The 286,436-nt window shown below is 37.7% G+C and overlaps 17 protein-coding genes, 5 long non-coding RNA genes and 1 pseudogene across 29 annotated transcripts; 15 read left to right on the top strand and 8 right to left on the bottom strand.

The window, feature by feature from the left end:
- Positions 1 to 10,323: 10,323 nt before the first annotated feature.
- LOC141594605 (uncharacterized) lies at positions 10,324 to 10,758 on the top strand. The gene has a single exon (XM_074414611.1). The coding sequence runs from the start codon at positions 10,324 to 10,326 to the stop codon at positions 10,756 to 10,758; it is 435 nt and encodes a 144-aa protein (XP_074270712.1).
- Positions 10,759 to 20,883: 10,125 nt separating this feature from the next.
- Positions 20,884 to 35,846, top strand: LOC141596274 (DNA damage-binding protein 1). Its single transcript, XM_074416377.1, has 19 exons — positions 20,884 to 21,161; positions 22,706 to 22,754; positions 23,823 to 23,882; positions 23,982 to 24,073; positions 25,082 to 25,133; positions 25,356 to 25,418; positions 25,518 to 25,567; positions 26,938 to 27,013; positions 27,219 to 27,428; positions 27,611 to 27,717; positions 28,544 to 28,652; positions 29,788 to 29,988; positions 30,081 to 30,296; positions 30,882 to 30,992; positions 31,214 to 31,489; positions 31,907 to 32,181; positions 33,042 to 33,393; positions 34,130 to 34,414; positions 34,919 to 35,846. Exons 1-19 carry the CDS (start codon positions 21,058 to 21,060, stop codon positions 35,498 to 35,500), a joined length of 3,270 nt encoding a protein of 1,089 aa, XP_074272478.1. The 5' UTR covers positions 20,884 to 21,057; the 3' UTR covers positions 35,501 to 35,846.
- A 3,300-nt stretch (positions 35,847 to 39,146) lies between these two features.
- Positions 39,147 to 44,286, top strand: LOC141596275 (BTB/POZ domain-containing protein At1g30440). The gene is made up of 4 exons (XM_074416378.1): positions 39,147 to 40,076; positions 40,958 to 41,027; positions 41,589 to 42,812; positions 43,399 to 44,286. Exons 1-4 carry the CDS (start codon positions 40,018 to 40,020, stop codon positions 43,942 to 43,944), a joined length of 1,899 nt encoding a protein of 632 aa, XP_074272479.1. The 5' UTR covers positions 39,147 to 40,017; the 3' UTR covers positions 43,945 to 44,286.
- A 2,558-nt stretch (positions 44,287 to 46,844) lies between these two features.
- On the top strand, positions 46,845 to 53,559 carry LOC141596276 (cationic amino acid transporter 1). Its single transcript, XM_074416379.1, has 3 exons — positions 46,845 to 47,552; positions 51,045 to 51,664; positions 52,626 to 53,559. The coding sequence occupies exons 1-3, from the start codon at positions 47,135 to 47,137 to the stop codon at positions 53,421 to 53,423; spliced, it is 1,836 nt and encodes a 611-aa protein (XP_074272480.1). The 5' UTR covers positions 46,845 to 47,134; the 3' UTR covers positions 53,424 to 53,559.
- Positions 53,560 to 56,498: 2,939 nt separating this feature from the next.
- Positions 56,499 to 61,324, top strand: LOC141596277 (uncharacterized). Its single transcript, XM_074416380.1, has 7 exons — positions 56,499 to 56,691; positions 56,805 to 56,846; positions 57,986 to 58,177; positions 58,308 to 58,424; positions 59,515 to 59,549; positions 59,833 to 59,933; positions 60,969 to 61,324. Exons 3-7 carry the CDS (start codon positions 57,993 to 57,995, stop codon positions 61,053 to 61,055), a joined length of 525 nt encoding a protein of 174 aa, XP_074272481.1. The 5' UTR covers positions 56,499 to 56,691; positions 56,805 to 56,846; positions 57,986 to 57,992; the 3' UTR covers positions 61,056 to 61,324.
- Positions 61,325 to 62,328: 1,004 nt separating this feature from the next.
- On the top strand, positions 62,329 to 72,255 carry LOC141596278 (30-kDa cleavage and polyadenylation specificity factor 30). Its single transcript, XM_074416381.1, has 7 exons — positions 62,329 to 62,840; positions 64,689 to 65,069; positions 67,670 to 67,832; positions 67,931 to 68,041; positions 68,746 to 68,814; positions 70,284 to 70,370; positions 71,205 to 72,255. Exons 1-7 carry the CDS (start codon positions 62,467 to 62,469, stop codon positions 72,057 to 72,059), a joined length of 2,040 nt encoding a protein of 679 aa, XP_074272482.1. The 5' UTR covers positions 62,329 to 62,466; the 3' UTR covers positions 72,060 to 72,255.
- A 3,425-nt stretch (positions 72,256 to 75,680) lies between these two features.
- LOC141596279 (protein BUD31 homolog 2) lies at positions 75,681 to 79,332 on the top strand. The gene is made up of 4 exons (XM_074416382.1): positions 75,681 to 75,779; positions 77,520 to 77,620; positions 77,744 to 77,931; positions 79,008 to 79,332. The coding sequence occupies exons 2-4, from the start codon at positions 77,527 to 77,529 to the stop codon at positions 79,161 to 79,163; spliced, it is 438 nt and encodes a 145-aa protein (XP_074272483.1). The 5' UTR covers positions 75,681 to 75,779; positions 77,520 to 77,526; the 3' UTR covers positions 79,164 to 79,332.
- Positions 79,333 to 79,909: 577 nt separating this feature from the next.
- Positions 79,910 to 95,086, bottom strand: LOC141596280 (uncharacterized). The gene is made up of 20 exons (XM_074416383.1): positions 94,893 to 95,086; positions 94,680 to 94,740; positions 91,268 to 91,371; positions 90,804 to 90,890; positions 90,609 to 90,684; positions 90,417 to 90,491; positions 90,269 to 90,322; positions 90,129 to 90,188; positions 89,387 to 89,503; positions 88,317 to 88,411; positions 87,514 to 87,716; positions 86,719 to 86,816; positions 85,683 to 85,786; positions 85,441 to 85,606; positions 85,163 to 85,285; positions 83,349 to 83,431; positions 82,381 to 82,519; positions 81,686 to 81,715; positions 81,366 to 81,436; positions 79,910 to 81,071 (listed from the first exon to the last, which is right to left on the bottom strand). Exons 2-20 carry the CDS (start codon positions 94,716 to 94,718, stop codon positions 80,171 to 80,173), a joined length of 2,625 nt encoding a protein of 874 aa, XP_074272484.1. The 5' UTR covers positions 94,719 to 94,740; positions 94,893 to 95,086; the 3' UTR covers positions 79,910 to 80,170.
- A 2,133-nt stretch (positions 95,087 to 97,219) lies between these two features.
- LOC141596281 (DNA-3-methyladenine glycosylase-like) lies at positions 97,220 to 100,597 on the top strand. Of its 2 annotated transcripts, XM_074416385.1 has the most exons (3): positions 97,274 to 98,315; positions 98,358 to 98,410; positions 100,263 to 100,597. In XM_074416385.1, exons 1-3 carry the CDS (start codon positions 97,308 to 97,310, stop codon positions 100,285 to 100,287), a joined length of 1,086 nt encoding a protein of 361 aa, XP_074272486.1. In that variant the 5' UTR covers positions 97,274 to 97,307; the 3' UTR covers positions 100,288 to 100,597. The 2 variants fall into 2 exon arrangements, with proteins under 2 accessions (XP_074272487.1, XP_074272486.1); XM_074416386.1 differs by having other exon boundaries at positions 97,220 to 98,410.
- Positions 100,598 to 106,695: 6,098 nt separating this feature from the next.
- Positions 106,696 to 113,183, top strand: LOC141596282 (uncharacterized). 6 transcript variants are annotated; one of them, XM_074416388.1, is made up of 11 exons: positions 106,696 to 106,863; positions 108,392 to 108,486; positions 109,068 to 109,175; positions 110,904 to 111,056; positions 111,329 to 111,379; positions 111,623 to 111,666; positions 111,979 to 112,066; positions 112,148 to 112,187; positions 112,525 to 112,568; positions 112,663 to 112,819; positions 112,919 to 113,183. In XM_074416388.1, exons 3-10 carry the CDS (start codon positions 109,110 to 109,112, stop codon positions 112,717 to 112,719), a joined length of 543 nt encoding a protein of 180 aa, XP_074272489.1. In that variant the 5' UTR covers positions 106,696 to 106,863; positions 108,392 to 108,486; positions 109,068 to 109,109; the 3' UTR covers positions 112,720 to 112,819; positions 112,919 to 113,183. The 6 variants fall into 6 exon arrangements, with proteins under 6 accessions (XP_074272489.1, XP_074272490.1, XP_074272492.1 ...); XM_074416389.1 differs by having other exon boundaries at positions 108,392 to 108,464; XM_074416391.1 differs by having other exon boundaries at positions 106,696 to 106,829; positions 108,392 to 108,464.
- Positions 113,184 to 116,099: 2,916 nt separating this feature from the next.
- Positions 116,100 to 123,312, top strand: LOC141596283 (UDP-arabinose 4-epimerase 1-like). Of its 2 annotated transcripts, none has more exons than XM_074416393.1 (11): positions 116,100 to 116,343; positions 117,339 to 117,451; positions 118,051 to 118,175; positions 119,034 to 119,147; positions 119,234 to 119,341; positions 119,594 to 119,685; positions 119,883 to 120,024; positions 120,157 to 120,254; positions 120,751 to 120,880; positions 122,462 to 122,606; positions 122,765 to 123,312. In XM_074416393.1, exons 2-11 carry the CDS (start codon positions 117,391 to 117,393, stop codon positions 122,989 to 122,991), a joined length of 1,242 nt encoding a protein of 413 aa, XP_074272494.1. In that variant the 5' UTR covers positions 116,100 to 116,343; positions 117,339 to 117,390; the 3' UTR covers positions 122,992 to 123,312. The 2 variants fall into 2 exon arrangements, with proteins under 2 accessions (XP_074272494.1, XP_074272496.1); XM_074416395.1 differs by lacking the exon at positions 116,100 to 116,343 and adding an exon at positions 116,373 to 116,557.
- Positions 123,313 to 124,937: 1,625 nt separating this feature from the next.
- LOC141594606 (flavonol sulfotransferase-like) lies at positions 124,938 to 126,370 on the bottom strand. The gene is made up of 2 exons (XM_074414613.1): positions 126,315 to 126,370; positions 124,938 to 126,066 (listed from the first exon to the last, which is right to left on the bottom strand). Exons 1-2 carry the CDS (start codon positions 126,368 to 126,370, stop codon positions 125,118 to 125,120), a joined length of 1,005 nt encoding a protein of 334 aa, XP_074270714.1. The 3' UTR covers positions 124,938 to 125,117.
- A 2,075-nt stretch (positions 126,371 to 128,445) lies between these two features.
- On the bottom strand, positions 128,446 to 129,511 carry LOC141594074 (flavonol sulfotransferase-like). The gene has a single exon (XM_074414273.1). The coding sequence runs from the start codon at positions 129,509 to 129,511 to the stop codon at positions 128,504 to 128,506; it is 1,008 nt and encodes a 335-aa protein (XP_074270374.1). The 3' UTR covers positions 128,446 to 128,503.
- A 6,227-nt stretch (positions 129,512 to 135,738) lies between these two features.
- Positions 135,739 to 137,274, bottom strand: LOC141594075 (cytosolic sulfotransferase 5-like). The gene has a single exon (XM_074414274.1). It carries the CDS (start codon positions 136,902 to 136,904, stop codon positions 135,894 to 135,896), a length of 1,011 nt encoding a protein of 336 aa, XP_074270375.1. The 5' UTR covers positions 136,905 to 137,274; the 3' UTR covers positions 135,739 to 135,893.
- A 7,141-nt stretch (positions 137,275 to 144,415) lies between these two features.
- On the top strand, positions 144,416 to 145,240 carry LOC141594607 (uncharacterized). The gene has a single exon (XM_074414614.1). It carries the CDS (start codon positions 144,416 to 144,418, stop codon positions 145,238 to 145,240), a length of 825 nt encoding a protein of 274 aa, XP_074270715.1.
- Positions 145,241 to 145,379: 139 nt separating this feature from the next.
- Positions 145,380 to 146,183, top strand: LOC141594608 (uncharacterized). Its single transcript, XM_074414615.1, has one exon. It carries the CDS (start codon positions 145,380 to 145,382, stop codon positions 146,181 to 146,183), a length of 804 nt encoding a protein of 267 aa, XP_074270716.1.
- Positions 146,184 to 146,353: 170 nt separating this feature from the next.
- On the bottom strand, positions 146,354 to 147,299 carry LOC141594609 (cytosolic sulfotransferase 13-like; annotated as a pseudogene).
- Positions 147,300 to 151,287: 3,988 nt separating this feature from the next.
- Positions 151,288 to 152,717, top strand: LOC141594076 (uncharacterized). The gene is made up of 2 exons (XR_012521996.1): positions 151,288 to 151,488; positions 152,462 to 152,717. It is a non-coding gene; the product is annotated as an uncharacterized LOC141594076 (long non-coding RNA).
- Positions 152,718 to 153,442: 725 nt separating this feature from the next.
- On the top strand, positions 153,443 to 156,754 carry LOC141594077 (uncharacterized). Its single transcript, XR_012521997.1, has 3 exons — positions 153,443 to 153,653; positions 155,788 to 155,885; positions 156,486 to 156,754. It is a non-coding gene; the product is annotated as an uncharacterized LOC141594077 (long non-coding RNA).
- Positions 156,755 to 197,635: 40,881 nt separating this feature from the next.
- LOC141594078 (cytosolic sulfotransferase 5-like) lies at positions 197,636 to 198,828 on the bottom strand. Its single transcript, XM_074414275.1, has one exon. It carries the CDS (start codon positions 198,797 to 198,799, stop codon positions 197,789 to 197,791), a length of 1,011 nt encoding a protein of 336 aa, XP_074270376.1. The 5' UTR covers positions 198,800 to 198,828; the 3' UTR covers positions 197,636 to 197,788.
- Positions 198,829 to 204,757: 5,929 nt separating this feature from the next.
- LOC141594080 (uncharacterized) lies at positions 204,758 to 205,483 on the top strand. The gene is made up of 2 exons (XR_012521998.1): positions 204,758 to 204,891; positions 205,221 to 205,483. It is a non-coding gene; the product is annotated as an uncharacterized LOC141594080 (long non-coding RNA).
- Positions 205,484 to 206,334: 851 nt separating this feature from the next.
- Positions 206,335 to 216,929, bottom strand: LOC141596285 (uncharacterized). Its single transcript, XR_012522443.1, has 5 exons — positions 216,732 to 216,929; positions 216,345 to 216,442; positions 215,672 to 215,700; positions 207,456 to 207,515; positions 206,335 to 206,626 (listed from the first exon to the last, which is right to left on the bottom strand). It is a non-coding gene; the product is annotated as an uncharacterized LOC141596285 (long non-coding RNA).
- A 27,074-nt stretch (positions 216,930 to 244,003) lies between these two features.
- Positions 244,004 to 246,732, bottom strand: LOC141594081 (uncharacterized). Its single transcript, XR_012521999.1, has 3 exons — positions 246,192 to 246,732; positions 245,984 to 246,091; positions 244,004 to 244,198 (listed from the first exon to the last, which is right to left on the bottom strand). It is a non-coding gene; the product is annotated as an uncharacterized LOC141594081 (long non-coding RNA).
- Positions 246,733 to 286,436: the final 39,704 nt, after the last annotated feature.

Raw genomic sequence — 286,436 nt, forward strand, 5'->3', positions numbered from 1 at the left:
ATAGCGTATTTTGTCCTCACTCATGCGCATCCTGGGAACCTTCCCAGGAGGTCACCTATCTTAAGACTACTCACAGCCAAGCACGCTTAACTTTGGAGTTCTTTCGCATGGATGATCATAAAAGAAAGTGCACTTTGTTGATATGAGTAGTACTTCCAATCCCTTTAAACACTAATCATTTAAGCCTATCACTGGACCAAAGGTTACGTTCAGTTCAGAAAAGTTCAGATCCTATAAGTTCAATTCATAAACTTTAAGTTAACTTATACTCCCTCCCATACAGACCAAAGGTTACGTTTGACTTTTTGGCACTATTCATAATTGTAGAGAATCTTTGGTATTATTAATAATGTATAAGAGAAAACATAGTCATGCGAGATCTTATTTAATTCATCGTCATGAATGTTATAAGATGATTTATTAATTAACATGATTTATAAAATAAGATGAACTCATGAAACTATCCGCTTTTATATGTGAAATAAACTACTCATTTAATGTTAATATATGAGTTCTCTTTTTATATATTTTGTGTTAAGACTAAATGTCTTACTCTTTTTATTGTTAAATAAATTAGTTACATACCTTACATATTAAGTTATATATTATACATTAATTTATGCCTTCAAGCTAGATTGTTAAACATTTTATAGTTATGAAAATGAAGGCCCCTATTAACTATCCTAGAATTTTGTAAATGGAGATGAAGAAAAAAGAGATGAGGAAAATGATAAGATGAAAGTAGATGATTAAAAAAAAGTAATACCTCAACAAAATAATGTATATAAAGAGAGAATTTTATTATCTTATTTTCTCCTTATATTTTTTCTTGTCAATAATATTTTTTAAAAGTAAAGATAATAATAATTAATTTAAGTTATACGGAGGATATATTAATTTAGGTTAAATTCGATTCTATAAGTTAAGTTCAAAAAAGTTCTGCTTTGATAAGTTAGGTTCAGATCATATAAGGTTAGTTCAGAAAAGTTTAGAATCTATAAATTCAGTCCAGAAAAGTCAGATCCTATAATTTCAGTTCAGAAAAGTTCAAATCCTATAAATTCAGAAAAGTCCAGATCCTAAGTTAAAAAAAAGTTCAAATCTTATAAATTCTTCACTTCACAAATGTTTAGTAAAATTATGTCCAAAAGAATAGGATCTTAAAGTTGTACCTAGCGCAGATATTGATTTTTCATCCTCAATAAACGAAAAGGATAAAGTAAATGCATGATACACCATCGCATAAAATTAATACTCCGTACCAAGTTTCAAAAAAGGGAAAAGATAAAACGAAGAAAGATGTGAAACAAAAACATACTCAAAATAATAATAAAAGACACTAAAAAAAAGCAAAACGAAATTTAAGAAAAAAAAATAGAACAAACAAGTAAAAAAGGAAAGGAAACTTACACGGTAATTCTCTGATTTGATGATTCAAAAAATGAAAGTTGTAAATATCATCTTCATCCTCATCTTCGTTATCTTCACCAATGGCAAGAGATGATATTGCCATACTTGGTATTGAACACAAACGAGTGAGTTATATATATCAAGTACTGGAGACAAAATGACTTTAAGTATGCGAGTGTTGTAAGATTACACTACTATTTTTCCGATGTGGTAGTGAAGTTAAGATATAAATACTTTCAATTAATATGTGATGTTTGTAGAACGAAGTTTTATCTATCGATATGGGACAACATAAAATCACTCCAAATCAGCTAATGCTTAAACAAAAGAAGAGTCATTCCTTATACTCCGGAAAACTAACGAATTATGCTTTTCTATTTTTGAGAAGATTGGGAGAAAGGATCATACCTCCCGATATACTGTATAATCATATCAATTGAATTCAGGTTATGTATTTATTTTTCCTGAGCGTTTTAGAGTTCAAAAGTTATATGCTAATTTGGGTATGGATGAATTTCACAATACCTGTACTTTTTCAGCCTTGTCCAATACCTACTCATACTCGCTTTGCCTCTACTAATTTAGTTAGATAATATACTCCTACTAAATATAGAGTATCTAAAGAACAAAGTCTAAATATATTCTTCATTAATAAGGAGTTGTTCCGCACTCCAAGCTTACATAAAACCATTTTATATCTAAGCAGATAAACAATTACATTCAATACATTCTAGTGTTTGGATGGAGGTTTTGGAATGATTGGAATGGATTCAATCCATTCTAGTATTTGGTTAGAGGTTTTTTGAATGGAGATAAATACCCAATGGATTCTAACTCTTTTCCAACCCCTTGGAATCCCATACTCATCTATACATCCAAGTTTCTAACTCCATTCCACCCTACTACTACTACTATATCTTTTCCGGAGTCTAACCAAACACCTATGAGCAAGTATGGGATTTTAACTACATACCTTTATAGAATCACAATACATTCTAATCCATTCTAATACTTTGAACCAAACGACCCTCAGTAAATAATATTGTATATATTTAATTGTGTTGATAGTTTAGATAGCGTGTTCATATTGGTGATATTCGATTGTACTCTCGTATATATATAGTAAAATGATATGTGAATAGTATAAGGGAATTATATTCTATCATGGTATACCATGCCTTCGCCTTATCATCCGCCACAACAATGGCCAAGGATGACACAAATTCCAACGCCGGTGATGGAGATCCTGCTGTAAGTCCACCCTTCATCCAGTCTATTCCGTCACTAATATTTTGAACAAAGTTCGTATGTTTGACAAAGTTAAGGTAAATTAATCTGCGTGGGTGAAATGATTGACCCTCAATACCAAAGTTTACAAGATGCTACACCACATCGACGACACCAAGCCACATGTCTAGACTGATCCCACTTATGCCTTATGGAGCGAAATTGACGCTCATGCTCTTCAAAGGATCGACGGATCCATGTCCGATGATCTTCTTCTCTGTATTCTTGAGACTAGATCTACGGCCTACGAGGCATGGTTGTGACTCTAAGAACCACTTTCAAAATAATAAAGGATTTCGCGCGGTGGCTCTTGAAAGGAGTTCACCCATATGTCCCTTGAGTAAGCCTCATCTCTTGACGACTATTCTCAGCAGCTAAAGGACATCATGACATGACTCACTATTGTTGGTAGCACGGTTGATGACCAGTTGGTCCTTCAGTTAGTTGGTCTGTGGCCTACCCACGAAATATGACACCGTCGGAGCATATATTAACCAAACTCTTCCATCCTTTGAAATCGCCAGAAGCATGCTTCAATTGGAGGACAACATAAATCCGAGCGCTTGGAATCGTCACCCACTGCCCTTGCCGCACCTACTGCACCTTCTATGGAAAACTTCGAGCCCGCTAATAATTCCTCTCAATCCTCTCGTGGTGACAATAATTGGAACAATAATAAAAGGTTTAATAATAAGTAAAAAGGCGATCGCAATGGTGGTTAGCGAAACTCGAATAAAGAAGGTGGGAATTCCGGGGGTGGCAAAACCTCCTCCGTCACCACTTTATATCCTTCCCGGTCTAGCCAGATGCATTGTGTCTACTCCCTGGGCTGTCCCACCATGCCCATACCCGGCACAATGGGGGTGGGTCTCTCTGTGGCAATAAGAGCCACCTCGTCTATGGACAGGCTTATGTCACTGCTCTGACCGCTAGTAATGAGCCATCGACACTTGGTCAAGCTTTCCAAACCATGTCGTTCTATGCTCCGGACAACACTCAATGGTTTATGTACACATGTGTATCCTCACATTTGACACCCGAGTCAGGCACACTAAATCCCCCTTTTAATTTGAGTCGTATTCGGTCTATTTATGTTGGTAAAGATAAGTCCATTCTCATTCACGGATTGGGTCATGCTACCCTCAAACTTCCCAATTGTACTCTTGCCCTCTATAATGTCCTTTACACTCCCCAAATTATTAAAAACTAATTTTCGTTTGTCAATTCACAAAGGATGATAATGTAACTGTCGAATTTGATTCGAATGGTTTTCTTGTAAAGGATATACGGATTGGGAAGACGATAATGAGGAGCAATAGTACTGGTACTATCTACCCCATATCGGCCATGTCATCTATACAACCGCCTATCACCATCCTAGATGAGTCAGCACACGACATATGTCACCCTCGCCTTAGTCACCCCGGTTTTAATTTTTTCAATTTTCTTTATCCGAACAAATTTATTCAATGTAATAAGGAGCGTCGCTCCAAACTTTGCCATTCTTGCCAAGTCGGAAAACATAAACAACTACCTTTTAATAATTATAATTCCATGTATGTTTATTTCTCTTTTCGATATTATAAATTGCAATTTATGGATTTCCCCTACACTCCTATTAAAAGTGGATTTAAATACTATATGGTTCGCATCGACAATTACACTCATTATATACGGGTTTATCCACTTAAATTCAAGTCAGAGGCATTTTCTAAATTTCTATAATTTCGTACCTTAATCTCCACTCAATTCTCCAGGAGAACAAAAAGCTTTCAATTTGATATGGGTCGGGAAGTCGATAACACATTCTTTCATGGTCTTGCCCAACATCACGGTCTCACACTTCGTTTCTCTTGCCAACATACTTCACCTCGAAAGGGTAAAGCGAAACGCATGATACATCGCCTAAACAAAATCATTCACACACTCTTGTTTCACGCGTCTTTTTTTTGGTAAATGCACTACACACATCCGTCTCTATTCACAACATTCTTCCCTCTAAACTTCTTTCATATTTATACCCAACTTACGCCCTTTTTCTTCATCACCCCACTTATCAGTTATCATCAGCTTCGTGTTTTTGGGTGCCTATGCTACCCAAACACTTCCACCACACATCGTCACAAACTTCAACCCAAGTCTACTCGTTGTGTCTTCTGAGGCTATCCCACAAAATATCGAGGGTATCAGTGTCTTCGGCTTGCCACTGGTAAAATCTTGTTGTGGCTACACGTCATATTCAACGAACATAAACTTTCCTTCGCCACAATCAATCCACCCAACCCCGCTACCAACCACTTCCTGGACACCCCCCCCCCCCCCACACACACCCCTTTTCCTACTCCCCTTCTTTGCTTCCCCACCACCTGTCCATAATGAACTCATCACCCCTGACCATAATACGCCTACTAACCCTACCCATACAGAACTTGTAGCCTCTGCCACCCCATGTCACAACACATAACACTGTTCCCTCCTTCCTCAGCTCACATCCTTTCACCGCCACCCCCACCACCGCCTCATCATTCCATTGCGACTAGAACTATTCACGGAATTCTTAAACCAATCGATTGCCTCAACCTTCTTGCCCATATCTCATATGCCTAAACCACCCGTTGATACTCTCTGTGACCTGAATTGGACTGCTGCTATGAACACGAGTATTGTGCTCTTATTGATAATAATACATGGGATTTAGTGCCCGTCCCTCGAATGTTTGTGTCATTAGGTGTATGTGGCTATTTTGCCATAAGTATCGTTTAGATGAGAGTCTTGAGCACTACAAGTCGCGGTTAGTTGTTAATGGTAAAACACAACATGTGGGTATTGACTGTGATGAGACGTTTAGCCTTGTGGTCAAACCGATAACCATTTGTACCGCTTTGAGTCTTGTTGTTTCCCGTTCTTGGCTCATCTATCAATTTGATGTCAAGAATGCCTTATTACACGGTGACTTACTTGAGACAGTTTTTATGCATCAACTCCCCGGTTTCGTTGATTGTTCTCAACCTGGTTATGTCTGTAAACTCCGTAAATCTTTATATGGCCTCAAACAAGCCCTGTGAGCGTGGTACCAACGCTTTGCTACCTTTATTACTTCCCAGGGGTTTCGTAACATTATTCTGATGCTTCATTATTTATCTATCGACGGGGTTCTGGCGCTGCATACTTACTCCTTTATGTCGATGATATTGTTATTACTGCTTCCACCACATGTTTTTTTTCCAACATCTTATTGGCTCATTGTCTCGTGAATTTGCACTTCATCATTTTCTTGGTATTATTGTAACCCGTGCCAAACATGGCTTATTTTTATCTCAAGGTCAGAGGCTGAATATCAAGTACTTGCTAATGAAGTGGCCAAAACTACGTGGCTTCGCAATCTTCTTCTTGAGCTTCACATGCCTATTCACAGTGTCACTCTTGTCTACTGTGATAATATTTATGCCTGTACTTGTCCAACAATCCTGCTCATCACCAGCGTACAAAACACATTGAGCTTGATATACATTTTGTTTGTGAGCAAGTGTAGGTTGGAAAGGTTCGTGTACTTCACGTCCCTTCGTCGTTTCACTATGCTGACATTTTTACGAAGGGGGTCCCGCACCATCTTTTCACTCAATTCCGTTCTAGCCTCAGCGTTCAGCCTCCTCCCACTTCGATTGCGGAGGTGTATTAGTAAATAATATTGTATGTATTTATTGTGTAGAAATTTTAGATATCGCATTCGCATTGGTGATATTCGGTTGTACTCTAGTATATATTGTAAAACGATATGCTTTCATATACAAATAATTTTCTATTTATGTTGATTAAAGAAAAAATGGACATCTATAATCCGAAGTTCAAGTTGTTTTACTACTCCGTATATCAATTCCAGTTTTCAAAAAGCGGTAATATATACTCTGTATTGATGAAGAAGTCGATATTGATGAAATTGTGCTATTATTAACATTATTATATATTCGGTTTTGACTTACGATGAAGTAAAACATTATGGTAATGTTGCTGTTAAAAAAAACAAATATTTAAATTATTACTTAGATGTCAATTAGTTTAGTTGGTAAAGTCATGAGAGATGATGCTCATAGACTGGGTTCAAATTCCATCAGCATCAAAATCGCTCTCATAACTCTCCTAACACCAACAAAAACAAAAGACGCGTAAAGAAATATAAACGAACATATCTTTACACCATGTAACATTTGTTAAATCGAAGTTACAAAGTGAAAAGATACATGCATGTTTTATAAGTGAAGAGATACAATTTAATATTTCATATGAGTTCTGACTAGTATATTTAACACGCCTCTGTAAGATGGACGACTTCATTAGCAAAGTCGAAGCAGAACAATGGCGATGCATGGAACCACGTCAACCACCGGTATGACGACTATATATGTATGGACCCTCTTTGGTATGTAGTTGGTTATGAGTTAATGACTCACAATGCGTATCATAGATCTAAACGAGGAACTACACTGTGAGCAACATGGGACACGGTTCGGAAACCTGCCAAAGGGGATAGTGTTGTCCGTGATAGATGAACCATCTCAACCAAAACCTTAAGGTGATGGTTGAGGCTCAACTATTATATTTATTGCTATTACGCTCCCTCACTCAAGTGCCCATTGGGCTCGAAGAGTGGTTAGTGCACAAGCTCCCTCATCATATCATGTGCTGAATTTTCACTTCGTGAGTTATTGGAGGCTGTCAGGATTTGAACTTGTGATCTATTGGTCACACTGACTCTGATACCATAATAGATGAATCATCTCAACCAAAATCTTAAGGTGATGATTGAAACTCAACTATTATATTTATTGATATTAGTCCGCCACTTGGCCATGTGATAAAAGAACGTTTGATGTTATTATTGCTTCAATTTTAAATAATAGAGGGAAGATTTGGTATGGTTTGGAGTCGGCCTTGTTGGTATGGGCTACCCAAAGACAATAAAACGAGAGTAAAGAACATATATACATAAATGATACTCATAATAACAACGATATTGTATTAATGTAATAACACTTGATACTCTTTTGACATTTTTGCCATTTGGTGAATGTTGAGATTTTCTGTAGCACTTTTATGGTTGTGTTACTTTAATCTTGTTAAAGGATCACATTCCAAATAATAGAGATAGTGATAATTTATATAAAAATGATTGTCATATAAGTAGAAGCAGTTGAACAAGAAACGAGACATAAAATGGGACAAAGAATTTGCATTGATTTGGTGGCCGATCGAGTGATATTATTTTTTTTGCCTTTGAAATGATTAACTTTGAGATGATTTGGTTGAAATTTAAATTAATTGAGATGAAACGTGTGATAGATTTCATAGAGTAAGCACCAGGTTCAACCATTATTTACTTCGTCCCTACGAGCTTATGGAGGGTTGTACACTTGTTGTACTCACTACATACATCGATCGTTCATAAAGAGTAACTAACATCAAGTTGCAAATGACATACCAAAGTTAAAACGAAGACATATGAGAGACACGATCAAAATAATAATTAAAAAAACATAAAAGCAAAGCAAAAATAAAAAAAATATACATCAAACGCAAATACACAAAAGCAAAAAGAAAAGAGAAAGAGAACTCGCACGGTAATTCTCTAATCACAAAATCTCATTGAAGACGGCACGTATCCGTCACTTTGGAGTGACGGATACCATTTCCTCTCACAAAATGAGGGTGCCTCCACCTTGTCCCCCCTATTCGTTTTGTTAGTGGCATTACCCGTCACTTGCTCCGACCCGTCTTCAGCAAGACTAACTGTTCTCTAATTTAAATATACGAACTGTTAAGGATATAAACATCTCATCATCATCCTCGTCTTCGCTATCTTTGTCATTTAAGGTGAAAAAAAATGACATTACCATACTTGGTATTGAATAAAGATGAGCGGTTTATAAACCATAACAAGAGACATAGCAACAACCATAACAAGAGACATAGCAACCTCATGTACAAGAGATTACCCACTAGTTTTTTCGATATGGTACTCAAGTTAGGATATAAATGTTTTCAATTAATACGCGTTGTTGATAGAACAAAGTTGTATCTTCGATGTGGGACAAACTGAAAGCATGAAAACAACTAATGCTTAAACAAAAGAAGCATTACCCATCGGTAAAAATTAATGCCTTTACGAATGTATATTACATAATCCTAATAAACCGGTCTCTTACCAATTATACATTTTTAGTGATTTTGGGGAGCTTGTGACGATATAAAAATATGTGTAGGTATGGTAGTTTTGGTGGGCTCGTTCGTGAAGAGTGAGGAGTGGTGGTGTAGTGGTTTTGGCTCGCTGATAGTGATTAGTGAGCAGTGTTTGGCTGTGTTGGTGGTTGTGGCTCATGTGGTGGCTCTCGTGGGATAATCTCATAAATAAAATCATGTTTTGTTTTGTTGTAATTTTGGCACCCCAATTAAATTAACTTAAATTAAGTTAATTTTGGATTATGCAAGTTCATAAAAGTTCAAATTCTATAATTTTAGTTCAAAAAAAGTTTAGATTCCTTAAATTTAGTTTATATCGTATAAGTCAAGTTCAACAAAATTCATATCTTAGAAGTTCAATTCTAGTTAAGTCAAAAGAACATGGCAAAACTTTTAATTGTGCCTCGGATAATTCATTAATAAGTCAAAACCTCAAAATTGTCCAATTTCATTAAAAAAAAGCTATTAGGTCCAGCAAAATACTCGGTTAGGTTAAGTATCTATCTTCATTCTAAAATGAGGCAACCAAACATTGAAATGGATATATGTAAACCGAGCCACTTCCACAATATTTTTTTCTTTTTAGATTCATCAAAAGAATCATTGTAAAGTGACCAACCCTGAATAGCCCGACCCACAATTGTCCCAATCTAAAATCCTACTTTTGAGTCAAACTCCGCTGATACACTCAATATTAACTACATTAAAACAAAGAAACCGATTGTTTCTGATAATTCGGCTGAGGGGAGACTGGGTAGGGAGAGGGGAGACGACGGTAGAGATGAAGGGGAGGATGAGAGGACTGAGGGGAAGAATGCTAACCAGGATGTGGGAGATGCTAGGATGGGCGAGGAGATGTCTCTGCAAGTCAAGGGAAGTATAGAGGGGTCGAAGGTGGGCACTTGGAGGAGGCTGGAACGAGATTCAAGGGAGGGAAGTATCAATACCGATGATGGGGAGCTAAGTGGGGGGAAGAGGGGACGAGAGATGGATATAGAAGGGGATGAGGAATGGTGTCATGTGTCGAAGAAGTTTCATTTTATGATGGGTGTACCTTCACCTGAGGCGGTGGTTGAGCCTACTCAACCCCGCCGGGCATCATGAGTCTGTTGAGCCTTAACTGTCGGGGCTTGGGCAACCCCGATGCAGTAGGCGGCCTTAGAAACCTCGTTAGGAGGGAAGCCCCTGCTATTGCTTTTCTTTACGAGACGAAGCTTAGCAGTATGGAGTTTAGGAGAGTTAGGGCGTGCTTAAATAACTACGATGGTGTGAAGTGGATAGTTTGGGAAGATCGGGGGGTCTTGCTTTTATGTGGAGGAGTGACTTGGCCTGTACTTTACGATCGTCGTCAGTGCATCATATCGACTGCGATGTTCAGCTACAGGATAACAAATGGCGTGTGACCGTTTTTATGGATGGCCTATGGTGAGTGACAGACATTTATCTTGGCAGCTGTTGCGACTGTTACATGAAGAATGCGATGGCCCGTGGGTTTGTATGGGGGACTTTAGTGAAATTTTGTACACTACGGAGATGAGAGGGGGTGTGAGAGCGCAATGGAAAATGAACAATTTTCGGGATGCGGTCAATGATTATGGGTTGCGTGATATTAGTTTCGAGGGTCTTGAGTTTACGTATGATAATGGACAAGCTGATGATGTTAATAGACAATGCCGCCTGGATCGAGCTATGGCTAATGAGGCATGGTTTGAGTTATTCCCATATGCGAAATTGGAACACTTATTACGAGAATGGTCGGATCATGTGCCGATAAAGCTACATTTGGAGCGTGATACGAGGGCAAGGGGTGGTAGGAAATTATTCTGATTTGAGCAGGCTTGGGTAGGGGAGGAGGGATGCGAAGATACCATCCGTCTAGCATGGGGTGGGGGCGAGGAGAATATTCTGGATAAATTAAGTCGATGTGGGGAGGAGTTGATGGCTTGTAAAGGCACGAGTATTGGTAAGGTTCTGCGGGATATCCAAAGAAAATGTAAGCAGCTCAGTAGAATTAATGAGGAGGAACGATCTGTAGTCCGAGTGCAGGAACGAAATAGGTTGGTGAAGAAGATTGCTAAGCTGCTCAAACAAGAAGAAATGTTTTGGCGACAGAGACCACGTGCTATTTGGCTGCGGGAAGGGGACAAAAATACCAAGTACTTCCATAGAAAGGCGTGCCAACGACGAGAGAAAAATACTATTTCGTCCTTGCTTGATGATAATGGGGTTCGTCGTAGGGGGTGCTGCTCAGATCGAGGAGGTGGCTTGCGGCTATTTTGCAAACTTATTCAAGTCCGGACGGCCATATAGTTTTGAGGAAGCTCTCGACGGGGTGGAGGGGAGGGTCACAGAAGCTATGAATATGGTGTTACGTGCTGAATATAACGAGGAGGAGATCCTTGTGGCTCTTGAATAGATGCACCCACTTAAAGCACCAGGTCCTGATGGGATGAACGGGCTCTTTTATCAGACGTATTGGCATATAGTTGGGAAGGTTGTAGTTCAAACGGTGCTCCGAGTGTTGAGGGGAGAGTCGCTTCCACCTGGTTGTAACAAGACTTTCATTGTTTTAATTCCTAAGGTCAAGAGCCCAAATAAGATGAGTGAGTTCCGCCCAATTAGTCTATGTAATGTCGTGTATAAGCTTGCGTCGAAGGTGTTGGCTAATAGGCTTAAACAATTTCTGGGTGAGGTGATATCGGAGAACCAAAGCGCTTTTACACCGGGGAGGCTAATAATCGATAATATTTTAGTGGCCTTTGAGGTGTTTCACCATATGAAAAATACGAGAGGCGGCGAAGGTCACATGGCGGTTAAACTCGATATGGCGAAGGCCTATGATAGGGTGGAGTGGTTTTTCTTGGAGCGTGTTTTGGTGCCGATGGGCTTTGATGAGCGGTGGGTTAATAGAGTGATGATGTGTGTCACGACGGTATCTTTTGCTGTCTTAATCAATGGGAAACCGTCGCGGGAATTTACACCGGAGAGAGGTCTTCGTCAGGGGACCCATTGTCACCGTATCTCTTCATCTTTTGTGCGGAAGTGCTCTCGAGTCTTATGCGTAAAGTTGCCGAATCCAATGTGCTTCACGGGGTCAGAATAGTGAAGGAGGCTCCTTCGATTTCGTATTTATTATTTGCGGACGACAGCTTGTTTTTTATGAGGGCGAATATAAATGAAATTCGAGTGGTGAAGGATATTTTACACACCTATAAAATAGCTTCGGGACAGCAAGTCAATTTGGACAAAACTACCGTGTCCTTTAGTCGCTGTATTGATGGAAATCGAAGAGGAGTGCTGGCAGGAGAATTGGGAGTGCGTGTGGTGGATGATCCGGTTAAGTACTTAGGGCTTCCTATAGTTGTGGGCCATTCGAATCAAGCTATCACGAACTTGTTAAGGGATAAGCTAAGTAAAAAATTACAAGGGTGGCGAGGGATGTTATTGTCGAAGGCCGATAGAGAAGTTTTGATAAAGGCGATTGCCCAATCAATCTCTACCTATACTATGAGTGTCTTCAAACTCCCAAGGAACTTTTGTGAGGAGCTTTGCTCTTTGGTTTCGAGGTTTTGGTGGGGCTCGACTGCTCGAGTAATGGGAAGCGCAAAATTCCGTGGGTGGCTTGGCACAAGTTGTGTAAACCAAAAAACTTAGGAGGCCTTGGTTTCCGGGATTTCTATAAGTTTAATATGGCGTTACTTGGTAAACAAGCATGGCGTTTACTCACGGTTCCTGATAGTCTTCTCGCGAGATTGTTGAGAGCTAAGTACTACAAGGGACGGTCGTTCATGAAGGCTGAGCTGGGTCATAATCCAAGTTTTACTTGGAAAGGTGATAGGCTTATCGCGTACTTATGCAAAGATAATTACCCTAAACAACAAGTTAATGTAGCAATAGGGGTCGAACACAAGGAAACGGGAATTACATCGTGAATTGCGATGGGTAGATTTTTATCAAGGTCGATTACGATTTGGTTTGGTTTGGTTGTTTAATGATTAATAACAAAAATGATGTAAATTATATAATAAAAGAGAGTCTAAGGGGTTCGGGTCACACATGCAAAAGTAAACATATGATTATGATAAATTCGGTACTAATAGCATTGTCAATTGCTTAGGTTTAAAGATACCCACCTTGCGGCATTAGCATCAACCATAGACCGGGTCCTAGAGAAACTCTCGTCCATGACTAGGTCGTCCTACTATATATGCTTTGTCTAATTCAATTCCGTGCCTCTCGACTTATAGAACGAATGAACAAACTTAATCATTTGAATAAGGCCTTAAACAACGATTAAACGTGACGATGCAAACATGTGATAGAAGCAATATGAACAATATTATTATTAACTTATTTTATCATGTTTATATATTAAATTTATGCATGGCTCCCCTAGCCCTTAGACTAGGAAATTTAGCTACTCATACTAAAATGTAAATTGCAAACTAAATTAAGAGAAATGGTGAACATAATTGTAGGATTTATATAAACTAATTGATTTAACATGTGGAAGAATTAAACTAAAGTAATCTAAACAAATTATTTAATTATAAACTATGTAATAACTGAAATAGAAATGTAGAGATATAAACTATAAGTAGAAATACCTTAAAAGTAGAGAACTTGTATGGAAGAACAATGTATAACCAAAAGCTTGAAATAACTTAGAACCAAATGTTTGAAGAACTACAAGATTAACTAATTTGTAAACTAATATGAAAACTATTGAGAGAATTATAATGCTTAAGGCTATTGTAAACTAAAACTTGGACGTAAAATTGGATGCCCAAGACCTTGGAACACCTCTCCTACTTATAGGAGAGGAGAAGGAAACGTAAGTTTCCTAAATGCATGCGGCCCCGATCGGGGTTAGGTGGCCCCGATCGGGGTCGTGTGTTTCCGGGTATTTTCTCTTAATTCCTCACTTAATTGCTTGAGGAATCCTAAGTGCGTGATTAATGACCCTTAATGCACCCGGGTAAATGCTCCATCTAACATCTTTAGAGCTCCCAAAAAGCATCCTAAGCATGTTGGAATCTTATGCTTTCCACCTTGACTTGGATTTGAACATTGGGCTTTGACTTTGATTGTTGGCAATATTTGCATTACTCATATTAATCCATCAATTTCTCCATGCAAAACCTAATCCAATGTTTCATGCTTAGTCCAACACTTGGTCTTAATTAGCTTAGTGAACTTAGTGTATAAAATGATAGGAAAAAGCCTCTAAATGCTTAGATTCCTACAAAAACATGTTAAGACAAGCAAATACACTAGAGCAACAAATATTAGCTTATGACACTATGATAAGTGCTAAATAACAAATAAAATGAAGCTAATATAGGGGATGAAAGTATATAAAATATGCACTTATCAAAAGGCATCTGGGAAGCTAGAAGTGTGATTAATAAAGGAGTGGTGAGGAGGATTGGGAATGGACAGGGAACAAAAGTGTGGGGTGATCCGTGGCTGAAGGGGACTAGTTTGAGGCGTGTTATCTCACCTATGGTAATGGGGCAGGAGGACTTGACTGTGGCTGATTTGATCGTGCGGATGGAAATGGTTGGGATACAACGAAGGTACGATCTCTATTCTTACCGTTTGAACACGAGCAGGTTCTTAATATGCGGCTGATTGGGAGAGACGCGGAGGATGTGTGGTTCTGGTCCCTTGAAAAGGACGGCATGTACACGGTTAGCTCGGCCTATCGAGCTTTGATGGAAGGGGACACTGAGGTTATTGGACCATCAGAGTTGTCTAAGGAAAAATGGCTTTGGTCGAGGATTTGGAGCTCTAATGCCCTTCCCCGAGTAAAGATATTTTTTTGGCAGCTTTGTAATGGAGCTATCCCTACAAATGAGAATATTGCGCGTAGGGTTCGAGGTTTGAATGTGGCGTGCCCGATTTGCTTGTGTGAGATGAAGTCTTGCTTGCATTTGGTTAAGGGTTGTGGGTGGGTGGGAGGGGTATGGGATGGGTTGGGGGTGGAGATAAAGAAGGAAGAAGGGCATGAGTGGGTGAGGGAGTGGGTGGAGGATGTGTGGAGGGAGATGGATATGGAGGAACGAGGGAGAGTTGTGATGTTGGGCGATTTAGGAGGCGAGAAATAAGTGGGTCTTTGAGGGGCAAAGGGTGGATGCTAGGGCGGTTGTCAAAAGGGTGGAGGATAGCATTAAGGAGCTTTAAGAGGTGGGGGAAACAGAGGTGCGGCAGGGAGTTTCCAGAGCTGGGCGAGTGCGGGGAGAAGAAAGGGGTGCGAGCAGAGGGGTTGAAGATGGATGGGTGATGATTAATTGTGATGCGGGTGTTAAGGAAGGAGCGGGGACGGGGTTGGGAGCGGTTTGTTGGAGTCATGAAGGGGAAGTGCGGTGGGCTTTGGCTGTGCGTAGGAGGGAGGATATGGAGGCTAGTGAGGCGGAGGCCGAGGCTGTGCTAGAGGGGTTGATGGAAGCCACAAGACGAGGTCACCGAAGCATTGTCATAGCGAGTGATTGCAAGTATATTATTGATATCTTGAAGGAAGGAAAACAGGGGAGAACCGATTTGTTCTTGATCATCGACGAGATTCGTAGACTTTGTCGGAACTTAGATGCGGTTGTGTGGCGTTTTGTTAAACGTAATTGCTCTTGTATTGCTAATTACTAAGCTCATTATCCTAGTCTTTTTAATAGTAGGAAGCTTTGGGAAGGTTGTCTTCCGGATGATGTAGGGAACATTGATTCGGCTTTTCATAATATTATGGGTTAGTCCCGAGTATGGGATTTCAAAAAAAAAAAAAAAAAAGAAAAAGAAACAATTGTCAAACATCACTTACTTACACGGTGTTCTACAAAAAATACTCTTTTTTTGTCAAATTATTACCTTCATTCATCTTTTATCTTCCCACTTCAATAAAATACTCCTCACATATATTAGAGAAGTAAGCAGATAAACGATAAATGGAGAGAGTACTAATTAACTAGTTTCAACCATCAACCTGAAAATGACAGCCCCAAATAACCTGATCCAAAGTAACTTATAACTGATATAACGATAAAAACACGTTCGAAATACACATAAATCCAAATATCCCAACTCTTCTTAACCCCCTCCAAAATGTAAAAAAAAAAAAAAAAAAAAAAAAAAAAAAAAAAACTAAAATACCTATATCCAACCCGACTCAAATGACCCTTTTTCGTATTCCACCATCACTCCATTAGGTCATGTTCTTTTGGACTTAAAGTCACTGCCTATAAGTTCAGTTCAGATCCTATAAGTTCAGTTCAGAAAATTTCAATAAAATTAAATTCAGATACTATAAATTCATAAATGAAAAGTTCAACAAAATTCATAAAAGTTCAGAAACTTTAACTTAACTTATATTAAATTATTTATGTTAGACTTGTTAACAACTGATTATTTTAAATTAACCTAATTTATAAAATAAGACGATCCCGTAAGATGATCCACTTTTATATATGAAATAAATTAATCATTTAATGCTAATATACAAGTTGTCTTAGGACTGTCTCACATTGTGAGACCGTCTCACGTTTTTTATTGTTAAATTAATTAGTTACATACCATACATAATTAAGTTATATACCACATTAATTTATGCCCTCAAGTTAGATTGATAATTATGAAAATGAACCCATCTTAATCATCGTAGAATTTTGTAAATAACGCAATCTTTGAGTTAGATGTGCAACTATATTTATTAGGACAAATATTTGGCAAGCAAGATGGAGATGAAAAAAGAAAGAGACGAGGAAATGGATAAAATGAAAATAAATGATTAAAAAAAAAAGAAATACTTGAACAAAATAATGTACAAATATTATCCTACAACTGGTTGTATAAGAGCTATGTACAACCGCGTTAAAGTTATCGAGTTCTCACACAAAGTTGTTGAGTTATTTTACAAGTTATTGAGCTATTTTACGAAGTTATTGAGCTTAATAATTATTCTGTTAAGCTCAACAATTTTGTATCATAACTCGATAATTTTGTTAATAGAGTTCGACAACTTTGTAACAAAGCTCCACAACACTGAATAAGTTGTATATACAACCGGTTGTATAATACATTAACTGAAAATAATGTATATAAAGAGAAAATTTTACTATCTTATTTTTTATTTTACACCATATATTTTTTTTGTCAATAATATCTCTAAAAAGTAATAATAATAATAATAATAATAATAATAATAATAATAATAATAATAATAATAATAATTATTATTATTATTATTATTATTTTTGTTATTATAATTGTTATTTTTGTATTATAATTATAATAATTATTATTATTTTATTTTTTATTTAAAAAAAACCGCAAACTTTTTTTAATCAAACAATGTGAATAATAATAATAATAATAATAATAATAATAATCTATATATATATATATATATATATATATATATATATATATATATATATATAAGAGTTTTTTCGAGCGATCTGAGAGCGTCCACATCATCAAAAATCAATTTAGGAAAATATAATTTTTGATGTAAAAAATAAAGTGGAAAATCTTTTAATTATTATAATATGTATATTTCCTAAATTATATTCAAATGATATTTCCAATTTTTATATTAAACTTTTGCATTTCATTTGGCAAAAAAATATCGTTAAAAAAATTATGAAAATAATATAATTAGCTTTGTGGAAAAAATGCTATCATTAGAGTATAGATTTCATATTATTTGCACATATTAAAGATGATGTACTTCTTAATATGTAAAATTGTGTACTTTTGACTATGTTTTGTCTCACATTGGAAAATAAGTAGGAGTGGTGAATATACTACATATAAATAGTAGAATTGTTCCACATCGAAAGATTAGTATAAGGTGATGTGATCCTATGATTATAAATAGGAGGCATATTTGGAACTTATGTATCCACCCAAAAAAATTTGAGTCTCATAAATATTGTTTTAAAGAGCTCTTAAGATTTTCTATCATTATCTACGATATGATATAAAAAATAAAGTGGAAATCGTTGCAGGGAACTACTCGAGAAAGAGTTAAGAACATGAACAAAAAAATCAAAAAATACAAAATTAAAGGTTTTACTTATGGTTGTCTTATGAATGCAGTAATAGAGCGTTAATGAGTCGTTATATGTACGATGTAGAGATCCCTATCTAATGATCGAGACTAAGTGGTTTTACCTTCAAAGAAAAATAATATGTATACAATAGTAGCTTTTTTAAGAAGAGACATGTATTTCTTGGTATGTTATATTTTTCACATTGAAAAATAATGTAGACATGATGAACATACTACGTCTAAATAATTAAATTATGTATCTCACATTCAAATAATAGTATACAGTAGGGTGATTCTATAAATATAAATAGGAGACATCCTTGAAACTTAGGTATTAACCCAAAAATTTTTGATATAAAAGATATGTACTTTTTAGTATGTTATATGTCCCACATTGAAAAATAATGTAGGTGTGATGAATATATTATGTATAAATAATAGAACTGTCCCATATATATACATTTTTTATATTATATTAAAGTGATATTTATAATTTCGATATAAAAACTTTATATTTCATTTGACAAAAAAGTATCGTATGAAAATTATATAATTAGATTGTGACAAAAGAATGCTATCATTAGAGTGTAGATTGTACTTTATTGTATTTTCTCATTATTAAATCGGGTTGATGTCAAAGTAGGTGAAAAAAAAATGGTGTACTTAGTATGTTATTTGCCCTACATTGAAAAGTAATGTAAGTCTGGTGAATATACTATGTATAAATATTAGAATTGTCCCACATAGGAAGATTACCATAAGGCAGAGTGATCTTATGATTATAAATAGAAGTCATAACCCAAAATCTTTTGATTCTCTTAAGTATTGTCAGAGAGAGTTCTTAAAAGAGTTTGTATTATTATCTCTACAATAATGATTTCTAATCTAAGTTAATCTTTGGAAAATCCTTTAGTTATTATAATATATACTCTGTATTTCTTATTTTATATTCAAGTGATGTTTTTAATTTTTATATAAAAACTTTTACATTTCATTTGGTAAAATAATGTCGGTAAAAAAATTATGAAAATAATATTATTAGATTCATGGTAAGAAATGCTATCATTAGAGTATATATAGATTTCATATAATTTGCACATATTAAAGATGGTGTATTTCATAGTATGTTATATGTCCCACATTGAAAAATAATATAGGTGTGATAAATATACTACATATAAAAAATAGAATTTTTTCACATCGAAATATAGCATAAGGTGGGTGATTTTATGATTACAAATAAGAGGTATCTTTGGAACTTAGGCATCAACCCAAAATCTTTTGAGTCTCTAAGTATTGTCTTGGAGAACTCTTAAAAGTTCATATCATTATATTTTCTACCTATAGATGTTATATGTCCCATATTGAAAAATAATGTAGGTGTGGTAAATATACTACGTTTAAATAATATAATTAGAATTGTGTTAAAAAACATTCTATCATTAGAGTATAGGTTCCTATCATTTGCACATATTTTAATTATGATAAAAAAAAATAGAAAACAAACGTCCATGGTAGCATGTGTAATCTATCAAAGAGGTTACCATGAGAAATTTCCAGTATTATAATGATATACTTAATTAAATTTTCATTTAAAAGAGAGAGATATCTGTACCAATAAAACAATAAAGGGGGTATTATTTTTTAATTGTTATTTTATTGCCACGCCATTAAACTTAACGTTCATTTAACAACCTTTACATTAGGGGGTACACCATGGGCAAAAAAATGGAAATTCAAGGGTACCATAAGCAGATTCTTAAAAGTAGGGGTAACATAGAAAATCTGACAAAATTAAGGGTCACCACGGGAAATTTCCGTATTTAAATTATGTTAAATTTTTTTTTTGAAGAAAAACAACGTACAAATATTAATGGAGAGTACTTGATCATATTATTAAATTTAAATATAATTATTAGATATAATGAATAGCAATTGTCTGTATTCGGTATTCGAGATCTGGTTGGATGTCGAACTAAGTGCAAAATCTGAGTATGTTATTTGTCCCACATTGAAAAACAATGCAGGTTTGATGAATATATATTATGTATAAATAGTAGAGTTGTCCCACATCAGAAAAAAAATCCAAGTTTGGTGAATATATTACTTATAAATAGTAGAATTGCCCACGTCAGAAAAAAATCCAAGTTTGATGAATATATTACTTACTTATAAATAGTAGAATTGTCCCACATCGAAAGATTAGTATAAGGTGGGGTGATTATATAATTATAAATAAGAGTTAACCCACGTATATATTAATCTTTTATTTTTTTTGAAAGAGATATTTTAATAATATGTAAACAAATCATTAGACATAGAATGTAAACATTAAACCCTTATAACGTTTTTTTTTTTGCATTATATATAAGTTAATTACCCCGTTGCAACGCCGGGCATTCAAACTAGTAATAATAATAAAGTTAAGTTAAATTAATTTAAGTTATGTTCAGATCTCACCTGTTAAGTTCATAAAAGTATAATTCCTATAAGTTATGTTCAGAAAAATTCAAATTTTATAAATTCAGTTTAAATCATATCCTATAAGTTCAGAAAAGTTCAGATCCTACAAATTCAGTTCAGAAAAATTCAAATCAAATAATTTTTTGTTTTTGTTTATTTTTGTTTTTTGGTGACGAGGGAACACGCAGCCGCTACTTTTAATGCGCACTGGATAAACCCTCAGATATATGTGATAGCCTGCAAGTCACGTATACCAGGTAAGCTACCTGAAGGGGACATACTCAAACTATATAAGGCATGGATTCAGACCAAGAATACTTCACAATATTTTGCTCTTAGAGAGGTTTAAACCTGGATACTTTGAGAATTTCACCTAAATTTTAACCACCAGAATCCACACTTACGGGCCTTAGTCTCCCAACTAATTGTGCAAGTGTGGCCTCTCTGCACACCAAACAAGTCCAACCCTCCACCACAATTCACCATTTCACTAGTCACATATTTTCATTTACTAGAACAAAGAAGGGCAAATTGACACACTCAAACCCAATTAAAAGCGCCCTCATTAGAGAGAAGAACAAATATAGAACTTGAAGAAGAAGAAGAAGAAGAAGAAGAAGATGAGCAATTGGAATTATGTTGTGACGGCTCATAAGCCTACAAATGTCACTCATTCTTGCGTCGGAAATTTCACTAGTCCTCATGAACTTAATCTCATCATCGCGTATTGTTTTCCTCTTAATTAATACTATTTTTTATTGTATTTCTTGTTATTTTTTTCCTTAATTTGGTTCTTGTTTGTTTGTGTAATTTTTTTTATTTGCTTCCTGGGTTTTGTTGTTTGCTGTGTTTTAGGAGGTGGGTAGTTGTTAGAATTGATTGTTAGGGTGTTGATTTTGATTAATTGAGGGTTTAAGTAACTGTGATGTTGCATAATTGTTTGGGTGGTTTTGAAGGAGGTTGAAAAAGGGTTGATTTGTGTTGTTGAATTGGTTTATTAATTGTTCGATGGCCGATTTGTTTCGATTTCTAGAGGTTGTGGTTTTGTTAGTTTAAGTGAAATTTAGCTGATGGGGTTTTGGGAGTTATGGTGACCTGAAATTTGCAAAGAGTTAGGTGTCAGAATGGTACTCGCACTCGTGATAAGCAACATGGGATTAGGGCGTCAGCGTGCCACGATAGTAGGCACTAAATGCTTTGCATTGCAATTGAATGTGAGAGCTTTGTTGCCTTCACTTGGAAGAGTATGGTTGCCAAGGTGGTAAGACCTCGGTTTCATCCAACTTTAGTCTTCGTCCATCACTCACATAATAGCAGGACTGTGAAGGGAATTTAGTGCTTTTACTACATCCGTCTTGAAATAGTTGGACTTTTCGAATATGTTCTTTCCAAAATGTAAAGTATTCACATGGTACCTCAAGTACAACATGACCGTGATCCTCATTCTGGCTGTCGGATACCAGCTTTTCTGGTGCTAAATTTGATGATAGTTTCTGTAAAGTAGCTACTACCAAGTTTAGCATTCCTTCCAAAATGCATTATTCTTGCTGGTATATGCCATATGGCTAAATCACCTAGTAATTAAGTAGTTCAGAAATAAAATGGGGCTTCACTTGGAGGAACTTTGTAATTCGATGATGAAATATTGTTAAAAAAGATGATGATTTTATCCTTCTAAAAATGATCGTGATTTTATCCATTCTTCATTTGGTTTCATTTCTCAAATACTAGTGGTCTATTGGTAAGGGTGTGTACTATAGATCCTCTTGATGATTTTTGGAAAATGATATTTGCATGGGTAGTTTCTGGTAATGGATTTTGGTAAGATACGACAACTGTTCATGTTGCCTTCTCTTAGGTATCTCAAAGGTGCTCATAGCTAGTTTACTTTTAACTTATTAAGAGTGTAAGGGAAAGCTAACCCCTGATACTTTCTCCCAAACTATGCCTACCAAAAAAGTAAACACCAAAAGAACACAAATCATAAAAAACTAGCTGTATTTCCTTTTGTTCTCGTTTAATGTGCTATCCTGTATGCCATGAATCTAGTTGTCTTTCAAGTTTTCCAATTGTAGAAGTTCATTCTATCCTTGACTCTTAAAACTGAATTTTACTGTTTATTTTTCCTTTTATTGGACACTATGGAGTAATAATTTGGTGGTTTGGTTGTGAGAATATTATGTTTTCTTCTTCTTTCTTTCTTTCTTTCTTTCTTTTTTTTTTTTTTTAAATCTTGGACATTGTTCTTATTATGTTAATTTCTTTCAGGAAATGCACCCGAATTGAGATCCACTTGTTGACTCCGCAGGGTCTTCAGGTATGGACTGTTTTCTCTAGCCCCCTCCCTTCAACTAGGAAGCTATGAACTGTTTGATTCCCTGTAGAGTGCATCATAGGAAGTTCTAAGGGAATTGTGATAGTTCCGGAGATGGTAAGATGAGGGTATGAAAGAAATTAGGTTAATTTCTCATATTTAATTATGAGTTGAAAATTTTGTTAGGGTGAGTTGAAACTTCTCATATATGCCAATTCTTTTGGTGTATCTTGCTCTATTATCTTATAAAGAAAAGTATCTCATTCTTTAAGGGTTTAACTAATGCTTTGTACACTAGTCAATTCAATAGCTCAATGCTTTTAGATCTTAGAATGACCATCATAACATCAGTTAGGTCTCTTCTCATGGAAAACCGTAGAACATCTTCCATTTTATCTTGAAAAGTAGCCTATTATTTGTGAAAATCGTAATACTTGTCCTAGAAATTGAGATTTTAGACTTCGTATTTAATGGAGCCATCAAAGTTGTTTTCAAGTTTTTTGGGTGGGCTCTTATTTATATTTTTGTGCATGGTGTAACTTCCTTGACGCGTTTATTATTGATACCTTATACTCCCTCCTATTCTAGATAAACCTCCCTGTTCATGGGGGGCACTAGAATTAAGGAGAGGGATTAAAATAAGGTAAAGTATTGTAGTGGGGTTTGGTAATTGGAGAGAGGGAAGGTATTGTGGGGTATTATTGTAGGTGAGGTGATTAAAATAAGTATTGTTGCGGGGTAAGTTGATTAAAATAAGTATTGTTGTGGGGTAAGGTGATTAAAATAAGTATAAAACTTTACTAAATAAGGAAATAAGGAAGGTATTGTGAACAGATGAAAAAGGAAAGAGGGAAGTTTATGTAGAATAGGAGGGAGTATTATTTTTCACGTCTTTTCTAAGTAAATTTGATGGTCAAATTACTGGCTTCATAAAGGGCCGAGGAAGAAAATTGGATGCTCCATAGATTACAGCGTGCATTTTGCTAATTTCAGTATCTAGGTGTAGTGTTACAGAATTGTTTTGTATCTTGGCTTATCTGGTTAATTGCTTTATTGATGGATTCCCTGTAGCCTTTGCTGGATGTTCCAATTTACGGAAGAATCGCAACGTTGGAGCTTTTTCGACCTCATGTTAGTAATCCTTTACGTGATGATTAAGATAATTAGTCTCTTATTTATAAATTCTTGATTCTTGATGTGATCAGTTGTTCTGTTGCATCTACCTTTCAGGGTGAAACACAAGATTTCTTATTTGTTGCAACTGAGAGATACAAGTTCTGTGTTCTTCAATGGGATCCTGAGGCATCAGAGCTTCTCACCAGGTCTTGTTCCGTTCTAATCTTGTGATTTCCTTAGGGTAATAAAAAATAGCTATTTATAATTGTTGATTTAGGTTTAGTGTATTTCGTCTATTGCTAATATCTGTAAAGGCTTGTGGTTAAGACACTCTAATGTCAGGCCTAAAAATGAAAGAGTTTTTAGCTTATACTTCTAGCACTTTAATGAACAAAATTTGAGTTGTGGACTAAAATTGGCATTTCTCTTATCTTACCATCCCATATTCCCCAAAAAGGAGAATCTTTTTGCTCATACCTAATGGTCTAGTATGAGACAAGCTTATTGAGTACACTTTTGTGTAATCGCACCAAAGCGTGATTTTGAGCCATGGGTTTACTCTAATATTCTACCACATTTTGGTCATATATAAAGGTAGGGTGGGGGTAGAGGGGAGGGATTAGTTGCAGTGGTAAAATATTACACCGCCACCAAGTATATTTTATTTTAACCATATTACGTAAGCACAATCAATTCAACCACCACTACCACGGTACCACAAGACTTATCACTGCTGCCACCCACCATAACCGCACTCTTTCTTTCTTTGGTGCTATTCCCTACACCCTCCATACAGACTTCCACCCCTTGTGCTGACCTTTTCTCTTTCCTCTCCAACCCTAAAATCATCTTTACCCTTCTCAGCTTGTGCATTGTACATCTAGATCTGGTCAACTGATCAGGTGTGGCAGTGAAAGATGGGGTCTTGAGGATGTCACAATAATTAGTTAAATCGAGAAGGGCCCAAGGATCATACTGGCATGTGTTGGGGTGACATTTGAGGCTGGAATAGGGGATATTGGTTACGTGGCCGTATTGCCAAGAAGAATCGAGAGATAAAGTGGAGGGGCAGCTGCCAGAGAGGAGGAGAAACCCAATTATTTAGATTGTTGTTTTAGGCGCTTTCACTTCCTCTATTTTAAATTGCTGGATTTTTGTAGGTAGGTTACATTGACACCTATCTGAAACTACCTACTATAATCTTTGTTCTACAGAGCAATGGGAGATGTCTCAGATCGTATTGGCCGTCCGACTGATAATGGCCAGGTATGCTGTCAAATTGTTAAATTTCCTTTTCATATTTATAAAAAATAAAATCACCACTCATGCTATCATCAGGCATCAGTGGTTACCAGATAATTTTTGCCTTGCTTGTTCTTTATATTGGTCATGAGATACTGAATTCTTTGTTCCAATTAACTTTCTTATCTTTTTTTTCTCCTTTTCTTTCTTTTTGGGATGGGGGCTATGTCATGGGATTCTTTATAGATCGGCATCATTGATCCTGATTGCAGACTGATTGGGCTCCACTTATATGATGGATTATTCAAGGTGCGTGACTTAGTCAAAATTTGGCTAATATGTCTGCAGTAAGCTTCTTGTTGTTACTACTGCTGAAGTTTACTGATTATCTCTTGGAACTGTTGATAGGTCATTCCTTTTGATATTAAAGGACAACTAAAAGAAGCTTTTAATATCAGGTATCTTATCCTATAATGTTGAAGAGATATATGTCATTTCATTTTCCAAAAGATATCATAGCTGAAATATTTTATGATGAAAATTCAACTATGAAGACTCGAGAAACATGTCTGCGTTATCATTGTAGTATATCCTAGTATTAGGGAGATACGCGGATATAACCTTCGGAGAATATTTGGTATCACATAATTACCCTCAATGCATATAGAGGCTCCTGCTCAAAGCTAGGTAGAGGAGGAGAGGGTCAAACGTACGCTACCTTTTCCCTAATCAGTGTGTTTCCAAGAGATCCGTATTCTGAAGCGGGACGGACACCTAGTTAATGGAAAAAGGAATTGCAAAGGGTTATGTGAGCCATTTTAATGTAGGTCACTATATCCTAGAGTCAAAAGAATAATATTTATGGCACCCCATTAGAAATAAGTAGAAAATTGTAGAATATTTGGTATTTGAAGATATTAATATCGGCCCTTACTTGACGTATCAGCCATTAAGTAAGGATCTCTTTAACTTTTCGCGCCGATATTTCCCGATACATAGGAGTTGCCATAAATAACCGGTATTTGGCGATACTGCCCATATCTGATATTTGACCGATTCTTTGCTGGTACAAGGCTATTAAAGTCACATATATGACTTAAATGACCACCATAGGCTCAAGCCATGATAAACGTCACATTGGCCATGGCACTGCACTAAAGTGCTATGGTGATCGCGACCCTTACCTCGATCGCGACTAATAGTTTATCTGTGATGCTCGGACTCTTCACCAGACCCTGAGGATCCGGTGGACAGGATCCGGACACGGATCCGGACATGGATCCTTGACGGATCCTTCTATGAGAAATCGGTGTGAGAGTGTTTTGTTTTTAACCTCTGTTTTGTACAGCAGCCCTATATCAAGAGTGATCTTGACATGAATTTAATGCTGTAATAAAGTCTTCATTCATGTTTTTTTTTTTTTGGTTCAACGAAGCGCGCACTTAGTCGCATGTTAAACATGAAAAAACTACTTTTCCTTTCTTTTCTTTGACTTTTTTAACAAATAATCAATTTATTTTCAAAAAAATAACATTAGCCGAGTCCAAATTCAAATTAGGATCCTCGTATCCGAGTCCTTGTTTTTGAGATTTCAAGGATCGGACCCTCGGATCCGTGTCCGTGTCGGATCCTCGTATCCGAGTCCGAGCATCACAGAGTTTAATTATCGCAACTAAGACCATTCAGTAGGTGTGAGGTGGCAACAGAGATTCCTGGATTAGTAGACAATTATTGGATATGAGTGTCTACTATGTTAAGCTTGATCATGATCTCTAAACAGCAAGTACTTTTATTGGTTTCTTAATTTGATTATTCTCTGCTTGCACAGGCTTGAGGAGCTTCAAGTGCTAGATATAAAGTTTCTCTATGGCTGTTCAAGACCTACAATTGTAGTTCTTTACCAGGTGCTTGTACTTAATTTGGCAGAATATGAGTTTAATCACCTTAAAGAAGAAATCATGTGAAAATGTGTCAATAGCAAGCTAAGTTCCAGTTTCATGCTTTGAGGGCTGTAATTTGCGAATCGCTAATCATGTGAAAATGTGTCGGTAACAAGTTAAGTTTCAGTTTCATGTCGTGTGCAGAATGATGATTTGAATTCTTTTGCAGGACAATAAAGATGCTCGCCATGTTAAAACTTATGAGGTATCATTAAAAGACAAAGATTTTGTTGAGGGGCCATGGTCTCAGAATAATCTTGATAATGGAGCTGATCTGCTGATTCCTGTTCCTCCCCCATTTTGTGGAGTTATCATCATTGGGGAGGAAACAATAGTATACTGCAGTGCTACTTCCTTTAAAGCAATACCTATCAGACCTGTGAGTAAAAAAAGCACCTTTTGCCTCTGTTTAATTTGAAATGTTATCCCTTTCCCGCTCTATATAGAATTGACTAAATGGCAAAGATGGTACATTTTTTGGTTTTTTGATGGCTCTAGTTTGAAATATCAAATAATTTCTGAGGGCTTTATAATTATAGTATTGCTTGTCCTTGGTTGCAGTCTATAACGAGAGCGTATGGGAGGGTCGATGCTGATGGGTCTCGATATTTGCTTGGTGATCATGCAGGGCTTCTTCATCTGCTCGTTATCACTCATGAGAAAGAAAAGTGAGCAACATTCTTTTCTAGTTATAATGTTATGGTGAACATTATTTTTCTATTACTTATATCTTATATATCGATTTGAAAGATGCCTGTTGAGTATATAGACGTCGTTCTATTCATACGAATTACCCCATTTTTGAAGACTCTTGTTATGTATTTTGAAAAATGAGGCGATTCCCAAGAATAGAAAGGAGCATGTATTATCGTAATTTGATCTTGTGTCACACACTTATACCTTGCTTACTATAGTTGCAGTTCTGTTATATCTTTGCTTGGTGAATGCATTCCAAATTGTTTTTCAAAGGCTTGCCTTAAAAAATAGCTCAAATGCATTGATTTGTCGGAATGGATGCAATTACTAACTCATGAATCACGACATGGCATTAAAACAAAAAGCTGCAAGTGGAAGGGTTTTGTCTGTCAATATACACTGTTATGTACTGTAAACATGTAGTTCTTGTAATAATAAGACTGTTAGAGTATTCACGTGTTTGTTAAAAAATATCATCTTCATTTTTCATCTATATATATTTCATGTTTTCCAAGGTCAGTAGAGTCGCTTGAGAATAAGCTTCATCGTTGTGATTGGATTTTTCCAGAATGTTGCATTCTAAACTTGGTCGTATATTTGTTTATTTTGATATTTAGCTTGGTTGGATTCTTGTGTTTCTGTATTTACTTTTGCTGGTTGTCACACAAAGTTCAAATGGGTTCCTATATTGGTGATGTCACTGAAAAACTATTATGCGTCAGAATACTTTGCACCCATTTTCTGTTTAACACAAAGCTTTTGACGTGGAATAATTTCTGAATTTGATTTGACTTGCAGAGTTACTGGTCTGAAAATTGAGCTCTTGGGTGAGACATCTATTGCGTCGACTATATCTTATCTCGATAATGCTTTCGTTTATGTGGGTTCGAGTTATGGAGACTCTCAGGTGTGATTAATGTGGTTCTCGTCACAGCATTCCTTTGTTCATTCCTTATTGTTTCTTTTTCAAAGTTAGCAAGTGTTTTTTACTTTTTAGCATGTCTTTGAGTGGGCATATCGTACTATATAAGGGACAAGAGAGGTTACACCTGTGATGCTCGGACTCGGATACGAGGATCCGACACGGACACGGACCCGAGGGTCCGATCCTTGAAATCTCAAAAACAAGGACTCGGATACGAGGATCCTAATTTGAATTTGGACTCGGCTAATGTTATTTTTTTGAAAATAAATTGATTATTTGTTAAAAAAGTCAAAGAAAAGAAAGGAAAAGTAGTTTTTTCATGTTTAACATGCGACTAAGTGCGCGCTTCGTTGAACCAAAAAAAAAAACATGAATGAAGACTTTATTACAGCATTAAATTCATGTCAAGATCACTCTTGATATAGGGCTGCTGTACAAAACAGAGGTTAAAAACAAAACACTCTCACACCGATTTCTCATAGAAGGATCCGTCAAGGATCCATGTCCGGATCCGTGTCCGGATCCTGTCCACCGGATCCTCAGGGTCAGGTGAAGAGTCCGAGCATCACAGGGTTACACTCGTGTATAAAAGAAGTGCAGAAACTGAAGCATCATGCCTTTAAACTCATCTCCTCCCGAGTCTATGAACACCCTTGACAGTCTTTAGTCCTCAAATAATACATGGATTCCCGTCCTTGATGTGATCCCACCAAATCGCCCAAGGAACCATTTCTCCACATCAATGGTACAAGTTTTTTGCACCTTTTTTTTGCAAGCCACAACCGCATCCCTTACCCAGGAAAGCTGGAAATTGGTAGAAAAATGCTCCTGTTGTGTTACGTAACAGACCATTATGTTACAGTATTCCAGGTCACCATTGGTTTTTGTCCTCATTATATAATACCTTATATCAGAATGCTGTTTTTTTTTAATGCTTTGACAACCAATAGTTTCGAACTGTCTCTGGTACATGAGTATATCTGTGAACAAAAAGACACTGGGTGCTGAGTATATCCTTCTAGTTCTTTAGTCTTCATTGATTTGTTTGAGGTTCTTATCTTTATTTAGGTTATACATTTGTATCTGATTTCTGATCTTTAGATTGATCCCATTGCAGCTCATTAAGTTAAATTTACAACCAGATGCAAAAGGATCATATGTGGAAGTCTTGGAAAGGTATGTAAACTTGGGTCCGATTGTAGACTTCTGCGTGGTTGACCTTGAGAGACAAGGTCAAGGCCAGGTTGTAACTTGCTCTGGAGCATACAAGGATGGTTCCCTTCGCATAGTTCGTAATGGGATTGGCATAAATGAACAGGTCTCACTTGTTCTTTTTTACTATTTTAATTCTTTATATTTAGATTTTCTCCTCCTGTGGCAAATGTTTTGATACCTGGAGTTATTTTTCAGGCATCAGTAGAGCTCCAAGGTATCAAGGGCTTATGGTCCTTAAAATCGTTGACTGATGATGTCCATGACACTTTCTTAGTAGTAAGCTTTATCAGTGAGACCAGAATTCTTGCAATGAATCTTGAAGATGAACTAGAAGAAACAGAAATTGAAGGGTTTGATTCAGAAGTGCAAACATTATTCTGCCATGATGCTTTGTTCAACCAACTTGTTCAAGTAGGTTCCATTTCATTTCAATTTTATTTTTCTTGTTAAGGTAGCTGGACAAGGGTTCAAAATGGCCACAGCTTATAACAGAATTTCAGGCTTTCTTTGCATTATTTCACGTTAAATAACACCTTGTTAGAGAACAGTAGACTAGCTATTTTTTTGGCCGCAGCAAATAATATTATAATACTATAATATATTGGCTACATTTTCCTGGTGTATCTGATTTAACCTGTACATGGTGTTAACATCTTGGAAAAAGAAATTGCTAAAAAAGTTGCAAATGGTGCATTAGATTTTTTAAAAGGGTCCTCCTAAGAGAAAGAACATGGCTACTAATAGTAGTAACATGAAAAATCAACTCAAAAATCAGATTTCTGTAAGTGGAGAAATATCACATTTGGTAAATGTTTTTTAATATTACGACAGCGCTGACCGTGACCCATGGTATTACATTTCCGACCTCCCTATATCTGCGATGTCACGACCGCTACCATGGCTGCAGCTACTGATAAAAATGTTTTTGTACACTGTTCACTAGGCACTATTAGTTTATGTAGATGTAACTAATTATACTAATGTGCATTTTGGCAGGTCACCTCAAGCTCAGTTAGACTGGTTAGTTCAATATCAAGAGAACTGAGGAATGAGTGGAAAGCTCCTGTAGGATTCTCTGTCAACGTTGCTACTGCCAATGCCTCCCAGGTCTGTACCATCTACTATCCATATTTTGGTGTCTTTTCATTTAAAGAATATGCTGTTTCATGATCTTCTTTGCTCATTTATTACTTGATGCTATTGCCAGCTTGTCACTTATAAACTTTTCCTTCACACTGTTTGCTAGAGACTAGAATTTGAAGTGCACCTGCTTATATCTATTGCAGTAATGTTTACTGTGATTTGCTGAGATTATTGTATTTTCGCAGGTTCTAGTGGCTACTGGCGGTGGACATCTTGTTTATTTGGAAATTGGAGATGGGATTTTAACAGAAGTGAAACATGCTCAATTGGAATATGAAATCTCTTGTCTTGACATAAATCCTATTGGTGATAACCCTAACTATAGTCAGCTAGCAGCTGTTGGAATGTGGACGGATATAAGTGTCAGGATGTATTCACTTCCAGATCTGAATTTAATTACCAAGGAGAATCTTGGTGGGGAGATCATTCCTCGCTCTGTTCTTCTATGCTCTTTTGAAGGGGTAAGTGCCTAAGTGAACCCAGCGGTTTGTGTAATTGAATCAATATTCATTTTTTTATTTTGCTTGGCGATGTGCTTCTATATTTGGGGCAGTGAAGAGGTTGTAAATGGGTGTGGTAGCTATATTTGTTAGTATGCTGTCCCCTTTTCTTTTCTCCGGAATCCTACTTGGGTAGTAAACGGAGTAGTCTGGTCGAAAATCGAGAGTATATGTCCGGAAAAAATATTGGAAGGTAACAGAAAAACCTCTAATAGGAAATTTGGAAGATAGCAAAGAAATAGTGGGAAGAATTCATGCAACTGGTAATACAAGTATTGACTCTTGCTGATGCGGGGTGACATCTGTGTCTCAGTGTTTTCCTGTTACTTTTTCGTTGTTTCTTTCAGCAGGTTTATGATATCCATCGTCTCTTTTCAGATATCGTACCTACTCTGTGCCCTTGGAGATGGCCATCTGTTGAACTTCATACTGAACATGAGTACAGGTGAACTAGCTGACAGGAAAAAGGTGTCTTTGGGTACACAACCGATTACACTAAGGACATTCTCTTCTAAGAATGCTACACATGTATTTGCTGCCTCTGATCGACCAACTGTTATATACAGTAGCAACAAAAAGCTGCTGTATAGTAATGTAAATTTAAAAGAAGTCAGCCATATGTGTCCTTTCAACTCAGCTGCTTTCCCTGACAGGTTAGTTTCCGTTAACTGTGTGCTTAATGAACAGCTAAACTGTTTACTCTTGGACCTTTAACAAAGAGTGTTTATGTTTTCCTTGTGTTAATGTCACAATCTCTTTGAGATACGTCAGATGGTTCCCCATGTTTATCTTTGTCAGTAATAAAGAATTAGTATTGTTTTTTTATGCCATGTTGACACTATTTGTTTTCATGTTGTTGATCTGAACTTAATCTTATCCAGTTGTCTTTCAGATTTTTTAGTTATGTATGCTATTATTCTACCGCTTCCAGCCTTTGCAAGTTTGCATATATGAACTATGTTACTTAGACTTCGCTACATATGTGTATGTGAGTGTCGGACTCGCAATTTCTCACATTTTGAGCCCCTGCCATGTTTCACGTCTTTAAAACAGAAAATTAATTGTGAATTATTATGGGTAGTAAAAGTGAAATGGAAATATGTTTGAGACATACGGCTTAAAATGTGTCATGTTTGGATTTCGTACTCATATCCGTGAGTGTCATGTTGGACACGGGTAATTGGGTAATGAGTGTATGACCTCAAAATTGAAGAGTCAAAGTAACAGTACTTAAAACAGACAATTCTTTCTGATATATAATTTAACAGGGACATGTATTACCCTGCATTTAATGTCAATCTCACAGTACTTAAAAAAGTCACAGGCGACAACTAATTGCCTACTATTTCATTTCTAAAGGGTGATGCGTATATTCCAAGTAATGTGGAAATAGGTGTTTCGCTTATGATGTGATAGAAAAAACTGAAATATTCATTATGATAGCTTGCTTGGCTGTTTACTTCAGTGATTTTGTGTGATTCGATGCTTAGTAGTTTTTTTTTCTTGTCATCAGTCTTGCAATTGCCAAAGAAGGCGAACTTACCATCGGCACAATTGATGATATTCAGAAGCTCCATATTCGTTCTATTCCTCTAGGCGAGCATGCTCGGCGTATCTGCCATCAAGAACAAACTCGCACTTTTGCCATTTGTAGTATGAAATACAACCAGTCAAGTGCAGAAGAATCTGAAATGCATTTTGTGCGCTTGCTCGATGACCAAACCTTTGACATTATATCAACTTATGCCCTTGATACTTTTGAATGTGGTTGCTCTATCCTTAGTTGCTCTTTCTCTGATGATAATAATCTTTACTACTGCGTTGGCACAGCATATGTTTTGCCCGAGGAAAGTGAGCCAACCAAGGTACTAAAGTGGATTCTTGTGGATCTTTGCTTTTGTCCCCTCTGTTTAAGTAAATTTTTCGTTTATTTTTTTTAGTATGATCAGCGTAGTTAAGTTGTGTGCTATAATGATATGCCACTGTTTTGGGGCTGGGAGTTGGGACACACTCTTGTTTATTATTCAAGTAGATTTTGGTTAGAACCATGTTTGTTTCCTTTCTCATTTTTTAATTATCAGCTGTGAAATATTTTCTGTCAGGTAGAAAAATCTGTGAAAATATTTCTCACTTTTTTTTATTGTTATTCCCCCCATTCGTATGCTGTTTGCATCTCTTAGCCTTTTTTTTGTAAGATAACTTTAGTAGTATCATCATATTTTGGTTTCGAATTCACATGTTCCTTGTTGGCATTATTATTAGTTACGCTCTCTCTCCTTTTGCTTCAATCTCTTCGGTTTGCTGACATTTCGTCTTCTCTCCTTAGCCTCTTCATGTACTATTCTTGTTTTACATTTCACAGTGCATGGACCCCAAATCATTTCGAGAATTACGTATTGTTATCGGTGTTGTAGATGATACCTTATGAATGGTGAAAGAAAATGTGTCGTTTCTTGGGAGTTGAGATGCTCTTTGTTATAGAGCTTCAGTTGAAACTTGAAAGGGAATCTTAAAATGACGATAAATTTGCTGTACTACAGATAATTTTTCTCTATAGTATTGTTGTGTGGATGCCTAATTTATTTCATGTAAACAATTCAGGGAAGAATTCTTGTTTTTGTGGTGGAGGATGGAAAGTTGCAACTCATTGCCGAGAAGGAAACTAAAGGCGCTGTATACTCTCTTAATGCTTTTAACGGCAAGCTTCTTGCTGCCATTAATCAGAAAATTCAGCTTTATAAGTGGATGCTTCGGGATGATGGTACCCGTGAGTTACAGTCTGAATGTGGGCATCATGGGCACATTCTTGCTTTGTATGTGCAGACTCGTGGCGATTTTATTGTTGTTGGGGACTTGATGAAATCCATTTCACTTTTAATCTATAAGGTATGTAGTAGAGGGAATCACTTAAGCATTGAAACTCTTCCCCTTCCTTTCTCTGGCTTCTTTAGGCCTTGCTCCTTTTCTGGTTTGTACGCTGTCCCTCCATCAAATATATTCCCGTTGGGTTGCTTAAATAGTGAACTATAAGACTTAGTTATCCGTGAAACGGTCCAATAAAAGTTTATCGTCAGACCAGGACAATTTTTCGCTTTGAGATCTTATCGTGATACGACTGACCCGTATCATGGGATAGTTATTTTTCGATTTTATTTTTTAGCAGGTTAATGGTCATATATAGGTGATGATTTAAGTTGAGTTAGGTTTGTTTATTACATTTCTACGAGACTACATTATGAGACTGCTAGATCGACGATCTTATACTCTTATACAAGAACTTATGGAAGTAGAATTATTTGCAAGTACTTTAATAGTTTAATGTGTGCAGCATTTATATACAGAGTATAATTTTGCGAGATCTTAAATATACTTATTTGCTTATCATGGCAGCATGAAGAAGGTGCTATAGAGGAACGTGCTAGGGACTACAATGCGAATTGGATGTCAGCTGTGGAGATCCTTAACGATGATATCTATCTTGGTGCAGAAAATAACTTCAATCTATTCACGGTGAGAAAAAACAGTGAAGGAGCCACAGACGAAGAGAGGGCCCGCCTTGATGTTGTCGGAGAGTACCACGTGGGTGAATTCATTAACCGCTTCCGCCACGGTTCTCTTGTCATGCGGTTGCCGGATTCCGAGATTGGTCAGATACCGACAGTCATTTTTGGGACGGTTAACGGTGTGATAGGTGTCATCGCCTCACTTCCTTATGAACAGTTCCATTTCCTAGAAAAACTGCAGGCCACATTGAGGAAGGTAATAAAGGGTGTCGGAGGATTGAGCCACGAACATTGGCGGTCATTTTACAATGAGAAAAAGACGGTTGATTCGAGAAACTTCCTCGATGGGGACCTTATTGAATCTTTTCTCGATCTTAATCGTGTTCGAATGGAGGAGATTTCGAAAACATTGAATGTTACAGTGGAAGAGCTTTGCAAAAAAATCGAGGAGCTCACTCGACTGCATTAGATAAGTTGTGTCCTCTTTCCTTCCTCGACAACCATTTCGACTCCACATCTATTTTACCTTGTTTCCTCTTTGCAAGTTCATTTAGTTTTTGTTTCTTTTTTCGGGTCCGTGCCTACAAAAAGGGGATTTAAGCCGTGTATGCTCGAGTTGATTTGCCCTAGAGCCCCTAGTATTCATACGCCCTGCACGGGGAGTATGTTGCTTCTTGTCCTGTATTTGGTGAGTGTATGTTTAATCAATCCATCGAATGAAAATATTGTCCTCGTCCTCAGGGACGTTTGTTATCCCGAACATGTAATCAAGTTTTTTTCTGCATGAATAATTGGTGATAGTGAAGGTTTGTTCAGTAATATAGTTTGATTTTGATCGTTTGATGGTAGTCGATCCAGATTCTGATCGCCCAAATCAACCTGGGTCTGCTATCTTTGTTCCACGGCCATTATTTGGCAAGGACCTTGATCCTCCCGAAAAAGGTTGAGAAGCTGTGGTCGAACTCTAATCCTGGAAAAAGTCGGGGCCTTTTTTGCTCGGCGTCCTCTTCTGGGGGTAGACCGTGGTCTTCAAAGTATATCGGTCAATCCTTGGTGTGCTAATATTAGTGTATTACCACGCTACATGCTACCTACTTCGGTCGCTATCCTTGCATTCCTAATTGAATGTCATAGGATGGACCATCTTGCTTTGATGGGTGACAATCTCATGTACTTTGTTTCCCTTTCAATTACTAATTGTTATTAAGGGATTGTCGAAAGCTTTCATCGTTTATTACCAAATATATATTTGAGGTTTAATACCTCGCTCCAACCGAAAACAATCTTGAATAACTATTAGGAAAACAATTCGTCTTTAATTGAGCGGTTTATTGATGGGACAACACATTTAACTCGGCTCGTCTAACTTGTAAAAATAGCGGATGATATCATGTACATGATGTATATATTCCAAAAAATTTAAAATGTCTAGTTCACTAATCCGTCCAAAATGTGACCCAGATATCTCAACGGCGGCGAATTAGTAATGTCATAAGATAAACTTGAAGAAAATTCAAAGATTTTACAAAAAAAATTCAAAATATCCTATGTCGAATGGGGCGAGCGCCCTTTGCTATCCTTTTAGATGCACCAATATTCGGCTTTGTCATGCCCGCGTCCTCAAATTACTCGAAGCTTTCGCCTTTACCTTTTGGTAGACCCGATGAATTTTACCCAACCATTATCCGTGCGGTTGTACCTAATTCGTAATCCTAATTAATCTGACCCATTTATTAGCACTTTATTAACTATTATTTCTAAATAACTTGATAACAAAACACTCAAAATCAATCATTAAACCTAAAATAACCTGACTATTTCAATCCGACTCGAATAACTCAAACCCGACTTCATCTTATCTGATTTTACCCGTTTTCGAGGTCCACCCAATGGTAACTCATAATTATGGAATGGACTAGGAGCATGAGTTAGTTTAAAGTGCATAGTAAAAAGAATCTAAAGTAACTAGTTTCAACTTTCAAGGAAAACATTTGAGTACAACCCAAGTTAAAAATAAAAAAGATGTAACCTCCACACTTCGAATCCATTTTTGAAATAATGGTCAAAAATAAAATATTTGTCGTTTTGGGTCGGTTTTGAAAATATTTGTCAAAATGGTGTCCACGTAGGCTCGGGATTTCTGGACCTAAAACACGCCACTACCAATGGCGTGTTTATAATGAGTAGGGAAAAAAACTTCATTAAAAAACGGACTAAAACAAACACGCCATTGGGAATGGCGGGTTTCGGAGGGGAAACACGCCACCCCCTATGGCGTGTCTTAGGATTTTTTTTTTTTTTTTTTTTTTTTTTTTTTTTTTTAAGTTCAGTCAGTTGAGGAAAAAAATTATTGTAAAGACACGCCACTGCTAATGGCGTGTTTCCTTCACAAAACACGCCATTAGTAGTGGCGTGTTTCAGGTCTAGAAATCTCGAGCCTACGTGGACACCATTTTGACAAATATTTTCAAAACCGATCCAAAACGACAAATATTTTATTTTTGACCATTATTTCAAAAATGGACTCCCACACTTCACACTTCACACTTCACACCCCCCACACTCCAACTGCACATGCACTCAACACTCAGAAAAAGGCGTGAGTTTTGGTCTGGAGTGAACTGTAAAAATCATTTACTCCCAAAATAAAATACTCATATGGAAAGGTAAGTTTTTCAGAAACTGTAATTAATGCGCATCTTCAAGTTTCCTATGCAAATCTTTATTGTACAATATTATTCATTCACTCATTCATTACCTTATCAATACTATATATTAAATCCAGAAACTAAGGGACTTTAATGTAATTAAAGAAAGTTATACAAATTAATTATACTATATAGTTTTAAATCACTAGCACCGTGTGATGGACCCGATTAAGGGATCTCAATGCAAATATTATATAGTTTTGGTTAAAATTAAATTATATAGAAGCTTGGTAATTTTCCTAAACATGGTCAATTTCCTTAAAATAAAATAATTAATTAAGATGGTCAATTTCAAGGAGACTAAAAGAAAGAAGATGTCTGACAATTTTCCTAAATATTTATAGAAAACTAGAAGATGGTCAATTTCCTTAAAATAAAATAATTAATTAGTATAAACATGCACACTTATGGTATTAATTATTATCATCATAAAATTATATATTAAATTTAAAATCTATGCAATTTTATTAAACTTTATAGTTTATTAGATGTATAGAGATGTTAATTATTTAACATACAAAAATATAATAAATATGTTATAAATAATTTAAGTTAGATTCCATAATATATAATATTGCATAATTCTTTCGATATGATTTAATGCATATATGTAATATATTTATATAAATATATATTTCTCTTAAAATTGCATGCCTGAGTAGTAAAAGTAATTTCGCCAGTAAAGAAAAGAATAGTAGTAATACTGGATATAATTATATGATAGTAATCACTCATTTGAATAGTAAAAGTAACAATATTATCAACGAGATTAGTGAGAGTGGTAGAAACAACGGCAGTAGTGAAATAATCAATATTAATGCGGCAATAGTGAAAGTAACAATAACTACGGCGGGAGTAGTGAAATTATCAATATTAATGCAGCAGTAGTGACAGTAACAATAACTACGGCAAGAGTAATGAAAGTAACAATGATTACGGGCAAGTAGTGAAATGTTACTACTATTGTTTCATTAATAAGAGTAAAATATTAATAGCGGGAGTAGTGAATTTGTCTCAAATCTATTTCATCGTAATTTTAGGATATGTTATAAAAAATATATTAATGATAAATTTATGGGCTATGCAACTTCAAGTAATTTTATTTAATGAAAAAAAAATTAATGGTAAGTAAAGGTAGCCCGGGCGAAGCCGGGCACCAATACTAGTTCATTATTATTCCTTGTCACGATTTTAAACATAGATAACTATTGACTGAGACGATTACACTATCAATTTACCCTTTTTTTGTAGTACATCTTACTCATTCACTACTTGCCTACCACGGAGTATTGGTTTTTTGTGACACGATTTTAAATATCGTTTTATTATTTTGATTAAAACGGTGAATTTATTCAATAATTTTTTTATAAAATGGTTTTATACAAATATTATTTTAAACCAGGTGATATATTACTTAAATTACTCGCTAAAATATTTTTTACCAACCACCACTTTCCATAAGGGTTTCAAAAATTTTGTTATATGAAATATAATATTACAATGTTTTATCATAAAACGGTTTTAAGTAAGACTTACCGTATTCATTACACTATTAATTTACCCTTTTCTTTTACAACTTACCATATGCAAGGTATTATTGTCTTTCTATTATTGCTCTTCTTTCCATGGTGCCCTTTACACTTCCACATTATTTTAATTAATTAATCAAAACAAAAAATTAAAAATTAAAAAATACCCTTTTGCAAAATAGTTTAAAGGGTGTTAAGTTATGATTGAATGTCCCCATATGAGGTTGAAGTTTGGAATCTTCGGTCCACTTTACTGTTCTTAGTTGTTCTCCTTCTTGTTCTTATTATACTTTAGTTTATATAGTTGAATGCTTAGTTGTTTTATTTTTGTTTTCTTCCTGCTTGAGTAAACAACAATTTTATGTTTTTTTTATGTTTTTTTTGGTAATTTGAAATTCAAGTTGTAGGAGAATATTTGGAGGGGTTGACCTACTTTATGTGTCTTGCAATATACATCTTGCATTACTTAGTTTTTTTGGTGAAGAAATTAGATTTGGTGGTTTTTGTTGATTTGGGTAGTTTTTGATTTGATAGAATTGAATTGGGTTTTTGATTTTAGGGTTTTAAGTGGTGATTTTGATTGAATTTGGGGGTTTTTTCTAAGTGGGTTTCCTACATTTGCCCTAGATTTATGAAGTTTTGAGAGGTTTTTGTGAAATTTTAGTTGTTAGTTTATCCGGGTTTTTCGTTGAATTTTGGTGAATTGAAGTGTGAAGGAGAAAAAGGGAAGTTACTTTGGTGAAAAAATCATGGCTTGTATGAAATTGGGATCTAAGAATGATGCATTTCAGAGGAAGGGACAAGCTTGGTAATATTTTTATTTGCAATCTTTTCAATTTTATCAACAATTTCTGTATTTGTATTTGTTATTTATTTATCTGTTTCGATATTGTTATGATCTCGAATCACATGTTTTAGGACTTCAGTAGTTGTTTACTGTAATAGGGTTTTGTGGGTTTTTATTGATTGAGACTAATTGGCTTAGTCTTGGATGTTTGAACTACATCTGATTTTTTGCCTAAGTAGTGATTTCTTCATCACTAGTATAACAGTGAACCCGGAATACCAGAATAATGTCTACTTCCTCTGTCGCGGTCATTTGTTGTCCTTTTCCATATTGGGGTGTCTAGTGAGTTGTTGTCCTTTCTATTTTAAGAATGAACTTGATGAACAATTTGATCATTCACACTTAATTTGTTCCACTTGTCATTTAGTAATTGGCCCCTTCCTCTTTCCTTGGTCTTTGTGCCAAAACCAAAGGATAACAATTGACCGGGACGGAGGGAGTATTTTGTTTGTGTTGTAGTTATTGACAGAAAATGCCATATTGTGTGTTTTTTTGTCAATGTTCACTTAATTGTGAGGTAGGGGAAGTGAGGTTGGTATTAACTATGCATTCTTAAAGGTTTGCTTGAATACTGTATAGGAGGGCGAGTAAGGAACGGGTTATCTGTCCATTTCTCTCCCCTTCAGTTCCTCTAACCTAATTTGTTAACCAAACCGGTTAAGTGTCCTTGTCCGTTTCCCTCCACTATGCATTTCATGAGTGTCATTACAATTATGTGCTGATATAGTGATATCTTTTTGTCGAATGAGTGTCTCCGGAAATTTGGTAGTTTGATCTACCCTCCATTTGTTTGTTAATTCTCAGCTGATATTTTGTATCGAATGTACTCTTGTTAATAACAGGTTTTGTACTACTGGGCTGCCAAGCGACATAACGGTTGAGGTGGGGGAGATGTCCTTCCATCTTCATAAGGTAATTTTCACTGATATACTTCTTTTTGTAATGGTAGTTTGAGGCTTAATTTTAAAAAGCATGCCTGTGAGGTGAGCCGAGGCGAAAGGCTTAGTAAAGCATTAGCGGAAATGCTTTGGTTGGACCTTATGGTGCGGCTTGTGCATAAGGGGCAGTTAGAGGGTGCACTACTAAGCTATTTCCAATTTTTTTCTTCCATAATTTTATTTTGCCCTCCCTTTGTGTCATTATCCTCGGCTTTTACTTCCTTACAACTTTACATGCTCTCCATCATTAATTCATTATTATCGAAAAAGATTATTGTTACTTTGTTAGATAAATTTTAAACTTGAAAAGACAAACTTCTTTGCAACTATAGTGCGCCTCATGTGAATGAGATCCACGCCTTTTCCATACGACTTGCGCCTGTGCCTCGTTGCCACAGGCCCTCACTGCAGAGCCGTTTTCCTGGGAAATTGAACTGAGATGTTTTGCATAAATACTAGTGAATGTCAGTGTACTTAATACTTCTATTTTAGAAGTCAGGGGTTGTCTTTTAAATTCAGTTTTTTTCTTCTGCAGTTTCCTCTGCTCTCACGGAGTGCAGTATTGGAAAAATTAATTGCTGAAGCAGAAGAGGGAGAAAATGGTACTGTTGTAACGCTTGACGATTTGCCTGGTGGGTCCAAAACATTTGAACTTGTTGCCAAGTTCTGCTATGGTGTGAAACTCGAACTCACGGCCGCAAATGTTGTTTTCCTGCGTTGTGCTGCTGAACACCTTGAGATGACTGAAGATTATGGGGAGGGAAATCTAATTCATCAAACAGAAACATTCCTTAACCAGGTAGCCCTTAAGAGTTGGAAAGACTCGCTAAGAGCTCTTCAATCCTGTGACGACATCGTTTCCTTTGCGGATCAACTCCAGATAACAAAGCGATGTGTCGAATCATTGGCTGTTAAGGCAAATACTGACCCTAACTTGTTTGGGTGGCCTGTCATAGAGCGTGGTGGACCTATGCAAAGTCCTGGTGGCAGTGTTTTATGGAACGGCATTAGCACAGGTGCCATACCAAAAAACTCGAGTTCCGATTGGTGGTATGATGATGCGTCAACTTTGAGCTTTCACCTTTATAAAAGGCTGATATCAGCAATGGATGCTCGTGGGATGAGGGCGGAGATTGTTTCTGGGTCTATTGCGTATTATGCCAAAAGGTACTTGCCTGGGTTGAACCGGCGACAAGGTTCTAATGATGCAGGCTCTCGAGTGGGTCCGTCATGCTTGACTAGTCCACCGTCTGAAGAAGAACAGAAGCTATTGGTTGAAGAGATAGAACAACTACTTCCTGTACAAAAAGGCCTTGTGTCGGCCAAATTCCTTTTCGGCCTCCTCCGAACAGCCATGATACTCCGTGCAGACCCTAATTGCATATCTCATTTGGAGAAGAGAGTAGGAATGCAACTTGATCAAGCGAATTTGGAAGATCTTCTTATACCCAACTTCTCTCATTCAATGGAAACACTGTATAATGTAGACTGCGTGGAGAGGATTCTTGAACACTTCTTGGCCATGGATCAGGCTGCTGGGGATGCATCCCCTTGTTCCATTGACGATGGTCAACTGATGGGGTCACCTTCAATAACACCGATAACAATGGTGGCGAAACTGATTGATGGGTATCTTGCTGAGGTGGCACCTGACATTAACTTGAAACTTCCCAAGTTTCAAGCTCTTGCTGCTGCCGTTCCAGAGTTTGCCAGGCCCTTGGATGATGGTCTTTATCGTGCTATTGACATTTATCTTAAGGTAAGATCTTGAGTCTGGACATCTTAATGATATTATAGCAACTTCGTCAAACTTCTCACCTATGTCACTTTACCTAAGCAATCTTTTTCTTAAGATGTCTTTCTGGTACCCTTTTGAGATGTTGACCAAATTAATTGCTCATTGAATACCAAAATACCCGTCTTGAAAAATAATCGAACATTTCCCAAAGCATATCATGCCTGTCTGTGTAATAGAGTGGTTGAGTGGATGAGTTTTGATTGAGGAACTATTGGATTAAGGTTGCATTATTCTAACTCCTGAATTCCTGATGCCGCCATGGGCCTTCTGTTTTGACGGTACCTCATTATAAGTAACGGGGGTTATATGATAGTTCAAATGTTGTAAGACAGCCACGGAATGCATATGCGTGTTAATCCTGTCAATTTATCTGTTGTCTTGTTCATATTGAGCCACCGCAGTCTCCTGTTTTACAATTGGCCGTCTGTTAGACCGTTATATGGTGGTTTAGTTGCACATCAATTGCTAGACGACTTGCGTTACATGTTTCAGTTCTTATTACGGAGAATTTCACACGGAGTATATAACTAATCTTTTTTATCTGCAGTCACACCCTTGGTTATCGGAGTCAGAAAGAGAACAGCTGTGCCGACTAATGGACTGCCAAAAGCTTTCTTTAGAAGCCTGCACACATGCGGCCCAGAATGAGAGGTTACCTCTAAGAATAATAGTCCAAGTCTTGTTCTTTGAACAGCTCCAACTGAGAAACTCCATAGCCGGCTGCTTCTTGGTCTCGGAGAATCTTGACGGGTCAAGACAGTTGAGAGGCAATATGGGCGGGTCAAACGAAGGTGGTTGGGCTACAGCTGTAAGGGAGAACCAGGTCTTGAAGGTAGGAATGGATAGCATGAGAATGCGAGTCTCTGAGCTCGAGAAAGAGTGTTCAACCATGAGACAGGAGATCGAAAACCTGGGCCGAGTAAAAGGCTCGAGCGCTTGGGGTAACGTGTCCAAAAAGTTCGGATTAGGCTTGAAGTTAAAGTCTCAGATGTGTAGCGCCCAAGAGGAATCAGTCAGTAACCAAAGTAACGGCGTTAGTGGGAAGGCAGAGAAGGTTAAGGCAAAACGCGGAAAGCTTAAGAAGAATGTGTAAGCGTAAGCGTAAGCGTAACCCCCCCGGGAATTTCTTCCAATTCTTCTATTATTTCTTGATTCGTTTCGAAGAATGTAATGTTAATTCGTATTCGTTTTGTTCGAAGTTCAAGTTCTAGAAAACGGGTTTCGAGTTTCGAGTTTCGAGTTTCTAGTTCTTGAACTGGAATAGAATAGCAGTAAATGTGATGTAGTGATTTCAGCCAGTCTTTGTTTGTGAGTTGTGACCAGTAACCACGCTTCTGTAATCATGATGAACATGCATGCAGATTGCAGGCATGCATTTAACTTCTGCATTTGCCTTTGTTAAGCTGCAATGCTACTACATTTGTATTTTGTCTTCTGAGCACCTGCATTTTAGAGAAATGATACTCCCTTTGTCTCGATCATTTGTGGTCTTATTCTATTTTGGGTGTCTTGGTCAATTATTTGTCCTTTTTAATTTTAGGATTGCATTTGATGAGCAATTTGATCCTTAACATCTTATAATTGACCATTTTCTCTTTTCTTGGTCTGTGTCAAAACCAAAGGAGAACAATTAATCAGGACGGAGGGAGTAGGTTATTTGAAACTTTCTTTAATGCTTCCAAAGAGTGAATAAGTTTGTGTTCAGATGAAATAAATTAGTGAATGGGTCAATGTTTGATTACTCCCTTCATGTCATTTACTCTCTCTATCTTGATCATTTAACACAAAGACTTTGTTTTTTTTTAACTTAATTTCAGTTCTATTTAGTTTAGTTTAGTTTCATTAAGTTCAGTTTAGTTCATCTATTTTATTCATAAATTAACTCTTAGTTCAGTTCAGTTCAGCTTTAACAAGTTCAGTTCAGTTCAAACAGTTTCAGTCCAAAAGAAGAGGGTCAAAGACCAAGAGGTGGGGTGGGGTGGAGGAAAATTGTTAGATGATAAGTCGAGTGTGTAGGATCAAATTACTCATCAAATGCATTTTCGAAATGAAAAGATAAATTGACCGTGATACCTCAAAATGGAAAAAGTAAACGAATGACCGAGACAAAGGAAGTATTTATTTATCTTTTTTATTTTTTATGAGTGATCTTTTAATAGAAGGTAAAAAAATGACAAACAGATGGATTATTTATGTAAAGCTGATGTGTTACAAGTTGAAACAAAATATTGAAACTAATCAATTTTGGGTTAATCATTTTGGATTGCCATATGTATCTATCTGGCTCAATTTGTGTTATAGAAGAGAGACTTGGGCTATAATATGATTGTGAAGACCCGGCTTGGTCCGGCACTGGCCCACTACTCAGTGTGCCGGGCTAGTGCTAGACCAACCCGGACCAGCACTAGCTCAGCCCAACCCGATCATATGTTAGTGCTGTGCTCGGGCTGCTTGACCCATAGCCCAGCCCGACCCAGCTCACACCAGCCCGACCCACTAAGCATCTTTATTCGCAATTTCGCATCTACGATGATTCCTATAGATAGAAATTCAGTTAGTCTTGCTGAAGACGGGTCGGAGTAAGTGACGGGTAATGTCACTCACAAAACGGATAGGGGGACAAGGTGGAGGCATCCCCATGTGCTTCCCTCTCTCCTTTATTTGGGTCATTTATGAGAAGAAATGGTATCCGTCACTCCAAAGTGACGAATACGTGCCGAATTCAATATGAGATTTTGTGATAGAAATTAGGAGCCACATTAGAAGAAATGAAGAATCAAGTGAATCCGTCAGCCAGACTTGGAAGTCAACGCTCTTATCAAGTGTATTTCCAGCAAACTAGATTCCAAATGATGCATCTCCTTTCATTGCTCATCCTTTTCTCCACTCAAACCAACATATGCACAAACAAACACTTAACCTTACACTCAATCATTTTCTATATCATTATTCATTTATAGTATTATAATATTCTAAAAAAAAATGTCATTATCTTTACTTTTCCAATTACTTGGGTATTCAGACTTCACTCTCACATAACCAACCCATTTTGGATCTTTTCACACTAGAATAATACTCTCTCCGTCTCGGTCAATTGTTGTTCTTTACTTTTTAGACATTGTTTATAAAGGAAGAAAATCTGTAAAATAATATCCAATGTATAACACAAAATATAGTCATGAGTGATCTGGTTTGATTCGTCTTATTAGTGAGTGCGTTAAGAATATCAAAATTTAATAATTTTCACACTTACTAATGATGAAATTATCATTGTCTTTATTATTCGTAAAATAATTACGTTGATAAGAAACTTTGTTCAAAAGAAAAAAGAAAAAAAAAAGTAAATTCTCTCACCAGCCACATAAATGAAAATGATTATACCTTCGGATATTCAACATCATTGTATAATGATCTCAAGTTTAACTTAAATTGTACTCGTACGTATGTTTTTGAAGTCAATATTCAGATTTAACCGATTTTATTTGTGTTCTTAATGTTGAAGTACATGAAATTTCATATACCTTTCAAAACAAAATTCAAAAAAAAATATTGAACTCGCAAATTACAACGGTTTGTACTATAACTAGTGATGTAGTCTACAAAGTTCTCGCTAACAATTGCTCCAAACATAATTGTCTTGCAAAGTCTACCTTTTGAAATAAAGAGAAATGGGTCTACGTCTACCTTAAAACTATGAAACATATAAAACTAAAAATTTAATAAATTCCACAAGACCATTCATACTTGCCATTGCCAGTTGTTCTTTCCTATTATTTCTCATTTAATATAAATTGCACTCAATGCATGAGCAAAATTTTAGCCACGCTAATGTTACCAAATCTGGGAGAGACGATTTCTCAGAAGACTTGTCCAATGTTAAAACAACTTAATCGAAAATATTTAATCTAGTGATTAAGTGGTTAAAACTGAAATATTATGGACAATAACTAGTCCATGTTCGAATTCCCATTTCTACTACGCGATTCGTTAGACAAAAAAAATATTAAATAACTTAATCGAAAATATATTAGCCTAGCGATTAGTGGTTAAAACCGAAATATTATGGACAATAACTAGTCCAGGTTCAAATTCCCAGTTCTACTATAATACGACTAAATACGCGATTCATTATAAAAAAAAAATATTAAAACAACTTGCCATTTATTGCGTTTACTTTGACCAAAACCTTATATACCTTACACTACTCATATATATACCCAGAACAAACAACACAATCAATATATTTTTTTCATAATAATACACACAAAAATATTTCATAGGCAATGGGTACCCAAATCGAAGGCGAAAGCGCAATCCGACGTCGTTTCCGGGGATGTGCGTGTACAAAAGATGATTTCTTACCGGAACAATCGTTTCAAAGTTGGTCAAATTACGTGACAGCACTTAAGGAGACACCAGGCAGGTTCATGGACCGAGTCACGGCTCGGTCCATGGACCAGACTGAACTCCATGAAGTGAAGGCTAGAAGTCAACATGAAATGAAAAAGACTTTAACGTGGTGGGACCTTATGTGGTTCGGTATCGGCGCTGTTATTGGCGCCGGTATTTTTGTTTTGACCGGTCAGGAAGCTAATAAACATGCTGGACCGGCTGTTGTTTTATCTTACGTTGTTTCCGGTGTGTCCGCTATGCTTTCGGTTTTTTGTTATACCGAATTTGCTGTTGAGATCCCTGTTGCAGGTAATAATCGGATCCGTCTCTTCTGGTTCTTTACATTTTTATTCTTTATTTAGTACTCTGTATTATTTCACTAATTTTACTAAAATGTGAAATAAGATTCCAAATAATTTGGGTAAAATTAGGTAGTTTTACTTGGCAGTAATTTACCTAGAAAATATATAAGAATTTTCATTCATAATCAATAATTTACCGAGATTAGGATAAAATATGAAATCATGATTCGAGAAGTAAATCTTTACACACTTTTATATATTCATTTACCAGACGAGAACTCATATAAGATAGTTATATGTCTACATACGGCCCTATCTTATTAGAGCAAGTTCAATGGTTTAACAATTATCTACTAATTAAACTTAAAGAATGAGTTAAGAATATTTCACTAATTTTACTAAAATGTGAAATAAGATTCCGAATAATTTGGGTTAAATTAGGTAGTTTTACTTGGCAGCAATTTACCTAGAAAATATACAAGAATTTTCATTCATAATCAATAATTTACCGAGATTAGGATAAAATATGAAATCATGATTCGAGTACTAACTACTAAGTAAATCTTTACACACTTTTATATATTAATTTACTAGACGAGAATTCATATAAGACAGTTATACGTCTACATACGGCCCTATAATATTATATTCCCTCCATGTTTATTAGTTTACTTATTTTTATTTATTTATTTTTGTAAATAATATTTTTTTAAAAAATAAATAAATAATTGGAACCGAAGAAGTAAATGATAGCGGTAGTGAGACTGATATGTGGAGTGACGGAACTACCTATGAGGGTGTGGGCTAAATCAACTAGTCAACTAATTAAGTCATAAACGTGCCTCATTGGCTCAAGTGTCGAGTTTTGATTTGTGTATTATCGTTTGTTAATGTAATACATAAATAATTACACCTTCGGTCTCTATTATTTGTTTACATTTTTTTATGAGAAATATTTTATTTCAGGTGAATAAATAATTGAAACGAAAAAATACGGTATGTATTAATTTGCCTTCCATATACGTAACTAACATATCTCATATATTTAGCTCGCATATCCATGTAAATAGCAAGTCAATTATATTTCATATACATATTATAATCCGTGTATATATAGCTATAAAGTCGTGATTTGCGTCCTTGATAGAATGATTGATAGCTACATTACTACATATGTCAATAACGTGTGTTCACCGAGCACATACTGGTTTATTATGATCGAATAAATTGCTTCCTTGATGGAATGATTGATAGCTATATAACTACATATATGGTGAGAACGTATGTTGATTGAACACGTACTAGTTTATTGTGATCGAATAAATTGGAAAATAATTGTTAACTATAAATAGTATCCGAAAATGTGGTAAACATATCAAGATCATTAGCTAGGTATTTAGTGCGGTTGTTACAAAATTCCCATAATTACCTAATTAAGGAGTTAAATATGGTAGTATATATTTATAGAATTATGTAATTTAATGTAAACTTTGTGTGAATCTAAATTATTCCAATGTGAAACGTTAAGTTTAGATTCTATTTTTGAACAATATATGACTTCTATACTCAAAACTCAAAAGCATATATGACAAATTGACAATGTCTAATTCTACTCATTTATAGATTTTCGTCGTTTTAATATAAACGGAGTAACTGGGTCGTGTTTGGGTTAGGGGAATAATAACCCATTTAAATTGACACATATACTATAAACACGACCTAATCTGCTTGGCAGGTCTAATAATACCTGTTATTTTATACTTCATGCTTTTATTACCATTTATTTATATTAATAAATATAGTAACAAATGAGGTGTAAAAGGTATCATAAGATTGTTTAGGTTGTCTTTAAGATGTCTCGTGACACGTTTTTTCTAACGTGTGTCCACATGAGCCTATATAAAGAAAGAATCAAAGGAATAAATGAGTTGATTCTTACATTTTTCATGATATATTCCTTTGATTCTTTCTTTAATTAGATTCTTAATTTGCATTTTAACCTGAATAATAGAGAATCTTGTTGTGAAATTATTTTTTATGAATTTCTTATGAGATTTTGAAAAATGAATCATTATTACGGAGTACTATTTTCATGATATATGAATTCTTAATGTGTCCTTACGAATATTAAAACCGTTCATATTATTAACATCTCACATTAATTAAGTCGATAATTGAGTCATTAAAACATGATGAAACAACTGGGTCCAGCTCATTAAACCAAGCCTCTTGCATCGTACCAATTGAAGATTGGCTAAATAATCAATTTAATTGGATATTTTTTAATAAATAATTAATGAATGGGTAACGCTTGATAATGAATAAATAAATAAATTCTCATGTGAGGACAAGCGTGTGTCACGCTAAAAGTCAAACTTCTTGCTGCCATCTAGTGCCGCAAGCTTGTGACATTTCACGACCGACTAAAATAACGTTAAAAAAGAATGTTAGCTGTGAAATATCATAAGTACCCGCTAGGCCGCCACAAACAAAAATAGCTGAATTACTTATATAAAATTTCGGCTGAAACTCGGAAATTTTTTTAAATTGAATTCACTATATTATTATGTTAAATAGTTCGTCTACGTCTAGAATCCTAATTATGCACCACAAATATGCTATACTAGTATACTGTCTTACATCCGTTGACTAAACGTATACGTACTTACGTAGTAGTGTAGTAATCCGTATGTTGATAATATAGCGTAGGAAGTTTGACTTGTATAGATCTTATCTTATGGTGCAACTTGAAGGAAAAATCTTGAAATTGATTCATACTCCGTATTTTTCAACGCTATACACTTGTTTCACACGACTGTTACAGTAGTCGAGACATTAAGCGATAATGTCCGTCTTAAATTTATAACATGCTAAGTATAAATGATTCACAACTAACAAATGATTTGTCTTACTATATATAAGTATATATAAGTAGTTCACATGTTTTCATTTTAAGACGGATCCTAGCCTCTTAACGTTGAGGCCAAAAACTTAGGCATGTAAACTAAATTCAGTAGTAGGATATGAAAAACCGATTTTTAAATTATTCGAGTCATTATTCAATCAAAGACCCAAAATAGCTAGTTATCAGAGTCAGTGTGACCAAAAGGTCTTAAGAGAGCTAGAGTGTACGTAAATGTCGAAGATAATGTCGAGTCCAAAAATTTAGGACGGATACTCCAATCTTGTCTTAGCTCCTAAGAGAGCTATGAGCTAGAGTAGATTGTCTTAGCTCCTAAGAGAGCTAGAGTGTACGTAAATGTCGAGGCCAAAAATTCAGTAGTAGGATATGAAATTATTCAATCAAAGACGCAAAATAGCTAGTTATTTGAAATTTTGAAATCTAATTAATCTCAAATCGAATCTAGATAAAACCGAAATCAATGTACTTTGGAAAAATTCGAACCCAAATGGACTTGAACCGAATAGACGCGACTCAATATATGGGTCGGATACTCGGATCATGGTATTTGACTCAACATTCCTTTGTTATGATCAGGTGGGTCATTTGCATATCTAAGGGTGGAACTAGGAGACTTCATGGCATTTCTAGCAGCAGGAAACATCCTGTTAGAATACGTAATTGGTGGGGCCGCAGTAGCCCGAGCATGGACATCATACTTCGCCACCCTCTGCAACCACCAGCCTGAGGAATTCAGGATCACGGCTCACCACTTAGCCGCGGATTTCAACCAACTTGACCCAATAGCAGTAGTTGTATGCGCTCTCATTTGCATTCTTGCCGTGTACAGCGTAAAGGGCTCGTCTCGTCTCAATTACGTTGCCTCAATCGTTCACATTGTTGTTATCGTCTTTATTATCATTGCTGGTCTTACTCATGCCAACACCAAGAACTTTTCTCCCTTTGTGATTCCTGAGGTTGGACCGCGAGGCATATTTCAGGCCTCGGCTGTCCTGTTTTTTGCTTATGTTGGGTTCGATGCTGTCTCGACTATGGCCGAGGAGACGAAAAACCCGGCTAGGGATATTCCGATTGGGTTGATTGGTTCCATGATTGTTACTACCTTAGCTTATTGCTTGATGGCTGTTACTCTATGCCTTATGCAACCCTACACTCAAATCGACAAGGATGCTCCTTTTACTATTGCTTTCGAGAAGGTACTCCTTTAGTCCTTTAGTCCCGTTTCATTTGATTGTATACGTTTTTCTGAATTCTCCTTACATTACCGAGTAAATTAATAGGGCGTGCTCAATGATATGAGCCGGCTCGTTCAAAACGAGCTCGAGCCGAGCTTGGCTAAATACGAGTCGAGCCCGAGCTTAGCAAGGCTCGGCTCGGAAGCTCGTTTATAATTTTTATTGTATAATCTTTATGTTGTACTATTATGTTTATTTCAAATTTCAAAGAGTTTTTCGTCAAAAACTACCTAATATTTACCTTATTTTTATAAATACTACCTAAAGTTTTTAATTTTGCGAAAAATTACCTAATATTTTTTTACTTTTGTCAAAACTACCAAATTGAAATTAATGAGCAAATTCGACAATTTGTTTTCCAAAATTAACTAAAATTCCGACAAATAATTCAAAATGCCAATCGAATTAATCATAATTTTGTCCAAATTAGCCACAATCTCGGCCAAACTAGTCAAAATTGAAGTAAAAAAAATTGAAATAAATGTGTTAGTAGCTAATCAAAACAGTTGTCGGTGGTTAAGTATAGTAAATAATATATGTTCAATGCCAAAAATAATGTTTTCGAGTTAGAATTTTGTCTAATTTGATCGGATTTTTCAATTTGGTAGTGTCCGACAAAAGTCAAGAAATTTAGGTAGTTTCTTGACTACCTAAATATATATAAGTATATTATGATATAATATTTTTAATTGTTTTTCAAGAATATTTATATTTAATTAGACTTACAAGGTGAGAAAGTGAAAATATATAATGACAAAACGAGCTTGATTCGAACTCAGCCTCAATTTTTTAGGCTCGACGAGCTAAAAAATTCGAGCCGAGCCCGAGCCCACCCGTGCTCAAGCTCAGTTCGGCTCGTTTACACCCCTAATTTAACTAAAGACTGAGTTCAAATCTGATTTTAACTGTATTTATCCAACAGGTTGGAATGAGCTGGGCGAAATATTTAGTCGCAATTGGCGCCCTCAAAGGGATGACAACCGTCTTACTAGTAGGCGCGGTAGGCCAAGCGCGTTACCTGACCCACATAGCCAGGACACACATGATGCCCCCATGGTTATCCAAGGTAAGCGAAAAGTCCGGGACACCAGTAAACGCAACAATAGTTATGATGACCGCGACTGCAATAATCGCTTTCTTTACAGACCTTAACATCCTATCCAATCTCCTCTCAATCTCAACCCTAATAATCTTCATGTTAGTCGCCTTAGCGCTACTCGTCAGACGTTACTATGCCACCGGAGTAACCACCCCTACTAACCGAAACAAATTCATTATTTGCCTTTCACTTATACTTGCCTCGGCAATTGGAACATCCGCGTACTGGGGAGTGACCCAAACCGGTTGGATAGCTTACACGGTCACAGGACCGATCTGGTTCTTAGCAACATTGTCCTTAAAATTATTTGTCCCACAAGCTAAGGACCCTAAGATATGGGGTGTCCCACTTGTTCCTTGGTTACCATCTATATCAATTATGATCAACATTTTCCTTCTTGGCTCAATCGACAAGGACTCGTTCATAAGGTTCGCTGTATGGACCGGGTTGTTGTTGGTTTACTATTTCCTCTTTGGGTTACACGCGTCTTATGATACCGCTATGGAGATGAAGAAGATTCGAGAAAAAGAGAATGCAATCGATTTGGGTAAGATAGAAGAAGGTAAGTCTACGAAATTAGATGGTGACGAAACTATTGCTGTAATAAAAGGTGGTATTTGAAGGATGTGTATTGAATTTATGGATCACCATTGTTGTTTAAGTACATTGTAGCTATATAAAGCTTGGATAGATACTGCCACTGATGAATTTGTGCAAAGTATGATATCTCATGTTATGTGGTTTTTCAGTTTACAAATTTGTTGTTTTCTTGTAGTGTTTTCAGTTTAGTGTTCGACTATGTGTACAGGTTACAATACTTTTTATTCCGTTAGAGCGTTAAACGACCTCTTTAAGTTTACTTGCTTTGATGCGAGTTTAACCCCCTTAAGGTTTATTTGGGAGTAAACAACCCCTTATCTTTGTTGTAATGTGAAATCAAACCCATTTTACTTTTCCGGTCAAAATCTCACCGGTTCTTGTCAATTTCTCACCAATTACTCATATTGTTATACATATTATGTATGAAAAGTGGCGATGGTTGTAACTTGAGATAAAACATTCGTCAAAGTAGCCTCAATTTTGCCAGCAATGGATTATATATAATGTGGCAATTTGTCCCCTTAACTTTGTTCAATATTTAAATCAGACCCTTGAAGTTTCAATTGTAGCAATCAAACCTTTTAACTTTAGTTAAAATTGAAATTAAACTCCATTTGTTTGATTTCTCATAAAATTCGACAAAATTCATTTTATAATCTAATTAATCAATTACAAAAAAAAAAAAATTTGTAAACATACAACTTTTATACAATATGTGATTATAATAGCGAGTAATTTTTTAATAATTTTAGAATTATTAGACAATTATTATTATGAATGCAAGAATAGTTCATAAGATTTGATCATATTTTTATTTTGTTTATTATAGATTAATGTAAAATTATTATTTAGGTGGATAATTATTTTTATATAAATTAATAAAGTTAAAATTAGTAATTTTTATGTGATATTAGTTGTATAATGAATTTTTGTTGAGATTTAAGTGAAAATTAAAAATTGGGCTTGAATTTCACTTTTTGTTAAAGTTAAGGAGTTTAATTGTTACAATTGAAACTTGAGGGGCTTAATTTCACCATTGAACAAAGTTAAGGGGACAAATTGCCACTTTCGCGGATTTTATTCTCATTGACGTGAAAAACTTCCGTATTATTTTGTTATGAAATACTGGATATATATGATGGGATAAAGTAAGATGTATGCATATTACTTAACCACAAGCGTTTCTTTTGGCTACAAGATTCGCATTGTCTTAGGCCATTAGCAATAGAGGTTTATCAAGAGGTTTGTAGGATGACATGTCTATCTTTTTAGAGGTTTGTTTGCAAACCTTCTATTATTAGTGATGAGTGTTGAGGTTCATGGATGAGAGCGGTTACAAATTAGTATCCAGGTTTGTGGAGAGAGTATGTGAGGGTAGAAAAAGTTTAGTGGGTCATGATATGAACTTGAAGAGAGTTTTTTATTAGTTGTTGGTAGAAAATTTGTAGGTAAATGGGTTTATATATTAGTTTATGTGACATGAGAACAAATCTCTTAAAGGTTCATCTATTATTAGTGCTCTTAGTGATATCGTGCCAATACATTAAAAAGCAACCTCCTTAAGCTCACATTCCGGTTCAAGGCTTTTGGCTACAAGATTCGCATTGCCTTAGTGCCTTAGTGGTGGTATTGCGCCAATTCATTAGTGTCTTTGATTAGCTCCAACCACCTCCTTCGACAAATGACGATAAGGCTCTTTTGCGTGAGAATATACTTTAGGAACTTATGCTCGGTGAAAATTTTACAACACTTGTTGGATTTCGCACAGTTAATCCAACGTTTGCTTATTATTTCGAGTTCAACTTACTTTGAAACATGCCACTAATCAAGATTTATAGGCTTATGAGTAGGGATGGCAGTGGATCGGAGACCCGACCCAGACCCTGAGGGTCGGACCCTAATGGGTCGGGTATGGGTCTCATTTTTCAGACCCAATGGGTATGGGTCGGGTATGGGGCTTAAGAAAATATTTCGGGTTCGGGTCCGGGTCTAAGTTATGAGACTCATACCCGACCCTCGGACCCTTTATTAAAAATATAGTCACAACTTCTCTGAATTCATACTGATAGACTGTAGAAACCAAAGCAACTAAAGTCTCTTTCTCTTCCTTCATCCCATAAAGTAATAAAACACAACCAAACTCTTCTGACAATACCACCACTGACACAAAACCACCACCACAGCACTGATGCGCCACTGACAACTATCTCTCTAATAGGCGGCGACCGACAACCACTATTAACGGCAGCCAGCGACGGTCAGATGGAGACGGCTATCAAGTATGTTATTGATTTTAGGGTTCCGAGTTTGATTCTTTCACATATATTTGGAAGTAAAATTAATTTAAGTCTTATTTGTCTTTCTTAATCTCTTTGGTATGTATATTGGATTTGGTAGTGTACAATAGAGATTAATAAACTCATAATGTTAAAGCAGTATGAATTTTTTTTAATATTATAGACCGCATAGATGTTAATCCTGCTATTAAAGTGGCTGAAACTCGGACCCACGGGTAGGCCCAGACCCGACCCTTACCCATAGGGTCTGGGTATGGATCCTCAAATTTTAGACCCTTACGAGTCTGGGTCGGGTACGGGTCCAAAGGGAAAATCTCGGGTCCGGGTCCGGGTCTAGATGGACCCTACCCATTGTCATCCCTACTTATGAGTTATGACATCAAAATTGGGAATGTCTTACGAGTTACGAGTTAGATCAACTTTTAACACGTCTATATATTAACTTTGATTATACAACTAATTAAAGATAATATCTATGTAAGAATATAAAAACAGACAAGAAGGCAAATTATAAAATTTAGCTTGTCTTAATCGTACAGCAAACCGACTTACATGGTTAATAGGTCAGTCAATGGGTCTAACAAGGCGGGTATTCCAGACCACAGGTTCACCAGACGGTCGCAGAGTTGCTCTGATATCACTTGTAAGTTTGTAACACCCCGGTCCACGCCTAGGGTCGGGAGCGGTCACTCACAGAGTCATAGAGTCACGGTCATCTCATATTCCGACATCTAATATACAAGGGTAGATTTGACCAAAAAAAATATACAAGGGTAGTTTGGTCATTGCAAAGGAAAATCCCGTGGGTATGTCGAATTTTTCCGTTCAATCTTCATTGATTCCCCTCCCTCCCTCCCTCATTTTTCCCCAAATTGATTTGATTTCCCCCACTCCCAATTCCACCATAACCTAAAAATATTCATCAAAAGTCGTCATCACTTTACCCTCTACATTACTTCTTCAATTTCATCGCACAATTAATTTTCCCCTTTGTGAGTATTAATCCGCAACTTTGCATTTTCAATTTCAGTTTTAGGGTTTAATTTGGTTGCTTATTAGAAGTTTTGATTTTGTTTGATTTTAATCTTAATTTTATCAAATGCAGGGTTTTTGAGGATTTAATTAGCAGTTTTGGACTAGATTTAAGGTAACACGATGTCTATCGCCCTAGTAATTTTTAATAATTGGTTGAGGGTGTTTGATTATGTTGCTAATTGGTTGTTAATTGCCTTTAATGTCGCTGTTTAGGTAAATAAAATGCGATTTTACAATAAGTTTATTGTAAAACCGCCTTACAAGAGACCTTTTCATTTGATTATGGTGGTAAATTGGGATGGTTGTTGCTCCGTATTATTCACTCGTACTACTCCCTCTGTCCCAGTGAATAGTTTACATTTGCTTTATTTTGGGAGGGGAAATAAAGCAAATGTAAGCTATTGACTGAGACGGAGGGAGTATATATTAGTAGGGAAGGCATAATGTCACTCCGAAATTAGTAATGCCACTCATGTGTGTGAGACGGTGAATAGTAACATACCTTAGACTTAGCTTGTATTGTTATGGCATTAACAAAAAGTGTAGTGGCATCATCGTTTCCCTATTAGTAGGTTGAATATTTTGCATTGTTGGGATTCGAGCATGTGACCTATTGGCCATTGTACATCCGTCTTAACCACTAGGCTATGACCTCTTCGGTAAAAGGGCTGGAAAATTTGGAGTGTCAGTTTGTTGATGAAATACTCTTTCCGTCCCAATAATTTGTTACCCTTTTTTTTTCTTCTTCTGTGAGAGGTGTTTTAATAAAAGGTTAACAAATGTTGAGACGGAGGGAGTATTATTTTTGGGCTGGTAAAGTAATAGGTGGTGTTCAATCATTACCTGTGAATTGGGAACATCGCTTAGTTGTTCTATATGGGTGTAATAGGACTATAGGAGTGAAGGTGGGTTACCTTGTTACCTGGCCGGAACGGTCCTTTATGAGTATAAATGTATAATCACTGATTTAAGGCATTACGAGACGAGTGTATGATTTTATTACTTTAAGAAATATATTTGATAATTGGATTTTCGATAATTCAATCTGAGTCGTAAGTTCAGATATATTATGTTTAGAGTGTGTTTGTGGCTCAGTACTTCAGTATCGTATTCTAATTATCGCATCCGCTGTCCTTGGCATGATTGAGTAGCTTGTAGTTCTATTCAAGTGTTGAGCAGATCTTTGAAGGGAGAAGGTTTTTTGTGGTCTTATATGAGCACATTATGACTGTTCTACCTACTTATTTTCAGACAAAAAATGGCGCTACGCCAGAAAGCAGGGGGAATGGCATTGCCATCACTCATGAAACTTCTCCGACAAAACAACATCCCAAAGCCGCTTCAAACTCCTGCACCTTTACCTTCCCTCCGGCGCACTTTCTCCCTCTACGACCAAATCAATCTCATCGACAATATTCCCGAAGACCAACTCCGCTTCCAAGAGTATGCGCATTTCTCATCAATCCATCTTTATGATCTTACGTATTCTTCTTCCTTCCTTTTGCTGATTGTGATCACAATTTCAATTAGGACGGACATTTAATCCGTGCTAGTTTTTGTTTTGATGAATTAGGTTTGATGATTCGGGGTTTAAAGTGAATGGGGTCAAATATGAGGGAAGCTTGCTCTGTGTTGGCAATTTGCTTATGTCGTGGAAACCAAAGAACTTTTCTGAAATTACTCCTGAAAGGTAATTTTTGTTTTTATGCTGAAAGTATATCAGGACGATATTTGATTGTTATTTTTCATTCATTTCCTTGCAATCGTTGTTTTGTTGGTTGAAGTGTATAGAAATTAAGCAGAAGGCTTAGGATAAGTGGTATTTTTATTCCATGTACTTGTGTTATCAGTTTAGCTGTATTTTTATACTTGCCATGCTCAAGGTGGGTGGGGTGCTCTCTTGTGGTTGGAATGTTTAGATCATGAAAAAGCGCCACCTTTTATATGAAGAGAAATGATTGCTAATTATCTGTGTGGATTTTGGGAGGGAGCTTTTGCTGTGTTGGGAATTTCTATTGGCTTGGAGAAACGAATTCAAAATTGCTGTCACAATTAAGTTTTTAGGCTTTATATCAGCCTTTGAGTCTTGAGGAATGCATATTCACTTTGCATTAAGAGTTATTCACTATAGGGGTTGTATCTGAATGTTTCATCACTAGTACGGTTTGAGGGTGTTATGAGTGACAAGTTCAGAATTAAGGCGCTCTATTCTTTGTTGTGTATCATGTAATGGGGTTGTCAGAGTTAGTGACCCCTGAGACAGTAAGTTACATGTCTGAAGAGAATGTGGCGCATTTGAATGCTGGTGATCATAGGGTGGTAGATTTTCCGGTGTCCTTTCTTTCTTATGAACCTGGTGTCGTATATGTTCTGGTTACAATGTTTATGCACTTGAGAGCATGTGGGGATGGCTGCGGTATGTCTATTTTTGTAGCGTTACATCCCTACACAAGTATGTGGTGCAGGGTTGCAGCGTTTATGTAGCAGTCGCCCTCTTGTATTTGGACGGTTGGACCCAGTTCAGACTGTTAAGTTGTACTATGCCATTTTAGCAACCCGCATATAATTCCGTATTTATCCAGAGTCTAGTATCTGCAGTATCATACTATCATCATAAAGTGGACTAGGACATGAAGCCATAAGTCATGGAATAATATAATATTGGTCCATATTTTCAGTTTCCATGCTAAAATTTTATCGGCTGTTGCAAGATACATGTTGCTTATAATATCACGGCATGATGTTCAGAAAGTTGACATATACATGATTTGTTGATGCAGCTTGTCCATTTTTCAAATTTTGCGGCCCATACCAGGTGAGTAGTTGTTATATTAATGATTCTCTTTCTTTTGCTGGATTCCTTTTACATAGCAATTTGTTCGGCAAACAATGTTGTTGGTAGCAAGTTATAAAGTAGTTTTGTAAGGAAAATTAAAAGAGTGATCTTATTTTAAGGTCATTACTTTTAATTTTTCCTTATTTTAATTAAAATAGGAATCTATCTGTACATACGCAAATGTTGGCTTATAGGAGAAAATGGGCGAGAGAAGAGAAAGTAGTATCTCACTTAGCTTCTAATGTTATGTAATTTATTACAGAAATATTGATTCTTGGATGTGGAAAGCACATTGAACCAGTGCCTGCAGAGCTCCGGAATTATATTCGGTCAACAGGGATGAAATTGGAAGCAGTTGATTCGGTATCTCTACTTACTCCAATTGCTTTAGTGTTTGTATTCTTTGTTACCTAACTACGAATTACTTTCCTAGTTTCCTTCAGTATCTGACTTTTAGTGAATGATTGTTTGTGGAGTCGTGGTGAGTTTATGTGAATTTCTAAACTGATGGTGTGAGAAGTTTGAGAAAGGAGAACCATATGCGAAGAGAAGCTGTTAAGAAAAATATAACATTTTGATGATGTTTGCTCAAAATTTTTATCTATTCCTATTTAGAGTAGACTCTTGGAACATGTACTAACAGTAGCACTTTTCACTTGCTCAGTCATTGTTGCTTGGTTCCTTTTACTTCCCAACTTTGTGATAGAACTGGATTTAGCATCATTTTGGAATAAATTCAAGACAACTTCCTTGTTCGCTTATGGTTTTTTCTTTCTTTCCTATGTCGACCAAGTTCTCAGTTTTAGTGGCATCTTCAATTGGGCTTATGATAAGGATTAAGTGTATATTGTAAAGCCATCAGTTTTATGAACATATTTACTTTTGCTGTTTCTATGTGCAAACTTAATTCCGCTCTTATATTCACAGACAATTTATTCTGATGGCTCCTAGTAAGAAAAGACTTTGGTCACTATGGCATAAGAAGCCCACCATTCATAACTATTTCTACTCATCGAAATGGGTACTACTTAAATTTATTAGGTTTGAGAAAAAGTTTCATAAGGTTTAGTTGTCGTGCTGCTCCGTTAGAAGTTTCTCTGGTTTTCAAATTGCAGTATTTTTCACGCATTAGATTTGGGGCCTGTTCATATTTGCCATGTAGTTTTCAGGTTACTATAGATGATATTCTTCCTATCAAACTCCTCACAGTTTGCCTGCAAGTGTGCGACTTGGCTCCGGCCGATATGTGCAAACTCTTTGATATGCAATAGTTGGTCTTTCTAGAGAAAATAATGTGGCAGTCTCATATGGAGATAGCTTCTTGTGAAGCTACTTTGGTTCCATTGCCTTGTGATTAATCGTCTAAAAACATGTCTTGCTTTGCTTCTTTTGTTTCAGCGAAATGCTGCCTCAACATACAATATTTTGAACGAGGAAGGTAGAATTGTGGCTGCAGCTCTACTACCATATGGCGTTTCTTCCTAATCACCGGTGTCTGACATGAGCCCCTCGTTCAACGAGACTTTCAAGTTATTTTATCAAGTTATCTTCATAATCACTAATCATTAAGGAAGACCGAGGATAGTCTTACCAAGTTTTTAGTTTTGGTGGTTATATGTTTGTATCTGTTACGCAAGGGCGGAAATTTACTGTACCCTGCAAATCATTGTTGAATAAAGTATGTTATTAGCTACTCCGTATTTTGTACTCCTACATAAAATAGTGTTTCAACTCGTGAAGTTCACGGTTTTGTATATAGTTTGCATCTGTTTTACTTAATCAACATGTTTCAAAGCCGGTGGTGTATCATGTCAACGAAAATCACAGTGGCAGTAGTCGGGAAGAGAAGTTTTCAAAAGCTTCTAATGTAAATGTGAAGGGTGCGATGAGTTTGGGTGGGCTGAGAGCCTGAGTAGACTTGTTAAAGTTGAGCCGAGATCCGAGGTAGTCTTGCTTTATGAAACTTGATCGTAATTTAACACGACCCAAGCTCCACCTAAAGTTTGTCGGAATGTAATTGACTCGACTAAAACCATCAAAATGGAACATGACACGATATGAAATAACTTGAAGAAACGGGAAATGATCCAAAATAAAAATCTCATAAATATTATCTTCATCTAATTTATCAAACTTAGTAGCAATAAATCCCGTCTTAAATGAGAATTTGTGGTGTACTAATCTGAACACTACTACCCTATGTACCCTATATGGACGGTTCATACTGAAAATGACCTATCATATACTCTATAACAATCCAAAGAATTGAAATTGATCCCAAATAGCTAACTACTAAACTCAGTGAAACTTGCTCAACTCGTGCATGAAGAGACTTACCCGAATTTGAGCCGCGAGCTGAAATTAGGCCCTTTTTTTTTTAGTGAAACTGCCTGAATTTAACTTAACTGAACTTAATAGAGCTAAACTGAACTGAATTGAAGTAAAAGTTGATTTGTGAAGAGAAGAGCTAAGCTGAACTAAACTAAACTGAACTGAATGAAGTTGAAATTAAGTTCAAAAGAACAAAGTCTAACTCTTATTTCACTTCAATTCAATTCAATTCAATTCAATTCAATTCAGTTCAGTTCAGTTCAGTTCAGTTCAGTTCAGTTCAACTCGATTCAGTTTAGCTCTTTTCAACTGAAAATACAGAACCTAAAATAACCCGTCCCTAAAAATTCAACTAGTCCAAATTTTTAAAAATACAAAATTACCCGACCAGATTGACCCGTTTGTCCGATACTAATATAATTTCATCAAACTTTCCTAGGAAGTTCCCTCTTGTTCACCTTGTCCCCTTCCCTAAACCTCCTCCTTCTCAAAATCACACTATATTTCCCTTATTATGTCTCTCTAACCCCTAAATTCATTAAATCAAACTAAACCTTCAACAACAATGGAGGACGCAGACGGAGGTCTAAGTTTCGATTTCGAAGGCGGTCTCGACATCGCTCCCACCATTCCTACAGCATCTAACCCCGTCCTCCAACCCGAACAACACACCTCCGCCGCCGCCACCACCGCTGCCAACGCCAATAACCATGCCGCCGCAGCGCCGCAGTATGACGCCGGAAACCGCCGGAGTTTCCGACAAACGGTGTGCCGGCATTGGTTACGAAGTTTGTGTATGAAAGGCGATTCGTGCGGCTTTCTTCATCAGTATGATAAAGCTCGTATGCCTATTTGTCGGTTTTTTCGATTGTATGGCGAATGTCGGGAACAGGATTGTGTTTATAAGCATACTAATGAAGATATCAAGGAGTGTAATATGTATGTTCAATTTTGTTGTTTTTGATTTAATTTTGCTTTTGTTGTTTTTAGGTTTTTGATCAGCTTATTCGGCGTATTTTGGATCGTAATTTGATGTTGTTTCTATGAATTGCTTGAAATTGTGGCGAATTGATTGGTAGTTAAGTGTGTGTATTCAGTATGGTGTAATTAGGGTTTTGAATTTTGATTTGTTTTTGTCAAGTTTGTTGCTTTGATCAGCTTGTTTGCCCTAATTGGATTGGAATTCGATGTTGTTTCTTTGGATAGCTCGAGATTTTGGCGAATTTGATTGATAGTGAAGTGTGCGTAAGTAGGTTTTGATTGGTTTGATCAGCTTGTTAGTTATTTGGATCGTAATTTGATGTTGTTTCATTGAATTGCTCGAAATTGTGGCAAATTGATTGGTAGTAAAGTATGTGTATTTAGTATGGTGTAATTAGGGTTTTGAATTTTGATTTGTTTTTGTCAAGTTTGTTGTTTTGATCAGCTTGTTTGCCGTAATTGGATTGGAATTTGATGTTGTTTCTTTGGATAGCTCGAGATTTTGGCGAATTTGAATGATAGTGAAGTGTGTATAAGTAGGTTTTGATTGGTTTGGTGGTGTTAGGTTTTTGAATTTGCTTAGTTTTTGTCAAGTTTGTTGCTTTGATCAGCCTGTTTTCCCTAGTTGAATTGGAATTCGATGATGTTTCTTTTAATTGCTCGAGATTTTGGCGAATTTGATTGCCAGTATAGTGAGATGTTGATTGTCTCAAAGGTGATTTAGTTTGGATTTCGGAAGGGAATAGTTTCGATTAGCAAAAGATAAATTTGTAGGTAGAGGGAAAAGACCGTCACTTTCCCTCTCAAGTGTGTCCTATTTACAATTTTGCTGTGGTTCCCATGATCCCATCTGCATTTGTGCTATCGGTCCCTCATTATCTTCCTTTTGAGACAATCTTCACCATGGTCATGCCAAATAACCTGGCCGTGAATTAGCGATCAGAATCAATGTTGACCACAAGGCCTTTATCTCCATCTCATAAGAATACTGTTGGACTGAGCCGTAGGGTCTGTACAGCTAAACAGGTGGTGAAGGAAGGGCAGATTGAGTACACACTACACAGTTGAATCTGGAGGGGTCTGGGCGTAAAGAGAGAAGGTATAGGCTTGACACAGAGCAAAGGGAATGTAAGGCTACATTGGGTAAGAGCGCACTAGAGGATGTGGGAGAGAAGAAGGCGGTGGCAAGTGGCAAACTTGGGTTGGGCAGGGCAAGGCCATAGGGGGTAGAAGAAAGCGCCTTGTTACATAAGATGCATGTACAATGGCTAGCTACTGTAATACATCAGCTTAGCTTAGCAGATAGGTCTTGCCTTGGAGTTGCACTCAAGAGTCAAGGTTGCTTCTTTTCTTGAGGGTTTTAGCAAATTGGGTAAGCGTATCGAGTTACTGCATGAATGAGGGAGTGCGTTAAAATCTCACCTGGTAGGATAAGTATCTGAATTATCTGATACTGATGTTACAAGAACATTACTGGGTTATTCCGTTTAAGAAACACCTAATCCCCATCCTAAGATGTCCTTTACTTCATTCCTACGGTCTGTATCCTAACTATACAAACGCTAACAGCTCCACCATCTCTATACTAATATTATTAATGCTAGGTCTACCAAAATATTTTGCCCTTGTATGTTGTTGAGCCTGGACAAGCCATTTATACATAAGCTGATTATGAAGTTATCTTTTGTCGGAAGAAACATATAATTGTGACCCTTTTTTTTCTATTGTTGTAATTTGTAAACATTATATGATCAGACAGGCGTTTCAGATTATGTTACTTCTACTAATCTTGACTGATAATTGTAGGTACAAATTGGGTTTTTGTCCAAATGGGCCAGACTGCCGTTACAGACATGCTAAACTGCCTGGACCTCCACCGCCTGTCGATGAAATCCTTCAGAAGATTCAGCAGCTCACTTCTTATAACTATGGTGGTCAAAATAGATTCTACCAACAGAGGAATACAAATTATTCTCAACAGTCAGAAAGACCGCAGTTCCAACAAGGTGACAACGCCGCAAACCAAGCTGTAGTCCCTAAACCATCTGCAACCGACCTCTCTAACATGCAGCAACAATCACAAGACCAGAAGCAGGTAGCCGGCCAGGCTCCAGCACAAAATCCTGCTGGTGATCCGTCAAATCCAACTAGCAGGACAGCTACTCCATTGCCTCAAGGGATAACTAGGTGTGTCCAGAGTCCTAAAGTTTTTTGTGAGGCATAACGTTTAGATTTTTGTACTATGTTTGATTTAAAGGGAGGTTTTTAATTGTATATGAGCTATATGATTGCCATTTAGAAGTCAATAATTATACTGGACTTTTGTGTGTATAATTTTCACAAATACTTATTATTGAACTGCAGTTAAAAATAAAAAGAACAATTACTCATTTCTGAATTACCTGGGATTTGATTTTATATTTTTGTTAATAATGACTATTGACATCGTTTGTACTAGGTTGCACTATCGCTTTTTCTGTTGGAAGTCAAGAGGACACTGTCAATAAAAATCTCTTAAATCAGTTTGTATGACTTTTTTGCTATAGAATAACTTCTATAAAAATGACACACTCATTTAAGGATGTGCTACTATTTGTAGTTCTCTGATGAATTGGAAACAAAATTAATTCTGTCTCCGTGTCATGTTACATTGGTACACGATGTGAGATTAACGTCATTGGTTTATACAATTGCAACAATTATAGTGTCTTTTTTTTGTCTAGAAAATTGTTTACTTGTTTTAAATGTTGTAGCCAGTGTCCTCAAAACCTATGCTGTTCTTTAGTGGTCACATTAGATAGAACTGAAGAAGAAAGCTATCAGCTGAAATCTTTGGAGTTGTTGCTAGATAGAAAAAACTTATCCAATAACCAAAAAAAAAGGGCCTCCCGTGTGAGGAGCTTAATGAGAGTTTTGGAAATAGGTGTCACTGAAAATTGCTGCTTTATTTTATCCTTTCTTTTCCTTCTGTGAAACCCTTATCAGGCCTTCCATTTTTTATTTGTACCTTTGACCTTTGGGTAATTTTAAATACGATTTCAGAAACCACGATTCAAACTGATATTTAGTAACCTGTGGACCACACTTTATCTGTGTCTCTCTGTGTACCTGCTTATCAACCATTGAAGTTTCCCTTGACTCCATATCTTAAAATCCCACAGACATGAATGAGGAATGTTATGTTTCTTCTAGTTAGTATTGGTGGAGGATCAAGAGTTATTTTATTTTGTATTGACCCCACAGAGTGATTGTGTGGAGATATGGAGCCGATGTTCATGGTTTGCCTTCAGGTTTAAGTGGTTTAGAAAATCTTGGCATATAGTTGTATATCATGAATTACGTGGTGGGGAGCTAGAATCAGTGAGACTGGCAGCAGAATTCTCCACCGTGGTTGCTTTTCCTGTATATCGTTGAAGGAGTTGCATTGAATAGTGTGGTAGTTAATGACTTTTCCAAGTGACCTGACCTCCTAAAAGATACTCTTTGTTTGCTATGATACAGTATTTTGTGTTGATTGGCTTAGAGACTGTGTTGTCTGGCACGGCCTTCTGTTTTTTTAGCTAGGTTGATGTAAGATAGTGTATGTGACACTGTGGCATTTCCCTCACTTTCATTGTTTCCCTGACTCGTGTTCAAATTAATCCATATCTATTGCTTGATCCTAACATTGACTTAGACGTGGAAAGGTTACTTAATCCTGACTTACAAGAGATAGACCTGACCTGAAGCTGTGATATGAATTTAGTTTCGCTGATGATGAAATATTCACTATTAACCTTTTCTAATAAGCTGAGAATGTCCTGGACACCAACTAACCTGACCTTAACGCGTGTTTGACCTGAATACCTGACCTGAGCCTGACACGAGTGGCTCAGTTTATGGTCTATACTGTAATCTCCGCTCACCAACTAACACTTAATTCAAGCAGAAGATACTGAGCAATATTGATTTCTTCAACTTTGATGGAAATAGATATTAGATCTGAGTTGAAGTATAAACAAATAACGAGTGTTTGAGATTTTTTTTTTTTTTTTTTTTTTTTTGTGATTAAATGATCTCAGTTGTGTAAGCCTGTAGGGCAGTGTAAAGTTACTACTTATGATCGTAAATTCTATGAATTTATTTTTCTTGAACGTTTACTTAAATTTGGGAGTCTTACAGAAAGTCTCTCCCTTTGAAGGGAAGTAAAGCTATGAACATCTCAACCCGCCTTTGCTGGAGCCTATTGGAAGCATTGGGATAATGCTACTGTATGTGTGTTTTTTCAATTACAATCTGTAAGCTTTTACAGGGCAAGGACTGAGGGTCTAGAATTTATTCGAATCAATTATGAATATGTTAGACATAAAATTAAAAGGTTGATCCCATGTTATGTTGCCTGGTATGTGGTTGATAATCAGTCACAAGTCACAACCATAGCTTTACTATTTTCACTAGTAGACTGATTCCGAACTTTCGTAACTGTGACTGTACTACTGATATTAAAGTTATCGACTGAAAGATATAGTTGCCATGTAGGCTATTTTTTGAAAGCTCTCTTGTCAGGATAATCATTATTTTATTTTGGACTGTTTTCCTTCAGCAACCACTAGGAGAAAAAGTGGGTTTCTATGATTGAATCAAAATCTCAGTCAGACTGAAGACCTCTTTCATCACGTTCTGCTTTTTTTTTTTCCTTTTCTCTAGCTGCACATTCCTCCTCAACCTACATATGGTGCTGTGAACCTGTGATTTGCAGATGTATATTAATCTAATGTGCTTATTCATTTGGTGCTTTGTAAACGCAGGTATTTTATTGTGAAGAGCTGCAATCGTGAAAATCTGGAGTTATCTGTTCAACAAGGTGTATGGGCTACTCAAAGGAGCAACGAAGCTAAACTTAATGAAGCATTTGATTCTGTTGAGCATGTAATTTTGATATTCTCGGTCAACCGTACTCGAAACTTTCAGGTGGGCCTACAAGTGTACTTTTTGTTCGTTGAGTTGTTGATAAGCGTGTTTAGTCTATTGAGCTCACACCCATGACATTAAATTATTGTCACGATCAGGGCTGTGCAAAGATGTCCTCTAAAATTGGTGAGAGTGCCACTGGTGGTAACTGGAAGCATGCACATGGGACTGCTCATTATGGAAGGAATTTCTCCGTTAAATGGTTGAAGGTATGTTAAGAAAAACCCTTTGAAACAAGTATCATTTGCACCATATTTACACACTGCATGTGTGAAGTGCCATCCATCTGTTTCGTTGGAAAACATCATGTCGGCGAATTAGTTTGTACAGTTTTCATGGACACACGTGACCAATGTGGGTTGAATTTCTCTGTTATGGAGCTAACTTCTGTTATATCGTAAGCGCCAACACATGAAAAATGTGGTTTAAATTCTCTTACTGTGGAGCTAACTTCTGTTACGTGATATTGCTGGATGCATTGTCAGTTGAATATGATTCTTTTTTTTACTAGTTTTTCTTTTTTCTTGGGTTATGCTGTATGATCTGAAATCTGAGCAAGTATGTTTTTTTTTAATTGCTCTGGTTTTATGAATGTAAGAAATGGGGAAGAGATGTTGGGAAGATGCTTGGAAAACCGTTGTCTGCTTCTGTGTATCCTTTCTGTTTATTAGGTTAAGTATACTATTTGATTTTGATCCCAGAATTTTACTAGTTTAGGTTTTCAAATCTTTCAGTTAGCTTTCTAATGGCAGATGTTAATCTACTATTGGAGAAGTAAATGTCTCCATAATGACTACCATGTTGGCCTTTTTTTATACTCTATAGTGTTTACCTTCATTTTTCCTGAATATTATTGCTAGACAGTTCTGTTTCAGGAGCTATTTAAGCTTATACAAGTTCCCCCCTTGTGCAGTTATGCGAGCTGTCGTTCAATAAAACTCGGCATCTGAGGAATCCGTACAATGAAAACTTGCCAGTAAAGGTATAGTATTTGAAGCTATTATATATTTTGAGCTGCTTCACCCCAATCAAAACTTGTCGTTTCTTTTGTTTGTAGTTATTACCCATGATGGTTTGAGAGCTTAATTGTGCATCTCTCGTAGTGTATATAGGCGTCACGTTTAGGGTGTCTTTTTTGTATATGGCCGTCACCCTCATCGTGTCTTTTGTAGATGGGCACTACTACCTCTATGGTATCTTTTGTACATGGGTGTAACCCCTCCGTGTCCCTTAATTAAATTATTATCTTTCTTATTAAAAAAATGGGTAGTACAATCGTCATGCTTCTAAATTGTTTTCGGTGTCTGATTGTTAACTTATGACTATTGTACACACTATTTGATAAATTTGCTTGTGTAATCTTCGGAGGGTTGATCACTAAGAGCATGTACAATAGCAAAAAAAAAGAAAAAAGGGGGAGGAATTTTTTTGCGTTCCATTTACACTCTTTCCTCGATGAGCAAAAACCAATTTACATTTGCAAATCACAGTAGCAAAACTCTCCTAGAAGCTGTTCATCTTTTTTTTAGGTCTCGCCACTTTCATATTTACATCTGAAAATAAATTTTCTCACACTTCCACTTTCAATGGAGAGCATGCTCTCCATTTCTCTTGAGGGAGAAATATGGAGAACTACTTTTCCATTTCTTCCATGGAGAGCATGTGAAAGCAAGCAATTGTGAGCAAAATACACTATTTTTTGCTCTCCAACAATGGGGAGCACCTTAGACAGCATTTGGAGCACCTCACCTTGAAGAGATCCTATTGTACATGCTCCAAAAGCTCACTTGTTTACCTTTGCACCTGACAATCATTTTATGGTTCTACCTCTTACGAAGCCTATACGATTTATGTATCTTATTACTTCCTTTGTTTCACAGTGTTTTCCCAGTTTGACTTTTGAGATCAGTTTTAAAAAAAAAATTATTATTCTCCATATAATACTGAAATACTATGTTACTCCGACACTTCACTTAACTGCCGTGTCGCGTGTCAGACACGTGTCGGTGTCCGACACTTCGACACTTCAATTTAGACCACAAAACAGGAAAATTCACCCCAAATAGCCGTGTCCGACACGCCGACACGTGTCGGTGTGTCTGAGTAACACAGCTGAAATACCTACATTGTAGTAAAAAAAATATTGCACAAAATTTTACTCTCAAAAAACATACAGTAATAGAACCAAAAATTATGGTCAACGACTTAATGTGTCAGACTATAGACTGCTTAAAGACGGGAAGAACATTGTGAAACAAAGGAAGTATTTTTTGTAAGCATCACCATCATTTTTTACGTGTGTGTTACACTTGCATCTATTTGAATTTCGAGAAAAATCTGTTGCATGCATTATCCTGTTCAATTAAGAATAAAGAACTATTAATGTGCTTGACATGGTTGTCTACAGTAGAAGCTAATATGCCTTCTTATTATTTCTATTTGATGTTGCAGATAAGTAGAGATTGCCAGGAGCTTGAACCTTCTGTTGGTGAGCAGTTGGCGTCCTTGCTTTATACCGAACCAGACAACGAACTTATGGTAAGTCTGCAATTTGATTGCCAGTTCTTTTGTAGGAAAAATCATTATCTTCATTTGATAATGGAAAAAATTCATGGGGAACACGGCCCGAATTCCGTGAAATTTGGTAGGTTAAGCTAGGATCAAGAGTAAAATAACAATGTAACTTTGGCCCAGAAAGAGGAAAGAACAGAAATAGGTTGCCCTCCAACCCAAGATAAGGTGGGATAAGCTCAACCCAAAAATAAAACACATTCTTGCAAGTTGCAACAAAATTCAACTGTAAAGAAACCGAAAAACATAAAAAATAAAGCAAAATGATTCTGAACTGGTTCCACTTCTTTTTATTGTGAAGTAGTGGTCGCTCAGTGCAATTATCAACGTAAATTTCATTTTGGGTCAACGTAATTTACATTTTGGGTCAACATAATTTACATCTAACCGATCTAATTCGAAGAAGGAACTGTGTCTGTAAGTCTGTTGAATAGTACTTTTTGTCTCTCATTCTCTCCTTTGATACTTACTTTTTTTTTAGTTTTAGGTATCCTTTATATTTCTCTCTTTTTATCTTTGTCAATTCTCAATTTCTCGTAGAACATTATTCAGTGAACTGAGATTTTTTGGTGGTGGCTAAACTCTAAAGACTAATATGGTTCATCTATCAGAGTAGTAATATATGAGGAAGTATTCCGGTGGAACAATTTCTTGTGTTAGGCGCAAGTTGTTTTTTTGCCTTATGAAGTAGTTCATTGGACTTGTTTGATCATAAAATTTCTATTTTTGTACTATGTAAGGTTATTAGATCTGTACTATGCATGAGCCTTCAATCTTCTTAAAATATGTTCAATTTGTCAGGAAATTCTAGTTGCTGCTGAAGCCAAACGTGAGGAGGAAAAGGCGAAAGGAGTGAACATGGAAAACGGTGCTGAAAATCCGGACATAGTGCCATTTGAAGACAATGAAGAAGAGGAAGAGGAGGAAGAAAGTGACGAGGAAGACGAGAGCTTTGGTCAAGCACCTGGACTTGCATTTCAAGGCAGGGGAAGGGGTAGGGGAATGATGTGGCCCCCAAATTTCCCTATGGGTCGAGGTATGAGGCCCATGCCTAGGATGGGCGGCTTTCCCGCTGGTATGGTAGGCCTTGATGGCTTTGCATATGGGCCCGGGCCAGGGCCTGATGCCTTCCCTATGCCCGATCCATTCGGTATGGCTCCTCGCCCTTTCATGCCATACGGTCCACGATTCCCTGGCGACTTCGCGGGTCCCGGACCCGGTATGATGTTTCATGGGCGACCTCAGCCAGGAGGTGTCGGCCCTGGGGGTGGGTTTGGGATGATGGGACCCGGGCGTGCTCCTTTTATGCAAGGAATGGGTGGTAGAGGCGGGCGACCAATGGGCATGGCTCCGATGTTTCCTCCCCAGCCTGGCCCACCACAAGGTGGTCCCAATAGACCCCCGAAGAGAGATCAACGAGGACCTAATAATGACTGGGGTGAGCCATACGGAACAGGGCCAGAGCCAGGGAAGGCCCAAGATGACCTGCAACATCAAACTATCAAGAGCCAAACCGATGATAAATATAGTTCTAGAAAGCATCCAGGAAACGATGACAGTGAAAGCGAGGATGAGGCTCCAAGGAGGTCAAGGCATGGCGAGGGAAAGAAGAAACGTCGAGATGTGGAAGGAGATGTCAATAGCTCAGACCAGTGATAGTCGTCGAGCTTACATTGATTAAAACTTGTACTTTTATGTACCAAGTAATGATATTCAGTGCTAGGAAATTATAGAATTGGTTAAATGGCTCATGAAATTAGATTGGTTTTGTAAAATGTTTATTAATTGCCATGTTCTAGAGAAATAGTTGAAAATTGATATACAATGTAGAATACAAGAACAGTGTTACGAAGAGTCTACAGTTTTACACCAGGAATTAACTGATATTGGACAACATTTTTTAAAACTAGTTTTAGACCCGTGCATCAAAAAGCACGGGCTGTTTTTAAATATTATGGTGATTTTTTTTCGATTTTAAATATTTTTATTTTTATCAATATAAGTACGTATTTTTTTTTTTATTACCATAGTGATTTTTTCGATGTTAAAATAAATCATCATAATGATTTAATCAGTATAATTATTATGGTAATTTTAATTTCGATTTTTATGTTGGTTCATTTCTTAGTTATTAAATTTACTTAGTTAATGATGCACTAAAAATTAGTGAAGTAAGAAATTAATTGATCAAAATTTATGTAAGAGCAAATGCAATGATAGGTTTTTGCCTCGAGTTTGTCAATAAGAACTTTAGAAATAAAGTTCTTCCCATTGGAGGTAGCATTGGGTTTGTTAAAATAAAAACTTGGTTTTTTTTAAGAACCAAGTTCTTTGATAGTTTCAAGAAAGTAAAATATTAATTTAGAGATGAAAAAATTAATAGTTAGTCATAATTAAGAACTTAGCAAAAGTTCTTCCATTGCAAGATAAAGTTCTTAAACTTAGTAATTGACAAAAAAATAACTTGGCAAAGGAAGAACTTTATTTAAAGTTCTTCCATTGCTCTTGCTCTAAGTGATAATATAACCGTGGTGGGGTCAAAAGTCTTTTTATCTCCTTAATTTAAGCGGTCAGTCAGAAGTCTTACAAAACTTGGCTTTTATATAATTTCATAAAATCTCACTCTAGACGGACACTGTCCGTTTAAAGTTGTAGACGGGTCAAATATGTCGCCATTTTCATAATAAGACAAACAATAAGTGGATGGTGGGGGTTGTCTTATTATGAAAGTGGTGACATATTTGACCCGTCTACATCTTTAAACGGATATACCCGTCTACAATGAGACCAATTAAATTTCATAAAATTTAGACTCTTGTTGAATGCATGTTTCATTACCGGTCTGCAAATATACTCGTATTTTGTTTTCGTGGAAGAACGATTTAAAGTCGACACAGTTTAAAGAACACCCAGATAGAAATTAAACAAGACTTTTATTGTGCTATCGTTGCTTCTATTTTTATTTTAATATACAAGAAATTATGTTTGTATATAAAAATGGTAATTGTTTTTGTTAAGTTAATGATGTGTCATGAGGAATGGAGCAGAAGATGAAATACCAAATGGAACAGAGAATCCGCTCTCATTGAATACATCCCTTCAATTCTCACGAAATGTGTAACATGCGGGCTTAAACATCGACTGAAAACTGTAATTAATTTAAAATCTTTAATTTCATAAACCCTAACTTATGTGCAAAACAACAACAACAACAACAACAGAGCCTTAATCCCAAAATGATTTGGGGTCGGCTGACATGAATCATCCTTTAGAACCGTCCATAGGTATAATGGAAAATAAAAGAAGGAGCGAAAATGTAATGGAGAGTCAAGGTAAACATGGACCGAAAATTATAACTTAGTTCAAAATCTCTAATTTCATTAACTATGACTTGGGCGATACTGCGAAAAACCATTTTTCTTAGGAAGAATTGACAACAATAATCCCACCTTTAAACTTTCTTCTTAGAATAATCCCACCTATCATTAATTTCAATATAATCCCACCTTTACCCCATGTCTTCTCAAAACAATCCATATGAAATTATGACCTCTTATATCAGGTCAATTCCTTATTCAGTTCCATCTTCTTCAAGTATACTCCACTGCACAACTAACTCATCGCCTTCAATTCTTTTAGCAATGATAGGAAATGACCCGCCTCCATCTATGGACTCTATTTTCCTTACATTTCACAATGAATGAACTCTATGAGCACATTTAAAGGAAATACCAGGATATAATAAGATTGAAGCACATACAGTGTATCCCGCCGGTCACATCTCCGTCTATGGTGATATGAGCTGGAAATTAATCCCTCATACTTGGTAATTAGAATTTTATTCTAAAATTACCTCCCTAAATCATCCTTCACTACAACTAACTCATCGTCTTCACACCTCCATAATCACCATTACACCATGCCCATATCTGATTGATTCCGTCATTCGAAAGCATTTAGTTTCAACAAATCACATTTACTCGTTTGACTCAACTCGGATGTTCGTCGAATCGACTCAGTCCACTGAAACTCCATCATTCTCATACCGTTCCTCCTCTACAATTCCTCTTTTTAGTGTCTCTCCTCACCTTCTCAATTAATTCCCAATTTTGTCATTTTTCTTTATTCTCTCAAGATCATCAAAACGAAGTACCAACTTTCCTCCTACAATCCTCAATATATGTTTCAAAGACTCCTCACTGAAATCCTCAATTCTTGTACTAAATACTTCTCAACTTTAGCATATAAATCTCATAGTTCTATTTTAATTAATTCAATTACATTTATTAAACTAATCATCTCATAATCGAGAGTATAAAACGACCTACAAATGTTGTTCACCATACTACCACCCAACAAATTTAAAGATTTTGATTTCCTCCCAAATATTGTGGATATCAGTAAAGGTGACTTAGAGCATCCGCAAAGGTGGAAATCGAGCTCCCCATATACACTCTCTTTCCTCATATGGGGCTCCTCATTGTTGTACCAAGCTCCCCAACATTTGGGGCTCCACTGTTTTTAGGGGAGGTCCCCAAAAAAAGTAAGGCAATTTGTGTTACTTTTGGGGAGGTTCCCAAATTTTTGTGTGTGAATTGGTGAACCCCATTGTTGTATAGATGTAGTTATATATGAAATGGGGAGGCTAAATGGAAAAGTTAGTTGAAAATGAGGTGAACGAATAAGAAAAGAAAAGAGAAAATATGGGGAGCCTCACCTTTACGGATGCTCAATATCCAAAATTCCAAATACGGTGATTTTTCTAGTGTTGAAAAATGACGCCGGCGGCGGCGGTGGTAAATGGACTAAAACGGGGTAAGTGTGGCAGTGTTAAAAGAGAGAGGTGGGTGAAGCAGGGGAAGAGTTAATATCTGGGAAATAACAATGGTGGTGAGTTAACCGTAAATGCTAGAACATTAAGGTAAAAAGACGACTAATAGAAAAAGCAACCGGTTCAATAGGTAACAAGTTATATGGTTTATTTGAAGAAGATAGGGTATATAGGTGGGATTATTATGAGATTAACAAAAGGTGGGATTGTTATAGGAAGAAATGTAAAAGGTGGAATTGTTCTTGTCAATTCTTCCTTTTTCTTATTCGAAACTAAAGTTGTTCAAAAATTTGCCCAACCAAATTAAACCAGACCGAAATATTACCGGTCCGGTCTTCAGGTCATACTATTTTAGTCGACCGATCTTCAAGTTTATCCGATTCTGTCTCGGACCGGTGAAACCCCCTTTTTGAAACTATACCAATAGTTTACCAAATTTAAAAGACAAGATCACACCTTATTTTAACCTGAGAATATTTTGGTTCAACCCAGTTGCCACTCTTCGTCGACGCACCAAGACATCCTTTCAAAATCTCCAACTTCTTGTAAGTTATTCTTTCAATCAAAAATCCCCAATTCTTAACCCTAGAATTTTACATGTGTGAATCTCTGTTATTATTACTTCATTGTTAATGATCTTATCAAGTTTTTCGTTCAACCTAAAATCCTAATTTCATAAACCCTAATTTACATGCTTTAATTTTGTGCAGTTAATTCTGCTATTAACTCTTGTTAGTTGCTTTATTTGTTATTTGTGTTTGATTTAGACAATTATTTGCTAAATTTGCTAAATAAGAGGTAAATTTGAAGGTAAAGAAATTTACTAGGGTATTGGATAGTTTTACTGCTGCAAAACTGTTAATTAAAGCTGTAAATTTTATAATGAAGTATGCGATTCGTAGTTTCTATGGATGGAGTTGGGAGTGAGGTAGTGAAGTGGTAGAGGTTTTCGCGGAGAAAATGATTGAGGAAATAATGAAGTCAAGATCAAGTTTATGTAGCACAAATGGTATTTCATTTTTTTAGAGATATGAAGGAGCGGAGAGCGAGAAATAGGAAGTGATAAAGAAGATTAGATGACGACTATGTTTCTTTATGTTTATTGATGAGTGATCTTTGATATTGTGGTAGTTGATCGGATGAAAGGCGTAAAAACAAGTATGAGGGTAGGAAATGAACCATTTCATTGACACTATCTTGCAAGGTTCAAATTTCTATAGTTACTGCGCACCGATTCCACATATTATGATTCCGCGACTTTTAATAAGTTAAAAATCCACGCAGATCTCTCAATCCCAAGTGTGACTTACTTATAAAGGGTAAGCTGATAACAGTTTTTTTTTTTTGGGTCGGGTTTTCGGGGTGTTTTGGAGCACGCGAGACTCGTAAACTAAAGTCTGTATTAGATTTTTTTTCTAGTTTGTTTTTGGGTGTGTTTGGACAGCATTTGAGGAGAAAGAGGAGAGGGAATGAGCAAGGAAGTTTTACCTTGGAGAGGAGCACAGATAATGTGTGACTATGACTGCTGTTTTTCTGTAAATGTTTTGAGCAATATATAACAAAAAAAAGTGAGTAAAATCTAGATAATCAATAGTGGGAACTCTCGGCACAATTTTACTTTGGAACAACAAAACAACACAACGAAATATGGAGTACCACTCAATGAAATCAAATTCTGAAACAACCCTAGTTTATTTTTGCTGGAACCGTTTATTTGATGCTGATCTTCCTAGAATAGTAGAATGTCAGTGGGTTATTGTCTTTGAGCTACATCCCAATCCCCCATCCAATTGCTAATCTTAAATGGAGATATTTTGTTTTTTGGTTAATTAGCAGATCCATTTTTTTTCGAATGGTAGAATTTTTGCAACTTCGTTGAAAGGGTTCATAATTTGTTTGAACACCACAAGGGCCTTGTCCCAGTTCTTAGTTTTGTATCAGCTGCTGATTTTGTGGTGAACTTGTTTCTTAAGAGCTTCCAGGATATGCTAAGTCACCACTACTGACAGTTCCACCACCACAATTCGATCAATGCTAAATTTGTCAATATTTTATGCTCCTGAATGTTTTAGTAATCTAATTTGCGACTGAAATCCATATCCCCTTAAAAACACTTTTTATAGAAATGTAGGAGTTGGCAAATTCTGTGAAACTGGTGATGTGATGGATAATGTAACTGCCATTCTTCTTTCATTGTTTTGGAGTTAACGTCCTTTCTGTTAGTAACATATTGGAAACTACATTTCTGATCCTTAATAATGCTTACTTTGTCACTGATTTTTCAGTTAGAAGATGCCTAAGGTGAGGACAAATCGGGTTAAATACCCGGAAGGATGGGAATTGATTGATCCTACACTTCAGGAACTAGAGTCTAAGATGAGAGAAGGTTTGCTTAAATACTTACCTTAGTTGATTGAATCTCCTCGTCTTTTTCATTTTTAGTACAAATTGGTTTTTTGTCAAACAATTGGTCCTTACATTATATGTACACATTTTTTTTTTCTGACAGCTCAAATGGACTCTCATGATGGGAAGAGAAAGTGTGAAACTCTATGGCCCATTTTCAAAATAGCTCATCAGAAGAGTCGATATATTTATGACCTCTATTATAGAAGAAATGAAATTTCGAAAGAGCTATATGAATTTTGCTTGGATCAAGGATATGCTGATAGAAACTTGATAGCTAAGTGGAAGAAGGTGCGCTTCTTAAACTCTTTTAGTACTGTTGTCTAATAGAAGGCTTATTGGTGGTTGTTAGACCTATTTGTATGGCACAATTGACACGTTCTCGCCCACCCCCATTTGCTGTTTAGAAGTGGCAATTTTTAGCAATATTTGCTTTAGTCTAGACCAACCGTTACTCTCAAATAGGTAGTTGATTCTCAAGTCTCCCCCAAGTCCTTGGATACTTGAACTTTCCTAAGCATTTGGCGATACTTGAGAATCAACCACGCATACTTGAGAATCAACTATTACTGTGTAATAGAAAAAAGTTAAAACAACAACAACAACAACAACAACAACAACAACAACAACAACAACAACAACAACAACATTACCCCAGTGCCTCAATGACTCCCGCAAATTGCGGGGTAAGGGAGGGTCGGATGTACGCAGCCTTACCCTTGTGTTAGAAACACAAAGAGGTTATTTCCGAATGACCCAAGATGAAAATTGCGTCGAGAACTGCATCGAAGGACTGCTACTTCACAAGAGAAAGAAGCATAGTCACTTTAGTGAGCCATTTTGCTTTACTCCATCATAATCCAGAACCAAAGAGTAATGAGTCTTTGGCTCCATTGGAAATTGGATATAGAAAAAAGTTAAAAGTTATGAAAAAAGTTGAAAGTTATGAATTAATCCTAAATGTATAGATAGTAGATACAATATATCACCTTGTCATGTTTGATTTTTAAAACAACAATTTTCACATCACTTCAAAAAAGAACGAAGTACCCTTTTAAAGTTATCATCGTTTGATCACTAAAGTCAAATGGGATAATATGGAGTAGGTTGTATCATGTATGCATGGTTTTATCTTTTAAAATATCTGTGGTGACATTGAAAAACGATAAGTTACCGAGGCTTTGGAGTTTAAGCATGTTGGTCGCATTTTGAAGTGACTTAGATTGGGCCACGCGTCTAACTGAGTTTTAATACTATAGACTGAGGGAGTATATTTACGTTTAAGAACGTCCCAATGAGTCTGACTCTCATATAAGAATTTGTATATGGATGATCCTGAAATTTGTCTTTCTTTGTATGAGGTGCAGCCAGGATATGAACGTCTTTGCTGCTTGAGGTGCATACAACCACGAGATCATAACTTTGGCACAACTTGTGTGTGCCGAGTGCCAAAGCATCTCAGAGAAGAGAAGGTTGTGGAATGTGTTCACTGTGGATGTCATGGTTGTGCTAGCGGGGATTAATCTACTGAGTCATCTGATATATGGTTAGCATTATGTGACTTATGTCAACATCCGTCTTGTTGTATGATGCAAAACTTCCCTCTCATTTGGAGACAGTTGTAGTCGCTCTTCCGATGTATAACTCGTGGCCTGTATGCAAATTTTAATTAAAAGACCGGTTAATTTCTTACTTTGGCTGATGATTTCTGCCTTAAACTATTTTATTGGCAACTTTTTAGAATGGAAAATTTAATTTTTAATGATTTTCTGAAAAACAACACAATTACTCCGTAAATAAAAAAGCAGGGCTTCTCTCGGTACACGTGTGATCGGCTTTTTTTACGGACGAATATCATGACTTGCGTTGTAAACTTGTAATCAAGAATAAAAGCTAAAACTAGGCTTCTATTGATTGATAACAAGCTCAGAACCGGAAGCATCACATGGCGTGTGGACAGGGTCCTGTGTTTTAGTTTAGTTATTGTTTTACCGAGTTACCTACATGAATGCTCGAGTAAGGCCGTTGTACGACTACACAAAAAATACGCAGTATTAAGTAAAACTGCCTTAAAAGTGACCAATAACAAAAATAACCAAGCTAGATCAAACAATAATCTCACACTCATTACGAAACCAACTGATTCGAGTTGGTTATTGTCGACTGTGTCGTCATATTTTGGCATACACCGAGCTAAGTGGCAAGTTTTTCTCATATTTTGGCATACACCGAGCTAAGTGGCAAGTTTCTATGAGAAAAACAAGGGTACTTCGTAAAAATTAAATCTTTCATCTTCGTCCATTATACAAGGTTACAATGAGTTCGACGGTTTCTGAAGTTCCTCAGAAAAGAATCATTAGTGTTCTCTAATTAAAGGCACAAATCCTCTAAGATGTACACCAAAGTACTTGGGAAATTAGTCAGATTACATCCTGCTTATCCACTTTTATTACTTTTTTTACTTTCGGCTAACTGTTTAAATGTTGTAAATGTACATCAAATTCTCAGTTCGAACAAAATCAGCAAACTCCTAACTCTGTTTCGCTTCTACAGACGAGTTTACTTCATCAACGGCGGTTGTACTTGGAACTGGAAGGGACCCACCAACATGTTCATCCCCGCCACTGTCAACAATCTCGCAACTCTCATTAGCTGGTACTTGGCTGTCTGAGTCCTCAACAGCGGTTTTACTTGGAACTGGAGGGGACCCACCAACATCTTCATCCCCGCCACTGTCGACAATCTCGCAACTCTCATTAGCTGGTACTTGGCTGTCTGAGTCCTCAACAGCGGTTATACTTGGAACTGGAAGGGACCCACCAATATGTTCATTTCCGCCACTGTCGACAATCTCGCAACTCTCATTAGCTGGTACTTGGCTGTCTGAGTCCTCAACAGCGGTTTCACTTAGAACTGGAGGGGACCCGCCAACATGTTCATCCCCGCCACTGTCGACAATCTCGCAACTCTCATTAGCTGGTACTTGGCTGTCTGAGTCCTCAACAGTGGTCTTACTTGGAACTGGAAGGGACCCACCAATATGTTCATTTCCGCCACTGTCGACAATCTGGCAACGCTCATTAGTTGGTACTTGGCTGTCTGATTTCTCAACACCGTTTGAGGGTGCGTCTTGTTTATCTTGTTTATCTGCTCGATCAGGTGCATCACCTGAACTTGATGTTTCCCTCCATTCAACCCATTCGCGCTCCTTGCCTCCGCCTTCTGTTACTTCTGGCGGTTTAGATTCGGTTTCTGGCTCTTGTGACGTGTCAACCTCGTCACCTTCACTGTCATTCACATCATCGTTACTGGTACTAACGGGGCCAGGTTCGTCGGCTGTTAATTGAGAAGTGTGTGGGCCAGTTGAGGTCTCATTGTTGGCAGGGTCATCCTCAAACGCAAACCAGTTTGAATTACTGAAATGGGAATCACTGGCAAAGACAAAACCGTCAGCACGGACCCAGAAAAACAGACAAACTGTATATACAAATGCTATAACCACAGTTCCACACTCAAGTTCTCGGTTAAGCAGACAAGGGTTACTCTTGAAATTCTAAATTTGAGATCCTTAACGGTTTGACAAAGGCAAACATATCGGTGGCCAGAAAAAAAAGTAAGCTCGGGTCTTAAACTCACAAAGTTTCAAATAGCAGTAAACTTGTGGAAGGATATAGATAATAACAAATGACGAACAGCCATAAATTGAAATGAGTAGGATATATAACCTCTCACGGTCATCTCTGAGACGCAAAGAAGATATAACCACTTCAGCGGATTCATCGTCAACGTAAACGTCCTATCAAAACCCACAATTAGATACTCATTGCAAATCATTCAAACCGTAACTGCAAGAACATCAATTATAATCTCTAAGGGGAAGGGGAGTGGAGCAAAAAAAACAAGACACGAGTCCGAACATGACTTAAAAAGACAAACAAAAATGGCAGAATTTTCATTGGACTACAAATGAACAAATTCTACAAACGTTCAAGTGTGCATTTGTGTTCTTCGAAAAAATTATGGAAGAGACAAGCATTTGATATACCTCTTCATCTCGTTCATGTGATCCTTCAACCTGAAAGTATCAAGACAAAGAAGTGGCCGTCCAAAAGCAGAATATTAGCAAGAGGAAATGGAATGACAAAAGAGTGAATTATTTATACAACACTAAGGCAGATAAATGAGGTAGCTCTAAACTATGCGGTATAACTATATTGGAGCATATTCTTCCAAAATCATTAGAACTTAAATTTTTAAGGTATTTTATTTTGAGGTATTGTGGCATTTCCATATCCAATGTAGCAAAGACGCACACTTCCTTGACTATGCAAAGCTAGTATTTTTGGGCGGCATCTACTGTGAAGCAGTGGCGACTCAATCCATTTCTCAGTCCACCTAGAAACAACTTAGGCGATAGAAGAGAACACTTGTGTAACTCCGACCCCCCTCTAACCACAACTGGGCCCTGTTGGAATTGGATAGCTAGGAAGATGCTTTTTTGTTTGATGCCGGAATTTAAACTAATTAATTACCACCTCTTGAAGAGTGGCAGATGAGATGAGAACGCTGCCTAACTAGCTGACTGTCGGCTGAGTTAAAATTGTAACGTACAGAGGTTACATATCTAAAATCTACAAATGTGAACAATGAAAATGAGGCAAGCTAAAGAAGAAGATAAAAAAAGGTCAAAGAGAAACAAGGGTACGAACTAAGAAGACGTAGCATATTTAAGCTCCTGACCTCATCCATATCATTACTGTAGATCTCAAAGGGGAAGGATTGGCTAAAGCTATTGGCCAAAGCTGCCATGTCATAATCTCTATCCTGATAATCATCATCCTCGCTATTCCTACCCCGATCTTGTAGAAGAGTTGGTCTCCTGTTAAACAGAAAAAGAAAACATATCCGACCAAATGCTTGTAGCTAAGAGTATACCTTGACCACACTACCTATTATTTCAAATAGCCATAAATATTATGCTAGATAACAACCAACAGCAAAATGTATGTAAATTTCAAAGTACGGTAAATAGAAACACACAAAATTCTTCAGCAACCCTGAAGAATAAAAAGTAACAGAAACATCATATTTTTGATCTACTGGTGAGCTGATAAGGCACTTACAGGAGTCGTTATCAATTAATGGGGCGCTTATTAAAGATTTTACCAAGTAGAGAACATGGTGTAAAATATACAGTATTGGTAGCAGTTGCGAATGCGATTAGTCATGAAATCTCAGAATATAGGTATCACAAACTAACGTTAGGAGTTGCTGTCAAAGCGGCTGTACTTTTAAAAATGTTCCCAAATGTGTTATCATGCATCTAAATTTTGAGTTGATTTTCCAAGTTTACAGTCTATCTTATTCCTCCTATGACCTTTTTCCAAATAAATCGGTATTTCGTAATTATATTTTTCCTAAAACTTTACTCGAAAATTAAGTACCAGTAATATCGGTTGAGTAAGCGCAAGATTTTGAAATTATCCATTGATGTGGACAAATAATCGGCATTTTTCTCTAGGGAAATAAGGTAAAGTAACATAACGATGGCATAACATTGGTAAGGAGGAATATAAGTTCTCACTTATCAGCCACCACAGGATTAAACTCTCCCCCAAAAACCATAAATCAGAATCCCCAAAAACACAAATCAAAAGAGAACCTGAAATTAAAAAAATTGGACAGCAGTTCAAACAAACAAGACTTACCCGCACACCCATTGGTGAACATTTTCAATTGCATTACGATTACACAAGACATTTCCGCACCATTCACGCCATTCAGTATTTTCCTACATATTTGGGACACAAATAATCACAAACAGAAACTATATCCATGAACTTGCAAATACTTCTATGAATTAATCTTTTGGAAACTACAACTGAAACATCAATTGGGAAGAAAGTTGGCTGGTAGGCGTTGGATAGAGGGAAATGACAGTAAGAAGGCATGACTCTAGCTTATAATACCTAACAGCGAGGTTTTAAACTAAATCATCCCCTAAACGATAACCCTATGGAAACGGTAATGTAGAGCAACAATATTTTGTTGAAACCTCTTGGTCTCCACATGTGATATGATTCATTACAAATTGAAAAATACAGAGTCATTCTAGATATATGGGGTCGTATGGAAAAGCTTATAAATGTGCAAAAATGTATCTAGAAGCTAACCTCATGATTTCTTACTTTTTTTACTTGATAGAAAACACAAAACAAATTCATGTTATGTCATTAGGAATCACAAAGCTTTCAGAGGAAATGGGGTAGGGGCAGGGACGAAGACCGATGACTTGGTAAGAGACTCGGGTTTTATATCAATAAATGTGTCCTGCCTCGTAAAACTAACATCGCTATTGTACCATCGATATTTATTGACAATTATATGAATTATGAAGTATACACACGAGTACTTCTTTTAATTATTGAAGTGAATTAAGTTTTGAATTTAAAATTTCCATATGTAAAATACATATAATATTGAAGCCTATACGTGATTTAAAAAAAATGTGCTGTAAGACATACATAAAACAATAAGTCTCTTGTAAAAGTTAGTTAGAGCAAGTTTGGGTGAGACAACTTTTCAAATGGAAGTACAAGGTTAGTAAAGTCGTAAAATGATCACTAATGATACAAAAGTGTTTACTAAATAAAAATGATTGCTCCCTCATATGGCACCAACGATCCGCACCAAGTGCTGAGTTTGTGGATGTGTGATTGTGTGGCTACAAAAAGAAGGATCAAAATGGAGAAAGTAATAGTAGTGCCGCCCCAGTTTCAAGGTTTGAAAATTAGGGAATGTATAAGAGTGTGAATAGAGGAGCAAGGCCCCAGAAAATTGGATAAAGATGATTGAACAGGATACGAGGTTCCTTGGAATTAGAGAAAATATGGTGGAGAAGAAGACAATGTAGCGGTAAAGGACTAAAGGACGGAAGTTGGTTCTTTCTTATTTTTTTAATTATACTTTATTTTATTATTTTTGTTTTTTTACATTTTTACACTTTATCTTATTAAATATTTTTGGGTTATCTTTACGGACTTTTCAAACTTTTTCATTATTATTTTCTTCTATTTCTCAATATGTGAATTAACTTTTGCTTTTAGGTTGATTTGATTTATCTTTTTCTTTCATATTTTCATTTATTTATTTATTATTATACTGTAATCAATATGATTTTTTTTAGATCGACTATATTTATCATGCTTTCCTTTCTTTCTTTTTCCTTTTCTATTTCATTGCTTTATTTTATTCACGTAACTGGTTTTTGACGGTTGAAAAAGATTACTCATGTTGGCCGAACCCAAACCATTTTGGGGATTAAGGCTTCCATGTTGTTGCTGTTGTTTCCCACAGCAGGATCATAAAACTCCAACTTCTTTAATGAATAAAGACCACAGATATTTCAAACATGAAAAATCTGGTAGATGTACAATGTAAAAGAAAACGTAAAAACAATTAAACAATGAGAACATTACTAAACCCCTGTAGAACCAAAAACAATGGTAGCTGAGAAACAAACCTGTAAAATTCCTTGTATAATGGTATCGTTAGTAGCTAGATGAAGAAGTTTGTTAGATATCCGGGTCAAATGACCAATATTTCCAATTCTAGCAGGATGCGTCTCATGAGTGCATACTGTGGGCTGCAAAATGATCACATGCTGACTGCTTAATAAGGATATGAAAAGAGAAACACGAAGATTTAGGTGAAGGCTGATGAGATTTTGAATCAGACTGAGACAAATGATTCATATAAAAAACGAAGGAGACCAATCCAAATAACATGGATCAAAAATACCTTGCTTGGATCAGTGGACAACAGAGGACTTTTTTCAGCTTCCAGAATTCTTCCAACAAGATTGCAATCCCGAAGAAGATGCTCAACAAGGGCAGATTTTTTGTTTTCCAGGCACGATAATATTATGATTTCAACATGGTGATGCAAAAAATTATTGTAGGGATACCTGTAGCAAATGCATCATTGTGATATTATGATGATATATCAAAATAGCATACAAGGCACTCGAAGTTTCATCTTACTCAAAGAACAAATCCAAGATTCTTTTAACTGCTCCAAGACGAATGACTTCCTTTTCAGCAGCGTCATTAGAGATTGAGAGTAAGACAGAAATGAATTCTACAATCTGCCAATTTGAAAAGAACCATTGTTAACGACAGAAATAGGTGTGTAGCTTGTCTTTCCCCAAAAAAAAAAAGGAAAAAAAGGAAATTTTTTGCCTTAAGTCACAAACACATGGGTTAAGGTTCAAAGACCTCTAACCACTCTATTTAAATTTATCTCCTGGCGAAGGGTCAATATTGCCTTAATATAGGGCTGAAAAAAGTGCTGGTATTTGCTATAGAAAAGAGCTGATTAGCTGAACATATGGCCTACGTCTGCCAACCTAACCCGGTCCGGACCAACTTTTCCCTGGCTTGTGCCCTTGCTAGGCCCAAAGAACCATGTGGCTCCTCAAAAAAGATGTAATTGTTCGCCTGGCTTATGAGTGCACATTAAAAGGAAAATCGAGCTAGAATCATTAAAAAATTAATAAACTTATAAATCTCACTCACTGACTTATTCTGCCAAACTCCATTGAAAGTTGAAAACTGGAATTCACTCACTACTTTCTCCTGCTAAATTACTTTGAAAGATGTTCTAAAGAGATTTCATAGGCAGTTGAGAAAATGATTATGCAGTAAGTTAATGTCCGGCACTACTCGTCCGTTCATAAGTTCATTCTATTTGCCAACTCTAAAGGATGCCAAGTTATGAAGCTGTTGAGAATTTAAAGTGTGGAAGATGTCAAAATTCAAGAAGCTGGCCTATTACCATTCAATAAAGCTAGCTGGAACTTCGACACTCAAGTGGCATATATCATGGTTAAATGAGATGAGTTATAAGTTATAACAACTATAAACTGTAGTCATACCCTTCTTTATGCCGTGTTAATGATGCTTCTTAATCGTCAATAGTGTAATCCTTTTCATATTACATTTTGGAACCAAACTCATGTGAAAAAGTCTACCGTGTGAACTGCCAAATCAGAGAAACACAGTATAATACTAGAAGTACCTTCAAACGTTGTTTTCCTAACGGAGGCTGCAATTTACCATACGTAGTTAACAGTACATTTTCTTCAGAGGAAACATCTAACAACGTGAGTAGATTACCTGTACAAGAAAAAAAAAATATACTAAATATAAAATTAAATGTAATGCCTCGAGTAAAATCTCAAATAAATGAATCATATCTGAATCAGCCATGTAGAGAATAGCTCATGTCATCCAAAAACAACACAAAATGATCTCAGGTCACAATGGTATTTCACTAAGAACGATCAAGAGAACACAACGGCAGGCAGAATTGTCAGAGAACACAGATAAATGCTTAAGAATAGATATTAGAAAAAATAAGTGTGATTTATCATAAATGTGTTGCCTGCATTAAGTATCAAACTTAATTTGCCTCTCCTTTATGACTACAGCCAAAGTGCCATCATCAACTAGCAGTATGCATCAGTCACTTGACAAAATGGACTGTTTAGGTGTAAAGTAATGGAGGAAAGCAAAGCAAGATGGAAAATTCTTCATTTGGGAAGAAATGGACTTGTGTTAACTTGAACAGAATGTACGAAAACCCAGGAACAAAAATGTGTTGTCTAGTAGAATTGTAGAAAGGCTCCCTGTCCTTTATTGTTAGTAATTCAATGAAAGCATGGTTAAGTTTCTATTCAAAACTCACCCCGCACCCACATACAAAAAGAAAAGGCCCACAGTAACACACATAATACTTGCTTTGTTCAAGCTATAAGAATGAAAGACAACAAATAAACAAGAGAGTACTTCAAAAAAAAAAAGATCTCCTTACCAAGAGACCCTAGCATGCCTTCAACAGTCTCTGAATTAGCAGTTAACGAAGGTCCTTGGGCATACTGGCGACTGTATGAATAGTAAGTGCCAACAGTGCTCCTCTTTGGGTCTAAAAGGGAAATGCATACAGAAAGGGAATTGACCAAAACTGAATTTGGCCGAGACTCCTCCAGCGCATTGCTAAATATTCTTCCTATAAGACTGCACGACCAAACATAAGAAATGTTCTTAGAAAAATCTTGAATATAAGAAAGATTTCAGAAATGAAGAATCCTTATTCAGAACAAATGTTTTCTTCCTTAAATAATCCAGTGAAAATTTACTTAGAGAACAGAATCAATGGACCATGCGGTCACGCTTCAGATAATTGATTCAACCATTTTCAGTCACAACAACAGAGCCTTAGTTTCAAATTGATTTGGGCTTGGCTAACAGAAGTCGTCGTGTGGAATCATTAATGAAGGCGGGAAAACAAAGAAGAGTTAAGAGAAGGGAATACACTACTAAGATGGAGTAGGATTGGCAAAAAGAAAAGGTGTAAGAGGAAATGAAAACGCATGAAGAATAAGAAAACCCTTTTCATTGAGAGCTAAGAATAGAATATACGGGAAAAAAGTGTGAAGAAAAATCAAGAAGAGAAACTGATTCAGAAAAAAGTACTCCGTATTATACTCAATTTCATCACCTCTCAGCCAGCCCTTATGACCTTAAGCCCAAAAATTATTGAACAAACATGAGATTAATAATAAGGGAAAAATTGAAGATTTCACGAAGTATCAGTACAGTAAACTCAAAATCTACCTTGGGCTACAAATTTTAGTTGCAATGCCAGGGGGTGCATATCTGGTAATGGCGCACAGGGTCTCGGCTGCATTAGCATGGACTTCAGGAGAATCCTGAAAAAAAAAACAGTGATTATATTACACAATGCAAATCATCCTCGGTTCAACACTTTAAAAGCAAACAACAACAACAACAACAACAACAACAACAACAACAACAACAACAACATCAGAGCCTTAATCCCAAAATGATTTGGGGTCGGCTGACATGAATCATCCTTCAGGACGCCCGACTATTTAGGCCAAAAGGTACAGCAACTTAGATAACAGTTCAAGCACAATCTAAATGAGGTATTTCACATGCCTTAGCCTGAGTCAAATGTACCATAATCCACCAAAAGCAGTTTAGCTATTTTACTTCAACAGTTCAACCTAGAGCTATACCCATGTCTAACGGAACACTCAAGGGTATGGGTATGAATTCGCAGCCGACCCTTGCCTGTCTGACTAAGCAAGAAACTTATTCATCCAGAGACAGAGGGAGGTTCAAATTACAAAGTAGAAGAAGAGAGTACGAGAGTAGTGTCGAGTCTGTGAAGCGTTGAGTGTAATTTCCAATTATTCTGAGCCTTACTCCTCATATATCTCTCTATTTTTTACTGTTGAAAAAATGCTAAATATTTCAAGGCGTAGTTAAATTATTGTTTTGGAGACAATTCCAATAGCCCGTATTTGTGTCTTGAAAAATAGGGTCGTGAGTCATTACAAGTCCAACCCACTTATTCCTGTCCAACACCCGTGCCCAGTCCAAGCAACATTGGTTAAACCAGCAACCAGCAATACAGTTAATACATCCATCAAGAAGACTGTAGGTCAAATCTCTTTACCAAGCCTTACAGTTGCTTTGACTCGTACAGCTACCTTCCCAGACCACATGAGAATTTCTCTTTTTAGACTCTTTCACGAAGCCACGTCTTTTCTCAAGTAATGTCAATTTCTCCTACTGATAAGTTAACATCCGAACTTCGCAGTCCCTAGCAAAAGAAAGAAAACTGCAACATCACAAGTACTATACAACAAATGACTTACAGAAGAGCTAAACTTATCCACAATCATCTCCAAAACATCTGTGTCTTCTAACCACCGCATAGCTTCTGTGTAGTTTTCATATATGTGTTCATCAGCAGCAATAAGGCGAATCAATACCTGGAACCCACAGTGAAAATGATATGTTATCTAGGGTAACCATTAATCATGAGTACAATCAGCACCGGAAAAGCAAAAACTTTCTTTTTAAACTATTTCTTCGCTGAAACAACATAATTGCCTAATTGGTCCTAAAAGCCCAAAGACAAACATCGTGATGAGTTCATGGCGTTAGAGAACCCCTATCGTCAATAGCAAACATGAATATTCCTAACAGACAAAGAAACCAAAGTTATCGTGACAGGACAACAACTGAAATATATAAGATTGAGAAAGCTTGTAATTTTCTTTGTTGATTTTTTATTTTACATGTTAAAAAGATGTCATTGAAAATCAGTAAATCAGGACAGGGGGTCCGCCAAATAAAGATACAGAGGGACAGATTACTTAGTAAAAGCGTAAGATGAATTCCTCCCTTGATTTTTTTATCAGCACAACCACAACAGAACACTGTCATTCCATAATACAAAGAAGTAGAAGAAGCAGAAGGAGGAGAAGGAGAAGATTTTAAAACATAATGTCTATTAACTACGTATTCCCTACTGTTAGCGTTTGATGAAAAATTGCTGATAGACCTACAAAACAATGTATCAAATTCATCTATAGAGCAAATAAGGGCACCAACCTCCATGATAGATGTAATACCAATCAGATCAATTAGCTGCCCAAGGATTTCTTTATGCGTCTGTAATTCAAGTCCATTAAAACATTAAAGCTCTTCATCTTCTAAGGAACTTGCAGCTTGTTTAAGCTTTTAAGACTTACTTGGATGTAATTCATGAGCTCAACTGTCTTGCGCATCAGAAGGCAAACTACAACCTGAGCCGAAAAATCAAGAAGTTATCAAATGAAAATGAAGTGCAAGCCCAAACGGTGATAGATAGTTTCCCGGAATGATGTTAAATGTTAATACCTTGCTAAAGTATCCTGCCAGTAAGGTGCTATGTGAGTGTTCAGGCTCCAAGAACGAAAACAACTTCTTCATCAACTGCCAGATGGGGATGAAGGGAGGCACAAGAAAATTGAGGATCAGAAAATAAACAAAACAAGTAAAATCTTTAAAATTCACTGAAAAACGGTATATATATATATATATATTGGATACCTCATCATCCTCAACCAAAGTATTGAGTATAATATCAACTTCACATGTAATGATCTCACAAGATACAAAGGGAAACCTGGCATGGAAAAAAAAAAAAAAAAAAGGAAAAGAAAAAAAAAAACAATACTCATGTAAAGCAGAAAACAGAAAAAACCGCTCACAGGCAGAAAAGACTAGAATGGTTCAAAAACCTACTTAAAAGTTCTCCGCTTCTCAGCATCTTCAGGAGCTTCTTCCACTACAAGGTCAATAAGTTTCTCAACTTGTGGTCTTTCCCGCAAACTGCAATAGGCATATAATTAAAACTTCTCAATTCTCACCATCTTATAAGCCCGCAAGCATAGGCAAGAGAAAACTCCAATACATAATGAATAACTTGTGGATAAGTTTTGCCAAACTAGCCATGGAAAACACTTGTATAACATTTAACAACAACAAACCGAACACTAAAAAGGTTATAAATTAGAGTGCATTAACACTCATAACATAACGAAGTAACAGAAATACAGCACATCAGAAGTCAAAACCGGTGGGCATGTCCAACTAAATGTTTTAAAGTAGATAAAGGGGATCAAATATATGAATCAAATAATATTCATAAAAAAGCAACACAAATACAAGCAAGCTTAAGAGCTCCAAAGAGAAGTAAGAAAGTTTACAAATTGATAAGACGAGCATTGAGTGCTTTGCATTCTTGAATTAACTCATCCTCATCAAGAAGCTCTTCTAATGAAAATTTGTCCTTGCCTAAGATGGTCTCCACCTGTAATGACACAGAGAAAACGAAACATGGTGCCTTTCAGATGAAAATGCTCAATTCACATGGAAAAAGTTCCTGTGCAAAGCCATCAGCACAAACTAGACAAAACAGAAACTAAGTTTCAACAAAGCCAAGCCAATCTGGATTATAGAAATGGCTAAGAACAGAAAAGGTGCACACATTCCAGTATGGTGCTTGCCACATACACCTATTTCCATAAAAATAATAGAAGATACAGCTGATGCCTATTTTGTCTAACATTGCTCTCAACCACTCACGTCACAGCAACATTCCCCCAACACAGTGTTATTCCTAACTTACAAAGTGTTACATGAAAAGACCAAAAGTCATTCCAGCGCATAATGTACATGCAAAGAAGAGGTTTCCGAATGACCAAGATGAAAATTGTGTTTGAGTCCTGCAAAGGACTGCTACTTCATAAGAGAAAGAAGTGCAACCACTTTAGTGGTCCGCTTTGATTTATTCATCATAATCCAAAACCAAAGAGTAATGACTCTTTGGCTCCACTAGAAATATGGAAATAAAATGCTGCTAAACTTACTTTTAACATTTAACACACAACCACCGCAATCGATGTACTCAGTCTTTCCCGTGTGTTAGAAATGTTAGCGTCACTTTCCGGATGATCGTAAAAACATGGCCATCACTTTATTCTATACTATTGGCCAAAAAAAACAAGTCCGTAGCTCCGCTAGATAATTTTAACATCTAATGCACGTAAGCAAAATGTGAACTGATTCTACAAAGGTCTAATACGATAGCTGGTGACAATTTTGTATTGCTTAATGAAGAAACCCTGCAACGCCCCATAAATCTGAATCTTCCACTCGAAAGCCTGCGTGCAAACTGCAAACACTAGTATGCATAACATAAGCTAAACCTGCCTTCACTAAAAGTATACATGAGGCATTACGATTTATACTGCAATGTTCACCTCGTATACAGAAATAATTAATAAACATGTCCATAAGCAGGGGATGAGCAGTTCACCATTTGATTCTACTATCTGTGTTGATTTTCCTCTTTTTCCACTATTTAAAAAAGTCAGAAGAAAAAAAAAAAAAAAAAAAAAAAAAAAAAAAAAAAAAAGAAGAGAAAAATCCCAACTAAATGTCTATACTTGTATGATATGCTAATTAAATCATAAATTAAGATACTGGTTGAAGTGCCCCTAACACCTTTCTTTCACAATGTATTTTCTTTTTAATACTATGAAACACCTTCCTCACAATTAGCTCAAAAGTATTGATGGCACAGGTACACACTCCCAAAATGAAGTAAACAAGGTACACCATCTACAAAGTGTCCTCCACCAATACAGAGGTGAGTTTAAAAATAGAGCAAGAAACCCATTTCAACAGCCCCACCCATGAATGTAAACCCGTGTCAAATTGGGTTGGACTGCTCCGCAAGACCATCGGATATCAAAGGACACTAACTGCATCTATCACAGAGGCATCTAGATCACTTTACTAAAAAAAACAAGCTCTACGTACTACTGGAGTACTGGGGTTAGTAACAAAGCACAGTGCACAGCAGCCTGGCCAACAGACTCGTCATAGTACTAATATGTACGTCCTGCTGCATGCAAAATGCTTAGATGTGAACTTTCACTGAACTTCGTTTTTTAACATTATTCTCAACTTAGCCAAGAATTAGATTGGCGACATTTTCTAATCACTAACAAGCTACTAACAATGATATAGCGACGAAGTTATAGTTTGTGTACTCCAACACAAGCAAAAATACTCGTCCACTCAAATGACTAAAAATTAATTCTATTCAATAAGATGGTCAGTAACAGTTTCACCAAAAAGGAAAACACGAATTCGACAACTATATAGTCACTAACAACGATTAGCGACACAGTTATAATCCTCTCTTTACTAAAAGATTAGGAAAAACTTGGAGTTTTCCCGCCTAAATTACTTGAGCTATAACTTGAGCCTGGAAGTTATTCTATGAGTACATAATGTATCCGAATATCTTCTCAAATACTAAAACTTTTATAAGTGGGCCTAATATTCCCGCCTAAGTTACTAACAAACTCACCAAAAAACAAAGATTCGACACACTCCTTAGTTGCTAACAATGACTAGGGACAAAGTCAGAAACTCAGAATTAGCTTACTCTAACACAAGAATCAAAAGCTTCTCATCCACTCAAACGACTAAAATTTGATTCGGTAAGATTTAACATTAACAAGTTCACTAAAAAAAAAAAAAAAGAATCTGACAAACTATTTAGTCACGAAGAACAATTGGCGAGACGAAGTCATAATCAACTTACTCTAACACAAGAACCAAAAATACTCGTCCGCTCAAACGGCTAATATTGGAATCGCTAAGACTATCACTCACAAATTAACCAAAGAAAAACAAGAAGTCGACAAACTATTTGGTCACTAACAAGAATTAGCAACGAAGTCATAATCAACTTAATCTAAGACAAGAATCAAGCAATAACTGTCCACTCAAACAGGTAAATTGACTAAAATTTGGTTCAAAAATATATAGCAACTAACAAATTCACAAAAAAAAAGAATTCAACAAACTCTTTAGTCACTAGCACCTATTAGCGAGTAATTCATAATCGGCCTACTCCTAAGTCCTAACACAAGAATCAATAAATCACCGTCCACTCAAACAGTCAAACGACTAAAATCGGTTCGAAAAGATTCGCAACTAATAAATTCACCGAAATAACAAGAATTCAACAAACTCTTTAGTCACTAGCACCTATTAGCGAGTAATTCATAGTCGGCCTACTCCTAAGTCCTAACACAAGAATCAATAAATCACCGTCCACTCAAACAGTTAAACGACTAAAATCGGTTCGAAAGATTCGCAACTAATAAATTCACCGAAATAACAAGAATTCAACAAACTCTCTAGTCACTGACAACGATTAGCTACGAAGTCATAACCAGCTTATTAACACAAGAATCAAATAACTTCATCCGCTCAAACGACTAAAATTTGAATTAGATAACAAATTCAACCAAAAGAAACAAGAATTCAACAAACTCTTGAATCACTAACAACGATTAGCGGCGAAGTCATAATCAGCTTACTCTAACAAAGAATCAACAATCAAACAATATTTATCAATTAAAGTTCAAATTAACGACTAAAATCAGTTTCAACAGTATAATAACTAGAACAACGGAGATTAACTGATTAACTTACGATAACGATTAACGAACATAATTAACAGCAGATTGAAAGTTACGCAAACAAAAAATCAACTAAAAACGATAAAATTAGATCGAAATAGAAGTTGAAACTTACTGGAGATGCAGTGGACAAGCCAGCCATACGCCAAAACATCTTGAATTTGCGAAAATAAGATCTGAAATTACGTAAAACAAAAATCACTGATTAATTAACTAATTAACTAACTGGTTAATTAATTAATTAATTAATTAATTGAAGTTCAAATTAGCGAAAAATGGCGGAAATGCGGAAGAAGAAGAACAATCGAGAATCGCGAGAATCAAGAACCTGAGAAAATCGAAGCAAGAAAGGTGAGGGAGATTTGTTGTGAAGAAGAGAAAATGGAAACCAATCAATTGGAAATTGGAAAGGAAATATGGAATGCTTGGAGTAGTGGTTCACTCAAGGTTGTGATATGATGTAGGCTTGAACCGGATCACACTCATGAGGAATGCAATTTTTGCATTTGAGATTGTCGCACTAATGTTGTGGTCAGATGGCCCATTTTGATAGGGTGGGAGTCGGGTCAGTCGAGACGGGTTCAGATTGGAGTATGGTTGATTAAGTTGTTTCGAGTAGATATTGTTAAACTCGATTAACGCTTATACTTTGTAGTTCTTGTTAATCACGGTCTTTGGGATCGACATATAATTGCAGGATGGATATAGTTGTAACACTTAAATGTCTCGCAAACTAAAGTAGGTACTTAAGAGAGTTCATCGAACTCTATAAGAGCCCACATACAACAAGGGTAGATTACAAGCATCTTCGTGTCTGTATTACTCGCCTTGAGAATCTTTATAAGAGGTCCTTATCATAAGAGTTCAGAGTTTCCTTAACAGTATGCTTATTGCAAAGTATAGTCAGTGAAATACATTTTGTTGATATGAGTTGTACAATCAATATTTTTGTAAACATTCACCTCAACTCCTTAAATATTGGACAATGTAAGTATTGTTGTTGTCTTATAGGCAAGTGTTGTAGTTAAAATAGGGTGTGGACTTGGGAGCCAGGTTAACAATTAAATATTTCATGATCAATTAATGGTTTACAATTTCACAGTAATAAATATGGTCGACAAGTTTAATATGTAGTTCAGTTTTTTTAAAATATGCCATAAAGACACAGGTTAGGAAGACTTTAATAAGAGTTGTGTATGTTTTTCTTCTTCTTTTCACTCGTCAGTCGTCACTATTCCAATATTTATGGAATTATTTTAAAAAGGTGTGTGTATTATAATTTGATTAAGTAATTCTAAGCAATACCATATTTTTTTTTGCATGGAACCATTATAAGTAACTACTCCATATTATACTTAAAAACTAATTTAAAAATAATAAAGTTACTAAAAAACCAACAAAATTGAAAATAAAATAAAAGGATAGTATCATTATTTTAAATGATATCATGAAAAAAAATAAAAAATACCTTCCCTGTTATGCCAAAACAAATGAGACATTTCTAAACAACTAGAGCAAATATATGAAACATGTTTGGTTGAGGGCATCCGGGAAAGATAAATAAAATGATTAATACCATTTGACTGAGTTTGTTTGATCAAAAGAGTTTTTCCATTTACCCATCCCTTAAACCCAACTCCGTTTACACACATACCCCTTACCCCCATGGTGTGGTCCTATGACGTCCCAAAATATTTTCCCCGTTCACCTGACATCACTTTTACCCACTACTATCAACCCAAGCCTGACCACTTGGTTATCGACGACCTCCCCACCTTAGCTTTAACCTCACTACTTTTCCACCACTATTGCACGATGTCCTGTCTTAAACATCGGCCAGGACCAACAACACAACTCCTCTTGTGGACACCTCCTACAATTTCACCAATTACCTACATCACATAACAATAATAAAAATATTACTGTAAATGAGAGTTTAAATGTTCATTGAATACAATTCACGTGATTACAATACAAAACATAGAATATGAGGTCATTAAAGCAAGCACTAAACAAATAATATGATATTGTATTTACTTTCACTAAATCAATATCAACATCACGGTACATGGAGCATCACGTAAGAGCATTAAGTATTATAATAGGTTTTGATTAGTTTTCGGGGCCCTAATGGCGAGACAAGAAGGTGGTCCAGGGACAAAAGGTGCGGTTGTCGACGCCAGTGTCCCTTTGTGGTGGGCGGTGGTAGTGCCACAATAGTAGGGGCGACAGTGATACATGGTGATTGAGAAAGTGGATGATAGATAATTATTAAAGATACTCTATTTTGTTCCCTTACTTATTTCCATTCACTTTCCCTTTTATAAACCAAACACTTCCATACGACCATACATAGCATATACTTCGTACTATTAATCGTTACTACGTTACAAACTTGTGACAGGTTAAGTACTATCAAAATTTCCCTACAAGTCTCCCTTGTAACGGACATATACATTAGTATGTTACAAGCTTGTGACGGGTCAAGTACTATCCAAATTGCTATTTTCTAGACAATCTGCTTCTTATTTATTCCACATAGTTAATACTTAACCCGTCGTAAATCTACACCATGCACTTCTGCAGCAGATATGCCCGTCACAAATAAGAATTTGGGTTCATTTCCACCCTAGTCCAATTCCCAAAACTAGAGTTCATCCAATCCATTATACTCACAAACTGATTAAAAACTCAACTCCCCCTCTTTCCTTTCCTTCAATTTTTTTTCCCATCCCCGACCACCATGTCCAACCCTCCACCCACCCCCAACCCTCCTCCCGACCCTAACCCCCCTTCCACCTCCGCCAACCCTAACCCAACCCCAACCCAAACCAAGCTCCTCTCCCGCCCTCGTAAACTCCGCAAACTCTCCCCTTCCCAAACCGCCACCCAAACCTCCTCCGCCACCCAAACCAACCCACCAACCCAAACCCGACCCTTATCCTACCCAAACGAAATAACCCTGGCCCTAACCCACCTCCGAACCTCCGACCCAACCCTAACCCCACTCCTAACCACCTACCAACCACCTTCCTTCGACGCCTTCCAACCACCATTCCTCGCCCTAACCAAATCCATCCTCTACCAACAACTCGCTTACAAAGCCGGAACCTCAATCTATTCCCGGTTCGTTTCACTTTGTGGCGGTTCGGATAACGTCCTCCCGTCTACGGTCCTCTCCCTATCCCCCTCCCATCTACGCCAAATCGGCGTATCGGCCCGTAAATCGAGTTATTTACATGATTTAGCGAAGAAATACGTGAATGGTGTATTATCTGATAAAATGATACTTTCGTTAGATGATAAGAGTTTGTTTACTATGTTAACTATGGTTAATGGGATCGGTTCATGGTCGGTTCATATGTTTATGATTTTTTCGTTGCATAGACCGGATGTTTTGCCTGTGAATGATTTGCAGGTTCGGAAAGGTGTTCAATTGTTGTACGGGTTGGAGGAATTACCTCGGCCTTCGCAAATGGAACAGTTGTGTGAGAGGTGGAGACCGTATAGGTCTGTTGGTGCTTGGTATATGTGGCGGTTAGTCGAGTCTAAGGCCAGTGCTAGTGCCGGTTCTTCCGGTGAGGGAAACTCCGGGGTGGCGGTAGGGATGGGGGTGCCACGGCCCTTGCAGGTGGTGTTGCCTGGGCCGCAGCAGGAGCAACAACAGCAGCAGCAGCGGCAACATCCTCAACAACAACAACAACAACAACAGCTGCTGCAGAGGCAACATCCGCAGCAACAACAGCAGCAGCAGCAACATCCTCAACAACAACAGCAGCTGCAACAACGGCAACATCATTTGCAGTCGCAGTTTATTGATCCTATTAATGGCATCATGAATGTCGGGTATGAACCCTTCATTTGCTCAATATGTACTTGCTGATCATGATACTGTATCTTGAGCTGAATGCTTGTTTGTGTGTTAGCTCTAGTTTTACGGAGTTGGAAAAAGTCTATATTCGTTGGTTCTAGATTACCCGCAAAGTATAGGTCATCGAATGCAAATATGCAATTGTAGAGATTTTATTCCGAAGATGTAGTCATACAATGGAATTATAGGGACATTTTTAGTATTAGGTCATCTGAAACAATCTGTGTGTGTTGATAATATAGCGGCCAGTGAGTTACTTCTGGTTCCTTTACAACACCATTTACAGTCTGGGTGCTTTGAGGCAATGGGGTTATGTTTTGGAAATATGAATTGGAGATCCTAATTAAACATGTTCACATTTTATGGATTTATGATCCGAGTGAACCATTGAAAAGATAACGATATTAGCTTTGTTAAAGTCATAGACCAACCACTTGAAGAAAGAGCTAGAATTTCCTAGAACTCTAGAAGCATGAATTGCTGTTGCGGAAAAAAGGTAGTAGTTTCAATGGACAAAAAAGAAAATAAAGTTCTTCTAGTAAAGTAGTAATTGATCATTGATCATACTTAGTGTTGAATGTTGCAAGGTCGGCACCAAAGGGATGTGATGGAAATTACTCCTTTCATTTTACAGTTAATTAGAGTCCAAAATCGGTCTCTACTATGTGTTCTTAGCCTGGTTCTTTGAAACAGTTTTTTAGAAAATTCAGTCGGTCATTGGCTGTTTTTCTTCTTGTTAGGACACCTACCTCTGTAAAAGCACACATATGAATATTGTCCGTGAAACAAGGGTCTGGAAGCGTCCCACATTATTTTAGTGGGCGCTGATGTTTTCGTGTCATATGTACATAATGCCGGACCGGACCGGAAGAACCCGAAGACCGGACAACCCCTTACCCCCAGAACTGAAATCCGGACTGGTTATGTAGGGACTCAAAACAGGTTGGAACCTCTTTTATCCAGTTCCGGGTTTGGACCGGCCGGTTCTGCTAGAAAAGGTAATTCGAGGTTTTTTTGAGCTTGGACCAGACCGGTGAACGGTCACCATGTTTCTGTGGACCCGAATACCGGTCACCATGTTTCTAGGTCGATCCGGTTTGATGGTTTTGGCCACTTTACGAACACCCCGTAATTCCAATTACTCATATGATAAGATGATGTTAAATTTACGATTTCCAAAATATGAGTTGGGTTTTTCCTCGTCTCTCATGCTTTTAAGTATCGACATTTTTGTAGAAGTGTAATTTTTGGGTCTCGATCTTATCTTAGTTTTGTAATGCTTCAAATTGTTTTTTGCAAGTTTTTTTGGGTGTCGTAAGGTGTTAGTTTTGTATTCATTGCTACTATCACTTCCATATTTGCTGTGTGAAAATGCGATTGTGTTTATACAGTATCCAATCTGGATTACCCAATGTTTGTTGTGGTTTGAATCTAGGTCGCTCTACCCATCAAGATCGATCTATAAAGGTTTAAAAGGTTACGGTGGCTGCATTTGATGACATGTCTCACACACATTTATAGCACAACGACCGATATAAGACTGCAATGACTGATTCTGAGGTCCCGGTTTGAGTTTCATCATAACATAGCCTACCAATTACACATTAGAGATCGAACTGTACATATCACAATGTGGAACTAGGATTATTTGTTCTACGTTCATTTCTAGTGATGACTTTAGACCGGGCTTGAATTTAGCCCTTTCAAATTGGACAGTTGATCTTTGTTTTAGTGATGTGGAAACTTTGACCTTATGTTATGCTCTAGGATCAGTTATTTGCATCTTTATCTCAACTCTTGGCATCTAATTATTTCCATTTGTTGCAGTTCAAATTACGCTCAGTTGAATTGAGGCTTCTCCGATCAAGACCTGTAATTAAGCATTCGATTCCGTTGAAGGCCTTTGCCTCATATAGGTATTATTTTCTGTATCTCGACGTTTTTTAGCTAGATCAGAACTAGTGCCCTGTACCATTTATCTTACTAGAATCCATTTTATTCTCTGTTTAAGGCGGACAGAATTGTACGAAAGAACATTCGTTAGGTTAATTAGATACTCTAATCTGTCAAACTTCGTTTTAAAGTGTTGTTGGATGGATGATAATGTGTGCAGAAGGTTTATCCTTTTGTGCTTATACTCTTATACGAATTGTTTACCCTTAGCTGTTCGAATTATCTTTCCTTTTCCCTTTTCTACTTTCAGCTGTGAGTGATCCTTGCTAACTTCTATTAGGTCTTCATTTAATGGGTGACCGTAACTCGTTAACCTACGTGAATGAACATGCCGAGACTCTAGAGTTATCCTTGCTTCAGTAAAAGGTTCTGGTAGAGTAATAAAGGCTATATTTGGGCTAAAGAGCAATATTCTACTGAAACTTCTAGCGGCAAATATTTTCCATCACACGGCTTTTTACATAAGCCTCAATTACACCCGGCTTTGTGTGTTTATGTACATATCATGCGACCAAGTGGTAAAGGCCGAACTCTTATCAAAGTTTGAACCACAAGCAGTTTTGAGCATTCTGATTTCTGATCATGGCTTTGTACTGCGGCACCCAAATAAGGCACTGTCTGCCTTAATTTGTGATTTCTTTTGATACCCGATTTACCAAAAGCATATAATCCCAAGTTCCTAACACTTCATTTGCAACATAACTAAAGCTGAATGAGAGGTGCCAAAAGGAGGATGCCCACCGCTAACGCGTTGTGTTTGATGGGTTTGAGAGAAAGGGAGCGAGTTTGCCTGTGTAACATTTTTTTCGTCTACATGTTTGGCATAGTCTTCTTTTAGTGATGAAATAGCGGACGTCTGATGCATTTTTTATCCTACTCCTTAAAGGCACCGGGTAATGTTGCTTATGTGATGAGCGGTTTCAGATTCCGTTTGTTGTAGGCCTATGCTTTATCTGACTACTGATCCTTGATTCGTTCCCCTTTGAGTTAAACAGCACTTTGTTGTCTCGTCGATTTCTTGTATGCTTGCTTGTTTTGCTTGGCCAGGAGTGCGTTTTTTTTTTGAATCAGTTACTTTTCTCGACTATTCCTTAATCTCGTTTCATGTCAGATCAGTGATCTTTATGCTGGCTCGAGTGAAGAGACTCGGATTGAGAAAGTGTGGTGTATGAGATACTCCATATAATGTTACAGAAGAGCATTAAAGTGGAGGGGGAATGGTTCCAAGAGAGTTCCCCTCTATTGGGGGACTTGTTTCTTTCATACCCTATTCTCTTATGTCATGTCTTTCTGGTGAAATCAATCATTCATTTCTTGAATCGCTTCGATCCTATTTTATGTAGGATGTTCGATTTACAATGGTGGAGTTGAGCCTCAATTTTTTTGACGGAAACTCTTAAGCTGAACTAAACTGAATTTATAAAATAAACTTTATAATAAAAACGAAATTAACTGAACGGAAAGTAAGTCTGAAGTAACGGGGTCTTAGAAAAGATGTGGCGATAACTAAACAGTAACGACATTGCCCCAGTGTCTTATTGGAATAATGCCTCCAACAATCCTGCAAATTGTTGGCTAAGGCTTAAGGGGAGATTGGATCACACCTGCAAACAGATCGGGTCGTGATGGGTTCGTGTTCATGTTACATGTAAATGGGTCATGAACCCTTCAATCCAGACCCGACCCAATTAAATTTCGTATAGTTTCGTGTTCGTGTCGACCCATTTACATAAATGGGTCATTAAGTCTCAACCCAAACCCGTTAATTTCGTGTTCGGTTCATGTCGTGTCATTATTTGCCAACTCTAGATTGGATGTACGCAATTTATCCTTATATTAGCAACACTAACAGACAATTTTCAAATAATCTAAGATGAAAATTGTGTCACTAACAGGCAGTTGATGCAATTTTTAAACGATCTAAGATAAAATTGTGCCGAAACCGTATTAAATGACCGACCATAACTTCACAAGAAATAGAACCCCAAAATTGGAAGAAATCTTGTGATTTTTGTCATCTTTAGTAGGCGTCGACTAGTCGACTACTACGAGGAGAGTTTCTCTCCATTTCCTAAAAAGAAATGGAGAGGCCATTTCTTTTCGGTGGTCCAGATTGTATTCTGGCATAATCGAACTGCTCAAAATTTATGGGTAAAAATAAAGGGATAATGAAATTTGGTGGGAAAAATATTATTAAATGAGTTTAAGAGAAGAAATGGAGAGAAAATAGAGAGAAATAAATGGAGATGATCCATTTTCGACTACTACCAACCCTCCTGATTCCACCACATCACCCCTTGAGCAAAATGTGTGAACATTAATTTTGAATGGGGCCATACGGATTACGGACCAACCAAGATCCAGGACAAACATTGGGCCAAAATTCTGTCGGCAGTGGGCCAGTGGCCCAGTGTCATCACACTTTCTGCAATGATTGCTGCTATAGTACTACTACTACTACTAAATAGGAGTATCTAATTAATTAATATTTTTATTAGTGTTAAATGAACGGTATTTTAAATTGTGTCGTATAAAGATTAGCAGAAAGACTCTTTTCAGGTTAGCAAAGTTTGTACGGTTTAGTTTAAATTGTAACGGTAAAAGAGCATTCAAGCAAGAAATGCAGTCAGAAAGTGAATAATATTCTTGACCGAGGTTGTATGGCTTGGTCTACTGAGACTTTTGCAGTAGCTCCGAGGACTAAGAGGAAGGAGGCTCACCTTTATTCAGTTTGACGACTTTCTGTTCCAATTTCGCCAGTTTGTAATTTTAGCTCGGTTGGTTGGAAATCTACCCGATGTTTGCATTTTAGCTCATTAGTACTCCCTTCATACCACACTAATGGTAACATTGAAAATCTTGGCATTATTCATGCTCGTAGGAAATTTTCGATATTATTCTTAATCTATAAGACAAAATATAGTCATGTGAGATCTTGTGTGATTTATTGTCATGAATGTTACTCCCTCCGTACCAGACCAAAGGTAACGCTTACTATAAACGGACGTACCATACCAAAGGTAACATTCCTCATTTGGCCCACAACATTACCAAGTTATCCTTATACCCATTTGATATTTACACAAAATATCATTATATATCCCACATACCAACCCACAATTACATACTCACCTATTATTTCCTTCTTTACCCTTACTTTTTCCACCTTTTCTTAAATACTCCATTTTTTCTCTACGTTACCTTTGGTGTGGTACGGAGGGAGTATAAGAATATCAAATTTTTATAATTTTTAATATATTCAAGTCGCAAAACGTGTCTCGACAAGTGTGAAAAAGTCAATGTTACTATTAGTGTGGTATGTAGGGAGTATATAAGGAATGGTATGTAGTGTCGTTTTAATGTTTTATATATGAAGGTTCATTGTTATCAGAAAAATAAATAAAATAAAATAAAAATAAAAATAGAAATAGAATCATACTACCCCATACCAGATCAATGGTAACACTTACCTAATACGGCCGTACCATACCAATGGTAACATTCCTTATTTGACCCACAACATTACGAAGTTATCGTTATACCCTTTTGATATTTACACCATATTCCACCTATCAACCCACAATTACATACCTTACCTATTTTTTTCCCCTCTTTACCCCTATTTTTACCCTTTATTCTTAAAAATATCAGTTAGTATGGTATGTTGAGAGTATCAATATTAGTTACATTCCCACTGCCATGTCATAATCTTGGTGTTTAATGCTTTTTTTCCTGGAATTTCTGGTAGAGATCTTGATTTTTAATGTGATGCAGTGGCATAAAGAATGTCTCCTTTTCTCGAGAATATTGTTGTTATATGATATGATAAAAGAATTTATGCACATTACAGCCATGCTACCCTCAACTGCTCTTTTTTGGATGGTTTCGATTCTAGTTGGATGACCACCTTAAGCACATGGGATTAACGAAAATTAATAAATTAGCGATTTAAAATAAAATGGTCCATTAACCTTTAATAATTATTCAGAGTTACCTCACACTTTATAGAAAATTTAGAAAGAAGGATGTTGGTTACATAATACATAGAGCTATGTATCGAGTTACACTAAGTCTTGCGTCTCATGAATACGGAGGACTAGACAATGTGAGGGCCATGGAGCTTATAATCACCGAAAGAAATATCTAGTGTCACAATTCATAATTCAACAAGTTTATAAAAAGGTCGTGTTCTTTTGAAATTCAAATTTTTGAATTTTTATGAACTGAATTTATAGCATTTGAACTAAATTTATGAAGTTAACTTATTAGGATCTGAGATGAAATATAATCTAAATTTTTCTAAACTAAATTTATAGGATTTGAATTTAAACTGAATTAATAGATCTACATCTGAACTGAATTTATAGGATTTGAGCCTTATAAGAAATGGGGTTGTTTTATCTTATTTCGAATTTTTTAACCACAAGAACCAAAACGTAAACCATGAACTCAACTACAGACACTAATTTCTTGTACATATTTCCCACAGTACATAAGCTCGATTTTTAAAAAAAGTTTTTTGATAACTACTACCGCGGTATTACACGGTTTTAGAACTACTACCAAAATAAATTGTTTTAAAAATTACTACCAATTAGTTTGATTTTTTTTAAAAACACTACCAAATCTCATCCAAACCCAATAAAACAAAATCTCACCATTTATTTTTGAATTTACATCTTAAGTTGTAAAGTTAGATAGGTGAATTAGATGAAGTAAGTTAAAATGATTGCGCCCAAAAATGATTGACAAATATAGTGTTGGTAATGTTAAAGAGATAAAATTTATCACTTAAGATGAAAATTCAAAAATAAACGGTTGAAATTGTGTTTTATTGGGTTTAGATGAGATTTGAGAGTGTTTTTAAAAAAAAATCAAATTTACAGGTAATAGTTTTTAAACGAAAATTATTTTGGTAGTACTTCTTAAAACCGTATACTACAAAGGTACTAATTATAAAAAAAAACCTAAAAAACGATATGAAATCTAATCCCCACTAGAGGTATGACATATGTCACCTGCACCAGCTTTGTAGGCTTTTTCCTGGTTTGGTATGAAGGGCGCTTTTTAGACAATCAATCAAACCATGTGAAAGTTTCCAATAATGTATATAGATGCCGATATGCTTGACTTGCTCATAGCTCGACTATATTACGCAAAGCTTGTATACTTGTGTGTGGTGGGCATCTTAAGATTCTTAACATGTTATTAAAGCTTTTCCACATCAACAAATAACAAGTGAACATGGTTGACTTTTTGACCTATGCTTACTAGGTCACCCAATTTGACCAACCCTATTTTGGCTCATAATTACAAGGATAGTGATAAATATCGTCCGAGTATTAAATATCTTTCAAATTTGATATTAATTTTAGAATTAAGAACCAAATATACATTAATCAATTCATGTGAAGTGGAAAAAAAGTGTTTGATTGGAATGTGGGAAGTGAATTCCATAGGAATTCCCACTTATCTAGGAGGATCTACGTAAGCAACTTCCCCTATTATAGAGGAATTAGAGTTCCTATGGAACTTCAATTCATGTGATTTGGGATAAACAAACAACCCACCAATTTTACAAATCACATGAATTGCAATTCTTCTGTTTTATGTTGGGTAACCAAACTACCCCTAAGTATTTGTTTCCTCTTTTTAGCTTCTTAAATATATTCCTAAGGGTTGTATTTATCATTTTCCTAAAAATAATGACGTTCTATTTCGCTAAATCATCTGTTTATTTTTTTTATTAAAATATCTCTTTTTAATTCTGCACGCTTAATTCTATTACACTGTACATTATGAGTTTAATATTAACCATTTTAGAGACTAATTCTACCAAATGTCTAAAAAGAAGGAATCAAACAATCAATTTGTTTCAATCATTGATATGTAAATCACTACTATTTTATAATACATTGGATTTTTTGTGAAACACAACCTTTAAAAAAAACTCTTTGCGAAACACTACCTTTAAAAACAAAGATTGTAAAACGCAACCTTTAAAAACAAAAAAGTTGCAAAACACTACTTTTAGGCCGGATTCCGTCAGCTTTATTCATTTCCGGTGTCATAATAGCTCGCACGTGCCACTTGACATTTGTAATAGCAACTCTCTTAGTGTCATTAATTGTAAGCAACATTATAATTATAATAGAGAGTAATAAGAAAATGTACAAAAATCCTTACCTTACCTTAAATGTCCAAGCAACAAGTTACTATTCACTAATGAATAGTAACTTGGAGAATGAATAGTAATATGCAATGGGTGACTTTTGGCGGGTTTGGTTTTGGTTTCTCGTTTTTCCTTTCTTCCCTTCACAGCCACTCCTTTTTTATTCCAACATACTCTACTTTTTCTCCTTTTCCTCCCACCCTTTCCTTCACCTCTCTCCCTTTTCCTCCTGTTTGGTCGCCTAAACTTGTTGCTGCGCATACCTCGAGGTGGTCATCGTCCTCTCTGCTGGTTATTGTATATGTTGGTTTTCCCTTTACAACTCTTTCTTTTTTTCCGTTTTTCACTATTATTACTGTATTCCTGTGGTTTTTTTGTTGCTACTCGGATCTGGGACTGTTTTTTTGGGATGGCCATTGCTGAAAATCTCATGGTTTTGTTGTTGGTTGTAGCCGGTTCGATTTGTTTCTACTGTTATTGTTGTTATTATTGCTATTTTCTTAAGATCGCATTGTTTTGTTATTAGTTATTCTTATTACTGTTAAGTGTTATCATTATCGTTCCTGAATATTTGGTTTTGTCTTAACTGAATATTTTTGTAGTTTAATTACGATCCTTAAAAATTAGGGCTTGTTGATTTCCCCTTCCTTGGTCACATTGTTTAATTGTTATTTACATTGTTGTACTTTAATTAGGCGATCCTTACAAATTAGTGTTTGTTCATTTCCCCTTCCGTAGTCACATAGGTTCTTTATTCAGTATAATCCGATTAATTGTTATTTCCGGTGTTGTAGTTGAATTAGGCGAGAAACTAGATAGAAAAATTGGGTTGTTGGTCTTGTCTTTATAACTCTTTCTTTTTTCAATATTTTATGAACATGATGGGGACAATGGATATTCATTCTCAATCCATCCCACAGCTCAAAACTGTCCAATGAAGATCATAATTTCACATGCTTCATCAACTTGCTTCCCATTTCTTTAATCATTTCCATTTTCCAATAAACCAACCTTTTAAATTTCTGTACATTTCTATCAATTTTCCTTAATAACGAAGAAACACAAATTTCAAGTTACTTTGGATATGGTCGCTTTTTTTGCAATTTAATCAAAATTCTAATAATGATTCCCCGTTAATATTTCGCAGGTTTGATGATCCGGGTTCTTATTTAATTCCTTTTTTTTTTGGAATTTTTCTCAATTTGAAGATGACTGTTGTTTACCTGTTTATGCAGAAATTACTATAGAATTAGACCGTCTTTTATTGGTTAAACGCTCGTTTATTACGGTTGGTCTTACACAATACTATTGAATAAGATTGTCTTACGGTATAGTTTCGGGCTTTTTATTGGTTAAACATTCATTAATTAAAGGCTTAAAGCACAAAATCTCACTTTAGACGGACACTATCCGTCTAAAGTTGAGACTAATTGTTATTACAGCCGGTCTTACACAATAACTACTGATTTTATGTGATTGCCGCTTGGTTGATGAGGTCTTTGTTAAGTTTAATACAACCGTGATCTTTCATTTTATGATTAGGAGCAATTGTGGGTTATATTATTATAGGCAATTTAATGGAAATTTAAGTGCTTAAAGTGGAATCTTTTGCTGTAGAAGATGTTGTTCTTTCATTTATTTATTAGCTTCAAGTTTCCATTCAATTAATGAAATTGGTCCAGTTATTTCATACTTTATCGTTTTGTGACATGATTTATAATCAGTTTCTCAATTTTTTATTATACGATTTAGTGGAGTTTCACATTTATAATCCTGTACGCTATTTCTATGATGATATTTGATCTATATATAGTTTATTTTCTTCTTATAGGGCCTCTTATGGTGAGCAATGGTCATGACTTGATAAGACGTCGACTAAGAGACTAAAAGAAGGGCTGAGGCAGGTGCGCTACTGCTTGAGAATAGGTCATTGCGAATTACACATGTTTTTTACTTTTAGGGGTGTTTAAGTGATTCTTGGTTATAATTTCTCCTCTTCTATATGCTATCTAATTTCAAATTTCACGATTTCCATGTTGAGGTATGTTTAAGTTGTCTTTTCACTTCTCTGTCTCTTCTTCATTTTTCTCTTTCTTTTGACTTCAATGACTGGACTCACAAACTTGGTTCAGATATACGCTTTTTCTCTAATCGTTCTTTTGCTTTGTGCTACTGCATGAGTCTTCTTTGGTATTTAGCAGACTTGCAGGCTGCAGATGTAAGGTCCCTTAGTTGTTCTGAGAGTAGTGATATTCATTATCAAGTTCAAAATCCGTCAGGATTCTTTAAGAAGGTGTTACAACAGACGCTCTCTTACTTAGCAAAATGTCTAAACTCCAACAAGGAAAATGACATTTGTCTGCTGCTTTGACTATGTCAATTATGACCATTAATCTATTCAGTTTGTGAATATTAAGTTAAAAAGACAAAGCCTTGGTAAGTGTTAAGAGTCATTGTTATGGTCGTCGTTTAGTTCAGTTGGTCCGATATCAAGTGTGTCACTGCAGCTCAAGAGGAATGTAGTGCAACCAAAAAGAGGCCCAATATTGATGTTTAAGTACCTCAAAATGTGCAAGAAGGAGATCCAGGGTTTCAAGAACAAGCAAGGAATGCAGGTTAGACATCCAACCTTTAAGTGAACTTCTTGATGAAATCCTTTATTGGTTATTTAAAAATACAGTCTTTGCTTGTTTTGGTGGTAAGAATACACCATTTGTTGTAAGACATCCAACCTTTTTGTTGTATATATCCATGGAGGTTAGACATGGCTGAACCACCAACTTTAATGTTGTTTGTTTTTGATGTTTAGTTTTCGGTTGATGATTTAGTTTCTTTGTAGATGGCAAATTAATTTAGGTTTCGTTGCTACGGGGGTTTAATTTGGCAGGGTGGTGGGATTAACAAGTATAAGAGGTTCCGAGTTGTTGGGAATTGTATTTTCTGAGCACAATGTGGTGATTAGAGATTTTAAATAATGGACATTAATTGTTTTATTCCATATAGAAGATGAAGGTTGAATATTAGCGGTATTGAATTAAGAACAAGGTACATCAAGTGATATAGAGTTATTGACAACATAAACTACAGTAGTGATGCTACATAAGTTCGATTTGGTCGAGGTACAAAAGTAGGATATGAGCTTAGTAGGGTTGTTAAGTGAGAAATTGGTTTGGCAGAAACCACCTACATTCTTTGATCAACAACGCAACACTACTTAGCAATTCTTTGATCAACAACACTTGGCAATTTACAAGAAACCACCTACATTCTTCAATCAACAACACAACAAAATCGTTCAACTGATCAATTTATTAGCTTAAACCAACACAGACTCTCATAGTCATATTATAATCCGCTATATCAAAGAGGTAAATGTGTTGACTACACTTTTTCAAGTCCATACATTACATTACATATGTAGGAAACTAGGGCAGAAAATACACAAATTTCCAAGATATATGTTGGTAGCCAAGTAAATTAATTTGAGTAACTCCTCGGGTTTGATTATTTGCTTATTTTCATCTTAGAATCATCATAGTTTTCAGATTTTGTAGTGAACATTTTCTATTATTTCCTGCTGTGCTCTTTACTCTTGGGTGCACCGTTTTCTATTCAATGAACATGTGACACAAGAGTAGCATAAAGATAATCGAAAAGATAGACACACTCCACCTAAACCTTTAGCCAGGAAAATGAGAAGAGAGCCTTTTTAGACTTGGGTGAGCCTATGTTACTCCGACTCGGCTTGAAGGGTCGGACACGTGTGCGGATACAAGTGTCGGACACGACTATTTTATGAAAAAATGTCAAATTTTAGGTCTAAAATGACTTGGCTTTTATTCAACCATTTTTTGAATTTAAATGTCTGTACTCGTGATCCAGGGTATGAATGTACTCTCTCCCTCCGTCTCAATTATTTGTTTTCCTTTGTTTATAATACCCCTCACAAAGAATTAAAGAGGTAAACAAACGATTAGAACAAAGGGAGTATGAGTATGTATATTGCATGGAGTATATCGAGACTAATACTCGTCAATACATTGATCATCGACTCTCACTTGAAAATGGTCACATAAGGCTAAGGTCTAACTTAAGATTACTTTGATTTTTTGGCTGCATCTACAGTCCTTAAACACGCATTTCACATTACAATTTCGGGACTGACGTGATTGATGTTACTTTTTGGGTTTGGCATCGGAGGACTTTTCAACCATCGGGCCTCTTTGCTGCTAGAGTAGATTTAGAAGGAACTACACAAGTATGATATTGCACTGCCGGAAGTAGAGATCTTGTATCTTGAGCTTGATAGTATTTTTTTTCCTTGTGTGTACATCTCTATGCAGGTACTTCATGCCCTCTTTACTGGAGAGGATCCTACTTGGGAGGCATGGCTGAATGTTGATACTTCTGGCTTCTCTGGCATTGCTAATTTAGGAGGAAATGGTATTAAGCTTAGGCGAGGATTTGCTACATTTCCGTCTCCAAAGCCAACTCAGGTTCATTCCTCTTTAACTCTGTAGTGTGCTTTGACGGACGTTGAAATGATCATCACTTACTGAACAGCATGCCAACATCCCTATATAATATTTGTCATCGTTCTCATAAATACTCCCTGTGTATTTATCTATTATTTGGGACAAAGCCACGTGCATTAAGGAAATCATAATTTGAGAGCAAAATGAATGAATTAGCGGTTTAAGTATCACTTTGTGGCTGCTATTTTGTTTGCTATTTCTGATCATTTTATGTAACTATTCCTTTTCTGTAGGATGAATTGTGTCAGCAGAAAGAAGAGGAGATAGATGACTACTGCTCACAGGTTCGCCAAATTTCATGCTCATTGTATCCATACTTCATATGCCATGCTTTGTTGTATGCAACATGAAAAGAAGTCTGTCGAGGACCGTAACGCACGGAAATCAGCTGACATTATTTTATCTGGAAATTCGCGTTTGGATGAGGTGCTCTACTGAAATTTGATTTTCCATGGAACTCTAATAGGGATGGGTTGATAATTTAAAAGCGCAGCTTTAACCTGAGAAATGCTTTGCTGTGATTACAGGTTGAGGAAGCAAAAGAGATAACAAAGCTCCAGATGGGACAAATGTATATACTCCCTCCTATTCTACATAACCGTCCCATTGTGAAAATGACGCAAGAATTAAGAAAGTGAGTTTAGACCATACAAAACGGACAATGGGACAGTTATGTGAATAGACGGAAATGGAATTGAATTTGGACCACATAACACTTACCAAAAATAGACAATGGGACAGTTACCCGACTAGACGAAAATGGACAATGGGACGATTATCTGGAATAGGAGGGGGTATTACTTAACCTTTATTTTTTTTTTAGAATGGACTATGAAAAAATACCACTTTTTGTCTCAACTCAGAAATTCTGAATCATTCACAGAAGGCTACAGAGTAAGGAATTGTCAGGCTTTAGCTTAAAAGATCTTCGACAGCTAGAAAAACAATTATCATCTGTGAAGGCAAAGAAGGTGATTGTAACTTGCGTACATCTTAGGTTGTCTTTTTGAGTAGAGAGATACCGACAATAATTTTGGTTTTAACTGATGCAGGACCAGTTATTGATGGAGCAGCTGGAGCTCTCACGCTTACAGTACGTCATATACTCACTCGTGAGTGCTTCACATGTATGATCACTGGATATTTTTGAAGAAGATACAGGCAACTGAAAATTGAAATTTTCTTACGTAATGGTTAGAAAGGGATAAAATATAGTTGTTCACTGGGAACCAATTCTAGGTTCACCATAGCTACGCATCCACTTGTTTAATATTATGCCACATGATTGCTTGAAGTTCAACTAGGTTATGTGTTTAAGTGGCTGGTCAGTGTTGGAGGTCCAAATGCAGTACATGTACGTTAGATTCAAGCCAGTCATTTATGTTCAGTTTACTAAACGTCGCTCTTTCATGATTACTCTGCTTTATCTAGGAACAAAAGGCATTGCTGGAGAATGAGAGCTTACACAGACAGGTGATTAAGTTCATTTATTATCTCATCTTGCACACAAATTAAGTGTGGTTTAGCGAAATAGATCCAAGTATTTAGAAATTTTGGGGTATTGCAGGTGGCAAAACTTCAAGGCTTTGTGACACCAATCGAGAAATCGAGGAGATGTATCTAGAATACTATCCCATAAAGAGAAAGGTTTCTCCTGACAAAGTTGTTGCTTTAGCTAGCGGTGAATTTGAGAAAGAAGATTCAGATGTTACGCTCCACCTAGGGTACTGTTCTACCCTCTTATTGCCATGGAAATAGATTTTTATCTGTTGGGACGAGAATTTATCTTTCATGATTCATATTAAATTGATTCATTCACTCAGGCCACCATGTGGTGAAACGCGGAAAAGGAAGGCATGTGAGAGCGAGTCCGGAAGTCCAACAGTTAGTCCCTGATGTTTCTCTCCGTGTCAATGATGGTCACAGTTTTTGATCATGTTTGATCCAGACATTAGAAAAACCAGTATAGCTTATGTCAAGTATTTTAGTGACATGTTAGCTGCCAAACATTGAGATTATTGTTTTATGGAGAAAATTGTGAGAACGCTGAATTGATTTTCTTATCGGCAGCAATGTTATGATAACATATCACATGGCACTTGTTTATGAACTTTGTCAAATTTGTCCAAAATCAAATGTGAGATAATTTTAAAGTTTGTGGCAACGAGCCTATCGGATATACGGAGTATTACTTATAAGTAAGCTGAGGATGAGATGACTTTATGTGTGAGACCAACTCAAGTTATATTGTTAGTCTCACACGTCTTTGTTCATTACATCCTATATTCCTATTTGTGCATAGGTAAAGCTCACAATTATGACTCCATCAAAGCTGACAATTATGACTCGATCTTAGTGACTCCACCAAAACTAGAACTTGATATGACCCGACCCGAAATATCATTTTGACCCGGCCTGAACTCAACTCGACCCTAAAAGGGTAGGCTGACATTATATGACCTGAACTTGATATGACTCGAACCAAACCCAACCTGACTAACCAGAATGTCTCCAATCTTAGGATGGTAAAGAAGTGTGATACATTAAAAAACCTTGCAACTTGAAGTGAAATATAAACACCCTCTTTACTCCAATTGGTTACTGTAGTCACTAATAGTGGTCGTCTCCGTTTCATGCATTGTATATGTTGCTTTTCACAAAAAAAAATTATGAATTATCTATAAATAATCTGCATAAGAAATTTTTTTGCATTATTCTCACGTGCTCGTAGCTCAATGTGAAGGAAGAGGGGGAGAGGTATGAGGAAACAAGAGGATGATGAAGGGAGTAAGAGGAAAATGGTGAGTATATAAGGAGAATAGGGCGGAGGAGTAGTAGTAATAGGAAGAGAAATGGTTATAATGAGAAATTTTAAAAATTGTAAAAGAACTACACTTAGAAAATAGAATTTATTAAATGTATCGAATTTTGTTTTCATTAGTATGTCAGTTAATAGAGGCAATCGTAATTAGGATGTCATTTTCTTCAAATAAGCATAGAGAGACTAGACATAAGGGGAGGCACGGAGACATTAAAATAGAAGGGGGAGAAGGAATAAAAAAGGGGATAAGGAGGATGAGAAGAGGGATGAGGATTAAGAGGCGTAACGTTAAAGAGAAAAAAAAGGGGGAAGGAATAGAACGAGGGGAATGCGGGGAAGAGGAGGAAGGGCAAAGGGGAGTAGGACAAATAGTAGGAGGAGAAGAGGAAGGGGGAGGGGAAAGGGGAATGGGACGAAGGTCGACGAAGAGAACAAGAGGGAAGAATAGGAGGTAGGGAGAGGGAAATAGAAGATTGTAAACGATAAGAGGAAAGAAAAAGATGAAGGGTGAGAGAGGAGAAAGGGGAATATATGGAGGAGTAATACGAGAAAAAATTGAAGGAGTAGTAATATGAGAGCAAGTGGAGGAGGAGAGGAAATGGAATGTATAAGGGAGAAGGAAGGGGAAAGGGATGGAGGATGAGAAAGAGGGTAAGGGAAAATCAGAGGAGGAGGACTACGAGGTATAGGGAAAGAGAAAGGGGAAAAGGGAGGAGGACTACGAGATTGAAAAAGAGAAGGTGGCTTAGGATGTGACAGTGTTGAAGAGAAAAGAGAGAGATAAAGAGGATGACGAAGTAGAGGGTGAGGAAGGTTTGGGAAAAGGAGAAGGAAGAGAAGGGGTAAGGAGGGCTAAGGGAAGAAGAGCGATTAGTATGAGGAGGAAGGGGAGAAGATATGTGATGTTTACGTTACTCTGCAAAGTACAATATAATACCTTATGTATTTCATGTAATTGTGTTTTTTAACAATTAACCATCTAAGCAAAAAGTGTAGATATATTCGGATATTCATGCTCTAAGCAAAGTTAAATACAAATTATTTACTAATGGTTATAATATTATTTGCAATTGATTTAACCATCAAAATAATATAACAAGAAGAGTTTCATTATAATCGAAACTCTAACATGTACAAACAACTGAACTAGATCGTATATTTATGTTCGCAATAAAGTTAGATACGAAATATTTATGAATATGAACTTGTTTGTAATTGATTCGAACATACAAAAAAAATAAAACAAGAATTTCATTGTGATCGCCACTCAAAATGTATAGAAAGCCAAACCAAATCAAGATTCGCTACTATGCATTTGAAACGTAAACAATTAAAATAACTTGGGGGACGGCGCGCATCGCGCGCCGTGCAACCAACTAGTTGAGAAAAAGTATAATAGGAGTAATGTTCTATATATAATCAATTCAAGAAAGAAGGTGACATTAAATTTGTTAGAATTGAATTGGTTTAACTTATAACTTACAAGCAAGTTTTCAAGTTCAATGACCAAAAAAAGGATGATAACTTCGTTATCTAAGAAAGAAAATTTTAAAAGTTTTATTTTTCTAAAAAAAAGTAAATTTAAACACTTTTAATATTAATTCCTCCACACATTAATGTTTTACTCATTTTTTTTATTATATGTAAGTAGTATTGTGTTTAATGAAATAGGAAGAATATTAATGTCTGAGATGGGAAGAACATTCTCACTTTAGACTAGAGCTGTTCATGGAATCATGGGTAATCCCGTCCATTGAATCCGACCCATCCCGCCTGCTAAAAAAGTGGGTACGGACAAGACATTTTAAGAAAAATACAAAAGCCCAGCCCACTAACCCGTCCCGAACCCGCTAACCCGCTTGTCAATGGGCCAAAATTTAAATGTGCGCTCGGTCCATGTCCGGCGCAAGCCCGCATTTGAACACCTCTACTTTAAACGGACACTATCCGTCTACAGCTTTAGACGTTAATACATACGACTATACCACTAATAGAAGTAAACCCCTCGATAATATGGTAATAAGTGCACTCTAAGTCACGATCAATAATAAAAGAGAAAAAAACACATAAAAAAAAAATAAATTTCTCAATAACTTAATAAAAAACCGTCTTCTATAAAATTTCCGTATCCGTATCCTCGAAACCAAATACCCCCTAAAATGTTGAAAAAGTATGGTCCACATGAAACACTTTTTTCAAACTCAAATTCTACAACAAAATAGAGAAAAGAAAAGTCTACTTTCCACATCCTACACAATGTCTTCTTCCTAATTCTCCATGTCCTTAATTGGTTGATCATCACCAAAAAAACACACAAATTATTTTCACAATACATTTCCTCTTTTTTTTCCCTTCTAAAACACACAAATTAATTCACGTTTTTCAACATATTAATCTTGTATTGTATGTGTTCCCTTTCTTCTATTTGTACGTTTTCTTCTCTACCCATCTTAATTAATTCCAATAATCTCTCTTATTTTTACCTTAATTGCACTCTAATTTTGTTTATTATTTCTGGGTTTTTTAGGTTTCTGAGTTTGTAATTTACTTTATTTCACTTTCTGTATTAATTACGTTTGTTTTCTGTATTTAATTTGTCCTCCACCTCTTTCCAATTCAATGCATTAAAAACTTGCTTCAGGTATTTAATTTGTTTCCTTAGTTTAGGAGATCATAGAAATTATAAAATTATTCATGCAAATTAATGGTGGGATTTTAATTTGGTGTATTTTTATGATTGATTTTAGTTTTGTTCTTCATTGTTCTGATTTAATTGTATGATTTTCTTTTTTGGGTGAATCCCCCTTTTTTTTTTTGTTATTTTTAAGATCTACCCTTTTTTTTAGCTGAATTTATGAACTGGGTGAATTTCAAAATTTGATTTTTGATTTAGGATTATGATGGGTTGCAAAAAAGTTTGCGGCTTTAATTGTTACTCCCTCCATCCTAATCATTTGTATTTTTTATGAACCTGGTGAATTTCAAAATTTGATTTTTGATGTTAGATTTTGATGGGCTGCTATGTCACTATGTGTGAAGTTATTTATTTATTTATGTCCCAGTCATTTGTTTACCCTTTTTATTTTTCGTATTTTAATCAAAGGTAAACAAATGATTGAGACAGAGGACGATTTTTTATTTTTCCCAAAAAATTGTGATTTTGGTAAAATGTTGTGGTAGTGCCTATGTTATGATCATGAGTAAAAACTGCTTGCTATTTGAGTAATCTGTACATTTTGAATTTGTTGTTACCATATTTGTACATGGATGTAGTAGTAGTAGTGTTTAGAAGAAAATATCTGATTGTGATATAGTACTAAGTTCCACTAATAATTGGTTTTGCTGTTGTTTGTCACAGGTTGTTGAGGGGTGATATAGTACTAAGTTCCACTAATAATTGGTTTTGCTGTTGTTTGTCACAGGTTGTTGGGGGGTTTGATTAGTGATTATTGTTGATTGAAGGCTGGTCCCTCAATGCTAAATTTCGCCCGGACGAGAACTCAACCTAGAAACGGTAGATCTTTGCCTCTAGTAGGTATGTACTATGTATCCTTCAACCTCGTATTTATCGTATTTTTTTTTATAGTTTATTTACCGTAATTATTTTCTTCTTAATGTCATATTTTGTTGTTTAAATGTCTAAAGATATATCCGGCTTTGTTTGGTTACCCACTTGTGAGTTCTCTGGTCAATGGTTAGACAGTGTCCTTTTCAAATTGAGCGAGTCGTGCTTATTATAACTGAACTGTTCGACTCATTTTAGCTCATTATACCCTATATTACCGGAGCAAGTTCTTATCAAAGTAGTTCTAAATATCTCCTTTGATGAAACACTCGACATGTATTAATATCGTAGTCAAATGTTCTCCTCCGCGGAGTTCAAACTGAATTGAGTTAAGTTGAACCAGATAGAATTTAGTAGAAATCAAAGAACTAAATGTGGAAGACAAAGCTATGGCCTATGGGGGATGGTTAACTCATCAGTGGCGACTTGTTATATTTTACGGGTCGCCTAATAATGTGAGTGGCCCAGTGTCATACCCGTATTTTAGTTATCTGTACAACAATTTTATATGTAAGTTTTAATTTTGAAGTCATTATTTGATATGTTTCTCTTTAATCTTCGGTGAGTAGGCATGGATTTTGCTGATTCGAAGCGAAAGAGCAATGTTATAGGAAAGATACTTGTAGCAACTGGATTATTTGCATTTTGCCTTCTTATGGTTAAACAGTCTCCAGCTTTTAACACCCCAAGTCATGTAAGTTAATCACTGTTTTTGTTTTTCCTACTGTAGTAGACAGTTTTCTATTAAGTCCATGGACGTGGTTCTACATTGATGCATGATAAATGACATGATACTTATATAGTTATATTAAGAGCCTTTTGGAGTTCAGCTATCTTGGACAGAAGGAATTCTGAAAACATTTCCAATCTTGCCAATTTATCATAAAACGACAACCAGAAAAACATTACCCATTGCTCTAAGGACTTTCGCAAATGGCAGGGTACGGTCATACGTAGCCTTACACTTGTGTTAACAACACAAAGAAGTTGGTTTTGGATGAACCGGAAAGGAAATTGCAGAGAATGAGTTGCTTTGAGTGACTACTACGTTACAATAAAAAAAGTGCAACCAATTTAGTTAGAGATTGATTTATTCTATCATAATCCATAACCAAAAGAATTTTTGGCTCCACAGATCCAAAAGATTTGATTTTTTTTCCATATTTCCAATGGAGCCAAAGAGTCGTTACTCTTTGGTTTTAGATTATGATGAAATAAATCAAAATGGCTAACTAAAGTGGCTCCCCCCTACCTCGCAATTTGCGGGAGCCATTGAGGCACCGGAGTAATGTCGTTGTATTGGAGTAAACTTTAACCTGAACCACATTTTAAACATTATTTAAGGGAAACAGTTTTCACCAGCCTGAGCTTATATTTTTCTGTGAGTGTTTCTCTTTTCACCTGTCAGATCTTTCGAAAGCATGATCACATGTTCACTTTGAGGGATTGCCAATGTTTTCCTCTCTTGAGGCTGTACTGGATTCTGTAATTTTGAAATAATTCATTGACATCTATTGTGCTTACATCTATTTCATTTCTAATTTTCCTCCAGTTTTCCCGCCATGAAGCTGGTGTAACTCATGTCCTAGTTACTGGAGGTGCTGGCTTTATCGGTTCTCATGCAGCATTGCGACTTTTAAAGGATTCATATCGAGTGACCATTGTGGTATCTTTCCCTTCCCATATTTTTATTCACTGCCTATTCAATCAACCCATCAACCCGTGTTTCTCATAAAAGGCTTTGTTTATCAGGACAATCTTTCTCGTGGAAATCTAGCTGCCGTTAAGATTTTGCAACAGCTGTTTCCAGAACCGGGGAGACTTCAGTTTGTATATGCTGATCTGGGAGATGCCAGTGCTGTATCCTTTTCTTGGGTTGCAATGATTTTTTTTTTAAATCTATATTATGATTTTTGTAGCTCTAAGTTGAAGCCCATTCCTTTTTAATTAGATCCAATACTCTTCTTATATCTGGATTTTCTCCCCTGGACGTTATCTGAATCAAAATACAAAGATCAAATTAAATTAATAATATGCTGTCTGTCTGTCTGTCTGTCTTAAGAACGATATAGAATTTGATTGTCTATTGCACTTCCTTAACGGTAATGTCAGGTGAACAAACTTTTCTCAGAGAATGCCTTTGATGCCGTGATGCATTTTGCTGCAGTAGCTTATGTTGGGGAGAGCACTATGGACCCTCTTAGGTATTTCTTATACCATCCAACATCCCAAGATGATTAGTTTACTCCCAAATTAAGGGATTTATGGATCAATTAGGTTTTGTGTTCTTAATTTTTTTGTATCCGATAGCAAGCTGAAAAAGCTTCCTCGTCTTTGTGGTCCATGTCTTGCTGGTTATTTTTGTAAAACTAAGGCCTAGTTGTTGTTCTCCTTTGGTCAGATATTATCACAATATCACATCGAACACAATGGGAGTGTTGGAGGCAATAGTAAAGCATAATGTAAAAACATTGATATACTCTAGTACATGTGCAACATATGGTGAACCTGAGAAGATGCCCATTATCGAGGTTACTCCACAGGTAATAATTAAGAAGTTTCGACTACTTTTAGACTTGTAGTCTCTCTTTCAGTCCACGATATACAGTCTTCGTTAGTAGTTTGCAAGTCTTTGTGTCTAACCCTATCACATGCTTATTTTGATACTGGTCCAGGTTCCAATCAACCCGTATGGAAAAGCTAAGAAAATGGCTGAAGATATGATTTTGGATCTCACCAAGCAAAACACAGATTTGGCTGTTATGATCCTAAGGTTTTATTTTTATACTTTATCAAATAACCAAGAACGTTTATTGGTATTTTTATAGGGGTTATTGGTTGTATTTAGTTATTTATCAGCTCCAACTATTTTTTGCTTGGTGTTATTATATGTCAATTGCGGTGCTCAGCCTATTCACTTATTCAGTGTGTCATATGTCGGTCATTTAATTGAATGAAAGACGTTGAAGTAATAGGACTTTATGTTACTTCCACATTTCCCTTTTGCTGCATATCACGTGTCGACACAACACTGGTTCCAACACAACATGATAATTTGACACATCATCCTAGACCCAAAATATGATTATTGTCCGAAAATAGCCGTCTCAAACATGCACCTTTGTTGAGTATTTGAATTTGAGGTTGCGTATCATAGTTCGGGCTGTGCTGTGGTTTTTGAGTTGGTTTCACAATTTCGGAGTCCCCCTGCTGTTATGTCTGCTGTTCCTTGGTATTTCTTTGCATTAACTGTAATTATGTTTGTCCAGATATTTTAATGTAATTGGGTCAGATCCGGAGGGAAGATTGGGAGAAGCGCCTAGACCTGAATTGCGAGAGCATGGTCGAATTTCAGGTGCCTGTTTTGATGCAGCTCGTGGTATTACCCAAGGACTAAAGGTACACTTGTTTGTGTTTACGGTGATAGCGTTTCTAAAGTTGTGAAATAACCATGAGTTGTCAGTGTTCTTCATGGGTTACATAGTTTTTTGGAGCACTGCACTGCATGCTCTTTGCACTGTACCCTAAAGTATCAATCTCCTCCCCTGCCCAAAAACAGTTAAGTCTGTTTTGGCGTGATTTTGCACATATGGCAATCTTTTAAAATCAGGCTTTTATTATGTCCCTGAAGTAATTCGGTATGACATTATGGAAAAAAGTTCGTTCAAAGCCTGTAGACATGAGAACAGTAATAAAAGTAATTAGTAGAAGTATATTTTTCACAATAGCCGTGATAATTCTGTGGTTTACTCATTACTGGATCTTCTTAAAAACAACTGACTGCTGGCCAGATCTGCCTTTATCCCGAGTGAGTGGGGATATGATTGTTAGCGGGGTACTTGGCCAAGTAGCCTCCCATGATTCATTTATGTTCCCCATCCTGTGAAAGACCCCTGTCGGGATGCAACAATAGCTCATAATAGTCTGCTATCTCAATTTTTCATTATATTCAAGGTGGAAGGTGCATAGAGACGATGTGCGCTTTTGGTGACAAGGTGCGATGTCGTGGCTAAAGCGCACTGTTTTGGAAGACAACTTTTATTTTCCAAAAGAAATTTTTTGTCCGAACATCTTTTTTCTTACCTTTTTTTGAAACAAAGTTAAACATTGTCTTCATTCCTGATGGAAAAACAAAGCCCACATAGCTAGTGAAGACCTAATCAGACTAGTAATCTGTGATGCTCGGACTTGGATACGAGGATCCGACATGGGTACGGATCCGAGTGTCGGATCCTTGAAATCTCAAAAATAAGGACTCGGATACGAGGATCCAAATTTAAATTTGGACTCGGCTAAGTTTTTATTTTTTCTGAAAAAATTGATTATTAGTTAAAAAAATCAAAGAAAAGAAAGGAAAAGTAGTTTGTTCATGTTTAACATGAATGAAGACTTTATTACAGCATTAAATTCATGTCAAGATCACTTCTGATATAGGGCTGCTGTACAAAACAGAGGTTAAAAACAAAACACTCTCACACCGATTTCTCATAGAAGGATCCGTCAAGGATCCATGTCCGGAGCCTGTCCACCGGATCCTCAGGTTCAGGTGAAGAGTCCGAGCATCACAGCTAGTAATGCTACTGACTATATCATCATGATCGCAATCAGAGGACCAAGCTTGTGTTCTTTATACCAACAATAGTTCCAATTTCCATGATTTTTTTTTTGGTTTTTAACGAAGGCTGAGGTTTAACGAAGTAAAAGCTAGGGATAGAGGGGCCCAGGGGAATTATTATAAAAGAACTAGAAGAAAAGGTACAAAAACTGCATAGCACCTTATGCAGACATGTGCTCGCTTCTTGCACCTTGAGTGTGGCTTATGCACAAGGTGTGGCTTGGGAACCTGTGAGGCTCTGACCATTGTAATCTTATCGGTGTAGGACCAATGGTTGAAACGAGCATTACACATCTCTCCTATATCTGTTGATTAGTTTAGAAAAGAATGCATGGCTGGCTGTAACATTAATTGATGATTTGTAGGTAAGAGGAACAGATTACAAAACACCCGACGGCACATGTATACGAGATTACATTGATGTGACGGATCTTGTTGATGCTCATGTTAAAGCTCTTGAGAAGGCAATGCCAGGCAAGGTCGGAATCTACAATGTGGGCACTGGAAAAGGTAATGTGGCCCTTCTTTCAAAGTTGTCGTGAATTCGAGATTAAACTACATTACTGAGTGTTAATTATTAAAATGAGGAAACACAAGTTTGAGTTGATGTCATATAAGACACGTAATTCGTATTAAATTATTTTTTGGGAATTTTTCTGACATTTTAGGTAGTTCAGTGAAAGAATTTGTGGAAGCATGTAAAAAGGCAACAGGGGTAAACATCAAGGTTGAATATCTTCCTCGTCGACCTGGTGATTACGCTGAAGTATACAGTGACCCTTCAAAGATCAGGGACGAGCTCAACTGGACAGCCAAGTATAATCTCGAAGAAAGTTTACAAATCGCGTGGAGATGGCAGAAGACCCATCGCGATGGATATGCATCAGCGGCCTAATAGCAACAGTTTATGTCGTTAGCAACCCGCTGTGGGACGGATGCTCATATCGGATACCCCGACTGTTAGAGATAACTTTTGAGTGGACTATGAACTGGGAGGGATAGAGGCTGTTAATTTTTTACTTGTTGAAGTTATATTTATTGAGTAGGGTTAAATTAGTTGAGAGCAGTTCAAGATTTGGTAGATCATATGTTTGGCCATTTTGTATGATGCAACAATAAAAGTGATGGCCTTAGTAGTTGGTAGATGATTCGGACCCGGTTTTTCGCCTTAAGTTTACGAAAAGGAAAATGAAAGTATTGGATGGTTTATTGGTAACTAGATATATGTCGCCTTAAGAAAAACTTTTGTAGACTTTTACCTTTTGTCACGTAGTGGCCAAGTGGCCAAGTGACTAGCAGGTGGAAAGACTGATCTACCCTCGGCCGAGGGACCCATGGCAGGCCGGCGGGCCCTGTTGACTCCATGCCGAGGGGTCTTGGATATGAGTACGCGGATATGCGTCCTTGCATTAATTGTCTAGCCAGGGACAACAAGACAAGAGACAGCCGACAGTGCGTTGGTTAATTTTGTCTAAGTCGTTGACTGTTTGTGGATATCTTTTGACCTTGCTCAATATGTTATGTTGGTCGTGTGGTCTGAGAATATGCCCCATCAATTACTTAAAATATAAACACAATTAAAAAGTCAATTTTATAAAACTTTTATACTCCCTCTTATTCATTTTAACTCTCCCCTTTTAAAAGGGCACGTAAATTAAGGGGGAAGATTATTTTATTGTAAAGTATTGTGGTGGTGTAAGGTAATTAGAGAGAGAGGAAAGGTATTATTGTGGGGGTAAGATGATTAAAATAAGTATTGTTGTGAGGTATGATGATTAAAATAAGATAAAGTATGAGTAGTGTGAAGTATTGTTGTGGGGTAAGGTGATTAAAATAAGTATAAAACTTTACTAAATAAGGAAAGAAGGAGAGTTATATGAATAGATGAAAAGGGAAAGAACGAGAGTTAAAATGAATAGGAGGGAGTAATATTTAATATTAAAATAACTATTAAAATAACTTTAATTTAATAATTTTGTCAATGACTCAATATGATCAATGTAAACATTGAATATGATTAAATATTGATTTTAAATATGTTACATTTAAAAAAAAAATTGATAAAAAAGGCGTTATAAATTATTTCTGGACCCTTATTCTGACCTTAATCCGACCCGTGACGCGTATGACCCGATTTGTATTTTGACTTGACCTGAGACCCGACCCGCCCAACCCGTTTGAGAGGTCTAGTTCACACCCACCCGTTTGGGATTTGGATTGATGTTCGAAAGTGCGACACGGTAATGGAGATACTACTTCTTACCATTTTGATGAGTTGAAGGGACACTGAATATCTTAGATGTACACCGTTTTACGCTTTGGTACTACCATACTACAAACAACCAAAGCTCACCGTTTTACGCTTTGGTACTACATACAACCAAAGTTCACCGATTACGTGTTCATATATGTTCCGACAAACGCCAACATTTAGATTACATTTTTGTTGTACATTGTGACGAGTGAAAACGGTTCGATATCGAAATCAATTGAATACAAAGTCTTAAAAGATTGAACAAAATGCACTCTTTTTAAAATAAAGATCACCACTCCGTATTAGACAAAATCGTTTTTGTACATCCTCTGTAATACCGATGTTTTTTCATATAACCATATGCGTGGGAATCTTTAGATCTGATATAGTTATGAAAGAGATAAATCTTACCTTGTCTAACAAATTGTACGCAATGACCCAACATTCGCTCCACATCAATGAATGATATACAACTATATTACCATCCGATGGTATGTACAAATTAAATCACAAGGAACAAGGTAAAATATAACATAAAAAAGAAGTAGATTGCATTTATATCATTCTATACTTAATACATACTCCGTAAAACGATAACCCATATGTAGGGCTAGTTAACAAACATCACTATAAAAACTTAAAAACAACTTGATATTATATAAACGATAAATAGGATTATACTACCAGTACTGCTTGAACAACAGAACTTAACCACTTACTTTATTTATAGAATGGAGCCATAAAATAATTATGCTATCTCATTTTTCTTATGGAATTAACTTAAAGGTTAATCCCGTCCCTTCGAGTTTTTCTTCCATAAGTTTAGTCATCTTCTCGACCATGAGTGGTGTGAAATAGTTTCTCCACTCTCCTACCTCTCCTTTCCTAAAATAACTCTTCTTCTCAAAAAACTTATTGATGACTCCACTCTTGTTGACTTCCAATTCCTTCATATTTCCAATGCTACAAAACTCTATTATTTGGTCAATGATACTTTGACTTTCCTCAAATGGAGTAAAAGGCATACCTATAAATTCCGCCACCCTTTTTAAATGGTGTTTCGGGTCATCCTTAAGATCCTCGTACTTAAGAAACAATACTTTTTCGGGATGTTCTAAGCTCATTTTCCAATACGTGATCACGTGCTCGAAAAACGGACCGTGAATGGTCCTGCCTGAACAAAAATCATCAAATAGATCCTCGAAACGAAGTATCTCTTTGCTATTTGTATTCTTAAGGTAGCTCACTGCAAAGTGAAAAAGTGAGGTGAATGTGTCTAAGGGATTCCGACAAATATATAAAAGTCGACAATTAGATGTCCTAATCGATTCAGGGAGCGAGTTAAAGGGCAAGTGGGTGCTAAGAAGTCTTGGAGAGGGAAGCTCAACAAGATGCTGAGGCCGAGGGTATTCAAAAGCCTCTCCGTAAATGTCACTCTCTAGGTTGTATACAAGCTCTTGCGGGTGATTTTTTAGTAAAGGGTTTTGATTAACAGGGTATATTGCACGGTTGACAATTGTGAAAAGTAAAGATTTTAACCATGTAGTGCCGGTTTTTGGTAGGCCGGTAATAATGAGATCACTATCTCGAGCTAGGAAATGTCTTTGAATGAGGAGAATCCGAGCCAGAAACGATTCAGGGATCCAGGAGCCTTGGTAGTTTATTAGTCCAAATTTATTGTTGCTCCAAGGAACTTGTGGAAGGCTTTGTTTGAGGCTATCGTTAACCCGCACAGCCCCAAAATCTCAGGCATAAATGAGTTTTTCTAAAATATGCCATAATTTGTGATTCTATCGTTAACCCGCACAGCCCCACCCCACACCCTCAATAACCCTCACGTCTACATTAATAACTTTCACCTCACCCTCCCTCGGCTTCAACCACCTACTAACCTCCACGGTTCCTCGCTATTCGCCTCTACTAACACCCCACCGGAAAAACCTCACTATCATGCTCAGCCAAACACCTCATCACTCCCTTCACTGAAGAGTTTAGTAACCTCATAGGAAGCAGAAGACATTTAAGAGTATTGAGCTTGAGTGTCGGTGTGTTTATTTTTCATTGATTGTAAATAAGTATGATACATCAGAGAGATTACATAAGTTATAAGTATTTGCAATGTTGGTTATTAACCAACAGACAAAGAGAAAAGCCTACAAAGTACCTACTAGCCTTACTCTATATTTGACTCCAATTTGTACTAGAAGTATGTAAGAACCAAAATCTGATCCTAATCAGATTTTGCTCATACAAAGCGTCTTCAATGAAATTTAGTGATTATTATGTACTATTTTAGTATGCAAGTTGTTTGTGCTTGGACTAGCTTGAGACTTGGACTTGCTTGGAAGCTTGGACTGTTTATCCTCCTCTTTACATCCACCCACTCAAACCCCGCCACTAACGCCACTTTCATCTCCAGACCACCAGAACCTAGCCCCAACCCAGGGGCGAACCCAGAAATAAAAGTTTGGGGTAACGAATTTTTCTGATGTTGTTTTACACTTATGTTAAGTGCATATTTAAAAAATTAGGGTAGTAAAAATCGATAATTTTAACCATTTTCTAGGAATTTGGGGTAGCGAGTGTAATCCTTTGCTACTATGTAGGTTCCCCCTGCCCCAACCCCAAAACCCCGAAATAAATGGAGACTCGTCTCCATATTACATGCACACAGAGGACAAATCACATCACTATTATGCATCTAGCCGCTATATTCGCTTCCGTTGCTAGCGCATCATTGCACAATTGCCACATGTATAACTCCATCAGCCCCCATATGCTCTCGTGCAAGGATCGGCACCTCCTCTCCCATAGCCGGGATCACCCTCCCTGACCGAGTACCAGTAATCCACGGGTCCAGCTAGACCCGTGTTCTTTTCCCGCTGCCAATCCTCATTCGAATCCCCATTTCCAAGACTTCCCTTGCCTCCCAAATTTCCCTTTATGATTAAATATTAATTTTAAATATGTTTTATATTTAATTTATTTTTATTTTTTTATAAAAAAATTGTTAAAAAAAGGCGTTATAAATCATTACTTGGTCCGTATTCTGACCCTAACCCGACCCGTGACCCGTATGACCCGATTTGTATTCTGACTCGATCTAAGGCCCGACCTGTCCAACCCGTTTTACAAGTCTAGTTCACACCCACCCGTTTGGGATTTGGATTGATGTTCGAAAGTGCGACACGGTAATGGAGATACTACTTTCTTACCATTTCGATGAGTTGAAGGGACACTGAACATGTTACATGTACACCGTTTTACGCTGTGGTACTACATACAACCAAAGTTCACCGATTATGTGTTCATATATGTTCCGACAAACGCCAACATTTAGATTACATTTTTGTTGTACATTGTGACTAGTGAAAACGGTTCGAAATCCAAATCAATTGAATACATAGTCTTAAAAGATCGAACGAAATGCAATTTTTTTTAAACAAAGATCACCACTCCGTATTAGATAAAATCGTTTTTATACATCCTCTGTAATACCGATGTTTTTTCATATAACCATATGCGTGGGAATCTATAGATCTGATATAGTTATGAAAGAGATAAATCTTACCTTGTCTAACAAATTGTATGCAGCTGCACATCAATGAATGATATACAACTATATTACCATCCGATGGTATTTACAAATTAAATCACAAGGAACAAGGTAAAATATAACATAAAAAAGAAGTAGATTGCATTTATATCATTTAATACTTAATACATACTCCGTAAAACGATAACCCATATGTAGGGCTAGTGAACAAACATCACTATAAAAACTTAAAAACAACTTGATATTATATACTCCCTCTATTTTTTTATATATGACTTTCTCACATTTTGAGACACTCCCTTCTCTCTTCAATATCTCTTAAAATATAAAACTAAATATTATGATATGTATACTCATATGAAAGAGTTTTTCGTAAGGAATTTAATGATACCATTTTTACATTTTTTGAACAAATATATTTTTGTAAATAGTAAAGTCAAAGACTTACCTCGTAAATGCAAAACGTCATATATAAAAAAGTGGAGGGAGTAAATGATAAATAGGATTATACCACCGGTAATGCTTCAACAGCTGAACTTAGCCACTTACTTTATTTATGGAGTGGAGCCATAGAATAATGACGCTATCTCATTTTTCTTATGGAATTAACTTAAAGGTTAATCCCGTTCCTTCGAGTTTTTCTTCCATAAGTTTAGTCATCTTCTCGACCATGAATGGTGTGAAATAGTTTCTCCACTCTCCTACCTCTCCTTTCCTAAAATAACTCTTCTTCTCAAAAAACTTATTGATGACTCCACTCTTGTTGACTTCCAATTCCTTCATATTTCCAATGCTACAAAACTCTATTATTTGGTCAATGATACTTTGACTTTCCTCAAATGGAGTAAAAGGCATACCTATAAATTCCGCCACCCTTTTTAAATGGTGTTTTGGGTCATCCTTAAGATCCTCGTACTTAAGAAACAACAATTTTTCAGGTTGTTCTAAGCTCATTTTCCAATATGTAACCACGTGCTCGAAAAATGGACCGTGAATGGTCCTCCCTGCACAAAAATCATCAAATAGATCCTCAAAACGAAGTATCTCTTTGCTATTTGTATTCTTAAGGTAGCTCACTGCAAAGTGAAAAAGTGAGGTGAATGTGTCTAAGGGATTCCGACAAATATATAAAAGTCGACAATTGGATGTCCTGATCGATTCAGGGAGGGAGGCATAGGGCAAGTGGGTGCTGAGAAGTCTAGGAGAGGGAAGCTCAACAAGATGTTGAGGCCGCGGATAGGCAAAAGCCTCTCCGTAAATATCACTCTCTAGGTTGTATACAAGCTCTTGTGGGTGGTTTTTTAGTAGCGGGTTTTGATTAATGGGGTAAATTGCACGGTTGACAATTGTGAAAAGTAAAGATTTTAACCATGTAGTGCCTGTTTTTGGTAGACCGGTAATAATGAGATCACTATCTCGAGATAGGAAATCTCTTTGAATCAAGAGAATCCGAGTTAGAAACGATTCAGGAATCCAAAAACCTTGGTAGTTTATTAATTCAAATTTGTTATTGCTCGAAGGAACTTGTGGAAGGCCTTGTTTGAGGCCTTCAAGTTCTTCTTGGGAGGTTATTGGTATCTCTTTTTGTGTTTCGTTCTTATTCATTGTGAATATGGAGATGATATACACTTGTGACTTCTTGGTGTGTCATACGAGTTATATAGTTGATCACTATTACCGACTGAAGAAAATATCGGTCGGTAATTTACCTAGAGTCGAGTAGCGATTGAGTTTTACATATTACCGATCTAAAATGACCCGTTATTTTAAGGTCTATAACCGACCCGAACTGGTCAACCCGTTGGGTCAAAGGTAAATCAAGGATTTTATTAAAATATTAATATTTTTATATTATATTTGAAAAAATAGTTGAAAAAGTTATTTTTTTATTACTTAAAATATAAACACAATTAATAAGTCAATTTTATAAATATTTTATAATATTTAATATTAAAATAACTATTAAAAAAACTTTAATCCAATAATTTTGTCAATGACTCAATATAATCAATGTAAATTAAACATTGAATATGATTAAATATTGATTTTAAATATGTTTTACATTTTTAAAAGAATATTTTTTTGATCAAAAAAATCGTTAAAAAAAGGCGTTGTAAATGTAGAATACTGAAATCCCTATCTTGGGAGATTATATTATGAACATATATATAGGTACAAGGGCTAACTAAGCATCCTAAATACAAGGCAAGAATATATCTATTATGGAAACTATATAACTAATTGATACACACTATCAAATACAATATTTACTAATACACCCCCATAGTCGAAGCGGGAGGGGAACAGACGCTTAGGCTGGATCGAAAACGGGTAAACAAATACTTGGGTAGTCCCTTAGTAAAAATGTCGGCGTACTGATATTCAGCTGGAACATGAAGAACCTTGACTTTCCTAAGTTTGACCTGATCGCGAACAAAATGGATATCAATTTCTATATGTTTAGTTCGCTGATGTTGGACCGGGTTGCCGGATAAATAAACGGCGGAGACATTGTCACAATATACAAGACTGGCTGTAAAAATGGGAGCATGAAGCTCAAGAAGCAAGTTCCGTAGCCAGCTTGTCTCGACAACTGCATTTGCGACACCCCTGTATTCTGCTTCCGCGCTAGATTTAGAAACAGTAGCTTGACGTTTGGACGACCAAGATACCAAGTTATTACCAAGAAAAACACAATAGCCGGAAGTAGACCTACGTGAGTCAGGACAGCCACCGCAATCCGCATCGGAATAAGCAGTTAAAGTACTAGTGGATGATTTCGTGAGGGTAAGGCCGTAAGCAATAGTGCCTTTTACATAGCGTAAAATGCGTTTTAAAAACTGAAGGTGAGGCTCACGCGGGGAGTGCATAAAAAGACAGACCTGTTGGACCACATAGGAGATGTCGGGTCGGGTGATGGTCAAGTATTAGAGGGCACCGGCCAGGCTGCGGTAAAGAGTGGAGTCAGAGAGCAATGGGCCTGCCGTGGAGCTCAACTTTGACCCGGCCTCAACAGGCGTAGTGACGGGATTGCAAGAGTCCATGGAAGCACGGCTCAGTATATCACGGGCATACTGAGTTTGTGATAAGAACATCCCGTTTTTCGTGCGTGTGACTTGAATCCCGAGGAAGTGATGTAGCTTACCAAGGTCGGACATGGCAAATTCCTGCGATAAATCAGCAATAATACGTCGAAGCAAGGAAGTACTAGAGGCAGTTAACACAATATCGTCAACATAAAGAAGCATGTAAGCCATGTCAGAACCGTGATGATATATGAATAAAGAAGAATCACACACACTGCTTCAAAACCCCTTTGATAAAATAAAATTTGCAAACCGTTGATACCCAGCTCGAGGAGCTTGCTTAAGACCATAGAGAGACTTACGGAGGCGACAAACATGGTTCGGCATTTTGGGGTTAACGAAACCCGACGGCTGGTGCATATACGCTGTTTCAATGAGATCCCCGTGTAAGAACGCATTCTTAACATCCAGTTGGTGTATAGGCCATGACCGAGAAACAACAAGACTAAGTACAGTGCGGATCGTGGTCGGTTTTACCACTGGACTAAACGTCTCATTACAATCAATTCCCACCTGTTGACATGTTCCATTGACCACAAGGCGTGCCTTGTAGCATTGGAGACTACCATCGGACATGAATTTGTGACGATATAGCCACATACAACGAATAACAGGGGCACTAGTGGGACGAAGTACGAGTTCCCAAGTTTTATTATCAATTAAAGCACGAAACTCGTCATTCATGGCGGTATTCCAGTGTGGGTCCAGTAGGGCAGCTTGAGGGTTCTTTGGTAGAGGGGAGATTGTGGCTGTGGTGGCAATGAGTACTCGGGGTTTAAAAATACCGTTCATTGCGCGAGTAGTCATGCGATGATCACGAATGGAGGACGGTGGTGGGTCAAATGTATGGTGAAGGTGGTCAGAAATTGTGGTTGCTGACCGAGGGGAAGGTTGGGGTTGACTCGGTGTGGCTGGGGAATGGGTCGTGGTGGCTGGTGTACGGGGGGAGGCAGGGGACGTTGTATGGTCAGGAGGAGGGGTATGAGGGGAGTTTGGTGTGTGGACAGGAGTGTTTGGTGTATGGTCAGGGGGGTTGGGTGTGGGTTGTCGAGGGGAATTTGGTGGGTCGGGGTTGGTTGGTGTCGTGGGTTGGAGGAAGGCGTCAATGAGGGTTGGGTTGAGGTGGTCAGTGGAGGTGGTGAAGGATTAGCGAAAGGAAATACCGACTCGTCGAAAGTAACATGGCGAGAAATGATAAGTTTGCCAGTGGATAGTTCAAGACACTTATAACCTCGAAATTCTTGTGGATACCCAAGAAAGACGCATTTCGTGGATCGTGTGGCAAGTTTATGGGGGGTTTGGCGGAGAGGTTTGGGTAACAGACGCAACCGAAGACACGGAGGTGAGAGTAGGAGGGATTTTTGTGAAAGGGAGCGGAAGTTGGTGTTTGATTTTTGAGAGTTTTGGTGGGCAAAATGTTATGGAGGTGGACAGCGGTATGTAAAGCATCGACCCAAAACTCGAGAGGGACAGACGCGTGATGTAGTAAGGCTAGAACGATTTCATTTATCCGTCGAATCATGCGTTCAGCTTTACCATTTTGGGACGAGGTTTGAGGGCACGAGAATCGAAAAACTAGACCGTGTTGGTTCGCAAAATTTTTAAATGCATTGTTGTCGAATTCACGGCCTAAGTCACATTGAAAGGTTTTGATGGAACGATTGAATTGTGTTGTGACATAATTACGGAATTTAATGAATTTGGAAAATGTTTCGTATTTAAACTTAAGGGGATAGACCCAAACAAATTGAGTAAAATTATCGATCAAAATTAAATAATATTTGTATCCTGCTTTACTTTTGATCGAAGAGGTCCACAAATCACTATGAATAATGTCAAAAGGTGCTAAAGTATGAGACAAAGAATCGGTAAATGGTAACCTTTTTTGTTTGCTTATTTGACACGAGTGACATAAAGAAGAGTTCGACTTGCTATTACAATCAATGCGAGAGTTTGACTTAAGGAAATTAAAAACAGAAGCACCCAGATGTCCTAACCGAGAGTGCCAAACATCATGGGAGAAAGCAAGAAGAACGGGACTTGACTGGGACGCGGCTGACACGGCTGACACTGGGTAAAGGTCGCCATCACTGTTGCTCCTCAGAATCAGATTCCCATTCGCTAAATCCTTCACAGAGAAACCATTTGGGTCAAATTCAACGGACACATTATTGTCTCTAGTAAATTGTCTTACGGAAATTAGATTTTTAATGATTTTCGGGGTATATAAGACATTGTGAAGGTGTAGGGAGCGGTTTTGTGTGGCTAATGTGGTGTGACCGGAACCCTGTACTGGAATACTAGCGCCATTCCCGACATAAATAGAACGAATCGTACTAGAATTGAGTGGAGAATAAAACATACCTGCGTCCGCGCTAAGGTCAGACGAAGCACCCGTATCCATGTAGAACGGGCCGTGATGGAAGGGCTGCATATTAAGAGCGCTGAAAGCTTGCCCTAAGTTCGTCATTTGAGTGTTATCATCGGTTGCTGCGACGTGTGCTTGACCGTAACCAGAGGCAGCACGAGAGCCATGGGAGGTGCTGCGTGAAGAGGAACGGGACTGGACAGAGGGGTGTGGCATTGGCCACGGCTGCCACTGAGGAACCCACCCGGGAAAGGTGGGGTATGGGCACGGAGGGGGGGTCCACTGGGACGGCCACTTTGGCATGGGGCCCCACGAAGGAGCAACCTGAGATGGAGTACTGGTCTGCTTTGACTGACGACCACCGCCCTTATTACCGGATTTATTCCCGCGTTTACCACCATTAGAGCGGTTTTGGCGAGACTGGCCGGAGTTGGGTGCATCATCCCAATTCCGATTGTCGGCAGGAGGGGAAGTCGGGGTTACCAGAGCCGCGAGTTCTTCACGACTCTTATGGCGGTGGTTTTCTAGTTCAATCATACTACGCGCAGTTTCGAAGTTCGGCATGGTTTGGTTTATATAGGCCACAACCGTTTCATAGTCCTTGGGTAGGCCACGGACCAATTGCATAACCAGCCGCCGATCAGTGACAGCGACGCCAACATCGGAGAGCGCAATCGATAGTTCTTTTAATCGTTGACAATAAGCATCGAAATTGGGGAACTTACCGAGTTTGAGATTGATAAATTCATGCTCGAGGCTAGCAGCACGCGCACCTTTATTGTTGGTGAAGATGTTCGCAACACGGGTCTTCGCGTGATGAGCCGTTAAATCTCGTGCCAGAACTCGGGGAAGCAAGTCATCAGACAAGGTGCCATATATCCATTGTAAAACAATGACATCGACTTCCATCCACGCTTCATACAACGAATCCGTCTTTGTCGGAGGAGCGGTGCCGTCGATATGATGCAGAACCTTATAGCCGCGGGCATGAAGAGTAAATAGGTCGACCCACAGAGAGTAGGAGACCTTAACGCCGTCGAGAACACGGACCTTATTTTGTATATTAGTGACCATGTAGACGGGGTGGAGAGAGGGTTTGTTCGTTTCTTGTTTGGCGTCATCAATGGCTATCGTAGCGTGAGGCTAGGCACAAGGAAGGAGGGAAAATATTTTGTGGATGCCGTGAGCAAGAGCACAAAAAATTTAACCTGGACTACTGATACCATGTAGAATACTGAAATCCCTATCTTGGGAGATTATATTATGAACATATATATAGGTACAAGGGCTAACTAAGCATCCTAAATACAAGGCAAGGATATATCTATTATGGAAACTATATAAATAATTGATACACACTATCAAATACAATATTTACTAATAGTAAATTATTTCTTGACTCGTATTCTGACCCTAACCCAACCCGTGACGTGTATGACCCGATTTGTATTTTGACTCGACCGGAGACTCGACCCACCCAACCCATTTGACAGGTCTAGCTTATAATGAATATTACTTCTATATTCTAGATATTTCTATTATTCTCTTGGAACCTTAATATATATTGTATTTATATCTTTTGCCATAAATCTTGTAATCGTATATTTTTAGTTTAGGAAAATTGTTATCATTGCCTTGCTTATCAAGGTATTACACCGCTGTACCCTAGCCTAGGTATCTCTTATTTATTTGTGTATAAATACCTTTAACACTTGTAACTATAATTTATGCAATTCTTAATATAATTCAATCTCTTTCCCATAATTCTCTCTATTATAACATAGCTCACACCCACCTGTTTTGGATTTGGATTGATGTTCGAAAACCTGTTTTGGATTTGGATTGATGTTCGAAAGTGCGACACGGCAATGGAAATACTACTTCTTACCATTTTGATGAGTTGAAGGGACACCGAACATCTTACATGTACACCATTTTACGCTTTGGTACTACAAACAACCAAAGTTCACCGTTTTACGCTTTGGTACTACATAGTACATACAACCAAAGTTCACGGATTACATGTTCATATATGTTCCGACAAACGCCAACATTTAGATTACATTTTTGTTGTACATTGTGACTAGTGAAAACGGTTCGAAATCCAAATCAATTGAATACAAAGTCTTAAAAGATCGAACGAAATGCAATTTTTTAAAACAAAGATCACCACTCCGTATTAGATAAAATCGTTTCGGTAATATCGATGTTTCTTCATATAACCATTTGCATGGAAATCTATTAATCTGGTATAGTTAGTTATGAAAGAGATAAATCTTGTCTGGTCTAACAAATTGTACACAATGACGCAACATTCGCTGCACATCAATGAATGATATAGTACCATATTACCATCCGATGGTATTTACAAATTAAATCACAAGGAACAAGTTAAGATATAACATAAAAAAGAAGTAGATTACATTTATATCATTCAACACTTAATACATACTTAATACCTGAACAGCAGAACTTAACCACTTACTTTATTTATAGAATGGAGCCATAAAATAATGACGCTATCTCATTTTTCTTATAGAATTAATTTAAAGGTTAATCCCGTTCCTTCGAGTTTTTCTTCCATAAGTTTAGTCATCTTCTCGACCATGAGTGGTGTGAAATAGTTTCTCCACTCTCCTACCTCTCCTTTCCTAAAATAACTCTTCTTCTCAAAAAACTTATTGATGACTCCACTCTTGTTGACTTCCAATTCCTTCATATTTCCAATGCTACAAAACTCTATTATTTGGTCAATGATACTTTGACTTTTCTCAAATGGAGTAAAAGGCATACCTATAAATTCCACCACCCTTTTTAAATGGTGTTTCGGGTCATCCTTAAGATCCTCGTACTTAAGAAACAACACTTTTTCGGGATGTTCTAAGCTCATTTTCCAATACGTGATCACGTGCTCGAAAAACGGGCCGTGAATGGTTCTGCCTGCACAAAAATCATCAAATAGATCCTCGAAACGAAGTATCTCTTTGCTATTTGTATTCTTAAGGTAGCTCATTCCAAAGTGAAAAAGCGAGGTGAGTGCGTCTAAGGGATTCCGACATATATATAAAAGTCGACAATTAGATGTCCTCATCGATTCAGGGAGCGACGTGTAGGGCAAGTGGGTGCTAAGAAGTCTTGGAGAGGGAAGCTCAACAAGATGCTGAGGCCGAGGGTATTCAAAAGCCTCTCCGTAAATGTCACTCTCTAGGTTGTATACAAGCTCTTGCGGGTGATTTTTTAGTAAAGGGTTTTGATTAACGGGGTATATTGCACGGTTGACAATTGTGAAAAGTAAAGATTTTAACCATGTGATGCCGGTTTTTGGTAGGCCGGTAATAATGAGATCGCTATCTCGAGCTAGGAAATGTCTTTGAAGCTGGAGAATCCGAGCCAAAAGTGATTCAGGGATCCAGAAGCCTTGGTAGTTTATTAGTTCCATTTTATTGTTGGTGGAAGAAACATGTGGAAGGCTTTGTTTGAGGCTTTCAAGTTCTTCTTGGGAGATTATTATTGGTATATCGTTATGTGTTTCGTTCTTATTCATTGTGAAAATGAAGATGGCATACACATGTTAGTGTCAAGTATACCATTATATAGTCGACAAAATTTATGTACTCAGAGTATGGCCTGCGCATAGTCCCATAATATATAGATACGTTTGGGCGGTTTGCAAGTGTGTAGCATGGGCGGTTTGCGAGTAGATCTGCCGAATAAGTTAATCGGGTCGGGTCAGTTTTGGTGGAGTCATTTCGAATTCGAGTCATTTCGAATTTACTTTTAAGATAAATTGATAAACACTACCAACTTAAGTCCTCTTTTTCACAATTACTACCAAAATAAAAAAAAAAAATTCATAATTACTACCAACTAGGTAGTATCCCGCGCTTCGCGCGGCCTGTTTTAAAATTTTATTATTATAATTGTAGGAAAATAAAATAATTCATATATGACCTTAATATATTTACTTATAAATAAAAATAAATTAATTTTTTTAGGTTTAATTTCAATGTTTTAAAATAAAATATATACAATTTTAATTCAAACTAATAAGTGATAATTAATTATGTATGATCAACGTTTTATAAATAAATTTTTGACTTATCAAATATTATATTAATTAAAATAAAATTTATTCGAATAATGCAACAATCAACATTATATTCTCAAATTATATCATTTCATGATATGTTATATTCCAAATCAATTAATATTTGTTCAAAATTATGTGAATATAATTTTATGTAATTATTAATTTTTTATATTTATGTATCAAACATACAGGGGCCAAACTCAACTTATTCAAATGTTTTGATTTTGTGTTTCATGTGCTATGTATCAAACATATCTATAAGAAATTTGTGTCATTTGTATTTTTAAATAACTATATATAATGGTGTTTTCTCAAATATTATTTTTTGAGGTTTAACTTCAAAATATTTATAAGGTAAAATATAAAATATTTAACTAAAAGTAATATTTAGTTGGTCATAATCAATATTTTATACTTAACGTATACATATTTAATTGAGGATATTAAAGAAAATTTTAACGTATTTTCTACTTTTACATGTCGTTTATAATATTATATTACTTAATGATCATTACTTTTGTTTTGATTATTCAAATGCACTCGCAATCATTGTGTACATACATACTCATTATCACACTATTTAAACCTATCAAAATCTCATATGTATTCAATATCTTGCAATATATTTTTTTTCATTCTCCCACTATAAAAACTTATCTCTTAGTAGTTTTCTTTAAGTTCTATTTTAATAAATACAATGACTCTTCCAAATATATTTTTCTTAATGGATTTAATGGTCTAAGTTTTTTGTTCACGGAAATGTAAATCATTAGGAGACACTCACTTTAATCATCTCTACCTATCAAAATATTTCAATAAACATAATGATAATTATACTCAACTTAAAGCATTTTTCGCAATGAACATAATTATTTACATTTTAGAATTTTTATCAAAAAAAATTTTTTAATGAATTTACAATCAAATCACTGTAGTTATTTGATGTAATTTTATAATAAAATTTATTGAACTATAATTAATATTTTGCTGAGATATATACAACATTTATTATGTTCATATTAAATGATTAGCTGTAATTAATACTTGTCATTAAGGCTGTATGGACACGTGGCGCATCCACAGCATTTCAACCCAGTTTTATATATATATAAGATATAGTGACTCTGACCTCATTAGCAAATTCCATTTTCCGTCCAAATTATGAATTATATGACCAGAATACCCCTACCACCTCAAACATCTTATCCCACCATCATCTTCCTCCACCACCCAATTCAACCAAAAAAGACCCCAAAAAAGGACCCATCACTGCCACCTCGACGCCGGCCATTTGCCACTCCCCTCAAACACCGAAGCAGCTACAGGAAAGGAGAAATGAGGAGGTCGACAGGTAAGGAGAGACAAAGGAGGAGGACGTGGTGAGTGTGGTGCGTTAGTTGTGGTTGTCGAGGTAAGAGGTTGTACATCAGCGGTGGAATTTGTTTCGGCGGTAGGTGGTGTTCCAGATCTGGACGAAGATGGTCGTGGTGAGTATGGTGTTAGTCGTGGTTGATGTGGTAGTGGTGGTGGTGGTGGTGAAAAGAGAGAGAGAGAGAGAGAGAGAGAGAGAGAGAGAGAGATAGATAGAGAGTGTGTGTGTGAGAAAGAGAGAGTAGAAGGAGAAGGGTGGCTGGTGGTGGTGAGTGGTGATGTTGTGTGGATGGCGACGAGGTTGGTGGTGGTTGGTTGAGGTGGTTGGAGGAGATGGTGGTTATGCGTGAGGGTTGGTGGTTATTGATGGGAATCGTAGTTTGAGGATGAAAAAGAAGATTTTGGTAGGGCAGTTTGAATTTGCCGATTTTATTGAGGTTTTTCGGGCAAATGGTAGTGTTTTTGATGTTGGAATTACTTTTGTGGTAGTAATTTTGAAAATTTGTTTATGTAGGTAGTAATTGTGTTAAAGAGGACTTATGTTGGGAGTGTTTATCAATTACCTCTTACTTTTATCTAGTTTTTTGTGGATAATAATCAGTGTGTAGTGATAAATATTATTGTCGGGTTATATTGGGTCGAGTTAATTCAGGTTCAGTTAAAGCTCAGGTCTTGAGTTCGGGTGTCGCCGTGTCGAGTACAGATGCAGAACGGGTTAATCGGGTAATACCATTCGGGCGAGGTTAGTTTTAGCAGGTCTATTTGGATACAACTTTTCAGCATATATAGATGGGATAAATGTATGTAGAGTTGGCAAGTCTGACCCGATCCCGATAGAACTCGAAATATTCCAACACTGAAATCAACCCGACTCGACCCGATGACGCCCCGTAATTCGCCATGACCAAATGATCAGTGACCCGAACCCGACCCGAAAGAGACTCGATTAAATTGATGATCCCACAATTATTAAGCTTAATATTGATCAAAATGAAAGTAATTTTGTGTTTAGGCGTGGCGGCTGATTACTAACATAGAGTGCCTTATGGCACGAATGTTACTGGGCAAATACTGTGGGAATGGGTCTTTTATTACGCACCGATTGTGTTTAGTTGCATTTTAGTCTGAAATAAACATCATACTATTCTCTGATCAAAGCGTCTTGCTTATGACGGGATTTGTGACGGGTTAATCCCGTCACAAGCTGAAGACCTCTCACAAAAAGAGAGAGGGGACAAGGTGGGGCATCCCTCATGTGCTCCCCCACTCACCTCTCATGGGTATTTTGTGAGAGAAAATGGTATCCGTCACAAGCTTGTGACGGATATCGCCGTCTTCAATGAGATTTTGTGTTCTCTGATATAGCAGGCAGCAAGTAGGAAATTGAATAGTGGCGTGTTTCTTACATCGAAGAATACTTTCAAAGTGGTGTCTATCTACCTTGCTCCAAGATTCCGAGTATAATGAGGGTGTATATCAGTACTGCATAATATCTCTTTGGTAAAGAAACTGTGTCTATATATTACGCGCTTCTACGTCATCTAAGGCGTTTGTTTCCTATTACGACTCGGTGCACTAGCAGTTTCAAACTCTTTATGTCACTAAATTTGAACCAGTCACAAATGTACACAAAGAAGACAAAGAATCGTAACTAAAATATTTAAGGTATCGCGCGCAGCGCGCGATACAACAACTAATAATAAACAAACATTGCTTATCAAAAAGCATACTTCGTTAAAATATATCACCTCAGTTAACAAACAAAATTCAGAGACCGAAACACACAATCAGCAATCAACAATATTATACAACTACACAATTATTTTAAGGTCTCGACCCGACCCGGCCGAAATGACCCGTTAGTTTAATGTCTAGACCCGAACCGAACAGATCGACCCGCTAGCTCAAAGGTAAATCAAGAATTTTATTAAAATATTAATATTTTTATATTATAATTGAAAAAATAGTTAAATTTTTTTTTTTTTTTTTTTTTTGCAGGATAGTTAAATTTTTTTTATTACTTAAAATATAAACACAATTAAAAAGTCAATTTTATAAAACTTTTATACTCCCTCTTATTCATTTTAACTCTCCCCTTTTAAAAGGGCACGTAAATTAAGGGGGAAGATTATTTTATTGTAAAGTATTGTGGTGGTGTAAGGTAATTAGAGAGATGAAAGGTATTATTGTGGGGGTAAGATGATTAAAATAAGTATTGTTGTGAGGTATAGTGATTAAAATAAGATAAAGTATGAGTAGTGTGGAGCATTGTTGTGGGGTAAGGTGATTAAAATAAGTATAAAATTTTACTAAATAAGGAAAGAGGGAGAGTTATATGAATAGATGAAAAGGGAAAGAAGGAGAGTTAAAATGAATACGAGGGAGTAATATTTAATATTAAAATAACTATTAAAATAACTTTAATCTAATAATTTTGTCAATGACTCAATATGATCAATGTAAACATTGAATATGATTAAATATTGATTTTAAATATGTTACATTTAAAAAAGAAATTGATAAAAAAAAGGGTTATTTAACAGGAATAATCCAACCTATGTCCCTCCTTCTCATTTTAATCCCTTCTATGCTTTAACCCATATTAATCTGAACTATCCACGTATGTTTCTCATTTTGCATTTTTGGAAGGGCAACCTGTTGAACAAGTTACCCTCTCCCTTATGTAATTTTTTACTCATTTTTCTTATATTTTCACTGTCTCTCTCCATTGCTCTTTTGTTCTCCTTATTCACAATCTGGGCAAATCCAAATTATAGAGCAAACCTGTGTTGTTCAATTAAACAGCAAACCCCCCAATTAAAAGCTCTAGAAACACGATTAATTTACAAGACAACCACAAATCAATTGTGTGGTGGTCTTCTTAGTCTTATATTTCTGGGTTCACTCTTATAAATGGCTATTTCAAGAGACATAAGAAGTCAATCGAGGCGGTCGGCGCAAGCAAAGAGCCTGAAAAAGGGGATAGCAGCGGGGGAGGCTCGATCTCGTCATCGCCGTCGTCTTCTATCTCCTCATCAGTGTCAACAGGCAAACCAGTAACGGTGTCGTCAGGGTTCGTATCCATGTATGGAGAAGGTGACTCTAGCGACTCAGACACTTCAGACGGTTGTATGTAGGATGGTGACTACCCGAAAGATATCATCTTTTTTACACAATATTGTTATCTGGACAAATGAAGGGATAGATGCTGAATTTGGGAGTCAATAAAGGAGGGATGCCAGTGGCTTTTGCTTGCTTTGGAGTTGCTAAAGTTGAATAGATGGATGTTGTACAAACTGAGTTGTTGATTTCTGAGGTAAACAGGGAGGGGGTTGTATATTAATTTAAATCCAAATCCAAATAGGCCGATGTTGGGTGTTATACAAACTGAGTTCTTGATTATGTAGCAAGAAGAAGGAAGAAAAAAAGTGAGAAAGAAGATAAAGATCTTAAATAAACAAGGAAGGTAACCTACTAAAAAATAACCTTTACCGGTTATAAGAGGTAAACAATTAGGTTGGTCTATTATGAGAAAAATGAGTGCATTATTCAGATTAATATGAGTTAAAATATAGGATGGATTAAAATGAGAAGGAGGGGTATAGGTTGGATTATTCTTATTAAATAACCCTAAAAAAAAGGCGTTATAAATTATTTCTGGACCCTTATTCTGACCTTAATCCGACCCGTGACGCGTATGATCCGATTTGTATTTTGACTTGACCTGAGACCCGACCCGCCCAACCCGTTTGACAGGTCTAGTTCACACCCACCCGTTTGGGATTTGGATTGATGTTCGAAAGTGCGACACGGTAATGGAGATACTACTTCTTACCATTTTGATGAGTTGAAGGGACACTGAATATCTTAGATGTACACCGTTTTACGCTTTGGTACTACCATACTACAAACAACCAAAGCTCACCGTTTTACGCTTTGGTACTACATACAACCAAAGTTCACCGATTACGTGTTCATATATGTTCCGACAAACGCCAACATTTAGATTACATTTTTGTTGTACATTGTGACGAGTGAAAACGGTTCGATATCGAAATCAATTGAATACAAAGTCTTAAAAGATTGAACAAAATGCACTCTTTTTAAAATAAAGATCACCACTCCGTATTAGATAAAATCGTTTTTGTACATCCTCTGTAATACCGATGTTTTTTCATGTAATCATATGCGTGGGAATCTATAGATCTGATACAGAGATAAATCTTACCTTGTCAAACAAATTGTACGCAATGACCCAACATTTGCTCCACATCATTGAATGATATACAACTATATTACCATCCGATGCAGGGGCGGATTTGGGCCTAGGCTACTCGGGCTAAAGCCCGAGATACTTTCCAGAAAAAAAAAAAAAAAAAAAAAAAAAAAGAAAAAAAAAAAAAAAAAAAAAAAAATTAAATCTGAAAAGAGAAACACGCTAACTACCACACAACCACAAGACTAAATGTCTAAACCCCAATAGAAGACAACCAGACAACCACACAACTTACCTTCACCGATCGGCGATCACCAGACACCAAGTCTATTTGACGGCGCCGGCACCAAGTCCGGTGGACCTCCTCGCATCCGGCCACCAACGCCCGTACCAAGTCGGTAATTTTGTACTCCAACCCTTTGTTCTTTTTTATTGTATTTCAATTTTCAATTATAATTTATACTTCTCTTGATTCTCTAGTTGTCGATTGTAGATTTTCAATAATCAAATTGGACATAAAATCACATGATTTATTGGTTTTATATATTGAATTTGAAACTTGAAAGGTTGAATTGTTGAAATCATGAGATAAAAATTGAAAAACGAATTGCAGCTTTAATCGAGGCGTGATAGGCATAGCCGATACCTGAGTTGAATACTTGAATACTTGAATCTCTGCTTGGTTCAATAGTTGAATACTGAATTGATGGTAGATTTTCAATAGTTGAACTGAGACCTCATTTGCAGAGTTTGTGGCAATTGTGTGATTATGAGTACTTGTGGGGACAGTTTGATTCGGAGAATGATCGGTCATTGATCGAGTTGAGAATTGAGAGTAGATATTGTCTAATTGTTGGGTATTTTGGTTAATGCTTGTGCAAGATAAAGGGTTTAAGAAGAATGTTCTTGGTATAGTATCATACCTTCCAAAAAGCATGCTTTTGATGTTTTGCAGGGTTTTTTGAATGAATTTTTTGGTTTTTTGGATGGATTTCTTGAACAACATTTCTACTTGTTTCTCTCTACTTGTCTTGGTTTTTGACAGAAAAAAAATGGGGAAGTAAGTCATGCTGTTGAATACTGATTAAGGGTTGAACAATGGAGTAATTGATTAGTTCATCAATTATTAAAAGTTTAGCCTTCATGGCTTCATACCTGGAGTAATTGAGTAATATTAATAATTTCGTAACTTGATATAGGTATATGAAATATAATGGCAGATACTCGAGTAATCCCAAACGATACAAAACCTTATTCTCGTCTTTGGTATAAAAATGGTACTTCACCAATTGACAAGGACAAAAATGAGCAATGTAAAGGTCTTTGAGATAAGTGTTGAACAAGTTGGAAATTTGAGATACAAGATGAAGGGCTCGATATGGGAGAAATGCAAGACGAAGGGGATGACATAGATGAAGGGGCTGACATAGATGAAGGGGAACATGCTGACATAATAAATGAGCAAGATGAAGGGGCTGACATAGGAAATGAGCAAGATGAAAGGGCAGATGGCGAAATTGATCAAGAAAGGGTTCAGGAATACGATATCACATCACTTGAACGGGATCCTGGAATACGTCCTCCTATAGGTACATATCCTTTGAATGAGCGTGATAATGTTCGTAGAGCTTATGTGGCATATGGTCCTAATCAACCATATTTGGCGGAATATCCAAGTACTAAGGATGGAAATCAAGGGCGAAAATTTTGTCGCAGGTGGTTTAAAGAGTGGAATTGGCTTGAGTATTCACTTAAGGAAGATAAAGCATATTGTTTCCCTTGTTTCTTATTTGATAATTACCCATCTCGACATCCATCTTTTACTGAAGTTGGATTTAATGGTTGGAAGAATGTGATGTCTAAACACTCAGGCGTCTTATTTCATGTAGGAGGCGTGATGTCAATACACAACGCCAATGTACGCAAGTGGGAAAACCTGAGAAATCCTTCTAGACATATAGAGAGAGTGATTAGCAGACTATCCTCACAAGAAATAGCAAGAAACCGACTTCGTCTTGTTGCTACTATTGAGGTTGTAAGGTTGTTGGCACGTCAAGGATGTTCTTTTAGAGGTCATGATGAATCGGTTACTTCTCTCAATGGTGGAAATTTTGACGCAGTATTGGATGCTTTCAGAGGCTTGAATAATGAGATTAAAATAGTAACAGACGATGGTCCAGGAAATGCCAAGTATACTTGTTAAGTTGTTTACCGCTACCCGATCAACTATTGATGATTTGTATTTGAATGGAATAGACAAAGTGCGAGGAGAAGCTAAGGCGGTCGGTAAGGCTCTGACAAAATTTGATTTTGTGTTTTGTTTACATATGATGCATGATATCATGAAAACTACCGATTTTTTATGTCAAGCACTGCAAAGAAAAGACACTGATATATTGAATGCGCTACACTCTCTTGTGATTACGAAAGAGAAACTTAAAGATATGAGAGAAAATGGCTGGGATAAGCTGATTGGGAAGGTTAAAGCATTTTGTTCTGAGCATGATATTTGTATGCCAGATATGTCGGCTCCTTACAAGAAAAGGATGAGAAGCTGTGAAAAGGATATAACAAATGAACATTATTATCGTTTTGACATACTTAATGTTGTGATAGACTTTCAGGTGGAAGAACTTGATACCAGATTTACGGATAGTTCTAAGGAGATTCTGACTCTTGGCGCTTCATTTGATCCACGTCACAATTTCCGAGCATTCAATAGTGAAGATGTGTGCAAACTCGCTCTGAAATATTATCCTTCAGACTTTTCATCAAATGACATGCGTGCTCTAGATCTAGAGTATGGGTTCTTTGTAGCGGATATTCAAAAAGATCCAAGATTTGAAAATACGACTTCATCAGATTTGTGTCGACGGATGGTTGAGTTTGATAAAAGTTGGCTTTATCCTATGATTTATCGATTGATTTGTCTTCTCTTGACTCTTCCTGTTTCAACCGCAACAACGGAGAGAGCATTTTCAAGTATGAACATCATCAAAAACAAACTTCGAAATAAGATGAATGATGAATTTCTCGATGATTTAATGGTTCTTTATATTGAGAGGACATTTGCAGGAACTATCAACAATGATGACGTAATTGCTGAATTTGAGCTTAGTGGAACCCGTAGGGTAAAGTTTAGTTAGTTGTGTAATTTACATGGCGTAAGGCGTGTGTGCCCCGTGTATTTTTTTGGACGCTAATATATAAGAGTAGTTAAAAGTTTTATATAAAACGTCAAATATTTATTATTTTAATTTTAGCCCCAGGTACTTGCGATTCCTGGATCCGCCCCTGATCCGATGGTATGTACAAATTAAATCACCATGAGTGGTGTGAAATAGTTTCTCCACTCTCCTACCTCTCCTTTCCTAAAATAACTCTTCTTCTCAAAAAACTTATTGATGACTCCACTCTTGTTGACTTCCAATTCCTTCATATTTCCAATGCTACAAAACTCTATTATTTGGTCAATGATACTTTGACTTTCCTCAAATGGAGTAAAAGGCATACCTATAAATTCCGCCACCCTTTTTAAATGGTGTTTCGGGTAATGCTTAAGATCCTCGTACTTAAGAAACAACACTTTTTCGGGATGTTCTAAGCTCATTTTCCAATACGTAACCACATGCTCGAAAAATGGTCCGAAAATGGACCTGCCTGCACAAAAATCCTCAAATAGATCCTCGACACGAAATACCTCGTTGCTATTTGCATACTTAAGGTAGCTCATTCCAAAGTGAAAAAGCGAGGTGAGTGCGTCTAAGGGATTTCGACATATATATAAAAGTTGACAATTGAATGTCCTCATCGATTGAGGAAGCGAGGCGTAGGGCAAGTGGGTGCTAAGAAGTCTTGGAGAGGGAAGCTCAACAAGATGTTGAGGCCGGGGTATTCAAAAGCCTCTCCGTAAATGTCACTCTCTAGGTTGTATACAAGCTCTTGCGGGTGATTTTTTAGTAAAAAGGGTTTTGATTAACGGGGTATATTGCACGGTTGACAATTGTGAAAAGTAGAGATTTTAACCTTGCGGTGCCGGTTTTTGGTAGTCCTGTAATAATGAGATCACTATCTCGAGCTAAGAAATGTCTTTGAAGCTGAAGAATCCGAGCTAAAAGCGATTCAGGGATCCAGAAGCCTTGGTAGTTTATTAGTTCCATTTTATTGTTGGTGGAAGAAACATGTGGAAGGCTTTGTTTGAGGCTTTCAAGTTCTTCTTGGAAGATTGTTGGTATCTCGTTTTGTGTTTCGTTCTTATTCATTGTGAATAATGAATATGGCATGCACTTGTTAGTGTCACGTAATCACGTATACAATTATATAGTCGACAAATTTTATGTACTCACAGTGTATAGATAAGTATGTGCCTTTTGCAAGTACGTGTATAGAGCTGGCCCTTGTGATCTGGCAAATAGGTCAACTGGATCGGGATGGCTTGAGCCGAGTCATTTTGGGTTAGGGTTATTTCGGGTCAATTATTATCCAGATTTTGGTGGCTAACAATCAGTGTGGAGTAATAAACATTTTGATAAGGTTATATTAAGTCGAGTCAATTTAGGTTTGGGTTAAGTTCCACTGCAGGTTAATCACGCTCAGCTCATTCAGACTGGGGACTGGGTTAATTTTGTCAGATTTACCTAGATAGGATGAATCTATGGGTGTTTTGCAGAAGTGTATAATTTGTCTAATATTTAATCTTTATTATGTACTATGGAGCACCAAAATTAAGGAGAAAAATATACTAATGAAAAATAAAATTGATAAAAAAAATATGGGGTTAGGAAATATAAATAAGGAAAAATTACAAATAACCACCATGTATTTGCGTATTTTTAAAAATAACCACCACATATTTTTGTTTTTACAAATAACCCCCACACTTTCATGTATACTCCCCAATCACCACCGTATATTTGACCCGAGACAACATTTTTCATATTTTCCGACTCTTTAATTAACGATTTACGCGGAATACCAATATTGCCCTTATTTAATTACACTAACACAACATTTTCCCCAATTTTATCACCCAAATAACACAACATTTTGCCTTATTCAATTGAAGAACCGTGAATCCCAAATTCATATAATAAATTTGCCCAATAGAATAATGTCCCTGACCAAGCTGTAATACTCGATCAATACAAGAGTTTTTTTGATATGATTTGTGTTGGTCAGCTTCAGCAAGTTATTGAAAAAACCAATCACAATATATTTTCAACTTAAGATTTGTTTGGATAAAGAAGGAAATTGATGGCTATAATGAGAAAATAAGACGAGGTGTAAGGAAGGATGAAGGAGTAGTGGGGAAATCTAGGGTTCCTCAACTGGAAAGACCATGTGATGCATCACCTTGACATTTCGAACATGGTGTCTGCATTAGACAATCATACTTAGAAAGGTTAATGGAATTGGGGAAATTTATTATATGATTTTGGGGATTTAGGGCTCTTTAATTGGATTGAGGAAGATATTGTGGTATTTGGGAGATGAATTGGGAAAAAGATGAATTGGGAAAAAAATGTTGTGTCATGGTAACTAAATGAGGGCAATATTGGTATTCCGTGTAAATCGTTAATTAAAGAGTCGGAAAATATGAAAAACGAGTCTCGGATCAAATATACGGTGGTGATTAGGGAGTATACATGAAAGTGTGATGGTTATTTGTAAAAACAAAAATACATGGTGGTTATTTGTAAAAATATACAAATATGTGGTGGTTATTTGTAATTTTTCCTATAAATAAACATAAATATTAGATGAACGAGGAAAGATTCGTAAGTTGAAAGTTTAAGATCGATGGACGACTGAAAGTTTAAGATCGATGGTCCAGGGCGATTTGGTTTACCAGTCCGGTCTACTTTATTATAAACATCCCTAATAGTCTTTATGTTGCTCATTTTAGTTTTAACTCTTGTTTAACCTAATTAATGATTTGAGTAAATATTATCCTCTCATTGTAGGCTAAATAGATTAATTAAAGGCTACTAGACTATTATATAGATTGACAACGTTCAATATATACACGGTGTATATAGATTTTTATTTTTTAAATGTATCATTAATAGATTTGAGATTGACTAACTTGTTAACTTTTCATATTTTAGGGCCGCTCATTCACCAGCCTAACCCGTCTTGGCCTCTTCCCCTTAGAACGAGGTGTGGGCTCCGGCCAACCACACAATAGCCCGGCCTCCCACCCGGCCTGGTCAATACGACTTTTTTTACTCTATCAACTTTTATTCCGTTACTCTTCAACCTATTAATATCTTTGAATATAGTGGAGGAGGTGTTATAAGCAAGGGAAAACTACTATCTTATTAAAATTATTTATCTTAAACCTATAATCTTCAACCGATACATGACAACTTTATCAATTATCAGTAACAATTTTTATTATTATTTCTAATTCTAATGATGTTTATCTTCAACCTTTTAATGACGGCTTTATTAGTGACAAACTTCCATTATTATTTCTATCTTCAAACTCATTAAACTCAAAATCATCAAAACCATTGAAATTATGTGTTTCGTTTTGACATATGCTATTTTTAGGGGTTTGGATTCCGTATTATTTTAGGATTTTGGTTTTCAATAGTTATTTTGAAATAAACTTTATATTGAATTTCATGTAATAATTCATTTTTGACACTAGAGAAACATATTTGGTGTTTTTAACAGAGTATTCAGTGAGATGTACAAGTACGTAGGTAAGTATGTAAATTAGAGAGGAGCACAATATAGTATTTGACAAAATAATGAATCAATCAAGTTACCAAACTCCACTCAATTAGAGAGGAGCACAATATAATATTTGACAAAATAATGAATCAATCAAGTTACCAAACTCCACTCAATTATGTGTGAAGAAGCATAATAATAATTAAGAATAGAAATGCATGAAACAACATGGAAATGTCATTTTCATGTTGCTGATCAAAATTGGAAAACAACACAAAGCAAATAATAGATATTTATTGAACAAAAAACGGAAAACAAAAGCAATTAAATGTAACGCCCCGTAAACAACATGAGTAAATCGGGATAAAGCAATTTTACAAATGTTTATTTTCTTTAATTTTAATTATAAATATATTGTTATGCTTAATTTTTGTATGTATCTTACTCCCTCTGTTCCGGTCATTTGTTGTCCTTTTTCTTTTTGGGTGTCTCAATCATTTGTTGTCCTTTCTATTTTAAGATTGAATTTGGTAAGTAACCACTTGTCATTTAGTAATTGGTTCCTTCCTATTTCCTTAGTCTTTGTGTCAAAACCAAAGAACAACAAATGACCGAGACGGAGAGAGTATTTAATATAGAGTATGATATTAATAAGACTAAGCCATTTTTTGCAGGGCCTAATCAAAAATTCCTTTTCCACGAGTTTTGCAACTCGAGCCACTCAACCAGCTCATTAGAAAGGGCGTCTTTCAAATCGCCAGAGACGTTTTTGAAGTGCCACCTTAAGATGTATAGGCCTGCAGTCAGTGGCGAGTTCAGGATTTTGATTTCGGTGTAGTAAAATATATACTCAAGGTAAAATGTATAGATAATTAGTGCGAAAGTAGTAAATTTTGGTGTAGCAAATCACAAAATTCTAACCGAATTTTTCGCTTTTGGTGTAGCGACTGCGACACCGAAGACCTTAGTGGCCTCGCCCCTGCCTGCGGCCTATAAGAGACGTTTTCAAACCGCCACGAGTTTTGCAACTCGAGCCACTCAACCAGCTCACTAGTACTCGACCTTGATCTCCTTGTGGTTCGACCTCGACTACCCTATTACATTAGTTTAGTTGAGAATTTGTTTGATTGGGGGAGTGCGCCAAACCTCACTATCACTTTTCTTCCTTCACTCGAGTATCTAGTAGTTTAGGGGGCTTTAATGGCCCTTTGTTTATAATATAAACGGCTCTCTGCAGTAGTTTTCTTTTATTTTTGGCAGTTTATCGTTGTCAAAAAAAAATTATTTTAATTAATCCATAGAAGAGGTGGTGAATAAACTAATCGTTACAGATTTGTACAACTTGTTCTCGATTCCCAAGAAGAGAACACGGAGCTTAATTTAATTAATATTTTCGATAAATTTCTCTTAAAACGGCTATATCTGTCTGAATATAAAACGGATCAAATAACATACCACATGCATAGATAAAACGAGTCTTTGGATTAACAAAGCAAATAATTGTATGATAAACAAAAAATGAAAAATAAAAGCAAATAAACAATACAATTAAGCTGAGTATAAACCACGTATGTATGTGTTGTTGAAGCCTCTATAAATAAAGGGCAAAGTAATGGATCCGACCCAATTCATATTTCATACAATCATATATTCTTTCAATCTTGTCTACTCAAAAACTAATATACTACAATGGCCACCTCTTTCCCGATGAACAACTTGAACCCCACTTATTATTCACCCGAAGAAGGGCTGATTTTTCCATCCACTCAGGTATAATTACAGATTTATAAGTCTTCTCTTCTTTATATCCTCCAACTTACTTTTCTTATTTATTATGATCACTTAATTAATTAATTTTTGGCGTCCGACAAATAATATATTCTATTTCAATAATTACTGCAAGTATATTTACGACCCACCGCCCGTTTTTTTATATTTGCACATAATAAATAAGTGGTTAACTAAAAAATACGCTTATTATAAAAAAGGTTAAATGTAATTAAATAAGTGGAACGAGGTAAAGTGTCTCATTTAATTTATACTCCCTCCACGTTTTTTTGTTCACCCCATTTCTTTCTACACGCATATTAAGAAAAATTATTAAATAATGAAAAAGTAATAAAAGAGTTGTAAATGGGGTAAAAAGAATGATTAAAGAATGAAAAAGTAATACTCCCTCCATTATTTTATATATGACGTTTTCGTTTTACGAGGTAAGCCTTTGACTTTCAATTATATAAAAATATACTCTAGAAAAAATTATGAAAATTATATCATTAGATTCGTCATAAAATTTGCTTTCAAAAGAGTATACATTTCATAGTATTAACTTATATATTTTGAGAGATATTGAAGAGAGAATTGAGTGTCTCGAAATGTGAGAATGACATATATAAAATAATGGAAGGAGTAATAGAGATGTAAGTGGGGTGAAAAGAATGATTAAATAATGAAAATAGATAATTTACCAAAAAGGGAAAATGAGGTGAAAATAGAAAAGTGGAGGGAGTATTTAACAGTAACAACCTAAAATGCAATGGTTTTAATAAAACGAAATTATTTGTATAGATCCGGTTTGATAACACAGATGATCAAACCATTTGTCAAGTACCCAATTAATATATGTATTTTAAGTTTATTTTGAACCATTACTTTAACTTCCAACGATTACTTACTTTACCTTCTAATATTATTAATTTGATAGTTGAACTAATAATTTTGTTATTGTATATTGGCCACACAGGATGGAGGCAACGCTTCATGCACGGTCTAAAATGCATCATGCATATTTACTAATTGGCCTTTATGCTACGACTGATATTTTCTGGGTGTGATGTTATGTTTTCGTTTTAAATCAATTTCCTTTGGTGGTTTGATTTCAGACTTTGAGTTAACTGATGTGAGTGTTCGATATACATCGATCTCATACTCGTAAACTCGGTCATATCCTTTGTATGTTTCCGATATAATAAAATATAAAGGTCAATGTTTTCTATTTACGTTATATTCTTTGTATATCTCAATATCTATTTTCATCTTGCTTTACTTACGAACATATATCAATTTCACTTGTATTGTATAACATAAAGAATTAAAATCGAAACGATAACCGAGATTATAAGTGAATGAAGAAAATCGAATAGAAAGAAATGGTAAACTAATTGTCCACGTCTAGTCATTTTTATTTTTCTTGCACTACTACAAAAATTGATGTAATGCAACATTTCATCTGCAACACTTTGTTTTTTATGTTGCATTTTAGTTAATCATGCAACACTTTATTCAAAAATGTTGCTTTTATTGATATAGGGCATCACTTTAAGAGAAGTGTTGCATTGTATTGTTATAAATGCAACGTTTTGACACAAATGTTGCATTTTGTCGCAACACTTTAAGCAACAATAGCAACATCACTAGTACAATTAGTCCTATTGACATCGCCACAATAACATCGCTCACTAGTAGAAAAAGTGCTATTAACATCGCCTCAATAACATCGCTTCTTCATAAAAACGATGTAATCATTAATAATAGAGTTATTAACATCGGTTTTTAAATAAAAGCGATGTTACCTATTTTTTTTTTTTATTTACATCAGTTGTTAGCATCAGTTATTTGAAAACCGATGTTAATATATTTGTGTTGCATCGATTTTGTTGTAACCGATGCAATTTATTAGATGGTATTTCCATGGCATCGTTTCATAAACCGCTGTCACGAAAGTCCTATTCTTTACGCACAATCACCTAAATGACCTAATAGGAAAGCCGACCCTTCAGTTACCTCATTTCCACAAACCCCACGTACAATCCCGTCGCCGACCTCCTCTTCACACCACTCTTCACACCAGGCCGACCACCACAATGTCAAGCCTGCTATCCTTCAATCGCTCAACTCGCTCGATCTCTTGCTTTGATGTTGTATGATTGATTAAGGTATGTATGAATCAAAATTATTTTTCTTATTATTTCTCCATTATATTAGTGTTGTTTGAATGATACAACAATAATTTAAGTATGGTGTTATTGTTTGATTGATTAAGGTATGTATGAATCGGAATGATACAGCAATAATATATTAGTGTTGTTCACTTGTTTGCTAATTGTTTGGTTTTAATCTAGTAATCGTGATTCTAATGGTAACCACATCTATGTCGTAGCAGCGAGCGGATTAGTAGAAGTAAATGCATCAGTACACGGCGATAATTAACTCCCTATGAAATTGTAACCTAGTTTCCCATCCTACTAAACTATCGACTTAATTAAAATTCATCAGTACTGAAGCAGTGAACTATCGACTCAACTAAAATACCCCTACTGAAAACTGTTGTATGTGTATTGGATTAGTAAAAGTAATTATTTTGTAGGGTTTTAAAACGGATTGGATTATTAGAACGAAATGCATTATTTTTTTTTCCTGAAATCAAATGCATAATTATTTTGTATCTTGGATTTGTCTTTCTATGTTTTCGAGACCACACACCTGACTACTGAGTATACTGATTTCTTAAAGCCTGAATTTATGCATTTCATATTAGATGCAGATTTAGCACACTCATATAAGAACTCGAAACAACTATTCTGAATTTCTGAGGCCAAGATATATATCATTTTCGGTATGCTAGTCAAGGATTATTATTATTGAACCGAGGATAGTTTCAGTCCAATAATGATCAGAAAAGAGTGAGCCTTGCAAAATGAGTGGGACTTTCCTTCTTTTCGTTGTTTGATAGAAGGATCCCACTGTCTTCCCTCGTTTCAATTTGATAAGGAACCAAAGTTGTATTATTTGAAAAATTAAACTGAACATAGAAAAGTTCATGCCAGGGAAACTACTATCCTAATTTTCTAGCAATGTCATCAACAGTTATCGCTGTTTTTTCCTCAAATATTTAGCATTGTATTATGAAACTTAATGTTACATTCTATTAATGTGAAGCGCTAAAGCCACCTTATTAACTCCCTACGAATTTCTAGTTGAAAAGAATAAACAAGGTAAACAAGTTGAAAAGGCATTGAGTTGGTTAGTCACCACATGCTTCATTTTTTATTCTAATATCACTTACTCATCCAAGAATTAATCATCCAAGAATCATTCTAGGACCATGGGACATTGGATGGACGAGTTTACATAGCATGTAAATGGGCAAAAATACCCTTGAGTGTTCCTTGTTCAAAACAGAATTGTTGCATTTTACTCAGCAGCACCTTCAGTTCCTGTGTCGACTTGCAGCCCTCATAAATTTCTGATCCCTGGGAACTAACATGCCCAACCTATACCATTTCGAAGCTAAAGATGTTAGCATTCATATCAAATAAGAATCACCCTAAATTATGGCCTACAACTCGAGATATGCAAGTTTGAGTAGTAGCAGGTCAGGTCTGCAACATTCAACATTCAATCATGTTCCAGCAGCAACTTTGAGGCTTTATATCTCTTTGCTCAGGTTGAACCAATGTATAAATCATACGTTAAATGAAATATAATTAAGTTAGATTTCATTCCCAATTTGAATCACACACAAAAGATTTCAAGATTGTGAGATATGGCCACTTCTTTGATGACAGATCAAAACTGATTGCAGGGCATTCCAGTGCACAGTCCGCTTGCAGTGGCTATTGCTAGAGTTATACGCAAGATATGAGCAGGATTCCAACTTATACATTTAGCTAACACTTTAAGCTTTCTAATGATATAAGAACCATAGGATTTGCTGAAGTATACATGGAGATATGATACTTTGAAAACAACCCTGCTGTAAGCTACTTGTCAGAATGCTACAAGGATTTATTCCTTTTACCCCTAAATAACATACAATTGTGAAGAACACGTGAGTAGTCTTTCAAACATCACTAATTTTTTACCATCTATGTTATTACTAATTTATTATTTAGTGTGGTGTGCATTTCCCTTATGTATTAGTTTTATGGTTAAAGAGTAGGTTTTATCTTTTTTTTTTCTCTTAATTATCTACCACTGATGTAATCCCATTATTTTATGATTTTTTTTTTGGTTTGAAGCCTTAAAGAGTTGACGGTTGTGTTAAGTTTCACTTTATTTACCATACAGGTGATGGGTTGGGAGAAGGATATGGCATGCCTAGTCAAGGCGGAAGTGGTAAATTGCATATGTCGTCCCAACAAGCTTATTGTAAAAGCTGCCAAAAAGTAAGCTGTCTGTTTCCTTCTTTGCTATTTGTTGACATCTCCTCATTGTTGCTATTTGTTGACTTCTCTAAAACATAGAAGGATGCTGAACTATCTATAAGTGTAGTTTTTCAAATTATATGCATGTACGGAACTGAAAGTCTGTAACTAGCTTCAACATCGCAGTTCTCAAGAGCAAAGGATGTGGCATGGATAAAAATTATTTACTTGAGTTACTTTTGAAGTAGTAGCTTCACTATTTCTTTCTGTTTTATTATATTTTAAAAATAAATAAATCATTTCAATTGACTATTTTTTTAACAGTTTCAAATTGACTATTGTGGTATGGTCTATGCTATATTTCAAGAATCCAACCATTCGTGAAACATGAGACCAAAACCCAGTCAGCGGGAGACAAAAATCATTTCTAGCTGCAGTCCTAGCCACCATTTAACTTCATCTTGTGTATCCACTCTCGATCTTCTCTGGAAATTTGAGCACACAATCATGTTCTTTAATGCATTATTTATTATTTTGTGATAATTAAGTGTGACGTATCATCTATGCCTATTGAGCCTTTGAATCCTCAAATCTAATAATGTTCTATTTTTTATGTTACAGGTTGCATTTGAGGTATTAACAATGATGACGGGTTGATTTTTTGTCCGGTTGGCAACATATATGTGCTCACAATACAAGAATGAAGACTTATAATTAGTAGCTTTCAAATAGTCGTTAAGAATTATTATTTGTTCTATTTAAACATTTGTTATATTTGTTTTAGTTAAATAATTGAACATTTGCAATCGAAGTTCTACTTTTGATCCTTTTTTGAAATGTAATTGACATATATTTTTGAGACTGAATCAATTGAATGCACAATTAGAGAGAATTACAATTGTTGCGTGCCTTACAAGTCCTTATGTCGTTGCACTTTATTAAGTGTTGTTTTTGTTTATTATAAGTGTTGTTTTGGGACGTAACGAGTGTTGCGTTTCCAAAATAAAAATGTTGCATTAATTTGATATAAATGTTGCTTATCAACATGAAAAGTATTGCATTAGTTCAGGAAGTGTTGCTTTTTTTACATAAGAAATGTTGCATTAGAAGATAAAAAATGTTGCCTTTGCAATTGAAAAAGCGTTGCATAAACATGACCAATGCAACACTTTTCAAAAGTGTTGCTTCAGATTAAAAAGTGTTGCATTAAGCGTTGCAATGACCTAATGCAACAAGACCTGATGTAGCACTTGATTAAGTGTTGCATAAACTCTATTGCAACATTTATATGACATTATGCAACAATAGCAAAGTGTTGCTATAGAATCTAAATGTAGTAGTGTTGGTACAATAGGTGAAATATTGAACTCATAAAAGCTTGGAACATATCTTATTCGTTTCAGGAGCTACATACTTTATCAATATTTTCTACAAATTTATTAGAGTTGCTTTTCTCTATACTGAATTTAAATATATTAGTTTCATATTTTTGACTTCAAGAGATCATGCCCTAGGCTTAGCGATTATGACAAAATCTCATTTCAGACGAAGGGTGGTATTCGCTTCAAATCCATCAAGCCACCGTAGGATGTAGAGAGCATTACCTTTCTGTTAGTAACACAAAAATAATATTGTTTCTGAAGACTCAAGAAAAAAAATTGTATCGAGAATTATATCAAAGGACTGCTGCCTAACAAGAGAAAAAAAGTAAAAACTAGTTTGTGTCCTCACAAGAGAAAAAGTTGAAAACACAAATACATTTAAGAAAAAAAGTTCCCCCTCTCGCTAAAATCCCCTAAAAGAAAACCCTAATTTCCATGCTCCACTGCCGCCGCTCTACCCCCATATAGTCCTCCCCATTACTTTCTCAGCCATTTCGTCAGAGAGGTGGCTTCTCTTGGGCCCATCTCCGGCGATCCGTCTCCTCCTTGTCTAATACCTGACTAGATCTTGGCCATGTCGGGAAGTGCTTCACCGATTTTGTCTTTCCCTGCTCGACTGCTGACCTCCCCCGTCTTTCCTCTCCTCTGTTTCTGTTTTATGGCGCTCCGATTGTTCTAGAGACTCTTCCTTGTGATCCTGCCTTGTGCGTCTTAGGGTGGTGTCGGATCGGTGTTCCCCTTTCCTCAACTCTCCAGTAAGTCTCATCCTCTTTTGTGTGGTTTTTGAGTCATCGTCTCCTGTATGGTTGTGTGTGGAGGTGACAAGGTGTTCCCCTTCCCCTCGCCCCCTTCCCCTACCTCTCAATTCTTTGGACGGCATACATGTGTCTTTGTCTTAGTCTATGTTCGGGTTTGATGGTTTGTCTTGGTCTTGGTAGGTAGTCTGTGATGAATCATTCTGGGTTCGCGTTTTTCGGGGTTGTTGGACTTGTTGGTTATGTTGTTGGTCGCGTTGGGTAGGCCTTGTGTTTGGGTTGCTTTCTAGGAGTGGTAGCGGACTCTGGTGTGAGCGTCTTTCTGGTCATTGGGTTTGGATATCTTGGTGTTGGTGTTTTACATAGGATCTGATTCGGTTGGGTTGGATTATCTTCCACTTAGTCAGCTCATTTAAATGTTTAAATTGCTTCCGAGACGACTCCACGCATCCCGAGGCAGCAGCACTTCCGCTCCAAATCCACCCATCTCCTAAATGCAAGCTAAAAGGATAGTAAAAGGCTCGATTTTGCTATTTTGTGGTCCATTCCTGCCAACAAGACAAAGCTAACCAAAGTATACGATTCGGGGGACATTTGTAGCTAGATGCCACATAAATAACAAAGAAATGCGTGTGAATATAGGGTAAAAATCTTATATAAAATACACACATCAAATCTCCCCAAACCAAACTTTTTCTTATCCCCAAGCAAACTATGAATGCAACTAAGGACAACTAGTGGAACGAGACCAACTCATCAGCTACAAATTGTCCACCCAAGCCAATTTAATGCAACAACTAATAAAGTGGCAAAAGGTAAGTGCAAACGAGTTAAATCATTGTTTTAAACTACTGAACCGTTGAACTTGCAAGTCTCGTGTATATCGGACTCTCACGGGTCGCTCATCACACAAATTAAGCACAAGGTGAGTATAAATGTAAAAGATAGAAAGAAGTAAAGACACTCACCTAACTCGACCTATAAGAACATGCATGCAGCTGACATGAAATCGATTTCTACCGACCGGACATATGCCTTCCAACCAATCAAGACCGAGACACATGCCGATGACTTACATATAATGTGTGGTGAGGCAATTGGGCAAGAAGGGGCGACATGGATTTGGATAAGTAGAGGTAAAGCCAAACTAGTACAACCGTAACCAAATGATAAACTCATTCCGCTTCATTACTCAACATCAAAAAGTAGAACTGTGCCATTGTGGTAAAACATCACTCACATCTAGGGCTGAGCAAAAAATCCGATTATTCGAACCGATCCGAAAAACTGGATATCCGATCCGAAATAAAGGTTCGGATCGGATATCCGATCCGAAACTTTCGGATACGGATCGGATATCGGATATTAGTTTAAAAATATTCGGATATCCGTATCCGAACCGAAACTTAGCTTTTTACTTTTTTTTCCAGAAAAAAGTTTCTTACCCATTTCATTTGGGCCTTCAAAAACTACAAATTTACTTATGTACTGACATTGGCCTTATTTCAAAATAACCTACTTATAAAAGTCTAAACATCAATTCTTTAACCTAGAAATTTCTTTCATTTGACTCCATCAGCCACTCTCTTCTGCCTCCATATTCCTCATCTTCTTTTTCCTAAAAAAAAAAATATTCTCATCTTCTCCTTCTATTTTACCCAACTCCAAATCATCACTTTAATCAAGATCACATACTTTGGTTTTAATAACCAAAGAAGAACGTGCATTAGCTTATTCTTCATTAACCACTTATAAATGACCCATCAAATCCACCACCGAGTCAAGTTTTCGACGATGTCAGATCTGACGACGTCACTCATGGCGACCCCTGGAACGATGCCACACCCGACAATGCCTGCAAATTTCTTGATAATTTCTTGCTAACTGTAAATTTTTTGAAGATATATATTGAGATCTTTGCAATTTCTGATTTTGTCAATAATTCACTTTAGTTTACTGTATAGCCTTGGAGAAATGACATATTCGTCATAAATGCCCACTTTTTTTCAATTTGTAACTATTTTACGCAAGAAATTCAACTTTTTTTGTGGAATCGGATCGATTATCGGATTCTCGGATATCCGATCCGAAATTTTCGGATATCAAAAATCGGATATCCGAAGTTTTCGGATCGGATATCGGATAGTAAAATTTTGATTTTTCGGATCGGATATCCGAACCGAAAGTTGGATTCGGATCGGATATCCGATCCATGCTCTGCCCTACTCACATCTATAAAAGACTCCCCATAAGAAGTAATGATAAGCATGAAAGTATTATTGTGTAACACCGCCATATACCAAGGAGCCTTAACAAGACCTTTACTAGCATATAAGGGCGTTACCATCTCGGTTGTCCGAGGACAGTAATTATCAAATGTCGATAAAAGAACAATTAAAGTTTATTACAAGCGATTAACCAGAACTAAAGGCATACAAAAGATACAACTCAAACTACTATCATCTATGTGAACTATACTTCTGTCTTGACTCGTGAAAGACTCATCCCGCCAAGCACCCAACTATCATCCAGATCACAACCTGTTAAGACCGACTGCTCACCATAAAGGATCACGGCAGACACAACAGAAACAAATAAGAAGACAAAACCACACAAGATCAGTAACTGAGGAAAACACACCAACAACTGTCGACACAATACAGATACAACAAGGCACACGCAAGCCACATCACTTCCAATCAATCACCATCACCGACTAATAATAGAATTTTAAAAGATTAGTAAATACTTAAGTGAAATTAAACACTAATAATAGAATTTTAAAAGATTAGTAATACCGTGTATTTAGTTCATGAAATTATTTCACGTAAAGGATAAGGTTTTGAAAAATATAAAATATATGGATAAAAATATTTATTTAATTTAAGTAATTTACAAACAAATTCCGTAAATACTTAAATAAATTAATCACTAATAATAGAATTTAAAAAAGGGTAGTAATATCATGTTTTAGTTCATGAAATTATTTCACGTAAAGGATAAGGTTTTGTAAAAAAACAAATTGCATTGTTTAGCAATATATTTAGTAAGTAAAACTAAAATAATTATATTTAAAATTTTGTGTTCATGGTGAATTTAAATGAGACCTTCTCCATTCCACTTTTACTGTTTAATTATCCTTTAAAATTTATTCCAAATTAATTGTTTTTTCAAAATTTAGTATGATAAATGACTTAACTATTAGTATCTATACAATATAATAAAAAGGCAAGATGAGTAATTTATTATTTGACGTGTGTCATGTTAAGCAATTTTAAGTGCCACATTTTATGTTATTTTTCTTTGTATTTTATTAGGAATAGTAAGAGACTATGAGTTGATATGTATAAATTATGATACAATGAATTATCACAATTAAGTTTATTACTCAAATTATGATACAATGAATATGCATAATTAAGTGTATTAGTGGTGACTTTTCAGTTGCTCACTGAGTTTGTATAAATACCTCCTCATAGAGAAATAAGAGAACCAATCAAAAACAAAATCAATATTGTAACTCTCCAAAATCAAACACATTTTATATCATTCATCCTTAATTCTCCATGGGTCATGTGAAATGTACATTGAAGACAAACATTCAATCTGCCTCCGTTTTATTGTGCTTTGAAAATCAATGGTTCAATTTCATATAAATTTTGGATCTCAAAGGCGCTACATTGCTACTAAAGTTTAAACTTTTTAGTTTGTTTACATGTTGATTTCTCCTGATTGTTCATAATATTCATAGTATAAAGCTACAAATTTAAAAAATTAATATTTAAATATTTAAGTTTTGGGTAAAATAAAAAAGTTCAACTTCATAGTTACTAGTTTGGATGCTCGTGCGTTGCAACGGGGTAATTAACTTAGTAAACAAAAATTGGTTATAAGGTCTTAATATTTACATCTTATGTCTTATCATTTATTTAGATAGATCAAAAGTCAAAACATCATATTTAAGAGACGCAAAAGATGTTAGGTTGATAACTAAGTTCTAAGGATGACTCATATTTATAATCATAAGACCACTACATCTTATGTTAATCTTTCAATGTGGGACAATTATATTATTTTTATATTATCCTACATTATTTTTCAATGTGGGACATATAACATACTAAGAAATACACAATTATATATATATATATATATATACAAATTATATAAAATTTATACGCTAATGATATCATTTTTACCACGAATCAAATTATGTTATTTTCATAATTTTCTTAACGATATTTTTTTTGCCAAATGAAATATAAATTTTTTTATATAGAAATTAGAAACATCACTTGAATATACTATAGGAAATATATATTATAATAATTAAAAGATTCTCTACTTTATTTTTTACATTAAAAAATATTATTTATGATACTTTCCTAAATTAATTTTTCAGATTACCCCACCTTATGATAATTTTCTGCTGTGGGACAATTCAATTATTTATATATATATATATATATATATATATATATATATATATATATATATAGAATTAGGTTCAAATGAGTCCTCTTAGATTAGATGAGTCTATGAGTCCTATTCTAAGCCTTTGGATCAAAATAAATGAAGGGCTAAGATTAAAACAAAATAAAAGATGTCATATAAAAACAAAGAAACCCTAATCAAACCCTACATCCCATTTCATTTTTTCATACTGCCTCCCTCACTCCCACTTCTCTCTCTAACCACCATCACCCAACTCTCTCAACCCCCACTACTCCATACGACAACCGCCATATCAACCACACAGCCACCCTAACACCATCACATACGACCTCACGCCGCCACCACCATCACATACGACCTATGCCGCCACTGCCACGACCACCATCTGTTGCTGCCGCCCCTCTCGCCTGCGACCACCGACGCCTCTTCTTGCCCCTTTTTTTTGGCGTTGTGTTGTCGTGGTTGTTGCCGCCTTTCTCTCTTTTTTTTTTTGTTGTTGTTGTTGGATGTTATCGTGGTGGTTTTTAGGTGGTGCCGCCTCTCTTTTTTTTTTTTTTTTTTTTTTTTAAAAGATCTATTTCGCGGGAGTGGTGGTTCTGTGGTGGGTGTTGGTGGTAGGTCAGGTGGTGGTTGTTGAAGGCTGCCGCCTCTCTCCCATATCCTTTCTCTTTTTTTTTTTTGTGTGGTGGCGGGTCGTGGTGAAGGCTGCCGCCTATCTCCTTTTGTTTTTTTTTTGTTTTTTTTCGTGGGGTGGTGAAGGTTGGGGTGGGTGGTGGTGGTAGGTTAGGTAAGGTTGGTGATGGTCGTTTTTTCAGATTGAGTTTTACTTTTTTTTTTTTCTTATTTTTCCTTTATAATGGCGGTGGTTGTTGGTCGTGGTTGTTGGCGATGGTGTGGGGTTGTTGTGGTAGTGTGTGGTGCCTTTGCCGCTTCTCTCCCTATTAAAGTTACAGAGACATGGACTTAAATTAAACCCGTAAAATACTAAACAATTAAATTAATATATAAAAAATCACCATATTTATATAAAGTTTCACCGATAAGGGTTAAAGTTACTCTCGTAAGAGAATAAAGTTTCATAAAATAGGACTAAAGTTACATAAACCGTTAAAATTAGTTTATTACATAAATTTAAATTTTTATATTAGAAATGGCCTTAAAAAGTTTAAAGTTGCTATATTTACCATTAAAGTTTCAGTCGTAAAACATTAAAGTTACATTCATAAATTAGAAAAATATTTCCTTACAAAAAAATTAAAGTTTCAATTTTTAGCCTTAAAGTTTCACTTGTAAAACATGAAAGTTTCATTCATAAATCGGTGAAATTAAATAAATAATAGTCACAATTACATTATTACATAAATTTAAATTTTTATATTAAAAAAAGCCCCAAAAAAATTGAAGTTTCACTTTAAAGCTTTAAAGTTTCACTCGTATACTATTAAGATTTCAGACAAAAATTAATTAAATTAAAAAAAATATTTGTCTTAATTACATTATTTCATAAAATCAATTTTTTATATTAAAAATTGCCTAAAAAATTAAAGTTACATTTTTTTATATTAAAGTTTCAGTTGTAAAACATTAAAGTTATATTCAAAAGTACAAAAATTTAAATTTTTATATATAAAATGACTTTCAAAAATTAAAGTTACGTTTGTAAAGAATTAAAATTACATTTACAGATTAAAGTTTCACTTTTAAAACATTAGAGTTTCAATTTAGAAATTGCTTAGAAGGTTCAAATCTCAACCATCAATCTTAGAAGATCAATGGCTTAGATTAGGACTTAGGAACTCAAATATTTAGGTGGACTCATTTGAACTTCACTATATATATATATATATATATATATATATATATATATATATATATATATATATATATATATATATATATATATATATATATATATATATATATATATATATATAGTAATAAGATCAAGTGAGTCCACCTCTTACATTTGAGTCCATAAGTCCCATTATGGGCCATTGGATCTTGGAAATGGAGGGCTAAGATGAGAACCCAAAAATTAAGGTTAATACTCTAATTTTGTCAGTAATTTTCTCATTAACTACAATAATCCTCCTCATCTTTCATTCATCAATTCATTATTACATCTCCTTATTCTCTCTCTATATCTCACTTCTCCATATTCTCTCCAAAAAAACCAAGAAAAAAAAAACCCAAAAAACCAAACAAATAAAAAACCCAAAAAATCCAAATAAATCATTTACTCATCTTTTCCTCATTCACCATCCACCTACCACCACCCACCTACCACCACAGTCGCCAACCGCCACCGCCACCACCACCACCACCACCGCCGCCGCCCGACGTCTTTTTTTTTTTTTTTTTTTTAAAAAAAATTGATGTTTGGGTGTTCTTTTTATTTTTTTTTTTGTTTTTTTTCTCCTTATATCGTCTTGCTATATAATATTGTTTTAAATTTGTGAGTTTTTTTTTAATTTTAATCTTAGATCTACTAAAGTAGATCAATTTTCATTGAACCGTTTTTTTTTTCATTTTCGTTTTTTTTTTAAATTTTGATGTTTTGGTCTTTTTTTTTTCGGTTATTGACATTCTTACAAATTATAGTGTGATTTTAGTACTAAATCTATTAGTTATGAAATCTCATTTTTTTCTTTTTTCTTGTTGATATCACTTTGTTAATATCCGTCTTGTTATATATATTTGCCAAATTTCGTATTTAAAATTTTGTCTTGGTATTGTGTGATTTAGGATCCATTAAACTTACTTGTTCGGTTAAAATTACACTTTTTTTCGTTAAAATTACACTTTTTTCCGTTAAAATTACACTTTTATTGGGTTAAAATCACAGTTTTTTCCTTGTTAAAAATACACTTTTTTCCGTTAAAATTACACTTTTTTGTGTTAAAATTATACTTTTTTTTCCGGTTAAAATTTTAGTACTAAGTCTATTAGTTATGAAATCTCATTTTTTACTTTTTTCTTGTTGATATCACTTTGTTAATATCCGTCTTGTTATATATATTTGCCAAATTTCGTATTTAAAAAAATGTCTTGGTATTGTGTGATTTAGGATCTATTAAACTTACTTGTTCGGTTAAAATTACACTTATTCGGTTAAAATTACACTTTTGTCCGTTAAAATTACACTTTTTTCGGTTAAAATCACATTTTTTTTCCTGTTAAAATTACATTTTTTAACGTTAAAATTACACTTTTTCCCGTTAAAATTACACTTTTTTCTGTTAAAATTACACTTTTTTTCGTTAAAATTACACTTTTTTTCCCCGTTAAAATTACACTTTTTCCCGTTAAAATTACACTTTTTTCTGTTAAAATTACACTTGTCTTCATTAAAGTTACATTTATCTCTATTATTAAAGTTACACTTATCTCTACTAAGGTTACCCTCTCAATGACTAAAGTACGCTTTTGGATTAAAGCTAGAACAATTTGGACTGAAGTTACACAAATTTGGACTAAAATTACACAATTTGGACTAACTAATGGAATTATTTGTAATTTACACAATTTGGACTAAAGATACACAAATTTGGAATATAGTTATACAATTTGGACTAAAATTACACTTTTATGGACTAAAATTACAATTCCGTGGACTAAAATTACACTTTTGTAGACTAAAGTTACACATTTGTGGACTAACATTATAATTTTTTGGACAAAAATTATACTTTTTTGGACTAAAATTACACTCATAAAATGATAAAAGATATACACTATCAATGTACTAAAGTTACACTCTAGTCGACAATGATTGAAATTGCACAATATCAATGAGTCAAAATAAATGAATTGTGTAACTATAGTCCAAGTTTAGTCGTAAATAGTGTAAATTTTAGTCCAAATTATGTAATTTCAGTCCAAATTTGTGTAATTTTAATCCAAAGTTGTGTAATTTTATTCCAAATTGTGTAACTTTAGTCCAAATTGTATAACTTTAGTCCAAATTTTACCTTTAGTCCAAAGTGTATTTTTTGTCCAAATTATGTAATTTCAGTCCAAAATTGTGTAATTTTAGTCAAAATTGGTGTAATTTTAGTCCAAATTATGTAATTTCAGTCCATTAGTCAGTCCAAATAGTCCAAATTAGTCGAAATTAGTTAGTCCAAATTAATGTAACTTTAGTCTAAGAGTATAACTTTAGTCATTGGGAGGATAACCTTTAACAGGAAAAAGTGTAATTTTAACCAACAAAAGTGTAAATTTAACAGGAAAAAGTGTAATTTTAACGAAAAAAGTGTAATTTTAACGAAAAAAAGTGTAATTTTAACGAAAAAAAGTGTAATTTTAACAGAATAAAAGTGTAATCTTAACAGGAGAAAGTGTAATTTTAACGAAAAAAGTATAATTTTAACGAAAAAAAGTGTAATTTTAACAGAAAAAAAGTGTAATTTTAACGAGAAAATGGTAATTTTAACGGAAAAAAGTGTAATTTTAACAGGAAAAAGTGTAATTTTAACGAAAAAAAGTGTAATTTTAACGAAAAAAACTGTAATTTTAACAAAAAAAAGTGTAATTTTAACGAAAAAAAGTGTAATTTTAACAGAAAAAAGTGTAATTTTAACAGGAAAAAGTGTAATTTTAACAAAAAAAGTGTATTTTTAACAGAAAAAAAGTGTAATTTTAACAGAAAAAAGTGTAACTTTAATGACGATAAGTGTAATTTTAACCCAAAAAAGTGTAACAAAATCTTTAAAATTACACTTTTTAGCAATTTTAACACAATATTGGGTGTGCAATTTTATTTTAAAACACAAGATCTTTAATTTTAGCACAAAATCATATGTAATTACAAAAGTGAAAAAACCAAAATAAACACCAACCATACTAGATCTAAAATAATAAAAAACCGAAATTAAAAAAATCAAGAAGAAAAAAAAACCGAAATAAACAAGATTGCAATGGTGGATGAGGTTTTAATAATAACAATGAAATAAACAATGAAATAAACAAGATCTAAACGGTTTTAATAATAACAATGAAAAAAACCGAAATAATATGCAATGAGATTTTAATAATAACAATGAAATAAACAAAATCAAAAACAAAATCAAAAAACGGAAAAACAATCCCCTAAAAAAAAAAAACGGAAAAAACAAGAATAAAAACAAAAGATCAGCACAAAAAACAAAAAAACAAAAAAACAAAAAAAAAAACACAAAATAGAACAACCCCAACTATAGATCATTAGATCTTATTATAAGAGGAAAGAAAAAAAAATAATTTAAGAAAAACAAAACAAAACAGTAACAGCAACAACACTACTACGTGTTACAGATCTGAAATTTTTTTATAAAAAAAGTCGAGTAAAAGGTGCGAGGGGACTGGATGTGGGTGACGGAAAAGGAGGGCGGCGGGGGTCGGTTTTTTGATGGTCATTGTGGGTGACGGAAAAGGAGGAAGGTAGGGTCGGTTTTTTTATGGTGGTTGTGGGTGACGGTGCGTGCGCCGGTGTGGTGGCCGTGGGGTGGATGTGGAGGCCGTGGGTGGAGGGCGTGGGTGGAGAAGGAGGAAGAGTGATTGGTGGATGGCGGCCGTCGGTGGAAGGCGGCGGGCTGGTTGTTGGGTTGGGAAGAAGTGGTGGGGTGGTTGGGTTGGTGAACCGGGTGAGGATGAGAGTTGGGTTTTTTGAGTTGGTTTTTTTTTTGGTTTTTATTTTGTTGGGAATTTTAGAGGGTATGTGGTGTAGAGAGAAATTTGGAGGTGGATAATGAGAGGAGGATATTAGGATAGGTAAGTTTTTAAGGAAGGTTGAAGGATTAAGGGAGGTAATTAGACTAGATTGATTTGTGGCCATCCATTGAGATGTAATCTCATCCCTTCATTCCCTTCATCCAAGAGCCCTTATAAGGACTTAAGGACTCAATAGATGCAAGGGACTTAGAAGAACTTCACACTATATATATATATATATATATATAGTGAGCATCCCATGAGTCTAGCATCTTAGATGAGTCTAGCATATCAATAAGAACCGTTGGATCAACAAGATCCAACAGCCCTCATTCTTCCACGTCACCCTAAACAAATCCTCATAAGAAAACCCATACCAGTGATTTTTCTCATTCACGTTTTCTAAATTTCTGGAACTTTTTTTTTCTCTCTCTCCCAAACCCTAAAAAAAGCTAAAAAAATCCCCAAATTCAAGAAGGAATATGCAAATATCAATCGAAAATCGATTGAAGATGTAAGAATATAATCAAAATCTCTCAAAATCAAACATGCTTCTTATCTTGAAGAAGTAAATCAATCGAAAATCTGCAAAAATTAATCAAATATGCTTCTTATCAAGAATCGCGTTTCTTACACAAAAATGAAGAGGTAAGAATCAACGTTCTTTCCGCTATTTTAATTCTTATTTTCTATATATTCGATCTGATATTTTATGTGTTCTTATTGTTATCGTCGATTGTTCATATTATTATTGTCGATTGTATGTATTCATAGTGTTTGTGCGAAAAGTTAGGGTTATGAGATGGTGAAATTGAGCAATAATTTTAATTTGTAGTTATTATTGAGGAATATCAGTTGTTATTATTGAGGAATATCAGTTGTTATTGAATTGAATCTGAAATATTGGTATAAAGTTGTTACAAACTCATAGTTTTAATTTGTTTTTTTTGGTTAATTTACGATTAAATTATGTAATGATTACGATTTTATGAGTTGTTAAATCGTGTTATAATATCATTTTTACTGTTCATTGTCAATTCTAAGTATAAATAGTATTTGACAAAAATTTAGGGTTATGACATTGTGAGATTCATATCTGGATAATTTTCATGAAAATTGGGGCTAAGCGATGTGATTAAATTATGTTTTGTAAAATTCTCGGTACATGTTATTCTTTAATATCTTTATCTTGTAACATTGTTATTGTGGTATTGTTACTCTAACAATATTTCTTTGTAATATTATTCTTGCATTACATAATATAATGGATATTGAGGAATGGTCAATCATTATTGAACTGAACTTGAAATAGTGTTAAAACATTGTATCTTTGATGTTGTGAGATTTAACTCAATTAAATTTGATGGTATAACATTATTGTTGATCACTAATAGAGGGCCACCGGCTTTTGCATATTTTTTTATTATTAATTATCCAATGCTTTGTTTTGAATGTCAGGAAATTTGAAGAAGAAGTTTGAGAAATCAAATTCTGAGAAAAAAGTCACCAAAAAGATGGTATATAAAAAAAAAGTACCACACTCACAAATCAGTCATGAAGATAGGCGTGAAGAAAACAACGTTATTGAAGTTGAAATACTAGTAGAGACTTTTATTATGTATGATTATGATATATACTTGTTGTAGGCTTTTCACATACATTTTAGCATATCAGGACGAATCAAGTATTCACTTGCTTTTTATTATTGTAATAATTAAAGTTTGATCGTTTAACATAGTATATGTGTTACTTTGATAAATGAATGATATTACAAAGTAACACAATTCAGATCGTGTTATTTTGTTGCGTAAATGTAATGATGTTACAGTAACACAATTACTATATCATTGTTACTTTGTTGCGTAAATGATGTTACAGTAACACCGTCACTTTAAAAATGCAAAAAAATCTTTATCATTACACTTCAGAACTTCATTATACACCGTCTTATATAATACACGAACTAAATAATAATTATTGTAACATTGTTGTCATGTTAGTTTAATGAATTAATGTTTTACAAAGAACACTTATTCTGATAATATTGATATACCATTGATGAATTAAATATAACGAAGATGTTACTGATAACACGTGTAACTTTGATTAATGATGATATTCTTTGTAGCACTATTTTTGTGTGACGTGGTAGAATAAGGATTGGTTGTATTGGAATTAGGAGGAAAGTACAAAGTTATCTAATAAATTAAAACAATAAAGTGGTGTTAACCATACAACAAACAACACAACAATGGTAAAAGTGTCCACTAGCATTCCCACTTCAATAACATTGCTTTCTTCATGCCTATCTCCGTGATTCATTATTCAACGTCTTGCTTTTTTTTGTATATATTGTATCCATGTGCGCCTTTTTTTTATGTTGGTTGATTTCTCAAACCTTCTTCTTTCTTCAATTCTGCTGACAACAAAAACAAAACATTCGACAATTACTAGATAAACCATATGCGAAATTCAGTGGTCCATTATTAATGATAATTTCACAGTAACAATATTACAGTAACATCATTACAGTAACATCATTGTGAGTTTGTGACAATGTTAAACCATATTTATTTGAAAAAAATCACATAACATCAAATATACAATGTTGTAAGAATATTTTAAGTTCAATTCTGTCATGCAGTTTTAATGTTACTGTAACGCTATTACAGTAACAGGTGTCGTTGATTATTTTACGAAAACTAATTGAATCCTCACATTTACCGCAATCATATTTTTACGCTATTAAGTTATACCTTCTATTCATGCCTTGACAAGAAGGAATATGATTTGTCAAACCTGAATATTCCATGTAGTAATAATGTTACAGTAATAATGTTACAGTACGCAATGAAATCCGCAACGAACTTGATGAACATGTAAGTAACAGCGCTAAAACTAGTTTAAAAAAATGACACATCAAACAAAACGCGAACAATCAGTAGCATGATTCAAATTCAATAACATAAAGAATGTGCGTATTGTAAACACATTCTAGAGGTTTCAAATTTAATGAAAAAAAATCAGGACAATCAGAACTAGCAGAAGTTATATAAAATCACAAAAATTAGAAGTTTCAAGTTTCCAGTAATCGTCATTGAAAACGCGATCCCTGAAAAATTTATACACATAGTTAAAACGCATTCTAAGAACCTCAAAAGTAAAATCAGTAATAAAATTATTTGTACGCATGTTGTTCTCAGTATCATGCATAACAATACAAGTAATGAAAATAAAATACGAGAAACAAAAAGCATCATCGAAAATACGGATCGTAAAAATTATAAGTTGAACATCAATTACGAAAATTTAAAATTCAATAACCAAATCGAGTTGCTGTAATTGAATAAAAATTTAAAAGCAACTACAAAGGTGTAGATCTAGAAAAAAAACCTAAAAATCAGGTGAAGGTATGCGATCTAAATATGCGATTTTAATTAAAGGATATGAAATCGAAAATTGATTAAATTGTTTAAATTATTGAACCGATTCAATCTTGGATTGCTTGAATCATAAATTGCTTGAATTGATTAAACTAATAGAATCACGAATTGCTTGAATTCATAAAATCGACATTCTAAGTTGAACATCAATTAAAAAAATTGAAATTCAATAATAAATCGATTTGTTGTAATTGAATAAGAATTTCGAAAGCAAATATAACTAACCTGAAAATCGATCGATTGAAGATGCGCGATCGAAGGATGCGAAATCAGAGTTTAATTAATCTACTCTGAATTATTGAATCGTAAATTGCAAAAATCGTGGATGAACTGTGAAACACGTGTGAATGTAAAAATCTTTAAAGTTGCAGCGTTAATGGTTGAGATTAATTTTTTGGAATTGTGAAGGAGATGAATTAATTTAGAGGAATAATGAGATTTAGAGAGATGTGCTTATAGAGAGAGAAAGTAATCTTTAATTATGACGGTAGAAAATGATGATTTGGGGTTTATATAGGTGAGCTAGAATTAATCTCAGCCATTCATTAGGAGTAGATCTAATGGATGAGATTAAAATGCTAGACTCACCTAAGATACCTAGACTCACTTGATGCAATTTATATATATATATATATATATATATATATATATATATATATATATATATATATATAAGAGTTTTTTCAAGCGATCTGAGAGCGTCCACATCATCAAAAATTAATTTAGGAAAGTATAATTTTTGATGTAAAAAATAAAGTAGAGAATCTTTTAATTATTATAATATGTATATTTCCTAAATTATATTCAAGTGATATTTCCAATTTTTATATCAAACTTTTACATTTCATTTGTCAAAAAAAAATATCGTTAAAAAAATTATGAAAATAATATAATTAGCTTTGTGGTAAAAAATGCTATCATTAGAGTATAAATTTCATATTATTTGCACATATTAAATATGGTGTACTTCTTAATATGAAAAATTGTGTACTTTTTAGTATGTTTTGTCCCACATTGAAAAATAAGTAGGTGTGGTGAACATACTATATATAAATAGTGGAATTGTCCCACATCGAAAAATTAGTATAAGGTGGCTGATTCTATAATTATAAATAGGAGGCATACTTGGAACTTAGGCATCAACCCAAAATCTTTTGAGTCTCTTAAGTATTGTCTTGGAGAGCTCTTAAAAGTTTAGATCATTATATTTTCTACCTGTAGATTTTATATGTCCCACATTGAAAAATAATATAGGTGTGGTAAATGTACTATGTTTAAATAATATAATTAGAATTGTGTTTGTTCCGGGTGTAATTTCGGAGCAATGTTTTGTTACCATGTAAGCTTGTGGAATGATGTCTTTGCTTGTCTCTTCCTTTCGCTCTCTCCTGTAAAGATGAACAAACTGAGGGCTCGGCTTGGTACTGAGCGTACTCACTCCGACGCTCAAGTCAGTAAACTTAAGAGGGATAAGTTGTATGATACTTGGCAAAGTATATGGTAGAGAGATAAGGGAGTTTATACGTATTTGTGAGATGTTTAGGTTATTGGATGAATTGTGGATTACTTGACCGTTTTTCGGATCCTTTTCTCAATGAGGATTGAGGAGTATTTATAGACTTTCACCTTTTGTCACGTAGTGGCCAAGTGGCTTAGCAGGTGGAAAGACCGTTCTACCCTCAGCCGAGGGACCCATGGCAGACCGGCTGGCCTGGTTGACTCCATGCCGAGGGGACTTGGATGTGAGTACGCGGATTTGTCTCCCGGCTGGCTGGTTTGCCTAGCCGAGACCCAAGTGACAGGCCGACAGGCTGCGTCGGTTAGGTTGTCAGATATGTTGACTTGCTGTGGATATCTTTGACCTTGCTCAATATGTTGACTCGGTCAGCGGGTGCAGAATATGCCCCATCAATTTGCCCCCAGCGTAGTCTATGCCGTGGTATGGACCTTCGATGAGTGTTGAGCGTATTCTGCGCATGTTGAACTTCTTCCCCGGCTTCTTCTTCTTCGGCTTGGTTCTGTTCAGGCCGTACCGTATCCCCTCTCCACATGGATGTGTAATGGACATCAAATGTGGAAAAGGAAGTGGCGCTGGCCGAGACCAAGGTTGGGAGTGCCGTGTGCTTTTGATTGCCCCCGGCCGGTGCTGCCAAGCTTGGTTGATCAGCTGGCCGTTGGCAAGTAGATTCCAAGTAGCGTGTCAAAGAAGAGTGGTTACTGTGTGTCGATTGACATTCTGTGGCTGCATGCTTGACACGTGGCTCGGTGTTGATTGGTGGACGTTTCATGGGCTTTGTTCTGATTGGTCCATTGAATGGGCTTTGCTCTATAAATAGAGCAGTGTGCCCCTCATTTTGACCGCAAAACTTCATTTTCTCAAAAAATTTCTTCTCTCTAGTTTTTCGAAGAGTTTCTTCCTCTCTCTAATTTCTCGAAGCGTTACTCGGTGTAACATTTCCTTTCAAGGTAATCAAACAAATTTTTCAACTTTTATTTGTTAAGTAATTGTTGTCATGTCTTCTGCTGATGCTGGACCCAGTACCTCTGCGCCCGCCGGGGGGCGAACTGTCGCGTCCTGATGAAGAGAAGGCACTGGTTGTCACCCCGATAGGGTTTGGGGGTCCTAAGTCTCCCTCTCCTGAGATTGATGATAAGTATTTGGAGGGTTTTGAGGATGAGGATGATGATTAGGCGGCTCCCTCTGGTTCGGGGAGGCCGCATCTCCTGGATCACGGCGACGCCTGTTCGATCAGTCCTGATCGGGCTTGGACGAATAAGTTCGCCAGTTGCTCCGGTCCGAATCTTTTTGAAGACCATTACTCCTTCGGCCGGGGGTATAAAATTGTCATCCCCGAGGATGATCAGGCGGTCTGTTGTCCTCCTGACGGCTGCATCGGCGTATACATCAGACACCTGGAGTATGGGCTCCGGTTTCCTCTGAATGAATACGTTGTTGCCATTATTAAGGCTATGAACGTCGCCGTGGCCCAACTGCATCCGTTGGCCATCAGGACGATTATCGGCTTCGTGTGGCTTTGTCTTTTTAAGGGGGAGGCCCCAACGGTTAACCTGTTCCGTCGGCTTCATCATCTCCGGCCGTCTACCCTCGGTGGCCCGGGGTGGTATAGTATACAGACGGAGCCGGGTTGTGTTACCGTTTCGAAAATAACATCTTGCAAGGACTGGAAGGGGCGGTGGGTATACGTCGAGGTTCCGGAGGATTATCCACTGCCCCGGTCCTTCCAAAGCTGCGTCAATTTGCGGTGTGAGAATAAGGGGGAGCATGATAGATATGTCTCCCATAGTAAGCTTAAGATGGACGCCTCGAAGGTCTATCTTAATGAGGACGAGAAGCGGGCAATGCGGCTGTTTGAAGCTGAGAAGGATGGTACGCCGAAGGGATGGATGCCCCCGACACAGATCGTTCTTCAGGATGAGCTGCTCTGCCACGTCGGCCTCATACCGGCCCTCAGCCAGGGTGAGTGGGGTCGGTGTGAGGCCCATCTTTGCTTTTTATGTTTCTGTGTATGAACTTGGCTTATTTCTCTTGCTTAACTTTTGCTTCGTTTCTTTTGCAGACCGATTTGGCCCAGATCTGTCCGTGGAGACCCTCAAGAGGTTGGGACTTGACGAGGACGGGAAAGTTGTTGAGTTGCATCCCAAGGCCTTGCCACGTGACCGCAGACCGGCTCCTAACGAACTCATGGACCAGCAGTTGAAGGCGCTAGATGTGACGGCGGCTCAGGCGCAGATTGCCAGTAACGTGCCGCGCCGCAAACCAAAGACAACATCTACGGCGGCGACGGCGTCAACTCCGGCTCAGCCTTCAATCCCTGTGGTCCGAAAGGAGCAGATGGTCATAGATGTTGAAGAGGAGGTCACTGTTGCGGAGGGTCCTCCTCCTTCGAAGAAGAGAAAAGAAACAGTGCCTGCTGCCGCTGTCACCGAGGCCGGGGAAAAGAAGGACTCAGCCGGCCCTCTATCCAAGAAGGTCAAGACTGGTACGGATCTAACCCACGGCTCGGATTTAGCCGGTTCTTTAGGCATTCCTGATGACAGGCTCTCTGACATGTCAATGAATGTTGACATGGATGCTTTGTCTGAATTTTTTGTAGATCAACCGCCGCCGGCCGTCGTCCTTACTGATCGGCAACTGGGGAAGCGGCCGATGCAGACGGGCAATCAAAACGTCACCGTCGACTCCTCATCCCTGAAGGTTTCCCCCGCTCAGATTGCGGCGGAGGGCATAAGGTTGTGCAAGAAGCTGGCAAAGTGGAATGAGATAGCCGGCGCTCACATTTTGGAGCAAGAAAAGCTCATTGCTGAGGCTACCCCACAGCTTGAACGGCTTAGGCTCGAGCTTGCTGCTGCTAAGAAGGAAGCCGAGAGGTTGAGGGAGGCCGCCACGAAGGACCTCCTTGCTGAGCGGAAACTTAGGGAGGACGCTGAAAAGGCGGTCTTAGCCGAGAGAGCCAAGGTTGAGGCTGCGAAGGCTGACGCCGCTAAGCTGCGGGAGGAGAGCGAGAAGCTTCAGGGCGGTTACGAGGCTATGGTTAAACAGAGGGAAGAATGGAAGTCTCTGTATTCGGCTCAGGCGAAGGGGCACAGGGACACAAAGGCCATCCTTGCTCAGAGGGAGAAGGACATCGAAACGCTCCAAACTGTCATCATCCCTAACATGTGTGCCCAGTACCGGGACCAGGATGAAGAGGCCTCCAGGGATGTAATTAAAGAGCTCTTTCCTGAAGGTTCCTTCCCGTGGCAAAAGTTTGACCGCCTTCTTGATGAGAAGGCGGATGCTGCGGAGGCAAAGGCTGCGGAGGAGGCAGAGGCGAGGAAGGCCGCTGAAGAGGCTGAGGCCAAGGCGGCCCAAGCTGCAAAGTGAAGGAGGCCAGGGAGGAAGCTGAGAGGGCGAAGGCAGGTGAAGCTCCAAGTCGGCTTCTGGGCCGCCTCCTGATGGTGATGCTGCTACTGCTGCAGGTGGCGAGCAGAAACAGGCATAGGGAGACGGGCGGTTGTCACCAGATTCACCCGGCCCTTCAGATAGCTTCAGCTGTTCGGGGGCCAACTATTGAGCCTTTCCTTCCTGCCATCCTTTTGGCGCTTCAAATCTTATGTCTGTAACCTTTTGTTGTACTTTCTTGTTTTTTTGTAAAACTTTGGTAGGTTGTGTTAAGGCTATCCCTATGGGGACGGTCGTCGTCTTTGCTTTGCCTCATCCTGTAAACATTTTTTTGGATAAAGTATTTTTATTTTGCCTCCATCCAGTCGTCTTATTACGTTTCAACATATTGAGTGCTTTTTCGTTTTTACTTCCGCCTTAAACGTTTATTAACATGTTGGCATGTTGGTCGCTTCCTCCTCCACCCCCGGTCTTAGCCAAGGCGGACAGATTTGCGCTTCCCAACCACCGTTGTGAACATGTTTAGCGTATCGGTCGTTGTGTCCCCGTCGCCCCCGGCCTTGGCCGAAGTAAAACAAGGTTACGGCTCGACAGCGTTCGTATCTGTAGACATATTGATTGCTTCCTCTGCCGGGCCTTCGGTTGGCCGAGGCGGCTAGATTTGTGTCTCAACTGTACTTAAACGTTCCTATTAGCGTATCGGTCATTGTGTCCCCCTCACTCCCGGCTTTGGCCGAGGCAATCGAGGTTACGGCTCGACAGCGTTCGTATCTGTAGACATATTGATCGCTTCTTCTGCCGGGCCTTTGGTTGGCCGAGGCGGCTAGATTTGCGTCTCAACTGTACTTATACGTTCTTAAGCATATTGGTCGCTTTCGCGAGTATCAACTGCATTTGGATTGACTGCCCGGCTTTGGCCGTGGCGTCCATTCTGGCATGACTATGGAGGGGACAAGCATTTTGATGGAAAACTCAGATTATTCTTCATAAGGTATAATCATGCGTTGGGGTGCCCACAACGGTCTCGGACACCTCCGCCGCTATACAAAATATTTCCTTAAGTTGTCCGTGTTCCAGTGGCTCATTAGAGGCACACCCTCCATATCTGTCAGCCGGTATGTCCCCGGCCTCATTTCTTCAACCACTTTGTAGGGTCCTTCCCAGTTGGCCGTCATTTTACCATGGATGTTTCCTTTGTTTGTGGCGGCCGACTTTCTTAGGACTAGATCTCCTACTCTTAAGTCCCTTTTGTGGACTCTGCGGTTGTATGCTCTTCTCATCCGGTTTTGGTATATTGCCAAGTTTAGTCGTGCCGTGTCTCGACTTTCTTCGACCAGGTCTAGGGAGGCTTTCAGGCCTTCCTCATTTTCGACTGGGTCAAAAGTTTGCGTTCTGAATGTCGGCACCGCTGCTTCAATTGACAGGACGGCCTCAGACCCATAGACTAGGTGGAATGGACTGTACCCCGTTGCTTCTTTCTCCGTGGTTCGAAGTGACCACAGGACACCGGGTAGTTCATCGGCCCACCTTCCCTTTAGATCTTCAACCTTCTTTTTCAACCCGTTTAATATTGTCTTATTGGCTGCCTCCGCCTGGCCGTTGCTCTGAGGGTGGCAGACGGAGGAGTATGCAAATTTGATACCGAGTTCTTCCAACCAATTCATCACCATGTCGCTCCAAAACTCTCGGCCGTGGTCAAATACCATGACTTGGGGTAACCCAAATCGAGTTATGACGTTCTCCCAGATTACCTTTCTTACGGCCGCCGTGGTTTTTGCAGGTACCGCGACTGCCTCGACCCATTTGGTGAAGTAGTCAACGGCGACGATTAGGTACTTTCTTCCTCCGGAGGCCGTTGGAAAAGGCCCTAATAAATCCATCCCCCACTGTGCAAATGGTAGGGGGCTAAGTACTGGTTGCAAGTCTCGGGAAGGTGCATGTATCACCGGAGCATGCATCTGACAATTTTTACACTTCTTGGTCTTAGCTCTGGAATTCTCAAGCATGGTAGGCCAGAAGTAGCCGGCTCGAAGAGCTTTGTGGGCTAACGTTCTTGCCCCCATGTGATGTCCACAGATGCCTTCGTGAATCTCTATCAGTATTAGCTCCACGTCGGCGGGGCCGACACATTTCAAAAGTGGTCTTATTACGGACCTTCTGTATAGTTCTCCTTCGAACACTGAGTACCTTGCGGCGATCCTTTTCATCTTCTGCGAGAGACTGCGGTCCTCCGGCAACTCATTTGTGAGTTTGAATTTCATTATCGGAGTCATCCACGTCGTCTCGGCTTCGATGTCGCCCACAACACCGATGGTCTCAGTGATGCTTTTAGCATTCCTGATATCCACCAGCACGGTTCGACTGACATTCTTGATGCTTGAACTGGCAAGTTTTGAGAGAGCGTCGGCTCGGTTGTTCTCAGAACTGGGAATGCACTGTATCTTGAAAGACTTCAATTTTGAGGTGTCAGCTTTTACCCTCTCCAGATACCTTATCATCCCATCGTCTCGAGTCTCATACTCTCCTCTGATTTGATTTGCCACTAAGAGTGAATCTGTCTTTAACACAACATGCTCTAGCTAACTCGACTCCAGTTATCACCGCCTCATATTCGGATTCGTTGTTTGAGGCCGAGAAGGTAAACTTCAAGGCGTACTCAAACTCGTCCCCGTTAGGGCTGATGATAAGGATGCCGGCTCCTGAGCTGTTTGCCGTGGAGGACCCGTCGGTGTATACTTCCCACACCCCAGGGTGTGATTCTTCTTTGTATGTGCACTCGGCCAGGAAGTCTGCAAGTGCTTTCCCCTTTATCGAAGGCCTCGGCTTGTACTGAATGCCTAAGCCGGATAGCTCCACTGCCCATTTGATGAGCCTGTCGGATTTTTCGAATTTTTCCAATGCTTTCTCCAATGGCTGGTCGGTTAAGACCGTCACGGGATGTGCGTCGAAGTAAGATTTTAACTTCCTTGCGGCAACGACGACGGCAAGGGCTGCTTTTTCGATCAGTGGGTAGTTTCTTTCGGCGGGCAGCAGTGTATGGCTGATAAAGTAGATTGGGTGTTGCTGTTTATTTTCTTCCCTGACAATTACGGCACTGACCGTGGCCGAGGTAACCGCTAGATATAGGTATAGCGTCTCCCCCAGCGTCGGCCTGGACAGGGTCGGGAGTTTTAGAAGGTGGGCTTTCAGTTGTTTGAAAGCCGCACTCTGTTCCTCCCCCCAGCAAAAGTCTTTGTTCCCCTTCAACACTTTAAAGAATGGGGTGCTCTTGTCGGCCGACCGAGAGATGAAACGGGCGAGAGCCGCCATTCTCCCGGTCAGCATCATAACCTCTTTTCGATTCCTCGGCTCCGGCAGGTCTAGTATTGCTTTGACCTTCTCTGGATTGGCATCAATTCCCCTGGCACTGACAAGCACGCCGAGGAACTTGCCGTCCCGGACACCGAAGTTGCATTTCATTGGGTTAAGCTTCATCTTATATTTTCTTAGTGAACAAAATGTCTCGCTCAAGTCGGCCAAGTGCTCGCCGTCAGACTTGCTTTTTACAATAGCATCGTCGACGTAAGCCTCGATGTTTCGCCCTTTTTGATCTTGAAACACTTTGTCCACCAGCCTAGTGTAAGTTGCGCCAGCGTTTTTCAAACCGAACGGCATCATTTTATACATGTATGTGCCGTGTATGGTGATGAATGCGCACTTAGGCATGTCTTCTTCGGCCATGAATACCTGATGGTACCCTGAGAAGGCGTCGAGCAGGCTCAGCATAGTGTAGCCTGCCATTGCGTCTATTAAACTATCTATTCGAGGCAAGGGATAGCAATCTTTAGGGCATGCTTTATTAAGATTTGTGAAATCAACACACATCCTCCATGCCCCTGATGACTTCTTTACCATTACAACATTTTCTAGCCACTCAGGGTAAGTACAAGGCATGATAAAGCCCGCCTCTAATAGTTTATCTACCTCGGCCTTGATGGCCTCATCCTTTTCGGGCGAGGAGTTCCTCATCTTTTTCTTGACAGGGCGAGCGGTGGAGAGTACGTTCAGCTTGTGAACGATCACCTCCCGGCTCACGCCTGGCATCTCGGCGGCTGAGTACGCGAAGACGTCTTTGTTCTTCTTCAGCAGGTCCAGGAGATCGGCTTGGAATTTTGGCTCCAGGCCGACACCGATAGTTACGGTGCGCCCTGGGTCAATTTCAACTTCGTCGGTCTCGGCTCTTTCAACCATGCCGACGTTGGTGTGCATCGGATCACCCTCCTGTTGTAAGGATGGGCTCTTCCCCTTCTCTGACTTCTTCGCCACTTTGAGGGATTGCATGTTGCACCCCCTGGCAGATACTTGGATATTGACCACTTCGTCTCTCTCGTCGTTTGAGACGAGCTTATGTGCTTCCCCCCGGTCCGAGACATACATCAATGTCAGGGCCCGGATGGACATTACTGCATCGGCTTCACTCAAAGTGACTCGGTCGATGAGAACGTTGTAGGCAGACGAGCCGTCGATAACCACGAACTCAGATAGAACATTCTTAGCCGCATCGGCTTGGCCAAACATCACCGGCAGCTTGATTGACCCCAGGGGTACTAGGCCGGCCCCAGAGAAGCTGTACAATGGATTAGTGCAAGGGCTCAGGTCTTCAATCTTCAGACCGAGATTGAGAAAGCATTCCCTGAACATGATGTTTGTGTAGGCGCCTGTATCAATTAGGCACCTCTTGACCAAGTGGTTGGCTATTTCTAGGTGGACTACGAGCGGGTCGCTGTGCGGGGCAACGACGCCTTTGTAGTCCTTCTTGATGATGGTTATATCGGGGACGGTGGAAGCGGGGATCGCTGTGGTGGGCACAAAGTTAATGGCTTGGTAAAGCTCATTTAGGTGCCGTTTGTGCCCATTAGCTGACCCACCGTTCTCGTTTCCTCCGGTTACAACCTGGATCACTCCCATTCCCTGGAATACTGATTTTCTGTTCGCTCCGTCGGAGCTTGTTTCTGGGCCGCCAGCTACATACTTGCTGAGGGCCCTCTTTCGGATCAGCTCCTCGATGGCGTTCCTCAAATGCCGACAGTTGTCGGTCTTATGGCCGGTTTGGCCGTGGTAGTCACAAAACTGGCTAAGGTCGCCGTCCCCCTTCGCCTTGGGGGGCCTTGCCCATTTCTGCCCCTCATTCTTGCTTAGGGCAAATACCTCGGCCGGTGATTTGACCAGGGGGGTGAGACTGCTGTACCGCTTCGGGGTGTATGGTCCCGAACTCCCCCCGGCGCCCGCCGAGTTCTGTCTCTTATTAAATCTCTCGGGCCGTGACTTATTAACGTCACGGTTTCCTTCGTCTACGTTGTCCCAGCGGCTCCTCCTCTCTGGGCGCCCAGCTTCGCTGTGGCCTACCCAGGTCTTGTGATAGTTCTCCACCTTTATGGCTCGGTCGGCCATCTTTCTGGCGGAGTCAAGGTTGAGGTCCTCGCACTTGATGAGCTCATTCTTGAACTCGCCTTTTGGGAGGCCTTTCATCAGTGCGAAGGCCGCCAGCTCGGTGTTCAGCTCACGGATTTGCTGAACCTTAGCGCCGAATCTCTTGACGTAGCTCTGGAGGGATTCGTCCTCCCCCTGTCGGATAGTCAGGAGATCAGATGTCTCCACGACCCTTCGCTTGTTGCAAGCGTACTGGGCTATGAAATTATCCCTGAGGTCGGCATAACAGTACACCGAGCCATTGGGTGTACCAACTCTGTGCCATCCCATGCAAGGTTGTTGGGAAGACTCGGCACCACACCTCATCGGGTTGCTCCCATACCGACATGTAAGACTCGAAAGCCTCAGCGTGGTCGGTTGGGTCGCTATCCCCTTTGTATGATAGGGGCGGCATCTTCAGTTTTGTCGGCACCGGGACTTCGAGGACGTAGGCATTGAGGGGCTGTCTGACCATGTGCCGAATGACACGCGGCGATCGGCTCCTCGCATCCCTAGTCCGGCTTCTCTCCCCGTGGCGGGGAGGGCTTCTTGTTATCCGACTCTGGTGAGTCGGGCTCCTTTCTTCGTTTCTTCGGGGGTGGCCTCGTTGTTGCCGCGGCGACGCTGTCCTCCCGCGAGTGGGGGAAGGACTTTGGTCTGCCACTGGCACCACGGGCACCGCCGGCGTCCTTGCATGCCCAGCTCCTTGTATTGCTCCGGTCAAGTTGTTCGGAGTTACTCTGTGGGCCCTGGTCACCAGTGGAGGCGCTGCCGTCCCTGTCGCCGTGACAGGGGTAACCGGCGTACCCCCCATCAGGTCCAGGAATAGCTTCAGTTTGGCTGCGTCGACCACATGTCCCATGACAGTGACCTGGCCGGCGGGCAACGGTGTTTCTGGCTCTTTTGGCATCCCGTACTTCACCGACTCAATCACTCGGCCGGTGGGGGACTGCCCGATCTCGGAATTAGGGAATGTGTCATCCTAGTAGAATTCGGTTTCTACACTCACAAGTTCTGGCTGTTTTGACATCTTCTTAGCTTTTTGAATGGTTTTTTTGGTTTTGGTTGTTTTTTGTTAGGTAGGTGACCAGCTTTTAGTATGGCTTCCCACAGACGGCGCCAATTGTTCCGGGTGTAATTTCGGAGCAGTGTTTTGTTACCACGTAAGCTTGTGGAATGATGTCTTTGCTTGTCTCTTCCTTTCGCTCTCTCCTGTAAAGATGAACAAACTGAGGGCTCGACTTGGTACCGAGCGTACTCACTCCGACGCTCAAGTCAGTAAACTTAAGAGGGATAAGTTGTATGATACTTGGCAAAGTATATGGTAGAGAGATAAGGGAGTTTATACCAATTTGTGAGATGTTTAGGTTATTGGATGAATTGTGGATTACTTGACCGTTTTTCGGATCCTTTTCTCAATGAGGATTGAGGAGTATTTATAGACTTTCACCTTTTGTCACATAGTGGCCAAGTGGCCAAGTGGCTTAGCAGGTGGAAAGACCGTTCTACCCTCGGCCGAGGGACCCATGGCAGGCCGGCTGGCCTGGTTGACTCCATGCCGAGGGGACTTGGATGTGAGTACGCGGATTTGTCTCCCGGCTGGCTGGTTTGCCTAGCCGAGACCCAAGTGACAGGCCGACAGGCTGCGTCGGTTAGGCTGTCAGATATGTTGACTTGCTGTGGATATCTTTGACCTTGCTCAATATGTTGACTCGGTCAGCGGGTGCAGAATATGCCCATCAGTGTTAAAAAAAATTATATCATTAGAGTATAGGTTCATATCATTTGCACATTATTTAATTATGATAAAAATAAATAAAAAAAACATATGAATATTAATAGATAATATAGTATTTTCTCATTATTAAATCGGGTTGGATTTCAGATTAGGTTCAAAAAATATAGTGTACTTTTAAATATGTTATTCGTCTCACATTGAAAAATAATGTTGGTATGATAAATATATACTACGTATAAATAGTTGAATTGTTCCACATCATAAGATTATCATAAGGTGGGGTGATCCCATGATTATAAATAGGATTTATCCTTGGAACTTAGGTATCACCCCAAATATATTGAATATCTCAAAGTATACTTATTATATAAGAGACTTTAAACATAATCTTGAATTAAATGTTAAATTTTTAAAGTTGTAACATTTTTTTAGGTGGGAGAAAGATCGATAAAATGGTCAATATTATAACGGAAAATTTTTATGGTACCCTCGAATTTTGTTAGATTACACATAATATCTCTAATTTTAAGTTTGTATATATAATACCCTTGTGTTTACTTTTTTCATAACGTCGTTACTCCTATGAGTAACTTGAGTAATTGAGCATGCCATGCTATTTGTGTTTTGTTATTTAGGTATTAAATGTTAGTTTATTAAATAAAATTTGGATTTAAGAATTAGATGATGAAGTGTTTGTGTACTAGATAACAAAAGAAAAAGGGGTCAAAAGTCATAGGAGCAATGACGTTATGACGGAAGTTGTCAAATGGTATTCTGGGAAGGAAAAAGGTGAACACAGGGGTACCATTTGTAGAAACTTAAAATTAGGGGTACCATGTGTAATCTATCAAAGTTCAAGGTTACCATGAGAAATTTCCAATATTATAATGATATACTTAATTAAAATTTCATTTAAAAGAGAGAGATATCTGTACCAATAAAACAATAAAGGGGGTTTTATTTTTTAATTGTTATTTTATTGCCACGCCATCAAACATAACGTCTATTTAACAACCTTTACATTAGGGGGTACCATGGGCAAAAAAATGGAACTTCAAGGATACCATAGGCAGATTCTTAAAAGTAGGGGTAACATGAAAAATCTGACAAAATTAAGGGGTATCACGGGAAATTTTCGTATCTCAATTATGATAAAAAAAAATGAAGAAAAACAGCGACAAATATTAATGGAGAGTACTTGATCATATTATTAAATTTAAATATAACTATTAAATATAATGAGTAACAATTAACCGTATTCGGTATTCGGGATCTGGTTGAATGTCGAACTAAGTGTAAAAAAGATGGTGTAATTCTGAGTCTGTTATTTGTCTCACATTAAAAAACAATGCGAGTTTGATGATATACTACGTATAAATAGTAGAATTGTCCCACATCAAAAAAATAATCCAAGTTTGGTGAATATATTACTTATAAATAGTAGAATTGTACCACATCGAAAGATTAGTATAAGGTGGGGTGATTATATGATTATAAATAAGAGTTAACCCACGTATATATTAATTTTTTATTTTTTTTAAAAGAGATATTTTAATAATATGTAAACAAATCATTAGACATAGAATGTAAACATTAAACCCTTACGTTTTTTTTTTGCATTATAAATAAGTTAATTACCCCGTTGCAACGCACGGGCATTCAAACTAGTATGTAGTATATTTACCACACCTGCATTATTTTTCAATGTAGGACAAATAACACACGAAAAAGTACACCATCTTTTTTGCACTTATTTCGATATCCAACCCGATTTAATAATAATGAGAAAATACTATACTATCTATTTATATTCGTACGTTCTTTTTCATTTTTTGCCACAATTAAAATATGTACAAATGATATGATTTAAATTACATTTTTTTCCTAACACGACTTTTAAGATGTAATTGAGGGAGCAATAAAATGTATAAACAAATGCAAAATATTTTCATTTTCTGGTGCGATTTTTATTAATGGTTAAAAATTATGATGTGTTATAGTTACTCAAATGTAATGAGGCATAATATTACCTATATTTGAAAGTTAAAAAGATTTAATTGTACTATTTATCAAAGTAAAAAAGCTCATTATTGATTTGTTTGTTGATTCAAGATCTTTTTATGCATCACTTGATTGTATTATAATTCTTATATTTTCTATTTTAGTATAGAGATTATCATTATATGACACATTAATAACCAATTTATGTATATTTAGCACCCATTTATTTTTTTATTATGATTTTATCTTAAATAAAATTATTATACTATCGATTGTCTTAAAATAAACATTATAATATCACTAATATAGTAATATAGTAATATATAATCGCTTTTATAAATATTTACGTGATTAATATTTGTATGGTATTGTTGTAATGTCATTAATACAAACTCTTATAAGAACTCTCTAAGATAATTTTTAAGCGATTCAAAAGATTTTGGGTTGATACCCCTAAGTTTCAAATATGACTCATATTTATAATCATGTGATATCTCACCTCATGATAATCTTCTAATGTGGGACAATTCAACTATTTATATGTAGTATATTTACCACATCTACATTATTTTTCAATGTGGAACAAACAAATATGTGCAAATAATATGATACTATATTCTAATGCTAGCATTTATTTACCACGAATCTAATTATATAATTTTTCAAAAAAAAAAAATTATGTTACTTTTTTGCTAAATGAGATGTATAAGTTTTTATACAAAAATTATAAACATATATATCATATCGTGGAGATAATGATATAAACTCTTAAGAGCTCTCCAAGACAATGCTTAAGAGACTCAGAAGGTTTTGGGTTGGTATTTAGGTTCTAAGGATGCCTTCGATTTATAATCATATGATTACCCGACCACCTTATGCTAAACTTTCGATGTGGGACAATTCTATTATTTATATGTAATATATTCACCACACCAACATATTTTTCAATGTGGACAAATAACATACTTAGAAATACACCATCTATTTCGCACATAATTCGACATCTAGCCCGGGTTAATAATAACGAGCAAATACTATACTCTCTCGATTCAAGACCAAATACAACATTCCTTTTTTACACTATTCATGAACGAATAGAATCTTTACGATTCCTTGCAATATGTTAAACAAAATATGGTCATGTGAGATCTTATTTGATTCACTTATAAAGTACAATGAGAATTTCAAATTTTTAAATTTTTTATAATGTAAACTTAAAGATATTTACGTTGTAATTTGTGTCTTGGCAAGTGTGTAAATGAAAATGTTGTATTTGGTCTTGAATGGGGGGAGTACTATTTATTATTATTCGTACATTTTTTTTATAATACTTTTTTGGCAAATGAGATGTATAAGTTTTTATATAAAGATTATAAACATCACTTGAACATAATACATAATATAGAAAAAATATGCATATATCATACTGTGAAGATAATGATATAAACTCTTAAGAGCTCTCCAAAACAATACTTAAGAGACTCAAAAGGTTTTTGGTTGGTATATAGGTTCCAATGATGACTCCTATTTATAATCATAGGATCACCCACCTTATGTTAATCTTTCGATATGGGACAATTTTATAATTTATACTTATTATAATCACCACACTAACATTGTTTTTCGATGTGGGACATATAACATATTAAAAGAAGTACATCATCTTTAATTCTCGTATGTGCAAATCATATGAAATCTATACTCTAATGAAAGCATTTTTTTACCACGAATCTAATTATATTATCTTCATAATTTTTATAACAACATTTTTTTGCCAAATGAAATGTCAAAGTTTTTATATAAAAATTAGAAACTTCTCATGAATATAAAATAGGAAATATAGATATTATAATAATTAAAAGATTCTCCACTTTATTTTCTATGTGGAAAATATTATTTATGAAACTTCCCTAAATTAATTTTTGATGATGTGGACGCTCTAGAATCGCTCGAAAAAACTCTCTTATATATATATATAGAGAGAGAGATGAAGTCAAATAACCAACTCTGGATCCTTCCTTTCTAATCTCTAAATCACGTGATTATTAATTGTAGTCTGCTTATAAGGTGATTAATTTGCTTACATGTATTTTTTTTTGTTAGCATGCAAGTAGTACGTATAGATTATGTAATTGAACAAGCTAATATGGAAGATATTGTGCATTCATTAAGTAGTTTGATTTACATTGTTAATACAAATTCGTCCTATTTCAAGATTCCGCCAGATTTGCAGTATGTGATTAGTCATAACAATTGTTTGGTTTGAAACGTGATGTAGAATATTCGGTTGTTACCCTACAAAGTAATTAAATACAATAAAAAATGATTATGCATATGACTTGAGGCAATAAGTTACATCATCATGTTTAGAATGTTATGTAGATAATAACTGTAATACAACTCAAATTCACAAGATAGTCCACCAAAATGAATTTAAGTTTGCATACTTTGTCATTAACATAAGAATTTCCACGTAAATAAAACTATGTGTTCCTTATTTATTTATAATGTCATCACATTAAGTATACGTCGACTTACTAACAAAAAAGTACATTTCAACTTCGCAACCCACTTTGAACAAACATATGCATGAATAAGTTTTAAGAAGGATTATACTCTGTATTCCCTATTTTAAACCTTACCACAACATGGATTATTTCACAACATCTGTCAACCATTTTACATTTTATCTTAAAATCTTCCATTTATAGTTGAAAAAAAAATTGGTCTCCATTTTCCTTCCCCTTTATTAAATTTTTGTATCAGGACAAAGTTTTAAGGAAGCGCCTTGATAAAATTCGTGCATTGCATGAGTCACAAAACTAGTTGCTTATAAAAAAGCATACTTCTTTAGAATATCAACTTAGTTAACAAACAAAATTCAGAGACCGAAACACACAATCAACAATATTATACAACTACACAATTATTTTAAGGTCTAGATCCGATCTGATCCAAAATGACCCGTTATTTTAAGGTCTAGAACCGACCCGAACGGGTCAACCCGTTGGGTCAAAGGTAAATCAAGAATTTTATTAAAATATTAATATTTTTATATTATATTTGAAAAAATAGTAAAAAAATTATTTTTTTATTACTTAAAATATAAACACAATTAATAAGTCAATTTTATAAATCTTTTATAATATTTAATTTTAAAATAACTATTAAAAAAACTTTAATCCAATAATTTTGTAAATCACTCAATATAATCAATGTAAACTAAACATTGAATATGATTAAATATTGATTTTAAATACGTTTTACATTTTTAAAAGAATATTTTTTTGATCAAAAAAATCGTTAAAAAAAGGCGTTGTAAATTATTTCTTAACTCGTATTCTGACCCTAACCCGACCCGTGAAGCGTATGACCCGATCTGTATATTGACTCGACCTGAGACTCGACCCGCCCAACCCATTTGACAGGTCTAGCTTGTAAAGAATATTAATTCTATATTCTAGATATTTCTATTATTCTCTTGGAACCTTAATATATATTGTATTTATATCTTTTGCCATAAATCTTGTAAAGTTGTAATCGTATTGTATATTTTTAGTTTAGGAAAATTGTTATCATTGCCTTGCTTATCAAGGTATTACACGGCTATACCCTAGCTTAGGTATCTCTTATTTATTTGTGTATAAATACCTTTTAACACTTGTAACTAGTTTTGTACCCGCGAATATCGCAGACTTGTTCTATTTTTCCCAGTTATTTGCTTTTGCTGACGTCCATCTTTAACTTAAATATAAAATAATTTTTTTATCGCGAATAAGCTATAAACCAAACATTTGAAAATATTTACTTCTTTTACATTATTTTCATGATCATAGTAATATAGATAAAAGTTTTAATTTGAATTTTATTTCCATATATTTTAATACATGTTAATATTATTCATGAATATTTTGTAGTCAACAATTTAATGTAGCTAATTTTATAACTATAAATATTTGTTTAAATTTTTTACAAATTTGTTATTTTTATGTATTTATGATGTACGTCATAAATATTTAAGCTCAAAACGGCTGTGTCGTTAGGTCGATAAACAAAGCACTCCAAGATCGCGGTTACATATCTGATAGATTTTTTTTAAGAAAGTTAAATAGATACTATTAATTTAACTTTTCCTTAAAATCTATACTTTTTATCAAAAATATACATGTAAAATAGAGAATCTCGCCGATGATGAATGGTGATGCTTTGTAAGCCAACTAAAAGAGTAAAAATATGTTTTCGTTTTTCACATTTAGATCAAAATATGTAATCTCCACTTTTTAATAGCCTCCTCACAATCAATAATCTGCAAATTGAGATAGATAAAATTAAAATTAAAAAATTAAAATTAAATAAGTATCATCTTAATTACAAAACTAACTATACAACTTATTAAACGTTTAATATTTGAAAATCTTAAAAGATAGAAATATGGAGTACTTTTAAGAAGACTATGAACGTTTGAATCACATGCACATATACACCTTATTTTTCACTTTTTCGCAAGTGTGCTAATTACAATATTTAAGATGGTTTTGAAATAAATCAAAAGTAACAATATGAGAAATTGTGAAGCTTTTTTTTTTTTTGTAAAAAGTTATAATTCCTTTCATTCATCCTCAAGGGGGAAAGAAAAGAATACAAGACTTTACAAAGAATAACCACTTAAGCCTTTTTACAAAAAGGCCAACCAAGCATTAAGACAAGCCCTAATTCTCTCATTTGAGAGTAGGAAACATATACAAAAGCGAAACACTGATGGTATATTTGATGCTAAGTAAGGCTTGCTCCACTGAAGTCTCATGCTCAGAGAAGAGCCTGCGATTTCTTTCAGCCCATACTCCATATATAGCTTCAATTAGACAGCAAACATACCAAGCATGCTTCCAATGCTTCTTTTGTCTTCTACCCTTACACCATTTCAGCTCAGCTATGTAGCTATTGCTACGGCCAGGGATCTTCATCCAATTCAACATTCCCTGCCAAAGAGCCTGAGAATAAGGGCACTTAAAAAATAGGTGAGTGTGGGACTCATTTGCATTCCCACAAGAATGCATCTGTTGACAATGATCAGGCCTCTTGCTTGTAGTGTATCCACAGTGGCTAAACGTTTCTAAACAGCTAAAGAGGCTATAAGGGCATGTCTAGGCTCAACAGCTTTGCCATAGACTGCTTTTAGGATAGGCAACTTGTCAAACTTAGGACGAAACCAGTGATAGGCAGACTGAATATGATATTTACCCCCCACACACCAGCTTTGCAAAAGAGCCTGAGCAGCATGAGGTGATCCAGCAGCCTTGATCATGTCATTCTTTACTTCAAGTATGCCCTTCATGCTCTCAGAAAACTGGTCCTTAGTTGTAGCATCCCAAATGGTACCAGACTTTAGGTTATAAGCCTTGGTCCATCTACTCCAAATCCCAACAGGAGGTAAGTCCAAAAGCCAGATATAAGACTTTTTAGCTACTATCTGTATTACTAATGAGGAATTATATGGATAAATAATGAGAGTAAATTCTTAATTTACTTTTGTAATTTAGTACATGATCTTATGGTTTCCACTAAAAAATATTATTAGTTGCTTTATTATCCAAATTATTAGACTTTTTATTTACTATATATAAGACCTTTTAACTACTATCTTTATGGTTAATGAAGAGTTAGATGGACAAATTGTACGATTTAAATGATGAGAGTAAATTGTTAATTAATTTTTATAATTTAAATCATGATCAGTATTATGATTTCCATCAAAGAATATTAGTAAATCTTATGAAGAATTTTAATAAATAAGTCTGATGTAGCCTTAATATTGACCAATATAAAAATGACATGTGAATTAAAATTAGATGTTTTAAGTAGCCTTTTAACTATATTGTATTTTTTTTTTTTTTTACAAAAACAGAGATAAAAAAAAAAGAATTTACTAAGATCCTCTAAATTCGAATTAAAAACTAAAAATGTTTTGTTTTTATATCAAGTGGGACAATTACGTACCAAATAAGTTTTAATATCATTAGAACATGGTTCAAGGACGGATATCAAGTTTTTGTTCAACTAAATCTTTCTGTTGCCTACACATTTTCCATGTAGTTTTTTTTAACACACTATGTTAATATTATGAGAATACAAAGGAAGCATCACCTACAAAAATAGAATAAGAAGCAAACATACATTTAACGATAATTCAATTAATCTTGTAAGAGGGTTTACATAAAGATAGTATAAAATAAATCTACCACTAAGCGACATTAGTGGATAAATTACAAAAAACTGTGCATTTTATTTACAATAAGCTTATATAAATCACACAAACAAAACTCGCAGAACATACCTTATGTATAACGTAATTAACTGCACAATCCAACTTTGCAATAATAAGAAAATTGTACCATTCCATCTGCAAAAATAAATCAAGGTGAGAAATACAAACTGACATCAATAAAAGTCATTTAAACAATACCAAATAAAACACAAATCTTATGTATGATATAACTTTATTTTTTTCACAAATGTAAATGATTAATAAAAATTATATGCAATGGAAAGTTTCAATAACATATGAATATGCCAAAAGGTTAGAAAAAGAGGGTAAAAAATAAAAGTGCTTATTTTAAAGACTTTACTTATATTAACTTAGCATCAAATAAGGAATTAAATTTTAGGGGGAGAAATGAATCATCAAAAAGGAAAAGGAAGCGTTAAAGAGAAAATGAAGAGTTAGAGATGAATAAGGGGTCATAAACGTAATAATAAGTATTCAATCTTAATTCTATAAATGAATATTATTAATTAGTCACATATTATCAAATGAAAGTTTCTTAGTGATTCTGTAACACCCCCATTTATTTAAGGGTCTGGACTAGGACTCCTCAGATAAAGAAGGGTGTTACCATCTCGGAAACCCGAGGCAGTAGATAACAAAGGAAAAATAAACAGTACTTTAAATTGAAAGTTTTAAATGTTTACAACTCAAATGGAACATGTCCCAAAACTGAAAATAAAGTCTGATAGCTAAACTGAAATAAAAGTGGGCTAGCTCTAAGTCAGGTGATCCATGCTCTCTCCCCGCCCACTCCATATGTCTCAACAACTGTCAATCTGCTCCCAAGTAAATGGATCATCACGGCGTATACGAATACACACGGGGTCAACCGCGACGTTGAGTAGGTAATACGATATAATAAAGAATGCAATGATATGATCCTCCAATCTCAACTCCATCACACACATCCCGGAACGCCCAGCCATACCGATCCCCGGCAGACTATATCAATCGACCGTCGTCGATATACCTAACTCGTGGCCGAGGACACCGGGGCAAGTCTGCAGAACCCCTGGGCCTTAATCGCAATAATCTCATCTCCTCCAACTCCAACTCCGATGCAAATGCAATGTATAAAACGTATGAAACAATAATGCTCAACAAGATAAATAAGATAATCAGATGTGTCATATAATCACCGAACATGCCAACTCTTTATAATCGTAAGAACTCAATCGAGTGTATTCCCTACCTCGATCTTTGAGTCAAATAGTCGGGTACTCGGTAATATTCCACAACAAATTCGCCCTCCGAAAGATAAATAAATGATAAACAATTACTTAAACTATTCTCGTTCCCAAAATAGAAAGTTACTAAAAATAGAAACTTCTTTAAATGGAAAGTTTTCTTAAATGGAAACTTTCCGATATATAGACTTTTCCATTTTAACAAACCCGACTCAAAACCCATCTCTAAATATTTTAAATAACTCGGGAATTAAATTAACTAACTAAGAATACGACAAATTAACGAATTATAACGATTAAATCTACGACAAAACCGTTTCAAAACTAAAACAACCCGTCATCACCACCGTCCCTTCACACGCACTCCCACGCTCCCAAGCGCCGCCTCTAGCCCGTGTCAGCCACCAGCCCAAACCCCCAGTTTGACCTGACCACCAACGACCGCCCCAACAAGGTCGATCGTTGTCGGCGAGTCAAACCAGGGTCGTCGTTTGGCCTCGGTTCACCACCGTGCCTCACCAACCGCCCCCTGTTCTCGACTTACAACCACCGCAGCCATCACCTATCCCCTGCCAAACCACCACAGCCCTGCTCGCCGTCAGACAACGCACCCAGACGTCGTGGCGCCGCCGTTTCGACCTCCCCCGAGTCCACGGTGGCGCCACCCCAATCCTAACCGTCTAAACCCGCCTGAAACCCGTATTTTTAACCCGTTGCTACCCTATGTCGATGCCGCCTCTCCCTGCCACTACGACCGCCTAAAACCTCCCTAACAACCACCACAACATCCGACACGTACCACACAACTCAGATACCCCGTCAACAACCACCAGTACCGCCTCCCTAAGACACGCCACAACAATCAAAACCCGACAGAAAAAGCGAAAACAGAAGGGAAGGGTTGCACTCATACCTTTTCTGCCACTACAACAGCCACCAGGGTCGCCTACGGACGTCGACAACCACCCTAAAGCCTTCCTTGTTGCGCCGTCAACACCCACACTCACTCTCTCTCTCTCGATTTGCGTGAAGGTTGATATTGATGCCGATCAAATGAGGGAGGCGGGTGAGGGAGTAGGGTTTTGTAGTGCTAGGGTGAAATTAGGTTAAAAACATGATGTTGGGTGGTCGGTTAATCGGGTTAAACATGTTATTGGGTAAACTCAAATGGGTCGAGGGTAAATGGGTTAGCTCACATCTCGAATTCCATATAAACCCGTCTCAAAAAACTTACGAAACAACTCGATCTTACGATACAACGCGAGTCAAGTAAAATAACTTAACGTAATTATCGACTAAACAATTAACCCGACTTAAATAGTAATATAAAATACAGAGTATTACAGATTCTACGATGTCGCATGTCTTATACATATGCTCAAGATAGCCTTTTTATATTATTGTATAAATATGACATGTAGATTATGATAGGTAATTTAGCATGCCTTTAAGTTATATATATATATATATATATATATATATATATATATATATATATATAGAGATAGGTTCAGGTAAGTCCACCATTTTGGTTGAGTCCCTAAGTCCTATTCTTAGCCAATCATTTTTGAGTGTAACTTTACTGATTTATGAGTGTAACTTTAGCCATTTAATGATTTATAAGTGTATCTTATCTTTTAAGGCCAACTTTTATATACAAATTTGAATTTATAAATTAAAATTTATGTAATTTTAACAAAAATCTATGTAACTTTAGTGTCTTACGAATGTAACTTTAGTCGTTGGGGGTGTAATTTTAGTCGTCGGAATTATAACTTTAGTAATATGGTAGTTTATATGTAAAACTTTGAGTTTATATACTTTTATGAGTGTAACTTTAGTCATTGAAGGTGTAACTTTAGCCGTCAAATATGTAACTTTAGTCATATGGTGATTTTTATGTATAAATTTGAATTTATATACTTTTACGAGTATAACTTTACCCCTTTCAAGTGTAATTTTACTCGCTGAAGTCGTAATTTTAGTCGTATGGTAGTTTGATGTAAAAATTTCAATTACTATACTTTTCTATTGTAACTTTAGTCATTTCAAGTGTAACTTTTGTCCTTAAAGAGTGTAACTTTAGTCTGATGAGTGTAATTGTACTCCGATACGACTGTAACTTTAGTACGACAAGGCTGTAACTTTAGTTCGATAAGCTTGTAACTTTAGTTCGTTAAGCGTGTAACTTTAGTCCGACAAGAGTCTAATACAACCATGACCACCACAACCATCACCCCTCGCCGCTTTCAGATCGCCAACGACGACAATTTCAATTGAAAAAAAAAACTTAGATCTGACCACACCGTCGCCCAACCATCTCCACAACAACAACCACCACCCGACACCAACCAAACCCCAACAAAAAAGAAAACCACCAGCACCACACAACAACCAACAAACCGCAACAACAAACAAAAAGCAACCCCACCACAAACCACCAGCACTACCGCCGACAAATAACAACCACCACCATCCCTTATTTTATTTTATTTTTTAAAAAAAAATCTGAAAATAACAACCACCACCAGATCTGAAATAAAAAAAAAAAAAATCTGAAATTTGGTCTTCAAATTTCGAAGAGGAAGACGAAATGCAAAGAGGAGGCCGAAAGGAAGATCGTCGGTCTCTGGCGACCGTTGTTTTGCTTGGCGGCGTCGGGGTAAGGGGTTAGAAAGAGAGGAGGGAGAATTGTGGTAGAGCAGTGGCGTGGTGGTTAATGGATGGCTGGTGGCGGCGAGGGAGTGGTCAGGATTTTTAGAGAGAAATGAGAGATATAGGTTAGAGAGAGGAAGAGGGAGAAGTGAGGCAGTGAAGTGGAGGGAGGGTTGTAAAAAATTAGGGTTTTGTAATATTTATATCCCAAAGACCCTTACTCTAATCCTAGCCATCCATTATATTAGATCTAAAGGCTAGGATGAGGACTCAAGGACTCAACCAAAAAAGGTGGACTTACATGATCCTTTCTCTCTATATATATATATATAGATATATATATATATATATATATATATATATATATATATATATATATATATATATATATATATATTGTATTTAGATTATAGAATTATTAATTTTACATACATAAATATGGAGCAAGGAGAAATGTAATGTAAAAGGTTTGCATGAGAATGGTTTATAAATTATCTTATGAAATTAAAATAAGACATATAGTTGATGGTTGATAGTTTGACTTGCTTTTTAATTATATTTATAGATTATTATTGTTATTAAACCCACTTTGCATGAGAGTGATTTAAAAGTTATTCTACGAAATTAAAATTATCTAAATTTAGTTTTTTACCATTAATTATGAGAGTAACTTTTAAATGTGGAATTGATAATTTTTTTTTTCATGTGTACTATGCTAGTATTTCCACGTGGACTATATTTTGCCACGGCACAATTAATTGTTGTCATGTCACATTTGTCTACGTATGAAATTAAAATTATCTAAATTTAGTTTTTTACCATTAATTATAAGATAACTTTTAAATGTGGAATTGATAATTTTTTTTGTTCATGTGTACTACTATGCTAGTATTTCCACGTGGACTATATTTTGCCACGTCACAATTAATTGTTGCCATGTCACATTTATCTACGTGGCGTTTAATGTCTAACCTTTTAATAATATTTATGGATTATAATTTATGCAATTCTTAATATAATTCAATCTTTTCCATAATTCTCTCTATTATAACATAGCTCACACCCACCTGTTTTGGATTTGGATTGATGTTCGAAAGTGCACACGGCAATGGAAATACTACTACTTACCATTTTGATGAGTTGAAGGGACACTGAACATCTTACATGTACACCATTTTACGCTTTGGTACTACATAGTACATACAACCAAAGTTCACGGATTACGTGTTCATATATGTTCCGACAAACGCCAACATTTAGATTACATTTTTGTTGTACATTTTTTGGTGTAAACCGGGGTATTCACCGTTGACAACAGTGTATAATCCCTCGTCGCGAGTGCTCTCACGAAGAGGTAAACGGCTGGCCAAAGAGTTTACTCCATTCCCATGGACAGGGATCGAACCCCTGACCTCATGGTTAAGGGATGAGGTGAGCAACCACCACACCAAATCCATTTGGTTATTTTTGTTGTACATTGTGACTAATGAAAACGGTTCGAAAGCGAAATCAATTGAATACAAGTCTTAAAAGATCGAACGAAATGCAATTTTTTAAAACAAAGATCACCACTCCGTATTAGATAAAATCGTTTCTGTAATATCGATGTTTCTTCATATAACCATCTGCGCGGAAATCTATTAATCTGGTATAGTTAGTTATGAAAGAGATAAACCTTGTCTGGTCTAACAAATTGTACAAATTGTACACAATGACGCAACATTCGCTGCACTTCAATGAATGATATAGTACCATATTACCATCCGATGGTATTTACAAATTAAATCACAAAGAACAAGTTAAAATATAACATAAGAAAGAAGTAGATTACATTTATATCATTCAGCACTTCATACATACTTAATACCTGAACCGCAGAACTTAACCACTTACTTTATTTATAGAATGGAGCCATAAAATAATGACGCTATCTCATTTTTCTTATGGAATTAATTTAAAGGTTAATCCTGTTCCTTCGAGTTTTTCTTCCATAAGTTTAGTCATCTTCTCGACCATGAGTGGTGTGAAATAGTTTCTCCACTCTCCTACCTCTCCTTTCCTAAAATAACTTTTCTTCTCAAAAAACTTATTAATGACTCCACTCTTGTTGACTTCCAATTCCTTCATATTTCCAATGCTACAAAACTCTATTATTTGGTCAATGACACTTTGACTTTCCTCAAATGGAGTAAAAGGCATACCTATAAATTCCGCCACCCTTTTTAAATTGTGTTTTGGGTCATCCTTAAGATCTTCGTACTTAAGAAACAACACCTTTTCAGGTTGTTCTAAGCTCATTTTCCAATACGTAACCACGTGCTCGAAAAATGGACCGTAAATGGACCTGCCTGCACAAAAATCATCAAATAGATCCTCATAACGAAGCAGATCTTTGTTATTTATATTTTTACGAAAGCTTATTGTAAAGTGAAAAAGCGAGGTAAGCACGTCTAACGGATTTCGACAAATATATAGAAGTCGACAATTGGATGTCGTGATTGATTCAGGAAGTGAGGTGTAGGACAAGTGAGTGCTGAAAAGTCTTGGGGAGGGAATCTCATCAAGATGCTGCGGCCGCGGGTAGGCAAAAGCCTCTCCATAAATATCATTCTCTAGGTTGCATACAAGCTCTTGTGGATGATTTTTTTGTAAAGGGTTTTGATCAACAGGGTAAATTGTACGGTTGACAATTGTGAAAAGTAAAGATTTTAACCATGTGGTGCCGGTTTTTGGTAGGCCGGTAATAATGAGATCACTATCTCGAGCTAGGAAATGTCTTTGAATGAGGAGAATCCGAGCCAGAAATGATTCAGGGATCCAGGAGCCTTGGTAGTTTATTAGTCCAAATTTATTGTTGCTCCGAGGAACTTGTGGAAGGCTTTGTTTGAGGCTTTCAAGTTCTTCTTGGGAGATTATTATTGGTATCTCGTTTTGTGTTTCGTTCGTATTCATTGTGAATATGAAGATGGCATACACTTGTTAGTGTCACATAATATATAGATAAGATAAGTGTGGTGCACATAGTCCCATAATATATAGATAAGATAAGTATGGGCCTTTTGCAAGTGTATAGAGCTGATCCTTGAAGATCTCGCAAATAGGTTAACCGGGTCGAGTTGGCCTGGGCTGAGTTATTATGGGTTAGGTTATTTTCGGGTCAGTTATTATCTAGTTTTTGGTGGCTAATGATTAGTGTGGAGTAATAAATATTCGGGTTGGATTATATGAAGTCGAGTTAATTCAGGTTTAGGTCAAGCTCAGATGTCAGGAATAGGTAAGATTAATCGGGCTCAAATCTTTCAAATCGGATTAATTTTGTTAGGTTTACTTGAATACAGCCTTTCAGCTAGGATGAAAATCATGAATTTATGGACGTTCTGCAGAAGTGTACAATTTGTCTAATATTATAGAACACCAAAATTATTTCTACTACGTCATAAATCAAAGGTAAACTCACCCTTACCGATCTTATGGGAAATTACTACGGAGTATGTCGCAAGATTTTCCTCTAGACAAGATTATGAATTCGTTTTAACTCAAGGGCCATTGATGATAGACGATCATTACTTAACGATAAGGAAATGGATTCCAAATTTTGTTCCATTTAAAGATAGTATCAAGCATCTCACATCATGGATTCGCATACCAAATCTACCAGTCGAGTACTTCAATGCATGAGATGTTTTTGAAGAAGATAGGATCCAAGTTGGAAAAGTTATTCACATAGACAAGAACACGGCCTCGACTGAGCGAGGTCAATTCACTCGACTTAGTGTTGAGATTGATATTTCAAAACCTTTACTTTCGAAATCTCGAATGAATGGTAAAGTCAATTGATATGCCAAGATGTTCTCATTTCATACTCTTAGGACTTACGTGATCTATGGACGCCATTCATTGAACCGGTGTCCATCAGACTCATTTTGTTTCCCAAGTCCTATATATTCGACTTTTAATTTTAATTTTAATTTCCCAAGTTTTGATTATCATTTTAATTTTAATTTTTTACGTTATACAATACAAGTGAAATTGATGTTTGTAAGTAAATCGGGTATTTGTAAGTAAAGCATGATGAAAATAAATTCTAGGATATACAAACGAATATAGCGTAAAAAGAAAATATTGACCTTTATATTTTATTAAATCGGAAATATACAAAGGATATGACTGAGTCCATGAGTATGAGGTTGATGTATATCAAACACCCACATCATATCAATAAACTCTAAGTCTGAAATCGAACCATCAAAAGAAAAAAAAAAACATAAACATAAAATCACATTTAGAAACTATCACTCGTAGCTAGCATAAAGGCCAATTAGTAACTGTACACGATGCATTTTACACGGGGCATGAAGCGTTTCCTCCAACCTGTGTGATCAATTTACACCACAAAGTTATTAGTTCACTATCAACTTAATATAAGACGTACTTTCGTCCAATAGAATAGTATAGGATTGTCTTACAATATAAGACGAACTTTCGTCCAATAGAATCATGAATTATAAAATAAGATTGTCTTATAATAAGACGTATGTTTTTTAGTCATCCACTTATTTATTATTATGTGTAAAATATAAAAATTGGCGGTTGCAAATAATAATTATTGAAATATAATACTCTCTCCTATTCTAAATAGGAATAACCCCTTCTTTGCTTTTTAATATACGTAAATTTTAAAAATGGGACATAGAATCTGCTCTTAGGTGGAGTAGGTAAAAAAGTGAAGGTTAATATATATATATATATATATATATATATATATATATAGAGTCAAGATCTAATGAGTCCACCACTTCCATTGAGTCCATAAGTCCCTCTAAGGGCCATTGGATGGACTAAATGGAAGGTTGAGATGAATTTGATTAAAGGCCTTTAAAAAGAAAAGGAAAAAAATGTGGATGGTTGGATTGAGATGGATGGTTGAGATTAAAAATTACCAAAAAAATTTACCACTAATCAAATTTCTACACACTAATTAATTTTTCTTTCTCTCTCTAGCCCCTAATTAATCAGTTTTGACTTTTAGATTTCAGAAGTGTAAATGTAATGTTGTATGAGTTTTACAAGTGTAAATGTGACGGAAATTTTGAATTTATATAATTTTAACACTTTACAAGTGTAAATGTGATGTTTTACTAGTGTAAATGTAACATTTTAAGAGTGTAAATTTGATTTTTTAGTCAATTTGAAGGTTTTAGAGTGTAAATTTTGTCCTTTGAGTGTGAACTTGGTCCTTTATAAGTGTAACTTTGTCCTTTACGAGTAAAACTTTAGTCCGACTAACAAAAAATGTCACCATCAACTTTGTCCTTTACGAGTAAAACTTTAGTCCGACTACCAAAAAATGCCACCATCATCATCCTTCCCCACCAACACATATCCACAAAAAATATGAGTGCAAATTTATATAATTTTAACGAGTGTAAATGTAAAGAAATATAAGTGTAAATGTAAAGAAATACAAGTGTAAATGTTAAGAAATACGACTGTAAATGTTAAGAAATATGAGTGTAAATTTAAAGAAATACGAGTGTAAATGTGAGGAGATACAAGTGTAAATATAAGAGAAATACGAGTGTAAATGTGAGGAGATACAAGTGTAAATTTAAATAAAAACGAGTGTAAATGTGAGGAAATACAAGTGTAAATGTAAAAATTATGAGTGTAAATGTAAAGAAATACGAGTGTAATTGTAAAGACATATTAGTGTAAATGTAAAGAAATAAGAAAAAAAACAAAAAAACAAAAAAAAGGAAAACGATAAAGAGAGAAAAAAAAAAAAGGACACAAATAAACACGAGACACGACTTGTTAGATTTACAAAACAACACGACAACTACAAAACAACACACATATACACAACTACTCTCAAATCTTCAAAAAAAAAAAAAAAGGAAAAACAATTAAAAACTCATAAACCAGTAAACAATAATCATAGAAACAAAGCAAGATTATAAAAACAAAAAAATTGAAGTCAGAGAAAGAGAAACCAACCGTGAGAACAAAAAAAAAAGAACACCCATGACAAACCAACCGCAAAAAAAAAGGAGAAAGAGAAAAAAATCAAAAAAAAATAATTGAAGTCAGAGAAAGAGAAAAAAAGGCGACGAAGCAGTTGTGGTTGCGTGTGGTGGGAGGTTGTTGTCGGGGCTGCGTGCGGTGGGTGTCGTGCGACAGATCTGAAAAAAAAAGAAAGGGTGGTGGCTTGGTGGTGGTCGGCAATGGTGGAGAAAGGGTGTCGGGTTGTGAGAATGTGTGGGCCTTCGTTATTGGTGTTGGTGTGGCGGTCGTGGATCTGGTTTCGTGGTTGGTCGTGGTGGTGGGGTCGCGGATCTGGTGGTGCCGTGGAGGAGTATTGGTTTTTGGGTGGTGGTTGTTGCGGGCTTTGGGCTTTTTGTGGGATGGTAGGGTGGGGTTTGTCGTGGTGGTGGTCGGAAGTTGTGGTGGGTGCGAGTTTGTTTTGGGATGGGAGGGTGGGGTTTGTCGTGTGGTGGTGTGCGTGGTGGTGGATTGAGTAGGGAGGTGAGGGTGTGGTGGTGGCGGATGGGGCGTGTCGGGACAGGAGGGAGTTGAGGGTGGTCGTGGCGGTGGGGCTGTGTGGTGGGCGTGGTAGGTGGCGGTGGAGGTGGTCGTGGGGTCGGGTAGGTGAGGAAGAGGGGGAAAATTTTTTTGAATTATTTGGTTTTTGAATTTTGTTGGATTTTTGAGAGGATTTGAGTTTTTTTTTGTTTTTAGAGAGATGAGGGGGAGGATAATTGTGAGATGAGAGAGAAGTGGGTGGAAAAAGAAGGGTTTTATAGTGAAATTAGGGTTTGATTAGTGAAGGTAGTGAGGGAAAGGGATTAATTAGGATTGATCCCCTAATTTTAGCCTTAATCCCCCACTTTTTCCCTTCAATCTCAACCTCTCATCTCATCTTTTCAATGGTCCTAAAGAGGACTTAGGGACTCAATGAGGTTGGATGGACTCACTTGATCTCTTCTCTCTATATATATATATATATATATATATATATATATATAACACCTTTTCTATGCGACCAGACTCTAGAGTAAATCGGTAACTATACCTGAGTGGGTGGTTGGAAATGGGCGGGGGTAAGAAGAGCGGGCTTCGTGTTATTCATTGGGAAAGAGGTGGCCATTCTAGTAATCAAGGTTTACTTATACGGAGAATTAGGGTTTTTGAGATGAGAAGATGATTGTATAAGTCCATGCATAACTTGTCTCCATATTTATAGCTAGAAGAATCACACTAACACACATACATTTGGACATGTGGCTTCAATATACCATGGACAAGTTTACTCACCCATAAGTTTTGCGGAAGACGATCAGGAGAAATATAATCCATTTAATAAGACGAAATGTTAAGATAACTGGTCACATTTGTCGTTAAAATGTCAATATTCAACCTATATTCGGCTTATAACGAAAAGTATACTTCCTGTCATCCACTCAAAAGGTAACATGGACCTAAGTTTACTCACCGATAAGTTGAAGGCAGGAGAAATATAATTCATTTAAGATGAAATATTTGTTAAGATAACTGGTCACATTTGTCGTTAAAATGGCAATATTTAACCTATATTCGGCTTATGACGAAGAGAATATGTCTTTAATGAGAATTTGTATTCACTTATAACCTAAGGACCACCTTGTTTAAACGTAGTCACATACGTGATTCAAGTGTAACATGGCAACGTACAAATGTACAATCCATGCATGCATGCATGTCTTATCTCTGTAGGGCTGTCTCCTCATACATATCTGCCTAACTTATCTATTCGAATTTTTTTTGAATAATGGGGTTATTTAGCAAATTAATTAAGAATTTAGGATCTATTTTAAATTATTTAGGGTCAATAGATTTACGTCACCACTTTTATTTTTTTCCTAGTTTTTGGGTAAAGTCGCTATCTGTACCACTTTTCAGTTGGTGTAATGTGTATTTGCAAATTTTTAGTATTGAATTATAGTAAAGCCGCTAAGATCTCTAACGGCTTATCCTTTTACTGAGCTTAAATCATCATTTCTTTAGTTGGTGTAATGTCAAAGCATGCAAACCGCTAAGAATATAGGCGGCTTCATGCATTCTTTTTTTTTTTAAACTTAACAGTAGCATATGAAAATTGGTACAGATATAAGCCACCAGAGAGCTTAGCATCATCACCTAAAAACTGAAAAGGATGAATAAACTGATAACGTGAACTCATTTATCCCAAATAATTTAAAATTAACTCCAAAAATCTAACTAATTTGCTAAACAATAACCCCCATTCTCCAAAAAAAATTATTCAAGAGAAATTATTGTAAGGCGAAACATTACTTCCTTTATTTCACGTTTATTATCGTGAATTAGTGGACGTATACCCTTATACATAAGAGCGCAACGGGCTTCAAGTTATTCATTGGGTAAGACTGTAAACCTGTCAAACGGGCGGGTAACAGGTTCGGTTATATCGGGTTTCGATAAAAATACGGGTCGGATCTATTTCATATTTATAAAGTACGGATTTATACTTCGTAAACGGGTCGGGCTAACGCAATTTCACAAATGTTTATTTTCTTTAATTTTATATTCCCTCTGTTCCGGTCATTTGTTGTCGTTTTCCATTTTGGAGTTTCTCAGTCATTTGTTGTCCTTTCTATTTTAAGATTGAATTTGATGAGTAACCACTTGTCATTCAGTAATTGGCTTTTTCCTATTTCCTTAGTCTTTGTGTCAAAACCAATGAACAACAAAAGACCGAGATGGAGGAAGTATTTAATATAGAGTATGATACTTAATTATCGTTGTGTCCACGTATGTATGTATGATTTGTGTCCACGTATGTATGTATGTATGTGTTATTGAAGGGTCTATAAATAAAGAGCAAAGTAATGGAGTCATACCATCAGCAAAATCATACAAACCATATAATCTTTCAATCTTGTCTACTCAAAAACTAATATACTACAATGGCCATCTCTTTCCCAATGAATAACTTGAACCCCACTTATTATTCACCCGAAGAAGGGCTGTTATTTCCATCCACGCAGGTATAATTACAGATTTATAAGTCTTCTCTTCTTTACATCCTCCAACTTCCTTTTCTTATTTATTATGATGACTTAATTAATTAACAATAGATCTTGATATAGACGGGTGGAGCGAGCAGACGGGTAAAGACCTCTAATAAAATGGGTAGGGGATAAGGTGGGGCACCCCATGTGCTTCCCACTTTATGGCAAAATGTGTATTTTATGAGGGAAAATGATATCCGTCTATACGTATAGACGGATAGTGTCCGTCTATAATGAGAATTTGTGATTAATTATTAAGTTGATAGTTGAACTAATAATTTTGTTGTTGTATATTGGCCACACAGGATGGAGGCAACGCTTCATGCACGGTCTAAAATGCATCCTGCATATTTACTAATTGGCCTTTATGCTACGACTACTTATAGTTTCTGGGTGTCATGTTATGTTTTCGTTTTTAATCAATTTCCTTTTGTGGTTTGATTTCAGACTTTGAGTTAACTGATGTGAGTGTTCGATGTATATACATCGATCTCATACTCGTAAACTCGGTCATATCCTTTGTATGTTTCCGATATAATAAAATATAAAGGTCAATGTTTTCTATTTACGTTATATTCTTTGTGTATGTATCTCAGTATCTATTTTCATCTTGCTTTACTTACGAACATATATCAATTTCACTTATATTTTATAACATAAAGAATTAAAATCGAAACGATAACCGAGATTATAAGTGAGTGAAGAAAATCGAATAGAAAGAAATGGTAAACTAATTGTCCACGTCTAGTCATTTTTATTTTTCTTGGTACAATAGGTGAAATATTGAACTCATAAAAGCTTGGAACATATCGTATTCGTTTCAGGAGCTACATGCTTTATCAATATTTTCTACAATTTTTTTAGAGTTGCTTTTCTTTATACTGAATTTAAATATATTAGTTTCATATTTTTGACTTCAAGAGGTCATGCGCTAGGCTTAACGATTATGACAAAATCTCATTTCAGACGACGGGTGGTATTCGCTTCAAATCCATCAAGCCACCGTAGGATGTAGAGAGCATTACATTTCTGTTAGTAACACCACTACAACAAATCCCTTGCATTTTCGACGCTTTTTTAGGTTGTTCTCAACGCTTAAAAGCGTCGCCATTTTTTTTCTCGACGCTTCTGTAAGCGTGGTTTTTTTCGGCGTCAGGATTTTCTGACGCTTATTAGCGTCATCATTGTCGACGCTTTCTGGCGTCATTGTCTTTTAGGAGCGACACGTTTTTGCGTCAACATATTCTTGACGCTTTTTGGCGTCACCATATTGTCAACGCTTTTTGGCGTCATGAACCATGTAAAATTTCGACACTTTTTACTGTGGATTATTTGGGCGCCAATTATTTTTCAAGTCCAATCATATTCAAGCAAATTAAAATGAGCTGAATGAACAAAATTTACATTGCTAACACTGAATAATATCCAATCAAGTTTTATTATTGATATAAAACGAGTTCAGGATACAAAGTTTATTAAAGTACAAAATTAGGATTACAGTATATTAAAAAGTAAAAAACTATTAACCTACACTGTGCCAAAACACACAGAAAATATACACACTATATAATATGGTAGGACAATTAACATTTACATTACTTCAAGCTCTTGTATTCTCTTTGATCTACAAGTTACTACTCCATACTTCGCATACCCGTACAATTTCCAAACCCAATTCAGACTGATACCACGTGAACTTGAGTAAGGTCACCTGTAAAAATTAAATGAAAAGAGCAATGTTTTAATGGCAGAAGCAGATTAAGAAACTAGAAGATGCAGCTTATTTGTGGCCTTCTATATATCAGTGCTCATATCACATGTCATGTTCAACATATGTAAGCAAAAAAACGTCATATTTGTAGCGGAAAAAATCTGTACACGGTGCTAATAAGGACAAACTAGACAAAACATAAATTTAAGGCGTCACATATATACACATGCAGTCAGACATTTAAAATCTTGCTATATTATGGTTAAAATATAAGAGCCAACTCTGAGAGGGAGTATAACTTGAATGATTCCCTGTAGTACAAAATACAGTGAACCATCTAAAATAGGTTTCCGAATGAAATGTTACTCGCTTAATTAATTAATCCCTTTAGAAACTATTCACGTCCTCCAAGCAATCAAAATGACATGAAAGCTCATTTAATTGGCAGTAGCACATGACATGACAGTCAATCAAAACAATCAACAAGAGTTGAGAGACAATATTTTTTAGCAACGTATCGTAATTGAACTAAAAATGACAACTCAAACGATGTGAATCATGAAGGGAATTTAGTTTAAATAGCGTTCAAGTCGGTGAGTAAAACCAAGACCCTAAAATTTTTGAGAGGACTAAATAGAAGAATGTTAGACACATAGGTCTTTTTCACTTTGTATCATTGAGGCATATAACAGTCTTGATCATATACCCAAAAAAAATAAAAACAGGGAAACAAAGTAGGGAAACAATTTTGATGAGGGAAACAAAGATTACAAAAATCAAAGTAAAGCTAGGATTTCCAGCTATACTCATAGAATAATTCAATACATACCTAAGTCGAGCACTTAAGATCATGATGATGATTGAAGCTCTCAAAATTTGCCATTTTTAACTGCAATTAAACACAGTGGTGAATAAAAAAAACGCATTTAACAATTGAAATTAAGCCTTGAAAAATAAGCGGGAAAGATAAATAATACTGAACTATAGATGTTCAATAAGGAAGAAACTACCTCAATATAAGACATCTACATTCAAGCACTACTTCAGGGAAAATATATTGAACAACGACAATTGTTGTAAGCCGAAAAAATTAATAGGGTGTGGAGTGTGGACCGTGGACTGAATTCTTTAGAGGTGGATTTCATATCATACGGAGTATTTATTTACTTCAATTGAGAGATGGAGAACGAATGGCAGTTAATTAGGGAAAGGGATGTGAATCAATCCTGCGTTAAAAATTATCAAAGAGATTGCTGATTTCCAGGACAGGACAAGATCAATAATAATCTAGCTAGTTGTAAAAATTTAGTTCTAAAGGACTTGTCTAAGATTAGAGTAATTATTAAGAGAGTAATAAAGCATACATGAACTAGAAAATGAAAGGTGGATGGTAGAAATGAAAAAATACGAGAGTATTACATTCTTTTTTTTTTTTTTTTGGAAGAAAAGGTGCATGATATAAATAAACGAAACCAAGTACAATTAAGGGTACATCACGGGGGGGGGGTCGGGAGAAAGAGGCGTGCAAGCCAAAACAATGTCTAAAGTACAAAGATTAGCAACAAACGGAGGGGGAAGATCCCACTCAAAACAACCCAATAAGTTACTAGAGTCCCTAATGGAATGGTGAGCAATGGCGTCTGCAACACGGTTGGCCGATCTCTTCTCAAACACAAGCTTCAAATGGGGGAAGTCCTGCAAAAGGGCCCTACACTCAAGGATGATGTTAGTAAACGGACCAAAGGGGGCAGTGGGGCATAAAATAGTGGTAACCGCATCAAGACAATCAGAAGCAATCAAGACATTGTTCGCAAAGACTCTAGACCGCAAAAGCCCATCTCGAATGGCAAGGATCTCACAAAGGTAAGGGTTATGACCAAGGAAGCGGGTGGACCAACCTAACACCCAGGAACCAAACCCGTCTCTGATGACACACCCCAGGCTAGCAGAAGAAGAAGAGGAGGAGAAAGCCGCATCAACATTGGTTTTAAACCAACCAAGCGGCGGGGGGGGCCAGCTCAAAGGATAGCTAAAGGCATCATGGTGTGTAGTAATCGTAACAGGGGCTGGGTGGGAACAGTCAGAGGCACGGGTCCAGGTAAAGGATTGGGAGACAACAGAGGCGCAGAAGGTGGAGGGGGAGGCGTAGGAGGTTATAGTTGTGGAAAAGGTCAAGTCACAGCGCCTCAGCCAAAGGCGCCAGAGGAAGAAGGTGAAGAGGGTAGTCCACCTAGGAGGGTGAGAAGTGCAGTTATCGTAAATCCATTGATGGAGATCAGTGTCAAAGAAAGAATTAGAGACATTTAAAGCGGACCAAGAGAGGGAGGCGAAGGTGCAGTCGCGGAGAGTATGGAGTGAAGTCTCAGGTAAAGAGGGGTTAGGACACAGAGTACAAGAGTACAAGATGAACTAGGCAAGATATTCCTGGCAAAAAGGGAGGCTTTTTGGGGTAGTTTGTTCCACCACACAAGCCAGAGGAAAATTTTTATTCGGGGTTGGTCCCAGAGCCAGCAGAGGTCAGAAGGGAAAGAGGAGGGGGTAGGGGGGAGGATGGGCCGGCATAAAGAGAGATAAGTGTCGCTGACAGAGAATTTGCCTTTGGGAGCAAGGGAGGTGGAAAGGATATCAGGTCTGGGGGTAGTCGGGATGGGAATGGTGAGAATGCGACTGGTGATGAACTCGGGAAGGACGAAATCAAGGTAACCAAGAGACCAAGTTCCATTGGATATAATGGTACAAAGTTTGGCAGAGGAGGAGGAAAGATTGAGAGGGCCAAGAACGAGGGTTCTAAGAGGGCCAAGGTCAAGCCACGGGTCATCCCATAGGCTGATGGTGGAGCCGTCTCCAATGGACCAGAGGAGGTGGTTCTTGAGGATGTTCCACCCTCGTCCAAGATTCTTCCAAATATGAGAGCCCCGGGAGAACGAGCGCCGGGAGGGTGTGCAGTATTTGCTGTGAATGGCCTTAGCGGCAGTGGAGGAGTTATTAAGAAGGATCTTTGAACAGAGTTTAGAAGAGAGAGCATCATTTAGGGGCTCGGCGGCCATAATCCCAAGACCGCCAAGGGAGAGGGGAAGAGTGACAAGATCCCAGTTGGCAAGATGGAGTTTGTGAGCAGACTGACTAGACCAAAGAAAATCCCGAGTGGTTTTGTCGATGTCGCGGAGGATGGAGGAGGGGAGACGGATGCATTGCATTGCATGGTTTGGGATGGCATTGATCGTAGACTTGATAAGGCAGATCCTACCAGCTCTAGAGAGGAAGCGGGATTTCCAAGAGGCAAGTTTGGACTTAATGTTGTCCAGAATGAAATGAAGGTCAGATCGTTTAGGTTTCCTACTGAGGAGGGGAAAACCAAGATAGGTGCCGAGGTTATTAGTTTTCTTGATGCCAAGGGCGTCTTCGAAGAGAGTGGCCTCAGCAGGTGGGGTGTGTTTGGAGAAGGTTATTTTGCTTTTAGAGCAATTGATTTTTTGACCAGAGTTGGAACAGAAAGAGAGGATAGTGTCTTGAAGGGCACACAAGTTCCTCTCGGAAGTTCTGCCAAAGACCAGAATGTCGTCAGCAAAGAGGAGGTGGGAGAAGGAGGCACCGCCTTTGCCAAGGGGAAAGGGGGTCCACTCACTGTTAATGCAGGCTTGGTAAATGAGGCGGGAGAGGGCTTCCATACAAATGATAAAGAGATAGGGGGAGAGAGGGTCACCTTGTCTAATTCCACGAGAGAGAGAGAAGGTATCGAGGGAGGATTATAGAGAAAACAGAGAGATGAGAGAAGTTTCTAGAGAAATAAACACAATAAACAAAAATGAGTGACCATTCTTCAACACCCTTGCTACCGGACCACCACCACAAACCACCTGACCCCGTCCACCTGAGATCCGCCTTTCTTGCCGCCTCCCTCACCGGTCCCAACATCCATTCTGTGAGCCTTACGCACTCTGGCCCCAAACTCCGACCTCAACCAAACCACAACCCAAACATACCCACATCTCCTACCACCTCAAACTCACCTAGTCAAACACCCAACCACCTGCCAACCATCCCAAATTCTTATAAATCTGCCCTTACAAATTCCATTCTAAATCCCCAATTTACTAACAACGACAATACCAAACCCACAAATCCCCATATCAACACTACCTCCTCCAACTCGTTTCTGATCTTCTCACCGACCCCTGGTAAAACGTCCACCGGGCGCGAACCAGCAGTTGTCTTGCCTCCCCAGGTCTTGGCCTCCATCCGCACCAAATGGGAAAACTCCATTATTATCAAGTTAACAGGGAAATCAATTGATTCCATTCATCTTGCTAACTCTATAAAAATTCTATGGAACTGCAAGAGCAAGCTTCAGTTAATCGGGCTTGGAAAAGGATTCTATTCGTGCAAAGTTGAGTCGGCTGCGGAGCTTACCCGGATCAAGGAAAATGGGCCGTGGTTTGTTCAAGGAAACTATCTTCATGTTCAAGCATGGACGCCAAATTTTCAACCCTCTACCGCCTCCATCACCACGATCCCTACATGGTTAATTTTACCTGAACTTCCAATTGAGTATCATCGGGTTGATATTCTTAGAGCTATTGGTAATTCCATTGGGGTCTTCATAAAGTACGATTCGAATGGTCTCTACCGGAATAATGCGCGGTTCGCCCGAATTTCCGTTCATCTTGATCAATCCAAACCCATCCCTGAGTCAGTTTGGCTTGGAAACTTCCGGCAGGAAGTTAAGTTAGCGGAGAAACAAGTTTATTGCCAGTCTTGTCTTGGGTTCTGCAAAGGAATTTGCCCGAGCACGCGTCCAACTGAAAAGGTAAGCGTGGGCTCATCTAACAATGCTGATGTTCCTGTCCCCTCCTCGAATATCCGTGACGTGGATAGTAGCAAAGGCGTGACATCCTCAAATATTTGGAGCATTGTTCCTTTCAAAGTCAAAGGTATACAACCTTTATACCCACCTTTACTTCCTTTTTCCCACAAGCACAAGTTCAAATTCTTTAGCTTTTTTCCCCCCCGTACTAGCTACCTTTCTGACATTAAACAAAAAATCACCTTTCCCAATCCAAAAATATTCCTTGACCAACTTTTTAGACTACCACCACTCTCTTATACTTTCCTTTACCCCCCAGTCATTATACCCTCCTTTAAAAATATGACCCTTACTACACTCACAGAAGCCTCATCACAACAAAATGAACCCTCCGTCTTGCCCTCCTCAACACAAAAATTACCTAACCACAACGGTTCCCTCATCTTACCTCCCGCCAAATCCCCTCTTCAATCAAAACCCCTGCCCAAACCGAGCCCCACTAAAAATTCTCCTTTTTCCCCTAGACGCGACTCCCGTGGAGTACTTCCAACCCCCAGTCCTAACTCTACCAGAAATTCCCATCAACGAGAGCACCTTCACCCAAGAGCATCGCCTCGTCTCGCCTCAAGCAACCGTCCACAACTTGCGAGCCATTCTCGCAAACCCGTTCAACCCACCCCAATCCTGCCTCAACATTTGTCTTATCAACACCAAATCAATGTCGGGATGCCTTCAACCTGCCCATCTGCCAGACCTCTCGGACTTACCGACCTTGCCACCGGTCCTGAGATGCTTCCTGGTTTGGTTTCTCAAGGAGTGGCACATGTTATACCCCACTTTGGTGGTACCGCCGGAACTCCAATTCCTTTTGGACCCTACACCCATCTTGCCTCGATTGAGGAGGACTTATCTATTGAGTTTGAGTTCAAAAGACCTCCGAACAGCGAGTTTCTCGAACTCGGTAGTAATATTCAAAACAGCAACCAGGTTGGCTGCTCTAGACTCATGGGTCAGCTGGGACCGCGTCAATTACTCAGATCACAGAAAGCTCCTGTTAACATTCCAGGGGTTGAACCGCAGCCCTCTTCAAGACTGCCAAAACCACTGCCCAAACGGGGCAGAGGCCGCGGGTCATCAGTCAAACTCGGTTGATGCCCCCTACCCGTATCTCCTTCCCATCAACATGAATATCTTATACTGGAATTGTAGAGGCATTGCTAGACCTTCCTTCCGGAACCATTTGTCCTACCTTATCAATGCCCATAACTCGTCCATTGTCATCCTCTCTGAAACCAGAGTGCGTACCCCCAACTCCCTTGCCATTGTGCGTAAGCTCCCGTTTGACTCCTTTGAGATTTTGGACCCGGTGGGGTTCACTGGTGGCATCATCATTCTATGGAATGCGGGAAAGGCAACCATCTCCCCCCTCAACAAAACTGACCAATTGATCAATGTGGTGGTCCAGGTACCAAATATCTCCTTTTTATTTCTTTTGTCGGCTGTTTACGCGAGCCCCAAGTTTAGAATTAGGAAAAATTTGTGGCTTGACCTTATTAACCTCTCCGCTAATCAGGACCTTCCTTGGGTCTGTCTTGGCGATTTCAATGAAGTGACTAGTAGTAGTGATAAGATTGGGGGCAGGGGTGTTAAACTTAATAGAGTTAACCTATTCAAGTCTTCTCTTGACTCATGCAATCTAATTGACATAGGGTTCTCTGGACCCAATTTCACTTGGACTAATAGGCGGCGTCTTAACCCCATTCTTGAAAGACTGGACGGGTTATGGGCATTGATAAGGTAGGACAAATGGTTCCGGAAGGAAGGTCTAGCAATGCCTCTACAATTCCAGTATAAGATATTCATGTTGATGGGAAGGAGATACGGGTAGGGGGCATCAACTGAGTTTGACTGATGACCCGCGGCCTCTGCCCCGTTTGGGCAGTGGTTTTGGCAGTCTTGAAGAGGGCTGCGGTTCAACCCCTGGAATGTTAACAGGAGCTTTCTGTGATCTGAGTAATTGACGCGGTCCCAGCTGACCCATGAGTCTAGAGCAGCCAACCTGGTTGCTGTTTTGAATATTACTACCGAGTTCGAGAAACTCGCTGTTCGGAGGTCTTTTGAACTCAAACTCAATAGATAAGTCCTCCTCAATCGAGGCAAGATGGGTGTAGGGTCCAAAAGAAATTGGAGTTCCGGCGGTACCACCAAAGTGGGGTATAACATGTGCCACTCCTTGAGAAACCAAACCAGGAAGCATCTCAGGACCGGTGGCAAGGTCGGTAAGTCCGAGAGGTCTGGCAGATGGGCAGGTTGAAGGCATCCCGACATTGATTTGGTGTTGATAAGACAAATGTTGAGGCAGGATTGGGGTGGGTTGAACGGGTTTGCGAGAATGGCTCGCAAGTTGTGGACGGTTGCTTGAGGCGAGACGAGGCGATGCTCTTGGGTGAAGGTGCTCTCGTTGATGGGAATTTCTGGTAGAGTTAGGACTGGGGGTTGGAAGTACTCCACGGGAGTCGCGTCTAGGGGAAAAAGGAGAATTTTTAGTGGGGCTCGGTTTGGGCAGGGGTTTTGATTGAAGAGGGGATTTGGCGGGAGGTAAGATGAGGGAACCGTTGTGGTTAGGTAATTTTTGTGTTGAGGAGGGCAAGACGGAGGGTTCATTTTGTTGTGATGAGGCTTCTGTGAGTGTAGTAAGGGTCATATTTTTAAAGGAGGGTATAATGACTGGGGGGTAAAGGAAAGTATAAGAGAGTGGTGGTAGTCTAAAAAGTTGGTCAAGGAATATTTTTGGATTGGGAAAGGTGATTTTTTGTTTAATGTCAGAAAGGTAGCTAGTACGGGGGGGAAAAAAGCTAAAGAATTTGAACTTGTGCTTGTGGGGACAAAAGGAAGTAAAGGTGGGTATAAAGGTTGTATACCTTTGACTTTGAAAGGAACAATGCTCCAAATATTTGAGGATGTCACGCCTTTGCTACTATCCACGTCACGGATATTCGAGGAGGGGACAGGAACATCAGCATTGTTAGATGAGCCCACGCTTACCTTTTCAGTTGGACGCGTGCTCGGGCAAATTCCTTTGCAGAACCCAAGACAAGACTGGCAATAAACTTGTTTCTCCGCTAACTTAACTTCCTGCCGGAAGTTTCCAAGCCAAACTGACTCAGGGATGGGTTTGGATTGATCAAGATGAACGGAAATTCGGGCGAACCGCGCATTATTCCGGTAGAGACCATTCGAATCGTACTTTATGAAGACCCCAATGGAATTACCAATAGCTCTAAGAATATCAACCCGATGATACTCAATTGGAAGTTCAGGTAAAATTAACCATGTAGGGATCGTGGTGATGGAGGCGGTAGAGGGTTGAAAATTTGGCGTCCATGCTTGAACATGAAGATAGTTTCCTTGAACAAACCACGGCCCATTTTCCTTGATCCGGGTAAGCTCCGCAGCCGACTCAACTTTGCACGAATAGAATCCTTTTCCAAGCCCGATTAACCTGAAGCTTGCTCTTGCAGTTCCATAGAATTTTTATAGAGTTAGCAAGATGAATGGAATCAATTGATTTCCCTGTTAACTTGATAATAATGGAGTTTTCCCATTTGGTGCGGATGGAGGCCAAGACCTGGGGAGGCAAGACAACTGCTGGTTCGCGCCCGGTGGACGTTTTACCAGGGGTCGGTGAGAAGATCAGAAACGAGTTGGAGGAGGTAGTGTTGATATGGGGATTTGTGGGTTTGGTATTGTCGTTGTTAGTAAATTGGGGATTTAGAATGGAATTTGTAAGGGCAGATTTATAAGAATTTGGGATGGTTGGCAGGTGGTTGGGTGTTTGACTAGGTGAGTTTGAGGTGGTAGGAGATGTGGGTATGTTTGGGTTGTGGTTTGGTTGAGGTCGGAGTTTGGGGCCAGAGTGCGTAAGGCTCACAGAATGGATGTTGGGACCGGTGAGGGAGGCGGCAAGAAAGGCGGATCTCAGGTGGACGGGGTCAGGTGGTTTGTGGTGGTGGTCCGGTAGCAAGGGTGTTGAAGAATGGTTACCTATCTTCCTCATAAATACAAAAATGAAGTAAGAAGAATAGCCATCCAAAGTTAAACATCTATTTCACGTCTTACAAAGCCAAGATTTTTTCATCTTTTCTTAATTGAACGTTAAGGACGAATTACAAGCACATACTCAATGTAAATACAAACACAAACATTAGTGAAAGAAAAGCCAAATAGCTCAAACCACATACCTTTAAAGCCGCTTGAACACTACAATAATCTGTTTCGGTGCACAAAAATGATTAAAATGAGTAATTTATGTAGTGATTGGATGAGTGTAGGTCATACATGTAAAAGAAATTGATTTGCAAACTGAGACCCATTATGAAAAATCTTACCAATCAAAGCTTAAACAATCACAAAGCAGATGACTACTAACCAACTTGAAGAACGACCAAATTCTGATGAGGTTTATTTTAGTACTGAGTAATATACAAAGTAACAATCTATCTAGACAAAATATAAGAACGATCTCTAAAGCAAAATGAACTTACCACCCAATAAATATGGAGAATAGTACTCCACACATTGCACAATTAGAAAAAATACAAAAGGCGGGATCTATGGGAAAATTCACAAGAATGAGAAAACAATGAAACCTCTCAAAGATATGACCGAAAGCACACATAGCAAACATGACTTTAAATTTTCCACAATGCTTCAAGTTTTGCAGATATACGACATTACTTGAATTCATAAAGAAAACACATACTCCGTCCCAATCATTTGTTTACCTTAGATGATGGTATGACTGAGACGACAGAATATAATACAAAGATCCATTATTAACAACAACAACAAACATACAAAAGTACCAAAAAAAAAAAAGATATAAAGAGAGAAAAGAGAAATGAAACCATGAACCTTGAGGATACGTAGAACTTTGCTACCAGTAACAATCTTAACTTGAGCAATACCATGTGAATCCCTCAAAGTGACACCAATAGAATATTAGTAAACCCCTGAAAATAAAATGAATTTAGTCACCCCATTAAAAGCAACAACCAAATCACCGATCAAAAACAATAATAAATCCAAAAGTATAATCAAACTAAACCCAGTAAAACAGTTTGTGAATTTTTGAGTAATAACGAGAGAGGATGTTATAGCTGGTTGACATACGAGTGTCGGGCAGTGATAACACAATAATTTGCTCAAATTTCGATTCATGTCAATTTTAGTTTGATTGATAACATTGTTTGTAATTTATATGTAAAAACTAAAAAAAAAATAATGAAAAAGAAGACATACCTTCCATTGTTATCGATAAGGAAACCAACTAGGTTCCTGTTACACCATAATCGCTTATGATGTTTTGGGGGAAGAAGTGATAAGAGTAGTAAGGAACTTTGAATTGATTCTTGCTGGGTTTGGGAGAAGTTATGTTTTTGACTTTTTGAGGGTAGGCGGCAGTTTCTTGCATTGAGATAGATTTAGGGTTGAGAAAGATAAAAATATTATTTTATATTTTATTTTATTAGCTTGTATGTGTACAGTATCCCACTAACTGGTACACGTGTTATAAATCCACGCGACACTTCAGAAAGCGTCGAGGAGAAAGTGTCGCATTCTGACGGGATTTGTAGTAGTGCACAAAAATAATATTGTTTCCGAAGACCCAAGAAAAAAAAAATGTATTGAGAATTATATCAAAGGACCACTGCCTAACAAGAGAAAAAAAAAAGTAAAAACTACTTTATGTCCTCACAAGAGAAAAAGTTGAAAACACAAATACATTTAAGAAAAAAAGCCCCCCTCCCCCTCCCCCCCCCCCCTCTCGCTAAAATCCCCTAAAAGAAAACCCTAATTTCCATGCTCCACTGCCGCCGCTCTACCCCAATATAGTCCTCCCCATTACTCTCTTAGCCATTTCATCAGAGAGGTGGCTTCTTTTGGGCCCATCTCAAGCGATCCGTCTCCTCCTTGTCTAATACCCGACTAGATCTTGGCCATGTCGGGAAGCGCTTCACTGATTTTGTCTTTCCCTCCTCGACTGCTGGCCTCCCCCGTCTTTCCCCTCCCCCGTTTCTGTTTTATAGCGCTCCGATTGTTCTAGAGACTCTTCCTTGTGATCCTGTCTTGTGCGTCTTAGGGTGGTGTCGGATCGATGTTCCCCTTTCCCCACCTCTCCAGTAAGTCTCATCCTCTTTTGTGTGGTTTTTGAGTCATCGTCTCCTGTATGGTTGTGTGTGGAGGTGACAAGGTGTTCCCCTTCCCCTCGCCTCCTTCCCCCACCTCTCAATTCTTTGGACGGCATACATGTGTCTTTGTCTTAGTCTGTGTTCGAGTTTGATGGTTTGTCTTGGTCTTGGTAGGTAGTCTGTGATGAGTCTTTCTGGTTTCGCGTTTTTCGAGGTTGTTGGACTTGTTGGTTATGTTGTTGGTCGCGTTGATGGTGTTGGGTGGGCCTTGTGTTTGGGCCGCTTTCTAGGAGTGGTAGCGGACTCGGGTGTGAGCGTCTTTTTGGTCACTGGGTTTGGATATCTTGGTGTTGGTGTTTTACATAGGCTCTGATCCGGTTGGGTTGGGATTGTTAGGTTCATTAACCTATTATTAGACTCTTCTAATAGTGAACTAATTAACATATTAATATAATGTGAGTTCTTTAGATCTAGTGCATGCATAAAAAAAAAGTAATTAAATGAGAAAAACAATGTTCCTTACTGTAACACCCCCTTACTCCAAGTGCCTTACCAGGACCACTCAGGTATAAGGATGCTACCATCTCGGTTATCCGAGGCATGATAATCATAAGACAATAACGAAACAACATTTAATAGTATAACTTTAGTGAAAAGTACAAACCAAAGCCAAATCCCAAAATACGGGTACAAGTTCTCAAACCAACTGTCTAATCAACTAAATGTAAAGTTTATTAAACTACTAAGCTACAGCGGAAGACTTCTATCATCAGACAGTGACAATCCCAGCAATCCCATGTGACTCAACTCAAACTCCGCTCACCATTCGCTCACCATCCCCGAATGGATCACCGCAGGTTTTACAAACAACAACACGGGGTCAGTACTAATCACACAATCTATATATATCAACAATACGATAAACAAACAACACACACCGTCACACACACACAATCACACCAGTCCCATCAATCTCAATCACCGATTGTCCACTGGACCAGCCCTGCCAGTGGGGGACCGCAGCCGTACCCACCAAATCTCCGCTCCTCATATTGAGCGAATTCCCTGTTCATTAATGTGCACATCCCTTTCCGTGGCGGGTTCCACGAAGGGCGAAATTAGGGCGTGAAGCCACTCCCGCAAGTGACTCCACTCAGCCGAGAACGCATCTCGAGAACCAGAGACAAACAATCACAATCAACAACTGTCACAAACAACTACGATATTAATTAATAATCAACAATCTCAACACATCAATCAACAACTGTAACACCCCGGTTTATAAAAGAAGTCCTCGTCAAGACATTCCCTAATAAAACGGACTGTTACCATCTCGGTTTCCCGAGGTAGTAAATAACAAATTAAACTCCAAGGCAATTTATGTAAAATTTTAACTTATTTAATACAATTACTCTTTTCAACTCAAATTACAAGAATTGACATAAATAAAAGTGAAAGTCTTCTAGATGATGATCTAGTTACTAAGTCGTCTGATCCAGTGTCTCACGCCCATCCAGCTCCCGTCCTATCTCTTAAACCTGTCAAGTCTGCTCCCCATAAAACGGTTCATCACAGGTGTTCACGAATACACAGGGTCAACCGCGAGGTTGAGTAGGGAAAACAATAAAACAATATAATATGATATGCATGATACTCCGTCACCTCCATCTCCATCTCAACTCATCACACACATCCCCGATACGCCCGGCCATACCGATCCCCGGTAGACACAACAATCGACCGTCGTCGATATACCAGCTAAACAGCTGAGGTTATCCAGGGCAGGTCCTGCAGAACCCGCCTGGGCCTTATCACAACATCACATCGTATCACGATCTCATCACCACCACACCATCCTCCAACTCCAATGCATATGAAATGCTCAAAAGAAAGTGATGCAATATATATATATAAATCAATGAACTGATGAATCATAAAATCATGCCAGTTACCCGATGTTGTGATATCATGCTCAATACGATCAAATCAGTCAATCACCTTTCCGAATGTAAATGATAACGTAAAGCAACAACCAGGAATCAAGTCAACACAATTCAACAATGACGATAATAGGACAAGTGTATTTCCCTACCTCAAAGTGCCAAAGAATCCAATTAAGCGATTAAGCGATCCGAAAATAAAGCAATGAATTTGATAATTGATCCTTCACGAATTCGTCACCTAAAACAATTATAATATTTATAATTACTAACTACTAAATATAGAAATCTCCTAAAATGGAAACTTTCCCGATATAGTAACGTTCCTCTTTTAACAAACCCGACTCAAAACCCGACTTGAATTATTAAATGTCTCGGGAATAATTTATTTAGATGACTCGGGATTTAAATTAAATACTAATATGATAAATAAAGATTAAATGAATTATACGATTTAGAAGTACCCGAATCAATCCTTAAACAACTCAAACAATCCCGACTCAAACCCGTCTCTAATTATATTAAATAATTCGGGAATTAAATTAACTAATCATTTAAAGGACTCGGGAATTAAATTAATTAATTAAGAGTACGATCCATTAATGAATTATAATGATTAAACTATGAAAACCCGTCTTTAATTATTTTAATGCACTCGGGAGTTAATTTAATTAATTAAGAATACGATAACTTAAATAATAACGAAGCGAAACAAACCCGACTAACACACGTCTTTAATTAATTAACAACTCGGAAATTAATTAATTAAGAATACGACCCCTTTACGAATTATAACGATTAAACTCATGAAAACCCGTTTCGAAACCAAAACCAACTCGTCATCCCTTCGCCCCTTCACACGCACTCCCACACACCACCTCACCACCGTGTCAACCACCAGACCCAACACCCACTTCAACCCAGCCACCAACAACCCAGCCCCACTGGGTCGACCCTCGCCGGCGAGTAGAACCACGGCCGCCTTTTGGTCTGGTTCCCACCGTGCCTCACCCAAACACCCCTGTTTCTCCTCTCACCACCACCGCAGCTAACAACTACCCACTGCCCAAACACCACCGGCTTATTCGCCGTCAACCCACGAACCCAGACATGGTGGCGCCACCTTGTCGACCTCCCCCTAGTCGACGTTGGCCCCACCCAGACCTAGCCATCTAAAACCCACCTGAAACCCGTGTATAACCCGTTTTGCCACCCCCTGTCGCTGCTGCGTTTTACCGCCACTACCACCACCAACAACGGCCCTAACCACCACCACTACACTCGCCCTTTACCACCCTACCCATATTACCCATCAACAACCACCATAACCAAACCTATAAGACACGAAACAAACAACCAAACTCGACAGAAATGATGAAAAACAGAGGACAAGTTGTGCTCTTACCTTTTTACGCCACCACAACCGCCACTAGGGCCACCCACGGCCGTCGACACTCCTCCCTATCTCTTCCTTGCAGTGCCGCCAACCACCCACTGCCACTCTCTCTCTCTCTCTCTCTCTATGCGGATTCGTGATGATTGGTGTGGATGAAGGAGGGAGACGGGTTGAGGGAGTAATAAAGGAGGGAGTGTGTAGTGAGGTTTGATGATTAATGTTGGTGAGTAGGGTCAAGACATGAGTTGTTTGCTTTTGTAAAGAAGAATAAAGAAAGAAGAGGAAAGGAGTAGCATGTGATTGTTTGCTGGAAAATGTTTGCTGGAAAAAGGAGTAAGGAATAAAGAGGAAAGGTAGGTATGGTGGTAGTAATAATATAATAACAATATTAGAATAATAATAATATATAATAATAAAGATATATTTTAATAAAAGTAGGTAGGTGCGATGTGCAGTCAAAATATGATAGGTCGAGAAAGGTTAGACTCACATTTCGAATTTCATATAAAGCCGTCACAATTAACTTATATCGATACAACGCGAGTTAATTAAAATAACTTATCATAATTATCGACTCGACAATTTACCCGACTTAATTGGTAATATAAAATGTATAATAATTAATATATAATAATATCCGTTTAATAATATCCGTTTCTTAATTGGTAATATAAAGTGTATAATAATTAATATATAATAATATCCGTTTAATAATATCCGTTTAATTCAATAATATCCGTTTAATTTATTATATAAAAATACGGGGTATTACAGTCTTCCCCCCTTAAAATGAACTTCGTCCAAGTTCGCTCCCATACTCAACAATGTAAAGGTATTGTATATTGTACTTACGGACGTCACGCAATTCTAACACGGTTAACACACTTTTGACACATTAATTAACATAACAAATACGGAATGTTACATTCTGCCCTCCTAAAAGTAAACTTCGTCCCGAAGTTTAAATCATCATCTCTTAACCCAATTAACTATAACTAATAACTACCTGCGAACACAAATGTATAACACTATATAATCATATGAGAACACCATCATCTTTCCATCTCAATTCCGATCTCAAACTCAAGTAACTCAATAACCATGGTCTCATTTGGACCGCAAACGTAACTCGGCACAAAGGCCCCACAACTCATAACTCAATACCGGTAGTTTAACTACACTCTCCTTTTTCACATCAACCAACTAACAGAAGTAGGAACAAAACATATAGGACTTATTTGCATAGGTAACCTCACAACGAAACATCAACTTGGTCAAAACTACAATCTACAAACGAGTGCAAATTAAGCGTTAAGATTTTACAATCCTCCCCAACTAAAAACATGGTTACGTCCTCGTAACCCTCATTATTATAACTAAAGTTCTCAATTACTGCTAACAACTGAAAGAGGCTACCGTTACCCGTAAAAATCATTAGTAATTATTCATTTTACCAATTATTGTAATCTTTTACCTTAGAAACATAGGGAATCAATCAGTCATGAGAAAAGAATTAGGGTCCAAAACTTACTACGAACTCAAAATCAGATAAACTTAATTTAATTCCTTTAAACAAAACCAGCTTAGGTGTCGACTCATATATCGTAATTTACAGGTTCATCTTATTCATTTCAGTCCTATCTTTATTAATGCACGACTATTACCTCAATCATCAGGATTTTAATTGCACTCCTTTACTCAGTTATATTCACGGCTCAATTAAACGTAACTATAACGACTATTATTGGAACCAATGCATATCATGTGAATCATTAAAGGGTTATCCCATTTTAATTGCTAATATAATTATCATAAACAATCCTTATTAGAATATAATTGATAGTGATGACTCGATAATATAGATATGCCAAATATCGTATTATATCAACAATTTCCTTTGTATCATGCTCCTACAATTGCAAGAATCCCTTTAATATTTTATGACGATATAATGATGAACATATCCACTAAGAATTAACAACACTGTTTATTATCATGTCCTAGGTTTAGGTCCACTGAAATAGATTAATGCAATGTAAGTAATATATATACTATTGGCACACCGACTCACATAAAAGGCATTTAGAACTCAGATGACATCCTACATGTGTGAACATTTAGACACAATCATTATTACCATCCATGTATAAACTTTTAAACATAACTATTATAATTTTCATGCGAGTATATTAGAATAATCAAATTACTTTTAATACCATCAATTTACAAAGATATGACAATATTGTTTTATATTTATATATATCCGACCACTATGCAAATGTTATGAACACACCAGAGATATTACAACATGCCAAATGTATATAAAATATGCAAACAACTAGACTCATAAAAAAAAATTTCACCCTTGATTAAAATCAAATTAAGCTTATTCAATTTTACTCATACTATCATGCCAACAATGTTATCAACTAAGTTTTAATTTTATCACTTGTTAAGATACATAACTACTGAACATGCGTGCTACTACCGTCATATAAAACATTATAAATTCACATTACTAAGACTCATGAATTAATCAAACAATCGTATGCAAATTCGACGTAGACGCACATTTTAAATGTTTTGATTCACGTTGTAACTTCCAAAAATCACGAATAAATAATTGTTCGATTAAAACTTGTTTCATATTACTTTTATAAAACACGGTGAGTTCAAAACACAGGGAAATAGAATAAGGTTTAAAGCACAAGAATTCCATTTTTAAAGAATTTTACAACTTAGTTGGTCTAAACAAACATGTGACAACAATTGATCCAAAACTTGGGTCAGTTTGTAAAATTTATCATTTAATATTGAGACATCAAGATTTTTCGTGGCTTATTAATTTGAAAACATATGCGAGTTTTATGATCGATGGGGTTGAAATTAAGCGAAAATTATTAATACAATTTAAATGAGGATTTTATAAAATCGTTGGTCAAACATCACTGCACAGGAACTTCCTAACCACAGCTCACTAAAGTATTTATTACTCCTAGTCCGTATATCAAATAAGTATGAAACAAACGCTAAATGAATACTAACTCACGAGGCTATCTCTCATAAAATTTTCATCCTTAGGCAATGAACAGAAAAGAAATGGCAGTAAGGTCAATTAAAGAGTAACATCAACCAAAACGTGTTTTATCACTATGTCATTCATTCTCTATGTTCCAAACTCTTACAACCATACTATCGATACTAACCCATCCTAACTTAAATCTCACACTGTACTTACGTAAACATTTATCCCGTATAATCCCTTCGTATCTCAATCTACTTCGTATATCTAATCACGATTGCTTTGACTATAAACATGCAATTCAATAGTGTTTCTAATCACTATCACAAGACTATACTAACATGGCTTTGGGATCACATAACCGCATATTACTAGATATAGTAGTGCTATCAACACATCATTCATACAAATTACTTACCGTAGCGTTATCCTGCAATAATCAATGTATCAATCAGTCAACACTTAGGCAACGATATATGAATTTCTGTTCAACCTCAAGCAACTTTTCTACCCTTTCTCTCGTATACACTCATGGTTTCCGGTTCAACTGAGAGGACCACTGGTTCGGTGTGAGGGGGCCCCTAACTCATACCTTACCGTAGTGTGCTCCCTGATTCTATCCAGGGTTCATTTTATTTAGACTCTTCCTATGTTCATTGGGCTCATTGGTTTAGGCCTGAGGATCGTTCGCTCTGATACCACTTTGTAACACCCCGGTTTATAAAAGAAGTCCTCGTCAAGACATTCCCTAATAAAACGGACTGTTACCATCTTGGTTTCCCGAGGTAGTAAATAACAAATTAAACTCCAAGGCAATTTATGTAAAATTTTAACTTATTTAATACAATTACTCTTTTCAACTCAAATTACAAGAATTGACATAAATAAAAGTGAAAGTCTTCTAGATGATGATCTAGTTACTAAGTCGTCTGATCCAGTGTCTCACGCCCATCCAGCTCCCGTCCTATCTCTTAAACCTGTCAAGTCTGCTCCCCATAAAATGGTTCATCACAGTGGTGTTCACGAATACAGGGTGGTCAACCGCGAGGTTGAGTAGGGAAAACAATAAAACAATATAATATGATATGCATGATACTCCGTCACCTCCATCTCCATCTCAACTCATCACACACATCCCCGATACGCCCGGCCATACCGATCCCCGGTAGACACAACAATCGACCGTCGTCGATATACCAGCTAAACAGCTGAGGTTATCCAGGGCAGGTCCTGCAGAACCCGCCTGGGCCTTATCACAACATCACATCGTATCACGATCTCATCACCACCACACCATCCTCCAACTCCAATGCATATGAAATGCTCAAAAGAAAGTGATGCAATATATATATATAAATCAATGAACTGATGAATCATAAAATCATGCCAGTTACCCGATGTTGTGATATCATGCTCAATACGATCAAATCAGTCAATCACCTTTCCGAATGTAAATGATAACGTAAAGCAACAACCAGGAATCAAGTCAACACAATTCAACAATGACGATAATAGGACAAGTGTATTTCCCTACCTCAAAGTGCCAGCAATCCAATTAAGCAGTTAAGCAGTCCCGAAAATAAAGCAATGAATTTGATAATTGATCCTTCACGAATTCGTCACCTAAAACAATTATAATATTTATAATTACTAACTACTAAATATAGAAATCTCCTAAAATGGAAACTTTCCCGATATAGTAACGTTCCTCTTTTAACAAACCCGACTCAAAACCCGACTTGAATTATTAAATGTCTCGGGAATAATTTATTTAGATGACTCGGGATTTAAATTAAATACTAATATGATAAATAAAGATTAAATGAATTATACGATTTAGAAGTACCCGAATCAATCCTTAAACAACTCAAACAATCCCGACTCAAACCCGTCTCTAATTATATTAAATAATTCGGGAATTAAATTAACTAATCATTTAAAGGACTCGGGAATTAAATTAATTAATTAAGAGTACGATCCATTAATGAATTATAATGATTAAACTATGAAAACCCGTCTTTAATTATTTTAATGCACTCGGGAGTTAATTTAATTAATTAAGAATACGATAACTTAAATAATAACGAAGCGAAACAAACCCGACTAACACACGTCTTTAATTAATTAACAACTCGGAAATTAATTAATTAAGAATACGACCCCTTTACGAATTATAACGATTAAACTCATGAAAACCCGTTTCGAAACCAAAACCAACTCGTCATCCCTTCGCCCCTTCACACGCACTCCCACACACCACCTCACCACCGTGTCAACCACCAGACCCAACACCCACTTCAACCCAGCCACCAACAACCCAGCCCCACTGGGTCGACCCTCGCCGGCGAGTAGAACCACGGCCGCCTTTTGGTCTGGTTCCCACCGTGCCTCACCCAAACACCCCTGTTTCTCCTCTCACCACCACCGCAGCTAACAACTACCCACTGCCCAAACACCACCGGCTTATTCGCCGTCAACCCACGAACCCAGACATGGTGGCGCCACCTTGTCGACCTCCCCCTAGTCGACGTTGGCCCCACCTGGACCTAGCCATCTAAAACCCACCTGAAACCCGTGTATAACCCGTTTTGCCACCCCCTGTCGCTGCTGCGTTTTACCGCCACTACCACCACCAACAACGGCCCTAACCACCACCACTACACTCGCCCTTTACCACCCTACCCATATTACCCATCAACAACCACCATAACCAAACCTATAAGACACGAAACAAACAACCAAACTCGACAGAAATGATGAAAAACAGAGGACAAGTTGTGCTCTTACCTTTTTACGCCACCACAACCGCCACTAGGGCCACCCACGGCCGTCGACACTCCTCCCTATCTCTTCCTTGCAGTGCCGCCAACCACCCACGCCGCTCTCTCTCTCTCTCTCTCTATGCGGATTCGTGATGATTGGTGTGGATGAAGGAGGGAGACGGGTTGAGGGAGTAATAAAGGAGGGAGTGTGTAGTGAGGTTTGATGATTAATGTTGGTGAGTAGGGTCAAGACATGAGTTGTTTGCTTTTGTAAAGAAGAATAAAGAAAGAAGAGGAAAGGAGTAGCATGTGATTGTTTGCTGGAAAATGTTTGCTGGAAAAAGGAGTAAGGAATAAAGAGGAAAGGTAGGTATGGTGGTAGTAATAATATAATAACAATATTAGAATAATAATAATATATAATAATAAAGATATATTTTAATAAAAGTAGGTAGGTGCGATGTGCAGTCAAAATATGATAGGTCGAGAAAGGTTAGACTCACATTTCGAATTTCATATAAAGCCGTCACAATTAACTTATATCGATACAACGCGAGTTAATTAAAATAACTTATCATAATTATCGACTCGACAATTTACCCGACTTAATTGGTAATATAAAATGTATAATAATTAATATATAATAATATCCGTTTAATAATATCCGTTTCTTAATTGGTAATATAAAGTGTATAATAATTAATATATAATAATATCCGTTTAATAATATCCGTTTAATTCAATAATATCCGTTTAATTTATTATATAAAAATACGGGTGATGGGGCATATTCTGCACCGCTGACCAAGTCAACACATTGAGCAAGGTCAAGGGTATTCACAGCAAAGTCAACGACTTAGACAGTCTAGCCGGTGAAGCCCATCGGCCTGTCACACTGGGTCTCGGCGGACAACTAGCCACCGGGACACAAATCCGCGTACTCATATCCAAGACCCTCGGCGAGCTCGCCACAGTCCATCGGCCGAGGGTATACGATCTTTTCACCGATAGCCACTTGGCTACCACGTGACAAAAGGTAAAAGCCTATAAATACTCCTCAACCTTCATTGAGGAAAGGATCCACAAATTGACCTAATAACCACTATTCATCTGGTAATATCTTCCTTATCTCTCTACAATATACTCTTAGCCAAGTTACAACAACCTCTCTCTAAGTTCACTGACTTGAGCGTCGGAGTGAGTACGCTCGGCCAAAGCCGAGCCCTCAGTTTGTTCATCGTTTCAGGAAACCGCAAGGAGGATTCAAGCAAGGACATCATTCTACTAGCTACGAGTGGTAACAAACATCTGCTCTGGAATTACACCCGGAACAATTGGCGCCGTCTGTGGGGAAGCAAACTAGAAGCTAGTCACATTCATTCCCAAACAACAAAAACAAAAACACAAAAAAAACCCACCCAAAAGAGCTAAGATGTCGAAACAACAAGTAGTCGTGACCGACGAAACCGAGCTACACCAAGATGATACATTTCACCATTCTGGAGTAGTGCAACCCTCCACCGGCGGGGTAGTCCAACCGGAATTCGGAATGCCAATAATACCGGATACACCGCCGTCCGCCAACCAGGTCACCATCATGGGACAGGTGGTTGACGTAGCAAAACTGAAGACACTCCTGGACCTAATTGGGAGTACACCAGCTCACATAGGCACGCCGACACGAACGGCGGAAGCCGCCCAGAGGCCAGGCCTAACGTGACTCCAAGAAACTTGAACGGAGCACTGGGGGAAGCAGACCCTACCAAGACGCCGGAGGAGCCCAAAGTGGTCGTGGTAAACGTAAGTCCTTCTCGCACCCGGGAGAGGACATCGCCGCCGCAACACCGACGAGGCACACCTCGGGAGAACCAGCGAAGCCCGACTCAGGAGAGTCGGAGAAGAAGCCCGAGCTGGAGAAGAAGTCCTTCTCGCTACGAGGAGAGAAGCCGGACTAGGAATGCGAGGAGTCGGTCGCCGCGTGTCATCCGACACGTGGTCAAACAGCCCCTCGGTGATTATGTCTGGACACCGCCGTGCCAACCAAGTGAAGTTGCCGGCGTTCACATACAAAGGAGACAACGACCCAACCGACCACGCCGAGGCTTTCGAGTCTTACATGTCGGTATGGGAGCAGCTGATGAGGTCTCGTGTGCCGAGTTTTCCCAACGACTCGCATGGGATGGCTCAAAACCGGTACAAGGGGCTTCCCGACGGTTCGGTATCTTGTTTTGCCGACCTAAAGGACGCCTTCTTAGCCCAAGTACTCTTGCAACAAAAAGGACGGTCGTGGAGACGTCGGACCTCCTAACTATCAAGCGGGAGGAGGGCGAGTCTCTACGAAGCTATATGAAGAGGTTCGACGGCAAGGTCCAGCAGATTCGGGAAATCAATCCCGAATCGGCGGCTTTCGACCGATGAAGGGCCTCCCAAAGGGAAACTTAAAGACGAGCTCATCAAGCACGGGGGCCTGGGCCTAGACGCCGCGAGGAAGATGGCCGACCAGGCCATCAAGGTGGAAGATTACCACAAGACCTGGGTAGGCCCCAGCGAGGCCGAGCCCTCGAGAGAAAAAGCCGCCGGGATGATAGCCGGATGAGAGGCGCCGTGACAATAACAGTCACGATCCGATGATAAACGCCGTGACAATAATAAAGTCACGGCCTCGATAGATCTCGCCAAGAAACAGCCTCGACGGGCGCCGACGACGATTCGGGAATGTTTTACCAAAGGCATTACCATGACAAAACCCCTCTGGTCGCGTCGGCCGCCAAGGTCTTCGCCCTAAGCGGCGAGGGCCGAAGTGGGAACGGCCTCCCAAGCCAAAAGGAGACGGTGACTCGAACCGATCGCGAGTACCACGGCCGCGGCCACCACCTCATCGACAAGCTAGGCCGGCATTTGAAGAATGCAATCGAAGAGCTAATCCAGGAAGGGGAGCTCGACAAGTATGTGGCCAAAGGCCGAAGACCGACGCCCGGCTCAGATAAGAAATCCGTTTTTCAACGGATAGGAGTTATCCATGTAGTCATCGGAGGTAACGAGAACGGTGGGTCAGCTCATGGGCACAAACGGCACTGAACGAGCCGTATCGGGCCATCAACTTTGTGCCCAACGCGGCGACCACCGCCCCAAAGACATTCCCGATATGACTATTGGAGGGAAGGACTACGAGGGAGTCATCGCCCCTCACAGCGACCCACTCGTAGTCAACTTGGACATATCCAACCACCTAGTGAAGAGATGTCGATAGACACAGCGCCTACACGAACATCATGTTCGGTGGAGTGCTTCCACAGCCTCTACCGAGAATCAAGGACTTGAGCCCCGCACCCATCCACTATACGACTTCTCCGGGGTGGCCGGTACCCCGGGTTCAATCGACTACCGGTGATGTTCGGCGAGGGGAATGCGGCCAAGAATGTCCTAGCCGAGTTCGTCGTCATCAACGGCTCATCCGCCTACAACGCCCTAATAGGCCGAGTCACTCTAAGCGATGCCGACGCAGTGATGTCCATCCGGGCCCTGACACTAATGTATGTCTCGGACCGGGGGGAAGCGCATAAGCTCGTCTCCAAAGACGAGAAGGACGAGGTGGTCAACATCCAGATATCTGCCAGAGGATGCAACATGCAATCCCTCAAAGTGGCGAAGCAGTCGGAGAAGGGGAAAAGCTCATCCTCACAACCGAAGGGCGACCTTATGGATGCAACCGACGGCTGACGGGGGAACAGCGCCTCCGATGAGGCATTAGGAAACTCATAGACCTCGTATAGCACCGGAGGTGCCCAAAAATAGCTGTGGGCACCCCGACGCATGTTAATATCAAATGTAAAATCAACCAAGTCTCCCATGAAGATGTCCATTTTCCCCATAAATCACTAGCAGGAAGAAAGAAGCCGACGCCGTCTCATACTGTCGATTCGACAAGAGCGGCAGTCGTTATGAGAAGCCGACGCCGTCTCATACTGTCGATTCGACAAGAGCGGCAGTCGTTATAAGAAGCCGACGCCGTCTCATACTGTCGATTCGACAAGAGCGGCAGTCGTTAAAGAAGCCGACGCCGTCTCATACTGTCGATTCGACAAGAGCGGCGGTCGTTATGAGAAGCCGACGCCGTCTCATCTTGTCGATTCGACAAGAGCGGCGATCGTTATAAGCCGACGCCGTCTCATCTGTCGATTCGACAAGAGCGGCGATCGTTAAAAAGCCGACGCCGTCTCATCTTGTCGATTCGACAAGAGCGGTGATCGTTATAAGCCGACGCCGTCTCATCTGTCGATTCAACAAGAGCGGCGATCGTTATAAGAAGCCGACGTCGTCTCATACTGTCGATTCGACAAAGAGCGATCGTTAAAGAAGCCGATGCATACTGTCGATTCGACAAGAGCGGCGATCGTTATGAAGAAATGTAGTCTTTGTGGCGATCACCCCAAATAGTAGACGCTTCGGCGATCACTTAAAGTGGTAGACGCCGCGTAACACGCTATCCGGACGCTTGACTCACATTGTCATAGACAAGAGCGGTGGTCCCCACGAAGAAATGTAGCGCTGTGGCGATCACCCCAAATAGTAGACGCTTGGCGATCACTTAAAGTGGTAGACGCCGCGTAACACGCTATCCAGACGCCGACTCTTATCGTCAGCCGACAAGAGCGGCGATCTCCATCAAAGCGAGACACGCGGCGATCGCGGCCATAGCGATTGATAAACAAACCAAAATGCCTTAAAAGCGTTAAAAACAGTTGAGATGCACACTCTAAACTGCCTCGGCCAAGCCAAGGTTCAAACAAAAAGAGACGCTCAATTAATAACGTAAGAGGGCAACTCAGACAGAAACGAGAAAAGACCTCGGCCATGCCGAAGGCAAAAGAAACGAACTCTTATTTATAATAACAGTTTGCAGGCGAAAAGAATGGAGATAACAGCCTACCAAAGGATACAAAATACAAAGAGAAAAGCAAAAGCTACAATTGTGTCATTTGAAGCACCAAAAGATGGCGGGGAGGAAGGGCTTAATGATCGGCCCCCGAACAGCTGAAGCAGATCTGCTGTAAACTTGTTCTCATCAAGCAGCACATGATGGTGTGTGAGGAGCTGAAGCAGATCTGCTGTAAACTTGTTCTCATCAAGCAACCTCTGCCTGGTGCTGCTTACCATCAGTAGCGGTAGCCGCATCTTCTTCAATAGGCAACCCAGCAGCTTTCCTAGCAGCCTCAGCTTTGGCCTCGGCGTCATCAGCCGCCCTCATTCTCTCAGCTTCCTCCTTAGCCGCCCTAGCCCTCTCAAAGAAGAGTCGCTTTCCGCGGCCGCCTCCTTCTCAATCTTTGCCTTCACCGCCTCCTTGGCCTTCTCCACCATGGCGTTCTCCTTAGCCTCGAGCTTGTCATCAAGCAGCTTGTCATATCTACCCCACGGAAAGGAACCATCAAGAGGGAAAAGCTCCTCGATCACTTCCCTAGCAGCTCCTTCGGCCAAGTCCCGGAATTCAGCGCACAGATTGGGGAGCATGACAGTTTGGAGCATCTCAATGTCCGCCTCCTTCTGCTTGATGATGGCCTCTTTGCCCCGAACCACCTCCGCCTGGGCCTTAAACAGGCCCTCGGATTCGTTCCTCTGCTGGAGATAGAGGTCGGCACGCCCTTGAACATGGTTACACTTCTCCAAGACTTCGCGGCCTCCTGCCGCAGCCCCTCGGCGCCGCGCCTCGGCCTTGGCTCTCTCAAAGAAGGACCTCTTTTTCAGCGTCCTCCCCGAGTTTTCTCTCGCCCAAGAGAGCCTTCTCGGCATCTCCCGAAGCTTCCGCTCATTGAGAAGACCCGGCTTTGCCGACGCAGACCACCGCTTAGCGGCATTACGCTCATGAACAGCTCGAGCCACGGCCTTCTCATGCTCCATGAGACGAGCAGCGGTAACCACGTTCCACCTTGCAAGCTCCCTAATTAGCTTCGTGCCTTCCTCTATAAGCTGGGAGACAGAAGCCTTCTGGGATGAAGGGACGGTGGTAACAATTTGACCCCCAACCTGCGGCTGGGAGGAGGAAGCCTTCTGGGATGAAGGGTTGACGGTGATGCCTTGATCACCAACCTGCGCAGAGGTCCCCTCCGCCTTTCGCCCAACGAGAGCGAAGCCGGCCGGGCTGGCCTACAAAAATTTAATAAAGACGTCAGTATCAACGTATATAGACATGTCAGGAAGCCTGTCATCAGGAGCACCCAATGACTCGGCTAAATTTAAAACCACGGAATGAATAGGTACCGTGCTTCGCTTTCTTGGCCGGAGGAGGCACTTCCTTGCCAACGGTAGAAGCTGCCTCCTTCCTCTTTCGGATAAGGGGAGATTCCTCCGCATCGGAGTCCCCTCGAAGGAATATCAACCACCTCCACCGTCTCCTTTTTAGGAGGGGGGGGGGAGTTGCAATCGGGCGTCGACGCCCTCGCCGCCGAAGACATTGTTTTCGCGTCCCCGACGCGCAACGCCGCTAACAACCTTCGCCGAGCCTCCTCCACGCTCAAGCCCTTCGCCGCCTGCTCCATAAGATCACTCGGCGACTTCCTACGGTCGTGGGTTTGAGCCTTGGGATGCAAGTTGGCAACGGTTCCATCTTTGTGCAGCCCCATTCTCCGGAGAATATCCTCAGACAAGCCCGATCCAAAGTGGTCTGCGAAAGAAACAAAGCAAGAGTTAAGTAGAGGAAATAAACCGAAATTCGAGGAGCAAGAGCACTAAGAACGGCGATGGGCCTCACACCGACCCCACTCACCCCGTGCTAGGGCCGGTATGAGGCCGACATGGCAGAGCGGCTCATCCTGAAGGATGATCTGCGTTGGGGGAATCCATCTTTTCGGTACCCCACTCTTGTCCACCTCAAAGAGCCTCATTGCCAGCTTCTCATCCTCCTGGAGATAGACACTGCTGGCATCCATTTTGAGCTTCTTCCGGGAAACCCATCTATCGTGCTCCGCCGAGTCTCACACCGCAAGTTAACTCGGTCTTGGAAAAAGCGAGGCGGCGGATAGTCATCCGGCACCTTAACGTACACCCACTGGCCTTGCCAGTCCTTGCAAGAAGAAAGTTTGTTGACAGAGACATAACCCGGCTCCATCTCCACGTTGTACCATCCGACGCGGCCAGAAAATGGTTTGAGATGGTGAAGCCGGCGGAATAAATTCACCGTTGGGGCCTCTCCCTTGAAGAGACAGAGCCAGACAAAGCCGATTATGGTCCTCATAGCCAACGGGTGCAGTTGTGCAACGGCAACGTTCATGGCTCTAATAATGGCCATAACGTGCTCATTCAACGGAAACCGGAGCCCATACTCCAAATGCCGCATATACACGCCGGTGTGGCCCGGTGGAGGGCAACAGACGGCCTGACCCTCCTCAGGGATAACAATTTTGTATCCCCTACCGAAGAAAAAATGGCCCTCGAAAAATTCCTCGCCTGAACAACTGGCGAGCTTATGAGTCCAAGCACGGTCAGAACGGACCTTACAGGCGTCGCCGTGATCCATAACATACTGCCTCCCTTCGTTAGGACGAGACCTTTCCTCTTCATCACCGAAATCATCACCAAAATCTCCATAGGAATCAGAGTCCTCCCATTCCTCAAGAATTTGAGGATCAACTTCAGGAGAAGGAGACCTAGGGCCCCCCGACGCGGGTTTACTAGGTCCAGCATCAGCAGAAGACATGTTCACAACAAACTACAAACGAAATAAAAGAAAATTTGTTTGATTACCTTGAAGAAATACACTCGCCGGATCGAAGACCGAAGTTTGGAAGAAAATAAAGCCCTTAAAAGTTTAAAGAGGAAGATTTTGGGGGAAAATTTTGGAAAATTTGAGGAAATGAAAATAATGGCCAAAATCACGGAGTAACTACCCTATTTATAGGGAAAAGCCCATGAAGAAGGACCAATCAGGGCACGCCCATGAAGCGTCAACCAATCGCAAGCGGACACGTGTCGACATGCAACCACGGAATGTCAATCGTTGCAGCGGTTGAATGTCAATCAATGCTACGATTACAAGCGTATTCAACACGCCCATTCACATCTCTTCGCCTGTTCATCTCCCTCAACAAATTCCTAGGCACCTGCTCTCCGCCGGCCGCATGATCGACCAGGCCAAGAAGCACCGGCCGGGGGCAATAAAAAAGAACCGGCACTCTCAGCCCTAGTCTCGGCCAGCGTCACCTCCTATTCCACATCGGATACCCTTTACGCATCCATGTGGAGGGGGGATATGGTACGGCCTAACAAGAACCACGCCGATGCTTCAGAAGAAGCCGATACCAGAAATTTTGCAACCGATGCTTCAGAAGAAGCCGATACCAGAAATTTTGCAACCGATGCTTCAGAAGAAGCCGTTACCAAAAATTTTGGTATCGGCTTAGGCAGAATATACGTTCACATACATCGAAGCCCATACCACGGCATAGACTACGCTGGGGTCAAATTGATGGGGCATATTCTGCACCGCTGACCAAGTCAACACATTGAGCAAGGTCAAGGGTATTCACAAGAAAGTCAACGACTTAGACAGTCTAGCGGTGAAGCCCCATCGTCTGTCACCGGGTCTCGGCCGGACAACTAGCCACCGGGACACAAACCGCGTACTCATATCCAAGACCTCGGCGAGCTCGCCGGGTCCATCGGCCGAGGGTATAACGATCTTTTCACCGATAGCCACTTGGCCACTACGTGACAAAAGGTAAAAGCCTATAAATACTCCTCAACCTTCATTGAGGAAAGGATCCACAAATTGACCTAATAACCACTATTCATCTGGTAATATCTTCCTTATCTCTCTACAATATACTCTTAGCCAAGTTACAACAACCTCTCTCTAAGTTCACTGACTTGAGCGTCGGAGTGAGTACGCTCGGCCAAAGCCGAGCCCTCAGTTTGTTCATCGTTTCAGGAAACCGCAAGGAGGATTCAAGCAAGGACATCATTCTACTAGCTACGAGTGGTAACAAACATCTGCTCTGGAATTACACCCGGAACAACGGGGTATTACAGTCTTCCCCCCTTAAAATGAACTTCGTCCCGAAGTTCGCTCCCATACTCAACAACAGAAAGGTATTGTATATTGTACTTACGGACGTCACGCAATTTTAACACGGTTAACACACTTTTGACACATTAATTAACATAACAAATACGGAATGTTACAACAACTGTCACAAACAACTACGATATTAATTAACCGTAAATCGGCTACTCGATCGAGTAGCTAAGGTACTCGATCGAGTGCCCCCTTACTCGATCGAGTACCCATGTTACTCGATCGAGTACCCAACAGGTCAGAAACTTTTATAAAACGCAACTCACCCTTACTCGACAGAGTAAGGCCTACTCGATAGAGTACCCAGAGACTCATAAATCCGTAGTATTACACTTACATTGTTATATGGCTCGAAAATTTTGGCACAAATAAGGTCACCTTCCTTATTTGTTCTTGAACTTAAATGTAATGGATGATCCTCCTTAATCCCAAGTATTGCGATCCTCCTCTTGATTGCACCCAAAACAAATCCCTTAAAATAATATACTAATTAACTAGATTAGTGTATTATTATACCTTAAAATAGATTCTAATATTATCACTATTATTAGACTAGTAATCTAATATTTTTGATAATATTAGATGAACAAATTTCTATTTCTAAAAGCTTGTTTTAGAGAGAGGTAGTGGAGAGAATATATGATGAATGCATGTGAATGAATGTATGAATAAGAGAACAAATTCTCTTCAAAATAAGGAGGGGAAACCGGTGGGGGTGTGTAAGAGCCAAGCCAGTGCATGCGCCAAGCAGGGGCTTATTACTATTAGTCTATTGTAGTCATTTGACGATTTTCTTAGTGATTTGGCGCAGCAGAGCGACAACCCGGGAGCGGATTCCCCCCCGGCAGGTAGATAGGATCTTGCCTTTTCTTATTTATTCTTACCCAAAATGTAGGTATGTAAGACTAGGGTAGGATAGGTATGATTATTACATTTTATCACATAAAATAATATCGTCCACACTCCTTCTATCCTCCATTTCGGTCCATATGTATAAAATGGACTTTTATTTTATTTTGTCATTTGTTCACATAAAATAATATCGTCCACACTCCTTCTATCCTCCATCTCGGTCTCGTGGTTAGACCAAAGGATTTTAAGCAAAACTGTCTCACCACTCCTAGTCTTCCTAACCTTTCGGTCAAGAATCTGCTTAGGAACCTCAAGATACGATAAGGACTCATCTAGCTCTAAGTTCTCTGCCTCTAACACATGTGACGGGTCACTCACATACTTCCGCAGCTGCGATACATGAAACACATTATGCACTCTCTCTAACGCAGCTGGTAAAGCCAGGCGATATGCAACTTCCCCAACTCGCTCTAAGATCTCATAAGGCCCGATAAACTTCTGACTCAGCTTGCCTTTCTTCCCAAACCTCATAACCTCACGCATAGGAGACACTTTCAGAAAAACCTTGTCCCCAACCTGAAACTCTATATCCCGGCGATAGGCCATAGCCAATTGTGCTTTAGTCCATGTATCTTTCATTGGAACAAAGTGAGCTGACTTTGTCAGTCGATCCACTATTACCCAAATCATGTTGTTACCCTGTTGACTCTTTGGCAAACCCACGATAAAATCCATGGAAATGGATTCCCACTTCCACTCAGGTACCGTTAAAGACTGAATCTTACCTTGTGGTCGTCGCTGTTCCCCTTTAACTCTCTGGCATGTCAAACAACGGGCCACAAACTCAGCTGTCTCTTTCATCATCCCAGGCCACCAAAACGTATTCTTTAAATCCTTATACAACTTGTCACCACCTGGATGTACTGAATATGGTGTATTATGTGTGACACCCTTAAATCTAGCCTTAACTATATACGTAAATTCTACAGAAAAACTGGTAGGATATGTTTGTAAATGGTTCAACTAGTCCAAAAACCTGCAATTTCAAAAATTTTTCTAACTAAACCATTCACAACCAATTCCAACTCAAGAAGAGTGTCATAACCCTGCAACAGCTGATAAACTAACTTACATAAATAACTAAAAACGCGGAAATATATATGGATACAAACCAAAAATAAAAAGGGAGACATATGTCCCTTCAAATTATATACAAACCAAAAGTATAAAAGGTTTACTAATAGAATAGCCAAAACTAGGTCCAAGGTTCCTTGCTCACTAGCCGTCTGTGACCCCAACAAAGCATCAACAACCTGTCAATCGCATTTTATACAAACACGAAAGCCACAATTCGGTGGGGAGTAACTTCGAGTCCTCCGACCACGAATCGTCAAAATTAATGTAACATGTAGTGTAACATGTAAACAATTTGATAAACCATTTACTTATCATGTATTCTAACAAATGACCCCTAAACTGACCCAACTAACTATCATGTGAATCATATAACAAATTGTAATCCAAACTCTATCAACCATAGCCGCTTGCATCTCACCTTCTATGATTCATAGAATCATCAAACAAGAAAGGGCAATATATCAAAGACAGGCATAAGTTCTTAGCACCGTCAATAGTCACTTTGTAACTCAAGTCTATACCACGAGGTAGGGAAGGTAATCGAACCGGTATCTTGGCTCAGCGGTTACTATTAAGAAAACATGGCCAAGAGACAACACAACCCTAGCCTAAAATCTGCGCAGACCTAGACATGCGGATACACACCACCGCACCCAAGACTCACAACTTTTTTTAAAACAAAGTGAAGTGAGTACCCTAAGGACACCACCGAAGGGTCGGCTAGTACTTAAGGCGACCCCATACTATCAAAATTAGTACCGAGGTCATGCCCCAACTTGGATAAACATCCACTAGTCAGGAACACAAAGGCTATCAAGCGGTGAACATATACTCGTCAAAGACTATAAAGACCTATCTATGATGAAGGCCGAAATACTCACCTAGAACCTAGTCACAGCTAGTCCCAGCTTGAATATTTTAGCCCACACCACCCAAGACTCACCACACAAGTCAAGTAAGACACCCACTTAACCTTAAGAGGGCAAAAAGTCCTACCTACCCACATAAATTCTAATATTCTATCATGTGAAAGGCTATATAAATGTCTATTTACAGCATACAATCCCAACAGTTCCTCAATAAGTATTCAATACTAACTTCCAATCCTAGCAATTATAACAATATAAAAGGCTTTAGGGGAAACTAGGGCCATTACTACAAAATAAGAAGCTATTTAATTTCAACTAACTAAATAGGAAGCTATTTAAATTCAACAAATTATACATGTGAAATAGAGATATAATAAATGGCCTAAAACAAGTAAAAGGCCGATTATCTAATTCATTCAACCGAATTTTTACCCGCAACCCTGACCTGCGGCAGTACGGGTCAAATTGCGGTGACCAATCACTCAATTAATCGACATCGCATCGATCAAAGGGACTAAGGCTCGGTTTTCAAGACAATCAACAAAACATTACAATTATCACTATAAAATTCATTTTGAGCCTATTAATTACCATTTCATTTTGTAAATTATCCTAACATGTGATAATTGTCAATATAACATAATTTTTCTACCCTTAGCATAACTTTTAGCTACTTTTGTGATTCTCTTAACAACTTTAACCAAGTATACTCATTCTATTTATATCCGTGATGAACCTAAAATGACGGACAAAGCATGGAAAACCGCGAATCAAGCAACGGACCGACCCGGGCCAACCCCAAGACCGGCCGGGGCTGCCGTGGGCCTTCCGGCTGCTGCCGGCTCCGCCGCACCATTTCTTCTCTTTTTTTTTCATTTTTATACATTATAAGACCGTCTGAAAATTAATTAATCGTCCCCAATTCAATTTTGATAATTTAAACTACCAAAAGGCACAAATTAAGCTTGCATGCAACTAAGTTTAACATGTGAAAAATTACTACCCAAACAAAAATTCACCAAACATACAAAAATCAAAAACATGTGACGATCTTTCGTCGAGTAACTCGAAATATGTTACCTTAAGCTAGAAAATGAGCAATTAGTCCTCAAAACCGAAACCCTAACCACAACTAACCGCTATCCTCTACAATATACGAGTCCCTGAACTCGTCTTCCAATCCTTCACCTAATTTAACAATAAAAAAAACACAAAAATTAAGCACAAAACCGAAATCACCGAAATTTGGTCTTAAAAGAACTTAATGAAAATTGAAATTAGAACATACTAAGTCGTAGATCGTGGCGAGGGGATTCCGGAAAGGTAAATTTCGCGAAAAACGGACAAGAAACGAAGATTTTATGGCGATTTTAAGCTTGATTTTATGTTAATGGTGTTTTGGGTTGAATTTGTGAGATGTTGATGATGATGATGGAACAAAATCAGAAAAAAGAAAGAAAAGAAAAGGGGTGTGCCGTGTAAGAGGAAAAGAAAGGAGAAAAAGTACGTGCGGAATTTTTAGTCGGGATTTTTAACGAGTCGGTTTTGACTCGTTTCAATAATAATTAAATCCGTAAGTCAAATGCAAATTCCGTCAAGTCCAAAGTCTTTAAACACGAGATTACAATAAAATTGAGTATTCATTCGACCCATTTCCAAATTCGTTTACCCAACGTTCAAACGAATTGTCATTTTCCCCCCGATACGCCCTTATTTCGAAATAAAAGATTTTACACGGTTTAAACTATTTTTAAACATTTCCAAACTATCAAAATAAATACTTTTCTTCAAAATATAATAAAATTATATTTCTTTGAATTATTTTTACTTTAAATACATTATTGTCAAATTTTACTTGATTAATTAATTATTTTCGAAACATATTAACGGTCCGAAATTTACGGGGCGTTACAATCACCCCTCCTTTTAAAAAGTTTCGTCCTCGAAACTTAGAAGGAGAAAATTATAGTTATAAGAAAATATAGATATCTTTTCAATGAAACGGTGATACTCTTGTTGATCAGACAAGAACATCCATATTCATATCAAGATATAAAAATACTTCTTCACCAATAAATGAGAAAACCCATTATTGGGACGTCTCCAACAACGAGATTTAACATTCACTAATGTTAAAACCATTGAAAATCATAAAAGCCTTTTCAACCTTTTAGTTTAAAATTCTATAGTAAGAATACTATCTTTACTAAATATGATTATACAAGGCCTAGAAACTCGGAACAAAAGTAAGAAAAAGGAATACCTTACGGAAATAAATCAAAATTTCATTTTCAAATCCTTAAAAATAGGTTAGGTTTGCAGAAGTGACATAAACTTTCAAGAATGAATCGAAACTGGTAGCTTGAAATATTTAGAAATTCCCCGAAGTGAAAAGTAACTTAGACCTCATAGGAGCAGGTATGCTAAAAGGATTCAAGCTTAACTAATCAAAAAGAGCTATGATGAATTTTATGGGGTAAGAATTGAAGTCATAATTACAAGGATGTCAAAGATAGAGTTTCATAGGTTACCAACATCAAACTTACGAGAGGAGTATGATGATGCAAGGAAGAGAGATATGAGCGGTAACGCTCATGATCAAGGAAGAAGGGAGATTAGACACCAAGGAAACGCCAGACACTCATATCTCCAATAACAACATCACTCCCAAGAGTCTCCTCAATCGCTTATGTTACTTCTTCCTAACATATTCCCTGGAACAAGATATTTCACTATAAGTGTGATCTCAACGCTCCAAATTCTCAAACATCCCGAAACGACTTTCACAAGCCTAAGGTCAAGACTTCCAACAAAGCTGTATTTGTATCCCAGTAGTGTCAACTATGGGTTCCTCAAAAAGTAAACCTTCAATCAAGAGTCCCAATACCATGCTCTAAACTCCAAGAGAAGGTTCCTCAAAAATTCCACAATGTTCTCATTTCAAAACAAGGTAGTAACATACCAACCTCAAATTATGAAAAATCAATAGGATCTCAAGTTTCTCTATCCTTTTACTTATTAAGGATTCTCAAAAGCAGAACTACACCCAGCTCCAACATTGTCTCATCATGTCAAGCACTCAATGCGACCTCAAGGTCTATAAAACTATAGGATTAACAAATTCTTCTCAACACTAAGTCTCTCTAAACTCAAGAACTCTCAAGAGTCAACTACAATGCCAAATCACATCACCAAACCATTATGGTCATCAACATTCCCAAGGAGTATTCTTTCAAATTTGATATCCTAAACTTACTTACCATTAAATTCTCAAGGTACAAGGTCATAATTGTAACAACACTTTATCACCTCAGAGTTTCTAAACCATAAATTGAAATTAGGTTCCTTAGCCTAACAATTGGTGTCATCCATACCATTACCCTTTCTAGTTACCAAAACAAGTGCTAAGACTTCCCAACAATGTAGCTTACTCTCACTCTCATAACATACTTCAAGTAGTAATCAATATCACCCTCTAAAACCAACAAATAATCCCACATTTAACATTTCCCACATGATAACATATACACTATCAAACCCTGATATCCAAAATGATTATGGAAGCCCAACCCAAACTCGGCTACTTAGTCAAACCTATATCCTCAAATCACATCTTACAAACTCTATAAACATGGTCAACAGGGTACCAACTATACTAAGGAGGTAATGAGTGATAACGGAATAGAGTATGATAAAACATTTCTGAAGGGTACATGCATCGACAAGTTAGGAAACTAAGGAGTCGACCGTAAAGACAACGGTTGACAAAAATAAGAGGTATTCGAGTTAAGAAGATATCTCGGGAAAGAAGAAGATACGTAAAATTTAGCATAAAGACAAGGTTCAACGATCGTTAAAGAGAAGGAAAGGAGAATAGAAGCGGCACAATGAAAGGGTTATCGCTTACTAAACACTCATCAAAGCTTATGATCGATATGATAAGGTTACTTCACTAAGATGCTCAACAAAGCCCTAAATGTCTACTACATCGTAGGACTAACAAGGATTCCACATTGGTAAGTATTCCTCAACTCAATTGATTCTAAGAGCCAAAATCAATTCACCACACAAATTCATTTGTTACCATCCATGTCCCAAAGTATCTCCTTTACAATTCTCGTCATTGAACTTCACTTACTATGTCATCTCCAAGTACCCTGGCTTGTTTACTCCATCATCACACCACTTAATGCTTCTAGTTTCCGATACCATAAATTGGAATCACATCCTTGAACTCACGAACTATATCGAACAACATTCCACCAAAATTCCCAAATTCAGATATGTTTTATAAGGTCAACAAGGGCTACTCTATACTAGATTTGATCAACTTAAAAGGTTTAACAAACTAACTAATTCCGAAGTACAATACCAATCCATTAATCAACATCAATGTCCTATTGTATTCCTTTCAAGGCCCACAAGGATTAGGGCTAACTATCATACCTTTAATTCTCCACAAGAAATATCGAGACTCTCAAATGGAGTAGCTTAGGTTCATTCCATCCTATGTTCTAAGTTAGTACCCATACTGAATCATCTATAACAAACAAGCTCTCTATAGACATAAATCCCAAGGTATTTTCTCAACTCCCTAAACTCTCACATTAAGCACAACTAACAAGATTAACCAAAGGATCCCAAGTTATATTCTCCTATACCACTCAAACCTTAACCAATCAATTTCTCAACTCGTTCACGCCCTCCAAAGTTACATTCTCTCAAAACCGGGTTCTCTTGGACAAGGGAACTATCTGCGGTATAAAAGGAAAGTGTCCACATGGACTTTATTATAAGAAGAAGACGAACCTAAGATGAAACGGGAGAAAGAATTGAAAGGTAGTTACCTAGGCAAGATAAGAGGAATTTGAAAGACGAATGACTAACGAAAATGGAAGATTAAGGTAAGATACACTGAATACGAAAAGAAATATCAAGAAAGTGGAAGCATTCTACATTTGGCATAACCAACCTTTAGTGGCACCAAAACTAATAACTAACAATCAACAAACCTAACAATTAGCAATCACAAACAGACTACCACATAAAATCCTAATTCTACCCATCCTACCCTTCTCTCAAGTTTATTATTTTAAGGTCAAGTGATTTCTAAGTGGGGTGCACAAACGTGCATCGGGAGCAATAGGCTCTGATACCAACTGTGACACCCTTAAATCTAGCCTTAACTATATACGTAAATTCTACAGAAAAACTGGTAGGATATGTTTGTAAATGGTTCAACTAGTCCAAAAACCTGCAATTTCAAAAAATTTTCTAACTAAACCATTCACAACCAATTCCAACTCAAGAAGAGTGTCATAACCCTGCAACAGCTGATAAACTAACTTACATAAATAACTAAAGACGCGGAAATATATATGGATACAAACCAAAAATAAAAAGGGAGACATATGTCCCTTCAAATTATATACAAACCAAAAGTATAAAAGGTTTACTAATAGAATAGCCAAAACTAGGTCCAAGGTTCCTTGCTCACTAGCCGTCTGTGACCCCCAACAAAGCATCAACAACCTGTCAATCGCATTTTATACAAACACGAAAGCCACAATTCAGTGGGGAGTAACTTCGAGTCCTCCCAGCCACGAATCGTCAAAATTAATGTAACATGTAGTGTAACATGTAAACAATTTGATAAACCATTTACTTATCATGTATTCTAACAAATGACCCCTAAACTGACCCAACTAACTATCATGTGAATCATATAACAAATTGTAATCCAAACTCTATCAACCATAGCCGGCTTGCATCTCACCTTCTATGATTCATAGAATCATCAAACAAGAAAGGGCAATATATCAAAGACAGGCATAAGTTCTTAGCACCGTCAATAGTCACTTTGTAACTCAAGTCTATACCACGAGGTAGGGAAGGTAATCGAACCGGTATCTTGGCTCAGCGGTTACTATTAAGAAAACATGGCCAAGAGACAACACAACCCTAGCCTAAAAATCACAGAGACCTAGACATGCGGATACACACCACCGCACCCAAGACTCACAACTTTTTTAAAACAAAGTGAAGTGAGTACCCTAAGGACACCACCGAAGGGTCGGCTAGTACTTAAGCTGACCCCATACTATCAAAATTAGTACCTGAGGTCATGCCCCAACTTGGATAAACATCCACTAGTCAGGAACACAAAGGCTATCAAGCAGTGAACATATACTCGTCAGAGACTATAAAGACCTATCTATGATGAAGGCCGAAATACTCACCTAGAACCTAGTCACGGCTAGTCCCGACTTGAATATTTTAGCCCACACCACCCAAGACTCACCACACAAGTCAAGTAAGACACCCACTTAACCTTAAGAGGGCAAAAAGTCCTACCTACCCACATAAATTCTAATATTCTATCATGTGAAAGGCTATATAAATGTCTATTTATTTACAAGATACAATCCCAACAGTTCCTCAATAAGTATTCAATACTAACTTCCAATCCTAGCAATTATAACAATATAAAAGGCTTTAGGGGAAACTAGGGCCATTACTACAAAATAAGAAGCTATTTAATTTCAACTAACTAAATAGGAAGCTATTTAAATTCAACAAATTATACATGTGAAATAGAGATATAATAAATGGCCTAAAACAAGTAAAAGGCCGATTATCTAATTCATTCAACCGAATTTTTACCCGCAACCCTGACCTGCGGCAGTGCGGGTCAAATTGCGGTGACCAATCACTCAATTAATCGACATCGCATCGATCACCAAAGGGACTAAGGCTCGATTTTCGGCACAATCAACAAAACATTACAATTATCACTATAAAATTCATTTTGAGCCTATTAATTACCATTTCATTTTGTAAATTATCCTAACATGTGATAATTGTCAATATAACATAATTTTTCTACCCTTAGCATAACTTTTAGCTACTTTTGTGATTCTCTTAACAACTTTAACCAAGTATACTCATTCTATTTATATCCGTGATGAACCTAAAATGACGGACAAAGCATGGAAAACCGCGAATCAAGCAACGGACCGACCCGGGCCAACCCCAAGACCGGCCGGGGCTGCCGTGGGCCTTCCTGCTCTTTGCCGGACCTGCCGCACCATTTCTTCTCTTTTTTTTTTTCATTTTTATACATTATAAGACCGTCTGAAAATTAATTAATCGTCCCCAATTCAATTTTGATAATTTAAACTACCAAAAGGCACAAATTAAGCTTGCATGCAACTAAGTTTAACATGTGAAAAATTACTACCCAAACAAAAATTCACCAAACATACAAAAATCAAAAACATGTGACGATCTTTCGTCGAGTAACTCGAAATATGTTACCTTAAGCTAGAAAATGAGCAATTAGTCCTCAAAACCGAAACCCTAACCACAACTAACCGCTATCCTCTACAATATACGAGTCCCCGAACTCGTCTTCCAATCCTTCACCTAATTTAACAATAAAAAAAACACAAAAATTAAGCACAAAACCGAAATCACCGAAATTTGGTCTTAAAAGAACTTAATGAAAATTGAAATTAGAACATACTAAGTCGTAGATCGTGGCGAGGGGATTCCGGAAAGGTAAATTTCGCGAAAAACGGACAAGAAACGAAGATTTTATGGCGATTTTAAGCTTGATTTTATGTTAATGGTGTTTTGGGTTGAATTTGTGAGATGTTGATGATGATGATGGAACAAAATCAGAAAAAAGAAAGAAAAGAAAAGGGGTGTGCCGTGTAAGAGGAAAAGAAAGGAGAAAAAGTACGTGCGGAATTTTTAGTCGGGATTTTTAACGAGTCGGTTTTGACTCGTTTCAATAATAATTAAATCCGTAAGTCAAATGCAAATTCCGTCAAGTCCAAAGTCTTTAAACACGAGATTACAATAAAATTGAGTATTCATTCGACCCATTTCCAAATTCGTTTACCCAACGTTCAAACGAATTGTCATTTTCCCCCCGATACGCCCTTATTTCGAAATAAAAGATTTTACACGGTTTAAACTATTTTTAAACATTTCCAAACTATCAAAATAAATACTTTTCTTCAAAATATAATAAAATTATATTTCTTTGAATTATTTTTACTTTAAATACATTATTGTCAAATTTTACTTGATTAATTAATTATTTTCGAAACATATTAACGGTCCGAAATTTACGGGGCGTTACATTATGTGCCTCTGTCATGATAGTCTTTTTCAACTCCTCATCTTTAGGGACACACCACCTACCGTCAAACCTCAAACTACCATTGGTATGAATAGAGAATCGAGACATTGTCCCTTTCTCTACTCCAGCTCTCCACTCCATTATCTTAGGATCCAACGCCTGTTTACCTCGAATATCATCATAAAGATCAAGCTGCACTGTCAAATCTCCCATGGCATCTCCTTTCTGCATCATATGTATCCCAAACCTCGCTACCTCATCTCTCAACCTCATCAAAGATAGAGCTGTACACAAAGAATGTACACTCTTCCTACTCAAAGCATCTGCAACAACATTGGCCTTCCCTTCATGGTAGATAATTTCCATGTCATAATCGCCAATCAGCTCCATCCACCTCCTCTGTCTCATGTTCAACTTCTTTTGAGTGAAGATGTACTTGAGACTCTTGTAATCAGAAAATACCTTAAAGATTGCTCCATAAAGGTAATGTCTCCATATCTTGAGAGCAAACACCACTGCACCCAACTCCAGATCATGAGTAGGGTAGTTCTCCTCATAAGGCTTCAATTGCCTAGAAGCATAGGCAATCACCTTACCGTTCTGCATCAACACACACCTCAACGCATTCTTTGAGGCATCCGTATAAACCTCAAAGTTCTCAATCCCCTCAGGCAATGCTAAGATAGGAGCTGTGGTCAAACGCTCCTTTAAAGTTTGGAACGCCGTCTCACAACTCTCATCCCAACGAAACCTGTTCTCTTTCCTCATCAACGCTGTCATAGGTCTAGCTATCTTGGAGAAATCTTTCACGAACCGTCTGTAGTACCCAGCTAAACCCAAGAAACTTCTGATCTCAGCAACATTCTTTGGTGCTTCTCACCTTGTCACTGCCTCAATATTTGCCGGATCCACAGCTACCCCATCCTTAGAGATTACATGCCCCAGAAAAGCAACTTTCGCTAACCAGAACTCACATTTGGATAGCTTAGCATATAACTCATGCTCCCTCAAAGTCTGCAACACAATCCTCATATGCTCCTCATGCTCCTCCTTAGTCTTGGAGTAGACTAAGATGTCATCGATAAACACCACTACAAACTTGTCCAAAAACTGCCTGAAGATCCTATTCATCAAATCCATAAACACTGCCGGTGCATTAGACAACCCAAACGGCATCACCACATACTCATAATGGCCATACCTCGACATGAAAGCTGTCTTTGGTATGTCCACCTCTTTAATCTTCACCTGATGGTATCCCGACCTCAAATCAATCTTGGAAAAGACTGATGCACCACTCAACTGATCAAACAAGTGATCTATCCTTGGCAAAGGATACTTGTTCTTCACTGTCACTCGGTTCAGCTCTCTATAGTCTATGCCCAACCTCAAACTCCCATCTTTCTTCTTCACGAAAAGAACTGGTGCTCCCCACGGCGATACACTAGGTCTGATGTATCCCTTCTCTATCAGATCATCTAACTGCTTCCTAAGCTCCTCCATCTCCCTAGGACCCATCCGGTACGGTGCCTTAGAGATTGGCCCCGTCCCCGGTTTCAACTCAACTGTGAAATCTATCTCTCTCCTCGGTGGCAACCCTGGAATCTCCTCTGGAAACACATCCTCAAACTCTCCCACCACTGGTATCTGATCAACTGTCGGACTCTCTATCCGGTCATCTCTCACATGGCACAAGATCAAAGGACATCCCTTCCTGAGATAAGACTTCAAAGTAACAGCTGCAATCAACTTAACTTTGGGTTTGACCAGAAACCCAAGATAAGACACACTAACACCCTTATGGCCTCTCAAAGACACTTTCTTTTGATGACAGTCTATATTAGCTTTATACTTTCCCAACCAATCCATCCCCACTATCATCTCAAAACCGCTAAAAGGAAACTCTAGCAAGTCTACAGGTAGATCAACTTGCCCAACTATCATAGGTACATCCCTATATAACCTCCCGCATGATACAGACTCACCCGAAGGTATAAAAACTTCCTCACTAACAGACTCATATACCCTCAAACCCAACCGTTTAACATGACTCGAAGATACAAACGACTGAGACGCCCCCGAATCAAACAAAGCAAAGGTATGAATACCGTTAACAAGAAAAGTACCAGTGATAACGTGTGCACCATCTTCAGTTGCTTTCTTCTCCATCATGAACAGCTTTCCACTGGTCTTCTGTCCACCTCCCTGGACAGTACTAGCTGATGTGGTCGGCTTAGCACCCGACCCTTGATTGTTGTTGTTGTTCGTCGGTGGTTTCTGATAAGAATTACCGCCATTGCGGTTACCTCCACTCTGATAGCTCTGACTTCCCCGGTTTGACCATGATCCAGTCGGTCTATTGCTCGCATAACTCTGCGCAGATCTCTGGAAAGTTCCAGGTGCACTCGTGCACTCATGTCTCTTGTGGCCTACACCACCACAACCATAGCAGGTCGTTCCCCAACTACCACTAACACTTCCACGGCCACGCCCAAAGGAAGCCCCAGCACTGAACCCTGACCCAGAAGAAAACCCTCTAGATTGATTATGGTTTCCTTTCTTGTGACTAGATTGGCCACCACCCTCGCTCTCAGACTTTCTTTTCTCAACACCCACTCTCTCCTGAGCCATCTCTACTAACCTCTCAGCTCTTCCAGCCCTCTCATAAGCCTCCTTTACATCAGTAAGGACTCCTACAGGTAGCTTATCCATGATCTTAGGGGTCAAACTCCTCTCAAACCTCAGCGCCAGGTTCTCCTCACTCAAACCCATATCCTCAGCATACCTAGACTTCTCATTGAACTGTCTGTAGTCATCGGCCACAGACATGTCAGATGTCATCTTAAACCCATCAAACTCCTCTCTCAACTTACTCCTCACATGCTCCGGTACAAACTCTTTCCTCATAGCCTTACGAAACGCTTCCCAAGGTATAGCAGGTAAGCCTTGGTTTGCATACAACTCCTTAGAACTCACCTTCACTTTATCCCACCACTCACCAGCAGCTTCCCTCAGATAGAACGCAGCTTGTTATACTCTCATCTCATCAGGACAGTGAACCAAATCTAGTATGTTCTCCATCTCTCTATGCCAGTTATCAAGAAGGTTAGGCTCCCCAACCCCCTTGTACTCTTTCGGGTTAAACCTCGCTATATAGAGGCTGATTTTAGAGTGATCAACCTCCTTCTCCTTATCCTTATCCTTATCCTTTCCCACATTCTTTAAAGCCTCCGTAAGAGCATCCTGATGCTCCAACATCTTAACGATATCATCTATGTTCATAAGCTCAGCTCTCGCATACAAAGCATTCTTCTTGGGCGGCATCTTGAAACTATATCAGAAAAGGGGTGGATATAAACATACGCGCTAAAACCTCAAAACACGAAAGCAAGCTGCCCAGGACTTACTCGATCGAGTTCCTTAACCTACCCGATCGAGTAACGGGCTACTCGATCGAGTGCCCAACATACTCGATCGAGTGCCCCGACATCAGACCCCAAACAGACCTTCTGATCTCTAACAAACTCGACCGAGTAGCCAGGCTACTCGATCGAGTGACCCCCTACTCGATCGAGTCCCCGAGGTACTCGATCGAGTGCCCAAAAACACGATTCTGGATTCAAAATCGTCAAATACCCACCCGATCAAGTCAGTCCCACTCGATCGAGTCATGCTAACTCAAAAACGCTACCCGCATGCTATATCATATCCCAACATTATAAACAACTTATAAACCCCAACATTATATCATAACTAAGCATATAATGCTACACAACTCTTCATATAGCTAACGAAATAACTATATCATGTTATTAAACGCCACATAGTAAACATCCATCATGCTTCTCATTCCAACAACAGTTCTATATATCTCATCAATCTTTCTTTCACATTCTCAACTTTCTACTCCAAACATCCAACAATTACACACACTTCATCACATTCACACACAAGCTAACCAAACAACGCATACGACCTTGACATACTCCCCCCATGTGACCGGTTCAAAATTGTAGGGCAAGTTCGCGACTTTAGGACGTCTCCCAAGCCTTTGCATTAGCTCCTACAACCTTTACCCCGGGTTCATTTTAATTGACTCCCTATATTCATTAGATTTATTGGTTACATGTTTCGAGATCGTCGCTCTGATACCATTTGTAACACCTTCATACTCCAAGTGCCTTACCAGGACCACTCAGGTATAAGGATGTTACCATCTAGGTTACCCGAGGCATGATAATCATAAGACAATAACGAAACAACATTTAATAGTATAACTTTAGTGAAAAGTACAAACCAAAGCCAAATCCCAAAATACGGGTACAAGTTCTCAAACCAACTGTCTAATCAACTAAATGTAAAGTTTATTAAACTACTAAGCTACAAACAAGACTTCTATCATCGACACGGTGGCAATCCCAAAGAATCCCATGTGACTCAACTCAAACTCCGCTCAATTCTGCTCACCATCCCGAATGGATCACCGCAGGTTTTACAAACAACAACACGGGGTCAGTACTAATCACACAATCTATATATATCAACAATACGATAAACAAACAGCACACACCGTCACACACACAATCACACCAGTCCCATCAATCTCAATCACCGACTGTCCACTGGACCAGCCCTACCAGTGGGAGACCGCAGCCGTACCCACCAAATCCCCGCTATTGAGCGAATTCCCTGTTCATTAATGTGCACATCCCCTTCCGTGGCAGGTTCCACGAAAGGCAAAACTAGGGCGTGAAGCCACTCCCGCAAGTGACTCCACTCAACCGAGAACGCATCTCGAGAACCAGAGACAAACAATCACAATCAACAACTAACTGTCACAAACAACTACGATATTAATTAACAATCAACAATCTCAACACATCAATCATCTCATTATGGGACGAATACTGAGTAGGGAAACCCTACCTGGAAAGCACAACAATCAGACGGTCTCAACAGCTGTATCAAAATGCCTCTTCTACAAATCCTCCTCCTATCATACATACACATAATCACTACCAATCATAATCTACAACAAAACCCCCAAATCCCCATATTAGGGTTTAAACAACTTAAAGGAAATACTATAAAAACGGTACATAGGTCTTACCCTCGACGCAAGGATCTCAACGGTATAACGAAAGGTGAAATCCGACCTTCCAAACTCCGGGATTTGCTAACAATGCGATTAAAGTGAAGAACGTACTTTGTTTTCTTTCCTGACAGTAATTAGGTTTTGAAAAGGTGTTTAAGAACAATGACGGAAGTATTATATACCTTAATCGCATAATTAACAAAACCCGAGAAATAACTCCCCGTAAATCGGCTACTCGATCGAGTAGCTAAGGTACTCGATCGAGTGCCCCCTTACTCGATCGATTACCCATGTTACTCGATCGAGTACCCAACAGGTCAGAAACTTTTATAAAACGCAACTCACCCTTACTCGACAGAGTAAGGCCTACTCGATAGAGTATCCAGAGACTCATAAATCCGTAGTATTACACTTACATTGTTATATGGCTCGAAAATTTTGGCACAAATAAGGTCACCTTCCTTATTTGTTCTTGAACTTAAATGTAATGGATGATCCTCCTTAATCCCAAGTATTGAGATCCTCCTCTTGATTGCACCCAAAACAAATCCCTTAAAATAATATACTAATTAACTAGATTAGTGTATTATTATACCTTAAAATAGATTCTAATATTATCACTATTATTAGACTAGTAATCTAATATTTTTGATAATATTAGATGAACAAATTTCTATTTTTAAAAGTTTGTTTTAGAGAGAGGTAGTGGAGATAATATATGATGAATGCATGTGAATGAATGTATGAATAAGAGAACAAATTCTCTTCAAAATAAGGAGGGGAAACCGGTGGGGGTGTGTAAGAGCCAAGCAAGTGCATGCTCTTGCCTTTTCTTATTTATTCTTACCCAAAATGTAGGTATGTAAGATTAGGGTAGGATAGGTATGATTATTACATTTTATCACATAAAATAATATCGTCCACACTCCTTCTATCCTCCATTTCGGTCCATATGTATAAAATGGTGTGGACAGCGGGCCGCCCACGGGGGCGCTTGGTGAGGATCGAAAACAAGCGTTTGCATTTTGTATGGAGTCGCCACCAATTTTTATGGGAAATTGGAACCGTTCGAGTACCTCGTGTCATGTCAAGACACAAAGTAGTGACATGAACACTAAGCAATCGTTACCCTTAGCATTCTATGTCTAGAATGACTCTCGTGGATGCCAATGAACATGGGTGCTCACAGATATCTGGAGTAAGGGGTGAGGGTACGTATTAGGAAGCTCTTTTGATCGAACACCTAATCCCGCCCGCCTCGATAGCGGCCTCCACTAATGATTAGGGAAGTTATCCGTACTTGATATATCGTCGGCTATATGCATGCAATGCAACATCCATTAGATTAATCCTAACATGTGAAAAATTAGACTAAGTCGGTGGACAATTAATTAGCATACAATTGGGTCGAAGTAGGATTTAATGTTCATTTACATGCGAAAACATACAAACAATAAAAGAAATATAATAAATTACAATAATGAAAATTACATTAATTACAACGGATAGGCGATTTATGTCGAAAATACCTTTAAAACGGATAATTTGGGAAAAAGAATAAAAGAATAAAAATAACAAATCAACGAACAGGAATTAGCGTGATAATACGGATATTAGTTAATTAATACGTAGCCTAATTAATTACGTCAAGGCAGAAAAGGAGTTCGAGGCGTAACTCATCCCGGAACAAAGCGCAGAGATCGCGCCCTGGAAGAGGCGCGGCAGATGAATCTTGCGTCATTCCAAGGGTGAATTCCGCCGTGAAGTTTGAATCAAAACCGTTAATGTCGATTGGTGATTTTAATGATGGATTAGAATTATTTACTCGGATGGAAGTGTTTAACGGATTAATTACATATGAATGACGGTCATAAAAGCGATAAAACGCGGATGAGACAGAATATAACGAATTAATTACATGATGAAGCGATGTTAATGAATGAGTCCTCTGTTGAAATCAATTAACTAGTCTAAACATGATGAATGTACAATGAATATACGACAAACATGTGAATAAACAAACGAAAACTATATCAATGGCGAATTCCAGAAACTCAATATGGTTAAATTGAATCTCTAAAATCCGGGTTTGAATTTAATGACAAAAACCCGTAAATATTGATTATTTAGGATTTAAGTCGGATTTATGATGACTAAAACATATTAATGAATGATGAATTATATACATGTGATTATTAAACTATCATGTGAAAGAATAAAAAAACAAACAAATACAAATCAAATACGAACAAGAACGAATTACAGAGGACGAAGAAGAAGAAAAGAAGCAGGAACTGCGGCAACCTCACGAAGAGGCGCAGCAGGAACTGCGCTCCTTCGAAGAGGCGCAGAAGTTGCTGCATCTTTTCTCGACTGTCAGTCTTCTGAAAATCCGTAAAAAAGGGTTTAAAGACGGTTTTAGAAATCGGTTTTAATGAGGTATTTTCGACGTAAACCTTACAATGATGATACGATAATTAAAAATACAATAAATAAAGAGAATTATTACACCCTCAGACTTACATGTTGACGGAACGAGATGAACTAAGATATCGACTAGTGAATGCTCGACGCGAATGCAAGGAAAGTGCCCTCGTAAGAGGAAAACGATTGATTAATTAAGTTGATTGAGTGTAGTTGGTCAAATTGGTCGGTCATGCAACGGAGAGGCTGGTACCCGGAAATATCCGAGCTTACGTGGTCGAAAGTTCAAGCACGTAGGCGCCAATTAGTAAGAACGAAGTCTAGAATGCAAAGGGAGAAGAGAAGGGCGGACACTCGCGTGAGAAATATGAGGAGCGAAGGCTCCTATTTATACTAATCACGCGGAGGAATAGGGTTTCGGAGACTCTTTGGAAGTGAATCTCGGAAAGATATGAAAAAGATACGTAAATCATGCAAAGAAGGGCATGGGAAGAGGCGCAGCAGCCCATGCGTCTCTTGGAAGAGGCGCAAAGACTGCTTGCGTCTATTCCCGAGGAGGTTTCTCCCGTGAAGAAAGATTTCGCGTTTGAGTTATGGTAGGACGGAAATAATTCGATTATCTTATGAATATTACGGGATATTATTTGCCAAAAGATAAAATTTATGAAATATGGAATAGAAATATCCGAAACATTCCAGAACATTCCGACTCGGGATTTAACAGTTATCAGAAAATGGAGACGGTTTTTGACCAGGACTCCGAATGTACTCTAATTAATTATCGCCAAAACGACCGTATCGGGACGTAGATGACAACTATGAGGTCGACATTAATATTTGAGCAATCACTTGACGATAGTCTTACGAATTGTCACAAATCGTTCCGCGTATCAAACATGCGGCCCAATCATCACTTGGTGGTTTGCGGGAGGTGCGTAAACGAGGGTGTCTCAGAGCCCCCACTTTGACCGAGGCTTGGACAAGGCGAAAGTCAAAGTATAGCCATCAGGTCAATCGAAGATTACAACCGACGACTATGGCGACGCGAGGCGGCTCAAGGGGTCTGAGCCAAGGACCTGTCGTCGGGAACATTTTAGAGTCTGTCGACTATCGGGGAGGGTCGTTTAAAGTCCATTAGACTACGTAAGGAGGCTCGCCAGCCATAAGAAGAGACCATACCTGAGATACCCCTGGGTGAAACGGGACTGAAGACGCTTCGGTAAAACTCTTTGGCCTGAAGGTAACTCGGTGTCTGAAGACATTAGGGGTCACAGGGAACTTTGGTCGAACTCTGCGGGGAAACAAGAACTATTGAAAACAAGCAGGACGTCGCAGAAATCGCCGGGGAATCCGCTTGCGTCGGTCTCAAGCGAACTCTGGCGAAACTTGAGGTTGAATCTGCTTGCGTCGGTCTCAAACAAACTCTTACTGGGTAATATTGACGACTAGGAACATCTTGATCGTCGTGGGAGAAATCTCGAATGAGTAGTACTGCAAAATACTACGGCGCCGGATATAATGATCTTGAGCAATACTGCAAAATATCTTTCTTATTTGGATAAAAGGATTTGAGCAATATCGCAAAATATCTTGCTTATTTGGATATAATGCGGGCGGAACGAAACAAAATCATCGAAACGGACCAAAAGAATATAATAGCGTTGAGGAAGAGGCGCACCAAAGATGGGCCCACAAATAACGAACTCATAACGAATTTTTGAAAATCCGTATGGAGGGAACACAAGGAAGAGGCGCAGCAAGAGCTGCGTCTCTTGGAAAGGCGCAAAGACTTGCTGCGTCTTTTCCCCAAATTGGCTATTTTCGCGTAAAAACGCGAAATCGAAGGAATTGTATTTCATTATTTGAAACATAATTCTTGCATTTCTCTCTCAAATCTTCACCATTTCCGTCAAGGTTTGATCCAAAAGCTTGATTTAAAGATGACTAATCGAGGTATGTGTTCCAATCTTGCATTAATCGTCTTCATTTGTTGAATTTTGAGCCGCGAAAATTTAGGGTTTTCGACCCTTTTGATCGAAAATTTGGGGCTTTTCCCCCAAATGGATTTGCTTTGCCAAACTGATGCTAGAAATGGATAGTAGGTGATGTTAGGAACATAACCATGTGTTTGCTTCGAATTTTCATCGAGTTTTGAGCCTTTGAATGAATTTTGAGACGGTTTTACAGCTAAAGCGTAAATTGCTTCGAAAATGGCCTTAGGATTTCCCATTTGCGATGAAATTTGATATTTGGAATCCCTGGATGATGGGTAAACTTCCTACCATCTCAGAATTTTGGTTTGTGACAACTTTTTCAGGACACCTTTCTAGGCACAATCATTGTTATAGCGAAATCTTTCGCCGAATTTTCGACTTGAACTCGGAACTAGGTTTTGACTTGGACTTGACTTGACCCAATTTATCACATGAGTGATTGGGTTGGCGGGAATATGACCAAAGATGGCCGGAAAGGGGTGTTTTCGGTGGCTTCAAGGCTCGAAACCCCTTAACAAAGGCTTGTCGTCATGTGACGCGCCCGAATTTGCTTTAATGTTGCGGGTGATGAGGCTTCTTCTTCCGGGAGGACTCCCATAGAGATAGACGCTGCTTGTTGTTGAGGAGGCTTTAGAGCAGGCCTTACCGCCTGCGGTGATGGTCGCTGAGTTTCACGAGGAGGAGGCCGTCGAGGAGGAGGAGATCCCGAGACGAGCCAACATCGGGAGAGGGAGTCGTCGGCTGAGGGGAGCTCCTTCGTGGGCTGAGACCTGGGAGAGTAGACACCTTGTGTGGGCTGCAGAGGGTCACCTGTCCTACAGGACGGTGAAGAGTCTGGTAAATAGGAATTCACTACTCATTACCTATCCTCTTTCATTCTTTTAGTTCAAATTTCTTGCAAATTTCATTCGAAACTAAAGATAGCTTTGTTTCAAATCATGATAGGAGGCCGGGAACATCAGGTCGTTCTCGGGTTACACGACAACGATGGAGCACTACGAGCGGCTGTCGGCGGAGGAGAGGGCCATGATCGAGCGTGGAGCATTCGGTCCTCTGGTTCAGGTCTGGAGGGATATCGTGAAGAGGAAGTTGCGGGCTAACCTTAGCCTGGTCCGCGCTTTCTTGGACCGATTCTGGGACACGACTTCCACGTTTCACCTACCTTTTGGTGAGGTGGGAGTCACTTTGGAGGATTACGGCATGATTTCTGGTCTGCCGTGCGGGACCGAGGAGATGGTGTGGCCGGAGACTGCCATGAGGGCGGATTCGGCCGAGGCGAGGAGGTTGATCGGCTGGAAATTGTCGCGAAGGCATGGTGTTGCGATCGGGTTTGGTACCCAGCACCTACGTTCGAGACTACTTTGCGGGAAGACCCGGAGTCGGTGACGATCGATGGGAGGGAGACGGCTCCTCCTCCCCGCACCCGGTGAGCGGAGGGCTCGCCTTTGTGGCTTTGGTGGTTTCGTCTTCGATTTACCTCGGAGACAAGGGTGAGAGGTTGTCGACGAAGCTTCTTCCCTTTCTTTCGACCGAGTTCCTTAGGACGTTGGGACGGGTCACTCGGTTTTGCGGTCCTCATCCGCTTTATGAGGGCCATGGTTCGTCCGGAGTTGATGGAGAAGGGGACTTCTCCGCGCCGTCGGACACAGGCTCTTCTTTGGAGGTATGAACCTTCCTTTTAATAGCAAATTCCTTTCTTTATCGAATCACGAAAGTTCGTTCTTGATTATTCATTTTGAGGCATGGGTGTACTCCTACTTCCCGAGTCTCGCGCCGAAGAGGACGGAGCCGTTAGAGAAGGCCTATCCCGTGGTGAGGGATTGGGTGATGTGCCGGACGAAGAGCAAGCGTTCTTCTCACAATGTCTACCGGCGGGACGTGAACGCCCTTCAGCTGAGCAGCGTGAGTATCCCATTTATATACACTTGTATTTCTTTATCCTTTGCCTTCACTTGATCATCGGAATGATCTCTGCCTTTATATTGTTGCGGTGGGTGCCCGGACCTTGGGCGGAGTACGCTAGAGCGCCTCCTTTTGTTCCGAGGTCCTTCGACCTAGGAGCCCGAGTCGGCTACTGTTGAGGACGTCGATGGGTCCTGTGTGGTATCTGGGCGAGCGTTTGGCTCGTCAGTGCTCTCGGGACGCGTTGACGGTTCCCGTTGATCCTCCGAGGACGATGTTCAGGGAGCCTTCTGAGGCTGAGAGGGAGGCGGACCTGGCTGGTGCCAGTGGCGACGACCTTCTTCTCCCTGGCGAGGACTACTCGGCGTTCCTTTACGGGAGGTGGCGTGCGGCGTAGTGGTGAGTATCTTTTACTTTTCCTTAATTTGATTTTGAGAATTACGACGAAAGATCATCGATTAATGAGAGTTATTTGTCTTTGCAGGAGGTCGAGGCGGCGGGCATCGAGCCCCCAGTGTACCCCGAGACTCTTGAGTACACTGACGCGACCGGGAGGACAACGATCTCCGAGTTGCGTGACTTTGACGTAGATTTGTGACGGATCTTTGGCCTAGACGATCGGCAAAGATCGATTCGGAGGGTGAGCCTCCGCTTATATACCTTTCGTGTGAGAACACGTTTGATTGAACTTGTTGAATTTACTGAGAATCTCTCTTGAAATGTAGGTCGCGCCATCTCGCTTCGTGGCACTATGGAGGGTGGCCAACCGGCTACGAGCTACTGCCATCGAGGCACTCGTCGGTGGTCGAGGTCGTCAGGTATGAACCTCATTTGATTTCTTTTGATTTTTGATTTTGGTTTTGATTTGGCTTGCATTGATTGACATGAGCCAATTTGTTTTTGTTCTGCCGACCGCGAGCCGGAGCGAGAGTTGGTGATCCCGGAGGAGACGGCTCGCTTGTTGAAGGAGCTCGAGTTTCGGGATGCCGAGAATGCCGTTCTTGCGGCAAGAGTTGCTTGAGTTGGAGGGGCGCCAGCGGTAGTTTTGTGTAGTTTTGTAGACTTGTACATTTGGACTTGAACATTTTTGGACTTTGTTTCGGGGCGCAAGCCCCGATTTGCTTGGACTTTTGAACTTTGTTCGGGCGCAAGCCCCGATTTGCTTGTACATTTGTATATACGATGGCCCGAGTGCCTTTCTTCTTTGGGTTGTGTTGTTTGTACCTGCAGGTTAGTTCTTGAACAGGTTTGGTAGACAACGGTTTACGCCGTCATGCTGCCGAAATTTACATAGAAATCACACAAAACATACATTTTTAATACACATATGGCCTTAATTAGCGCTAAATGAGACTCGAAAGGATACGAAAAAATGCAAAAATTTGGCCGGAAATGACCAGACGGTGGGGAGGGTTACCCCCTAAAAAAAGAAAAAAAGAGAAATCTACAAGTGTAGAAATGAAATGTTGAAATTTGTTAAAAATGAAAACAAAAGAAAATTTTCAAAAAAGGAGATGAAATTTATTTCCTAAAAAAAATAAATTTATTTACTAAAAATGAATAAATGAAATAAAAAGAATCGAGTGTGATGAAAATGGCGAAGGTATCGATGTCGCCTCGAAATGCGCGCCCGCGAATTTAGGAAACTTGGAACATGGTAAACTGCTCGTAGTTACCAAAATAAAACCCCGCAGGAATAGGAAATCGTGCGTTTATAGAATTAGGAAAGATCCAAACGCGGAAATCACAGAAAGTGAGTCCGGGGAAGAGGCGCAGCATGAGCTGCGTCCCTTTGAAGAGGCGCAGCAGGTGCTGCGCCTGTTCCCAGGCTTGTCCGTTCTGACGGATTTTTGGAAACAGCAATTAGTTTAAATAGGAGCGTCGATGGAGTTTTAATTCACATAAATCTTCCGTCTTTTCTTCGTCTATTAACATAAAATTCCCAAAATAAATTTTCAAGAGAAAATCATCATGAATACTTTGGAGATCCGCTTGAAGGAATGGACTAATGAATTTTCGAATATTGAGAAGCATGATATGGGCGCTTATAACTTTGGATCTTTATTGAGTTTGAAACTCATCGAAATTGTAAAGCCGTTCTTGGATGCTTGCCTTGACTATTGGGACCCGAATTATCATGTTTTCGCGTTCCCGGGAGGTGACATTTGTCCTTTTCCGGAAGAAATAGCTGCTATTGGTGGGTGGGATCCCGAACACTTACCTGCCATTCCTTCCACTTCACAAGGGTATAAGAGCAAATTCAGGGACTTGCTTGGACTGACCATACTGGAGGTGGATCGCTTAGTTACCGCGAAAGGCGTGAGAATGTTGGACTTTATTGATCGATTCATCAACAGGGCCGACCCTACTGTTTCCTATGTTGCCAGGAGGAGGGCATTCGGCTTATGTTTGCTGCACGTATACGTCTTTCAAGGACATGTTGATGAAGACTTGAGAGGTGATCCTCGTCTTTTGGGTCTTATCGAGCAAATGGAGCTGCGCAGGAGCCCAGCTTGTTTATGCTTAGGGGAGATTATCTTAGGCTTGGATAATAGGAAATCCAACCGCGATCTGCCAATTTTGGGGAGTCCCGTCATCTTACAGGTAAAAGACACCTTTTTTCTTTTTTTTCTTTTTTTTTTCTTTTCTTCTTTCGTTTTGTTTTTCTTTTCGTTTTTCGTCTTCTTTTTTTTTTTTTTTTTTTTTTTTTTTTTTTTTTTTTTTTTTTTTTTTTTTTTTTTTTTTTTTTTTTTTTTTTTTTTTTTTTGTTTTTTGTTCGGTGTCTAATACCTTCTTTTGGTAGGTTTGGCTTATGGAACGGCTCCGACTGCTCGAACCCCCAGTTCATGCACTTTCCTATCATTCCCGTATGATTGCGATGAGGACACGGTTGTACATGGTGGACTTCACCCAGGTCTGCGATTATTGGAAGAACAAGCTGAAGAGTGATGATGGCCCGTTGGTTAGGTGGGTCGTACCGTGGTGGCACCTCAAGTCATCACTTTGGAGTGTCTTCTTTGGATCCTACTAGGTCCGTGCGCATTCCGGATCGCAGTTCATGGTATGCATCTTTCCGGAGAGATTGATGAGGCAAGTCGGGTTGAAGCAGACGATCCCTAGGCTTGACACCGTCCCATGCAGATCGCTATAGCGCTTACCACGAGAGCCGAAGAGAGTGGGCTATTAAATGGGCCCAAAGAAACATGTGGTTCTTGAGCTTCTCCGCCAATGCTTTATGGGTGTCGGATTCCTACCTGATGTGGAGAAAGGCTGCAACTTCGGAAGAGCGTGAGAGACTGAGGAAACGCGAACCTGTCGACTACAAGGTGCGCGAGGGAGAGAAAGAGAAAGAGAAGCATCCGACAGAGGGAGAAGAAGAAGCCGGGCTTGGTCATTCACCCTTCAAAGAAATCAAAGACTACTCCTGTTGCGGAAATGGTGGTTGGCAAGAGTGGAAGAGTCAGGCCTCGAGAAAGACCGTTGGTGATTAGGTCTGAAGTGGTGCATGAGCGCCCGGCTCGAGGTCGTGACAAGAAGTATGACAAGAATGACAAGGGCAAGGGGAAGATGGAGGAATAGCCCGAGTCTTTATTTATTATTTGATTATTATTATCATTGTTGTAATAAAAAGGAGGGATTTTTAGAATCCTAGCCTATTCTATTTTTATTATGTATCGTATTATTATTATTTAGAATTTGAATGGAATAAAAAAGGTTGAATGGTTATGAAACCGTTGTGGTTTTCTTTTATTATTCTTGTCGAATTTCAAATGCAATGCAAATGTCCTTCTATTTACATTTTAGATATAATGGGTTGAATCCTGTGAAGGATTGCCTACGTATTCACTTAAAAAAGCGAAATCAAACCCTTGCGCGTAGTTCGAGAAAATGTAAAAGAATAATTGTTCTAAGCAAGAGCTTGTAATGAACATAGAAAATAAGCATGAGCTTTTGCTTGTTCTCAAGGTGCGAATTTAGTTTATTTGATGATATGAGGATGGCAAATTTGTCAAGATGCAAGAGCATGGTGACACTTAGCTTATTTCAGCTTGGCCAGGGGCCGTTTATTTAGTGCCACAAGAGCGACACATGGGTTTACGCGAGGCGCGTGTTTGTCCTATTCTAGGCATAGTACCGTTTCAATTGGTCAAGGTTTGTGGGATTTGAAAACTCATTCCCATCTAGGTCTGTGATTCTAACCGCACCCCCTGGGAGTATGGATTTGACTAGATATGGTCCGTCCCAATTAGGTTTGAATTTTCCCCTTGGGTCGACAGGTAAAAGAGCTCTAACCGATTTGAGTACCAAGTCTCCTTCTTTGATGTTTCTTGGCCTAACCCTTTTGTTGAAAGCTCGTTTGATACGTGCTTGATATGTTTGGACGTTATGTAAGGCGCGTAGCCGACGTTCATCCAGGAGGATGAGTTCTTCATATCTATCCTTCTTCCAATCGGCTTCAGGGATTTGGCTTTCGAGTAGAATACGCAAGGATGGTATTTCTAGTTCGACTGGTTGTACGGCCTCCATGCCGTAGGTCAAATAGAAAGGAGTGGCCCCAGTGGGCGTCCTGACTGATGTACGATACCCCCATAAAGCAAAGGGTATCTTGCTTGGCCAATCTCTATAGTTGTCAGTCATTTTCTTGAGAATTGTGACAACGTTCTTGTTTGCCGCCTCTACCGCGCCGTTAGTCTGTGGTCTATAGGGCGAAGAGTGGTGATGCTTAATCTTGTATTTGGCTAGCAATTGCTCGGTTTCAGCTTGAAAGTGCGACCCATTATCGCTAATGATCTCATGTGGGCAACCATATCGACAGATGATGTTGTTTTGTATGAACTTTGCCACGTTTTTGGCTGTAAGGCCAGTGTAGGAAGCCGCTTCTACCCATTTGGTGAAATAATCAATTGCCACTAGAATGAAACAGTGTCCTCCTGTTCCGGCCGGGGTTATCTTCCCGATTATGTCAATTCCCCATGCGGAAAATGGCCAAGGAGATGTCATCGTATAGAGCAATGAGGGAGGGACATGTTGTACATTCCCGAAGATTTGACAATTATGGCAATGTCTTACGTATTTGATACAATCAGATTCCATTGTGGTCCAATAATATCCTAAACGTGTGATCTTCTTTGCCATCATGGGTCCGCTCATGTGAGGACCGCATTCTCCGTCGTGGACTTCTTCCATCACCTTTCGTGCCTGTGAATGATCAAGGCAACGTAGGACTACACCAAGAGGTGTTCTTTTGTACAACTCTCCTTGCATGAGAATGTATTGGGAAGCTAATAGGCGTATAGCACGTTGTCCCCTCTTGTCCATATCTGGTGGATAGGTACCATTAAGCTTGAAGTTTAGGATTGCTTGGAACCAGGGTTCCTGTGCGATTTCTTCTTCGTCGGTGATTTGGTGGACATAAGCCGGCTCTGACCGTCGTTCGATACACAAAGGCATTTCCACCATGTGATCTGGCATATTTATTAGAGATGCAAGTTTCGCAAGAGCGTCTGCAAATTGATTTTCCTCCCGAGGTAGGTGTAGATAGGTTACGTGATCAAAGAATTGAGCGACTTGGTCTATCCTAGCCTGATAGGGTGCGAGGCTTTCACTTCGGATTTTCCAAGATCCTGTAACTTGGTTGATGATTAGTGACGAATCCCCATGTACTCGGAGGTTTTTGATGCCTAAACTTACTGCCGCTTGCAGCCCAATGAGACAAGCTTCGTATTCTGCGGCGTTGTTTGTCACCTCGAAGTCGAGTTTGACAGCAATCGGTGTATGCTCGCCTTCAGGAGAAATGAGCAATACTCCTATTCCAAATCCTCTCAAGTTTGATGCTCCATCAAAATACAGATCCCAGGAGTCTACATCTGTTTGAAGTATATCCTCGTCGGGAAATGACCAAGTATCTATGGTCTGTGCGTCGTTGATAGGATTTTCTGCGAAGAATTCGGCGACGGCTCGACCTTTTATAACTTTCAGTGGTACATATTTGAGGTCAAATTCTGAGAGCATCAGAGTCCACCTTGCCAGACGTCCGCTGAGGACAGGTTTCTCGAAAAGGTACTTGACTGGATCCATTTTGGAGTATATCTTGACGGAGTAGCTAAGCATGTAGTGACGTAGCTTCTTCGTTGCCCACACAAGAGCGAGGCATGTCTTTTCGAGTTGCGAGTATTTGCACTCATATTCTAAGAACTTCTTACTTAGGTAGTAAATAGCTCTTTCTTCACTTCCTACAGTTTGAGCGCAAAGATAGCACCCATGGCGGTTTTGATTCGTGAGATATAAACCAAGAGGTTGATCTTGTTGTGGCGGCATGAGCACCGGTGGTTTAGCCAATATCTCCTTGATTCGGTCGAATGCCTTTTGACAATCATCATCCCACATGGTGTGGTCTGTTTTCTTGAGTTTCTTGAAGATAGGCTCACAAATCATTGTAAGTTTCGATATGAATCGACTTATGTATTGTACCTTTCCTAGGAATCCTCTGACTTCTTTTTCTATTTGGGGTTGTGGCATTTCGATCAGAGCTTTGATTTTGGAGGGATCTATTTCTATTCCCCTTTGACTAACCACGTATCCCAGGAGTTTGCCAGATGTCACCCCGAATGTGCATTTCTGAGGATTGAGCCTCATGTTGTACTTTCGTAGCCTTGCGAAGAATTTGCGAAGATTCGCAATATGTCCCTCTCTCTCTTTGGATTTGACGATCATGTCATCTACGTATACCTCAACTTCTTTGTGCATCATGTCATGTAAGAGTGTAGTTGCGGTGCGTTGGTATGTAGCTCCGGCGTTGATTAATCCAAACGGCATTACTGTATAGCAATAGGTTCCCCATTGGGTGACGAATGCGGTCTTATGCATATCTTCCATGGCCATTTTGATTTGGTTATAACCCGCATATCCATCCATGAAGGATAGTAATGCGTGGTCTGCAGTATTGTCCACTAATATGTCGATATGAGGTAGAGGAAAGTCATCCTTTGGACTCGCTTTGTTCAGATCCCTAAAGTCAACACAAACACGGATCCTCCCATCCTTTTTGGGTACGGGTACTATGTTGGCTACCCAGTCAGAATACTCGGAAACTTTGATGAACCCGGCTTTGAATTGCTTGTCAACTTCTTCCTTAATCTTTAGAGCCCATTCCGTTCTCATTCGTCAAGCTTCGTTTCACAGGTTTGAAACCCGGCTTAATCGGAATCCTATGTTCGGCAATATCCCTGTCGATCCCTGGCATGTCTTTGTAGGACCAAGCGAAAACGTCTTTGAATTCATTTAGGAGGTCTATGAAATCGGCCCTTTTTGGAGAGCTCAAGGTAGTCCCTATCCTAAGTTCTTGGGGTTCTAGTTCGGTTCCTACGTTGATGGGTTCGGTATCTTCTATTACTGGTCCCCCTTCCCCTTCCTGTGATATTTCTTTGGTTACGTAGGGAGGTATTTCGGTCAAGTCTGGGTCTTGGTCATCCTCGCATCATCATCAAAATGAATTGCACTCGAAAGAACACAGAGAGTAAGCGTAACCCGATTTATTAATATTAAGATTTGAGTAAAGTTGAAACAAAAGAGCCAACCGATCCATGGTCGATGGCGGAGGAACGAAAGTGGGGCATTTCCGAACTACCGTGACTACTCGAGGCTAAGCTAGGAGAAACAAAGGGAGTGGGGTTGACAACAGGGGTAGATTCTCTAATGACTCCTCTAGACTCCGACTCCGACTCCGACTCCGACTCGAACTCGTCGTCTTCTGGTTCTCCTTTGAACATCTCTCCTTCTCCAAAGGTGAGCTTGAAGAGTCTTCCTTGGTTGTTGGTCCACTTGATTGATTTTCTCCATCCTTTCTGTTGCTTTGTGTCGGTTTCTGTGATCAACGCGGTGGGGTTGAAGCGATCGTCCTGAAGTATCATAGTAATGATCTCATCCTGCGCGGCCCTAATGAATCGGTCCTCTCCAAACAATAGGCTAACAGCTTGTTCGTCTAAGCAAGGTGCTTGACGGGTTTTGACGGTAGGAACCTTTTCGGGAGGAATGAAGTAACAATCGTGAAAGATCTCGATTCCGGCTAGCTTCCTCTCAAGATAATGCCAAGGTTTGGGAAATTCGTGAAAGAGTTCTGAACTTCCTTCTTGAACGAAGTACCCATTTAGAGTGGGGAGATATGGCCTCATTTGGACTCCCACGTGCTTGCGATTTTGGACTTGAGCGAGCATCTCGAGAACTTCTTCTTTTGTGGGTTTATACCCTAGCCCAAGTGGTATCCTTGTCGAGTTGCCTTCCTTGTATGGTGCGAAGGTATTCTTCCGAATTGGGTTCAAAGGCATTCCAGGGAAGTATCCCTGGGATTTGAGTATGTGGTTGACCACTAAGTTGGAGTAGGGATTATAATATAGAGGTGCCAACTCACTTTCTATGACGTTCACGCTTTGGAAGCCCCCAAGTTCGTATATGGGATCCGCAAGGACTTGATTGTTTGATTGTTTCTCGATTATTGCCTTGATGGGTGACGAGGTGATCGTCACTACTTTGCCATTTAGTGGGATCTTGATCTTTTGGTGGAGGGTGGATGTTACCGCTTTGGAAGCATGAATCCAAGGCCTTCCCAAAAGTATATTGAATGAAGCTTCGATGTCCACTATTTGGAAGTTAACCTTCCGTTCGATTGGTCCCGTGGCTATGGTTAGGTTAGCAAGTCCAACCACTTTTCGTCGTGTACCGTCATATGCACGTACACCTTGATTGGTGGGAGTCCAATCCGACTCTTTCATGCCTAGCTTGTATGCCGTTTTGAGGGGTATGACGTTGACCGCGGAGCCATCATCTACTAAAGTCATTGGCACATTCTTCTTTAGACAAATGACGGTGATGTATAGAGCAAGGTTGTGACTAGCGCCAAAAGGTGGCAAGTCTTCATCCGAGAAAGTAATAGGATTACTTAGCTTAGGTGATTCTTGGAAGACCAAGTTGACTACATCTTCAGGAGTGGAGTTATGTGCTACATTTAGCTTGGCCAAAGCTTGCAGTAAAGCTTGGCGATGTGGAAATGAGCTTGCCACTAGTTGCCAGACTGAAAGATCAGCCTTGGTCTTTTGTAATTGCTTGAGCAAATGATCAGTGGGGTCATCTTCGTTGTCATTTGGTGTGATGACATTGGTTGGACCGTTTTGAGTAGTGCTTTGATATGGGCGACCCGAACGAGTTAGGTGATCCACATCTTGGTCTTCACCATTTTGGACTATTTCCTTGACTAAGGAGTTTTCAATGAGATATTCGTCCTCATCGTCATCGGCCCAAACCCCATTGACCGCAGCTAGTTCCTTCATTCTCATGATATCATTTTCTAGTCGTATGATTTGATCGACTAGTTTATCGACCACGGTGACTACTTCTTGCATGGTGGCATTTTGAGAGAAAATCAATGGTACACGTTCTTTAGGTATTGCGTTGGGATCGCGCAAGGTCGTCACCATGTTTTCTAGTTCCCACACTTGTCTATCTACACTCCTTGCCCATGTGATGAAGTCGGAAATGGTATGGGAGATAGCAGAGTAGAGCCTTTCTTTCTCAATTGCATGAATTTCATTTTCGGTGGGAGAAATGAGGTGTGAGCAATCTAAGGTAGATTCATCACTTGTAATCACTAGAACTCCAAGAGGATTCTGAGTGTTGTTGGGCTTACCTCCTGGTGGAATTGGGAGTCGACCATCTTCAATCATATCTTGAAGCACGTGTTTCAACTTGTAGCATTTTTCTGTGTCGTGCCCTTTGCCCCTATGGTATTCACAGTATGAATTTTCATCCCAAAACTTGGACTTCTTTTCGGGTTCGGGAGTAGGTCCAATGGGTTGGAGTTTACCTTGCTTCATTAACCTTTTTAGAGCGTTGGAGTACGTATCCCCGAGGTTTGTGAATTTCCTTGGTGGAGTAGTTTTCTTAGATGGCTCGAGAAGGTTAACTTCGTCGGTCTTGCTAGTAGAGTCGTATGAACGACTCGTGGACCCTTGATATCATCGACCTACCGTTTTGGACAAGAGTCCTTTACGGATGTCATCTTCAATTCGTGTCCCTAATACGGTTAAGTCCTTGAAAGTCTTGATGTTTTGATATCTCAAATGGTTAGCATATATGGGCTTGAGATTGTCCACAAACTTCTCCACAAGAGTAGCTTCATCCGGGCGTTCAACTAATTGAGTACTAGTCTTCCTCCACCTACTTAGGAAGTCGGTGAATCCTTCTTTGTCATTTTGGGTAAGAACCTCTAGAGTACGCATGTTGACTTGGATCTCGGCATTATCCGCGTATTGTTTCGAGAACTCGATTGCGGCGTCTTCCCAAGTGGCGACCTTTTTGTGATCTAAAGTGTAGAACCATTGCTTCGGAATGGTGTCAAGAGATGAAGGAAAGATCCTTAAGAACATCTCGGGTTTGATGCCTTTGATAGACATGTAATCCTTGAAGGCACGGATGTGGTTCAAAGGGTTCTCATGTCCTTTGAACTTAGGGATATCCGTCATGCTAAAGTTAGTTGGCAATTTGGAATTGACGGCTTCATATTTGCGATTATTTTCCCTATAAATGTCATCCCCCTTAAGGTACATCAATTGCTCCTCTAGGTATTGGAGTCTTTTCTCAGCTGCAGTCGTCCCTATGATAGGATTCTCATCTTTAGACTCGTCATCGGAAAAACGTAGTACTTCACCTTTAGGAGGAGGCAACCTTCCCTCTACATCAAAGATACGGCCTTCGATAAGTTCAAGGCGGTCATAGGTTTGTTCTTGAGTGATTTGCATTTGGGCTAGCGCGGCTAGGATTCGATCACTATTCTCTTGAAGTTGCTGGAGATTTGTTTCATCGCTTGATCCGGGCATCTTGGAAACTGGATAAGAGATCGGCGACGAATCAAAACACGATCGACCATTTCGACACACATGCTAAAAGAAGAAAAGTTTTGACTCGTGAAGTGGGTGTGTGCCACTTGTGTTGAGTGAGTTTTGAAGAAAGACAAGGTCTTTGAAAATGTGTGTCCTAGTCAACTGTAGTGTAGTTGTAGGAGTGGACTCGAAGTGAGGTTTTGAAATGGGCTTGTGGCCCGAATTTTGACAGAGTTTCGACTGGATTTTGCGCTAATTGAAGGTCTATTATTTTTTCGAAATTCTTGTTAAAAAAGAATTTTGATTTTCGAAAATTCGTCATGGTTTTGTTTAGAAATGGTGATCACGTAGGGTTTACACATTTATACAAGCATTATAACGGGATGCTGAGTGAATTTAGAAGGGTTTTGGTTTAAAGGGTGGGTTGCCATACCGAACCATCAAACCCGAAGTCTGTGGAGAGGCTCGTGCCAAACAAGAGTAAGGCCGATTCCTAGTCCATTTCCTCAAGTAGTGAAGGCCCTTGATACAAACAAGAGTAAGCATCATGGTATGGATGACGTCAATCGCTATCCATCCTTAGGCCCAAAATAAGAATTAGGACCGTTTAGACGGGACGATTGGTCGAATGGGTTGGGTTGGGCCTAGGAAGGCCGAATAAACGATCTAGGAATATCGAGTTATGAAAACCGACAATTGTCTTATACAAATTTATTCCCTAACCTTGTTCGAGTTTCACCCTAGCTACACGTAAGTGTAGTCCCCAGCGGAGTCGCCAAACTGTGGACAGCGGGCCGCCCACGGGGGCGCTTGGTGAGGATCGAAAACAAGCGTTTGCATTTTGTATGGAGTCGCCACCAATTTTTATGGGAAATTGGAACCGTTCGAGTACCTCGTGTCATGTCAAGACACAAAGTAGTGACATGAACACTAAGCAATCGTTACCCTTAGCATTCTATGTCTAGAATGACTCTCGTGGATGCCAATGAACACGGGTGCTCACAGATATCTGGAGTAAGGGGTGAGGGTACGTATTAGGAAGCTCTTTTGATCGAACACCTAATCCCGCCCGCCTCGATAGCGGCCTCTACTAATGATTAGGGAAGTTATTCGTACTTGATATATCGTCGGCTATATTCATGCAATGCAACATCCATTAGATTAATCCTAGCATGTGAAAAATTAGACTAAGTCGGTGGACAATTAATTAGCATACAATTGGGTCGAAGTAGGATTTAATGTTCATTTACATGCGAAAACATACAAACAATAAAAGAAATATAATAAATTACAATAATGAAAATTACATTAATTACAACGGATAGGCGATTTATGTCGAAAATACCTTTAAAACGGATAATTTGGGAAAAAGAATAAAAGAATAAAAATAACAAATCAACGAACAGGAATTAGCGTGATAATACGGATATTAGTTAATTAATACGTAGCCTAATTAATTACGTCAAGGCATAAAAGGAGTTCAGAGGCAGAACTCATCCTGGAACAAAGCGCAAAGAGATCGCGCCCTCTGGAAGAGGCGCAGCAGATGCTGCGTCTGTTCCAAGGGTGAATTCTGGCTGTGAAGCTGGAACTGCAAACCGTTAATGTCGATTGGTGATTTTAATGATGGATTAGAATTATTTACTCGGATGGAAGTGTTTAACGGATTAATTACATATGAATGCCGGTCATAAAAGCGATAAAACGCGGATGAGACAGAATATAACGAATTAATTACATGATGAAGCGATGTTAATGAATGAGTCCTCTGTTGAAATCAATTAACTAGTCTAAACATGATGAATGTACAATGAATATACGACAAACATGTGAATAAACAAACGAAAACTATATCAATGGCGAATTCTTAAACTCAATATGGTTAAATTGAATCTCTAAAATCCGGGTTTGAATTTAATGACAAAAACCCGTAAATATTGATTATTTAGGATTTAAGTCGGATTTATGATGACTAAAACATATTAATGAATGATGAATTATATACATGTGATTATTAAACTATCATGTGAAAGAATAAAAAAACAAACAAATACAAATCAAATACGAACAAGAACGAATTACAGAGGACGAAGAAGAAGAAAAGAAGCAGGAACTGCGGCAACCTCACGAAGAGGCGCAGCAGGAACTGCGCTCCTTCGAAGAGGCGCAGAAGTTGCTGCATCTTTTCTCGACTGTCAGTCTTCTGAAAATCCGTAAAAAAGGGTTTAAAGACGGTTTTAGAAATCGGTTTTAATGAGGTATTTTCGACGTAAACCTTACAATGATGATACGATAATTAAAAATACAATAAATAAAGAGAATTATTACACCCTCAGACTTACATGTTGACGGAACGAGATGAACTAAGATATCGACTAGTGAATGCTCGACGCGAATGCAAGGAAAGTGCCCTCGTAAGAGGAAAACGATTGATTAATTAAGTTGATTGAGTGTAGTTGGTCAAATTGGTCGGTCATGCAACGGAGAGGCTGGTACCCGGAAAAATCCGAGCTTACGTGGTCGAAAGTTCAAGCACGTAGGCGCCAATTAGTAAGAACGAAGTCTAGAATGCAAAGGGAGAAGAGAAGGGCGGACACTCGCGTGAGAAATATGAGGAGTGAAGGCTCCTATTTATACTAATCACGCGGAGGAATAGGGTTTCGGAGACTCTTTGGAAGTGAATCTCGGAAAGATATGAAAAAGATACGTAAATCATGCAAAGAAAGGCCTGGGAAGAGGCGCAGCAGCCACTGCGTCTCTTGGAAGAGGCGCAAAGACTTCTTTGCGTCTATTCCCAGGAGGTTTCCTCCTATTTGAAGAAAGATTTCGCGTTTGAGTTATGGTAGGACGGAAATAATTCGATTATCTTATGAATATTACGGGATATTATTTGCCAAAAGATAAAATTTATGAAATATGGAATAGAAATATCCGGAACATTCCAGAACATTCCGACTCGGGATATAACAGTTATCAGAAAATGGAGACGGTTTTTGACCCGGACTCCGAATGTACTCTAATTACTGCCAAAACGACCGTATCAGGACGTAGATGACAACTATGAGGTCGACATTAATATTTGAGCAATCACTTGACGATAGTCTTACGAACTGTCACAAATCGTTCCGCGAATCGAACATGCGGCCCAATCATCACTGGGTGGTTTGCGGGAGGTGCAGAAACGAGGTGTCTACAAATGGACTTTTATTTTATTTTGTCATTTCACACAATGTGTTACATGTAATATGTAACAATTATTAATTAATTTAATGCATATTTATCAAAAAAATATCATTTTATACATTAATTAAATTATATACAACAAATTATCTAGTGATACTTGATCACATAAATAAAATGGGTCATTTAATTATAATTCACAACATATTGTAATTATAATTAACCATTTATTCTTATCTCAATTGTTTCATAAACAATATTCAATTTTAGTAATAAAGTATTTCAATTACTAAAATAAATCTTATTTAACCAAATTACAATAAGATATAAATATTCTCTCTCACAAAAGAATTGTTCAATTTTAAGGAATTGATTAACTTGTATCGTCATACAATTAATCAACTTGTCTATTAAGGGAATTGTCCTATAGGTGTGACCTTAAGGGATCAACTGATCACCACCGTCAAATGACAGTAATGTCAAACTCTAGTTAGTCAATCATTACTGATTAATGTTGATCAGTTGACTATATAAATGAATCATCCCTTACGTATTCTTAACTTGAGATTTAAACATGTGATCGCACTATTGTTGAGGACACATACTCCAACAATCTCCCACTTGTCCGAGACAAGTGAAGGTCACCAATTCTCTTGTCCTATTATAATCTCCCACTCAATGCAAGGTGTCTTGCAGGTCGTACTTACATTTATCTACCGTAGATACCTTCCGAGCGTGGCCACGCATTTTCAGTTCGCCACTCATCGAGTGGCCTTGAGATTTCAAACAACCCTGACAAGGGGGTGGACAATTACTATCGCACTATTCCCTTCGTAACATTTCATCATGACCCAAAATATACTCATTTGACTTCAATTACGACAGTCGTAGAGTATAAATCAAAACCAATCAGAAATTTATGCCAACTTGGGCAAATAGTCTCTAGTCAAAAGAATCGACTCATAAGAATACCATAGTAGCTCTTTCCACGACCAGGCTTTATGAATTTCCAGAACTCTATAAGCGGTTACTGCCCGACAGAGTGTCTCATAGAGTCTGTTTATGTGATCGACTAGTCATCCCATATGACCCTATGGCACTTGAACTACTTGCCATCAATCGCATCACAATATAGTCACTTCGAGACGTCACCTCCTTTAAGTAACTAGGGGCGAATACTATGTTAATCCAGTTCACTTCAATGGGGTTCAATATTGTCTCAACAACCCATTTGGATTTAACAAAGTAATAAATGAGGTTAAAGAAACTCAAACTCAAACGATAAATGCGATTATCATATATGAATAGTTAATACACTATTACTACTTCATATCTTATAATCTATAGTGCACCTTTTACACTAGTTGAAATGCAATAAAAGCTTGGCAAGTGGATACACCATGTATTCATATATTCAAACTTTATAAATTGCTATTTCCTTATATTCAATGTTATTTCTAATAACATGAATTTATCTAAGTATATGTCTAGTCTTCTTAGTAGACTTGGGCTCTTGTACTTGAAAGATGCTCCCACTGTTATCATATAACTTGTGATAAAGTCTTTTGTAAAGGAATTTACTCTCATTCCCTACATTAACCATCTTATCACAATTTACTTAGATTCTGCTTGTAGAATTTGCAATAGTCAAAACTAAAAATTTCTCTAATATCTTACTCCTAAGTCAATAAAATCAGCCTAGGATTTCGACAAATCCTTTTCGGTTTGGAAACTAAAGTTTGTGCAACCCTTCAACACACAACTCAGTATATCAACCAAACATATGAACGAATCCTCAATTCTTCTCAAGAATCTCAAAGGATGTTCTTTAAGGCTTTCACAAGACCATCATTCGAATTAACTTGTTATTGACTCATTATGCTCCAAGCAGATGATCCATCCCGACATGTGCATATAATGGCTTACATGATCGTACTAATGGTGAAAACATTTGCAATCGATTTCATGTGATCAACAACTTATTAGGTTCAGTGAATGAGTATGACTCTATCATAGAAATTCCACTTTCATCAATATGAATAACCTACTCTACCTTGTTGATGTAAAACAGATATGAATGATCTTATCATCATAAGACTCTCGACTCTATGCCAATATTCTCTGAAATTTAACACATAGATTTGGAAATCTAAAATACATCGCACCCTTTTCCTAGTCTCTCAATCACTCTTTCACATAAGAGAGCATTGGTGCATTATTCTCAATAAGTAATATGTTATCAACATATAAGACATGGGAAAATAATTCTGGCTCCCACTTAACTTCTTGTATAAATATGATTCATCAACAATATGAATGAAACCATTCTCAATTATCACATGAATGAAAAGTATGATTATTACAATCCTTTGATGCTTGCTTACGACCATTCTAGGATCACTTAGAAGGCTTTGCATAACGTGTTAGGATTCTTAGATCTTTATCTACGCTTTTGTGTTCCATACACATCCTTCTCTAAATTCCAATTTTAGAAAAGCAAATTTTAATATCATTTACCATTCTTCATCAAAATTAAATGCGGCAATTCCTAACATGATTTTATCTTGATCAACATCTTCATGTCCATCTATGCTTTTACTTTAAAGAGATCATCGCCTTAAAGTATATCTACTCTTAAGTAAAAATTTTTGATTGAAATGCTTTGGCTTGTATGCAACAAAGTTGATTTGGGACATGGTCATAATACCTTTACTTTCGAAAAGTAACATATAACAATAAGACATGTGTGCTTTACCCCCACTCTATCTCAATAGATTATAGTTCCATTACTTTCAAAAAGTAACACATTAACTATAAGACATGTTTGTTACGATCTACTACCACTCTATCTCTTAGAAGTACATCTATCTTCTTAAGAGATAGCTTTGTGAGTTATAAACATATATGGTGAGGTAATAGAAGTTTGTCTAGACTGACGTGTTAGCACATAAAACACCAGCTCTACTATGGCAACTTGATTCATGTAATATGCGAGTCTGATCCATGACATTTGTTAAATAGACTCTCTATTTCAGGTATCTCCTAGTTGACCATTTGTTTAGAATAATGTGTCCGTTTTAGATCGCAAATTCCCAAAAGTGAATTCGATAACTCAAACCGACTCATGTTCATGTTATATACAAACTTGAGGTCAACTTGAGGTCTTAAGCCTTCTTATAGCTCGTATGGAGTCTTATAAGTGATTTAGCCAATTGATTTATCAAATTTCTCTTTTTAGAGTTCAAATAACTCTTTTGACTTTACAATCCTTCAATCTTATAACAAATAAGATGTGACATTAAGTCACAAAAGCTTTATGACTTATGAACTTAATTACAATGATCCCATCATTGTAATTCTTTTATGATTAGTTTAAGTCAAGATAATTTATATTTTGATATGAAAAGTGTATAATGACAAGTTTTTAGAAAGCAGATAATTCCATAACCGAATGACTTGGGTTGAAAGCCAAGCCATTAAAAATTCATACAACTCTTGTTTGCATAATGGAAATAAAACAAACTTCCATGTCCAACATGGAAATCAAAATAAGTTCTAAAAACAACAAGTCAAAATAAAACAATACTAAAAGAGACAATAAAATAAAAAGCCAAACTTCCACGGGCTTTATTCTACGGGCGGCTACACTAGCGTCCCTTGTTAAAGATCATCCTCAAGCTTGCTTATCCTTTACCGTGTCTTTACTCACATGCCCTATATCACATTTAAAGGGGGTGAGAATCACAACTTATATCCAAATACCAAAGTTGAGATTTTTATTAATAACATAATAGATTAGAGAATTTATTACCCACTGGAGTCACACGTCCAGCTTTAACATCTCCAATATACTTAGGGCAATTACGCTTCCAATGACCCATACCACAACAATAGTGGCACTTATCTTCAGAAGATGCACCCTTTTATGAGAGAGATTATAAGGGAGATTATATAACTGCCTGAATATAAATTCATAATCTTACCGTGCAAGTTCTGCCATGAGAATCTGCCCTTTTATGACTCTCAAAAGTTTTTCCATGACGAGTGCAGGCCAAACAAAAAAACAGCTTCGTAACAATCTTACCCCCAACCCTGTAAGTAATCTTCCGATAGCGGGCCATCCTGAAATAATAAATAAACATCTATCAAATATTATTACAAGGTTAGCCTAAAAATGTCACGTAGACAATGCCACATGGGATGAAAAAAAAAACCGCGTACACAATAACAATGTGACTTGACAAACTAATATGACATGGATTATCAATTTATTATTATATTGCATTAACTTAATTCACTTATTTCCTTTAAAAATCCATCCATATTCTATTAGCTTTAAACTTAATTAACTCAAAAAAATTACAATACAAAAATACGCATTAACTATAAGTTAATAATTTCAAGATATTTCATATGGAGTAGTATTATATGTATTCCAAATAAAAAAATTGAATACATAATAAATTAAGAACGAAGAAGAATAAATGAAGTTGAAAGAAAATAAATTGTATTGTCACTAATTCACAACTTTTTTTTTTGAAAGACACTAATTCACTATTGTTGTTACCATAACTTTGTTGTATATAGAAGACGTTTTACAGAACTAATTAATCGACAAATGAGTATTAAAGATCATATAAAATATTTTCTTAGGAAAATAAAAAATATATGGAAAAGAAAATATTTATTTAATTTAAGTAATTTACAAATAAATTCTGTAAATACTTAAGTGAAATTAAACAATAATAATAGAATTTTAAAAGATTAGTAATACCGTGTATTTAGTTCATGAAATTATTTCACGTAAAGGATAAGGTTTTGAAAAATATAAAATATATGGAAAAGAAAATATTTATTTAATTAAGTAATTTACAAACAAATTCCCTAAATACTTAAGTAAATTAACCACTAATAATAGAATTTTACAAGGGTAGTAATACCATGTATTTAGTACATGAAATTATTTCACGTAAAGTATAAGGTTTTGTAAAAAAAAAGAAAAAATATTGCATTGTTTAGCAATATATTCAGTAAGTAAAACTAAAATAATTATATTTAAAATTTTGTGTTCATGGTGAATTTAAATGAGACCTTCTCCATTGCACTTTTACTGTTTAATTATCCTTTAAAATTTATTCCAAATTAATTGTTTTTTCGAAATTTTGTATGATAAATGACTTAACTATTGGTATCTATAAAATATAATAAAAAGGCAAGATGAGTAGTTTATTATTTGACGTGTGTACATGTTAAGCAATTTTAAGTGCCACATTTTATGTTATTTTTCTTTGCATTTTATTAGGAATAGTAAGAGATTATGAGTTGGTATGTATAAATTATGATACAATGAATTTGCATAATTAAGTGTATTAGTGGTAACTTTTTAGTTGCTCACTGAGTTTGTATAAATACCTCCTCATAGAGAAATAAGAGAACCAAGCAAAAACAAAATCACTATTGTAACTCTCTAAAGTCAAACACATTTTATATCACTCATCCTTAATTCTACATGGGTCATGTGAAATGTACATTGAAGTCAAACATTCTATCCGCCTCCGTTTTATTGTGCTTTGAAAATCAATGGTTCAATTTCATATAAATTTTGGATCTCAAAGGCGCTACATTGCTATTAAAGTTTAAACTTTTTAGTTTGTTTACATGTTGATTTCTCTTGATTGTTCATAATTTTCATAGTATAAAGCTACAAATTTAAAAAATTAATATTTAAATATTTAAGTTCTGCGTAAAATAAAAAAGTTCAACTTCATAGTTATGAAGTCAAATAACCAACTCTGGTTCCTTCCTTGCTAATCTCTAAATCACGTGATTAGTATTTGTAATCTGCTTATAAGGTGATTAATTTGCGTACATGTATTCTTTTTGTTGACATGCAGGTAGTACGTATAGATTATGCAATTGAACAAGCCAATATGGAAGATATTGTGCATTCATTAAGTAGTTTGATTTACATTGTTAATACAAATTCGTCCTATTTCAAGATTCCGGCAAATTTGCAGTATGTGATTAGTCATAACAATTGTTTAGTTTGAAACGTGATGTAGAATATTCGGTTGTTACCCTACAAAGTAATTAAATACAATAAAAAATGTTTATGCATATGACTTGAAACAACAAGTTACATCATCATGTTTAGAATGTTATGTAGATTATAACTGTAATACAACTCAAATTCATAAGATAGTCTACCAAAATGAATTTAAGTTTGCATACTTTGTCATTAACATGAGAATTTCCACGTAAATAAAACTATGTGTTTCTTATTTATTTATAATGTCATCACATTAAGTATACGTCGACTTACTAAAAAAAAGTACATTTCAACTTCGTAACCCACTTTGAACAAACATATGCATGAATAAGTTTTAAGAAAGATTATACTCTTTATTCCCTATTTTAAATCTTACCACAACATGGATTATTTCACAACATGTGTCAACCATTTTACATTTTATTTTAAAATTTTTTATTTATAGTTGAAAAAAAAAATTGGTCACCATTTTCTTTCCCCTTTATTAAATTTTTTTGTATCAGGATAAAGTTTTAAGGAAGCGCCTTGATAAAACTCGTGCATTGCACGCAGTGGTGGAGCTAGGGGAGAGGGGGGGAGGGGGGAGCGTTCAAAGTTTTTAGTTAAATTTACGAATTTTTTTCGAATGTATCTTATGAAATTAGTCGTTCTCCCCCCTAAGTTCAAATCTTGGCTCCGCCACTTATTGCACGGTACACAAAACTAGTTGCTTATGAAAAAGCATACTTCGTTAAAATATCAACTTAATTAACAAACAAAATTCAGAGACCGAAACACACAATCAGCAATATTATACAACTAAACAATTATTTTAAGGCCTAGACCCGACCTGATCCAAAATGACCCGTTATTTTAAGGTTTAGAACCGACCCGAACGAGTCATCCCGTTGGGTCAAAGGTAAATCAAGGATTTTATTAAAATATTAATATTTTTATATTATATTTGAAAAATTGTTATAAAGATTGTTTTTTATTACTTAAAATATAAGCACAAATAATAAGTCAATTTTATAAATCTTTTATAATATTTAATATTAAAATAACTATTAAAAAAACTTTAATCCAATAATTTTGTCAATGACTCAATATAATCAATGTAAATTAAACATTGAATATGATTAAAAATTGATTTTAAATATGTTTTACATTTTAAAAAGAATATTTTTTTGATCAAAAAAATCGTTAAAAAAGGCGTTGTAAATTATTTATTGACTCGTATTCTAACCCTAACCCGACCCGTGACGCGTATGACCTGATCTGTATTTTGACTCGACCTGAGACTCAATCCGCCCAACCCATTTGACATGTCTAGTTTGTAAAGAATATTACTTCTATATCTTTGGCCATAAATCTTGTAATCGTATATTTTTTAGTTTAGGAAAATTGTTATCATTGCCTTGCTTACCAAGGTATTACACGGCTGTACCCTAGCATACACTACTACAAATCTAGGCAACCACAACGCCCCTTTAACAACGATTATTCACGAAAATCACAATAGACGTTGTAGAATGTATGGCGCGAATTTTACTAAACTTAATTACAACGGGTATGGTTATAAAACCCGTTGTTATTAGTTTTGACCACGGGTCACACATGCACAATCGTTGTTAATAATTTGGCGCAAAGTTAGTGAAAAGTAATCACAACGGTTACTTTTGTAACCCGTTGTTAAAAAATATTTGACAACGGGTTTTTTTTACAACCGTTGTTAAAACATATTTGACAACGGTTGTTGTTTAATAACCGTTGTCAATACCTTCCATACTATAAACCACACAAACACAAGTCTGCTGCAGCCACAAAACACAACCCTTAATACACAAACACAAACACAAAACACAAACACAAAACACACACTTTCTCATCGTCTCTTTTTCTCTTTCTCTCTTTCTCTCTTTCTCATCGCCGCTTTATCTTCTCGTCGTCCTTTGTTGATTTCATCGTCTCTTACGTTCGTATTTATCAGGTAAATCTCGCCAAATCCTTCGTTAGTTTCATCGTCATTATTTTCTTTTTCTAATTATTTCTTTTGCATGTATGTGTTTTTATCGACCATTATGTTATTTGTTTAAGTATTGTTCGCATAATTAGTTAGTAAAACAATGAAGAAACAAGATGAAGAAGCAAGATAAACATAATTAATATATATATATATATATATATATATATATATATATATATATATATATATATTTATAAATACATAAATTAAAAAAAAAAAAAATTACATTGATGAAAATGCAATTCTTATATTTTCATAGAGGATCTTATTCTCCTCTATCATATCGTTCCTCTCCTCCTTGGCTATTTGGAGGTTCCTTTCAGCAGTTGCTATATCGTCATATAGCTGCAACTGCTGCTGCTCCGTCAAGCCATCTTCTTTGGCGTCCTTCAGTACGGATCGAGCATCCGCAAGGTAGCTCTTGAAACTTTCCTCAATATGGAGCAACCGGCGGATGAAACTGTTGTTGTTCTCGATCATAGTAAGAGTCTTAAGGATGAAATCATTCATTTTGTTGGAGTTTGGAGTTTGTTTTGAAAGATTAAGTAGGGTTATTTATTTGGAGTTTGTTTTAACAGTTAGGGTTTGGAGATGTATATATTGAGATAATGGAAATGTTAGTTGAGATAATGCAATGTATTTATACTAAGCAATGTGTGGGTTGAGTTGTTTTTTAATTAATATATATGTTAGGAAGTTGTGCCATGCATAATCATCATCATATCTCTCAATGCTGCTTCAAATATTATTACTAACCCTTCTCATTTCATATTGTCCGTTCATATGCACAGTGATGTCAGTAATAATGCATGCATCGGAATTATAACGGGCCGTAATTATGCATGCATCTAGTAATATTTAATTTAATTTTTTTTATTTTTTAAGAACAAACAACAACGGTTATTTACAAACAACCCGTTGTCTTTAGTTATAACAACGGTTTTGTATATTAAAACCCGTTGTTATAACTTTTCCCTCAAAATTGAGTCACACTTTCCACAACGGGTTTTTATACTTAAAACCGTTGTTAATAGTTTTAACAACGGTTTCCTTAAGAAAACCAACCGTTGTTAAAACCTTTTACAACGGACGCTTTAACAACGACCGCTTTTTTATATAACAACGGTTTTTGACCGTTGTTATAGCCTGTATTTGTAGTAGGGATAGGTATCTCTTTTTATTTGTGTATAAATACCTTTAACACTTGTAATTACTTATAATTTATTCAATTCTTAATATAATTCAATCTTCAGTATGAGGATTATACATCTGATGTAGTACCTCCAATTTTATAGTTTCTGAGCGTTTCTGAGTTTATTCACTTAAACATTAAGCTCTAAAAAATTACAATAAAACTCAAAAATATTACATATAAGTTTAGTTAAATTTGAGTTTTGACGGAAAAAATATTAAAATCTAACTTATAAACTTTATTATGCTAAAAAAAATACACATATGCTTAAAAACAAATAAAGTTTTGGGTAATAAGCTAAAAAAAAAATACATATATGCTCAAAAAAAAAAAAAATTGGAGATAGTACATCCGATTTATGTTCCTTTTTCTCTTCAATCTTTCCCATAATTCTCTCTATTATAACATAGCTCACACCCACCTGTTTGGTATTTGGATTGATGTTCGAAAGTGCACACGGCAATGGAAATACTACTTCTTACCATTTTGATGAGTTGAAGGGACACTGAACATCTTACATGATAGAATAAGTCCACTAGTAAATAATGTAATCCCTTGTTTGAAGGATACGGTTCCTAGCTTAGTATTATTAGCTTCCTAGTTTAGAGTATATAGTTCCTTAATTAAAGGATATGGTTCCTTAATTAAAGGATCACTCTTGTATTTATACCTACCATCATTGTCAATAATACTCACCAATTAAACTCTCAATCTCTCTCATGGTATCAGTTTATTAGGTCTATCTCCTTCTTCTCGCTTCCGCTACTAATTTTCTTTCTTTCTTTCTCTTCCAGACTTCACGTCTGACACAATGACCGGCGACTCTAAGTCGACTTTCCACCCGGCGTTAGCCGTCAACAACATCTCTAATCATATCCCTGTCAAACTTGGCATGGATAATGATCAATATCCTTTATGGGTTGCGTTGTTTACCAATCACGCCAAGTCGAATAGGGTTCTTCACCATATCCTCCAGCCAAAGGTCGCCCCTAAAGCTCCTTCCTCGGCTGATGAGCAAGAAATGTGGGAGACCCTTGATGCGGCGGTCCTTCAGTGGATTTACTCCACAATCTCCACTGATCTCTTGGAAACCATCATAGAGGCCGAATCAACAGCCATGGAGGCCTGGGAACGGCTCGCGGATATTTTCCAAGACAACAAGAACTCTCGCGCAGTGACGCTTGAACAAGAGTTCTCTCATGTCGAGATGGCAGACTTCTCATCTGTCTCCGCATATTGCCAGCGACTTGTTATAGGCAGTGGCAGTGGCCCTCCTCGCCATGGGGATACCAGCCTTGTCCTTATCCGTCGAATCCTTGGATGATGAGGCCGCCTTATCCACGGCAGCAGCAAGGAGTTTTGGGCCCTCGGCCCCAACAGGCATATGTGGCTGATGCTAATGCTCCGTCTTAGACTGACATTGAAGCGGCTATGTATACGCTTGGCTTGACTCCTCCTGAGCCGTGGGTGATGGACACGGGTGCTACATCTCATATGACATCCAATCAAGGTACGCTCTCGTCTTTTGTTAATAAGAGTTTTAATAATGGTATAATTGTCGGAAACGGTGAGTCCATTCCAATTAGAGGCTACGGACACACTACCATTTCTACACCACTACCTCAAAATCATTCACCCTTAGTATTAAAAAATGTCCTTTTTGCCCCAAAACTAGTCAAAAACCTTATTTCCGTTAGAAAATTCACTACCGATAACAAGGTCTCTGTTGAATTTGACCCTTTTGGTTTTTGTGTGAAGGATTTGCGGACGGGGACTCGTCTAATGAGGTGTGATAGTCGGGGTGCTCTTTATCCCATTACTCCCACAACATCATCAGCCGTACCATCTACTTTTGCTGCCTTAGCTCCATCCGTTTGGCACGATCGGTTAGGCCATCCGGGTGATCCCGTCTTTTCTATTATTAGGCAAAATAAATTCATTGATGGTACTTCGTACTCTAAAAAGTCGTTTTGTCAATCATGTCCTCTAGGAAAACATGTTCGGTTACCTTTTGCTACATCTATTTCTCGTACTTGTATGCCATTTGATATTCTTCATTGTGATCTATGGACGTCACCTGTTTTAAGCTCCATTGGTCACAAATATTATTTAGTTATTTTGGATGATTTTTCAAACTTTTTATGGACGTTTCCTGTTGATAAGAAAAATCAAGTTCCCCCCATATTAACTAAATTCCATGCTTTCGTCCAAACTCAATTTGAACGAAAAATAAAATCTTTACAATGTGATAATGGGATCGAATTTATTAACCGCTTATTTCGTGATTTTTGTGAGAATAATGGCCTAGTTTTTCGACTTTCCTGCCCTCACACATCTTCCCAAAACGGAAAAGCGGAACGTAAAATTCGCTCTATTAATAACATTGTTCGGACTTTACTTTTTCATGTTTCAATCCCTGTTAATCTTTGGCATCATGCTCTTTCTTTAGCCACTTATTTACTGAACATCATACCTAGTAAATCCATTGCCTATAATATCCCTCTCCATATTTTGTATAATCGTAATCCGGTTTATACTCATCTCCGTATTTTTGGTTGCTTGTGTTTTCCATTAATACCTTCTACCACTATACACAAATTACAGCCTCGTTCTACTCCATGTGTGTTTCTTGGTTATCCTAAAGATCATCGTGGGTATAAATGTTTAGACATGTCTACACGTAAAATAATTATTTGTCGTCATGTCTTGTTTGACGAAAGCACTTTTCCTTTTGCCAAATTACATAAACCCGATGCTCACACCTATGATTTTTTGGATGATGGAGTCTCCCCGTATGTCTTTCGACACATGACCATGCCTCCCTCTTCACTGACCCAAACACAAACACACCCACTGAACACCACACCTATCGTGCCCGTCCCTGCTGACCCTTCCCCTACACCACTGTCACCCGAGCCCCGGTCCCCAGTCCCAAGGTCAGCCGCTAGGACCACGACATCCCCCCTCATCACCTACTCTCGTCGTGCCCCCGTCGACCAAGTTCCTTTACCTTCCTCCAAACTCACGACGCGAGCCGATCATGGCATCGTAAAACCAAACCCCAAATACATTAAGCCATCCAATGAACAAAATTTGTCTCACTCTGTAGCCATTTCACCGATTCCAAAAACTCCCGTGTTGGCTCTCCGTGACAGTAATTGGAAACTCGCCATGGATGACGAGTACACCGCTCTTATTAATAATAAGACTTGGGTCTTGGTCCCTCGTCCTACGAATGTTAATGTTATTCGCTCAATGTGGATTTTTCATCATAAATATAATTCTGACGGTTCGTTTGAAAGGTATAAGGCTCGTCTTGTAGGTGATGGGAAAACGCAACAAGTTGGTATCGATTGTGGAGAAACTTTTAGCCCGGTGGTAAAGCCCTCTACAATTCGAACGGTTCTATGTCTTGCTCTTTCAAAATCATGGTCCATTCATCAACTTGATGTTAAAAATGCTTTTTTACATGGGACGCTTAACGAAACGGTCTATATGTATCAACCCATCGGCTATAGGGACAAATCACGACATGATCATGTTTGTCTCCTAAAGAAATCGCTATACGGGCTCAAGCAAGCACCTCGTGCTTGGTATAAACGGTTTGCTGACTATCTTTCTCATATTGGTTTTACTCACAGCAAAGTGGATCACTCTTTATTCATTTTTCGACAAGGTACACATCTTGCATATTTACTGTTATATGTCGATGATATTATATTGACGTGTTCCTCGGATGCTCTACGGACTACTATTATGGGTAAGCTTCAGACGGAGTTTGCTATGAAGGATCTCGGCCCTCTAAGTTATTTTTTGGGCATTTCCGTCAAGCATTGCTCTAAGGGCTTATTTTTGTCTCAAACCAAATATGCTACTGAAATTATTGAGCGTGCTGGTATGATATCTTGTAAACCCGCTGCGACCCCCGTTGATACAAAACCAAAATTAAGTGCGGCTCCCTCGGTTCCATGTGATACTCCCACACTTTATCGTAGTCTTGTCGGTGCCCTCCAATATCTCACTTTTACTAGGCCCGACATTTCTTATGCCGTCCAGCAAATCTGCCTCTTTATGCACAATCCTATGACCGAACACATGGCCGCCCTTAAGCGCATTGTTCGCTATGTTCAGGGTACTTCTGAATGTGGTTTATGGCTCTATCCCTCTGCTCCTTCCCTTCTTCGTGCTTACACGGACGCTGACTGGGGAGGGTGTCCCGATACTCGACGGTCTACTTCTGGTTATTGTGTATTTTTGGGTGCTAATTTAATATCATGGGCTTCTAAGCGACAACCCACACTATCCCGATCCAGTGCCGAGTCCGAATACCGTGGTGTGGCCAATGTTGTCGCGGAGTCGTGTTGGCTCCGCAATTTACTAGTGGAGTTGCACGTCCCTATGCCTAAAGCTACCCTTGTTTACTGTGATAACGTGAGCGCTATTTATCTCTCGGGTAACCCGGTTCAACACCAACGTACTAAACATATCGAAATGGACATTCATTTTGTCCGGGAAAAGGTTGAACGCGGTGAAGTTCGTGTGCTTCATATCTCCTCTCGTTATCAAATCGCAGATATCTTTACCAAAGGCCTCCCTCTAGTTCTTTTTGATGATTTCCGTGACAGTTTACACATTCGTTTACCTCCCGTATCAACTGCGGGGGTGTGATAGAATAAGTCCACTAGTAAATAATGTAATCCCTTGTTTGAAGGATACGGTTCCTAGCTTAGTATTATTAGCTTCCTAGTTTAGAGTATATAGTTCCTTAATTAAAGGATATGGTTCCTTAATTAAAGGATCACTCTTGTATTTATACCTACCATCATTGTCAATAATACTCACCAATTAAACTCTCAATCTCTCTCATTACATGTACACCGTTTTACGCTTTGGTACTACAAACAACCAA

The sequence above is a fragment of the Silene latifolia genome, chromosome 8 (assembly GCF_048544455.1).
Source record: "Silene latifolia isolate original U9 population chromosome 8, ASM4854445v1, whole genome shotgun sequence".
In the NCBI taxonomy this organism is placed as follows: domain Eukaryota; kingdom Viridiplantae; phylum Streptophyta; class Magnoliopsida; order Caryophyllales; family Caryophyllaceae; genus Silene; species Silene latifolia.

What these genes read in the sequence shown, in the direction of transcription:
- LOC141596274 (XM_074416377.1), top strand. Translation starts at nt 21,058, where the DNA reads ATGAGCAATTGGAATTATGTTGTGACGGCTCATAAGCCTACAAATGTC. An exon ending in TGGAGCTTTTTCGACCTCAT is followed by an intron (nt 23,883 to 23,981) that starts GTTAGTAATCCT and finishes TCTACCTTTCAG; the next exon opens with GGTGAAACACAAGATTTCTT. An exon ending in AAGCAATACCTATCAGACCT is followed by an intron (nt 27,429 to 27,610) that starts GTGAGTAAAAAA and finishes CCTTGGTTGCAG; the next exon opens with TCTATAACGAGAGCGTATGG.
- LOC141596278 (XM_074416381.1), top strand. Translation starts at nt 62,467, where the DNA reads ATGGAGGACGCAGACGGAGGTCTAAGTTTCGATTTCGAAGGCGGTCTC. An exon ending in TTGCCTCAAGGGATAACTAG is followed by an intron (nt 65,070 to 67,669) that starts GTGTGTCCAGAG and finishes TTGTAAACGCAG; the next exon opens with GTATTTTATTGTGAAGAGCT. An exon ending in TCTCCGTTAAATGGTTGAAG is followed by an intron (nt 68,042 to 68,745) that starts GTATGTTAAGAA and finishes CCCCTTGTGCAG; the next exon opens with TTATGCGAGCTGTCGTTCAA.
- LOC141594606 (XM_074414613.1), bottom strand. Translation starts at nt 126,370, where the DNA reads ATGTCTTCTGCTTCCTATGAGGTTACTAAACTCTTCAGTGAAGGGAGT. An exon ending in AGTGAAGGGAGTGATGAGGT is followed by an intron (nt 126,067 to 126,314) that starts GTTTGGCTGAGC and finishes GGTTAACGATAG; the next exon opens with CCTCAAACAAAGCCTTCCAC.
- LOC141594607 (XM_074414614.1), top strand. Translation starts at nt 144,416, where the DNA reads ATGGGAGAAATGCAAGACGAAGGGGATGACATAGATGAAGGGGCTGAC.
- LOC141596283 (XM_074416393.1), top strand. Translation starts at nt 117,391, where the DNA reads ATGCTAAATTTCGCCCGGACGAGAACTCAACCTAGAAACGGTAGATCT. An exon ending in CATATCGAGTGACCATTGTG is followed by an intron (nt 119,148 to 119,233) that starts GTATCTTTCCCT and finishes TTTGTTTATCAG; the next exon opens with GACAATCTTTCTCGTGGAAA. An exon ending in TTATCGAGGTTACTCCACAG is followed by an intron (nt 120,025 to 120,156) that starts GTAATAATTAAG and finishes ATACTGGTCCAG; the next exon opens with GTTCCAATCAACCCGTATGG.
- LOC141596282 (XM_074416387.1), top strand. Translation starts at nt 109,110, where the DNA reads ATGTTTAAGTACCTCAAAATGTGCAAGAAGGAGATCCAGGGTTTCAAG. An exon ending in AAGCTCCAGATGGGACAAAT is followed by an intron (nt 111,667 to 111,978) that starts GTATATACTCCC and finishes AATCATTCACAG; the next exon opens with AAGGCTACAGAGTAAGGAAT. An exon ending in GCTGGAGCTCTCACGCTTAC is followed by an intron (nt 112,188 to 112,524) that starts AGTACGTCATAT and finishes TCTGCTTTATCT; the next exon opens with AGGAACAAAAGGCATTGCTG.
- LOC141594078 (XM_074414275.1), bottom strand. Translation starts at nt 198,799, where the DNA reads ATGAATACGAACGAAACACAAAACGAGATACCAATAATAATCTCCCAA.
- LOC141596276 (XM_074416379.1), top strand. Translation starts at nt 47,135, where the DNA reads ATGGGTACCCAAATCGAAGGCGAAAGCGCAATCCGACGTCGTTTCCGG. An exon ending in TGTTGAGATCCCTGTTGCAG is followed by an intron (nt 47,553 to 51,044) that starts GTAATAATCGGA and finishes TGTTATGATCAG; the next exon opens with GTGGGTCATTTGCATATCTA. An exon ending in TTACTATTGCTTTCGAGAAG is followed by an intron (nt 51,665 to 52,625) that starts GTACTCCTTTAG and finishes TTTATCCAACAG; the next exon opens with GTTGGAATGAGCTGGGCGAA.
- LOC141596277 (XM_074416380.1), top strand. Translation starts at nt 57,993, where the DNA reads ATGGCGCTACGCCAGAAAGCAGGGGGAATGGCATTGCCATCACTCATG. An exon ending in AATTTTGCGGCCCATACCAG is followed by an intron (nt 59,550 to 59,832) that starts GTGAGTAGTTGT and finishes AATTTATTACAG; the next exon opens with AAATATTGATTCTTGGATGT. An exon ending in AATTGGAAGCAGTTGATTCG is followed by an intron (nt 59,934 to 60,968) that starts GTATCTCTACTT and finishes CTTTTGTTTCAG; the next exon opens with CGAAATGCTGCCTCAACATA.
- LOC141594605 (XM_074414611.1), top strand. Translation starts at nt 10,324, where the DNA reads ATGGCGTGTGACCGTTTTTATGGATGGCCTATGGTGAGTGACAGACAT.
- LOC141596275 (XM_074416378.1), top strand. Translation starts at nt 40,018, where the DNA reads ATGGCTTGTATGAAATTGGGATCTAAGAATGATGCATTTCAGAGGAAG. An exon ending in TGTCCTTCCATCTTCATAAG is followed by an intron (nt 41,028 to 41,588) that starts GTAATTTTCACT and finishes TTTCTTCTGCAG; the next exon opens with TTTCCTCTGCTCTCACGGAG. An exon ending in CTATTGACATTTATCTTAAG is followed by an intron (nt 42,813 to 43,398) that starts GTAAGATCTTGA and finishes TTTTATCTGCAG; the next exon opens with TCACACCCTTGGTTATCGGA.
- LOC141594608 (XM_074414615.1), top strand. Translation starts at nt 145,380, where the DNA reads ATGAAAACTACCGATTTTTTATGTCAAGCACTGCAAAGAAAAGACACT.
- LOC141596279 (XM_074416382.1), top strand. Translation starts at nt 77,527, where the DNA reads ATGCCTAAGGTGAGGACAAATCGGGTTAAATACCCGGAAGGATGGGAA. An exon ending in AGAGTCTAAGATGAGAGAAG is followed by an intron (nt 77,621 to 77,743) that starts GTTTGCTTAAAT and finishes TTTTTCTGACAG; the next exon opens with CTCAAATGGACTCTCATGAT. An exon ending in TGATAGCTAAGTGGAAGAAG is followed by an intron (nt 77,932 to 79,007) that starts GTGCGCTTCTTA and finishes TATGAGGTGCAG; the next exon opens with CCAGGATATGAACGTCTTTG.
- LOC141594075 (XM_074414274.1), bottom strand. Translation starts at nt 136,904, where the DNA reads ATGAATAAGAACGAAACACATAACGATATACCAATAATAATCTCCCAA.
- LOC141596280 (XM_074416383.1), bottom strand. Translation starts at nt 94,718, where the DNA reads ATGTTTTGGCGTATGGCTGGCTTGTCCACTGCATCTCCA. An exon ending in TGGATAAGTTTAGCTCTTCT is followed by an intron (nt 88,412 to 89,386) that starts GTAAGTCATTTG and finishes TTTTTTTTTCAG; the next exon opens with GATTCTCCTGAAGTCCATGC. An exon ending in TGTCCACTGATCCAAGCAAG is followed by an intron (nt 85,286 to 85,440) that starts GTATTTTTGATC and finishes ATCATTTTGCAG; the next exon opens with CCCACAGTATGCACTCATGA.
- LOC141594074 (XM_074414273.1), bottom strand. Translation starts at nt 129,511, where the DNA reads ATGAATAAGAACGAAACACAAAAAGAGATACCAATAACCTCCCAAGAA.
- LOC141596281 (XM_074416386.1), top strand. Translation starts at nt 97,308, where the DNA reads ATGTCCAACCCTCCACCCACCCCCAACCCTCCTCCCGACCCTAACCCC. An exon ending in AATGGCATCATGAATGTCGG is followed by an intron (nt 98,411 to 100,262) that starts GTATGAACCCTT and finishes CATTTGTTGCAG; the next exon opens with TTCAAATTACGCTCAGTTGA.